General features: G+C 60.2%; 10 protein-coding genes across 16 annotated transcripts; 5 read left to right on the forward strand and 5 right to left on the reverse strand.

The window, feature by feature from the left end:
- The first annotated feature begins 10,952 nt into the window (after positions 1-10,952).
- Positions 10,953-120,670, forward strand: LOC117649518 (metabotropic glutamate receptor 2-like). The gene is made up of 19 exons (XM_034392387.1): positions 10,953-11,077; positions 11,166-11,319; positions 18,167-18,520; positions 68,024-68,163; positions 94,617-94,787; positions 103,292-103,436; positions 108,052-108,303; positions 109,820-109,994; positions 110,180-110,283; positions 115,473-115,622; positions 116,351-116,484; positions 117,689-118,014; positions 118,101-118,263; positions 118,459-118,672; positions 118,757-118,908; positions 118,990-119,206; positions 119,307-119,365; positions 119,413-120,052; positions 120,570-120,670. The coding sequence occupies exons 1-19, from the start codon at positions 10,976-10,978 to the stop codon at positions 120,668-120,670; spliced, it is 3,753 nt and encodes a 1,250-aa protein (XP_034248278.1). The 5' UTR covers positions 10,953-10,975.
- A 2,038-nt stretch (positions 120,671-122,708) lies between these two features.
- On the reverse strand, positions 122,709-128,515 carry LOC117649799 (F-box only protein 28). 5 transcript variants are annotated; one of them, XM_034392867.1, is made up of 8 exons: positions 128,108-128,515; positions 126,064-126,430; positions 125,735-125,983; positions 125,435-125,633; positions 125,183-125,315; positions 124,928-125,084; positions 124,662-124,839; positions 124,254-124,582 (listed from the first exon to the last, which is right to left on the reverse strand). In XM_034392867.1, exons 2-8 carry the CDS (start codon positions 126,406-126,408, stop codon positions 124,254-124,256), a joined length of 1,590 nt encoding a protein of 529 aa, XP_034248758.1. In that variant the 5' UTR covers positions 126,409-126,430; positions 128,108-128,515. The 5 variants fall into 5 exon arrangements, with proteins under 5 accessions (XP_034248762.1, XP_034248758.1, XP_034248760.1 ...); XM_034392869.1 differs by lacking the exon at positions 128,108-128,515 and adding an exon at positions 127,874-128,101; XM_034392870.1 differs by lacking the exon at positions 128,108-128,515 and adding an exon at positions 127,710-127,852.
- Positions 128,516-128,776: 261 nt separating this feature from the next.
- LOC117649803 (myotrophin) lies at positions 128,777-131,279 on the forward strand. The gene is made up of 4 exons (XM_034392875.1): positions 128,777-129,001; positions 129,229-129,339; positions 129,432-129,515; positions 129,584-131,279. Exons 1-4 carry the CDS (start codon positions 128,933-128,935, stop codon positions 129,668-129,670), a joined length of 351 nt encoding a protein of 116 aa, XP_034248766.1. The 5' UTR covers positions 128,777-128,932; the 3' UTR covers positions 129,671-131,279.
- Positions 131,280-131,730: 451 nt separating this feature from the next.
- On the reverse strand, positions 131,731-134,562 carry LOC117649800 (retinoblastoma-binding protein 5 homolog). Its single transcript, XM_034392872.1, has 11 exons — positions 134,391-134,562; positions 134,132-134,157; positions 133,877-134,049; positions 133,685-133,802; positions 133,494-133,604; positions 133,238-133,419; positions 133,026-133,145; positions 132,752-132,905; positions 132,466-132,678; positions 132,080-132,350; positions 131,731-131,994 (listed from the first exon to the last, which is right to left on the reverse strand). Exons 1-11 carry the CDS (start codon positions 134,407-134,409, stop codon positions 131,888-131,890), a joined length of 1,494 nt encoding a protein of 497 aa, XP_034248763.1. The 5' UTR covers positions 134,410-134,562; the 3' UTR covers positions 131,731-131,887.
- A 67-nt stretch (positions 134,563-134,629) lies between these two features.
- LOC117649802 (lymphokine-activated killer T-cell-originated protein kinase) lies at positions 134,630-136,444 on the forward strand. Its single transcript, XM_034392874.1, has 5 exons — positions 134,630-134,884; positions 135,028-135,420; positions 135,501-135,652; positions 135,728-135,854; positions 135,934-136,444. The coding sequence occupies exons 1-5, from the start codon at positions 134,773-134,775 to the stop codon at positions 136,107-136,109; spliced, it is 960 nt and encodes a 319-aa protein (XP_034248765.1). The 5' UTR covers positions 134,630-134,772; the 3' UTR covers positions 136,110-136,444.
- Positions 136,382-138,371, reverse strand: LOC117649801 (sorbitol dehydrogenase-like). Its single transcript, XM_034392873.1, has 8 exons — positions 138,212-138,371; positions 137,992-138,025; positions 137,740-137,904; positions 137,485-137,644; positions 137,226-137,410; positions 136,965-137,143; positions 136,750-136,874; positions 136,382-136,658 (listed from the first exon to the last, which is right to left on the reverse strand). The coding sequence occupies exons 1-8, from the start codon at positions 138,269-138,271 to the stop codon at positions 136,502-136,504; spliced, it is 1,065 nt and encodes a 354-aa protein (XP_034248764.1). The 5' UTR covers positions 138,272-138,371; the 3' UTR covers positions 136,382-136,501.
- Positions 138,372-145,516: 7,145 nt separating this feature from the next.
- On the reverse strand, positions 145,517-176,660 carry LOC117649700 (protein tweety-like). 3 transcript variants are annotated; one of them, XM_034392670.1, is made up of 13 exons: positions 176,436-176,660; positions 158,378-158,409; positions 152,526-152,681; positions 148,710-148,953; positions 148,452-148,615; positions 148,250-148,361; positions 147,924-148,171; positions 147,744-147,839; positions 147,588-147,660; positions 147,148-147,494; positions 146,970-147,071; positions 146,785-146,877; positions 145,517-145,807 (listed from the first exon to the last, which is right to left on the reverse strand). In XM_034392670.1, the coding sequence occupies exons 4-13, from the start codon at positions 148,827-148,829 to the stop codon at positions 145,663-145,665; spliced, it is 1,500 nt and encodes a 499-aa protein (XP_034248561.1). In that variant the 5' UTR covers positions 148,830-148,953; positions 152,526-152,681; positions 158,378-158,409; positions 176,436-176,660; the 3' UTR covers positions 145,517-145,662. The 3 variants fall into 3 exon arrangements, with proteins under 3 accessions (XP_034248561.1, XP_034248559.1, XP_034248560.1); XM_034392668.1 differs by having other exon boundaries at positions 145,520-145,807; positions 146,707-146,877; positions 176,436-176,659; XM_034392669.1 differs by lacking the exon at positions 152,526-152,681 and having other exon boundaries at positions 145,520-145,807; positions 146,707-146,877; positions 176,436-176,659.
- Positions 176,661-177,074: 414 nt separating this feature from the next.
- On the forward strand, positions 177,075-179,142 carry LOC117649617 (vesicle-trafficking protein SEC22b-B). The gene is made up of 5 exons (XM_034392515.1): positions 177,075-177,329; positions 177,556-177,665; positions 177,746-177,906; positions 177,984-178,130; positions 178,215-179,142. The coding sequence occupies exons 1-5, from the start codon at positions 177,255-177,257 to the stop codon at positions 178,361-178,363; spliced, it is 642 nt and encodes a 213-aa protein (XP_034248406.1). The 5' UTR covers positions 177,075-177,254; the 3' UTR covers positions 178,364-179,142.
- A 1,041-nt stretch (positions 179,143-180,183) lies between these two features.
- On the forward strand, positions 180,184-182,169 carry LOC117649415 (putative defense protein 3). Its single transcript, XM_034392197.1, has 4 exons — positions 180,184-180,351; positions 180,490-180,658; positions 181,550-181,763; positions 181,951-182,169. Exons 1-4 carry the CDS (start codon positions 180,316-180,318, stop codon positions 182,012-182,014), a joined length of 483 nt encoding a protein of 160 aa, XP_034248088.1. The 5' UTR covers positions 180,184-180,315; the 3' UTR covers positions 182,015-182,169.
- Positions 182,170-235,052: 52,883 nt separating this feature from the next.
- On the reverse strand, positions 235,053-247,548 carry LOC117649527 (protein anon-37Cs-like). Its single transcript, XM_034392400.1, has 6 exons — positions 247,508-247,548; positions 236,694-237,117; positions 236,359-236,598; positions 235,827-236,279; positions 235,541-235,758; positions 235,053-235,173 (listed from the first exon to the last, which is right to left on the reverse strand). Exons 1-6 carry the CDS (start codon positions 247,546-247,548, stop codon positions 235,053-235,055), a joined length of 1,497 nt encoding a protein of 498 aa, XP_034248291.1.
- Positions 247,549-276,229: the final 28,681 nt, after the last annotated feature.

Below are 276,229 nucleotides of genomic sequence, written 5' to 3' on the forward strand. Positions count from 1 at the left end.
GGGGGGGGGACTGCAACGCACACTCCTTCTGCTCTCTCTCTCTCTCTCTCTCTCTCTCTCTCTCTCTCTCTCTCTCTCTCTCTCTCTCTCTCTCCGTGTCCAGACAGGGGCCCGGTCGTGGGATTCCCCCTTAACGTGACAGTATTGACATATTTTCCGGCGCCCAGGGCGCGCCCGGCCCAACCCGGCCCACGGCCTTTGGCCGCGAGTCTCGTTTTTTTTATGTTTCGGAGCGCGGAATTCATATCATGTCCGCCATTCCCAACAAAAACGGCGGCCTGCGTCGCTGCGTTTGCGCGGTCAAAAGCATAAAAGTGGAGCTGGCGAGTTGACCGGCTGGGCGGGCTGCGCCGCGCTCCGCGCCCGGTGACGCTCGTCCGTGCGTATTGATGGCGCCGTTTGGCCGCGTCGCTCTGTCTCTCTCGCACCCCCACTGCGAGAGGGATGGAGCGACGAGGGCACTGTTGCAGAAAGAGTCCGCAACTGCAGCGCGGCAGCAGGCTGCGCCGGGCTGCGCTGCCCACACGTCGTCGTGCCGCCCCGCTGCTCGCTGGCTGGCCTCTGCAGACTGATTCCGAGAGTCGTTTCCGTCGCTCTGTCTCTCTCGCACCCACACGGGACGCCCCATGAGTGTGAGGGAGGCGCGGCGACGAAAACGACTCTCGGAATCGGTCTGCTGCCGGGGACTGTGGGATGGACTGCTCGCTGGGGTTCAAACACTCGTCACAGTGGCGCGGCATGAAAAACTTTGCGGACGCCCTGCGACGCACTGCGACCGGCCGGACCTTCGGACACACAGAGGCCTGCTCGCCGTAAAGTGGGGCCATGTGTGCCGTGCCGCCTGTGGCGCCAGTTCCAGGAAGTGGAGGGGGAGGGACACTGCAGGGGTGAAGGGCCTGCTCCGGCCTGGTCCGGTCTGGTCCGCAGCCCACCCTGCCCGTCTGGTAGCTGTGTGTCTGCCACGCCTGCTAGCAGACTGACGCTCCGAGAGTCGTTTTCGTCGCTCTGTCTCTCTCGCACCTACGCGGGACGCCCCATGGGTGCGAGAGAGACAGAGCGACGAAAACGACTCTCAGCTTGCAGAACGGTCTGGCCGGTCTGGCATCACTCGGCCCGGCGTTGACGGGCAGGGCTGCCGGCTCGGCCGCCGCGAGGCCCCGCGGAACGAGGTTAGCGGACAACGGACCAGCCGAGCCAGAAAATTAAAAAAACAAAGGACGCAGCCGCCGGGATTAGAACCCGGGGTCTTTCCGCTCGGCGGGCGGCGGCGGCGCGGGGCGCTATGCAAGCTGGGGGCGGACGCGCGCCGCTTCGTACTCCGTGCCCGGCGGGCTTTCGTGCCGACTGATTCCGAGAGTCGCTTTCGTCGCTCTGTCTCTCTCGCACTCATAGGGTGTCCCGTATGAGTGCGAGAGAGACAGAGCGACGAAAACGACTCCGCCAGCCGCGCCGCTGGCACCGCCCTCTGGAGGCGTTTGTTGGGACACTTTAATTGTTGCGGTGACGCGGGTCGTCTGTCCTTGTCAGGGCCTTGCAGACTTGCCGTGGCCGGCCGAGTCGATCGTTTCGTCTCTCTCTCGCACTCATGGGGCGTTTCGTCCGGGTGCGAGAGAGACAGAGCGATAAAACAAATCCTTCGGAATCAGGCGGCTGGGAAGCTGCGGAAGACCCCAGGCGGCGAGCCGGCGGCGCACCGTGCCGCCCGCCTCCGAGATAAACTTTTGTTGCGCGCGATTGTGTCATAGCGCCCCGCCCCGCCCCGCCCCGCCCCGCCCCGCCCCGCCCCGCCCCACCCCGCGCCACCCCCGCCCCCCCCCGCTGGGCAGCATTGTCTGTGATTGACCTAAGCGCGTGGACCCACGCTCCGCGACGCCCACTGCGGCAAAGACCTTTGTCCGACCACCGCCAGCCTTCTTTGTCTGTTATAACGCCACCTAAATATCCCGTCGCCGCTCTGGCTGCTGGCTGGCTGCTGGCTGGCTGGCTGGCTGGGCTGGCTGGCTGCCTGCCTGCCTGCCTGGCTGGGCCGCAGCGCTCCAAGTAATGCGACGTCTGCTCGACCTCGGCTCCGTGAAATTAATAATCCACGCGCGTCGATTCGGTGTCGGGCCTTTGAGTTTGGGGCCCTGAGGCTTGCGCAGGCAGAACAGCGCGCTGTCTCTCTCGCACCCCCTTGCGGCCGCACGAGTGCGACAGGGACAGAGCGCTGCCGGCCCGCTGGCTGACTGCCGTGCAATGATCAACGAAGCGTGGCCTATTTTCCCCAGGGCCGCGGCGGCGACCCACGCCAGCCACTCTCCGACTACCTAGGCTGCTTGGCACCTCGTGTCGCTGGAAGCGCGCTGGAAGGGGGCGCGCCATTTAAATATTGCACATAACTTGATTTCCTTGGCGACGGCGGAGTGCTCCGAGGCGATGCCGTCACGGCCTTGTTGATCTCGGAGCACGGCAAGTCCCTCGTCTTGTTATCCCCCTCCTCCGGCTCGGACGGGGCCACGGTTAAATGATTTCACAAGCGAGTTCACAGGCGGGGCGTCCCTCGCCCCTCCCTCCGGTTCCCTCTGGTTCCGCCCCATGTAGCGCACAAACGCCTTTTCAATAGCGGGAACAAAGGATAGAGACAAGTTTGCCAACAGGTGGTCCACAAGGCAGCCCGCAACGCTCTCAACGCCCACAACGCCCACCACGCCCGCAAGCCCGCCTTCCTGGAGCGCGGGGCGATGGCCTCGCCTTGGCCCATCCGTCTTGGCCCTGGCGTCGGCGAGCACCCCTCGCCGCCGGACAGACCCTCGCCGATGAACACCACCGGCAGTTTAAGCTGCTTTAACGTAGACATAGGTCACGGGTCGCGGTCGCAGCAGTAATCGCAGACGTTACTCGTGCCAAACCGGAGTTTTATTTGAGATCTCAACAGGACGCGAATGAGACAGACGTGAGACCCCACATTGCTCTCCGACCGAGGAATCCGTTGGTGGGGCAACACGTTCGGTTCGAGTGCCGTCGTTTAGCGACTCTGAAGCTCGAAACACGCCTCGGAGTTTCGGCAGTGGGTCTTCTGACCCACTGTGCGGCGCGGTGCGGCGCTGCCAGGACCAAGACGAGAGGCCCTCTGCCCCCGGGTCGGTGAGGCGTGGCCGTGATTTACAACTCTGCCAAACTATGGCACGGCACGCCACGGCACGCCTCCGGCCCTCCGTGCGTTCGTTGTGGTTATTTATTCGCGCCAGGCAGCGCCACGCAAGGCCGAGCTCACTTAAAAACGTTACACAGGAAAAAGTAATTAAATAAAGGAGCGGGCGGATGAGGGGGAGGCTGAGGCGGCGCCTGCAGCGCGGGAAACAAAAACGCCAGAAAAGGGCGAATGAGGCTGCGTTTATTTTGGGGCCTTTGAGGGGGTCTTAGCGCGGTGCTCTGGGGCCGCGACGGGCCGCCACCGCCACGCCGCAATACCTCCCCCTCCCCCTCGCCATTCAGCGGGGATTTTCTGATTGGTCATCGTCGCAAAACCTCTGCAAGATTACCCCTCCCCCGCCGCCCCGCCGCCCCCGCCAGACTCCTCGCGTGACCTCGGGGACCTGTCCAATGCGGACTCCACGGCTCCCTTCCAGCTGATGGGTCCCTGCAATATCCATCCCCTTCCAGGAACCGCCCCGGCCGGCCTGACCACGCTTTATCCCTCGAATACGCTCTCTGTGGTGTTGAACGGGGAAGGCGAAGGGGCGCTGCTGCGGCCGGACCTCAACCCCGGACCCTCGGCTCGGCTGAGACTCCGTGTCAACGTCGTGTCGTATGTGAGGCGCTCAGCGGCCCGGCACCGCCACGCGATACTGCAAAAAGAAAAAGTAAAAAAAAAAAGCACAAATTGGGTGAGATTAATTTCGTTTTCCACGCGTCAGCGCGGCCTCTGCTTTCCCCTTTTCGGCCGCAGTGGAATTTATATTTCCGACCAGTGGCGTGGCTCTCTGGCCCGCGCGGCCTGCCCTGCTGCCCTCCCGCGTGTCAGTCAGCGCCGGCCGCGTGTCCTGGCGCAGCCATGCCCCGCACCTGAAACACCGCCCGGCCGGGCAGCGACAAATGCCAGCGGGTGGTTGCCCGCCCCGCCCCGCCCCGCCCCGCCCCGCCCCGCCCCGCCAGGGCGGGACTCTGACAGCGACAAAGTCAGCCTGCGAGGCGAGGCGTGTCGCCCTCAGCACGGCTGAAGCACCACTCCAGCCGGAAAAAAAAACCTAAAATACAGGAGATTTCCCACACAAAGATTGAGCAAACAAATTTAAAAGATGTGTCACATTTTTCCAAATATTGAATTTTTTTTACTACAACTTGCAAAGTTATAGTGTTTGTTTGCGAAGGTGAACACCATGACGGTTGTTTTCCTGGAGGCTCCATAGCGTGGCCCCAGTGTGGCTGCAGCGCGGCTCCGGCAGATGGCGGCAGACGGATGGGCGGCTGTCGAATGATGGACGAATGGCTGGTCGAATAATGGATGAGAAAGGGACGACAAGCCAAACAAGCGAGACGCGGCGAGGCGGCGCCGTGGCGGCCAGCAAGACGAGGACGAGGACGCGAAAAAGCCTTGTTATTTTCACGTGTAGTCGCATCCACGCGGCGCGCCCCGCCACTGTTTGACTGCCCTGTTGCTGCTGGCCGGCGCGTTTGCTCGCTTCCAATCGAATATTTAATGTGCCGCTTCCGCCTGAAAAACTGCAGCGGCCAGTGTGGGGCCGCCGATAGGCTTGGCGCGGGAAATTCAAATCCGAGAACGTAGTGGATTTGCCAGAAGGCCGGTGGAGGTGGTCATAAATCCCGGACGCGTTTTGAGCTCCATGGAGCTCTGCAGAGTCGCTAAATGGGACTCAAACCAAGCGTGTGACCCCACCATTGGACTGCTCTCCGAACGAGGAATCCATTGGTGGGGTCACACGTTGGTTCGAGTCCTGTTTAGCGACTCTGGAGCTCAAAACGCTTCTCGAGTTTTTGCCGCCTCCACCGGTGTTCTGGCGCACTGTGCGCCGATCGGTTTGGCGCGGGAGATTCAAATCCAGGCGGGGCGCGGATTCGGTGAATATACAGCCCGGCGTTATTGCCGCCACTAAGACGGCGGGGACGCGTCTGGCCAACTTTTCGATAAATTCGCTTTTATAAGGTCTAGCCTCCGCGGCCCTTTTGGGGTCGGTAATTTGGAGGGGCGAGGGCCGTCCGCGGTCCACGACGACCACGACGACGACGGCGACGACGGCCTGGCGACCGGCCAAACATGGAGCCTGGGGCGCTGGGGCCAGACAGACCGCCAGCCTCGGCCTCGCAGCGTCGTCGCAGACCGTCCCAGACCGCCCCAGACAGATCAGAAGGATTTTTTTTACCCTTTATCATTTATTTCATTTTCAACTCCACAGCGTACTCGCAATAACTTATTTGCCTTCCATCCTCTTTCCTTCGCCCTTGTTTGGGGTGCGGCGCCGCGGAAAAGTAAAATCGCCGCCGCCGCCGTCGTCTTGCTGACTCCCCTTTCGGCCGGCCTTTCGGCGTGCAGCGCGAGGCGGTAAGGCCGCGCAAGGGAAGCAAAGTGCGTTTGAAAGAGACGCGCATTTTGAGGAGCATCTGCTCGCCTGAAGGGGCCGTCGTTTGCTCCCAGGGCCCGTTTTCAAGCCTTCCATTCAGTGCCGATATTGGTGCGCGTGGTGATGACCATGGTGTGTGTGTGCGTGTGTGCGCGCGCGTGACGCCCCCGTTGGGACACGCGATAAATTGCCTGCAAACCGGAATGCAATAAATACAGCGCTCGTCAATAATCGCGGGCACTGCGGACACAAGTGGCATTATTGCTCTCCTTACTCATCATCGGCTTTTCGCGTCGAAAACGATCGAAAACGGGGCTCCCTCGGGATGCCTTAATACTTGTTTCCCCCCCCCCCCCCCCCGGTTTTCCCCTCAACAGTTTCCTTTGTTGCTCTGAAAATCTGGTTGGTGTGATGAGAGAACGCGCTGATGTACTGTACAGGCAGTGTCGACCCAGAAAGTACAAACAGTCGGAAAGAAATTAAGATAAAATAAATAATGGAATCCATTTCGTTTTCGAGTGCGGGACCGATGGGACAAAGCAGCGTCTGCTGAAAGGGGATGCAAAAGTAAAGGATGAGCGTCGCAGCAAAGGGCCCGGCGGGAACCCGGCGGCAGCGGGGACCAAAAAGGAGTCTCGGCTATGAAATGCGTTCTGCTTTGAATTCCGGAACGACGTTTCTTTCCCCCCGAGGGATTCAAAGTTGCCGTGTAAACAGGGAACAGGTCCTGGGCCTGAGACGGCGGCGGGGTCGGGGGTGGACATTGCTGCGATTAGGGGAGGAGGCGGGAGGGGGGGAGGTCGCGCGCCGGGTGTGTTCGAGTCCGGATGAATATTTGAACGCTGCTGGAGACGCTCCGGACTGGACGCTCTGGAGCGACTGGGCCACTGGAAACGCTCGGGCAAACAGTCCACGGCCGTGGCGCGCCGTGGCGCCTCGCGCCTCTGGAACTTGATTGCGGCGAGACGAGGACGGCGTGGCGGCGGGCTGGGTCTGGACAGTGCCTGCGTCGTGCTCCGTCTCTCTCGCACCCGGCCGGACAACCCCTGAGTGCGAGAGGGACGGCCTTCTGTCTCTTGTTCCCATCCAAGGAAAAACGGCAGTGAAGAGAGCCCTGATTACCTGTCGGCCGAGCCAGGGCGTTGCGTTTGCCTAACACTCCCAGATCGCAATTCGATAATATTGGATTCCCCGCCCGGCGCGATGAAGAACCGGAGACGGTGCCACGCTGCTGTGCCGAGAGAAAAATACCGCCCACAGAGGCACTATTTTTCTTCCCGGTATTTTCAGGACCCGTTTTTAAAACAAGTTTGCTCTAGCGCTTGGCAATCTAGTCATTTTTTTCTCACCTGTTCTGGGGAGGCCCTGCAGCGTGCCTGGCGTGTCCAGGAGTCTCCTGGAATTCCGTGGTATTCCCTGGAACTTCCCTGGAACTTGCCTGGAACTTGCCTGAGTGGGCAGCGCGATGAATAATGAAGGCCGCCCGGCTCCAGGCGCTCCAGGCGTATCGCCCGCGGCTTATTGCCGCAGTCACTGTCAAACGTCGCCCATTTTTCTCATCAACCTTTCCTGCTTGTTGCTCCGCAGGACAGAGGACCCCTGCTGCGCCTGCTGCCATGGTGTCCTGACGGCGTCTTGAGTGAGTTCGCACAGCACATTATTTATTATTTCTTTGGCGGTTGCCTTCCCCCCTTGCGCTTTTTAAGAACCCGGGGGTTACACGGGAAAGCTTTTCATTTCGATATCCATCGGCACGATTTGGCCCTCTCTCCCTTTTCACGCGGCCGTGCGATGGCGGTCGCCATTATTTCTTTGTCCCCATTGTAAAGCGGTGCTTTTCTCGGAACCTGTCGATCGCACCTCTCTGCGGAACGGAGCGGGCGCACCGCCACAGCCCGCAGCGCCCGCGGCCCACAGGAGTCTATATCATTTCTCCTACCTAAATGTTCGCCTACCTGTCTATTTCGCCTACCTATATTTCGCCTACCTAATAAAAATATTGAATAAAAATATTCAATAAAATATTGCCATTTTTCGCCTACCTATAGTTCGCCTACCTAATAAAAAAATTAAATAAAAATATTCAACAAAAAAACGAAAAAATCGGCGGCAAAAAGTGGCAATACGAAAGTCTCAAGGAGACCCGCCGATCAGCTTCGGTGTTCTTATGGGAACCGGGCCTTCATCCGACGCTCCCTGCCGCGCAATTCGACAGATTAGTGGGTTCGTATTAGGCTGGCCCACCCGAAGTGCGCGCGGTTTCTGTGGTACAGTGAGAGTCCAGATTCAGAGGCCTTACCTCAGAGGGGTCACATTGGGTATTTGAACCCGCGACCCCGAGTGCCGAGTCTAGTCAACTCCTCTACCCTGACCGCTCAGCCACCGAACCAGCTTGTCGGCGGCGATGTCGCAACTCCTCTTGAGCTGCCGTTCGAGAAATCTGGTCCCGAAAAAATGGTACTTTGAGCGGTCTCGAACCCGGGACCTGCCGCTTCCCACATCGTGCTCTTAACCACTGAGCCACCGGGACGCCATGGCACCCGCCCTGCCTGCGCTGGTACTCAATCTTCTCTGGATATTGGTCGCCGAAAAAATTTGTATACTACCGGTCCGAACCCGGGACCTGCCTGCTTCCCACCATGCATCTTAACCACTGAGCCACCGGGAGCATGACACCGCCCTGCCTGCGCTGGTACTCAATCTTCTCTGATATACCCCCGAGCTTGTTCGCCGAAAAAATTGTGTATACTACCGGTCCGACCCGGGACCTGCTCGCTTCCCACATCATGCTCTAACCGCTGAGCACGACCCAGTGGCACCGCGATTGCCAGCGCTGGTACTCATCTCTCGAATAAACCTCTTTACTAGTACCATGACCATATTTTTCGGCAGAGGCAACCGACTTCTTGACGAGGTTTATTCGGAGAGGATTGAGTACCAGCGCTGGCAATGCGGGTGCCAAGGCGTCCCGGTGGCTCAGCGGTTAAGAGAATGATGTGGGAAGCGGCAGGTCCCGGGTTCGGGACCGGTAGTATACACAATTTTTTCGGCGACCAATTGCTCGGGGAGGTATATCCAGAGAAGATTGAGTACCAGCGCAGGCAGGGCGGGTGCCATGGTGCCCCGGTGGCTCAGTGGCTAAGAGCATGATGTGGGAAGCAGCAGGTCCCGGGTTCGGGACCGGTAGTATACAAAATTTTTTCGGCGACCTTGGGGAGGTATATCCAGAGAAGATTGAGTACCAGCGCAGGCAGGGCGTGTGCCATGGCGTCCCGGTGGCTCAGTGGTTAAGAGCATGATGTGGGAAGCGGCAGGTCCCGGGTTCGAGACCGCTCAAAGTACCATTTTTTCGGGACCAGATTTCTCGAACGGCAGCTCAAGAGGAGTTGCGACATCGCCGCCGACAAGCTGGTTCGGTGGCTGAGCGGTCAGGGTAGAGGAGTTGACTAGACTCGGCACTCGGGGTCGCGGGTTCAAATACCCAATGTGACCCCTCTGAGGTAAGGCCTCTGAATCTGGACTCTCACTGTACCACAGAAACCGCGCGCACTTCGGGTGGGCCAGCCCAATACGAACCCACTAATCTGTCGAATTGCGCGGCAGGGAGCGTCGGATGAAGGCCCGGTTCCCATAAGAACACCGAAGCTGATCGGCGGGTCTCCTTGAGACTTTCGTATTGCCACTTTTTGCCGCCGATTTTTTCGTTTTTTGTTGAATATTTTTATTTAATTTTTTTATTAGGTAGGCGAACTATAGGTAGGCGAAAAATGGCAATATTTTATTGAATATTTTTATTCAATATTTTTATTAGGTAGGCGAAATATAGGTAGGCGAAATAGACAGGTAGGCGAACATTTAGGTAGGAGAAATGAACAACTCCCGCCCACAGCTGTGCGCGGAGTGTAAAAATAGACATCGGGAAAAGGTCAACAATCCACCCGGGCAGAGACCACGCAGAAACGGGACAGGAAAATGACAACGATAACAAAACCGGGGATGTTTTCCTTTACATACAAAACCGCGTCCGTCGTTGGTGGATCCCTATCTAGATTGAGTCCTTATCGTGGCTGGCCGGGCCGACTGGCGTCTTCGTCTCCCTTCGGTCTGTCTGCGCCCTGCTGCGGGGCGCGGCGGGGTGCGGCCTGGCGGCTTGCTAGCCTCGCGGCAAGGCAACGCAATTTTACCCCAGATTAGGTCCGAGTGCCTCCTCCCCCGCCCCGCCAAGGTGCACTGCGAAGAGAGTGCCGTCGTTTTCCGGGGGTTAGGTTAGGCTGAGTCACTCGTCACTTCCAGTCTTTTTCACGGCGCGCGGCGCACAGTGGCCTTGAAAACCGGTGGAGGCGGTCAAAATCCCGGACGCGTTTTGAGTTCCAGAGTCGCTGAATGGCACTCGAACCACGTGTGACCCCACCAATGGATTGCTCTCCGAACGAGGAATCCATTGGTGGGGTCACACGTTCGGTTCGAGTCCTATTTAGCGAATCTGGAGCTCAAAATGCGACCGGGGTTTTGACCGCCTCCACCGGTCTTCTGGCACACTGTGGGACACGAGCCCGAAATGAAACTCTTGGTCTTTCCCGACTGCTTGCAGGCGACGAGGCGCCGGGCTCGCGGACCCGGGGCGCCGTGGTGCGGTCATGTGCGGTCGCAGGCGTCGCAGGCGTCGCAGCCCGCGGGGGCTGAAGCGCTACCCGCGGTCGTCGTGGTGGTTCCAGCTACTGGCGGCCGCCATGCTGCTCCAGGTGGCCGCCAGCGTGGACCCGACCGCCTCGGCGGACGCGCCGGACGCGTCGGACGCCACGGAGGCCGACTGGAACGCGACGACGCTGGGCAACGCGACCGGCGGCCCCGACGGCGTGGACTTTTGGAACGCAGCCGAGCAGTCGGGGTGGAACGCGTCGCTGGCGCCGCTGGAGACCCTGGAGGCGCTGCGTGGCGTCTGGAGCGAGGCGCCGCGACGCGAGGCCGCCACGGTGGAGCCGGAGGCCATGATGGCGGACGAGCCGCAGCAGGAGTACGCGCAGGTTGTCTTCAACAAGCGCAAGGCGGCCAAGGACGCCATCCTGCTTCTCAGGCAGAAGCTGCGGCGCGGGAACCACGAGGTAACTCGAGCGGACTCGCAAAGTGAGTTGCCAGTGCGCGGCGCCCTTCGGCATTAACCTTCTCGGTGTTTCCCTTTCCTTGTGCCGCAGGAGGCGGACGACACGGAGCCGCCCCCGCACGGCCTGCAGGCGCTGGACCGCACCGCCGACCTTGGCGCCAGCGCCGCGGCCTCCTCGGTGCAGTCCCTGGAGCAGCCCGCCGAGCCCCTGATCCTGGACGCGCCGCCGCTGGCGAACGCCATGCACGCCGTGCACCTGGACGACGACGAGCACGTCGCCAACGGGTCAGCCAACGGCACGCTGCACGGCTGGCCCATGAAGCTGGCCGCCGTCGTGGAGGGCGACCTCGTCCTCGGCGGCCTCATGATGGTGCACGAGCGCCACGACCGCATCTCGTGCGGCCCCATCATGCCGCAGGTGGGGCGTCTCTCTCTCGCACTCACGGGGCCCGCCGCGAGGGTGCGAGAGACAGAGCCACTAAAGTTGGTTGTCTTGACTGGTCCAGGGCGGCATCCAGGCGCTGGAGGCCATGCTGTACACGCTGGACAGGATCAACGCGGACCAGACCATCCTGCCGGGCATCAAGCTGGGCGCGCACATCCTGGACGACTGCGACAAGGACACCCACGGCCTGGAGATGGCGGTCGACTTCATCAAAGGTAGGCGTGCTTAACCGGCAGTCATTCGTCGCTGTGCCTCATAGGTGCGAGAGAGGGGGATGGAGCGTGGCCGCGATAAGGCGGCCGTGCCGCGCTGCTCGGCTCGAGCGTGACGGCCTGCGTGGGCGTGCGCGGCGTGCGGAGCGGTACCTACGCCGTTCCAGGCGAGGCCTTGGGCCGTTTGCAGGAGGCCCGCGGATCCGTGTCTGCGGCTCTGAGACCGCCTGACGCCTGAACTGAAACGTGATAGGCGGAGCAATGCGATCCGGCCCGGCGTATGCGGGGGCGTACGCGTCAACCAACAATGCAGGGCCGGGCGGGTAGACACGGTGGGCTGGGCGGGACGCGGCGGGCACTGCAGTGGGGAACGCCCGCCAGGTCCAGGGTAGGCCAGCCCGCCACGCCGCGCTGCCTCCTCGCCTTCGGCGTGCCTACGGCCACGGCGCTCTCCCCCTGTTGCCATGGCCCTCCCGCGCTGCTCGCCAGACGTCGCCAGGCGGCAGCACCGTTCGCGAGGCGCACGGGGTGTCTCCGCGCCGCCGGGGGAGTGCCACCGTCACTACCCCGCGCTACAGCATGGCGTGGGAGGGAATACCCCGCGCCGCGCTGCCGCCCCTGGCGATACCCCGCGCCTCTTGACCGCGTGGCGCGCGCTGGCAGGACGCACAGCTCGCGGGGAGTGAGGGGGGCGGCGGCGGCGGCCAGGACTCATGATCGCTACACTTTTACCGGCCAACTTTACAGCGGGGAACGACTCAGCCCCGCCCCGCCCCTCCCAGGACACCAAGTTTAAGTGAGTTATCCGGCGGCCGGCATCCTACCTAGGGCTAAAACTCAAGCGAAAGAGCGCACGACAGTTTGTTTGGTTTGTTTTGTTTGTTACCGCGGCACGCGTTTTTGTTATCGGGGTGACGGCACGCGCGTGTTTGCCTTCGGGGGGGGGGGGGGGGGGGCCTTCGTGGCACTGGCACAGCCTCGCCCCGCCGGTACATGCCACCCTTATTATCTCACTCTTGACTCAGGCCGGCGAGGGGCCGTGGCACACTATACTGTTTGCCGAGCCTGTGTGTGGTACTGTGTGCGTGTGTGTGTGTGTGTGTGTGTGTGGTACTGTGTGCGTGTGTGTGTGTGTGTGTGTGTGTGTGTTTGGGGGGGGGGGTTCCAGGCCGAGTAGAGCAGGAGGGACACTGCGGGGCTGCTGCTGTGGTTCCCCCGGTTCCCTCTTCTGCGCGGCTGTGGCCGTGAGGCCGCGTGTGTGCGCGTGTGTGTGTGTGTGTGTGTGTGTGCGTGCGCGCGTGTGTGCGTGTGTGTGTGAGAGAGAGAGAGAGTCCGAGTCCAACAATCGGGACCCAGACTGCGGGTGGCCCTAAATGTTGTGGGGGGTGTTTTGTGAATGCGGCGCGCGGAGGACAAAGACGTCTGCCGGGCCTTGCGGTTGTCTGTGTCTCTGTCCCCCGGCCCAGTCCCGCCAGTTCCCCCCCCCCTTCCCCCCAGCTTTGCCGTACCTCCACGCCTCAGACTTTTCCGTCGCTGGCATTCGCCGCCTTCATTAGATTCGGTTTGAATGCATCGCCGTGGGATTCGGTCACTTTGTTTGCGAGACGGCGCGGCGAACGGCGGCGCTCTCGGCGGCGCTGCACTGCCAGTGAGGTGGAGAGAGACGGAGAGAGATTGAAAGCTAGTGTGTGAGAGAGAAACAAGGTCCATTGGGGGATGGCGCCGGTGGGTGATTGTTTCCGGCGCCGCAGTTTTCCAGGAACCGCGCTCCTTACCGGTCCAGCTTCCAGCTGCGCTGTTGGCGTAGCGGCGTAGCGGGGCCCCTGCCGTGGGGGCCGTGGGGGACCCCTTTCCATCACTGCCAGCCTCTTCTCTCTAGCTCACTCTCTCTTTCTCTCTCTCTCTCTCTCTCTCTCTCTCTCTCTCTCTCTCTCTCTCTCTCTCTCTCTCTCTCCTTTCCTCTCCTCCCCCCTTCACCAAGTCGCCCCATCCCCGTGCCTCCCCTTATTGAAATTGCACCGGTGTGCGCGCTGCGCGTCACTTGGGCGGATCGGCGGCCGTATTCGGCCCGACATGCGTTTTGCAAACTTTTCCCTTTCATGAATATTGAGGTGCAAAAACGTGATTGAGCGCTGTTTATTCATGACGACGCGGTGCGCGGCCCTCCGCGGCCGTGGCGCCCGTGCGCAGCAGAGTCCTTCGCCTCCTCGGCGTGGAGGAGGAGGAGGAGGAAGAGGGGGATCTTCTTCTTCTTCTTCTTCTTCTTCTTCTTCTTCTTCTTCTTCTTCTTCTTCTTCTTCTTCTTCTTCTTCTTCTTCTTTTCTTCTTCTTCTTCTTCTTCTTCTCCTCCTTCTTCTTGCATCCCATCGGTTCTATAACAGCGCGCTCGTTAGGGCCGCTCGGCCGCCACAATCGGATCACGCGTCACGCCACTGCGCGCCCCCGTGGTGCTGAACCGGAGGCCCATCATGATTTGGGAGTCGTCGCGGTGTCTCTCTCGCACTCACGGGGAGTCTGGATGTGGAGAGAGAGACAGAGCGATGGGGCGCTATGGTCGGAAACGCTCTGCGGAGAGGCCGCGGAGGTATAATTAGGCCCGCCGGAAGGGCGCCCTGTACGCGGCCTCATCCGGCAGGGCGGGCCTCGCTCAGCCGAGCAGAGGGCTGTCCCGGTGCGTCCATTCCGCGCTCAAAGCGCACGCCGCGGCGCGCCGCCCTCCTCGGCGATCGCGTGCAGGGCCCAGGGGGCGGCCGCACGGTGGGCCAGAAGACCGGTGGAGGCGGACAAAATTCTAGACGCGTTTCGAGGTCGAGAGTCGCTAAACAGGACTCGAACCGAACGTGTGACCCCACCAATGGATTGCTCTGCGAACGCGAGGACTCCATTGGTAGGGTTACGCGTTACGGTTCGGTTCGAGTCCCAACTGGGGACTCTAGAGCTCAAAACGCGTTTGGCCGTTGTGGTAGCCTCCACCGGTCTTCTGGCTCACTGTGCATCCCCCCCCCTCCCAAACCCGAGCCTGGATCCACCCTTGGCAGTGGGGCAGCGCGAGCGACACGCAGACTCCGTCGGCGTCCTCGTCCTCATGAAGCACCACGAGAAACTCGTCTTGCAACTTTGTTTTCCTGGGCGTGGCCAAGGCGTGGCCGCGGCCCCGCAGATAAAAGTTGTTGTTGCTCGTCCGGGAATTTGGTCGGAGCCCTGCCGAGCCAGCCCCGGTTATGCCAACCTGTTGTTACGTAATTAAATTTGTGTTGTTGTCTGGGCGGCCGGGCCCGCGAGAGGCACTGCCGGCACTGCGCTGCTATTCTTCCGAAACTCCCCCAGAGACGCGTGGCGGGTGGCTCGCCAGCAGACTGATGCCGAGAGTCGTCTTCGTCGCTCTGTCTCGCTCGCGCCTTTCCGGGTCGCGCCATGAGTGCGAGAGAGGCAGAGCGACGAAAACGACTCTCGGAATCAGTCTGCAGGGCCCACTGCGCTGAGCCCCGCTGAGCCGTCCGGCTTTAGTCTCATACTAACAAGGTTTCAAGTCAAACTACTCCCTCTTGCCGCCCTCTTCCCTCCCGCCGGCCGCGCCAGCCCGCCAGACCGACTGGCCCGACTGGCCCGGGCAACTTGCCGGCGAAGAACTCGAGCCGCCGCGCCAACTTGTTGTGGTCAGCGAGGAGCTTCTGGTGTGGCGTCGTCAGCCTCCACGTCAAAACGAAAGCAACAACAACAAAAATGAGAAGACGAAACGAAAATTTCATGTGGTTCGGAAGGCCAGAGCTCCGCGTTGAGCTGCCACACGAGCTGAAATATTTGGCAGGGCCCTGCTTGGCCCCGCCCTGCTGGGGTCTTCGCTCTCTACTGCTGTCAACTCGAAGCCGAAGCCGCGCGAAGCTGCGGGATTTACCGAGCCGGTCTGTTATTCGATCGGCAATCACGGGCAGTTGTGATTGGTCGGTCTGCTGGTCCGGCCAGACCCCAAGCAGGCCAGCGGGCAGGCAGGCCGGCGGGCTGGCGGGCCGGCAGGCGATGCTTTATGGTTGGCCATGCTCCTCGTAGCCCTGGCCGTACCGTCTGGCCGAGCCAGGGCCGAACCATGTCCTCGCTGACTCAGCCCGCCAGGCGGGCCCCGCCTTGCCGCCTTGCCCACCGAGCAGAGGGCGGCGTCCCAGACGTCCCAGACGTCCCGGGGCTGTGAAAGCGGCAAGCGGACCCGGGCCCCGGCTTTTGGTTTCTTCAGTCAGACGTCGCGCGGCCATTTTCCTTCCAATTTTAAAGGGAATGTCATTAAAATCTGAAAGGACAGAAAATCCGCTTCTCTTGACGCAGCTAAGACGTTGTATTTTTTCTTCGTCACTCGCCATAGTACGGTAAAGAGGGGATTCCAGTGAGGGGGAGGGGGGCATTGTTCAGATAAGGCCGCCGGCCACCGCGCTCCAGGCTTCGCGCAGACCGAGCTGGCGGCCTGGCGGCGCTCGAGGGCTTTCTTTTGGCGTGCCGTGCCGTCATTGAGTTGTGTCTCCCTACCGCCTCGCTGCTCTCCCTTTAATTCGGCTAGGTCGGACAAAAAAAAGGTCGTACAACCTATGAGCACCGCTCCTGGCCCTGCTGCTGGTGCTGGCGGTCCTACCGCCCCGGGGGACGTGGCCTCGCGGCACCTCGCGCGCTCGATTGGCCGCCTACCCGCTTGCCCTGTCTCTCTCGCTCCGCCGGGGACCGCTTTGACCGCCCCATAAGTGCGAAGCGACGGGGCGTTTCGGGAATGAATGAGGGAATGAGCGTGCAGGCGCCGCTCTGCAAATTGGCGCGTCGGCTGCTTTATTATTTCGGATTGATTGTCGGCTCGGCACGCGACTCGCCCCACGGCCACGTGCTCGACGGCGTGGCGTAATCGAGCGGCACGCACGCCCCGCCCCGCCCCGCCCCGCGGCCGGAAGTTGCCGATTTGCACGGCGGCACGGCGGGCTTGCCTGGCGCCATGCTGCCGCCACGCTGGCGCGCTGCGCGGCACGGCGGCACGGCGCGCGGGAATCGTTTATTCGCAGCAGACCGCAGCCCGCAGAGCCCCCGGCCCATTAAAGCATCACTTCAACAGGTGCTCTACGTCTAACCGCACGGCGTGGCGCGGCACGGCACGGCGTGCTGGAATCCCCTGCCCCTCCCTCGCGCTCCTCCTCCCCGCGGCCCCGCTTGCATGTTCTTCCCGGCCCACTGGCCCCGCGGGACCCTCTACCACCGCAGGCCGCCCCACCCCCGCCTCCGCCCCCGCCCCGCCCCCGCGCTCAGTGCCCGACTTGGAACAACAGCAGCAACTTGTTCTCTGGCCGCACTTGAGATGGGATGTTTTTACTGTATGGCCGCAGGCGGCCTCGCCTCTTGTGTCGTGACGTACCGCGCACCGCCGCCACAATCGTGACATCGCGCCAGAATCCCGGCGGCTTCGCTCTGTCTCTCTCGCTCCCCTGCGGCGGGCTCCGTGGGTGCGAGAGAGACAGTGCGGTGGTTGGTGGAATCGCTCGACAGGCGAGCAAGGGCGTCCCCGTCAGCACCGCCAGCACGGCATTCCGGCAAACAGGCGTCGCTCCGCCCTCTTCGGAAATGAGGCCCCACGCTCTCCCCCCCCCCCCCCCCCATGCCCCTTTCGCCCCCAACGCCCCCGCGCCTGAGCACCTAGGTGGCCGGAGCGGCAAGAATGCGGTCCTTCGGGGCCTGGCTTGGCCGGGAGCGCCTCTCTCTCTCTCTCTCTCTCTCTCTCTCTCTCTCTCTCTCTCTCTCTCTCTCTCTCTCTCTCTCTCTCTCTCCACCCCTCTCGACCAGGCTGATGAAGGCCCTGATGAAGCCACGGGAGAGTCCGGCAGAGAAAATCGCCCACTTCCTGCAGGAAAGAAGTAGCAGGATTTACGTGGGCGATTGTTGTAAACTTTTTATTCATACTAAATCGCAGTTGTTCCGCCAACTGGCGTCTTCTTTTACTTTTTTTGTGGGAACTAGGTTGGCGCTGCTACGGCGGATTTATTTTTCTTGGCCCACTTTCTTCCTGCCTCTTGGAATAAATCACTCCCCAAGTAGCTTGTATGAAAAATTTAAAAGCGCAGGGCGGCAAACCGGGGCCGCTTGCTCCTTGTTGCTCTAGTGTGACGGGCCGGGGGCAGCCAGGCCAGCCAGGGGCAGAGGGCCAGCCAGCAGCCGCTGCAACAGCGCAGAGCGTGGCGCGGCGGCGGGTGGGGGTGGGGCGACGTTGGGGGGTGGCGGGCGCAGCGCGCTGCGCGCAGCCGGTGAGGGACTGCGAGGCCTGCGAGGCTCGAGGCGCGAGCGCTGCCAGTAGACCGTCGGCTTGCTCTCTGATCACACCTCCCAGGGACGGCTCGCCGCACTACCCCACTACGCCGCTGCCTCGAAATCGGCTTCGGCTTCGGCCCCGCCGCGCGCAGCGTAGCGCAGCGGGCTGGGCCCCGGTCGGCCCGCCTCGGCCCGGCCCGTCCGGCCTAGTCCGCCCCGCGCGCTGCGTGCTGCCCCGGCACGTCCCGACGGCTGGCGGACACTCGGGGCGTGCCGACGGCGGATGATGACGACGATGACGACGTTGACGATGATGACGGCGCTGTGACGCCATGTTGTGGGCGGGCGCGGCGGTCACCATCTTGGCGGCGCTGTCCGCGGTCGGCGGCCGGCACAGGCACCGCCACCACCGGCACCAGCGGCACCGCGAGGTCGCCGTCGACCATGACTTCCTCGACGGCCTGCTGCCGCGGCGCGCCGGGCCGCCACTGTGGCCCGCCGAGGCGGCCGACGACGACCCCAACACGATCCGCATCCTGCAGCAGCAGGCAACCGCACAAACACCGCCACCACCACGGCGAAGACCAGCAGGACCTCCTGGGCACCAACGACGTGAACGGCGTCCACTCCGAGAACCACACGCACGGCGGCGGCGCGGCGGGCGGCGGCCTGCACTGGCCCGTGAAGAAGGAGGCCGTGGTGGAGGGCGACCTGGTGCTGGGCGGGCTCATGATGGTCCACGAGCGGGAGGACAGCGTGGTGTGCGGGCCCATCATGCCGCAGGGCGGCGTGCAGGCGCTCGAGGCCATGCTCTACACGCTGGACGTCATCAACGGGGACCCCGACCTCCTGCCCGGCATCACCCTGGGCGCGCACATCCTGGACGACTGCGACAAGGACACCTACGGCCTGGAGATGGCGGTCGACTTCATCAAAGGTAGGGGACGAAGACGGCAGCCCGATCAATTCATCAACTCCATCAAAGCAATTCATTAACTCGTTAAAAATGGAAAATGGAAATGGAAACCGTACCGAACACGGCCTCCTCCTTGCTGCCGCGCGTTGCCCGCCCTCCGCGAACAATCCCATCCACAGGGCCGCGGGCGGGAAATAATTGGTCTGCGCAAATCAGCGGAAATATTCTTCATTCGCCTGCGGCGGTGGCTTGCAGTGGCCTGGATCGTTTGTCGCCGTGGTAATAGTATTTGCACTGGCCGTGCCTCGATTAATTGCAGTGATTAGACCCGTGTGTGAGGGGAGGGGGAGGGCTGGAGCCCATTCTGCGGCGCGTCGCTGCCGCCCCAACTTCCACAGCTGCATTAAAGCGGGCGATGGTGATGCGATTGCGACCTTGTTCGGACACTGGATGCCCACGCCCAGCTGGCAGTGGCGGGCAGCCACCCCCCGGAGCAGACCGGGTCACATCTGCCGCCCGCCAAAGTTTTCCGCGGCGCCGCGTCGGGGCCGTCGCTGGCCGTCGCTGTCGTCGGCGAGGGCGGCCGGCGTGTCGCTGCGTGCTCGGCCCCTGGCCGTCGACGCGCGCGTGGCGTGGCGGCAGCGCAGCAAGGCCGGGGGGCCCCGAGCAGGGCGGCGCGCATTGCGCTGTGGCACTCTATCACGCGGCGCCGCGGCGCCAGGCCGTGCGGCCCGCGGCCCATCCATCAGGGCGAGGCCCTCGTCGGCCTGCTCCGCGAGCCTGCTGGCCCTGCTGGCCTCGTTCATCAGCAAGGCGGCCGGGCGTCTGCGGTGCCGACGCGCCGCCAAGTCGGCCAGGCAGCCAGCCACCTGGCCGGCGTGCAGGGTCACTCCGAGCAGCGCCAAGTCGGTCCCACACAAGCACCACGCGGGCCCGCGTGGACTGTCCGCCGCGGACCCGCGTGGCCCAAGGCGTGGCCCCGGAGCGCTCCAGAGCCGCAGACTCCGGTCCTTAGCCACCGCGGGGAAATAGATCCATTTCCTAGCCCCCCTCCTCTCCCCCTCCTGTTGTTGCCCTCCACGCATGCCGGCCCGGCGTTCTGCCCGGTGCCCGGCCCTGCCCGACGTGTGCCTTCCCGGGGGGACCGTATGTAAATTTGTGCTGAAAAGCCGGGCCGAGTTTACGTCGTGGCGGCGCGCGGCGGGGTGCGGGGGGGGGGGCGCGGGGCGCGGGGCTTTTCACGGCGTGACGCCGAGTAAAATGAAATGTGATGACACAGCGGACCCCGGCGAGGAGGAGAAGACACATCAGGAGACGGCAAAGGAGAAAACCGTGTTATTCTCCCTCAATCTCCCCCTCAGTTTTTATTCCGGTCCCACTCGCGGACCGTGTGTGGGCGTGCGGGAGAGAGAGAGAGAGAGAGAGAGAGAGAGAGAGAGAGAGAGAGAGAGAGAGAGAGAGAGAGAGAGAGAGAGAGAGAGAGAGAGAGAGAGCGCGCGTCAAGGGAGAAGGGTTCTCGGGCCGCGCCGCAGATTGTTGCCGTTGCGGGACACGGCTCGGTGACGTGGCGGATCGGGGCGCGGGCAAGGGGCTCACGTGGACGACGACGGTCTCGACGACGTCCTCGGCGCGGCGCGACGCCACCACACCGTGCAGAAAAGAAACGCCCCCGGAATATAACGACCTGTTTACTCTAAGGTAGGCGCTCCACGCCAAGCCACGCCGCGCTCCGCACCGCCGCCCTGCGGCCCCTCGCGGTGTGCACCCCTCTCCCTGCACGCCCTGGTTCCGCCCCCCGTTCCGCCCGGGTGGCCCAGACCGCGCCTCGCCGTGGAGAAGCGGCGCGGACCTTTAAAGCAGTCTGCTTTCCCATTTAAGTAGCAGAGCTTTCTCCCTTCTTTTTCTTCATTTTCCCCCCTCTTCTTTTTTGCGTCGGAGACGACTGCATTATTTGAACCCCACCTGCTGCTTGTCTTGCCGTGGGGGAGCGCGCGGAGCGGGAGACGGATGGCGTCTCACTCATGGGCGGGCGTCCCGTGTGGGCGCGAGAGAGACAGGGCGGGCGCGGGAGCGAGGCCCCGGCAGAGGCAGCGCTGCGGGGCGAGTGGCTTATTACCGACTCCAGCCTGTGGAGGCAGCTCGTCAGCGAGGCACCGCGACCGCGCGCGACCGACCGCGAGGGACCGAAGCGAAGGCGAAGGCACCCGCGCAGGATCCGTTTTCCTTTTCGGTTTCCAAACACGAACAAGTCGGGCCACAATAACCCGTGTGTCTGCGCGCTGCTGCACGCTATTGAAGGCGCACCAGCGTGTGTGTGTGTGTGTGCGTCACTGTGTGGGTGCGTGTGTAGTAACGCTTTGATCTCCACTGGTGCGGTGCAAATGTGTCCTCCTCCCTGTTGCCAGATTTGCGTTCTTCCGCGCGTGGCAAGCGCTACTCGGCTATGCCCTACCCGTCAACCTCGTGTGCGCGAACACACACACACACACACACACGAATGCACGGCCAGGCACAGCAGGCGCACCACACAAACGGGGCACTAAGAGCCCCTAGCTGATTCTGTAGACACACGCCAGGGACCCAGGGAGAATGAGGCCCGGCACAGCCCGGCACAGCCCGGCACAGCCCGGCCCGGGGACGAGATGAGAAGGGATGGCAGCGGAGGGGGAGGGGGAGGGGGAAGGGAAAGGGGCCTCTGCGAAAAAAGGGCGGGCGCTCCCGAGGGACGCCGGAAGCCTCTGCAGCCCCTGCTCTTTGTAGCCTTTGCGGGACCACGGGGAAACACTCGGTGGCCTTTCTCCCCGGGACAAACTGTTTAACCCATTTATAAGTGAGCGACAAGCGACACTCTCGGAGACGCGCCGCGCCGGTCGGCCACTCTATAGCGCCAGGCCGCCGGGTGGCCACTCTATAACGCCACGTTCGTCCTTCCTAATTGCGGCCATGCGATCTGCGTGCCGCGCGCGTGACGCGTGACGAGGCGGCGTGACGAGCTGGTGTGACGGTAATCGTTTGGAAACGAGGCGGACAGCCCTGGACAAACGCAGAGGCGGATCGGGGCTGGCGGCGTGCGAGGGAGAAGCGAGATGGATGGCGGTCGCATGCCGGTCGCGCGCCGCTCGCCGAGTGGGTTGATTTGCGAGCCATTGGCCAATTACCACGCTGTGGCCTGGAGGCCTGCCTGGACGCCTGGGTCACCGCGGTGGCGGCGATTAACATCGACCGATGGGGCCAGATCCCCAGGGCCTGCGCCAGCACGGCCAGCACGGCCAGCCGCGAGGAGGCCGACAACGCAGGTACACGTGGCCAAGGTGGCCGAGTCTGAAACCGTCGCACAGTGGGCCAGAAGAACGGTGGGGGACTCTCTGACTCTGACCGCGTTTTGAGCTCCAGAGTCGCTAAACAAAACTCGAACCGATCGTGTGACCCCACCAATGGATTTGTCTCCGAACGAGGAGTCCATTGGTGGGGTCACACGTTCGGTTCGAGTCCTGTTTGGCGACTCTGGAGCTCAAAACGCGTCTAGAGTTTTGGCCGCCGACCCCGGTCTTCCAGCCTACTGTGCGTCGAGGCGGCCAGCTTAGCGACTTCTGCACCTCGCGCTGTCCCTCTCACACGGCGTCCCGCGTGTCAGGGGGTGCGAGAGAGACAGCGAGCCTGCAGGCAGGCCGCTGCCTCTCTCGGCCGTGTCGCCGCGTCCCGCTCGCACCGCCCTCGACGGCCCTGTCCACAAACGTACAGCCTGCTCAATCACTTAACGACGCGCTGGAACAACAGAGACTCAATTTGGAGGCCCTCGGCCACCGCGGACGTGCGCGTCGCGGCGCGCCCTCTCCTTCGTCTGTTTTCATTTTATTTTTCTCCCCTTCTTTCCCCTGTTTTCTTTGCGGAAACCCTTTACAGCGCTCGGTGCCGATTAACGTGTTCGACAACACGGGGCAAGTGCTCGGTGTCGGCTGGCCGGCCGGCGCGGTGCACGGTACGTGTGTTGCCGCGCTCCAAGGCGCTGCCTTTCTATTTAAGCGTCTTTGTTTGACGGATCGATGAGTTTGCTCGCGAGCCGGGCAGCCGGGCAGGCAGGCAGGCAGACAGGCAAGCAGGCAGGCAGCAGGCAGGTCTGGGCGTGACCACTCGGGGCGTCCTCGCCCCGCCCACCGCTTCCGCCAAGCCTAGCCTAGCCTAGCCACCGCACCGAGGCCCCCTTCATTGGCGTCCCGCGTCACGGTTGCAATTTGTTTTTTGCTGCCCCAAAGTTAGCAGCAAGGCCAGACCTTGGGTTCACAGTTAACAATAAATTTCGAAATTCTAGAAACTGCGCTCCGAAACGCCGTCAGGTTTCTATTTTTACTTATTTTAGATGAACATACCCTTGCCGGGGACTCATTGGAGATTTTGGGCTTTTCCCAAAATAGTGGGCAATTTTGTTTTCAATTTTTTTAACAGTGTTTGAATGGAGATTATGGGCGAGTACCAATAGATTGCCCTTCGAACGAGGAATCCATGTATGCCCCCATGCGTTCGATTGGGTTCGATTCGAGTCTTGGAGACAAATGGCTCGAAACGCAACCGGCGCGCTGCGTGCTGCGTATACGTCGGCCTAAACGGGTGCGCATGCAGGCTCGCTTCCGTGCTTTCCGCCCGGCCGAGCGTTTTACCGCACGAGTCGTGGGAATTAACAAGCCTGCGGCCGGCGGCGCCTTTAACGGCCCGTAATTGCAAAACCAACAAAAACAACAAGAATAATTATGATGTGACGGTGTCCGTTTACCTGGGCCGCCCTCGATGCCCCAATCAATACATTTAATTATTCCGCATTGACGCGATTATGGTCGCCAGCCGTGCCAGCCGTGCCGAGGCGCCCGTTGATTTGAGAGGCCCTCCATCAGCGGCTTGGAACGGTACACAGCATCACGAGTCCCAAACGCCACCACCAAAAACAACAACAAAAATAAAAATAACGATGATGATGTAATGGGTGGAAAAAATTGTAGTCGCGATAAAGCCTTGGTGCCTTGGCTCCTGGCTGCTGCCGCGGCTGGAATGAGACCGGGATGAGGACGCCTGATCCTGTTTGTAGGACCTATAAGACCCCCGGCTATATACGCGCCGGCAACGACCAGCCACCTGTGGCGGGGCGGGGCGGGGCGGGGCGGGGCGGGCGGGGTGTGGCCGGAGCCCATTTTCATCCCTGAAGGTGAGACCGCCGCCGGTGCGCGGGCACGGCAGCGGTCTGATTCCGAGAGTCGTTTTCGTCGCTCTGTCTCTCTCGCACTCTTGGGGCGTCCCGTGTAGGTGCGGGAGCTACGTAAACGACTCTCGGAACCAGTCTGCAGAGGCGGTGAAGGCGAACCCCAACCCGCCGTGGTGGCGGGCTGTGCGGGCGGGCTGTGCGGGCGGGCTGTGCGGGCGGGCTGTGCGGGCGGGCTGCGCGGGCGGGCTGCGCGGGCGGGCTGTGCGGGCGGGTCGTCGTGTTACTTGCCTTAATTATTGGATGGCGATTGGGGCCCGGGGCGACGTCTAGTGAGGGTGGCGGGGCGGGGCGCTCTGGCCGGCCGGGGTTTCCAGGAAGGAACTCGAAGCACTCGCAGCACCGCGCAGCACGTGTTTCCATTAGAGGCCGCTTGGAGCGCCGTGTGTTGCCGCTGCTGCGACCGCGCTGAACCGGTCTGCATTTCTTATGAGAAGCCGTAGTGCGCCCTTGCTTATTACTACCTCATAGGGCTTACCGTGCAGTGGCTGCGCCGAGGGCTGCGCGTATGGTGCGGCCGGGTGGCGCCAGAAACATTCATGACGAGCCCCTCCAGCCAAGCGAAAGCCGAGCGGACGGAATCGGCTTCTTGTGCACGGAGAGGGTGATGTTGGAGGGGCGTCGCCGCCGCTGCCGGGCGGACCGATCCCGTGAGTCGTTCTCGTCGCTCTGTCTCTCTCGCACTCATGGGGCGCCCCGTGTAGGTGTGCGAGAGACAGAGCGACGAAAACGACTCCCGGAATCAGTCTGCCGCCTCGGCCCTGGCCGCCAACAAGCGCCCCGACCTGGATGACGGCCTTCGGCGGGGCCTTCGGGGCCGCGAGGGACGTGGACGGACGCCGCGCCGCCGCTCCGGGATTATTTCCCCCTTTTTTGCGACTTTTCGCGCATCGTTTCGGTTTACACCCCAATAAACGCGCTTCATTCGTGTTGCTCGTGAAAATGTACGCTCAGGAAGGGTGCGCTTCGCTCCCCGCGGTGCCCCGCGGTGCCCCTCTCTCTTTTCCCTCTTTTTCTTGCCGCGCTGGCCACTTTGTTCTCCGAATCAAGTCGGCAGCGTCCGACGCTTGAACCAGGCGCCGCGCACAAGCTACCTCGCTCACAAATCACACGCACACAGACCACATGTGGGGACCTTCTCGCCCACACATAAACTCGACATACACACTTACACACACAGACGCACTCAGAGGGCCACATTGTTGGCCACACCAAGCCCCAAGAGGGAAGGAAGGGCACTACTTCATAAATGGCGGTGTTCGGAGTATATGTGTGCGCGTGTGTGTGTGTGTGTGCGCGTGTGTGTGCAAATAATATGCGCGCGTGGCCGTGTAAAGTGACGGGCGTGCGTGTGTGTGTGTCCGTGTGCGGTGGCGTGCGTATGGTGGCCGTGTGGGTGAGTGTGCGTGGCTGGGAGAGAGTAGACCCGGGCAGCAGGACGTTCCGTAGAGATTTCGTTACGTCGGAAGGGGTTACGACCCTCTGTCTCTCTCGCACATGGGGCTCCTCGTCTCCCTTCCCCACCCTTCCCACACTCACACACACGCGGCACACTGCCGAAACAACTGCGTGTTGGTAGCACTGTGCTGGCAGCCTAGACTGCCCGGCAAGGCCGGCCCGCTCGTCCCTTGCTTTGAGCAGTAAACCGGCACACATACGCTCGAGTCGTTGCGCCTCGGTCTCTGTCGCACTCACGAGGCTGCCCATGAGGGCGCGAGCGAGACGGAGCGACAAGCGCCTGACGAGAGGGCCTGCCGGGGCTTTGTCACGCTCCCCCTTTTTTCCTTGCGCATCGTGAAAAATTTGTGCGACCAGCTTAAGGAGGGAATAGGCAAGCCGAGGCAGGCGAGCTGCTGAGCAGGTGATTAATTGAACAGTGTGCTTTCTTTTTGTCTTGCTTGGGAATAACCCAGAGGCGGAGAGGTAGCTTGGATTTTTGCACTATTTACAGAACGGCTGACCACGGCGGATGGTTTTAAATAAGGAAAATCCAGAATGTAGTCATTACTAAACCATCTCGCTCCGCTGGCCACGCACTGCAGCGCAGGGCACGCTCGTGTCCAGCTCGTGTCTGATACAGCCAGCTGATAAGGAGGGCGAGCTTGTCCAGTGGCGTGCGCAGGGGGAGGCCAGGGGGTCATCAACCCCTCCCCTTTTTTTCGTTCTAGACAGCCATCCGAAAGCCAGGCACATTGAAACACATTCCGCCTGAATGCAGGTGAAAAGCATGGCTGGAGCCCTCTTCAGAAGTTCTGGGCACGCGTGCACAGTGGGTCAGAAGACCGGTGGAAGCGGCCGAATCTCTTGACGCGTTTTGAGCTCCAGAGTCGCTGATTGGGACTCGAACCGAACGTGTGACCCCACCAATGGATTCCTCGTTCGGAGAGCAATCCATTGGTGGGGTCACACGTTCGGTTCGAGTCCTATTCAGCGACTCTGGAGCTCAAAACGCGTCCAGAGTTTTGTCCGCCCCCGCCGGCCTTCTGGCCCACTGTGGTTGCATCGGGCGCGGCCAGATGCACAGCCAGCCGGGCCCAGCCACGCACAACGCCGCTGCCGCGATAATGGAAACAACTCCAACCGACAGTCATTGTGGCGCTTTCGCGTGACAAAGCACCGCCACTGTTAAATAATGATTCGAGGAGGCGGATTGATTCGTGCCGGGCTGGCGGGCCGGCGGGGTGGGGGCGTTGGTGGACTGCAGCAGCAGACTGATTCCGGGAGTCGTTTATTCGTCGCTCTGTCTCTCTCACATCTATACGGCACGCCCCGTGAGTGCGAGAGAGACAGAGCGGCGGAAACGACACTGGGAATCAGTCTGCTCGGCCGCGGAAGCGCGCGCGTCATGGAACTGCCGAATTTACTGCGTGTAATGTCGCTTTAGGCAAAGCCGTTATCAATTTGGTTTGTAAACAGCGAACAATTAAAATTTTTCACATTTTCTTTGTGAATAGATTCTTAAAGATTCTTAAACACTTTCAAAATTTAATTTTAACGTGCACATTTTTGAGAGCAGCTTTCCCACTTGATTAGAAAAAGCTGGTGAAAACGGTCATCTTAGTTGGTGAGTGCGACCCCCAGCTGGTGTAAACGTTCACCAGTGGACGGGAAAAGGAGCGGGAAAAAGCAGCCTGCGCGTCAATTCATGCTGGTGGCGGTGCTGGCCGTACTGGTCGTGCCTCGCCGCCGGGCCTCTTGGACAGTTGGCGGCCACTTATTCGTCCGGGCACGTCACCGCCCCGCCCCGCCCCGCCCCGCCCCGCCCCGCCCCGCCCCGCCCCGCCACCCGGAGCGCGTAAACGCTCTAATTGCGAGGGAGGCGCGGCCGGCGGTGACACTTTGGACTGATTCCGAGAGTCGTCTTCGTCGCCCTGTCTCTCTCGCACTCGTGGGGCGTTCCGTATAGGTGCGAGAGAGACAGAGCGACGAAAGCGACTCTCGGAATCAGTCTGTCGGGACGCCAGGACGCTGCCGGGGCGTCCACCTGCTGACGTAGTTAAACGCCGACGGCCCGGGCCGTTTTGGGCTGTGCGATCGTTGGCATCCGTTAGTTTTATGTCCGTTTGCAGTGTTGTTGGTGTTAGCGTTTCCTTTCGCGGGAAGATAAAACTGTTTGGGGAATGGGCGACGATCGCGTCGGGATGAAAGCAGAGCCCGTGCGAAAGGGACGGCAAGAGTAGGTGTACGGTCGAGCGGTGAAAGAATGAGATGAGCCGAGGCCACTTCCCGAGCCTCTTCCTCGCTGTGTCGCCTGCGCCCCGCCCCGCCCCGCCCCGCCCCGCCCCGCCTTGGCGGCACGACGCTAAAATCTCGAGCGGCGCTCGCGGCTCACGTCGTCCCGAAACTCAGATCGACGTCGATTGGACCAATAATTTGTCGGCAAGCGCTTCGCTTCGCCGCCTCGCCGCAACGGCTTTCCCTTTTCTTTTCCCATTCCGCGCTCCTTGGCGCCCCTTGCGCTCTTCCTTGTCGTTCGCTCGGCCGGGCGCCTTAATTAGATCTAGTCGCGTGTAGATTGTAGATCCGCAAGCAGGCCGCCGTCGAGGCACGCCGTGGAGGCCGCCGTGGAGGCCACCGTCGAGGCCACCGTCGAGGCCACCGTCAAGGCCGCCGTCGAGGACGCCGTCGAGGCCACCGTCGAGGCCGCCGTCGAGGCCGCCGTCGAGGCCGCCGTCGAGGCCGCCGTCGAGGCCGCCGTCGAGGCCGCCGTCGAGGCCGCCGTCGAGGCCGCCGTCGAGGCCGCCGTCGAGGTCGCCGTCGAAGCCGCGGCGGCCGTGGTGCTCTTAGCGCCTGCGGTAGGCTAGCCCGCTCGCCACGGCAGCACGGCAGGCTCAGCGTTGCCTACCCAGCGAGGGGCTCTCCGACCGTGGCTTTAGCAAGCGGCGTCGACGCATCAATATTGAATGGGGCGCCGGCCGGGGACGCTTCGGTCCGCCACCTCGTCCTCCCCCTGGTTCTGGTCCCACATGCGCTTCTCTCTCTCGCACCCCTTCGGGCCGCACTGCGAGTGCGAGAGAGACGGCGACGGCACTGGTGGGGCGACGACTCAGTCCGCCGGTCCCGGTCCCTCCGCTACTAAAACTGAACGCCCCGGCCGTTTCTTCTCCCCTGCCGCCTCTTCGCCGCGCTTGCTGGTCCGCGCGAAGAAGGCCCTGCAGCAGCACGAGTGATCGTGCGGCCCGCCCAGCCCCGCGCCAGCCCGCCCGGTAGATCATCCGTTCTGCTGAGCACGGCGCCGAGCCAAGCCAAGCCCCGCCGAGAGGGAAGCCTCGCGCCAGATGCCTATCTGCGGCTCGGCGTGGAGGCCGCGGGGAGGCCGCGGGGAGGCCGAGGGGAGGCCGCGGGGAGGCCGCGGGGAGGCCGCGGGGAGGCCGCGGGGAGCCGAGGGGAAGGAGAAGAAGGGTCCCGGGACGGAAGCCGAATTAACTTGACCCACATTCCCGATATTACTTTGGCGGCATTCGCCGGCAGTGCCGCGGACCGCGCGGTGCATTGTGGGTTGTAATAAGGCGCCCTCTCGCGGCGGACGTGTCTGCAGACTCATTCCGAGAATCGTTCCCGTCGCTCTGTCTCTCTCGCACTCATGGGGCGGCCCCTCTAGGTGCGAGAGGGACGGACCGACGAAAAGAACTCTCGGAATGAGTGTGCTGCCGCCGCGCCGCGCTGCACCCCAATCCCGCGCCGCTTTTGTCCTCCTCGCCACCAGATTACTATTCGCGCGGCCATCGCTTTTTCTCGCTCCGTTTTTCACCCCTCGGCGACGTGCCTCGCGCCCTTTGGCCTTTCGGTCCTTTTGGCCCTTTGGCTCCGAGTGGTCGCATAGTGTGCCGCCAGGGTCCAGAGTAGACTGATAGTCGTTTCCGTCGCTCTGTCTCTTCCGCTCTCTCATGGTTCCGCATAGGCGCGGGAGGGACAGAGCGACGAGAACGACTCTCGGAACGAGTCTGCTGGATCGGCGTGGTGCAGCGCGGGGCGTGGTGTGCTGCTCGTCCCTCATGGCCACACTGAGCGTGCGCGTGCTGCCTGTGTCACCGGGACCCAACAAGCGATCGGCCCGCCGCCGGCCTCGCCTGGCTTCGCCCCGCCAAGCCAATATTCTGGCTTACCGCCCGGGGACAACTTGCCGTCCAGGCAGGCAAGCAGCCAGTGCGTCGCACGCATCACCGATATCGGCAGAATGCGCGCCACGCCGCAAGCACGCGCGTCGCTCTGTCTCTCTCGCACTCGGGGCGCGCTCCGCACTGCTCCGCACTCCGTGAAGGGGTGCGAGAGAGACAGAGCGACGCCAGCCCGCAGCACGCGCCGCCGGCCGTATCGCCGGAACAGCGCTGGAACAGCAGCACTCGCCGATGACAAAGTCGCCTGGGAATAAGAGTGATCGACTGCCAACTGGACTGCGAATAACCACCCCCCACCACGCCCCCCACGCCCCGACCCGCGGCCAGCGCCCGGCCCCGAGGTCGAGGCCTTGTCCGCGACGCGGTTTTTGTGACCGATAAAACAGTGTTGTTGCAGTCTAACGCTCTCGCCACCGGCTCTAGCCTCGCGCGGGGGCGTTTCGCCGCGTTTTCGCAGTGTGGGCAGTGCGCTGCCCACGCTCGTCATTGTTCCCGCCCTTCGGGCACGCGGCCGCTGGAGGGAGGGGGCAACTTTTGTCGCTCCGCCGGACGGTCTGACGGCCCGGGGCGGGCAAACGGGAAAGTCACCGCCTTCCTTTAATTACCCCATGGCACTGGTGGCCCTCGCTCGGCAAGGCCAGGCAAGGCTCCACCCGTGGACGCGCAGACGCGGCGTGCAAATTCCCGATAGCTCGCTCCCTCCGGGGGTTTTGTGTTTCCGTGTTTTTGTATCGAGCCGCGGAGCCGCGGATGGGCGGGCGCTACCATTGTCGCGGCATTACGGTCCCCAGCAGACTGAGTCGCTCTCTCTCTCTCTCGCACCTCTACGGGACGCCGCACGAGTGCGAGAGAGACAGAGCGACGGCAAGGACTCTCGGAGTCTGCCCAAACACCGTCCCGCCGCACAATGGCGGTGGCAGGTACTCGCTCCGTTTCGGGGCGTTTTATTTGCTCGGGACGAGAAGGGAACCGCGGGCGCCGACAGCGTGAACGCAGTATCGGGATGGGATGGCGCGCCACGCCGCCACGCAGGTCCCCAAGGCGCCGGTAGGCCAAACCCGCGACACTGCCGAGCGGCTGCGCTCGCTGCAACAAGGGCTTCTTGGAGGCGGGCCGCTGGCATCACGCTGGCGCCTCGCCGTCGCACCGCTGTAAAACAACAACGGCAACAAGGGCCAGTGGCAATGAATCAATAAATCAGGGGGCCGGTGGTGCGGGCGCCGCTGAAACAAAGCAGACGTCGCCGAGAGAGACAAATGGCTTGTTTACGATGTAACGGAAATAATTGTCCAAGTTGGCCCGGCCGGCACTTTGCCAGACAAAGCGGCCGTATGGCCGGGCCGGTATGGTTTATTCACGCGGGCCGCGAAGCCGCGAAAGAATCGGGGGGGGGGGGGCAGCGGCAGCGGCGGACCTTTTCCGCCCTGGGCCGCGGTGGATCCGGGGTGTGGCCTGGCACAGGCAGGCCGGAGAGAAAAAGTGCAACCGGCAAAATGGACGCCAAGCCGGTAAAAACAAATAAAATTAGAACTGTGATCTGCATGCTTCCTGGGCCGGGGCAGCGGCGGCAGTGGCCCCAGGGCGGGCGGCCCCGTAGAGGCCCCGCCGAGGCCCCGCCCCCGCAGTGTTTGCTCATCCAATCTGACATGATAGTTAGCCCCCCCCTCTCCCCTCGAGGCCGGTAAGTAAGCATCCCACGGGGCGCCGCGACGCCTCTGCAGCCAGCGGCCGGGCCATTCCGAACCGCGGCGTGCTCGGCCGTCTCTCTCGCACTCGCGGGGCGTGCCGCGGGCCCCGCGGGGGTGCGAGGGAGACGCAACGACAGAGCGCCGCTCGAGTGAGTCTCCAAGCGCGGCGCGCTCCTTGATTCGGGGATTGGCGCGTGTCGCAAGTCTGTCTGTCTCTCCGTCTCTCTCTCTCTCTCTCTCTCTCTCTCTCTCTCTCTCTCTCTCTCTCTCTCTCTCTCTCTCTCCCTCCCGATCTCTCTCTTTCTCTCTCGTCGCGTGGGGCAGGCCGAGACCGCACGCCGCACTGGCAACTGGATTGGGAGTTACCCACCCAGGCACGACGGCCAGGCGCCAGGCGCGGCCTGCCACGGCCTGCCACGGCCTGGCACGCCGAGAGACAGAGCCATCAATATGCAAAGCAGGCGGAGCAGGCGCCTAGCTGCACGCTTCTCGAGTTGGCGCGCGAGCCCCTAAAAAAACGCGCGCGCCAGAACACACACCCGCCCACACTCTCACCACGCAGGCACACACACACTCACCACGCACACGGTATTCTAGGTGCTGAGCGTGATACATGGAGTGTCAGCACCTGGCCCACTAGAGCGCCGTCGGCGTGTATTGCTGCCCCGCCCCGCCCCGCCCACGGTCCAGCACGGCGTGTCTCGGCCCACTCGGCGCACGCAGTGCCTGCGGCTGTTGGGTTTGTCGGGGGTTGTCGGACACGGCCTCGGCCGAGGCGAGGCGAGGCGAGGCACACCGCGACGTGCGGCAGGCGGCGCAGGCGGCGCAGGCGGCGCACACGCACCCCCAGGGACGGCGCGGAGACGGCGGGGACGGCGCTCCCCCTGGAGGCGGTCCGAGGCCCCACGGTGGACGGCGGTGGGCGGCCGACCCTTTGCCCAGGGGTGTGCCCCCGGGTGAGCCCGGGTGTGCCCGGGTGCACCGCGGCGGGCACGTCCAGCGCTCGCCTCCCAGCGGACATCATCGCGGTGGTCGCCCAGGTCGCCTTGGTCTTGTTGGTCGACTGTACTCCCGCCACAGTGACTCCCTCCCTCCCGATGCGACCCGAAGCGTCAGCGTCCCGCCCCTCGGCCACGACGGCCAGCAGACCGATTCCGACAGTCGTTTCCGTCGCTCTGGTTCTCTCATTCCTACGCCGCACGAGTGCGAAAGAGACAGAACGACGAGAACGACTCTCGGAATCAGTCTGCCAGGTGAGTCGCCACTCGAGAATACCCGCACTGCCAGATCAAACTCGGACTGGGGGGAGGGGGAGGGGTCGCGGCGCCGCACGCTCCACCGGGCCGCGCTCCGGACCGACCGGAGTGGCGCCCGACTCCCTGCCGACCTTGGAGAGCTGAAAATTGTTGGCCCGTGCCAGAAGAAGAGAGGTAGATGGGCAGGCATTCGGTGTTGCAGGTGGCGAGTGGCTCGCTCTCGGCCCTCCCTTCGCGCCGCCACTCTCCGCGTGCCCCGCGAGGCGTGGCGTGGCGTGGTGCGGGGGTTGGCGTGGCTGTGCCCGGCGTGGCGTGGTGCGGCGTGGCGTGGTGCGGCGTGGCGTGGTGCGTGCGGCGTGCGGCGTGGGTTGCCCGGCGGTGGCGTGGTGCGGCGTGGCGTGGTGCGGCGTGGCGTGGTGCGGCGTGGCGTGGTTGCCCCGCGTGGCGTGGCAGGCCGCGCCATTCCTGGAATGCGTTGTTTGTGCGTTGCAATAAGGGCAAGCCACGTACGCGGCAAGCCAGGCGGCAACACCAACCGCGCGCGCTTTTTTTATTATTTGTTTCATTCCCCGTGTTTGTAATTAATCGCCCGCCGAATAAAATGAAACGAGATAGGAATCGGTGCGGACGAGCGACTCCTGGCCGAGTTATCCGACCGACTCGGCTCCGTGCCGCGGCACTGTAAAAGGGCGCCACGCCGCGCCGCCGCGCGCGCAAGTGAGTTTGGACCCAAGTTGGAGGGGTCTGCGCGCCGCTTCCGCCCGGCCGCAACGAATCGCCGTTTGGCGACGGGCCCCACGCGCGCGCGCGCGCTCGTGTGTGTGTGTGTGTGTGTGTGTGTGTGTGTGGCAACTGCCGCCCGCTGCGCCTGCTGTTTATTATGGTGATAATGCTCCCCCACGCCTCACATCTGACATCTCCATACGCATCACCATCGCCCCCCACCCCGCCCCCGCTCCCACCCCCGCCCCCATTAGCCTAATGAGTGGCCGATAAGCGGGGAATCATGTGTCCCCCACGGCCGTCCACGGCCGGCAGGCCGGACGGGGCGGGGCGGGGCGGGGCGGGGCGGGGCGGGCGAGTCACATCGCCCCGCCACTACCAGCAAAGGGGCCGCAGATGTCAACGCGCGGTGCAACAGAACGGCGTGTGTGCAGCAAGAGAGATTACAGCAGCAGTCCGATTCCGAGAGTCGTTTTCGGCGCCCTGTCTCTCTCGCACCTACGCGGGGTGCCTCATGTGTGCGAGCGAGACAGAGCGACGGAAACGACTCTTGGAATCAGCGGGCCTACAGTGCCGTGCGATTGCGTCCCGGGGCGGGAAGTGCAGAGCCAGCCTGCCCGGCGCGCCGTCTCGTTTCCGACACCGTAAGCTTCCACCCCGCCCCGCCCCGCCCCGCCCTACCCGCTGCGCTCTCAAAGGAACACCACACCGGCCGTTCGCCATACTTTCCATGCCGCGCGGACTGCGGGTATTTTGAGCGTGCGGACGCTCCTAGCCGAACTCGCTGAGGGGGGTCTTCGTCTTCGCCGGCGGAGGATCGTGTTTTTAATTAGGTGGAGACGGGCCGTAATGAGCTAAGAGGAAAAGTGGGGGGTGGGGGGGGGAGGAGGATCCGGCCAAACTTTGTGACGTCCGATGGAACAGAACAGGGGGTCCCGGTGTGGCTTCGAGGCATTCCGGCGACCGGCGCGTAAAGAATTATATTGGGCTGCGGACTTGCCAACCTCGCGACTCTCTCTCTCTCTCTCTCTCTCTCTCTCTCTCTCTCTCTCTCTCTCTCTCTCTCTCTCCTCTCTCTCTCTCTCTCTCTCTCTCTCTCTCTCTCTCTCTCTCTCTCTCTCTCCGCCCCCCTGCCCCTCTCCATCTCTCTCTTCTTCAACCTCCCCCCACGGCACCGTATATTTCGTTTATTACGAGTGCTATATATTTCCGGGAGTGACCTATTCGCGCTGCGTCAACGGAAGGGGCGCCCAATTTCCGGGGCAACGGGCAACGGCCTGCTTCTATCCGCCCAAATTGTGCGCCTTTCGTGTCCGCCTTTCGCATGGGCATTGTAGTATTTTACTTTTTGCGACGCGGAACGCGGGGCCACGTCGGAACGGCGGGGCAGTCCGTCACACTTTAGAACCCGGAACCGCGTGTGCAGGGGACGCGTGCCTGTGTCGACTCATTCGGAGAGTCGCTTTCGTCGCCCTGTCTCTCTCGCGCCTATGCGGCCAATGCGCGCCGCCCCGTGAGTGCGACAGAGACAGAGCGACGAAAGCGACTCTCGGATTCAGTCCGGGCAAGCCGCGTGTGGACCCACGCCGGCCAACGCGCGGCTAAAAAGGTGGCGTGATCCGACTTAGGTTAGTTCGGCCAACTTAGTTTGGTGCGCGGTTTCCATTAGGGGCGCTGGCATTCCACCGCACTGGCCGCCGCATTCCTCGCTGTAGCAGTGCGCCTCGCCCTATCGCCCCCTTGTGGTCCCTGCCGGTCCCTGCCGGTCCCTGCCGGTCCCTGCCGCGCGCTGCTTCCAGTGGCGTGGCTGCAGCCCTGCAGGGCCATAATGCCGCTGCACACGGCGGCGTCGGCGGCGTCCATGCCGACACGCCCTGCACGGTCGGTGTGTGTGTGTGTGTGTGTGTGTGTGTGGCCCCAGTCGGCGCGACGGCACTTTGAAAGCCGTCCCGGAGCAAACTTGGCGCAGCATCCCTTCTGTGGAGTGGACACGAGGGGAGGCGGTGGCGGCGGCGGAGGGCGGAGCGCAGACGCAGCAGCAGCAGCGCCAACCTTATGACGTGTCGCTGAGTGCCGGCCCGGCCGGCCCGCAATGGCCGAGGAAGTGTGTCTTGTTGTTGTTGATGACGACGCGCTGTTGTTGTTGTTGTTTGTTGGAGGCTCTGCTTGAAAAGGCCGGAGGCAAGTCGGAACTACGACTAACGCGCATGCATGTCGGACGCTGTTAGTCGACTTCCCGCCCCCAGGACTGCCGCCCCCTCCCCCTTCCCCCTCCTCGCCCAGCGCCTCATCGCCCTTCCTTTCCTTTCCCCGTCGAAGTGACAAGCGCCGTTTGCTGCTGATTACAATAAACGTCGTGGGCCCGTCCGTCAGGGCGTGCCGCCCCACCCCGCCCCGCCCCACCCCACCCCGCCCCACCCCGCCCCACCCCGCCCCGCCACCGTCGTGTGACACACGCCCCGAGAAATTGGCGCGCTGCCTTCGCTGCAATGCCTCGGCGGGTTTTTATTTTTATTATTTCTATGTTTTGTGCCGCTCTGTCGGATAAAACAAAATTCGCGCCTCCTCCTGGTTGGCAAACTCGAGCCGCGTGCACGACGGCCGTGTCTGCGTCAAGCCTACATGACGCGCCGCAGACGGGGAGTCGCTTGTGGAGCGTGTCAGGCTGCGCACTCCAAACTAGAACGCTTTTTTATGTTTTTTAATTCGAACGACGAGGAAAATAAAAAGGGAGCTTGCGCAGCCGGTGGTGGGGATCGAACCCACGTCCCGTCACGCGCGGCGGGGAACAGGTAGCTTCGTTACCAACTGCGCCACGGCGGCGGAAGGCAGGTCCGCTCCTGAAGGGGAGGATCGGGGCCAACCTGCCAACCAGTCGGCGACATGACTCTTTTCATTGATTGCAGCAGAAGACTGATTCCGAGAGTCGCTTTCGTCGCTCTGTCTCTCTCGCACCCATGGGGTGTCCCGAATAGGTGCGAGAGAGACAGAGTGACGAAAAGGGCTCTCAGAGCCAGCTTGCAGCTCCGCGCCGCCAAACCTTGCGGTCCTTGCGGGTGGCGACTGGCGCAATTGAAGATTTGGCCCTGAAAGGCGCTCCTCTCTCGCCGGGCTGCTGGGGCCCGAGGCCGGCCCCAAGTCCCCCGCGCCGGCGGCAGCAGGCTGGCTCCGAGAGTCGTTTTCGCCGCCCTGTCTCTCTCGCACCCATGGGGCGTCCCCTGTAGGTGCGAGAGAGGCAGAGCGGCGAAAACGACTCTCGGAATCAGTCCCCCCGCGCCGGCCACCGCGTGGCGCGGATTCTCATCCGGAAGCGTCCGAATTGAATTTGCACGGAAAGGGCTCTATAGCTCCTCCATCGCGCTGGTGTCCCCGTTCGTGCCAGTGCGTCCCAGTTCGTCCACCCCCGCTGCGCCACCGCCACGCCGCCACGCCACTGGCTCCCCGCCTCGCCGGCCTCGCCTAGCGGGGCGGACCGGATGGGCAGTCTGCCCCGCGCAGCCCCGCGCCCCGAAGCCCTTTGTTCGGCAGCGCTGCAGATGGGTTCCTGTCCTAATACATGACAACGCCGCCGCCTCTGCCGCCTCTGCCGCCTCTTCCGTCGAGACGCGGCTCCGCGCGGATCAAAATGCACCGTTGATTAAATATTGTTGTTTAATTAATCTGTATTTACCCTTTGAAGTTTGGCCGGCGGGCCTGCTGACAGCGGGCGCGCTATGCATTCGGACAAAGCCACGGATGATCCTCCCGATCCTCTCCCGTCGCGGCCGCAGCCAGCCAGCCATGCAGGCAGGCAGGCAGACAGCCATGCAGGCAGGCAGGCAGCCAGCCAGGCAGGCAGGCAGGCAGGCAGCCAGGCAGGCAGGCCGAACACGGCCCCCTTCCCCGTCCTTTCGCAGATTTGAGGGACATCTGGCGGCGCCCGGCCGTACTCCTACTTTGTCCGCGTCACCCCTGTACAGTGCCGTGGCCACGGCGGCCCAGCAGGCTCGTTCCGAGAGTCGCGTACGTCACCCTGCCTCTCTCGCACTCTGGGGCGGGAGGCGAGAGGTGCGAGAGAGACAGAGCGACGAACATGACTCTCGGTTTGCAGGGCGGCGTGTTCTGGAACACGGAGTAGAGGAGGGGACGGGGTACCTTGCGGGCCGCGGTGGCAGCACCAGTTGTCTCTAGGCCCGCCCGTTCCCGCCCTGGCCGGTCGAAGAGGGCCTCTGCAGGCGGCGGGCTGATTCCGAGCCGCGCCTCTGTCTCTGTCGCACCCTGCGGGACGCCGTGCGCGACGCCGCGTGAGAGCGAGAGAGACAGAGCGGCTGTTTTCGGAGTGATCGGCCTGCAGCGCGGCGCCCCACTTCCTGCCGCCGCCTTACAGTGGCGGAGACAATATCCGGAATGCCGCCTTGCCTTCTCGGCGCGGCTGGCGTGGCCGCCCACCAGTGTAGCGGCCTGGCTGGCGGTCCTAGAGGCCCTCGCGCCCCTTGCGGTGCAGCCGCAAACACGGCTAATGAACGACGCGAGTAATGAGCGGAGCGTGAGCGAGCGCGAGAGGCATTCCGGCGCCATTCATTATTCACTCTCAAAATGCAGTGGGGTGGGGCGGGACGCGGCGGGGTGAGGCGAGGCGGGGTGAGGCGAGGCGGGGCGGAGGAGAGAGCAAAGTGGATTTGCACCGGTTTCTTTAACTCGACTACTTTCGCTGCTTTCGGCCGCCACCAACCACCAACACCCCCTGACCCTCGCCCCGCCACGCCTCCGGCCGCTCGGTGTGCCGCGGCCCGGCCGGGCCCGGCACACTGCCCGGCACACTCCGAGACGAGTCACTCGAAGGCCAGCAACGAGCTCATTAGAGGTATTAAGGGAGCGGTTAGGTCCGCCGCGCCCCGCCTCGCGCCGCCCCAGCGTGCTGTGGTTTGTTTTGTCCCTGAGCACCCTCGGAGCGTCCTCTTATTGGGCCTGGCCGGGCAAGGTAGTGCGGCCTCGAGAGGCCCGGGCGTGCTCGAGTAGCTGTCCATTTACTGCGCCATACCTCGGCCTCGATCGCCATATACTTCCTTATTTATTTATTTTCAGTATGGTCTGTGATGAATTTTACAGCCGCATCCGAAGCGCCGCTACCCTTTGCCGTTCCCCGGCAAGGTGAAGTGAAGTCCCGGGGGCGGGCGGCCGCCCCGCCGCCCCGCCACCGCGAGCGGTTCCCGCAAAATCCATTCCGGTGCGACTTAAAAGTTTGCTGCTTTTGAAAGCCCTCCTGGCCCGCACGGGCCCGCACGCCCTCGTGTTGTGCCTTCCTTCGCCTTTCGTGTTGTGTCGGGGCTCTACGGGACAAGCCGAGCACACGCCACGGACCGCCACGGCGGGGTGGCCTGGCCCGCCGCGCTGCGGGACGCGCTGTTCTGGCGGGCGCCCCGCAACAGCGCGCACGGTGGGCCAGAAGACCGGTGGGGGGCGGCCAAAACCCCGGACGCGTTTCGAGCTCCAGAGTCTCTAAATGAGACTCACACCGAACGTGTGACCCCACCTTTGGATTGGTGGGGTCACACGTTCGGTTCCGAGTCCTCTTTAGCGGCTCTGTTAAAACTCAAACCGCGTCTTGAATTTTGGCCGCCGCCACCGGTCTTCTGGCCCACTGTGCGGCGCGGCGGGGACGAGGGTTGCTGACGGGCGGGCGCAGCGCACGTCGCCATCGCCGAGGTAATTAGCTGGTCTGTGCATGGCGGCGTGGCGGCGTGGCGGCATGACCGCGGGGCCAATCGCCCGGCAGGTAGGCAACGCACGGCTGCAGCGCGGACCAGTGTAGCGGGCCGGACTACCCGCGGGGCGTTCTACCGCCCACTCACGCTGGCCGGCCTTTTTGCCACGAGCCTGCTTCGGGCTCCCGACTTCCCATCTTCGAGCTTCGGGTTTTCCGCCTTCGCGCTTCGGTATTCACACCTCTGGACTTTCGGGCGGCAACGCCGCTGATTAATGTTCCCTGCCTTTGAGGCGCCTGTCCGGGCGGCCCGGGTGATGCCGAGCTATATGTCGAGAAGTGGGCCTCGGTGTGGGCCTCGGTGTGGGCCTCGGTGTGGGCCTCGGCGTGGGCGGTGTGGGTCTCGGCCGGCCGATCGGTGCATTAGCCTGTGGCCCTGTGGCCCCGGGGGCCGGGCCGAGCGGGCGGCCGGCTGGCCTGATGAGTTGCGGCCCGGGGCTTAGAAAGGAGGGTGTCGTCGGGGCGACGGGTCGACGGGCAGCCGGCGATGGCGCGGCGAAAGGGGTCACCACCTGCCAGAGCCCGGCTCAGCTCGGCAGGGGCCCCGTGCCCTACTATACAGGGTGTCCCAGGGTGCCCTCTGACAGGGGGCGGGCAGGCCTACCTGCAGACTGAGAGACGTTTTCGTCGCTCTGTCCCTGTCGCACTCATGGGGCGTTCTTATGGGTGCAAGAGAGACAGAGCGATGAAGTCGACTCTCGGAATCAGTGTGCTGGTGCGGTGTCTCGGTCCAAACAAAGTGCAACTTGTCGCCCTGCGACAGGCGAGCCCTTGCTCGGGGTTGCCACTGGCCACCTTAGGCCCCACCACGCCCCACCAGGCCCCACCAGGCCCCACCAGGCCCCACCAGGCCCCACCAGGGCCCCACCAGGACGCGCGCAAGTTGTTGTTGTGGGCCGTGCGGAGGCAGGTCACGCACGCCGCGATTGAGTTAGGGCGATTTGTTTTGGATGACGAGGCTTTGGATTCGGATTGCGGTGCTGTGCCGGCACGGCCGGGACGCTCGTCTGCGCGCACGTCGCCAAACTCGCGCCGCCGCCTACAAGATACACTACAAGTTGAGTCGCCGCGTTTTGTTCAACTTGCCTTAAATTCGATCACATGTGTGCGTACAGGGGTGCGTGTGCACGTGTGGCGGCCACCACCCCCTGCGTGCCAGCGTCCCTCCCTCGCCCTTTCTACACTGAAAGATAAAAGGGGAGAGTTCGCCCCTTCCTGGCGGTCAGACAAAATACTGTATCTCGCCGCTGAGAATTAAATGTCTCACCGCAACTTGTGGTCGAATTCAAATTTCGTCTTAGGTTGGACTCGACTTTGTCGTACCCTCACCCGCTTTATCGCCGTCCTCTCCGTCGTCGCCGTGACCGTCCTTGCCGTCCCCACCTACCTCACCGTCTTCACCGTCTTTACCGCCATCGCCGTCCTCGCCGTCACCACAATCTAATTACGCATCTCTGTGCGAGTCCCACTAAAATTATTACCTGTTTATACGGCGTGCTGGCTGCCGTCGCGGCGGGACGCGCCCCGCAAATAAGGTGGCAATAACTCTGTGCAGCCTCGACCGCGAGATGCTCCCCCTCCCCCCCCTCTCTTCTCGTCGCCACCGCCTCCTAATTAAACCACCTTTCGCCAAGTTGCCGGCGACAGCAACCGCAGCAACAGCACGCGTTCGCTTTTCACCCGCCGTGCCCGCCGTGCCGCCCGCTCCTAGAATCCTTGAAGCGCTCCATTCCGAGAAGTGCTTTCATCGCTCTGTGTCTCTCCCACCTTTACGGCGCGCCCCATCAGTGCGAGAGAGACAGAGCGACGAAAACTACTACTTTCGGTTCGGAATCAGTCTGCTGGATGACAGTGAAAGACAAGAGCCGCCATGGTTGCGGAAAGTCGCTCTGTCTCTCTTGCACCCCCACGGGGCTCCACGGGACGCCCCGCGAGTGGGTGCGAGGGAGACGCACTGGGGAAAAGGCAGTGATTTCATGGAAAGCTATGCGCCCGAAAAAAGACTACTGAATAGTAAAACTTACAATGTGTGTTTACCTAGGCCAGAGGGCAGCGGTCCGGGAACAGGAGAAATGTGGCGTTCTGACAAAAACACGCGCGCCCGCCTTTCCTGGATCGTCTGCCGCAGGTCTGGTTGTCGAGTGGGTGCGCTGCAAGGCGGGCGGGGCGGGGCGGGGCGGGGCGGGGCGGGGCGGGCGGGCGGGGCGGGGCGGGGCGGGGTGGAGGTATTCGAGCGAGTATTCCCGGCATCTTCTCGATGAAAACTTTGCGCTGCTGACGACGCCAAAGAGAGCTGATGCCCTGTGCAGGAGGAAGGCGCTTGTCGAGCCGAGGCCCCCGCCCCCCCCCCCCCCTCTCCCTCCGCTGGTGCTGCCGGGGGCGCCTGAAAGGGCCACTCCACGGCCAACATCACCGTCTTCTTAATTTGAGCGGCGCGCGGCCGTTCCGACGCGTTGGCGGTGGAGTGCGGGGGCGGTGGGGAGGCGGGGAGCATCAAGTAGTGGGCCGCTGCGGAGGAATTAGCGTGAGTGCGTGGCGGCCGCGGCGGCCTGCCTCTCCGTATAACAGCCCCGAGATGCCTTCCGCCCCGAGGCCTCCTCATTTTCATCCCCTTTTATCGTCATGTACCGCTTTTGCCAATTGTTTGGTGGCGCAGGGGGAAAAAAGATGAACCGTGGACGCGTAACCGCGAATAACGCTTTTACTTTATTTTTATTATTAGGGCTCTTTTTTATCCAGCCAGGGAGGCTTTGGCCCGCCTCTTGCAATGGCCCCGCCCGAGGGGCCTGGGCAATAACGGCGCGGCGGCGTCCAGGAGGGACTACACTCTAAATATGGGGTGCCCAGCAACTGGGCGCCTTTGTCGCCCGCCCCACTTTTTAGGGTGCCAAATGTCGCCCAGTTTCTGGGCACCTTTGTGACCCAGTCTCGGGGTGGACAAATCATACAGTAACCGGCCCTCTCCCATGGTAGAGCATGCTCAGGTGTCGAGATCCTGGGCGACTAAGGTGCCTAGATTCTGGGCACCTTCGGCACCTCAGTCGCTGCTGAGCCATGGGTGAAGGCAGGTTTCTTAATGGTTTGTCCACCCCGAGACTAGGTGACAAAGGTGCCCAGGAACTGGGCGACATTTGGCACCCTAAAAAGTGGGGCGGGCGACAAAGGCGCCCAGTTTCTGGCCATCCCATATTTAGAGTGTACTTACAGGCCGTGGCGTGGCGCAGTGGGCCTGAAGACCGGCGGAGGCGGCCAGAGCTCCAGAGTCCGCTAAACCGGACGTGTGACCCCACCGATGGATTCCTCGTTCGGAGAGCTGTTCATTGGTGGGGTCGCTTGCTCGGTTTGAGTCCCATTTAGCGACTCTGGAGCTCAAAATGCGTCTAGAGTTTTGGCCGCCGACGCCGGTCTTCTGGCCCACTGTGCGCGGCTGGCGCGGCGCGGCGGCTGCGGAGGCCCTGCAGTCCTCGGCGCGGGTCGCGAGTCCACCCATTGTCCGCGGCCGCGGGGTTGGCCTCCTCTCGGCAACGCGGAGGTTCATTTTCCCTTCGGTGGCGTGCGTATCCTTTCTTGCCCCTTTCACCTTCTCGCCTTGCCTTGCCGCCTTGCCGTGCCGCCTCGTCGTCGCCGTGCCCGGCCGTGCCCGGCCGTGCCCCTGCTGTGCCTTTGGAGCGACATTGAACCGCCGAGGCCCATTCAGACGTTCCGGCTCTGAGGCCGCGGCGCTGCGGCCAGCAGACCGATTCCGACAGTCGTTTTCGTCGCTCTGTCTCCCTCGCAACCCCTTGAGCCGCCCCGCGAGTGCGAGAGAGACGGAGCGACGAAAGCGACTCACAGTCTGCAGCTGGTGCCTGGCCTCTCAATCAATGACAGCCTGGGCGGCCCCGCCCCGCCCCGCGCGCCGCACCAGACCGCACCGCGCGGCGTGGCGCAGCCCTCGCCCGATTCCGTGGCCACTGCATTTTGCCGGCGAGTCGAATCATCTTCGAGTCGCATCGCGCCGCGGAGCCGCTTGTTGTGCTGCCGTCCTGGGGCTTCATATCCCGCCGCTCTGTCTCTCTCGCACCCCTGTGGGGCGCTCCATGAGTGCGACAGAGACGGGTGGCGGGCTGTGCGGGCGCGAGTGCAGCGGCGGCGCGCTGCCGGAGAGGAGATGGGACTTTAAGGCGAGCGAAACGAAAACACCCTCGGAATCGCTGATCGCGCCGCCGGGCTCGCACACCAGACTACCAGGCCGCAGCACCACAGCCATGTGGTGCTGCAGGCTGCTTCCAAGCCCCCCCCCCCCCTCTCTCCTCTCTCTCTCTCTCTCTCTCTCTCTCTCTCTCTCTCCTCTCTCTCTCTCTCTCTCTCCGAATGAATCTGAAGGAGGGAGGTCAGACTAACAGTGTGGTCTCGTTTCTCGGCAATTAGCCCCTAGTGCAGTGGACTCGATAACGAGCACCTCGTGCCGGCCGAGGCACTCTAGGCTCGCAATCTGTATTTTCTTAAACTTTTTTACATCAATATTTAGTTTTATTTTGGGAGGGGCACTAAAAAGAAACGCCATGCCGAAGGGGCTCCTTTCAAAACCCCAAAAGAGGAAGAAAGAGTGTTCCATCGAAATAAGGAAACCCCTTTCCTGTGTGTGTTTCCGTGACCGGGGACCGTGTGTGCCAGCCACAGGCCCGCTTTGTGAAATGCAGAGTCCCCCAAAAAGAAGCGTGCCCTTGCACGCGCCTTAATGATGACACTGTTTAAGTAACCCTCGCGTGCTCGGCCTGCTTCGCGTGCTTCCGCCCGCCCCCTCATTGTCTGCAGCTTCAAAGGGACTCGCGACGGACGTAAAACCTGCAACCCCTTGCGAGATAAATCAGGACGCTCCGTCTCGCTCGCGCCCAGGCGACGCCCCGCCGCGGCGCGACAGAGAGGGCGGGGGCAAAGCGCTGTGCTGAGACCCGGCAGCGCCCGGCAGGCAGCGCCCGGCAGGCAGCGCCCGGCAGGCAGCGCCGGACTCATTCCGAACAGTCGTTCTGCCTCCCTCGCACCCCTGCGGAACGCCCCCGAGTGCGAGAGAGGCAGAGCATGCAATGAGCCTGCAGTGCAGGGCGGAGCAGGGCGTCCTCGGGGGCCACGGCGGAGGTGTGCTTTGCGTGACGCGGGCCGCACGGAGGGAGATTGCCGTCAAAGAAGGCTTTGTCGTGCGGGGCGGGGCGGGGCGGGGTGGGGCGCGGTGCGGCGGGACGCGGCGGGGCGCGGCGCACTGGTTTGCGGCCAACACAAAACACACGGCCCGAGCCGAGAGCACTCCGCCCTTTGTTTGCGCTAGTTCCAGCTTTGCGACGAAAACCCGAAAACCCGAAAACCGTGTGGACCGCCAGCGCCGCACCGCCGCGCCCCACACCGCGACTCGCTCATCGATGCTCCACATTACTAATGAGGAAGGCGATTTCCAGGGAGTTCCTGAACCAGGAACCGTTTTTGCCGTGTCGGAATCAGCCTACAGAGAGAGGGGGGGGAGCTGACGCTGATCACTGCGGAAAATCTGCGGTTTGGCACGGAAAGTTGACGGCAAATGGGTTAACGGAAAAGGCGTGGACTTGCCGAACTGGTTCTCCCTGGTCCTCAGCAGGATGCTGTAGTGTAAAGAAGCGCGGAGAACAATGTGCCGAACATCCGCATCGGGTCGAAAGGAAACATTCAAAGTTTCTAACCGTAAATGTTTGAATTCCGCAGACATGTTCCGCACTTTTTCTGCAGTACTTTTATACCCGCGGCGCCGCTGATTATATCGAGTGGCGTCGAGATGCTTGACGATGTCTCTCGCTGGCGGTGCTGCTCCCCTCATGTCATCTCGCCGCGCAACGCCGCGCCGCGGGCCCGCTCAAATGGGGTAGCGTGCTCAACCTGCTGGGCCTGTCAGGCGCCTCGCGCGGGGACTGCTGCTGCACACAGCGCCCCCTCGCAGATCGTTGTGGGTGTCGTGTTCACGCTGGCGGGTGTGTGTGTGGGAGAGAGAGAGAGAGAGAGAGAGAGAGAGAGAGAGAGGGAGAGAGAGAGAGCATATGTGTTTCTTATGTTGCGCGCTGTGTGTCTGTGTGGCGGAGGGCCCAATGTCGGGGTGGGGCCGTGGGATACTCGCGAGCGCTGAGCAAACTTTTGCAGCGAGATAATATCCATCGGGCGGCGATGAACAAAAACGCCGCGTGATTGTGTGCGTCGAACCCAACCCCAACTAGTTGGTTCGGTTGCTGATAAGTTGAGGTGGGTTCCAGGAGTGGCGGCACTGCTTTCGTATAAACGGCGACGACGTCACTCTGGTTTACGTGTGTCCCATTCGTTTGAATGTGGGTAGACCGAATGTCCTTTTGATTCGCGCTCAAACGGATGTGAAGTCAATTCCAGGATTCACCGCACGACGCGACCTTGCCGATTCCCCCCGCTTTTCGACAGGAGGCTTTTTCATTTTCCGGGAATTACTCCAATCGCTTGCGGCTGGTGGTTTCCGCGGAAAGAGGATTGCGGCAGTACTTATTCTGCGCGTGAATAAAAAGCAAGCGAAAGGGAAGGGGCAAGTCGGCTTACAACTTGGACAGCTTCAGCTTCGGCCGCTAGTGCAGCCCACTGCGTTGCGGCGTTGCGGCGCTGTCGCGGTTCGACACTGACCGACTTTTTGCCGCCAATCCTCGTGGGAGGCGCGCCCGATGTGTCGCTCTGTCTCTCTCGCACCCCGCCGGCACGCCCCGCGAGTGCGACCGAGACGGCGCGACGCGGCCTGCAGGCCCATCATGGGGACGCAATGAAGCTCTTCGGGGAGTTGAACCGAGCGGCATCGACTAGACAAAGCACCGGCCGGCCGACCCGACCGCACCGCAAGCGTTGTGTTTTGCTTCGCGCGAACGCTTTAGCGGCCGGCAGACCGGCGGAACGAAAGTGTGTGCACTGACAAAGTTGCATATGTATCGGGGACTCTGCTACTCACTCATGTGTGGCGCACTGGGAAAGAGAGCGCGCCTCGCGGCAACCGAAAGGGGAGGGGGGGGGGCACCTCGCCGCGGTTCGATAAAACAGAACGCGCTGATGAGCGCGGGGGGAAAAATCAAAGTGTGCTCATCGCTTATCGCCGCCCCCTCCACCGCCACCGTACGTTTCCTTTGATGAGTCTGCTGTCACTGTACGAGTTCAGCAACCTACCCCCTACCCCACCTGCCCACTGCCAACGCGCCCCGCGAGGCCCCGCGAGGCCCCCGGCCGCCCATTTCTCCCCTGTCAGACCTGGGGGCGGGGCGGGGTGGGGTGGGATGGGGCGGAGCGGGGTAGGGCGACCTGCCCAAACTGTCCTGTTTGACGGGCGCAGAGTCAATAAAGACGACGTCCCATATTTGGTCGGCCGCCCTTATACCTTCGGCAAGGAGGAAGGAGGAAACGAGAGTCCGCGCGAAAGGAGGGACAAGGACACGCAGCGCGACGTGTGTTATTGTTCCATTCGCTCCCGTGTATCAGCGGTGCTGTGCGCTGCTTGGTGGTTGCGCACAGTGGGTCAGACGTGGGGCGATCAAAATCCCGGACGCGTTTTGAGCTGCAGAGTCGCTAAACAGGACCGGAACCAAGCGTGTGACCCCACCAATGTATTCCTCGTTCGAGGAGCAATCCAGTGGTGGGGTCACACGTCCGGTTCGAGTCCCATTTAGCGACTCTGGTGCTGAAAACGCGTCCAGGGTTTCGACCGCCCCCCGCCGGTCGTCTGGCCCACTGTGTGGCGCGGTGTACGACTAGTACGACGTATCGCGGCTGTCGCCCCGCGGGTCGCCGCGCGTTTGTCTGCGCAAATGCAGTGAAATTAATTAGGCTAGGCTAGCCGGGTTGGGCCGTTGGCCGTTGGCCGTGCCGTGCCGTGCCGTGCCGTGCCACCGCGCAACGGCCGTGAAAGCAAACACCGGCCGCCCTGCTAGTCCCGCTAGTCCTGCTAGTCATTAGCGTCCGCCTTGGCGTTGGCGCGGCCGAACGGCAATTCCAAGCGTCCCGCACCACCTGCAGTGCCTGCACTCAGTCAAAAGGGGTCATAACCGGGTGCTTTTGTGTGCGGGGAATGTTGAGTACCCACGAATATTACTAACCGAGCGAGGTCGGAGAGACTTTGCTGACTCGGACAGCCTAAGTTAATAGCGTTGATGATGATGATGATGATGATGATGATGATGATGATGATGATGATGATGATGATGATGGGACCACCACCACCAAGAACCAAAGAACAACCAAGGAACAGCTGCGAATACTCCATGCAAATACATACTAATTTGTCTCGAACATATCCCAGCGTGTTCAGAGAGAACACTTTGGAATGAATGCCCCACTCCCTCTGCGGCCCCACTCGAAGCGAGTCGCTACTCCAGCGACCCCAATGCAGGCAAGAGCCTTGCTGGAGCCAGGCTGGAGTCAGGTGGCAAGAGAGGTGCATAACGAACACAACACAGTCCTTGTGTGGCAGTTCTCAATATCGCGGCACGAATCCACGGCCCCTCGCTCCTACCCCTTTCTCTCTCTCTCTCTCTCTCTCTCTCTCTCTCTCTCTCTCTCTCTCTCTCTCTCTCTCTCTCTCTCTCTCTCTCTCTCTCTCTCGGGGGGAATTCGTCTCGGCGCCACGCCACCTCACGGGGATATTGAGTCTGGAGGACCTCGTTACATGGATCGCATACCGAGGGGAAGGCAAGGCGCACACGGACAGAAAAGGAGAGAAAATGAACGTGGCTGGAAGAGAAGAATGAGAAAAAGACGCGCATCTCAATGCCCTGCTCGACGACGTGACGTCAGGCCCGGGATTGCTGCAAGGCCGGGGCGTTTCTCTCCAAATTTCCCGCACCGAAAAAGAGAACAGAAAGAACGTAAAAACTCTTGCGAACATGCAAGCGAAATACAAAACGGGGTCAGCTGCTAAATGCGCTCGTGTTTCCCCCTTTTCTGTCGCCTGTACTCTGGTTTTCTTGTTTTCTTGTTTTTCCCGTATTCGCGCCCGGCGATGGGACCGGGCTGGCTGGGCACCGCTGTGTGCAAATTGTTCTTGAATGAGTAATTACGCCCCCTTGCCCCTCCCCCTACTTTCCAAAGTGGAGTCGTCGTCGTCGTCACTCTGAAATGAACGAATCGGACGGGGCAATGTTTCGCTCGCCACTGGCCTGCCTGCTGTGCGACTCGGGTCATCATCGCGCACGGCGTGTGTGCGCTCGAAGACGCACCCCCCCCCCTCTCTCTCTCGCACACACACACACAGTAGCCCCGTCGTCATCGATTTGGCGTCCTGCGAACCATTTCTGACGCTGCACGGAGGCTTGCTGTGCTGGCGACGACCGTGTCCGTGTCGACCGCCATGCAGCCCTGCAGGCCCTGCAGGCCGTCGTCCCCTGGCTAACGTAACGCCCACTTGCGAGGCGGGGCGGCCACAAATCACTGCCGGACGCGCCGGGCCGTGACGCCGTGACACGGGTACCATGGCAGCCATGGCAGCCAGCGCGGGTCGAACACGCAACACCGTAACCCCTCGGCCTGGCGTCAGCTGTCGGCGGGACCACCGCGGACACGCCGCGCCACAGTGGGCCGGAAGACCGGCGCGGGTGGCCAAAATTCCGGACGTGTTTTGAGCTCCAGAGTCGCTCAACAGGCCTCGAATCGAGCTTGAGATCCCCACCAATGGATTTCTCGTTCAGAGAGCAATCCATTGGTGGGGTCACACGTTCGGTTCGAGTCCTGTTTAGCGACTCTGGAGCTCAAAATGCGTCCGAGATTTGGACCGCCTCCACCGGTCTCCTGGCCCACTGTGGGGCGGCGGCCGAAGAGCGGCCCGCCGTAACTCGCAATGTCGTCTTGTCGTGTGAAGTAGCGTGTCTTACAGGGCTGACTGCCTGGCTGGCTGCCGCCTGGCTGTTCTGTTTGCCGCCAGTGATCCATCACTCCGCGGCGCCGCGCTGCGCCGGTGTCGGCGGACAAGTCGACACCTCCTAGGAACAAGCGGCTATCTTCCAGGAGCTTCCAGACACTCGGCTATCTCTCAGTAGCTTCCAGACACTCGGCTATCTTTCAATAGCGTCCAGACACTCGGCTATCTTCCTGAGCGCTTCGGAGACTCGGCTAACTGACTTCTGCGGAGAGGTTAGGGTTGTCCTTTCGATAGCGTTTTTCTTTGTTACACTTATCAAGACATACTCACGCCATGATTTTAATCTACTCTGACAAACATTTGACACATTTTGGTTAGGTCCCGGTGAGGGCATTTCAACTGGTTTAAAATATATACGCACCCAAACTCGGGAAGTGGGAAAAGCAGTTAGCCGAGTCTCCGAAGCGCTCAGAAAGATAGCCGAGTGTCTGGACGCTATTGGAAGATAGCCGAGTGTCTGAAAGCTACTGCGAGATAGCCGAGTGTCTGGAAGCTCTCGGAAGATAGCCGCTTGTTCCTAGGAGGTGTCGAAGTGTACCCCCCGGCCCAGGGAACCCTCGGGTACAACTCGCCTAGGACCAAGGTACCCGGGGGTACACAACGCCTAGGCTCAATGTACCCCGGGTACCTCAGGTCTGGGGGGTACACTGAGCCTAGGCGAGTTGTACCCCGGGTACAAAAAGCCTAGGCGAGTTGTACCCGGGGTACAAAAAGCCTAGGTGAATTGTATCCTCCCTCATCCGAGGGGAGGATACAACTAGCCTAGGCGAATTGTACCCCGGGGTACAAAAAGCCTAGGCAAATTGTATCCTCCTCCATCCAAGGGGAGCCCGTTAGGTTTGGTTAGGAAAGGTTGTACGATTTCTTTTGAGAATCAGATCTGTCGCGAGTAGAGTAAGATCTGTCACGAGCCCGTTAGGTTTGGTTAGGATTGGTAGGACAATTCAGTTTTAGAAGTCTTCCGTCGGTTCAATTAAAAACCAACCATTGACGCATCACAATCCTGCCGGGGAAGAATATAAATCCCCTCGTCTTGTTGCATCCTCCCTCGGCGAGAGAGGATACAATTCACCTAGGCTTTTTGTACCCCGGGTACAACTCGCCTAGGCTTTTTGTACCCGGGGTACAACTCGCCTAGGCTAGTTGTATCCTCCCCTCGGATGAGGGAGGATACAATTCACCTAGGCTTTTTGTACCCCGGGTACAACTCGCCTAGGCTTTTTGTACCCGGGGTACAACTCACCTAGGCTCAGTGTACCCCCAGGCCTGAGGTACCCGGGGTACATTGAGCCTAGGCGTTGTGTACCCCCGGGTACCTTGGTCCTAGGCGAGTTGTACCCGAGGGTTCCCTGGGCCGGGGGGTACACTTCGCCGCTTACACCGGCCGTGGACTCTCGAACCTCTTAGCGGATGAGGCGGCGCCATCGCGTGCTGCCTGCTCGGGCGGCCCGGCTGCGACCGCCCTGGCAGGCAGGCAGCCCACGCGGCCCACGGCCCACGGCACGGCGCCCTGAGGCCCACGCCCACGCCCCCGGCAGGAAGGAAGCTCTGTATTCATTTAAGCCCGACACCGTAGCGGGGCGGGGCTGACGGGGCCGACGGGCCACGGGCTGGCTGACTGGCTCGCTGTACACGGTGTGCTGGTTGCCCGCCCACGGTGGCGGCATGTTCTGGCCGCGCCGCGGGTGCGAGAGAGACAGACACAGGCGACACGACAGCAATAACTAGCGCGACGAGGAAAGCCGAGGAAAGCAGAACGCACGCGCGAGGCGTGCGAGCAGCGCGCGCCGCCGGCACGACTCGTCAACAGGTGGCTCGCCACCCTCGCACGCCGCCGTCACGAGCACTGTCGCTCTGTCTCTCTCGCACTCGTGCGGCGGCCCGCAAGGGTGCGAGGGAGGCAGTGACTTAAGAAGAGTGCTCGGAATCACCCCGCACCCTTTGCCAGCGACGCCTCGCGCGCCTCGCACCGGAATATGATCCTCTCTCCCTCTCTCTCTCTCTCTCTCTCTCTCTCTCTCTCTCTCTCTCTCTCTCTCTCTCTCTCTCTCTGCGAGGCCGAGGTCGCGCGGTCGCGGTGTTTGTCGGGGAAGCGGCCGTTGTTTCGAGTCCGTCCTCATTTACCCGCCCGGGGCTTGCAGGCGCCTTTTGTGGCGGGCCGCCTCACGCGGCGGGGCGGGGCGGGGCGGGGCGGCACGCGGAGAGGAGATTGAATTTCCCTATCGAGATTGTCCCGTCAATTTCGGCGCCCCTTGCCTCGCCCCCTCCCCCCATTTTTGCCGCTCCTTGCGGCCGCCTCGCCTCGCGTCCCGCACGCCGCCGCGGCTCCCACACCCGCCTCTTTCACTCCGGCCGCGCCGCGCCTCGCCGCCGCTGCTCCCGCGATTCGGCGGATAGCGGCGCTGTGCAGCCAGCCGACTGAATCCGAAGAGCCGCCCTGTCTCTGTCGCCCTCGCGGGGCTTTCGGCATTGGAGCGAGAGAGAGCGCGACGCGGAACTTGGAGTCGCTCGGCTCGGCAGCCCGAGGCGGCCAAGGCGGCCAAGGCGGCCAAGGCGGCCAAGGCGGCCAAGGCGGCCAAGGCGGCCAAGGCGGCCAAGGCGGCCAAGGCGGCCAAGGCGGCCAAGGCGGCCAAAGGCAGCCCTGACCTGCTGGCCGCGCCCCGCCGTGCCGGGGTCCGGGCCGGCCGGCCTTCCACCGCGGCGCATCCACTCACAATGCGGGGCCGCGGGGAGGGGGAGGGGGAGGAAGGGGGAGGCTGTGTGTCCCAAGCGCCGCGTCCCTTTATCTTCCCGAGCCAGATTTCATGCCCCGCCCTTCCCCCGCCCTTCCCCTGCCCTTCCCCTGCCCGCCCCCATCTTGCCCCCCACTTGGCCTCCGCGATGGCCCGCGGGCCCCGTGAGGGCCCGACGCCGGCGACGCCAGCGAAGCCAGCGACGCCGAGAGAAAGGGTGGGGCATAAGGGAAACGGAGTGGTGTGGAAAATGTGGTTGTGACGACGCTGCCTGCCTGCCTGCCCCTCAGGCGGAGGGCCCCTTACCCCGTTCCCCCTCCTGATAAGCGTCGTGGTGGCGTCCCCGCCGGTCCCCGCCGGTCCCCGCGCGACCTGCTGCCAGCCCGAGGAGCAGGCAGAACGTGGCGCGTGGCGTGTTGGGCGAAGTCGCGCTCGTTAGGTCCATTCAGACACGGTGAATAAGGCAATGTCGCATCGAAGGGGACAGGGAAGTTGCGTTGCGTGCACACCTCTAAATTGGCCCAGGGGGCCCCCGCAACGTAATTGTAAAGTTTTGAGCTGCTGGGCTGGGATGAAAGTGAAACATTTAATTTTTGAAAAAGTGTACAAAAAGAATTATTGACTCATGCTAAGGAAAGCACCCGCGAACGCTTTATAAACCTTGGTGAAAAAGGAACACCCATATGGGCAGTTCGATTTTCCTCCTTGAATTGGGAGCAGCGTCTGCTTGAAGTCAGCCAAATCCCTGATTTTTACATGTTTGCTACCGCTTTGACCTGCACATTCGTCAATTTCGCGTGTGTTGGTGTGAAATGGCGTGCCTCGGACGTGGGGCTGCCGTCCCTGCCGGTACCTGCTGCAGCCCGCGGGGTGCGCCGGGTGGCGCGGGTGCCGCGGGTGCTGCGCGCTGTGCTCTCGCCGGAAGTCGTCAGCGTGTAAGCGAGCCCGAAACGGGCCAGGCCGCGCCCCATTCAGTCCGCCCGGAACAATAACACTGCGCCAAATTCAAATTTCGTAGTGCACACATAATACTAGTCGAGTTGGCTGCTTCGCCGCTCGGGTGCGCGCGGCGTTGCGGCCCGGCCTCGCACAGTGGGCCAGAAGCCGGTGGAGGCGGCCGAAACTCTAGACGCGTTTTGAGCTCCAGAGTCGCTAAATGGGACTCGAATCGAGCATGTGACCCCACCAATGGATTCCTCGTTCAGAGAGCAATCCATTGGTGGGGTCACACGTTCGGTTCGAGTCCCATTTAGCGACTCTGGAGCTCAGAACGCGTCTCGAGTTTTGGCCGCCTCCACCGGTCTTCTGGCCCACTGTGTGGCGCCGCGTCGCGTTCTGGGGGAATATCGCTGCGCCGTCTGTTTGACGAGTCAATAATTGGTTCAAGTCGCTCGCTGTTGACTCTCATGTACTCTCGACAGGGCGGGCACACACTGCTGCGCACGCACGCTCACACACTCACGCGTAGTACCTTCTTTCGGCCTGCTGCACGCTTCGAAATCCAAGTGGGGAGTGGCATGCACAAATGTCCCACGATGACAAAGGTGGAACAGTTTGACCCTCGCACATAGTGAGCCAGGAGACCGGCGCCGGCGGCCTAAACTATAGACGCGAAAAAGGACTCGAACCGAGCTTGCGTGACCCCAACGGAATTCCTCGTTCGGAGAGCAATCCATCGGTGGGGGTCACACGTTCGGTCCGAGTCCCATTTAGCGACTCTGGAGCTCAGAACGCGCGTCCATGACTTTGACCAGCTCCACTGGTCATCTGACCCACTGTGCCACGCTTAAAATCGCAGTGCGGTTTGTCCCAACGTTTTAGGTGCATGCTTGTCTCACTTGGATTTGCAGTGGACTCCAATTTTTTCACAGTTCTTTCCCACCGTTGCGCGTGCGGCTGGGGATTTAGCAAAATGGAACGTGATCTGAATATATTAGAACAACGTAAATCGAGTACCGCAGGGCGAGTGATCCACCAACGCGTTGTGTTTGACCTGTGTCGTGGTTGCCCCTGGTTACCACACCCACGTTTTTTTTTTTTTTTTTTTTTTTTTTTTTGCAGTCCTGCCCGGCCTGGCCAGCCTAGGGACATTTAATATCGCATGGGATGGCCCAGGGCGGCGGAGCCACGACGTTCCTGGCGGGCCCCGAAAAAAACTCTCGAAAACACACAATAAGGGAGGAGAACATTTGGGATCGGGAAGCAGATCGAGGGCCGTCGTGGGCGGCACGCCAGGCACGGCCTCGCGGCGCTTAACGCCTCGAAGGCGCCTTAGAAGGGGAGCCTGCCTAGCTCCGCGCTCCGCTACGTCTCGATTCGTTTGCCGTCGGGGTCCCCGCGGACCGGGCGGGGCGGGGCGGGGCGGCACAGTGGCTGAGAATGGATTAATTAAATGGCACGCCTGATTCCCCAGGCCCGGGAGGCGGCGCTGTGAAGTGGTTTTTCTTGTTCAAGCGATTAGGTTTAGTGCCGCTGGGTGCCGAGCCCTGCGTCAATATGGCGAGGCCGCCTGGCTGTTTGGCTGCCTGCCTGCCTGCCTGCCTCGCTCCTCACGTGGTGGCGGGAGGCGGGTGGGCCGTGGACCACAGCAGCCGAGTATACGCGTTTTTACGACGACCCCTGAAACGCTGCACCGGCGTTTGTTATTTTTTACGATCGTTTTGTTTTTATTCCCGGCTTCGGTCCTGACCTCGTGACCGCGGGGAACAGGGGAGAGAGACGCGACCAGGTCCAGGTCCGCGGGAGCGTGTCCAGCTGATTAGTAAACAGAGTCGAGGTTTGCGTCGTTGGTGGCCCGGGGGGCTGGGGCTGCTGCCCGACCCGATTCCGATCCGGGCCTCTTCGCTCCGTCTCTGTCGCACTCACGGGGCTTCGGGAAGGAGTGCGCGATAGACAGAGGAGCGACGCACTGTTCTGGATGAGGGGCCTGGGGCTCGCCTGGGGCTCGACTGGGGCTCGCCTGGGGCTCGACTGGGGCTCGCCTGGGGCTCGCCTGGGGCTCGACTGGGGCTCGACTGGGGCTCGACTGGGGCTCGACTGGGGCTCGCCTGGGGCTCGACTGGGGCTCGACTGGGGCTCGACTGGGGCTCATGGGGCTCGACTGGCTCGACTGGGGCTCGACTGGGGCTCGACTGGGGCTCGACTGGGTCTCGACTGGGGCTCGACTGGGGCTCGCCTGGGCCCCGGCGCATTCTCCTGTTGGGGCACGGTGGTGGCCTTGACGGCCCAGGTTTGTCCGATGGTAGCGTCACGCGCTGTGAACTCGAACGCGGAACTTGGAACAGCGCGGCAGGCAGCTTTTCCCCGATCCGACGGCTTTTCACGGAACAGAATAAAGCGTCCCTCGCACAGAGAACTCTCACCGGTGCGGCAGTGCATGGTGCATGTGGACGGACAGGCCGCGTCACACAGTGGACCAGAGGACCGGTGGAGGCGGCCAATATCCAGGACGCGTTTTGAGCTCCACAGGACTCGGATCGAACTTGTGGCCCCACCAATTGATTGCTCTCTGAACGAAGAATCTATGGGTTGGGTTCGAATCCCGTTTAGCGACTCTGGAGCTAGCTCAAAACGCGTCTGGTATTTTGACCACCTCTACCATTCTTCTGGCCCACTGTGCATCAGGCCACGAGAGCAGAGACGATCATGGCGACTTTGCCCGGCGCGTCACACACTGCCAAATCTCCCTTAGAACAACTATCTCGATGTTAAAAGCATAAAGTGGGAACGGTGCCCGGTGCGATGACGCAATCTGAACATAAAGTCCGCGCGGCACGCGGCAGGCCGCCGCCGTCAACGGTATGGCAGCTGCGCCGGAAAAATCGGCACGAGAATATAGGAGCGAGGCAGCGCGCTCAGTCATGAATAACCATAGGGACGGGATTTCGCAGTGCGCCGCCGTTCGGTGCGGTGCCCGCCTGCCCGACCCATCCCCGCCAGTATTTGCACCAAGTCATATTAGACCGGCCGGCACTGTATGGCGTTCGCCCGGCCGTGTGTGTGTGTGTGTGTGTGTGTGTGTGTGTGTGTGTGTGTGGGAGGGAGGGAGAGAGAGCGTGAGTGTGTGTGTGGTGGGGGGGGGGGGGGTGACAAAGACGGGGTGGGGTGCGAATCCAACCAGCTGCCTTTAAAAACGCCGGATGCGCGCGCAGTGTTCGACGAAGTGCGGTCCCATTTTGCGGTAGTCGAACCTGGAACTCCGATTCTGGAACAGGAATAGCCGCGTATACGCGTGCAATGCGCTGCCACTAGCGCAGCTGAAGCCATTGGGGCTTTAGAAATCTCCGGACCCGCGCACGACTTTTATTCCTCGTTTCCCGGCTGAATGGTTGGCGTGGAGGGTTTGGCGGTGGAGTGCGACGCCGTGCACAACGCCGTGTGCATAATCGATGCATTTTGTTGGTGGGTTTGTCCCGCAGTGCCCCGGGGACCCTACCCCTTCCTTCTCCCTCCCCCGAGCGCTCGGGTTGTGCCCATCCATTAGGGCCTTCGCTCCAACTCATCGCTAATTTAGCAGGCTGGCAGGCTCATCGCCAGCGTCGCCAGCGGCCCAGTCCCGATCAGTGCCGGGAAGGGACCGCACAGTGGGCCAGAAGACCGGCGGAGGCGGTCAAAATCCCAGACGGGTTTTGATCTAAAGAGTCGCTGAATGCGAAGCGAACCGAACGTGCGACCCCACCAATGGATTGCTCTCCGAACACGTCGGTTCGATTCCTGTTTAGTGTTTAGCGACTCGCTCAAAACGCGTCTTGAGTTTTGGCCGCCTTCACGACTGGCCTTCCAGTCCACTGTGGAACGCTTGCCCTCCTCGCCCACGGGCCGCTGGGGATGTGTCATGAGTACGGACGCGAAAAAAACAAAAACAAAACACAACGAAAAACAGTTGTCCGAAAAGACAAGGCCAATTTCGTGGCGCCGTTACAGTGGCGGCAGCAGGCGCGACGTTGATGACCAGCGGACCAGCGAACCGGCGCCCAATAATGTCGAGTCAGGGGAATCCCTTTTGCAGCAGAAATAATAACAATAATAGCTGCCGTCAGGGCCAGCGCCAACAGTGCCACCCTCGGTCGACATCGAGTTTAATAATGCCGCCCGCCCCGCGCCGCCCCGCCCTTGAGAGCTTCATTTCAAATCACGCGTGTTTGCGTGGCAAATTAATTTGGCCCGCTCTTCACTGGAAATGCAAAAGGTCGCATTTCCCGCCGTGCCATAGAGGAGGGAGGGGCGAAAAGTCGCTCCAAAATTTCGGTCAGGAACAGTCTCGGCCGTATTGTCTGTCGGGCTGCCGCTGCTTGTCGCGGTGCGGCACTTCAACGACTTCGTTAGTACCGAGAGGAGCACACAGCAGCAAGTGGCGGCATGAAAGAACTGCCTCGCGCGATAGACAAAAAAAAGAAAAGGAAAGTAGTTGGATACTTTTCCTCCTTCTTCATAAGAAGTGGGGATGCACCGCGAAGGGGAGGGGGCGACCGCGAGAGAAGCGAGGCGGCTCAAAATCGACAGCGGGAGGCAAACTTCGGCGCGCCGCGGATTCCTCGCCTCGGTATCTCGGCCTTCAAGTGATTAATGCTGCGCTATCGCTTCGGCGCTGTTCCACGTCAGTGGCTCGCGCGGCGCGGCGGTCCTAATTGCCGCCCCGACGTGCCGCTGCTGCGACGCGTTCAAAGGCCATCATTAATACCCGATGCAGCCGGTGGCCGTTTCTGCAACAGTGTCCCTGGAAAGGCTTCGCCGGCTTTGCCGCTCTAAACAGCCCCTCCTCTCTTGTTCCAGGTGAGCGACGCGGCTCGGCGGGGCTCGGCGGGGCGCGGGCTGCGCGGCTCGGCACCGCAGCCCCGGCCACTTCGCGGTAAGCCATGCAAACGGAGCAAGTTTGGCTGCCGTGACGAAATTATGATGAATGTCTTATTCAGGCACGAGGGAGGCCTGTCTCGACTTGCCTCTCCGGACTCGTCTGCCGAGTTGCCGCGATGCCTCGGCCGCCTTGCCTTGCTGCAGCGGGTGCTGGCGCCGGAGTCACGCCGTCCTGCCTCTCCCTCTCGCGAGGCCGCTGCGGTGAAGTGGCCAACTCGGGCTGTGAATATTGTTTGTAAAAATAGCCCGGTGGACGGTGGGTGGGCCGCGGCCGCCGGGGCGTGCCTGGATTGGCGCGGACACGAGTGTGTGCTGAGTTTCGGTGCCACCCGGCCTGCGGGGCCGGGGGGCCGCGGGGGCTGCGGGGGCCGCGGGGGCCGCGGGGGCGGCGCGGGCTGCAACAAGAGTACACAAAGCCAGCAGCAGCCTCGAGCCGTGCGCTTCCCCCGGAAAGTACGCGCGGAGCTAGGCGAGCAGCCAGCGACGGTGGCTGGAGCGCGCTCTGGAGCGGCCTGGAGCCAAGCGGTTGCCGGAGTCGATACCAGCCCCGGCTCAACCAGCCGCTCTCAGTGATCCCGGGATGATCGGGCCTTGCTGGAAGACTTGCAGCCTGGAACGGCTTGGCTGGAGAACTCGCCCTGCTGTTTTCTCCTGCTGTGTCATGGCGCAGCCTACCCCGCTGTACCCTGGTAGTGGTGCACCCCACCCAGCTGTACCCGTAGTGGTGCACCCCATCCTGCTGCATCCTAGTAGTGCTGCAAATCGCAAAATCACACTAAAATCGCAAAACCGCCCAAAAATTTCAAAATCTCACAAAAATTGCAAAATCGCACAAAAATTTCAAAATTGCCCGAAAATCGCCAAATCGAAACGCAAAAATTTACATAGCACCCGCGACAAAGCGACGAGTGCTATCTGAAAGTCGTAGTCGAATGGGGGAATAACGAGGCACCCAAGTGTAGTGGTGCACCCCATCCTGCTGCTGTACTTGTCGACCCATTGCTGCTGCGGCGCTCTATCTACCCGCAGCACGCGCACAGTCCCGCACAGAGCGAGTGCGCGTTGAACGCCCCACTGGAAAGGGGGGGGGGGCACCCGAATTGAGCAGCAGTTCGTCTGCCAAGGCAGCGCCCAGGCAGCGCCAAGGCAAGCGGGTCTGTTTGACGGCGCAGCAGCCAGCACCCATTGATGCCAGGCCTGGCCACGCCCGCCGTAAAGGCAAAGGCACGCCTACTGCTCAGACCCCGCCCCGCCCCTCCTTGCACTCTTCTCGAATAAATTGGGCGGCGAGGACCTTGCCCGGCCTGGCCCGGCCTTGCCGTTCCCGAACCTACAGGCCTGCGCCGTGTCGTGTCGAGGGCGGGCCAGGGCGGGCCGGGGCGGGCCCTGGGCTGGGGGGAAGGTCGGTCGGCAGCAAAGAGTGCTGCGCCTGGTCCTGGTCCTCGGTCCCCGGCGGTCCCTGGCGGTCCCTGTTCCCCGCAGGGCTGTCCGCCGGGCCGCGGGCTATCTCCGCTGACTCCGGGATTTACTTTCATGCCTCCAGGACCGCCAGGGCGGCAGGACGGCGGATCTGATAGCCTCGCGGCGGGATAGCCCCGCTCTAGCCTCGCGGCAGGTGCAGCGTCGAGGCGGCTAATTATACGCTTTTAATGTCTCTGGCTTTAGGCGCGGTGCCCGACCATTCCACGCAGCCAGCCTGGCCCTGCCTGGCCCGGCCTGGCAGCGAGACGTGGCCGCAGGGAATTTGCATTTTTAATCTCGTCGCGAGGCTAGGCGGGCTAGGCGGCCGGGCGGCGCGGCCAGGCCCACGACGTGTGTCCGCGTCCGGGCTTGCGACGTGCGTGCAGAATCCCCCACGAATCTCGCCGCCAAGTTGAAAACATTCCCGCGGTTCGCCGAGGGACTCGGGCCGCGTGCGAGGCGGTGCGAAGCGGTGCGCAGGCCGCCCACCGCGCGCCCCTCACGCCCCGCACGCGGCCCAGGCTCGCCAAGTACGCCAGCCAGGCCAGCCAGGCCCAGCACGCAGCGGTCGCCCCGCCCGGCCGCGGCTGGCAGTTGGTAATTTGCTGGACCCACGGCCAAGAGTGCCGCGGGGGCCGCGGGGGCAGCGGGGGCCACGGCCACGGGGGCGCTGAGCACGCCGTTTAATTTTCATAATGAAACGGTTTTAATGGGCCGAGCCTGAGGTAGCCTTGCCCGCTCGTGACATGACATGGGGACGGCGAGGCACGGCGCGCGGCGCGCAGTGGCGCGGACGCGGTTCTGCTGCCGTGGCTGCCGTGCTGCCGCTGCGAGTGGCGTGAATGGTGCACGAGTGCCGAACTGCCGATGCGAGGAAAAGCGTGGCAGACGGTATTCATGCCCGCTCTTTCCTCTTCATATACCTTTTTTTTCTTTAAAAAAAATTATTTTTGCCTGTGCTGATGCTGTTTCTGCGTGATTTGTATGTCCCGATCATTTTCATTTTTTTTTTTGCGATGTGGTGGCGCCGCTGTCCCTCGGTATCTGCGTGCGCGAGAGTACCGCGTCAGCGTGGCGAGAGCACTCGGGGCGGGGCGATAAAACGAATGCAAGATGCTGCAGACTGATTCCGAGAGTCGTTGTCGTAGCTCTGTCTCTCTCACACTCATGGGGCGTATCCCGTATGGGTGCGAGAGAGACAGAAACGACTCCCGGAATCAGTCTGCAGCTGCGTCGCTGGAATGGGTCGAGTGGAAAACGCGACGAGGAGTGCAGTGCTTCGAGTCCGCGAGTCCCTCTCGGCCGCCACCACCGAGGTGGTCTCGTCGAGGACCTCGCGGCGCTCTGCCGACTGATTCCGAGAGTCGTTTTCGTCGCTCTGTCTCTCTCGCACCCATAGGGGACACCCGAAGAGTGCGAGAGAGACAGAGCTATGAAAACGACCCTCGGAATCCGTCTGCTGGCGGTTCGTTCTGAATGTCTGAAAGGCACCACGGGTACTTTTTACTTGTCGCGGCCGCCCGGTCAGAGAGAGAGAGAGAGAGAGAGAGAGAGAGAGAGAGAGAGAGAGAGAGAGAGAGAGAGAGAGAGAGAGAGAGAGAGAGAGAGAGAGAGAGAGACGGATGGCGGCCCTGCATCACTGGGTAATTAGCCTTTATGTTCGCAAGATAAGTCGTGCTTCGGAACGACACGACACTGGTGACCGCGCGGCGGCCGGTGGCGGTGCCGGTTCCATTCCGATAAAGTAGCCCCCCTTTTTTTGGTCCCCCTTTGACTTTGTTTTTGCGTGGCTTGTCGTTCGTTCCCCGATTGGCAGCGGACCGGACGCCGTGTCCAAGGAATCACGACCCGATGCCGGCACCGCCGGCCGAATGGATGGTGGCCCGGGCCGGCCGATGGGGGCGTGGCGGGGCGCGGCGGGGCGGGGGCGGGCAAGTAAAACAAAAGAGTTATACGTGATAAATCGGGCTGGTAGCCCGGCGTGCCGCGTCCCCTCTCGCGGCAGCCATTGTGGGCGCCGCGGCGCCGCCCAGCCAGCGTGCCGCCAGATTCATTCCGAGCGGCCCGTCTCTCTCTCTCTCTCTCTCTCTCTCTCTCTCTCTCTCTCTCTCTCTCTCTCTCTCTCTCTCTCTCTCTCTCTCTCGCACCCGATGGGCGTCCCGGGTGGGTGCGAGGCAGACAGCGCGACGGGCCGAGACGCTCGGAATGAGCCTGGTGGCGTGCTGGTGGCGGCGCCGATAATTTTGACGTGGATATATGGCGGGCCGGTGTGTCTCGGCGTTGTCGGGCCGCCGCAGCCGGCCAGTGATTACTCACACGCTGCCCCGCTGCCTCGCTGCCTCGCTGTCCCCGTCGACGCGATGACCCCCTCATTAATGCCAGCCTTGACTGCCTGCCCTGCCCGCCTGCAGACTGTCACTGTCTCTCTCTCTCGCTCCTGCACGGTGACGCCCCGTGAGTGCGAGAGAGACGGGTGGGACTCTCGGAATCAGTCTGCAGGGGCGCGACGCTCGCGACGAGCTTGGAGTGCTGCCGGATTGGGGCCGACGGGGCCAGGTGGCCGGTCGGCCGGTGCGGCGCTAAGCCGGGCCGTGCTGCCTGGTGACGTGCAGGGGGCGGGGCGGGGCGGGGCGGGGCGGCTGCACGGGGCAGCGCCGAGATAAGAAGGCGGCAAAGAAGACGCGAAAAGTCCTGGCAACCGGAAAGTGGCCAAAGTGGTTCCGTCTGGGCGCTCGCTGCCAGCCAGCACCTCCTTCAGACTCATTCCGGGAGGCGGCGTTCTTTGCTTCCCACCCTCTCTCTCTCTCTCTCTCTCTCTTGCTCTCATGGGGCGTCTCGTGTGGGTGCGACGGAGACCGCCCCACGGCCCGGCGGGGGAAGGTCAGGCGCAAGCGTTGTGGCAGTTTGGTTCAGCTTACTGTCAACAAGTGAGCGCGCGTCTGACTGGCGGTGCGGTTGTAATTCCCCCCACCCCCTTTCCCCCTCTTTCGCTTTTTCTTCTTTTTGCATTCGAATGTGCGATACGTCCATATTGGCTCATCTCGCTCTCATCGCTGCGTGGGGGATAAAACGAGAGAGAGAGAGAGAGAGAGAGAGAGAGAGAGAGAGAGAGAGAGAGAGAGAGAGAGAGAGCCATACACATGAATGGGAACTCAAGCGAAAGGGGGAAACAGCCAGGAGCGCTCTTTTGTTGTTTGCTGGCGTAATCAGACCCGCACATGTTTTATCGTTTTGCTTCACACATTTGGAAATGACCCCAGCCAGCCAACGGGCAGCCCTTTCGCTTCGCCCCGCCCCGCCCCTCTCTGCCCCGCGCCCGGTGCCTCGCGCAGCGGAAAACGATGATGCCTTTTGCTTTTTCGATACTGTCACCGCACCGCCCCGCCCCGCCACTCTCGGCCCGATCTCCATTTTTCTCGTCGACAAGACCCCAGCACGCCATTAGCTGGTGATGGCCGCCCCACACGCCCTTTACTGCTGTGCCGGAGGCCTCGGGCTGCCTCTCTAGCGTCCTCTCTCTCTCTAGCATCCTTTCTAGCGGCCTGTCTGGCTGCTCTAACTGCCTCTCGCTGCCTCTCTAGGTGCCTCTCTAGCCGCCTCTCTGGCTGCCTCTCCATCTGCCTCTCCGGCTGCCTCTCTGTAGCTGCCTCTCTGGCATCACCTTTAGCATCCTCTCTAGCTGCCTCCAGCACCGTGGCGTCAGGGCGGCACCTTCGGGGACGTCCATCTCGCCACACTCCAGGAGGCCCCCGGCGTACTCTGACGACTGCGTGCCGGAGGCGCCACCAAACTAGTTTATTGGCGTGGCTGGCGGCTGTCCACCTGCACCACACTGCAAAAAAATGTTGACATGCCAGCGTTTTGTTGGACCATGACTTTGACGCCGCGGTGGGGGCGAGCGTGGGGGCTATCAACGTCCCCCTCCCCCCCGGGACTTTACAACAAGTTCACCCAATTTTTTTTCAAGCTTTTAACATTGTGTTCTCTTGCACGTTAAACATGAAGCTCAACCATTTTTTCGGTAAATTTACATGTGCTCTCTCTCTCTCTCTCTCTTGTTACATTTATTTGCGCTCAACAATAAGTGCATTCAAAGTTTTTGTTTTCTTTGTTTTTTATTTTTCATAATTTTGCAGCTCTTTTTAAGAGTGAGCGTGGCAGCGTTCCAGGAGTAACGACGTGCTGCTTCGGTCATTACGGGACGTGGAGGCCGTCGAGACCGTCGGGGCGGAGTGCACAGAGTCCTCTGGCTTCTGGGAGAGCGGCGGAGTCGCGTCGGCGAGACGGGGGAAAGAAAGACCGGAACGCCGATCCAGCGATCCGCGGATCCGACGTTTGGTGGATAGCAGAGAGAGAAGAGAGAGAGAGAGAGAGAGAGAGAGAGAGAGAGAGAGAGAGAGAGAGAGAGAGAGAGAGAGAGAGAGAGGCTGTGGAGCGCTTGCTTTGAGGCGCCTCGAAGCGCGCTCGCATTATGGCGCCGAGTCCCGTTGCGCGCCTTGCAGTGCACCCGCAGACTGATTCCGAGAGTCATTTTCGTCGCTGTCTCTCTCGCACCTCTGCGGGACGCCCCGCGAGTGAGACAGAGAGAGAGGCCGGGATTCGCCGCCTCGACGCCCCGCATATCGGCCAGCAGGCTCGTCCCCTGATCAGTCGCTCTGTCTCTCTCTTACTTGTGCGCGCTGTGCGGGTGTGCGAGAGAGACAGAGCGACTGAGGCTCTATGCTCGGGATCAGCCTGCAGGCAGTGGGGCGGCGGGGGAAGGGAGCCAATTATTTAGGACGAGCAAGACGGCGGGGCGGCCGGCGGGGTGCGCGTGCCTCGGCCTGCACTGCGAAATAACAACGCGCTTCCCGCTGACCCTGGCTGCAGCACACTGAGAGTCGTTTTCGTCGATCCGTCTCTCTCGCACTCAAGGGGCGTCGCTTGCATGTGCGAGAGAGACCCTCGGTCTGCAGCGGGCGGTGCGTGCCGAGCGCCATGATCGCGGCGGAGGCGGACGAGCGCGGACGAGCGCGGACGAGGCGACCCGCTTTCTGGTCTCGGGGCCGAGGCCGCCGAAGCAGTGCAGCGCCGAGGAGGCTGGAGAAAGAGAGCAAAGCCTGGAGACGCTGAAGGCGCGATCCGGCACGCAGCGCGCAAACGGAAACGAGACCGATCCACGGCAGCGCGAGGTGGAGGCCCGAGGAGCAGTGGAGGCGGCCAGAACTCTAGACGCGTTTCGAGCTCCAGAGTCGCTGAACAGAACTCGCACCGAACGTGTGACCCCACCAATGGATTCCTCGTTCGGAGAGCTATCCATTGGTGGGGTCACACGTTCGGTTCGAGTCCTGTTTAGCGACTCGGGAGCTCGATCAGAACACGTCCGGGATTTCGACCGCCTCCACCGGCCTTCTGGCCCACTGTGGAGCGTAGTGGAGTGCCCCCAGCCCCAGCCAGCGAGAGATAACACCCCCGAAGCCCGACGCTGATCCTAAGAAGAATGTCACGTGGTTGAGCGAGCCGTCCAGTCCGTCCACCTGCAGGCTCTGGCCGCGGCCGCGCTGGGCTGGTCGTCCGTCACTGTCGCGGCCATCACCACCGCGCCGCGCCCCGCCACGCCCCGCCACGCCGCTGCACCGAACTTGAGGAGGGGCCGGCGGCGCCCTGCAAACTGATTCCGAGCATCCCTTTCGTCGCCCTGTCTCCGTCTCTCTCACGGGCCGCGCCGAGGGCCGCCGTGCCGTGCGCGCGAGAGAGACAGAGCGGCTGACTACTGGCCGCTCATCCCCGCGCCGCCGCACCGCGTCGTGTCCGTGTCCGCCTACCCGTGCCGCCGCCGCCTCCACCTCCGAGGTGACAGATTGGGCCGTCAGGGGCCGGCCTTTGGCCGGGTTTGGCGCGGCGGGTGGGTGCGAGGGCAGTGAGGCGGCGCGGTCGAGACGCTCCAATTTGAGAGGACGAGTAATGCCGCCCGTCCGGCCGCCCCGCCCCGCCCCGCCCCGCCCCGCCCCGCCCCGCCCCGCCCCGCCGCGGTTCGAATCAGCAGGAAAACGGCACCACGCCCGCGCCATTGAGCGGCCGTCGCTTTCGGGGCGACGTGGGGGTCGCCTGGAATCCGCAAGCAGAACGCTCCGTACGCCGCATTTTGTCACAGCCAGAACAAAAAGATGAGAACCTACAATTTTGCTGTCCGAAATTGACATTGCTTTTTCTTCCCCTTGTAGAGGAATTTAGCAAATTTCTGGCGATTTCGTGGTCACTGCTGGAGTGCCGGCCCCGTTTTTGTGTGAAGCCGGCTCTTTGCGGAGGGGAAAAAGTTGTCGCGGAGCCGGGCCAGGGCCACGCCGGGCCATGCCACGCCATGCCAAGCCGGGGCCGGGAGCGGTCGGCGCGCCAAGCTGGATTACGGTCTTGTAAGTTGTGGCCGAGGCCGCGCGGGGGACGCGGTCGGACCGCCACTGCCGGACCGAGGACCCGGCACACTGACACACTGACTCACCCAGAGCGCGTGTGCGTGGGCATATCAGATCCCTTGTCTATTTTTTCCGCTTTCCTTCATCCCACCTGCGCGCCGATTTCTCCCCCCTCCCCTCCCCCTTTTCTCTCGAGGCCCGTCCGTGACGCGGGGTAATTGGGCTGTTCGACGCAGCGAGCGCTGAACACGCATCCAGCACCTCTGCAGGGGAAGGCTCTCTGCCCCGGGGTGGGGCGGGGCGGGGTGGGGCACCGCACCAACAAGCTGGGTACGGAAAGGATTTCCATCCCGCAGGACCCCGGCCGGCCCGCCACGCCGCGCCACGCCCTGCTCAAGAAGTCAGGGGCGGCAGGGTGCGCGCTGCGCGCACCTGTACAGCGGCACGGCCTACTTGTTGCCGTCTTGCATGGCAATCTCTCTACAGCGCCGCGCCAGCCTCGGCCAGCCTGCTGCCGCCGTGCCCCACCCCACTCCTCCGAGACCGGGACCAGCCCCCCGAAGACTTGCTCGACACACCAATCGTGCCTGAGAGAGAGAGGGAGAGAGAGAGGGCGGGCTTGTAGTACATTGCGGTGTCATCGTCCGCGACATCACCACCCCCTATGCGTGCGTGTGTGCACGTCCTGCGTCCTGCGAGCGAGCGAAGGCAAAAACGAGGAAAGTTGTTCCGCGCGAGGCGCACGGCACGCTACGCCTGGGCCGACACGCCACGCCACGCCACGCCACGCCACGCCACGCCACGCCGCGCCACGCCGCGCCACGCCACGCCACGCTCGACACGCGCCTTCGTGCTCAGTACCGCTAGGCTCGCCGCGATGAAGCGAGTTAGGCCCTCCCTTTCATACCGAGAGAGTGCGCGGCGCAACAAAACGGGAGAAAAAAAACGAAAACGAGACAACAAACTTGCGTGGCGCGTCGAGGACTCGGCGCGTGATCTGCGCGCCGCGCACGCACATGAAGGAACACTGGCATAAAGCCCCCCCCCCTCTCTCTCTCACTTTCTGTCTCTCGCCGTAATTCGACGTCGGTCGGTGTCACTCCGCGGCGCCGTCTCCTGTTCCAGAGGCCTCCCGTGACGCCGGCGGGGCGGGGCGGGGTGGGGCGGGGTGGGGTGGGGTGGGGTGGGGTGGGGTGGGGCGGGGCGTCGGGGGAATGCCTAAAACCGGGGGCTGGCTCACTCCTCACTCATCGCGTTGCGGCCTGCGGCTGCCTACGGCCCACGCCGCCTGCCTCTCTCTCTCTCTCTCTCTCTCTCTCTCTCTCTCTCTCTCTCTCTCTCTCTCTCTCTCCTCTCTCTCTTCTCTCTCTCTCCCTTCGCCTCCGTCTCTCCGAGGCCTACGCCCCGCGTCGCACCCCAAGAGGGCGATATCCTTTTACACGCGCTTTGTCCGCGGACGCCATTGGCATCGACAAGGCCGTCGTGTCGAGGCCGTGTCGCGGCCGCGTCGGCCCTGTGCACCCGGAGCAGGCCTCCGTCGCCAAGGGCTTCCGTAATGTTACACCGCAAGGCTGCCACGCCACGGCGCGACGTGCTCGCCTCGAGGCGCCTCGGAGCGCCTGGAGCGCCCGCGGTGGCCGGGGTAGGCAACGCGGCCGGCATGGCAGCCTGGCGGGCTGGCCTACCCTGGACTCTGCGGGCGCTTCGGCGCGCTCCGGCAAGAAGCCGGCACCACACGCACGGCGGTGCCGGGACCAGACGCCCCTCAAGCATATTCCCGCGTGGAACGCAATCGCAGATTGGGGCCTGAACCGTGTCATAATGGCACTGCCCCACGACGACGTCAGTCCGACCTCAGTCTGACGCCTCTCGTACGCCAGTGTGGCGATCGGGGCTAGTCTTTGTGGTCAGAGTCGGCGTCCAACTGGCGTCGTAATGCCGTCGTGCTGCCGCCGTCTTTGGGTCGCAAAAAAGGTTCGTTTTTCGGACGCTGGTCGGACACCAGTACGACGTTGCTTTTTCAGCGCGAAAAATGTCACGCGACCGACGCGGTCCTAAGAGGCTCCACTTGCCACGGCCACAATGACGACCACGTCCGTGTCGGCGCGTTGGGCGTGCTTGGTTGTGCTCGGCGTGCTCCGGCGCCTTCGAATCGCTTGTCGCTTTATCGCTTTGTATCGGTCCTTTGAACGCGCTTCGCCTCCAAGCCGCCAACGAAAGAAAGCGCCCGCCGCCCCACGCCGGCCGAGTGGCGGGCCGAGAGCCGGGCCGGGCCGAAGGGCAGGGCCTTATGCCGCACAAGGACCGCCGCGCCGCGCCGTGCCACGCGGCACGTGACATCCGCGAGGCTATAAATACCAATTTAACTCGGTAACGATTCAGCGCCGTCGAGCCCCGCCCCGCCACGCCCCGCCACGCCCCGCCACGCCCCACCCCCGGCCCGCCACAGCCCCACCGCGCCACGCGTTTCGGATGCCAAATTAACCGCAGTGGTGCGGCGGCGACCTCGAAGGGTATTTACAGTTTGTTGCGGCCGACCCTTCCCCTCGAGGGCCGGGCCACGGGCTGCGCGAGGCTCTCCAAGGCCTGCTGCCGGCCGGCCGGCCTCCCTTCGCCGACCCGTCCCAATTTGTGTGGGCGGGGGGGCGGGGCGGGGCGGGCGATACCGAAGCACTCCTCGTGGCATCGCTTAGGCCTCTCTCGGTTACTTCACGCCTCGCGACACGCGGAGTAGGCGTAGTGGGCCCAGTGCCCAGCAGGGCGGGGCCGACCGTACGTCCGCCTGTCCGCTGTCTGTCTGTCTGTCTGTCCGTCCGCCCGTCGTCTGTCTATCTGTCTGTCGGACTGTCTCTCCTGCCAGCTCAGCGTGCCCGCCTTGACTCTCGCTTCTCTTCCCGCAGGCTCCATCAGCAACATCGACGACGCCGAGTACCAGTGCAACAAGACGGTGCGCAAGGTCATCTCGGGCGTGGTGGGCGCCGCCTCCAGCGTCACCTCCATCCAGGTGGCCAACCTGCTGCGGCTGTTCCGCATCCCCCAGGTCAGTCCCGACGCCATTCAGTGCGTGTGTGTGTGTGTGTGTGTGTGCGTGTGTGTTTGTGAGTGTGTGGCACGCGCGCCACCCACATCCGCAATGTACATCGTGGCGTTGCCGGGCGTTGCGGCGCCACGCCGTCTGTCGGGCGGCACGGCACGGCACGGCACGGCACGGCACGGGCCCTGGGCCCGCCGCCAATACTCTGGCCACGGCCATGAAGCGGCAGATGCAGCCTTTCAGCAGGCAGCACACACACACACACACACACACACACACACACACACACACACTCACACACACACACGCACACACACTGCTGCATCAACCGGGATGGGGCGGAGTTTGGAATTTGGGATTCCGAACGCTACGGCTTATTCGCAGTCATGGCCAGGCTGCCACGCCGCTGCCAGTAGGACTGATGCCGAGAAGAGTCGTCGTTTCCCTCGCTCTCTGTTTCTCTCGCGGCCCACGGGCCGTCCCTTGTGGGTGCGAGCGAGAGACTGGAGCGACGAAACCGACTCTCGGAATCAGAAGTCTGCAGGCTGCCAGGCTTCTGGTCGAAATTGTCGGAGGTGCGGTGGTTCGGCGTGCAGTCTGTGGGGCGGGGCGGGGCGGGGCGGGGCGGGGCGTGCCGGGAAAGGGCGTGGCGGCCACGCACACAGCGCGCAGTCGGCGTGAAGGTGCGGCGCGCGCCTCTCGCGGGGTGTAAGTTTTAATCTCGCGATGGCCTTCGGAGTGGTGGCGCGGCGTGGCGCGGCATGGCAGCGGTAGCCCGCCGACACACAGAGGTCTGGCGGTGGTGATTTCGTGCTGGATGGAGCCCGAAGCGCGCGCGCAGCGTTTGTGTGGAGAAACCGTTGCGGCGGGGCCCGCCGGCCCGGCCCAGGGAGGCGGGACTTCTTTCACTTTTCGTGTGTGTGTGTGTGTGTGTGTGTGTGTGTGTGTGTGTGTGTGTGTGTGTGTGTGTGTGTGTGTGTGTGCGTGTGTGTGTGTTTGCGCGAAGGGAGGGGGGGGGTGATCCACCTACCGGGTGTACTGGTCTGTAACACACCCCGGCCCAGGGAGGTAGGGGGACAATGTTGCCCCGGGCTCGCTTGTGGCGAGTGATTGCACCGCTGAAACGCCACACTCTGTGAGGAAAAAAATATTTTTTAATTTCACTTCTGTTTTTATTCTGAAAAACAATGAAAGTGGCAGAAAAGGAACGAGCGGCCAGAGTGCGCCAGACTGAGAGAAGGTTTTTCTGCTAATTAATAACTATATGTTTGTGCCGGTCAGCCACTCGTTTGTTTTTCGCGGAAATACGCTGCGAAAATTGGAGTAGAATGCATCGCGGCTCCCCGTCCCCCTCCTCGCCTTCCCCGCCTTCCCCGCCAGCACTGACACATGTCTCACTCATTAGTCCTCGGCACAATCACAGCGTTCGGAAAGTTGGTTAGTGCGCGCCAACTCTGGAGCAGTACGCAGTACAGCAGTACACAGTCGCTGCCGGATGCATTCGTTAGGATAAAGAAGTTTGCTCTGTGTGCACTCGGGCTCTGGTTTGGCTGCGCTTGTTTCTCTGCTCAAGGTTTTTTTTGTAACCCCGCGTGCGACATCTGGAAAAGTGGAAACAGGGGGGGGGGGGTCCTAGCAGCAATAACCCACTTTTTTGGTACTTCAGTCAGCGTCCCCCACCCCGTGGGCCTGCCTCGACGAATTCCATTTAAATACTTCATTTAGGAGCGCGTCCCCGTCATATGGTAAACATTTGGAGCGCCCCCTCCTCCCCGTTTTCCCAGCCGGTTTTTCTCGACCCCACTCCCAGAGTCCCCCATTCACCTCATCTCGTTTTTTACCTCCCTCGCTTGGATCTAAATCCCCATTTCATAAACCCACACCACGGCGCGGCGTGGCCCTGGCGTGGCCCTGGCGAAGTGCGCGGAGGTGGAGTTGTGTACAGTGGGGGTCCGCGGCGATTGTCTGCTACTCCTGTCCGGACCCTTGCGATGAGCGTCCACCCTACCCTGTTTGTCCGGGCCGTCCGGGCCAGCCCGACAGCCCGTCGAAGTGAGGCGAGGCACCCTGGTGCACTCCGAACAGTGCCGTCGTCGCTGTCCCTTCTCTCTCTCTCTCTCTCTCTCTCTCTCTCTCTCTCTCTCTCTCTCTCAAGGGGCGTTCCGCAGGGGTGCGAGAGAGACAGAGCGACGAAGCACTGTTTGGAGTTCGCCGGCTGCGCGGTCCTGGTGCGGCAGGGCTGCCCGGTGTTGGGCGACGCGGGGTGCATGTTTTCATGTTTTCTCACGTAATCGAAAGGCCTTACCTTCGAAAACCCCCTGGAACCTCGTTGGCCGCCCTTGTGATTGGTGCCTGGCGTCTCTCACCCACCCTCAGTGGGGCCAAAGACCGGTGGAGGCGGCTGAAACTCTAGATGCGTTTTGAGCTCCAGAGTCGCTAAATGGGACTCGAACTGGACGTGTAACCCCACCAATGGATTGCTCGTTTAGAGAGCAATCCATTGGTGGGGTCACACGTTCGGTTCGAGTCCTTTTTTGCGACTGTGAAGCTCCAAAAACCCGTGTAGCGTTTTGGCCGCCTCCGCTGGTCTTCTCTGGCCCACTGTGCCACGCTGGCCCAGCCAATGGCGGAGCTGCCTTTTGCCAGGAAAAACATGCCGCCTTGTCCTTGGCGCCATCTATCCAGGAGCAAAGCCTGCTTGTTGCTGTGGCTGATAGTGGCGGGCGGTGCTCGAGTGGCTTTCGAGGCAAGTTTGTCAAATGGGGCGGGACTTTGTTGCACGAGGACGGTAACCACGGTAACGGAGCGCTCGGCGCGCTGCGATATGGGACGGCGTGGGCCTGGCGGTGCCTGGCGGCCTGGCCGAGGGCGCGGCGTGGCGAACGGCGTGCCGCACGGCCTTCTTGTGCGTCCGAAAGTGCGACGCGGCGACGCGGCAGTCGACTCAAGTTGGGCATCAACAAGGCCGCCACCAAACTAAGCGCGCCACGCCGACCGACGCCGACCCCGGCCCGGCCAACTTCCCACGCCCCTTTTTGCCGCCTTTACATTATGCGGGTCATTACGCGCTCCGTCTCTGTCGCCCTCGCGGGCCGCCCCGTGCGGGTGCGAGAGAGACGGCGACGCCACACTGTTCGGAGGCAACCTCGGGCCGGCAAGTTGTCCGATGCCGCGATGCGCAGCAGGCCAAGCAGCAGGCCAAGCAGCAGGCCAAGCAGCAGGCCCACCCGCCCTAAAACAGACTCCTTATATAGCGTGGCGGCGAGGCGAACTTGTTTTGTGGCTGTGCTGGGTTTGCCCCGGTTTGCCCGTCCGGCCCCCAAGCGCCGACCCCCCTTGGGGGCTCCCCGGGCTGTCGCGCCTGCCTACGCCTGCCGACGGCCAGGGCTGCCAACGTCAACCAAATTTTTATACTTTGGCGTGTCGTGTCGTCGTGGGTTTATTTTGTCCCGGCGAACGTCGCCAGGCGGGGATACCTGTGCACACACTAGCGGGTTGTTTTTCTTTTGGTCGAGTCGTTTTTTTTTTGCCTGGGACTCTTAAGAATATTGGTCGCCGGAAGTGCGCCGCTCTGGTGCGTCCTGGTCTCGAGTTCCGGCCGCCCCGCTACGTCCCGTGCGGTCCCCGGAGCCTGCGGGGGGCTCGGCCCGGCCCGGCCCGGCCCCGCCGCCCTAGGCCGGAACAGGCGTGGCTATCTGCAATGCCGAACTTGTGTTTCAGGAGGCGAGGGAAAATAAGGAAAAGCCTTTTCCTCTTTTCCTCTCTTTTTGGGGCTTTCCCCAGAGGGCTTTGCACCTGCCGGCGATCGGCCTGGTATAACAACGCCGAGTCTGTGGAGAGAGAGAGAGAGAGAGAGAGAGAGAGAGAGAGAGAGAGAGAGAGAGAGAGAGAGAGAGAGAGAGAGAGAGAGAAGCTGCTGTCGACCTCAATCGAGTCGATGTGACGTGGAATCGATGGCATTTCAAATGCATTTTTCAGAGAGGCTGCTCCCCCAAGACGCCCCCGGGACCGTGCCACCGTGCCACCGTGCCACCGTGCCACCGGGCCGGGGGGAGCAGACCAGGTGTGCTGGGTCTTCTTATCACCACGGCCACCGCAGTGACACCGTAACCACACCGCCCGCGGCGCCCCGGCGTGCGGCCATGCCGCCCATGACTCTTCCGTGGGGCACTGCGAAAAAAAGTTGAATCAAATTGCCCGGTGCGGTTTACAGTGGTTTTCAGTGGTTTCCAGCGGTTTCCTGTGACTTGCAGTGTGTGGCCTCGCCCCGCTGTGGTTCCCAGTGGCCCCCGCCAGACTGCTTGCTGTCATCTGCCACGTGCTCGTCCAAGAGTCCTGCTGCTGCCCCTCATCTGCCAGCCGGCCCTGGCGGCCCTCGGGGAAACGGCTCATTTTCTAGAAAGTGGCTGCCCTTTTCTTCTCGTTCTTCTTTTTTTGTCGACGTCTGTCTTGGCTCTGCAGTGTACGCGGTGTGCTGATAGTCGCCTCGGAGTGCGGGACGGAGCGGGACGGAGCGGGACGCCCCTCGGGGCCCTGGGGAGCCTTCAAGCCGATTTGCCATTCCTAGCCGGACTTCGCCCACCTGCGGCCTGATTCCGAGAAGTCGTTTTGGTCGCTCTGTCTCTCTCGCGCCCAGAGGGGACGCCCCATGAGTGCGAGAGAGACAGCGACGAAAGCGACCTTCGGAGTCAGTCTGCTGTGGCCCGCGGGGGAGTCCGCGGGGGAGTCCCGACCGCCAGCCCTGCCGTGTCGCCGCCAATGATCCACTTTTTCTTGCCAGCCCCGAAGGTGCCCGAAGGTGCCCGAAGGTGCCCGAAGGTGCCCGAAGGTGCCCGAAGGTGCCCGAAGGTGCCCGAAGGTGCCCGAAGGTGCCCGAAGGTGCCCGAAGGTCGTGGCGTGTCGAGGTGGAGTAGCCCTTCCTCGAGGCTGGGGGGCCCTTCGTCCGGGCTGAGCCCTTCGTGGAGGCCCTCGCCCTGTTCCTGGCTGGGTAGCGCCTGCAGCCTGGCGGCCAAGATGGCGGCACGCCTCATGCTGTGAGTCGGCGCACTGATCTGCCCGGGCAAGTTTACAGCCGCCACGCCGCGCCACGCCACGCCGGCGGCGCTCAGCGAGGGCGCATCAACTCGGAGTTACGCCCTGCTTTTGTTATCACTGTGTCTGTGAGACGCAGCACTACCGCGTCACTGCCGCCGCGCCGCCGCGCTGCCGCTTTACGCACCTCGATCCGCCACTATGTACCGCCGCAGTCCGCACCGCTAAACATTTTACGGGCACGCTGTCAGCAGCGCGTCAATGACCCGCCAGGAGTCACCTTGGCGCGCTTGGCGCCGGACCGCGCGGTCAGCAGAGTGCTCTGTCTCTCTCGCTCCCGGCACGCCCTGGGCACGCCCTGCGAGCGCGAGGGAGACGGAGCGACACTGTACGCTTAACCACTCTGCAGCCTTTCCCTCGCTGATCCGCCGTGGTGTGGATCGTGCTGCCCAGAAATTGGATAAACAACGCACCGTTGTTTGCACTCACCTTTTATTTTGGACAAACCTTTGCTAAAGAGCGCTTCTCTCTTATTTTTTTGTAGGTCGACCGGGGCGCCGAGGCCTCGCGAACTGTTTTCATCCCGAGAGGGTCGCCGCGGTGCGGTGCGGCGCGGCGAGGGGTCCGAAGTGTCTAACATGTTTTGACGAGCGTCGCCGCCTCCCCGTGGTGCCCAAGACAGCCTAAGGCGGCCTGGGCGGAGGCAGCGGAGGCAGCGGGGGCAGCGGGGGCGAGGGCGCGCTTCCGCCATAGGCCTTGCGTTGTCCGCCCACATTGACCTCGGGGCGTTCATCGCTCTTGGCGTGCGAGAGAGGCAGCGCGATGACCCACTGCCGGCAGGAACCCAGCTGTCCGGCGACATGGACGCGTCGACGGCCACCTCCCGGTGCGTCCCGGCGCACAGTGGGCCCAGAAGACCGGCGTCCAAAACTCTAGACGCTTAACAGGACTCGAACCGAGCGTCGGTTCGAGTCCCATTTAGCGACTCTAGAGCTAAAAATGCGTTTCGAGTTTTGACCGCCTCCACCGGTCTTCTGGCCCACCGAGCGGCGTCCTGGAGTCCTGGATGGAGTCCTTGGTGGCGTCCTGGGCGCAGTCCTAAGTGGGGAAATTGGCGGCGTGTCGCCTCGAGCCGGCAGGCAAGGGCCGTCGAGGGCTGCCGAGGGCATCCAAGGGCCCGTTGATTGCATTTCATGCACCAGCATACCCGGCCCCCTTCAAAGCAGCGCCCGGATAGTGCATTATTACATTGTGCGCCCCGCTTCCTGCACACTGATGATTCCAAACAATGGGGCCGCTTTCCTTCTCGCACCTGCGCGTCCGCAGATCCGCAGCGGTGCGAGAGACAGAGTGGCGGGGCACTGCCAAATCACTCGGCAGGTGGAGTCGGCGCGCAAAAATAGTCTTGTCCGATTGCTGAGTGGTGCGCGGCGCGGGGCGGACAGGCCTGTCGGCATTGGAGAGCTGTGTCCACTGTCTGGCGGACGTTGTCTGGCGCGGCGTCCGCGCGGCCCGGCACGGCCCGGCACGGCCGCACTCCGCGGCGCGGCCCCCACTTTGTTTTTGCTTTGATCCTCCGGGTTGCCCTCTCGCCCTACACGGCCAGGTCGTTGTTCCCCGCGAACGCCGTGGAGGCGGTCCGCCCGGTCCACCTCGACGTGCCGAGCCACTCTGTTTCAATTTGCAGTGGCTCTGCAGCGGGGCGAGCTGGGCCGTGCGTCAGGCGCCTCTAGCCGCACGCGTGCAGGCCGCGCAGGGCACGCCGCGCGCAGCAGACCATTCCGAGAGTCGTTTTCGTCGCTCTGTCGCACTCATGGGGCGTCCCGTGTAGGTGCGAGCGAGGCAGAGCGACGACGACTCTCGGAATCAGTCTGCAGGACGGGCTGGACAGGGCACGCACAGAACGCGGCACGCACGCTCAAGGGCGGTGGAGCACTCGGGACACAGAAGGGGGACGCCTGCCCTGCCTGCCTGGCTGCCCTGCCTGGCTGCCCTGCCTGGCTGCCCTGCCTGCCGTATGGACACGCCAAAAAGGCGGCTCCTCTGCTGTTTTCTTGGACAACGTTGTTCAACGAAACATTTCAACACGAACATTACTCAAAAAGAGAAAGGGTTGATTGAAACTATTTCCTGGCGTGCTGAGGTGTGCTGGCGGGCAGCTAATGCGTGAGGCCCTCGGGGAGGGCTTGTCAATCAGCTGGGCGGTTCGGCGTCGGCCTTGGCATGGCCTTGGCCTCGACGTGCCACTTTTCCTCAGGCCCTCCCGGTCGCTCTCGGTCCACAAGTTGACGTTTAAGGCGGGGCGAGGCGGGGTGCAGGTCAGTCTGCCCGTTTCTATTTTCTTGGCCCTCCTTCCGGGGAGCGCGCCGCCATGCCGTCCGACCCGACCTCTCCATCATGCAAGCGGCCGGGCCACCGAAAAAGACGCGGGGCGGCGCACAGTGGGTCAGAAGGCCGGTGGACGCGGCCAAAACAAGGGGTACCCAACTCAAGATAATCATTGCACGTCTAGTTGGTAATCAGTGAAATAATCAATGAAATGACAATGATACTTTCGGGGATTCAATCACTTTTGAACATTTTTGCGAGACCACTGCTCCCAAACTATCAGCGGTCAGAGCCTTCCCGAGGCGGGGCATGAAAGAGTAGGGTCTTCAGAATAGTAAGGCGTCGAGGAAGGCCTTTGACCACAACTAAATTGGATGCAGTGACCGCTCAAAGTCAGCAAAAACGGCGATTTTCTGAAATTCATTCACTTTTGACTATATTTGCGAGACCACTGCTCACAAATTATCAGCGGTCAAAGCCTTCCCGAGGCAGGGCATGAAAGAGTAGGGTCTTCAGAATAGTAAGGCGTCGAGGAAGGCCTATGACCGCAACTAAATTTGACGCAGTGGCTGCCCAAAGTCACCAATATTGAATTTCCGACACTTTAACAGCTTTCCGAGGTCGGCGCTCAAATAACCCCCAATATTTTCCAATCATCAACATAATAACCTCCTATAATCAGTGATAAATAATAAAATTACATGTAATCATAGTCTTAATATAATCAGTGTACATGCAAATCTTGAGTTGGTTACCCCTTGGTCAAGGCCTGGGCCAAGGGGCTGTTTTTCGCCTTGTTCAAGGTTTCCGGCAACACGTTGGGGGTGGGGTCGAGGAGCACTCCTCGCAAAATGAACCTAATCCCCATTCTTTTGCCGGCTAATTTCCATTAGGCACACTCTCGCAGGCAGCGGCTCGCAGCGTATTGTCCGGCCTCGTTATTGGTTTTCCCGATTTGGCCGTTGTTTCTCGTGTCGCCTTTTTCTTTTTCTTTGCGGCCATGTTTGTTTTGTTTGGAAAACAGAAGATGATCACGCAGACTCATGAATGCGAAAACATGTGTGTGAATGCATGGCAAGCAGCGGGGCTTGGCTGGCCAACCCCGCAGCCTGTCTCGGCTCGCTGACAGCAAGAAGCTCTCCCACCCCACCCCCTGATCCTCTCGCTGCCCTGCCTCACCCCTCCCCGTCCTCCGAAATAAATTAAACACCTCTGCCCCTTCGTTCTTCTTTTTCCTCCTGGAATCCGGACGAACGGAGTCCGGAGCCAAAGGGAAGAAAAGGGGACGCAAAAGACGCCAGTGGTATTTGAACCCGCGCTCGTCGCGAGACAGGCGTAAATCAGACGTATGTTAATTTTGTCACGTCCCCGCCCCTAGAGTCTCCAGGCCGGAGAGTGCCCCGCGGCCCCGCCGGTCCCACCGGTGGCCCCGTCGGACCTGTTGGGGAGTGAGGCCCTCGACAATGGCTCACCGGCCAAGCCAAGCCAGGGCTGGGTGCGCAAGCAGCGCGAGCAGTCCACATAACTCATGCAAATTGCAAAGTGACTTGCTTTGGTGCCCCCTGGCTGTCGCCCTGTCGTACGCCAGGGTTCTCACCCCGCCCCTGTTTCTCCGCCGTCCTCGGCCTGCGACGACGACTGTTCACAATGTGCCCCGTTGCCCCTTTCGTCGCGTTTGTCCCCGCGTCGCACAGTGGGCCAGAAGACCAGCACCGGCGGCCAAAACTCTACACGCGTTTTGAGCTCCAGAGTCGCTAACCAGGACTCGAATCAAACGTATGACCCCACCAATGAATTCCTCGTTCGGAGAGCAATCCATCGGTGGAGTCACACACTCAGTTCGAGTGCCAGTGACAATGCAGCTCAAAACGCGTTCGGGATTTCGACCGCCTCCACCGGTCTTCCAGCCCACTGTGCGTCGCGTCCCTCCACCGCGTCGCGTCCACACGCGCCGTCTTCCCTCTCACTCTCCCTCCAGCGATCCTGCAGGCTCTCTCGCTCGCACCGCCGCGCTGCCAAGCCGCGGCCGTTACTCCGGGTAACACGTATCGGCAATCAAGGCGTTATACCGGCGATCGCCATTAGCGGCATACGTGCGGAGGCCTGCTAGGCCCTCGAAAGGCTCGAAGGGCGCGCGCTGCTTTTGCTGCTCGCGCTATTTTCGGACCGACACCCCATAACCTACCCTGGAAGGCGAATGCCGCCAACAAGACACTGTCTGCGGTTTTTGCAGTGGGAGCGAATTTGTTGCAGTCGCTTCCTCGGTCAAAGGCCTGCCTCTTCGCTGAGTCCTCCGCTGTAATTCGTACGACAGGACATGAAAAATTTCGCCCTTGTCCCGTCAGAGAAACGTCGTGTGTCTTCCTTTTTGGTCAGCACATTTGTGGCTCCCTTTCAATTTTTGACGCACCCGTCCAGCGGCGAGGCCCGCGACACGTGCAGGCACTGTTTCTTTCCTGGACACGAAAAGACATCCTCTCCGCGGGACGGCGGAAAAGAAACCTCTCAAAAAACGAGCAACTAGCCAATTAGAGCGCCATTGACGATTAAACCGGCCAATTAGGAACCATTGGGTCTTTTTCGGGACGCTGCTTCGCGTGCACTCGCCGCCACTCCGCGTCCGAATCAACGCGTCACAAGCGGCGTCGGCAATTAGATTCAACTTTCAACTTTTGCCGCGCAACATGTTTTTCCAATCTCCCCTTCCTCGCTGCTAATGCCTCTCCAAGGCCTGCGCGTCCTCGCGGCCCTCCATCGCCCGGCAGCTGATTGCCCCGCCCCGGCGCCCCGCCCCCGGCGAGTCATCTCTATTAGCCCGACTGGTACTCGCTGATAGCCTCGCGCAAGGCCCCGCCAAGCCCGCCGCCTAGCCCGCCTAGCCAGGCCCGACCCGCACACACGCGTGTATTGCCTTTCTTTGATGCTCCCCTTCCCCGATACAGGCGGCCCAACTTTGTCATCCCCGCGCTGCAAATTATGGGGAGCTTTAAAGAGAGTCCCGCGCCGCCCCGCCTAGTTGGGAGTCGGGGCCCTTAATTAAAGGCACGTCTAACCCAAGGTGGCAATTACCGCCAGACTCTTTCCTCGCGGCTTAAGGCTCCCCGTCGTGCTCCATCGGCTGAGACTAGCCGTCGAGACGGTCGGGGCGGTCCGGACGCGTGCATCGCCCCGCCATCCGCCTTGCGGTGCGTGTTTTCGGAGGCCATCGGCGGTGGGGTACTCACTGCAGACGTCAGGAACCTTGCGTTGTCGTCGGGGTGCTCCGCGTTGTCGTCGGGGTGCTCCGCGACGTCGTCGGGGTGCTCCACGTTGTCGTCGGGGTGCCCCGCGTTGTCGTCGGGGTGCTCCGCGTTGTCGTCGGGGTGCTCCGCGCTGGCGTCGGGGTACTCACTGCTGACGTCAGGGAACCTTGCGTCGTCGTCGGGGTGCTCCGCGTTGTCGTCGGGCTTCTCCGCGTTGACGGCGTCGAGCTGGTCTCTTCGACACAAGCGCAGTGGGACACTTCGCCGAGGCTGTGGCGAGCGGCGGGCCGCTCCGCCTCGGTGTTTGCTCTGAAAACCTTCCCTGACCCGGCCGCAATTTGTTGGAGCCTGCGCTACCTTTGGCGCCCGCGGACGGCGCAACGCGGCGGTGCGGGGTGGGCCGAGGCGGGGCGGGGGCCTCAAAGCAGATATTGTTTGCTTTCCATTGGCACCTCTGAATGGGCTGGGCGGAAGGCCCCCGTCGGTGCAGCGGAGCCGAGCCGAGCAGGTCGATCCCATTTTTTCATTCAGACAGTTCAAGGTGGCGCCACGGCCGATTGTCGGTGGATCGGAAGGCCTCAATGAACCATCCAGAAAGGAATCTCCGACCGGCACCCGTCGAGACACAACGGACCCATGACCGAATGCTGTTTGTGTCATATTTCAATTTCATTGGTTCTTTTTGCGTCCCTTTTTTTAAGAGGCCGCTGCGCGCCTTTCCCTGACACGCAGGACAAATCTTTATTTTTCTCCGCGTGTTCTCGGCCTCTTTCCCCCGCCGCTCATATGGGCGGTTTGTTGGAGCCAGAAAAATCGGGCAAGAATTTGTCGTGGGGCGTGACGACGGCTTGGGGGGAGCGATATGTCGCGAGAATTCCACACAAAGTGGCTCAAGCACAAGAATTCGGGTGGGCGGATGGGGGGAGGGGACGCAATGGGGGTTGAGAGAGAGGGGGAGAGAGAGAGAGAGAGAGAGAGATGTGCTCGTGTGTGTGCATTTCGCGCAAGGTGGCGGTGGCGCGCAGACTTGCTGGCTATGAGGAAAAAAGGTTGTAGTGTTGGGCGCGGGCCTTCAAGTGGATATACTTTCCCTGAGACATTGAAAGCTCTCCGAACCGCGCGGTAATCACGTGTAGTTTCGAATTTGGGTCGGAGGGCCTAGGTCGGGCCGGGCGGCGGCAGGCCGACTATCCACCACACCAGCAGCCTGGAGCACAATGGAAGCCTGTTGGCGGGGCTGGCGGCGGCAACGCCTCGCGCCGAGCCCTCCCCTCATTGGTGGCGTCTGCGGCGGTCGGGGGGGGGGGGGGGGGGGGGGCAGAGCGATGAAAGGAAAAAGGGGCCGCCCTGTATATGTTTCCAAAGTTCTCTGTGATTCGCCGGCCGCAGTCTTACCAGTCTTACCGTGCCTTAATTGCTTTCCATTGTCTCACCTTATCTCCGCTAAGCCTTCGCCAACACCGCTGCCAGCACCGACGCTGCCTCAGCCGCCCCAAAAACAGTCCCCGACTACTTCGCGAAGCTCTCAACCGCCACGAGGGGGTTACACGACGCCCGATGCGCCATCGACGCCACGCTCGAGCGGGGTCGCGCGGCGGCCTCGGTGATGGCAGCGCCCCCATCGCAGAGCACTCAACAAGATTCAGTTTTCCGTTCGTTATTGACCGCAGTGAGTCCAACGTTTGTGTAACTTTTTGTGTCACTTTCGAAGTTGGCGCATGACTTCCTGGATGTGTCCTGGGCAGTTTTGATGAACGTCCTTGCATGCACCAAGAGTGCCGCCAGCCCACACGTGGACTCGTTCAAATAACGAGTCGCCGAGGAAAAGAAAGTAAGCTTGTCTGCAAGGAATGAGTACTCGAACGCGCGACCTTGAGATGCGTGCGCGACCGGCGTACCCACTCGGCTAAGGGCGTCGCGTGTCAGGTGTCTCGTCTCGGCGGCGGGTATTAATCTTGTCGAAACCGGAGGTCGTTCCTTCGCTCCTCTTTGCGAGCCGCTTTGTCGGCCGTCACCTCAACAAATGACTGTGTCTCCGCGGCGCTCCGCCCCGCCCCTGCTGCGGCGCTGAAAATATTAAAATTCTGTTTGAGCGCGGCGCATTGTTTGGCGCGTCCCCACACTGGGCTCCAGCGGTTCCAGCGCGCCGCTCCAGCCATGCTCAGTGCTCCAGCCGCGCGGCGACCGCGGCCACGCGCCACTGCAGACCGCGGCGTGTACTGCGGCGTGTACTGCGGCGTGCACCTGCGCCCCGCGACACCGTTCTCGGCCGGGGCGGGGCGGGGTGAGGCAGGGCGTGGCGGTTAGCGGCAGTCTCTTTTATGGAACAGTTTCACAGTGTCCGCAAAGCAACCGCGCCGACATGCTTCCGCCGCGTTGCTCTCGCGTCGCCTTTTACCCCGGCAAATGAGTGCAGCCGGCGCCGCACACTCTCACACACACACACACACACACGCGCGCACGCCGCAAACAGTACCCGCACGACGGAAATTCACACAACCCGAAAATGTTAGCGCCTTTTCTTCCCAAGTTGTGAATAATTTTTTTTTTGCCAACCCAAAAATGCCATGCAAAAGTACTATCACAAATCTTTTATTTATTTTTTTACATTTGGAAAATTTTTCAGTAAAAGCGAGAGTAAAAGTACATTTGACGACGGCGATGTCGGTGAAGTTGGCGGTGTGCGTTCCCTCCGCGGTGAGCTGTTGGCTGGCCCGGCCCGGCCCACCACTGGAATAAAGGGGTCTCCTTATCAGTGAGGGGGAAAAGAGGGGGGAGGGAAGCCCAGATGAATTCTGATATCCTGGGCCGTGCCGGGCCGTGCCCGAGGATAATGCGGACTGCCGGCTCCACAATAATATAAACCCACATTCTCTTTTTCAATTATTTGAATTTCTGCGTGTCCCCTCTCCTCCTGCGCGGGAAGCGGAAATGGTCGAGCGCTGTGGTCGGTGTCGCGGAAAACAGGCGGATATGCGAGCGATCTGTTTGCAAATCGGCGAATTGGCGCTGGCCGCGGTCGGTGGCGTCGGTGGCTGCGTCAGGCCGATTGGCCAGCCGAACGCCAGGCCAGGCCGAGCCACGCACACCGACCACGCACAGCCACGCCAAAGGGCAGGGAGCAACAGGGCCTCTGCCGCGGCCTCCCTGGGCCACTGAGCACATGCACGGCGCGATCACACAGTGGGCCAGAAGACCAGACCGGTGGAGGCAGCCAAACCTTTACTCGCGCTTTGAGCTCCAGAATCGACAAACAGGACTCGAACCGAACGTGTGGCCCCACCAATAATGGATTCGTCGTTCGGAGAGCAGTCCATTGGGGGGGTCACGCCTATTTAGTGACTGGAGCTCAAAACGCGCACAGTGCTGGCCCTCTGTGTGCCCGTGCAGCCTGTAGGCCTCGGCGGCCTTGGCCTGCTGTGTACCTATCAGGCGTCATTTTGCCCGGGCTTGCCCAGATGGAATGAGACGGGAGAGATCCCTGCAGTCCGGGGGCCAGGGCAGGGGGAGCCCCGGCCCGGGGGACTGGGAGCCGCAAGGGGGCCGGGCCGGCCGCCACCGGTCGGTATGGGATGTGCTGGGCTTTCGGATACAGTACCCGTCCCCGGCGCCGCTCCCCCGGGACCGGCGGGGTGCGGCCAGCCCAGCTAGGGGCCCTCTAGCGCAGGCCAGCCGCCAAGGGCCGACCCGACCCGACCCGACCCGCTGTTGACGGGGTCCTGGAGCGTGCCTGGCGCATCTGGCACTTCCTTGATGCTGGTGCTAAAAGGCCAAAACGCCCCGAAGCCGACCCGGCCTGGCTTTCCACTGGGGAATGATTTTATCTTCACCTGCCTTTGAAAGGCACTCCTTCCTTGGCTGCCCTTTACACAAAACGGCGTTTTCGCTGGCGAGGCTTGCGGGGGTGCTTGTGGAGGGCCTCGAGCAGTGTGGTGGAGGAGGGCGGTGTGGCGGCGTGGTGGCCTGCAGCGAGCGGCCCGCAACGCAACGCACCGCAACGCACCGCAACGCACCGCAACGCCACCCTCAGCGAGACAGACCAAGGCACAGCGTGTGTTCCTTCATGGGTGAGGACCTCGGTGAGGGCGCGCGGGCCAACCTGGACCGCACCGCACACTGTGCGCACAGGCCACAGGGCTGCGCTGCACCCATCTCATACCCTTCTCACCGTGTGTGTATGTGTGTGTGTGGGGGGGGGGGGGCTGCTTGTGGCGGTGCGTTGCCTGTCCACGTGTGTGTGGCTTTCCGGATGGTTCCCCGCCGAAGAACGCAATCTGCAAGCAACTTCCTTAAGCGAGTATAAGACGGTTACTTCTGGTGCGCGACGGACGTTGTGTGTGTGTGTGTGTGTGTGTGTGTGTGTGTGTGTATAGGTGTAGGTGAGTGAGTGTAGGCCCCCGTTTGTGAGTCGGCAGCAGAGGTTCGCGTGCTTTTGTTCGCGCGCGCGCGTGCGCACGTGTCTGTGTGAGTACTTGTGTGTGTGCGTGTGTGTGAATGCTGCGTGGTGTGTGTGTGGACTTGTTTGTGCATCCCCGAGACCCCCTTAACCCTATGGTGATGGAACACGGCGGGGTCGGGGGTCAGGCAGGCCGCCTTGGCCGCCGCCTTGTCCGCCGTGCTGGCCGTGCTGGCGGCGGTCCAAGAAATGGGCCCCTTTGTCATGTCGGCCGGTCCGCCTCATGCCCGCCTGCTCAAGCTGCCCGCCGGCCCCGCCCCGCCCGCCCGCCGGTCCGCACTTTGCAATTAATATTACATTGATAAATCGGTGCACCAACGAGGGATAATTTATTCCTGGTGTGTTGCCGAACGCGCCCCTTGTGTGTGGGAACCTCGTCAGGCTGTAACAAGTCTGAGGACCGCGGTTCGAATACTGAACAATCCCTTTTCTTCGATGCCTTGGGTGAATGTGGCCTAATGGCGTCACGCGGCGATACATGGACAAAGGCGCTAACCTTGTGAGGAAGCGAGCTGGCGTGCTACAGAGGGGAGATTTGCGCGAAACGACGCGGAGCGCGGAGGAAGAGAAAAAAAGCGGCGAGGCAAAGGGAGAAACGGGGAAGTGGCAGGATTACGGCGGCTGCGTTATTTTATTTCGTGTCCTTGTTTGCTCCGCGCCGCGCCGCCCGGCTCCGCGCCCCGGAGGGAGCGCTGTCGCGGAATGTATGGAGGATTTGCGCGCTCCTCGCGACCGAATTATCCGGCCTTGGGGGAAATGAGTAAGTCGGCTCAACTAGAATGTTACTGTGGACCTGCCCGACAATAAAAGCTATTTCCTATGCCTCCAAGACATGTCTCGGACCAACACTGCAAAGGCTTTCCTGGGCGCAACTCATTTTTTCGTGCCCTGCCCCTCTCCACAGTGGTCCAGAAGACCGAGACACGTTTTGAGCTCCAGAGTCGCAAAACGGGACTCGAAACGAGCGTGTGACCCCATCAATAGGTTCCTCGTTCGGATAGCAATCTATTGGTGGAGTCACACGTTCGGTTCGAGTCCTGTTTAGCGACTCTGGAGCTCAAAACGCGTCCGGGATTTTGACCGCCTCCACCGGTCTTCTGGCCCACTGTGCTCCCCCCGGCCTATTAATCTGGCAGATTCCGTCCTCACCTTCCTCGTGGAGGCCCTCATTCATCCCCGCCATCGATCAGCCGTCAGGCCTTGGCGCCGAAATGCAATAAAAACCGTGGCCTGGCCGCGGCCGCCGTGCAGCAGCGATAGCGGCCGGATTCCGACCGGCACCCGCCGTGCCGGACCGATTAAACCGGCGAAACATCCCGCGGGTTCGAATATCACAAAAACTGATTGATTTTTTTTTCTCTCGATTTTTTTCCTGCTCTGTGACGGGTAGTGGTGGAAGTCGGGGGTCTTGAGCGGTGCGGCGGCATGCCATTCAGCATTTCCATTTTCATCACGGCCGAAATGAAGCCGAGCACCGCTTGAGCCGCGAAGCCCCGCGAAGCCCCGCGAAGCCCCGCGCACCACTGTGAAGCCTCGCCGAGCCCCGCCGAGCCCCGCCGAGCCCCGCCAAGCAACTGGTTTACCCAGGAATTACGCGGCCGCCGAGTAGGAGCAGTACCTCAGGCTGAGCAGCGCTTTTCTCTCTCTTTCTCTCTCTCTCGCACTCGGAGAGCTTCCACAGCGGCGTCAGACAGACAGGGCGACCTAAGACTGTTTGGAATGCACTGCTTTCTGGCGCGAGGCTCGACAGACTTGTCTACAGACGCAACAGTGCCAAAAGTTCCTTTCAAGCCCTGTTTTCGTTTGGTTCGCTCGGCCTTTTTTCGTTGTGGGCCGCCACAACGATATCGTAATTCCACCTCCAATTTTCCGGATGCCTAATTTGAAATATGCCTCCTTTGACATTGAACCGCTGTTTTGTATGGGTAATGAAATGTGAAGGAGGTCATGTTTCCCTCCGGGCGGGGCAGCCGGGCAGCGGGGCAGCAGCAGAAACAAACAGAACATCCAATTCCATTATCTCCTTTCCCCTTTCTGTGCCAATGCCCCTCATTTCTCTCTTTTTCTTCCCTTTCTCGCCTCCGAGCCCACTTGCCTACTGGCCAATAAGGCCTCCTCTCAGCACGGCGTGCCGTGGCAGCGGCAAACTGCGTAATAGGTTTTGTTGCCTAATGCCTTCGGAAAGACGCTCTGCCACCCAGTGGCCTGGCCCGGCCGCCTCGCGAAGGTCGCCCCAACTTCTTTCGGCCGCGGACAATTGAGTCGATTGCAGACCGAAAGAAAGGGGCCCCTCTCCCCTGCCGCTCTTCAACTTTGATTTTTTTTTATCCTTTCCCTTTCACGGCGACGCACCGCGCGCTGCATTGGTTCATTGGTTGCCGATAGTCTGGAATGTCTGGGGCCGCTGGAGGCTGGCTGGAGGCTGGCTGGAGGCTGGCTGGAGGCTGGCTGGAGGCTGGCTGGAGGCTGGCTGGAGGCTGGCTGGAGGCTGGCTGGAGGCTGGCTGGAGGCTGGCTGGAGGCTGGCTGGAGGCTGGCTGGAGGCTGGCTGGAGGCTGGCTGGAGGCTGGCTGTAGACTAGCTGCCTGCAACTTCTTCCTCGCCCGACCCACGCGCGGTCCACATAGCGGCCACCGCTGCAACTAGTCATCCAGCCGCATGCCCCGCTTGACGCTCGAAACCGATACGAGGATCCAGCGGCTACTTTTTCCTGGCCGCTGATTGGTCCCGGCCAGACCTCCCCCTGCGGACAAAGAGAGGGGTGGAGGGCTGATTGCGCGACCCCTCGGCCCCCTCCGTGATGCGGCCACCGTATTCGGGTCCTCGCGAAAGGCTAATAATTCCCGGAAGTACCGCTGGCGCTGGCGCTGTGTGTGTGTGTGTGTGTGTGTGTGTGTGTGTGTGTGTGTGTGTGTTTGCGCGGGCGTGTGTGTTTGTGTGAGCGTGTCGCCGGCAGACGCTCCACTTTGATGCGGCCAGCGGGCAGCACGCCGCGCAGTCCCGATATGAGGCGATGTCGCTGCGAGGCCCTGCCGGTGTAGTGGTGCTAGCGGTGGCGAGGCGTGTGTGGTTGGGGATCCATTTGCTTTCTGTTTCCGTGGCGGTGGGTGTCCTACTGTCGGTCCCCTACTGGCGGTCCCCCACTGGCAGGCGGGCCGAGGGCCCAATGCGCGCAGCGGGCGGCGGCAGCGGGGCGCGGGGAGCCGAAAATCTACTTCCCCATGCCCTTGTTTGTGGCGGGCAGCAGGTGCGCGGCGGGGCCGTGCGGAGGGCCGTGCGGTGCGGCTGCCACATGGTGCTGCGTCCTCGCCCTCGTCGTGGTGGTGCCAGCGGCGCGTCAGCGTCTCCGGCGGCGCGCGGTGGCCTTGGGCGGCCGGATGACACACACGTCGACCCTGGTGCACATCAAGACGAGGATCAGCGTGCTGCTGCTATGATCCGTCAGCCGTCCGCCCGTCACCCGAAACTGAAGCAAGCCGTGTAATGCGGCGTCGTCGCCGCGTCGTCGCCGCGTCGTCGGGACGTCACGCTGACGTGCCCCTGCCGCGCGTGCCGCGGCGCGGCGCCGGGCAGGCCGAGGGCGCCGAGGGCGCCGAGGGCTCGGTGCGACGCATTAAGATTCCTGGCCTGGAATGGCCTCCTCGCCGGGCTGGCTCCGAACAGGGCTTCGTCGTCCCTCTCTCTCGCTCTTGCGGGGCTTGGCCTCGCTCTCGAGCAGCCGCGGGAGAGACAGAGCGACGAGAGCACCGCGCCGTTCGTCAGCGCCTGCAGCCTCTGGGACCCGCCGAGGCCCTCAACGCGTCCCCGCCCCGCCCCGCCCCGCCTCAAGTCCATAAAATGATTATATTCATGAGAACACACGAAGAGCTCCGCGCGGTGCGGCGCCGGTGCGGCGGTGCGCGGTGCGGCGGTTGCGCGGCCAGGCCTCGCTTCGAGGTAATTGGTCGCCCCATTGCCACTGCCGCCGCTGTCGCCGCTGCCGCCTCCCATTTCCTCCGAGGTTCCGGCCGAAAGTGGGGACGGGTCGGCGTGTTATTCACTTCCCCGTCGCCTAGCCTAACGTGGCCTCGCGTGGCCTGGCGCGGCCCGATGGCGGAGGGCGCGAAGCTTCAAACGGACTCCGCCGCCAGCGGCCAGGACACCACTCTGGGCGGTCATTCATTTTCAGCCAATCGGCGCGGAAAGGAAACAGACGTCCAAAGGGCACGGGGCAGACAGGCAGACGGGCGGGCAGAAAGACTGACAAGGCAGAGAGAAATCGAGGCAATTTTTTTTCCGTTCCGGTCAAGCCCTGACGACGGAATGGTGCGGGGTGCTCGGGCTTTAATCCATTCAGATTAAAACACTACCGCGTCCTGTGTGTGTGTGTGTGGAGAGAGAGAGAGAGAGAGAGAGAGAGAGAGAGAGAGAGAGAGAGAGAGAGAGAGAGAGTAAAAGAGAGAAAGACTGAGTGGAGTGAGTGCGTGGTCCGGCTGGCGTTACACACGATGATCCAGCGCGCGCGTGTCCACCCTTCAGGGGTCGTGCCCCCTCGTCCCTCGTGCTCCCCTTGCCCCTCGTCCGTCCCGTCGAGAGGTAACACAGTCCGAACAAAGAGCGTAACTTAATTCGGTGGATCGCAGTGGCGTGGGCACAGGCCAGTAGGCCACTCAGGCCGCCCGAGGGGCGCGGACCGGGAGCCACTTGTGATGTCCGTGTACATTAGGGTCCGCAAACCGGCCCGAAATCCTAGGCCCTCCAGATTGCGAATCCCGCGATTCGCGTTCGCATTGTCGGTGTGTCCACTTGTTACGCCCTTCGCTCAAGCTGCCCCGTCCCTTCCGGTTTAAATTTTCCTTGTTTCCGGTACCGCTTAGACCCACTTCCGGTTTAGCTCTTTTCGCTTGACCCACTTCCTATTTAACTCTTTTCGGTTTCCAGTGGCGCTTGTCCCACTCCCGGCTTATTTTTCCGTTTCCGGTGCGCTACACCGGACCTTGTTTAGCGCGTACGCCAAGGTGCTGCCTTTTCTGACCACACTGCCAACTTTTCCACGACCGCGCTAGTGTGTTAGTGTGTTTGTGCGTTTGTGTGCCTGTGTGTTGGTGAGCGCGACGCCGTTTTTGCACTCGCGCCCCACTTGCCCAGTATCCCCCAGTTCTCCATAAATCAAATCATCCCTGCCACTTTTTTGCCCCGAGGAACGCTGCACGCGCCGGGCCTGCCGCGCCATAGTCACACACTTTTACGTTTTACCCTCTATGCTCTCTTTTTATGCATTACGAAAAGCAAAACGAAAAAAAGATAAAAATATAAAGATAGCGCTCGTGCCAGCGTTTTAGTGCTCGAGACGTGCGCCCAATACTGCCCTGTCGATTTCGTGCTCGCTCTGGCACTGCACGGTGGAGCTGGGGTGGAAAAGGGGGGGGGGGGCTTCCTCTCCCCTTTTCCTCGACCTTCCCCTGGGCAGCTGCAGCAGCAAGTCATTGGGGGAGACCTCCGCTTCCGGTGCCACATCCGGCCTATTGTCAATTTTCAATATGCGCCTGCCTTCTGCTCCCCCTCTCCTCCGGTGCACCCCTCCGCCCATTCCAGCACCTTTCGCCGCAGCAGGAATATGACGGGGCAGACCTTGACTCGCGTGCGCCGCCGAGGGGAAACAGTTATCCTTATTGGACAGATGGATGGGTAGATGGCAGCTGCAGTGCGGGAAACGCGGCGGAGTGTCCCCAGCGAGGCGCGGCGATGGAGGCCATTCCGCTGGCGTTGACCTGCCTTTGCACTGCACAGTGGTCCAGGTCCAGAAGTGGAGGCGGCCAAAATTCTAGACGCGTTTTGAGCTACAGAGTCGCTAAACGGGACTCGAAGCCAACGTGTGACCCCACCAATGGATTCCTTGTTCAGAGAGCGATCCGTTGGTGGGGTCACACGTTCGGTTCGAGTCCTGTTTAGCGACTCTGAAGCTCAAAACGCGTCTGGAGTTTTGGTCGCCTCCACCGGTCTTATACTGTGCGCTGGCCGGGCGTTGCCTGGCGTTGCCATCCGGCGCGTCCATCCCTCAATAAGCCCCCGCAGTGGCTGCCTGCTCCGGCAGGGCTCCGGGCTGCCACCGGGCTGCCTGTCAGAACAAGTCCCGTCGAGGCTTCACTGAGATGAGACACGATTTTTGGCCGCACCGAGCCGAGGCGAGCCGAGGCAAGCCGAGGCGGGTGAGATGAGATCAACCGAACGGATGAGTGGGACTGACTCTCCAGCGAGGCTCGCCCGCTAGCAGTGCTGGCAGGCGAAGGCGAGACGAACGGATTGGCCGCCGGTTCTTGCAAACATCCCCCGCGTCGCCGAGCTCGGCCGAGCTGGTGGGGATCCAGGACGTCCTCGAGCCTCGTCTGCATGTTGGCTGGCTATCCTTGAATCCTTTCATCGGCTCGGGGGCGTGCCTCGGCGGGGCCCGGCAGGCCCAGTGGCGCTGCGGCGTGGCTTCCTGGCTACGCTTGCATTCTTTCGGCAGATAGGGAAACTTTTTGGCGGTCGGTAAGCCTCATATCAACTTTTAAGACAGGGGCCATGGAGGGCGCGCGGCAGGGCGCAGGGCCCGGCAGGGCCCGGCAGGGCCGTGGGGGCTCTACCGTGCCCTGCAGCGGCCTCGGATTAGACCGCCACAGGGCGGCTTCCGAGCGTTGGGCCTCGCTCTCTCTCGCACTCACGGCGCGTCCCGCATGGGAGCGAGAGAGACACGCCGACGGGAGTCCCGCTCAGCCTGCAGGTGGCCCGTGCTCGTCGAGGCCTCGGTCGAGGCCGTGCGGTCCGAGCCGGGTTCACGCCTCAGGTCGGCGTCCACCAGATGGTGCCGATGGCGGCGGTGGCGGCGATGGCCGCCGATACCGCTGACGAGAGGGTCGAGCTGCCGCCGCGTACCGCCGCGCCGGCCGCTGCCTTGGCCTTGGCGCCAAGCCACCCCCCGCGCCAAAGTTTTTCGAGATTCGAGACCGACCGCCAGCGGCGCCCAGCGGCGCCCGGCGCGAGGCTAGGTGTGAGGTCAGGCACGGCGCCGGCCAACTTCTAACGAGATCACTGCTGCGTCTTCCATTAAGCCCCGATGCAGGCCAGGTGCTGAGGCGGCGAGTGGCAACGTGGCAACCCTCTGATACAGTATTAATTTCCTTTCTCCTCTTTTTCCGAATACCGCAGCCCTGTTCGCAAGCCAGCCTGGCCCGCATGCCGCGGACAGCCCCCGATAAGCACTCCTCCCTCCCCCTTACACACACACACTCACACCATGCACACTCACACACAAGAGATGCAGGCAAGGCCAGCAGTCAGCGGCAGAAGGCCGTCCCGGCAGATGGCCCGATGGCGGCCCGTCGACCTTGCCTCAGACCTGCGGATGCAGAGGCCCAGAGCACCGAGAGGCTGGCGAGAGGCTGCACAGTGGGCCAAAAGACCGGCACGCGGCCAAAACTCTGGACGTGGTCTGAACTCGTCAAGAATCACTGAACAGGACTCGAACCGAACGTGTGACCCCACCGGCGGATTCCTCGTTCGCAGAGCAATCCATTGGTGGGGTCACACGTTCGGTTCGATCCTTATTTAGCGACTCGTGGAGCTCAAAACGCGTCCGGCATTTCGACCACCTCCACCGGTCCTCTGGCTCTGGGCTGACGAGAGGCCGGCGAGGGCGATGGCCAGTGACTTCTTGCGGTGGACGGCCTCGCCGGGGCCGCCCTGCTATCGCGAGAGTGCGTGACCTTCCCGCCTGCGCGGTCGGATGGACAGGGAAAACAGGGAAAACAGCCCACGAGGCGAAAAACGAGGATGCCGGCCTTGTTTGAGTTGCGGGCGCCATATTTGTTGTGGGCTGGGGGGCAGCCGGGCCGTCAGGGCCAGCAGCCTGCGGCTTGTCTTGGGGTGGGGGTGGAACGACGTGGAACGACGTGGAACGTGACCCGAGAGGTGAGGCCTGGCGGCGGGGCGGGGCGGGGCGGGACCGTGCTGCGGTGACGAGCGACGCCGGGGACGGCCGCCGGAACCACGGTGATCCCCAGCCTTTAAGCTGAGTGGATTATCGCCGTGTCCTGGTAGGCTGGCTGGCTGGCTGGCTGGCAGGGCGCACACCAACTCAATCTGCTGGGCTTGAGCCACGCCGACGCGTCTCTCGCCCTGCTGCGGACCAGCGCCGCCTCCTCATCGGGGGGGCAGCGGGGGCGGCGGGGGCGGCAAGGTGTGCCGCTGGGGCGGAGCGGGCGGGGAGTTCCATCTTTTGATGCCTCGCCTCCGCCCTTGTCGTGCGTGCCATATCCGTCTACACATCTGAGCCCCCAGCCAGCGCGGCCCAGCCCGCCTCTGCGCGAAACTCGGCAAAGGCCGGCAAACTCCCCGCCCGCCCCGCCCTGCCCCGCCCTGCCCCGCCCTGCCCCGCCCCGCCCCGCTCAGCCCAGCTCCGCACGCGCGCGCTTCGCTACGCTCCGCGGCCCATACGTGCTTTGCATGTTTCGAATTGTGGGGCCGTCAAAGTCTTGGGCCGGCCGCTCCGCCGCCCCGCCGCCCGTTCGCCGGTTATCGACAGGCTGCCGTACGCCTGTGTTACACCGCTACACCGTTGTTCCGCCGTGCTATTGCCTCGGTTCTTTTCGGCAGATGCTCGTCTGTTTTACATTGATGGCGCGGGGTAACGGCGCTTTCGGCCCCGCAGCGCCGAGCCGAGTCGGCAAAGTTTTGATTCGATTGGACGGAAACGGCGGCGCGCGGCCAAATGCTCGGGGCCGCCAATGACGTTGGCGAGATGGCGGCACGCCGAGGCCGCCGACGTCACCGGCACCACGCCGACGACGACACGCGCACTGGGCCGACCACCGACCCGGCAACCGCCACGTGGTGGATCAGGCGAGTCATCTACCACTGCGGCGGCGTGCCATCTGCACCACCTGGGGCACCGCCCCGCCCCCCCCCCCCCCAACCTTGCCGACCGCACACCGTAAACGCCAGGTGCATGCGGCAACCGCAGGTGCGACCTCCTGATTGGTCACGTTGTGTCGCGCGAACAGCCTCTTCGGTAAACAAATATTTCTAGTAAGTGTTTTCAGTTGACGACAGGCACCAGCTAGTTTAAGTTACAGTTACAAAAGTTCTTTTGTTTTTGTTTCTTTTTACATTTAAACACCAATTTTTCTAAACAATACAAGCAGAGAATTTTATAAAGTATTTTTTTGGCCGTGCTGGTGATGAGCGCACACGCGCGCAAGCAGCAGCCAATCGCGGGCCGCGCTGTGTTGTGTTATTCATCGCCAGCCAATCGGGGTGCGCGCCCTTTAATAGTGGATCACGACGCACCTGAAAGAGGAGGGGCTGCGTGCGCCCTGCCTGCGCCCTGCCTGCGCCCTGCCTGTGGCCTGGCTCTGCTGAGGTGAGACACTGTTTATAAATGCAAACAAGGTGGCGATGACTGTGCGTGTCGGGGACGTCGGGCGTGGCGTGGCGTGGCGTGGCGTGGCGTGGCCGGACGTGTTACCCAGCGATACCACGCGTGGCAGAGGCAGGGTTCGTGGTACTCGCGTGTCCTTGGTCCCGGCCGAGGGCGACAGGCTTGCCCAGGCTTGCCCAGGCTTGCCCCGCCCAACACGGCGACCTGCTGGCCGGCAAGGTATACGACGGCGGCCCGCCCCGCCCGGCCGCCCGGCTGGTGCGAGAATAATAGCCGTCGTTATTAACGCTTACCGACTCCCTTCTCCCTTTTTCGACGTTTGTCGTTTTCTTTCGCGGTTGTTTTTCCATCCCGACGCGCACAATTTATTGAGGGGGCGTTATCGCTTTGACGAGCGGATTCATGTGGTGGAGGCGAGGACCAACAGCTGCTGGCGCTATTTCTGCCACCGAAAAAAAAAGATCGGATGGCCGGGGTGGGTGTGTCGTGCACGCTAGCGCGGTCCGGTCGTGCTTTTTCCAAGTTTGGCGCCAAAACGGCAGAGGCTAAAGCGTTGCGAGAGATTGGGCAGCAACAACAACACTGCGGGCGGGGGGAGTCGAACCCGCGCCGCCCCGTTGGGACGCAATGGTGTGCGAGCCTCGAGGCCGCCCACGCCGAGCCCGGGCCGGCCCAGCACACTGACTCCGAGAGCCGTTATCGTCGCCCTGCCTCTCTCGCACTCACAGGCACCCCGTATAGGTGCGAGAGAGACAGAGCGACGGTCTGCTGTCTGCTGTCCTGTGGGAACGGCGCCGTTCGTCACATCCATCCGGATCGCCCTGCAGCAGCCTCCAGCCCTCCAGGCCTCCAGGCCGCCACCTTGGCCCGCCCCTCCCTGGCCGTGCCCTGGCTGCCCGCCCATTGTTGCGGCCTTCCGCTCCAGCAGTGCCCTGGCAGTGCCCTCCAGAACCTCCGGGCCATCCAGCGGGCTGAAACACTGCTTCCTCGCGGTCTCTCTCGCACTCGTGGGGCGGCCCGCAGGGGTGCGAGAGAGACGGAGCGACAGGGCGCTGGTCGGAATCGCTCTGCAGGCACGTTAATATGCGGCAGCGAATGGGGGCCCCAGGGCCCCACGTGGGGCGGCGAGGGCGGAGGTGTTTTATTCCCGACTGCCATTCCACAGGGTCGTTTCGTCGCTGTCTCTCTCGCGCCCCCCGGCTGAGCCCCGTGAGTGTGAGAGAGACAGAGCGACGAAACGGCTGTTCGGATTCGGCCTGCTCTTGGACCGCCACTCTGGCGGGCGGGCCGGCGGGGCGGCGAGGCACGCCGCCGACCCAAAGCCCCTGTCGGAGAAGGGGTAGGCAATCCCGCCGGACGCGGGTGACCGGCGGCCGGCCTATCCCGCCCACTGCAGGCGCTCCGTGCCTCCGAGCGCGAGGCGCGCCGTCACGTAGTCACGCCCAAGGCCTGCTTCACCTCCTCGGCGCGCTTCGCCGCCACACTGATCGGCAGGCGGTGCCCCCCGCGTCCTCCACCTACCCTTGACGACGGCGGTCTCATCCGTACGGTCGCACACATTTGCATTCTGGGATGGCGCGGCGGAGACTGTTGACGCGCCTTGCCAGGAGGCCCCTGTGTGTGTGTACCCATTCGGCGCGATGAAGTCTGCCGCGGCGAACAGACGGCCGCGCAGGCAGACAGACGGACCGACACGGGGTCGCGGGGCCCGGAGCCAAACTTGGAAGTGAATCATCCGCTTAGCGCTGTGGATTTCATACAAGTAGAAGCCGGGGACTTCCGCGTCGGCGGCGATGCGGCGGGTTGAGCGCGGCACGGCGGCACCGCGCGGAACGGAACGGCAAAGTTAGTGCTTTACATATGCCGTAATCACAACTCAGCGGCGCGGCCAGGTGGGCGGGGGGGGGGGGGGGGGGGGGGGGGGGGGGGGGGGCGAGGTGGCCTCGCCCAGCTGTCGATGAGCACGACGCACGCCCCTCACGCCGTTTGTTTACGTCCTGTTGCAGGTGTCCTTCTTCTCCACGTCGCCCGAGCTGTCCAACAAGCAGCGCTTCGAGTTCTTCTCGCGCACCATCCCCAGCGACCACTACCAGGTCAAGGCCATGGTGGAGATGGTGCAGAAGTTCCACTGGAGCTACGTCTCCATAATCTACGAGGAGAGCAACTACGGCATCAAGGTGGGTGCGCTGGGTTGCTTTTCCCTGTTTGCATCGCGGCGGCATCCTGGCTGGCTTGCTCGTGGCCTGGGGGCTGGCCTGGGGGCTGGCCTGGGGGCTGGCCTGGGGGCTGGCCTGGGGGCTGGCCTGGGGGCTGGCCTGGGGGCTGGCCTGGGGGCTGGCCTGGGGGCTGGCCTGGGGGCTGGCCTGGGGGCTGGCCTGGGGGCTGGCCTGGGGGCTGGCCTGGGGGCTGGCCTGGGGGCTGGCCTGGGGGCTGGCCTGGGGGCTGGCCTGGGGGCTGGCCTGGGGGCTGGCCTGGGGGCTGGCCTGGGGGCTGGCCTGGGGGCTGGCCTGGGGGCTGGCCTGGGGGCTGGCCTGGGGGCTGGCCTGGGGGCTGGCCTGGGGGCTGGCCTGGGGGCTGGCCTGGGGGCTGGCCTGGACCTGGGCGGCCTTGCCGGGCCTGTGCGCTCGGCGCGCTCGGCGCGCTCGGCCGGCCGCTGCCAAGTCTCCCGGAAGTAAGGCGCCCATTGTCGGGAATGGCCCGGACGGCCCGAACGGCTGTCCCCGGCGTCCCAGCGCCCTAGGCCTCGGACCCCGCGCCCGCGGCCTAGGACCCCGCGGCCTCGCACCATCAGCTTTGAATTTTCGCTGCGCGTGAATACACTGCACGGGTTGACCGTCCCTCAGAGGCGCCCCGCCGCGCCCCCAGCAGGTTTGTTCCGATCAGTGCTTGCGTCACCCCGTGTGCCTCGCACCTCCAGACGCACCCGCCCCTCGAGTGCGAGAGAGAGATAGGCAGGCCCGATATCTCGGCTCCATCACGCCCGCTGCTCTCGCCCGACCGGGCCGGCACTCGCTGGCTCGGCTTGGCACTCTCCAGTGGTTCGAGATATCGAGATAGTATCGACAATGGCGGCGTCCCGGCCGTCCCGGTCCGGGCCGCCAGCGTGGGCATTAGGTGGGTACACTGGGCACCACACATGTGGCGCCTCTGACTAAGCATCGCGGTTCGCGGTGAGCCATGAATTGGTAATTGGTAAACAAGTCTCTGCGATCCCGGCCCACGGCACACAGCGGGCCGCCAGGGAGACCATCATGCAGGCCACCATGGCAGACACGATGCAGGCCACCAGGAAGGCCACCAGGCATACCATCATGCAGGCCATCAGGCATTTGCCACCATGCAGACCACCGGGCCAGCGGCGTGTCCGGGCCCGTCCCCGGCGGTCGTCGGCGTCCAGGGCGATGCGCGGTGGGCAATGGGCCGGGCCAATGTTTTATGCAGCAGCGCGAGGCCCAGGCCGGCCGAGCACGACGCGACACAGCCCTTCGGTCTTCCCTTTTCCCTCCGGAGGGGCCGGCATGCCGACACGACCAGCAGACTGATCCCGTGAGTCGTTTTCGTCGCTCTGTCTCTCTCACTCTCATGGGCGCCTCGTATCGGTGTGAGAGGAACAGAACGATCAAGACGACAATCTCGGAATCAGTCTGCAGCGACCCCGATGCGACGCGACGGGCTGCCCACCGTGTCCAACGTGTCCAACGCGTCCGCAGCAAATCACACTGGGCGAGCGGTTGCCCGTCGAGTTCCGCCGCTCTGTCTCTCTCGCACCGACGCGGGGCTCCCTGCGGGTGCGAGCGTGATGGCGTCGAAAGTACGTACTGGGTGATGGAATGAGCGTGCTGCCGGCCCTCCATAGACTGCTTCCGAGAGTCGTTTTCATCGCTCTGTCTCTCTCGCACTCGTGGGAGCGTTCCGGAAAGGCGCGAGAGAGACAGAGCGACGAAAACGACTCTCGGAATCAGTCTGCTTGCTGCTGGGGGGGGGGGGTGTGGATTCCAGATTTCATGTAGATTGGCGCGCGCCGCCCACTCCGCGTTTCCTTGTCCACCCCACTGGCAGTGGCAATTATCAAGGCAGTGGGGCGCTGGCGCTGGTTGGCTCGGACAGGGAAACGACGCCCTCGTGGACGCGAACAGCGCGTGTTGCCCGGCGTCTCCGAGGGCGTCCCGCCGCGTCGAGAGCGCCACAAAAAGTGTAAGGGAAACAATTTTTTTTTTCAATTTTTCTTTTTTTGGAGGGCTAAAAAGGCCCACAATTTGGCCAACTTTCCACAAGCCGCGGCTGTTCGGATCAATGGAGCGCCGCCGTGTGACTGTCCACCTGTGGCGGTGTAAATGGATCGCCGCCTACAGGAGTCTTGCGTCCGTCTCTCTCGCACTGATGGGGCGCGCCGAAGGGGTGCGAGAGAGACAGGGCGAGCGCTGTTGGGGGGCCGGCTGGCCGTCGTGCGTTGAGTTCCCCCCGCGAGGGGCACCTTTCCCCCGGCAGCCCCCTGATTACCGCGACGGGACATGCGACAACTTTTCGAAACACGGAGAGCGCGGAGCTCGGCGTCGGGCGGCCAGCAAAGGCCGGTGGAATCACTTTACGTTCCAAAGTGGGGGCTTTCAAAGCCGTGCGCCGCCGCCCGCTCGCCGGACAGGGGACGGGGGTCGCCGGGGAGTTCCGGCCCGGTCCGGCCGGTGCGCTGTCGCAAGCCTGTGCTTCCTGCCCGGCGTCGTCAGCAACACTTTTTCCTCTTTCCCTATCTCGTTGCCAAGTGCAGCGGCAGCTGGGAAGTCGACCCGGCGGTACTGTTGTTGGTGGTTGTGATGGTGGTGGTTACGGCGCAGCGCGTCTGTGTCACAACTCGGGAAACATATGCGTGAAAAAGCCGGAAGTGGCGTGACAGGCGTGACACCGCATCAGGGCGCGTTGCGGGGCGGGGCGGGGCTCGCCAAAACGCGGCGGCGCCAAAGTTTAAATGGGATGAAACGAGGTACGTCTCGTCGTGGCATTCGCGCTCGCCGCCCCGAGCTGTTCTGTTTTTCCAACTCCCGGGCCCGCTGCCCGCGGAGGGGAGGGGGAGGGTCCGGAGACCGCCGGAGACGGATCCCTGGAGGCAACCGGCTCAAAAGGCCTTACGCTAGTTGTAAAGGGGCGGGGCGGTGGCTGCGACCGACCGACCGTCCGACCGACCCTCAGGGCGGAACATTAGCTGCGGTGGGCTAATCCAGTGTCGGAGGCCGACAACGGCGAGCGAGGAAGCGGGCGGGGCGGGCGGGGCGGGGCGGGGAGGGCCAGACGCCAACAGCGAGGCGACAAGGGCCTTGGCGAGCTGGGCCAGGCCGGCCAGGGCGGCCAGGGTGCCGTCTTGGACACGACCAATTAGCCTCGGGCGGCCAGTTGGGAGAGGGAGGGGCCGCATCACATGAGCGAACATCAGCCCCGAGCAGACAAGGCGGCGGACACACGGCGTTATGGCCCCGCTGCAGCGCGCTGCAGATAGTGCGGGGGATCTTTCGGGGGCATCAGGTGGACGGGGGTCCAGGGCGGCCAGGGCCTTGGCCTGGGCGGCGATGCGGCGCATGTGGAACAACGGGAGGGTTGCCGTGGGACGAGCCACACCGTCACCACGCCGGCAAAGTCCTTGCCCTCCATGACGTCGGCGCGAAGTCCCGTAGGCCGTCGCCCAGGCCGTCCCAAAGGCCGCCGCGTAGACCGTCCCGAAGGCCGTCCCCCGGCCAGCCTGTCTGCTGACTTGGCCGCTCGGCCCGATGCCCCGGCCGACAGCGCGGCATCGCCTGGAATGATCCACGGCCAATTTCCATATCCGTTCTCCGTTCGCTCCGCTTTTCGTTCTCGGGCAGACCGGCAGACCGTCCGGCGGGGTTGGCGCCTGCAGCGCGTCAGCGCCAGCGCGCCAGCGGACTCCTCCTTGATTCCGACCGTCCTTTCGTGGCGCAGTCTCTCTCTCTCGCACCCCGACGACCGATGAGCCAGTGCGAGAGAGACAAACTGTTCGACCTGCAAGGTCTGCGGGCTGTCGGGTCGGTGTACATTTACTTGAAGGTTACTTGTTTTTGTTTTTGTTTTGTTTTGTTTTGTTTTGTTTTGTTTTGTTTTGTTTTGTTTTGTTTTGTTTTGTTTTGTTTTGTTTTGTTTTGTTTTGTTTTGTTTTGTTTTTTGTTTTTTGTTTTGTTGAAAGTCGCCACACTGTGGGAGGCGCTCCTTACACCAGTGCACCGCGCCAAACAAAGCAGAGCCTTGAGGCATTGGAGCGGCCCGCCCTTTTGGGCCGGAAAGCAGGGCCGCCTGTTGCTGTCCAGGCTTGGTCCGCGTCGATGGTGGTGATAAAGCCTCGGGTTCCTGGTTCGAATACCCGCATTGTCTTAATAAAAAAAACTCTTTTCCGCCCTCGATTTTACTTCCTTCCATTCCACAGAGCGCGGACGGACACTGAAAGACTGGGCTGGCGCGCTGCCTCTCGAACAAAGGCAGAGGGCCGTTTGAACTGTGGTTGGAATAAACGGGCAAGTGTAAATGCTGGAGGTGCTGGAGGGAGAACCCAGCCGGCACTGCAGACTGCGAAAGGCCTTGCCTCGCCCCGGAGACGGTCCGGGGAGCTGGCGGCGCTGGCGGCGCTCTGCTCGCCGAGCTCTAATCCACCGCCAAGATGCTCCATGCCTTGCCTCGCCCACCCAAATCTCTGGAGCGCCCTGAATCAGATCAGCGCCAGCCCAACTTCCTGGCGGCCTGGCCCGCCTGGCCGCAGCCCTCACCACACCACGGCCCTCGCCAAGGCCCTCGCCAGTAACAAGGGTCAGACTAAGGTCGTGTACCCGCCGCCCCGCCGCCCGCCCACCTCCCCCTCGCTGCGCCGCGGCCGTCTGCCATCATTTTGCCTTCAGACGGGCAGTCGGCCAGACGGGCAGCCCCGAGTGAAGGGCGGCGTGGAAGTTGGTCAGATGGCTGCCTCGTTTCTCACTCAACCGGCCGGCCGGGCGCGCGGCGAAGAAAAAGGAGCGGAGTTTCGAGTCGAGCCGCGCCGCCGCGCAACGCCGAAGCAGCCCCGAGTCCGTCGCCCCGTCTCTCTCCCACCGCCGCGGCACGGCCCGGGAGTGCGAGAGAGACGGGGCGACGAAAGGGCTCCGGGCGACTCACGGACAGGTTCAGCGTGAGCCAGTGCGGCCCAGGGGGACCTGCAGTCTTCCGGGCCGCAGGGCCGCAGGGCCGCAGGGCCGGCACCCCCCGGGCCGGAAAGAGGGACGTCTTACGCAGTCTTACAGTCTTACGCTGTCCCCTGTCGAGCCGCGCCGCCCGGCACCGCCCGGCACGCCCGGCCCGCCCGCACCGCCCGGCACCGCCCGGCACCGCCCGGCACCGCCCGGCACCGCCCGGCACCGCCCGGCACCGCCCGGCACCGCCCGGCACCGCCCGGCACCGCCCGGCACCGCCCGCCCGGCACCGCCCGGCACCGCCCGGCACCGCCCGGCACACGCGCCCGGCACCGCCCGGCACCGCCCGGCACCGCCCGGCACCGCCCGGCACCGCCCGGCACCGCCCGGCACCGCCCGGCACCGCCCGGCACCGCCCGGCACCGCCCGGCACCGCCCGGCACCGCCCGGCACCGCCCGGCACCGCCCGGCAACGCCCGGCACCCACCGCCCGGCACCGCCCGCACCGCGCCGCACCGCCCGGCAACCGCCCGGCACCGCCCGGCACCGCCCGGCACCGCCCGGCACCGCCCGGCACCGCCCGGCACCGCCCGGCACCGCCCGGCACCGCCCGGCACCGCCCGGCACCGCCCGGCACCGCCCGGCACCGCCCGGCACCGCCCGGCACCGCCCGGCACCGCCCGGCACCGCCCGGCACCGCCCGGCACCGCCCGGCACCGCCCGGCACCGCCCGGCACCGCCCGGCACCGCCCGGCACCGCCGGCACCGCCCGGCACCGCCCGGCACCGCCCGGCACCGCCCGGCACCGCCCGGCACCGCCCGGCACCGCCCGGCACCGCCCGGCACCGCCCGGCACCGCCCGCCCGGCACCGCCCGGCACCGCCCGGCACCGCCCGGCACCGCCCGGCACCGCCCGGCACCGCCCGGCACCGCCCGGCACCGCCCGGCACCGCCCGGCACCGCCGCCCGGCACCGCCGGCACCGCCCGGCACCGCCCGGCACCGCCCGGCACCGCCCGGCACCGCCCGGCACCGCCCGGCACCGCCCGGCACCGCCCGGCACCGCCCGCACCGCCCGGCACCGCCCGGCACCGCCCGGCACCGCCCGGCACCCCCGCACGCCCGGCACCGCCCGGCACCGCCCGGCACCGCCCGGCACCGCCCGGCACCGCCGGCACCGCCCGGCACCGCCCGGCACCGCCCGGCACCGCCCGGCACCGCCCGGCACCGCCCGGCACCGCCCGGCACCGCCCGGCACCGCCCGGCACCGCCCGGCACCGCCCGGCACCGCCCGGCACCGCCCGGCACCGCCCGGCACCGCCCGGCACCGCCCGGCACCGCCCGGCACCGCCCGGCACCGCCCGGCACCGCCCGGCACCGCCCGGCACCGCCCGGCACCGCCCGGCACCGCCCGGCACCGCCCGGCACCGCCCGGCACCGCCCGGCACCGCCCGGCACCGCCCGGCACCGCCCGGCACCGCCCGGCACCGCCCGGCACCGCCCGGCACCGCCCGGCACGCCCGGCACCGCCCGGCACCGCCCGGCACCGCCCGGCACCGCCCGGCACCGCCCGGCACCGCCCGGCACCGCCCGGCACCGCCCGGCACCGCCCGGCACCGCCCGGCACCGCCCGGCACCGCCCGGCACCGCCCGGCACCGCCCGGCACCGCCCGGCACCGCCCGGCACCGCCCGGCACCGCCCGGCACCGCCCGGCACCGCCCGGCACCGCCCGGCACCGCCCGGCACCGCCCGGCAACGCCCGGCAACGCCCGGCACCGCCGCACATCCTGCCGAGTCTTATATATAGCGCGTTCTCCGGATGCCGCTCGCGCCCTGGGCCTCGCCGTAGGCTGTGCGATGCAGTCACACACACACACACACACACACACACACGGGCCTAACCTCGCCGCTTCACTTTCTCCGCATGCAAACCGGAGAAAAGGCACGCCCTCTGGGCTTTCACCGCCCTAACCCGCCTGCCTATAGGCCAGCGGTTCCCAACCTTTTTCGGTTCGCGACCCCAAATTTGTAACAAAAAATTTCCGCGACCCCCAGGAAAAATTTCGCGACCCCACGCGACCCCTCCTTTAGCATGCCTTTGATACAAAGTGCGATAATCCACCTTAGTTTGGGAGCAGTATTGCCGCAAAGTTGATCAAAACGGCCACAAATGTATTTTAAAAATCGTGTTTTGGGCCGACTTTAAGCAGCCACTGCGTCGGATCCGAGGCGGTATTTCGTCCTCCCTCAACGGGCATTTGGTCTTTGGACCTTCCTTTAGCATGCCTTTGTTACGGAGTGTGATTATCTGCCATAGTTTGGGAGCAGTATTGCCACAAAGTTGATCAAAACGGTCACAAATGTCTTTGAAAAATCGTGTTTTGGGCTGACTTTAAGCAGCCTTTGCGTCTGATCCGAGGCGGTATTTCGTCCTCCCTCAACGGGCATTTGGTCTTTGGACCTTCCTTTAACATGCCTTTGTTACGGAGTGCGATTATCGGCTTTAGTTTGGGAGCAGTATTGTCTCAAAGTTGATGAAAACAGTAAAAAATGCCTTTGAATGCCATTTTGATCCACTTTGAGACAATACTGCTCCCAAACTAAGGCCGATAATCGCACTCCGTAACAAAGGCATGCTAAAGGAAGGTCCAAAGACCAAATGCCCGCTGAGGGAGGGCGAAATACCGCCTCGGATCAGACGCAGTTGCTGCTTAAAGTCGGCCTAAAACACGAGTTTTCAAAGGCATTTTCGACCGTTTTGAACAATTCTGCCAGCCGGGAAACAGCCGCGACCCCAGGCGACCCCAACCACCTCGCCGCGACCCCTCGAAATTTTTTCGCGACCCCATTTGGGGTCGCGACCCCAAGGTTGGGAACCGCTGCTATAGGCCCACCCTGCCGCCGTCGTCGTCGCTGCCCCTGCATGCCCTCTCACCTGTTTTCCTCGGAGGGTGTGCTGCTGCTTTTTCCATGCTTTTTTTTTGGCACCGCCACCACGTTAGCTGAATCCGATTGAAACTCATACATAAGGCATGGCCGGGCCGTGACGGGGGATGCATGACGCCAGCCAGCGCGCCGCCAGCGCCCTTCGACTCGTCAAAAAGCGGCCCCTTGTTTCCCCTCGGGCATCCTTTAATTAGACCTCCCACGCACACACACACACACCCGCATGCACGCACACACACACACACACACACACACACACACTGTGCTTTCCACTCACAGTGGACGCACTCGTTTTTTTTTCGCTCTCCTTGCCTTATTCTTTTCTCTTTTCGGAACGGGTCGCGGCGTCACATCTAAATTTTGCGCGCGAACGCGAATTTTGCGCGGCACTGGACGGGCGGCCTCAAAAACGCAAGGAGGATCGCGGACGGACACACACACACACACACACACACACACACACATCGGCCGGTCGCAAAAGTTGCCTCCTCCTTTTTTTCTGGATCCGCTTCTGCGCCGGACTGACGCGAGTTTTGGCGGGAAAGTGAGTTTGACGCAGGTTGTTGTTGTTGTTGCAGGCGTTCGAGGAGCTGGAGGACCTGCTGAAGGAGCGCAACGTGTGCATCGCCGTCAAGGAGAAGCTCGTCAAGGACTCGGGCGTGGCGGGCGACAAGGCCTACGACGAGATCGTGCAGAAGCTGCTCACCAAGTCCAGAGCCAGAGGTATTTCCCCTAAGGGTTGACTCACTGTAAAATTTGGTGTGAGAACGGGCTCAGAGTGGGAATGGGCTAGAATCTGGCTTATTTGTCACAAATGTTTGCCTAGACGTTTTTGCTGACTTAATGTGATAAAATGTGTACAAATTTGGCACAAGGGGTTGTTTCCCCCCTCGGGTGTTTCTACTTTCTCGTTTCGATTTTTAGCAGATGATACCTTCACACTTGAAATATACTTAAAACTACTATACATGAAGGTGTCAGCGTGCTTTTACTCTCGAGTCCAGAAACGAAGGGCGTATCCTAAACAATATAATAGGGGCTGGCTGCCGGGGCGGGCTGGTGCGTGTGGCTGGCTGGCTGGCAATGAGGCGCAGCCTGCGCGGAATTCGACAATCCCTCCTTGGTACAGCGCCAGCGGCACCGGGCCTAAACAATGGCACCCCCTCCTCGCTCGCGACGGCCTGCCACGGCCTGCGCGCAACATTGACAATCCCTCCCCGCCTGCCACGGCGCGGAATATCGCGCAACAATGCCTCCCGATTCGGCCCGGCCCGGGGCACTCGGGCCAGCTCGGGCTCGGCGGCGGGCGGTGCAGGCCACCTCGGCACGGCTAGTACCAAAGTACCAACACCGGCCACCTCGCTCGGGTCTATATATTTTGTTTCATACACAATTTTAATTACTATCTTTGGAATGAGCCCGCATACTACCCCGTACAAGGAAACCGAACGAGTATTGACTGAGAAATTTGAAAGGGAAAAGAAAAAAATTTGAACTCTACACCCCCTCCCCAGTCTTAATGGGGAGGCCTCCTGCTTTACTTCGGTGTTCGGGATGGGAACCGGTGCTATCAGGTACCTGGGGTTAATCCCGTCAGCGACCCAAGCGTTCGCCGGGGGACCCAGTAGGACCCCAAAGCTCAGGCAGTAGGGTGAGAGCACCCAGTACGAAGCTCTTTGAGGGGCGGGACGTAGAGTGAGACGACAGAGAGACAGAGAGAGACTCAGACAGAGAAGAGGTTTGGTGGGAGCTTCTTGTTTTCGTAGGGTTGGTTGTGTACCCCATGGTACCCCCACTGTCCGGCGCTCCCGTACCGAACATACAGCGTTTTAGGCCAGCTTCGAAGGACTTATCATCGCCTCCCCGACGAGTCAAGGAGGCACCACCCGCAACCACACACCGGATGGTCTGGATTGATGGATCAAATACTCCATCGCTCCAGTGCCGAGGCCAACCCGCCGAAGCGGATTGCTTTTTAGACACCCACAGCGTAGAGGCCAGGTGAATGTGACTCTGACCACTACGCTATCACGCTTGTACGTCTGGCAGCGTGTTGGACGACGGGTTTGAGTTGCACTGGGAGGAAGGCGGTCGAAAAATGTAATGAAATGATGGGATTCGATCCCCGGACCCCGCCATCGGGATCAGACGACTTTACGCTCTCGGCCACCACGGCCCATGATGAGGGAACGGCGTGAGGTGGGTTCTTGACGCAACAGGACTCGACCGACCCGGTCAAAATTTCGCAAGAAGTTGGGGGAGTCGAACCGCCGACCCTAGCATTGGGAACCGACGCCTCTACTCCCTGGACCACCACGTCCCATGCTCGGAGTGGGCTCACGTTTACGTGTTTCAACCGCACTGGGTGAGGCAGTAAAATTAAATGGAAATATTTGTTAGGAGTCGAACCTCCGGCATGTGGGTCTGTTGCACACGGCTCCGCTCGGATGGCCTCGAACCACCACCCTTAGGATAGTAAGTCGAAAAAACGTATGTGACGCTGGTATTCGAACGCCCGCCTGCGGTAACTCGATCCCACGTCTCTAACCTCTCGGCTATCACAGCAGTTGTGAAACGCGATGGATCATCTGCCTTCATTAACGTTCGTTGAATGAGATTTTTCTTTTTTTTTCTTTTTTTGAAAAAAAAAATTGATTAACCTGAGTGCGGCTTGCGAAACTGAAACAATAAATAAAAGGGGGGCAATAACAATTATCGGGGCCTCGTAAATCCGGCGAAAGGGCGTGCTGCTCCAATAATAATTCAAGGAAGGGCGGTCATCATGGCCTTGTTAAGGGCCGCCAGGCACTCGCCGCCCCTCGCCGCCCCTCGCCGCCCCGCCATCTCAAAGTTTCTTTCCTCGTGGGAAGGAGCGGCGCGCGCAAATTTGCATAAACTTAGTGAAGTTAAGGTTTTGTTCCTCTATTAAAGGCTGCCCTTCGAACATCAGCGATATTCATGAACAAAAGAATAGTGTCCATTCCACTCGCCCGCGACTCCTGGATCCCTTAATGAAGGTGCCGTTTCCTGTTGGGGAGTGTCTGCCGGCTGAAAACAGCCCGAGCTGCGTTTCGTCGTCGCTCCGTCTCTCTCGCACCCCTCCGACGCGCCCCGCGAGTGGGAGAGAGACAGAGCGACATAATCGCGCCGTTCGGAATCACCAGCCTGCCGACCCGCCGCAGAGCCACGCCGCGGTTCGTCGCTGCTAATGAATGATCACTTTTCAGAAAGTTTCCGTCGTCGGCGGGTGGTGGCGGGTCGGGCGGGTGGCGGTGGGCGCGTGAATGTACACTCCGCCGGTAACAAGCTGTGCCCGAGGGCCGCGCGGGCTGACAGGCAGGGCCGTGGCGCCGTGGCCTCGCCAAAGTTGCCGCTTCCAGGCGTTCCAGGCCGCCGTTGTGCCTCGGCCTGGCGCGCCGCTCGTCAAGGAGGCCGTCGTCGTCGTCGTCGTCCTGGTGGGCACGACGCTCGTTCCGCACTTTTTCCCCCCGACGTTTCGGGGGCGCCTCTCATTGGCTGGATGGCGCTGCCGAGCAGATTTCTCTCCGACTCCGCGAGGCGAGGGCGCCGGACAAAGGGCCACTACACTGACGCGTTGCTGTAGCCTTAGCCTCAGCCACAACGCCCGAGGCGGCAAAATAATTTTGCGGCGCCAAACGAGGGGAGGTACTCGCACACGCTCTCTCTCTCTCTCTCTCTCTCTCTCTCTCTCTCTCTCTCTCTCTCTCTCTCTCTCTCTCTCTCTCTCTCTCTCTTTCACACACACACACACACACACACACACACACACACACACACACCGGGGCCAAGGTCGCGGGGCGCCCTCTAATCACCCCCGACACAGAGCGACACGCGAGCCGCGGCCACGTGGCGCGTCGAGGCGCCGCGGAGAAAGAAATCGCGCGGAGAAGGAGGAAGAGAGGGGGGAGCGCAGTGTGGCGGCGGCCGCGAGGAGTAATCATTTTCGCGGTGTGACTCGCGATGTCGCGGAGGGGGGAGGGGGAGGGGGGACAAAGTCAGGCGGAAAAACGAGGGAGCGGAAGTGGCGGCGGGGAACTTCCGGTGAAATTAGTGGAGCGAGAGCGAGTGGAAATAGATGGCGCGGCGGCAGGGCCGGCAGGGCCGGGAGGGGTGATGGGATTTGCACCTGAGTAGGTCGAGCATGCATTCGCCGGCGCGCTGGCGACGGAGGCCTCGCCGAGGGCTTGCCGCTCGAACGCGCTCTCCGCTCAAGCTGGCGACGCGACGCGACGCACCCAGCGCGACCTTTAATGCGCGGCCTCGTCGGGCTGCTTCCGTCGCGCTGTCCCTCTCGCACTCGCGGGCCGTCCCGTTGGGGTGCGAGAGAGACGGCGCGACGCTGCTCGAGCGGAAGACGCCGCGTCATGGCGCGGCCCGCCGACTGGAGGCGCGCTTGTTGGATTCAAGGAAAACGTGGCGCCGGAAAAAATCGAAAAACCAGTCTTTCTTGGTGTGCCGGCAGCAGCCCCCGGCGCGGCTCGCTTCGATTGGAACAGCACACGCTGCAGATAATGAATTCCTCCTCCAGGCCGTTCGCTGGAGCCGAAGGGCCGACGCCGGCGGAGCCGAGGGCGGAGGCTTGACCGGCAGACTGATGGCGAGGGTCGCTTCTGTCTCTCTCGCACCTATGCGCGACGCCCCGCGAGTGCGAGAGAGACAGAGCGAGGAAAGCGATTCCCGGAATCAGCCTGCGGGCCGCCGCCGTCATCCCGACACAGCCCTCGGGCTGAATTAAAAGAGAGAAAGAGGAAAACGGGCGATCGGTAAAGCAGGCAAAGGGACGCGGATCGGACGGGACAGTCCGGGGCAAAAACAAGTCCGTCGTACTGGCCCTGCTGGCCCTGGGCCGCCCTGGGCCGAAGCGGCAATCGGGTTAGGTTCGAGTGGGTCTTTCGTCGCCCTTCTGTCTCTCTCGCACTTTAGGGACTGCCGTAGGTCAGCTCGCTGCGCTGTACAGGGACATGCCATTGTAGGGTGCGCTTGCTGAGGCTCGTTGGCGATTCGGTTTCGCGTGCAGCGCACTGAAAGGGCGAAACCACCCTGCCCGTGTGCGCGTTTGCTCTCCCCCACCCAGTGCACAGTGTGGGCCAAAGCTCTCGACGCGTTTTGAGCTCTAGAGTCGCTAAACAGGACTCAAACCGACCGTGTGACCCCACCAATGGATTCCTCGTTCAGAGAGCAATCCAAAGGTGGGGTCACACGTTCGGTTCGAGTCCTGTTGAGCGACTCTGGAGCTCAACGCGTCCGGGATTTCGACCGCCTCCACCGGTCTTCTGGCCCACTGTGCAGTGGCCTCACCCTCCGTCTCTGCCCGCAGGCTGCATCATCTTCGGCTCGGACCAGGAGGTGGCGGGCGTGATGCGCGCCGTGCGGCGTGCCGGCGCCTCGGACACCTTCTCCTGGATCGGCTCGGACGGCTGGTCGGCGCGCGCCCTCGTCTCGGACGGCAACGAGCGCGAGGTGGAGGGCACACTGTCCGTGCAGCCGCAGGCCCACCCCGTCAAGGGCTTCGAGGAGTACTTCCTCAACCTCTCGCCGGACAACAACAAGCGCAACCCGTGGTTCGTGGGTGAGTCTGTCCGCCGCAATGAGCGTCTGGCTGCCGGCCGTTTCGTGATTGGGGTTTCACCGCCGGCTCGTCTGGGCGCCACACTGTATACATCGCTGGCGGCGGCGCGGCCCCTCCTCCCCCACCCCCGTCTCCTCGATGTGTCGCAACTGAAACGCGGCAGCGAGGCAGCTTCCAGAAGAGGAAATTCGCAGCGCTTTACCCCTCCCCCCCCTCTCCCTCATCGACGTCCCGGCGTCCCGGCGCGGAGGGCGCCGCTGGAGCTCGCCGTCGGGAGCAACGCGCCGGCCCGGCGGCAAAGCGGCCAAAGCGGCCAAAGCGGGCTGGGCGTCTTTGGGCGCGCCGTTGTGCCGTTGTGTCCCAGGGCCGCCGTTGTATGCAGGAGACGCCCGGGACGGCGTCCGCGCCACGCGCCTGGTTGCCATGCAGCGTGGGAGCCCCGCCGTATTTCAAGCAGCGACGCGGGCCGCCGCCGCCACCCCGGCCACGGGCACCGGAGTACCCTTCTGGAGCCTGCTGGGACACGCCACTTTAATAAAGTGTGCGAGGGGGAGGGGTGCCGTGTCGCCGCAGGTACTTTGCGCCGTGACCCGAGAGTGGCGCGCCCCGCCCCGCCCCGCCCCGCGTCGGGTGACAGCTGAGGTGAGGGCGATCACTTTGCCACACTAAAGCGGCAAACGACCGCGGGGCGGTTAAAACTTTAACGACTTTGTTGGTGCACTGCGACTTGGCCGTCGTGCTGCCGGCCGGCGGACCCAAGGCGGGCCCAAGGCGAGCACGTCACCGTCGAGGCCTGCCTCGCTGTGCCTCGCTGTGCCTCGCTGTCTTGTTCACGGCGCCGCGCTCGTCAGTCTCGTCAGCGCGCGCCAAGTTTGAATCGGCTTTGGATCGGCTAAGCCCTTTGTTGGTCTCGCTGTCGATGCCGGCGGCGCGGGCGCGGTGACTGGAAGCTGCACCGCCAGCAGCCAGTCGCTTTCGTCGCTCGGTCTCTGTCGCACCCGTGCGGCGCGCCCCATGAGTGCGAGAGAGACAGAGAGGAACGCGAGTCTCGGAATGAGCCTGCAGGCGAGCACGAGGGCGGCGTCGGCGGCGCGGAAAGGGTGGGTGGCGCCGGTGGCGGTGACGTACGCCGACGGTTACTCCGCTCGCCTCATTTGCCATGCCGCCATCATTGCGAGGGCCTTTTCAAACTCAGTGGCCGCCATCACCGGGGCCGGCGGGGCGGGGCGGGGCCGGCCAGGACGGGGACGCCACATTGATTCAATCGTGCACGGCGGACACGAGCAAGGCCTCGTCGGCGTCCCCGTCCCCGCCCTCTGCTGCGGCAGCGTGGCAGTGTGCCGGCCCCCTCATCGGGTATGCGCCACGGCGAGGCGGCGGAGCCCCTCCTCAATCTATACCTTCTTTTTCCCGGGCAAAATTATGCGGAACCAGTTCTCGGGCCTCGGATTATTGCTCATCAATTTTTTGCACCTTTTTCTCTTTGTTTGAAAATCTCCTTTCTACTTTTTTTCAGAATTCTGGGAGGACCATTTCCACTGCCGATTCCCCAACTCGTCGCTGACGCCGTACAACGGCCACTACAACCGCTCGTGCTCGGCCAAGGAGAAGCTCACGCGGGAGAACACCGTCTTCGAGAACCAGCTGCAGTTCGTCAGCGACGCCGTCATGGCGTTCGCGCACGCGCTCAAGTAGGTCGTCAAGCAGGGGGCAAGCCGCCGGCCGGTCTTGGCGCGGAGCAGCGCGGAGCAGCGCGTAGCGCCTGATATGTGGGCCGCACGGCGACTCCGCTGCGCGCCGGGCCTGCCTACCCGCCGGGCGCTCCGCTGCCTACACTGAACCTAGCCTTATCTGACCATTCCTGTTCTGTTTCCAGCGAGATGCACAAGCAGCTGTGCTCCGGGCGGGGACTGTGCGACGCCATGAAACCCATCGACGGCTCCAGGCTGCTCAGGTCGCTGCGCAGGGTCAACTTCACAGGTGAGGCGGGACGCGGGAGTGGTGGTACCAGGTACCGCAGGCACCGCGCGGCGGGGACCGCGGGGGGCCGGCAAGGACGAACAAGGACCGCCGGCTGAATGGGGCCCTAGTTCGGGGCGGGCGCAGCGCGCAGCGGGATTAAATCCTGCCGGAGACAAACGGTCCGCAACACGCCAAGGCATCAGGCGGCCGGGGGAGGGGAGGGCTTTGATTCGAGCGGGGGGTGGGGCGGGGCAGAGATGATGCAGGCCGCGCGGGGTGGGGTGGGGCGGGGCGCTGCAGCCGATTTGGCACGTGACTCGCGGGTACGTGTAAGGCCTAGGCCGAGGCCTCGGCTCTCCCACGGCCTCGCTCGCCTGCTGCAGGATGCGCGGCAAATGATGAAGATCCCCTCCGCGACCAGGCCGTGCCCCGGCCTGGCGGGCCCTGGCCCGGCGCAGAGCTGCCCGATGCGACGCAGCCCGATGGCGACGGAAATTGGGCCAATAACGAAGGCCGCAACTATCCTCCCCCCCTCCCCCCCGCTACCTCTTCCTGCTGGCACTGCTGGTTGACGAGCGGGCCACGTGGCGGTGGTGCGGCGGGTACGGCGTCGGCCTTTCGCCCAGTGACTGCCATTACAGCTCCCGCTGCATCCGTCGCACAGTGGGCCAGAAGACCGGTGGAGGCGGTCAAAATTCTATCCGCGTTTCGAGCTCCATAGTCGCTAAATGGGACTCAGACCGAACGTTGTGACCACACCAATGAATTGCTCTGCGAACGAGGAATCCATTGGTGGGGTCACACGTTCGGTTCGAGTCCTCTTTAGCGACTCTGGAGCTAAAAACGCGTCTAGAATTTGAGCAGCCTCGGCCAGTCTTCTGGCCCACTGCGCGTCGCCGCAGACCTACCCTCCCAAAATAAATAATATTGATGGTTTTGGAAAAATTTTGTCTGTGAGAAAAGAGACGCGACGGTGGCGGCTTCGGTGCGCGGCGATGGCGTCGTCCGATACGGCCAACACGCCAAGGCGGCACGGCGGCCTGGCGCCTCGCCTGTACCGGTACAGTCACAGGAAATAGAGGAGCGGCCGAGGGGAGGGGGAGGGGGCGCTCTGACCGTTTGATTTCACACGTGATAGACACGGGTGCGGGAAGTGCCGCCGCTCGGAGGAGAGGAGCGCGAAATACGAAATGGTGGAAGCGAGAAACGAGGGAGAGGGCAGAGTGTGTGCTCCAAAATGAAGGTTTTTCTTTGAATTTTTCAGAGACTTTGGGCAGGGGCTCCCCCAAGATTCCAAAACACTGCAATCCACAGACGGCAGTCGCCTCAGAGTTGCGAACATAAACACCCGTGGCTCACTCTCTATGTCAATCAGGATACAGGACAATCCAAAGACATTTCAACACAAAATGTATTCAGAGTAACAGAAGTAAAATCAACACTGTAAAGAAAATTTCAGCGAAAGAGGGCACCCCGGCGAACCGGCCCTCTTCCCCGCTGGCTTGGTGAGCCAGTGGTTCCCCCATCTCATCACAGGAGCAACCTCAGAGTTAAACCGCAGTGGCCCCGTCATTGGTCACGTCATCTGTGATGTGGAGGAGTCCTCTCATAGTAGGCCAGGCTGCCACCTTTCCCAGTAGTCGGGTTTCGTTCCCGGCCCCCTTCCCACTCAGGGGCCATGCTACTGGTACTCAGGAGTCTGCGTCACCCTGCCCAGCAGCGGAACCACTGGGCTATGAGAGGCACACTGGACGCCGGCCGATTTTATATACTTGAACCGCCTTCTTGCGATGCAAGCTTGGTCAAAATGTTCGATACTGTACTGGGTATCGAACCCAGGACCCCGCAGTCGGGAACCGACGCCTCTGCGCTCTCGGCCACCACGGCCCATGGGTGAGACTGTGCGAAGGGGAGCCTTTGAAGCCGCTGGTCCGAACCGTATAGTCAGACAAAAAGAGCGGGAAGCTGGTATTCGATCGCTCGATCCGAGAGTGGGAATTCAGACATCTCTACACGTTCGGCCACCGCGGCTCACTGGGTGAGCTGAGTGGCGCAACGGGTCCAAACCGCATCGGGAAAGCCACTCCTAAAATGTAAAGAATTGCTGGGAGTCGAACCCTAGCCCCTGCGCGTGATCATGATTTCCTCGGGATGCCACAGTGTGGAGCCAGGAGTGGGACCTGCGACAAACTCTCTAGAATCAGCGGCGGCTGAGCGCGCAAAGGCGTCGGGCCGCACCTCCAGAGTCTAGGGTTCGACTCCCAGCATTTTTTTACATTTTAGAGTGGCTTTTCCAATGCGGTTTGGACCCCTTGCGCCTATGAATACATTTTGTGTTAAAATGTCTTTGGATTGTCCTGCATCCAGTCTTGATTGACATAGAGAGTGAGCCGCGGGTGTTTAGATCAATTGAGCGCCGCCGAGTTGCTCGTGCGTGTGTCACGAGGGACAGTCTTAATCATAACGCTATACCCGGCGGCCGGGTTCGCCTCCCGTTCACCTGCCCGGGGGCCGGCCGCGCGGCAGCGCCACTGCCGGGCTAATGACTCTGCTTTTGGGATGTAGGTGGTGTACTTTCCAGTGGAGTTTACGAGCCCCTATCTTGCGCACCGCCCCGCTCCGCCCAGATAGGTCGAGTCTGGCCGTGGTGGAGGGTGGAGGGCTCCGCTGTCGCGAGGGCCAAGGGCCGCGGAGGGCCCCGCCAAGGGCCCCGCCAAGGGCCCCGCCAAGGGCCCCGCCAAGGGCGCTGAAAGGGAAGGGGCCCGGAAGGGATGCGAGCCCGCCGCGCCCCGCCGCGCCCCGCCGCGCCCCGCCAGTGTGTCGAATGAATGCCAAGCAGCCACGCGACGCCCCGACCAACTCCCCCGCGGGCCGCGCCATGGCCGCGCACTGCGGACTACGGACGGCGGACTGATTTACGCCGCACCTGATTAGCGGTCCAGCTCCGCGAGGGCCTTCAAGGGGCCGCGCAGCAGCCAGCAGACTGAGAGTCGTTTTCGTCGCTCTGTCTCTCTCGCACCCATTGGGCCTCACCTGTTGGTACGAGAGAGACAGAGCGAACCGCCGCTTAGCGTGCCCTAAATTTAGAATCGGTTGCGACGGAGGCGGGGCGGGGTGGGGGTGAGGCGCCGCCGTGGTGAGCAGCATCGGTTGGTTCTTTTCAATTTTCCATTCCTTATTCCTGTCAGCGACTCGCCCTGCCCTTTCGTTTCTCGCCTTTTCATCCCCGTGCCGTGCCGTGCCGTGCCGGGCCGTGCCGCGCCGCGCCGCGCCTGACTTGGTTGCGATGGCGCCCGGACAGCACCGCCAGCACCGCCACCGCGCGGCACCCCCGCCCCTTGTTTACCACCGCATTAAACAAACAAATCAAGCTGCGAAAAAAAACTGCCCAAAAAGGAAGGGAGTCGACTGGAAAGGCGTCGGCACACTGTTGCCGAGCAATGACCGTGAGGCCGAGCTGCAGCCCAAGGCGGCCAAAGGCGCCCTTGCTTGCTGGGCTGCCTGCCTGCCTGCCAGCTTGCCAGCCCGCCTAGGCAGAGCAGAGTGACAGTGACGACGCTGAAAGCTTTGTGCTGGAGCAAGGTCTTAGGGGGCGGGGCCGGGCGGGGCGCGACACGCAGCAACCAATCCCAATATATAGCTCCATTCTCTCCCCTGTATCACGAACACAGTGGCTCACTCCAAGCCCCGCCACACGCCGCGACGCCCCGCCGTGCCTAAGCCTCCGATTTCACGTTTCACACTCTTCCATCCGCCCCCGCCCCCCGAGCCCCGCGGTGCCGCCGCCCCGCCGCCGAGACGCGGTCGGCGCGGTGAGCCCCCCGATCGCGGTGCCGGGGCTGGAGGCTCCATGGAGGCGCTGGCGCGCTGGCGCCTCGTTCAGGCAGGAAGGTCGTTTCGCCGCCGTCTCTCTCGCACCGCTGCGGACTGCTCCACGAGTGCGAGGGAGGCAGCGATAGGCGAAAGAGGCGCCCGTCAATAAATTAGCGGCCTGGACGGCCGTGATAAATGGCGGCGATGATTCCCGGCCGCGACGAGGACGACGAGGCCGCCGTCAACGCGCTGCAGCAGGCTATGTGCCTCTCTCGCGCGCACCCGCGGGCCGCGAGATAGCGGCTGATCCCGAGACTCGTTATCGTCGCTCTGTCTCTCTCGCACTCGTGGGGCTCCCCGCATAGGTGCGAGAGAGACAGAGCGACGAGAACGACTCTCGGAATCAGTCTGCCGGTGACAATAGGAACGCCGCCGATCGGCGTTCCGATTTGGGGTCGTGCTGGCCGTGGTGAAGGCCCCCGTGACCTTTGCGGCGGCCTTGGCGGGCTTGAGTGCGCGCACGAGTACGTGCAGCATGAAAGCTTTTCGCGGGCTGGCCGGGCTGACCGCGGTGGTGGCGGTCGCCTTGGCGGTCGCGGTGGTTGGGGCGGTCGGGCCTGCCGGCGGCCTCGCTGGCGGCCTGGCTGGCCTCGTCGGGAGTGCGCCACTGTTTGCAAAGCGTGCCCGCAAAAGAGCCACGGCAAAGACGCCGCGGCCGAGGCCGGGCCTCCATAGTCTGCGGCAGCCTGCCCCCCGTGCTAGGCCTGCCTTGCCCTGCCCGCCCGACATAATAAAGTCGAGGCTCCTTTCGGGCATGGCACCGCACCAACAAGCATGGACTCCCTCCCGGACGCGGAGGTGGCTCAAGTACCGTCCGTTGGGTCCACTCCGGCAAACTGGTGCGGCTTCGACCATGCGTCGGCACTGTCTTCAAAGTGCCGTTTGGAGCAAACAGTTTGGTTAGCTTCATAGTTTGGATGGTGATAGAGATGCCTTTCAAACAGGTGAAAATTTTTGTTGATTACTTTAATGACCCCGTTGAAGTAACCCTAATTTCCAGTACGCTGCCAAAAACTTTCTGCCGGTTTTTTTTTTCTTTTCAATGTCCGCCAATGAAGAAATTATTCTCTGATCCCGGTGAGGTGCGTTGTGTGTTTCTAGGTCAGGGGAGGAGTCAGGTTGTCTGCTCCAAACAGACGGCTGGTGATTCATTTCAGAGAGGCAGTGGACCAATCATTTCGCTCGCTGCTCGTCCACGGCAAAGGGAGCCCCGCTTTCGATGCTTTCACTGGCCAATTATTCGGCAGGGAAGTGGCGGGGCCAGGCGGGGCAGGCCGCCCTGACCTTGGCAGCTGAAGCGCTGACGCCACCCTCTTTCTCCCTCTCTGTTGCAGGCCTGAGCGGTGACCAGTTCAAGTTCGACTCCCAGGGCGACGGCCCCGCGCGCTACAACATCATCCACTTCAAGCAGGTGGCGCCCAAGGTGTACCGCTGGGTGCCCGTCGGGGAGTACAGCGAGGGCAACCTGCGCCTCGACATGTCCGGTAATGCTTCTTCTTCTTTCTCTTCCTCCTCTTCTCCTTCCTCTCCGCCCCTCCCTCTTTGTTTTGTCCCCGTCTGTCCCCGTCCCCCGGCGCCTTCCTCCCACCTGGAGCCCGCCCACGTCCGCTGCTAAAAGTTGAATTATTTAGAGGCTTAGCCGATTCATATTTTGCCCCCCACCGCGGCGGCTTCCCTTCCCGGAACCGGGTCGAGGCGGCGACGTCAGCGGCAGGGCCGGGCAGGGCACTGTTGGCGGGGCCGGCAGGTATTAGCAGTAAATAATGCTGATTCCAAAGAGACGCCGAGGAGGTGGTGGCCGCCCTGCTCTGCATTTCAAAACGGCGCCAAATTCAATTTAATTCAAACGTACACGAGTCGCGGTGGCGGCGCGCTGCAGCGGGAGTCTCTGAAAGGCTCGTGCTGCTGCCTTTCCACGCCTTTTATTTCTGGGCTAGTTGCCTCGGAGATGTTCCGAAACTAGTCGAGTTTTATTAGGATCGGAGTGCTTTCGGATTGAAATCCCACCGCCGTCCGCCCGGCGGGCCGCGGCCGGGAGGGGCAGCGCAACTTTCTGCCGCTCCTCACTTCCAAGACACTTCCTTTCTCTGGCCGCCAACTCCGGCCAATGGGCCGCGAGTATCCCCCCCCCCCCCACTTCCCCTCGACGACCGTGTAAAGGGCCCCAGCCTGCTACTGTTGTGTCCTTGAATGGTCCCCGTTCTGATCGCAGCGGTGCAGTTCAAGATGGAGAGCCCCCCGGTGCCCGAGTCCGTGTGCAGTCTGCCGTGTGACCAGGGCCAGGCCAAGAAGTACGTGGAGGGCGATATCTGCTGCTGGCACTGCTTCAACTGCACGCAGTACCAGGTGAGTCCCCTGCGGCCGGAAAAAAAGTGCTGATGCTGCTTTGGCATGTGATTCCGACAATGCCGACGGTTCTTGCGCCAGAGGCGGGCAATTTGGGGGGGGGGAGGCAACAGGCCTTCCGGCGGCTTTGGCGGGACTGCAGACTGATTCCGAGAGTCGTTTTCGTCGCTCTGTCTCCCTCGCACTCGTGGGACGTCCCGCATGGGTGCGAGAGAGACAGAGCGACTCTCGGAATCAGTCTGCTGCCTATCCTGGGGGCGCTTCGGCACTCGAGTCGAGGCCCCAGCTAGCCGCCGGCTGCGGCCGCGCGGTTCGGCAGAACTTGTCTGTCACAAAGACGTGTTGCATCGCCTTGAGCGGCGACTGGCGCGCGCGGATCGTCTCCGCAGTGTTCGGTTTGGCGGTTTGGTTCTCGCGGTGCGGTACGGGGCGGTGCGGGGGCGGCAGAGAGTCGGAGTGGAGGCATGCATGCCTGGCTTGGGCTGCCCGGCTAGTCCCCTACTGCAAACCGCCGGGGACTGGCCGAGACTGGGAGCCACAAAGGCTGGATTGTCCGCTCAAGTTGATGCCGCCGCCGTTCGCTCGCTTTCGTCCCAACCCGAAGCAGGGGAGCAGGGTGGCTGCGGCGGTGCGGGGAGGGAGACGGCGACTTTGAGCGGAAGGCTGATTACGCGCCGCCGTTCCGCATCGCTGCGGCCCGCGTATGCGAACCGCCACGCCACGCTCTGTCTCTCTCGCACTCACGGGGCGTCCCGTGTGGGTGCGAGCGAGACAGAGCGACGGAAACGACTCTCGGAATCCGCGCCCTGCCTTTGCCTAGGCACGTCCGGCCCGGCGGCCCTCGCCAGCCTGCGCCAGCCTGCGCCAGCCTGCGCCAGCCCTCACCTGACGCGTTGCGGCCAAACGGGGGGAAAAATGATGGAGAAGGATAGTGAGCTCGCCTCCAGCCTGGGGCCCACAGGCAGGGCCCCGCGCTGACAGCTCGGCTTGTCGGTCCATTTCTCTCCGCCTCTCTCCCTCGCGCCGTGTAATTCTGCCCGGCAGGAGCGAAAGCCCCGGCCGGCCTGCCCTGCCCTGCCCGGGCCTGGCCTGCCACGCCACGATGAAATGGCCAGTCCGAGCGCGTAGCGGCCGCACCGCCGCACCGCACTGCAAGTTGAAGTTGAAGTTGGACTGACGTGTTTCTGCATGCTGCCGCCGACAGATCCGCGCGCCGCTGGACGAGACGCTGTGCCAGATGTGCCAGATGGGCACGGTGCCGGACGCCAACAAGACCCACTGCCAGGAGATCCCCGAGGTGTTTCTGCGGCCCGACAGCGGCTGGGCCATCGGCGCCATGTCCTTCTCGTCCTGCGGCATCCTGCTCACGCTCTTCGTGGGCGGCGTCTTCCTGCGCCACCACGAGACGCCCGTGGTGCGCGCCGCGGGCCGCGAGCTGTCCTACGTGCTGCTCACGGGCATCATGCTGTGCTACTGCGTCACCTTCGCCCTCGTGCTGCGGCCCACCAACGTGGTGTGCGGCGTGCAGAGGTGAGTGGCGGGGCGACTGCAGCCGAGTGCCAGGTCGTTTCATTTCGTGTTTCTCCTACTGAGCTTCTGTCCGTGCCCTGCCCCAGGTTCGGCGCCGGCTTCTGCTTCACGGTGGTGTACGCCGCGCTGCTCACCAAGACGAACCGCATCGCGCGCATCTTCAAGGCGGGCACGCGCACCGCCAAGAGGCCCTCCTTCATCAGCCCCAAGTCGCAGCTCCTCATCTGCTTCTTCCTCGTCACCGTGCAGGTACCGTGCACTGTGTCCCGCTCGACCTACGCGGATCACTCCGTACTGATTCCGAGATTCGTTTTCGTCGCTCTGCCTCCCTCGCACTCATGGCGCGTCCCCTATAGGTGCGAGAGAGACAGAGCGACGAAAATGAATCTCGGTATCAGTCTGCTGTGTGCATGCCCTACTTGATGCCTCTCTCTGCTTGCGCAGGTCCTGGTGAACGTGGTGTGGATCATGGTGAAGCCCCCCATGGCCATGCACCACCACCCGACTCGCGAGGACAACCACCTGGTCTGCAAGTCGCACATCGACGCCTCCTACATGATCGCCTTCGGCTACCCCATCCTGCTCATCGTGGTGTGCACCATCTACGCGGTGCTCACCAGGAAGATCCCAGAGGCCTTCAGCGAGTCCAAATACATTGGTCAGTCTGGCTAGGGGTGTGAGTGAGCGGAGTCTTGTTCCAAAGTGACAACGATTAACAGTGGTCCGTTGCTGTGTGGCGCAGGCTTCACCATGTACACGACGTGCGTCATCTGGCTGGCCTTCGTGCCGCTGTACTTCGGGACGGGCAACCACGTCCCGCTGCGTATCACCTCCATGTCCGTCACCATCTCGCTGTCCGCCTCCGTCACCCTGGCCTGCCTGTTTTCCCCGAAGGTGCGAGCCAAGGCCTAGTGGACGGTGAACCACGTGACCACGAAGAACAAGTCTAACCCGATCTCTCTGTCTGCTTGGCAGCTGTACATTATCCTGATCCACCCGGAGCGCAACGTGCGCCAGTCCATGATGCCGGCCATGAGGTACTCAACGGTCAAGAGCTCGGCGGCCACGGTGACGGGCAACCACGCCAGCAACTCGCTGCACCCGGGCGTGCACCCGTCCACCTACCTCAACACCATCACGGCCCTGGACCGACACCACTGCCCGCGGGTGGACTGCGGCACGCAGAGTCAAGGTACTTGTGTTGTTGGCTTGCTTTTTGCCGCCTGTCCCACAGTGGAGTTGCAAGTTACAGCTTTCCGGTTCGGCCTGGCTCACGGCAGGCTTTGTGACAGGGCTGCCGCTGGAGGACCGCTCCACGCAGACCAGCCTGCAGAGCCTCTGCCCGCTGCGGGCTGAGACACTGGGCACCTGGGCACCCTGGGCACCCTGGGGCCGGAGGGCTCCGAGGCCGCCAACACGGCGCCGTGCTCGGCGGACGCGCCGTTCCCTTACCCGTACCAGAACGGCGAGGCCGTGGCCGTGTCGCTGCCGGACGGCGCCACGCCCGCCTCGGCCCCGCCGCTCCGCCGCGGCAGCGGCAGCCCCCGCGACCCCGGCGGAGGCCCCATCCTCGGCCCCGTCAACGGCGACGTGCCGCGGTCGGCGTCGCCCTTCTCGCGGACGCGGAGCTACAACAGCGCGCTGCTCAAGTCGCGGCGGCGGACGAGCGGGCCGGCGCCGTGGCAGCAGCCCTCCAACGGCACGCCGCGGCACCGCTCCGACATCCTGCCCGCCCTGGCCACGCTCACGCCCGCCTGCACGTGCGTGTCGGCGTGCGCGTGCGTGTCCGCGTGCGGCGCCACGCCCCGGTCGCCGTGCGCGTCGTCCTTCCCCTCCTCGGTGGCCTCGTCCCCCACGTCCTCGGCGCTGGCGCTGGACGACGTGGACGCGGACGCGCCCCTCTCGGGGCGGCCCTCGTCGCTGGAGGCGGTGGCCGGCTCGCCCGGCACGCCGGGAGACACGCCGGTGGGCACGCCCGTCGGCACGCCCACGTCGCTCACGTCAGCGCCGTCCACTCGCGGTTCTCGCGGCTCCGGAGGCGGCAGCGGGGGCGGCAGCGGCAGCGGGGGTGGGGGCGGGCCGTTGGGTCTGTCGAACCACAGGGTGGCCGCGCAGGCCGCGCAAGGCACCACGCAGGTGTCCTTATGAGACCAGCCGTCCCCGGACTCCACAGACCGGGCCTTGTGTCACGGCGAGTCCTGGGAGTCCTAGGCCAGCGAGGCGTGTCTCACTCTCACTGGAACAGCCAATTCCAGAGTCCTTCTCCAGGACACCAAGTCACTAAGTCTTAGCTGTCGAAGAGTTGTGTCAAGTGCGGGATACGGACTGAGGCAACCACAATACCCCAGAACTGCTCCAATTTGAGGCGGTGCATCAGAAACTGATGTAAATACGTAGAAACAAAAACACTTGACCAAACATGTTCCTGAATGGAAAATGTGCCAACATATTGGACGGAGGAAGAGTTTTTAAGCTGCACGGTACCTTCATTTCAAATGTGTCTTTATAAGATTATTTCTAGGCACTATGTGATATGGAATAATGTATTGTCTTAGCCAGCTTTTCATCTTGCAAGGAAGAGGCATCATGGCTTTTCTTGATTGGGCTTACCATGGCATTGAAGATGAGCACACAACTAGCATTTGAATATGTGTGACCTGTTTTTATAACTTTGATTATGATTACAATAACTCCATTGTACATGTATCAGCTGCCCATTTAAATTAGAATAGTACCAAAAATATCTTTTGATCAGATGCTATCGTTAATAATTACTTAATGAAGAGTACAAATAAACACAAAAGCATTTGTGTTATCAGGTACATATTTTCATGTACTTCCATGTCTGTGATAGAAATTTTTAGTGTTAAAATATTGTTATTTGACAAATGATATGCCTTAACCTTTATTCATCTTTCTGTAAAGCTCTCCAAGCAGGTTCTGTACGTTTAGAATAATTTGGTTTGTAAAGCTTTGAGATGACCAATACCTCTTTCCCTGACAATATTGGTAGTTGTGAAAAGATGACAACCATGAAGTGGCCTTTTAATCACTGTCAAATTGATTCTATTTGCTACATCAAGGGGATTGGGTGAAGCAAACATATCATTCAAGAGATCAAGTAAGTAGAAACGAATAAGGAGCTAACAAATTGATGACCTCCACGTCTTCCTGTTGTTTTAATTTCAAACGATTGTTGAGGGTACGGGCCGCGGGGTTGCCCTGCGGGTTGCGACGTACTGAGCCCCGCCGCTTCCCGCCATTGTGGTGACATTGACATTTCTTTCCGTTTACCCCAACAATCATTTTAACACACTATTGTATTCTTGGAATATCAATTTGCGAACTAGGAGATAGTCAGGAATGAACTTTGCTTTGATGGATTAAACAAATTACATTTGTTCTCAATAAATACAGCAATGAAACTTACAATTCATTTATTTACACAGCCAATTTCAACTCCTCACCTCATTAAATAAGTAAAAAAAAATAGTTTGTTTCATATAGTGCGTCAATATTTCCTTTCCCATTTATCTGGGAAATCACCATCTTGTTTCGCCGGCCTCGTAACGGTGGGGTACTTTTTATCTAGGGACTTCTCCCCTGCAAAAGTAAAAAGAGACACGGTTAAAATGAACAAGGCCCCAAAAGGTCGAAAATGGACACTCATAGAAAACATAACCTACTTACTGTATGCCAACATGTTCATCCAAAAGAGCGAGCCACCGAGAAGAGTGACGGCTGCAGCTATCCTAACACCAAGACCAGCCTGACCACCAGCCTGCATAAGGAAAACGTTGCTAAACAGCCGGTTGGGGTCGAAAATGGCAGTGTGAACCTTAACAAACGCTTGCACAACACGGAACGGAACGACAGAGCCGCTAGCAGACGACGCGATAGCTGATGAGAAATTGAGCATCCAAAAGAGGGCGTACTGGAGCTGACAAAGTTGCCTACCTGTCCGGCGCCGGCTGCTTGGACTCTAATGCCGTTCTCTCGCGGTGGCAGTGTGGGTCGCCGTTTTGACTAGTCTGTGAGCATTATTGCTCTCAAGTGTGTAGTTGGTTCATTCGCGGTCGGCCCTTTCCGTCCTGTACAGAGAGGGTCCCTAGATTTCGCTCCAGGGAGTGCAGCGGGAGAACTCGCATGTGAAGCGAGCGCCTGACAGCCTTTGTTTCTGCGTTCAGCTGGAGCCCGTCACCGTAAGGACCGTAAGGGGGCGCTGCAGGAGTTGTGCTCCCGGTCGCTCTCAATTCTCACTCTTGTATTTGCTCGCGACGAACTTGAAAAGGGCTCTCTAAGTTCAACAACTTCAGAGGTCCCCGAAAACCACCAGATGGTGCTCAGGTGCTACAAATTGCAGAAGTGAACTGTGCCTCATTCGGCACCTGAAAACAGATTCTGACAGACTAGTCAAAGCGGCGAGAGAGACTGTCCGCGTCCGCGCGAGAGAACGTTCGGGCCGAGCATCTAAACCACAGTGCCACTCTGAGTATGTGATCGCACGGTCCAGCCGCACGGTTTGGATGGCAGTAAGATATCGGGAGACCTAAAATGTCTCTGTGCCGCGTCTAGGGTTGTTCTTGTCTCTTCATCCCACCTTTGGTACAGCGGGAAATACAAGAAATGTCACTTGAGTGATGTGGAAATGGGAAGCACGAGGTGTAATAATGTAAACTTTAAAATGTTTCAAGTTCAATTTAAATACATTTAATAAAATTTAAACATTGAAATGCCCTTTATACAAAATTATAGAAGTGATTATGAACATTTCATACCAAATGGATGACAAAAACTCAGTACTACTAATGAACTGTTACAAAAATGTTTGCTCCTTTGCTTAGTGTTAAAATCAATAAAATCTCGAGTAGATTACATGAACCAAACATTTGAAAAATAATTGGAAGATCTCAAAAGATCAAAATAAAAGTACATAGCACAGATTAACTAACAGCTAGTCTGGTGGATAAAAGACATCGTTCATGAAATCTAATAAATTTTATCTTAAGTTCAGCACAAATATTCATCAGTGGAATGAAACAACAAAATGTAGAATTATATTTTATGTACAATATTTACTACATGTTTAACTTCTTTTTTTGACTGATCCCTAAACAAATGCACTTAGTCATGTTTGATACAAATTACGCGATGAACAGGACAACTCTGCGACTATGGTGTATTTAATAAACACTACCAGATTATGGTAAGAGTGGTTCAAATACAAAACATTTGTAGTTACTGGGTACTACATTAGCTCAGAACTCCAAAATGACCTACAAAATTTAGAAGGTACAATGTCTGATATATGCAATCAAGGAAGAAAAAAAAAAAAGTTCATCTAAAAATTGTCACTCTGTGTCCCCATAAGGTAAGATAGTTCCTTATTGCTTAACTTGCAAGATACGAAATTTTCAAAGCTGATTAAATTCACTAGGATAATGAATAAGCTGAATTGCTGGCATTATGTGAGCTAAGCAAGTCAGAAAAACTATTAACAATACAGGCAGATTCTCAGGAAGACAAATTCATGAATAAAACAAAACAAAAACCAAGTTCAGTTGATGATTGTGGTATCTCACAAAGTCTGAAAGAATAGTACAGAGCAAGATCATTTAGAACTTGCAAAATTTAAAATAAGAGTGGAAGATATGTTCTTCCACTCTAACAAATAGTTTATCTAAGTTCTAACTCTAATATATGAGAAGAGTGTCACATTTCGATCTCTGAAGAGCACAAATTCATAAAACTATTTACATTTGTCAACATTCTAATCTAGTTGACAAGCTCTTAGAGCCAAAACACCTATTTGGCTTTACGCTTGCAATATTTTTTTATTTTTATTTTTTACACTACATCACTGCTGAATTTCTTAAAACCATATAATACAGGGTAACTTGACTTGAATTTGGTCCCAGCTCTGCCTTAACAACATCCTGGGCTCCTCATCAAGGAAAGGGGTAGGGGGAAAATAATGAAAACCTAGGATTTTAATCAAATTGCCTAAACTAAAGTTTAAGTTCAATTTTTTTTTGAAATCACTTCGATGGGAATATATTAACAGTGCCCCACAGGACCATTTCATTCTGTCATAAGCTTTAATAAATACACGACAATAAGAGAAAATAATAATCAAAATAAAAAAAAAAACAAAATTAAGAAAGACACCAACAAAATTTGACACACACGCCCAATCTGCTGAAAATCCAGTCTAAATTTGCTTAAGCTACTCTTAAATATTATACCTTGTTTGCTCGCTTGCTGGCACGTGACTTCAAATGAGCGGCCCGACGAACCTTAGTTGCAATGGCAAACTGACCAGCACTGCTGGATTTTCTTTTTGTAGCAACTCTAGCTGGTTGTGATGTTTCAGGAGAAGTTGAGGTAGCTGAAGATGTTGGTGCTGAAGTAGTTGTGCTTGGAGGGGTGGCTGTGGAACCACTTGATCCTGGCAGTTGCAAGTCTGGGCAGGTCCCCAGGATAGAACCTTGCCCTGTAGGCAAGCTGAGTACAGGACGTCCAAGACAGCATGCTTCTTCAACACCACACAATCCATGGAATGGATCAACTAAAAAAAAGGAATATTTTTATCAGTAATGACCAAAAGATGAAAATATTTACAAGATTTTCTTGTTTTGCTTGCTTACCCCCATCTACAGGAGCAGGGGATGCCAATAAGCCTTCAAGGACACCTTGATTTGCCAGAGCCTTCATGTCATCTCCAGGCACAACAGGAATGGCAGTGCCACAATTCTGGCACAGAGGGGGGTTGGCTGGGGCCTTTGAGCGCCAAAATTGAAGTTCAGTTTTGCACTTGTTCAGTTCCTGCACAGAAAACATATTAAGTTGAAACACACCAACAAAAAAAAAAGCAAGCACAAGGGGAAATATTGCTTCTAGTAGGATGTTTTACCTGAAGCAAAGTGCTGAATTTCCGAGAGGTCTCTTCACTTTTTTTGTCATTTTCGTCCAGACGTGTGGCATAATCCAACAGTAATTTCTGTTGTTCGCCCATCTTACTTTTGCAAGTCCGTATTTCCCTCTTCAGAGCTCCTAGCTGATTGTTGTACCTAGTGAGCAAAGAAAATACAATCATTAGAAAAATTGTCCATTATAAGTTATCCAAGTATAAATAGTTATAAAAAATGCATGGAAAATATATGGGTACCTCTTCATTCCTTGCTTAATTTTACGAATCCTTTTCCTCAAGACCATGTTGGACTGAGGCACGGGTTCTAGAAGGTTATCCATTTCTGGAGAGGGCACCATTGAGTAAGGTACCAACGCATTATCATCTTTACCTGAAAATAAAAGATTGGAAAATGCAATCACTATTCAAAAACTAATACTACAGGTAAAATAAACAACACTAACAGAATTGAGAAGTTTTGGGGCTGATGTATGCTGCTCAAGTACTTACGTGAAAAAGAGCCAGAAGAGAAGTCCAAAAAATCAGTACCAAAACAGGAAATCTCAGGAAGAGTTGGTTCAATATGCTCTTTAAAATATTCCATTGCCATAGTCGACAGATCAAATAGTTCATCTGTGACCTTGTATGGGCGTGACAATTTAGGTGTGTTTTTCAAGTAATGTAAAATGCGAAAGACTTCATCCAAAATCTGAAAAAACAAAAAAACATTCAAAAAATTAGTAACAGCATGATTTGTATAAGATACTGTGATGTTACCACCATAACAAAGCAAAAAGGTAAAGCTCTCACCTCTCCAGCAAAGAAACAACAGTGCTTCCTTTCAATATGCTTCCCAAAGGTCATCTGCAATAGAGTGAGTCTCATGTGCAGTGTTTCCACAATATCCGACTCAAGTGCAAGAGGGTGGTGTCGCCGGGCGGACTCGCGCCGGGGCATTTTCGCTCTGATGGCTTGAAATCGGTTCAGCATCATGTTTTGAAGACGATGGAAAGTTGAATTCAGGATGTTGCAGCACACAGCATCCATCTGCTTGCATACCTAAAATTGACAGTGAAAGTTTGATGTAGCTTAAGGCAACAGTCTTCAAGATAAGCAAGTTAACAGAAGGATATACATACCAGTCTCAGCTGAGCAACAGAATGGTACCCCACGTATGAAAATATTTTCTCGAGGATTTCAGGGGGCATATCCAGCAGGTTCAGAGGTTCGACAATGACCGAACTTGCACTGCTGACACCACTACTGCTTGCAGAGCTGCACAGGCTCTGGACACTCCCTATGCTACTAATACTGCCAGTGCCACTCCCACTAGCTTGGGAGAGGCTACTTAGACTCAAGGCATTTAGCCCATCATAGGCACAAGCAGAGCCTGTTGACCGGCTTCTGGACCATGATAAGTTTGAGGTACTTGCTTCATTGTTTTCTCCTCCACTCCCATTACAAGACTGTCTTGTTGAGACCATTGCATGAACTGGTACAGGTCACCTGCAGACATAAGAGTTGACACAATACTCGATGAGCAATCATAAATATCAAAGAACAAAATAACCTCAGGACTACAACTGATAAGCAGTCTCAAACAATGAAAAAGGGAAGAAGTGCGTGAGAAAGATAGAAAAAAAATCTTTAAAAAAAGACAATATATGTGACTTTGGCTCAAACTAAAATTATACACACGAAAACATTATCATCTTAAGTAGTACGAAAATTGGATTCTAAGTTAATATTGACCTATATCTTACAATAAATAGGGCTCAGCTTAAAATAGAGAAATTACTCAAGAAGTATTGGGAAAAGTGAGGCAGGCCCTTTCTCCAACCTTGCTTGCATATTTCTCAACATGCTTGAAAATGCTATCATTATGGGCCATTTAAGAAACAGCAAATATTTCACTACATTTCTAAGACACAAACAAGAGGAAAAAAATCTTTTTAAAACACAACAAAAAAACAACAGAAAATTCAGAGAAAATTTGCAGTTAGTGTTAAGGTCCCAATGAATAAGTAACTTTGTCAACAAATTTCAATAAAAAGTGGACCAAACTGTTAAGGCTGCAGTTAATGGTGAAGATTCGTGTGAATACGACAGTAAAAATTCTGCCCAATCGAAACTTGAGAGGGGAAAACTGTAACCTACATTTACGAAATTTGGCCCGAACGGACGAGGCCTCGTCGGGAACGCATGCAACGCATGGCGTCCACGAATGAGTCCTTCAAGCCACGTTCTACTTCCTACACGACGACAAATTTCAGAAGCTTGGGACGTGGTTGTATGAGCGACACGGCAAAATGCGACCAAAGTGAGGATCTCAGTTCGTTTTGCCAAAGAGAAAATTGGGCCAGAGTGATGGCTTTCCTTACCCTGCACGTCAGTAAACTGCACCCGACATTAACGCCACATCATAGAATTTAAAAGAAGACGAAAAACGGGGAGAGGCACACAACAGATCCAATTGTGCACCACTAAATACAATAAGGGAACTCAGTGGAGGAATTCCCAAGATGTAGAGGAACAACTAGACCAAAAATCTGGATACTGGTTCTCGTTCTCAACATCGCATCCTACACTGGCGCCACCATCCGCGTAGCGGCCAAGAATCGAACTACTCGACTTGTCAACGTTGGTCGTTTATGATGTGCCTTTCATTAGAGAAAACGAATTACGACAAAATACTCTCAAAATTAAACTAGCACGTTGTGGGCAAGGTTGGGAAACAAAGACAATCCGCCTCCAGAGGCACGCGTATATTCCAACACACACTAACCTCAAAGGGACAGGTCGCTTCCTTATCTGGATGTCCTTGTCCCTAGCAGACCTATTTGATAGGCGTCCTTTCACAAACACCCGCAGTCCTTAGATAACCAGGGCTTCACCACTTTGCATAGAAAGTCGCGTTCTACTCACGGTAATTTTATCAACACAACTTACCAATGTTTTAAAAATTATAAGCGCTGCGAACCAGTGACGCTGCAGTTCGGACGGTTCCAAAGTTCCCCAGTTTTTTAAATCGTTTACTAAATAAAACCGTGCAAACTACTCAAATAAATGAAAATTTTGATAGAAAACCTGCTGATTTCTTAACGAAACGAACTTCACTTTGAGCGCTGACAATCTAAATTGTTGAGAAAAATATTTTGAGAACTAACACTCTACGATACTCACTGCGTTTGTTGAGCAGGGTCCCTGTGAAGTGAAAGTCACTAAAAATAAATGTATATGGGAGAATGTTGCCAGAATTGTCATGAAAATCCACCCGATAGTGGTTAAAACTTGTAAAGCAATTTACTTAGACGAAACAGACTCAGGTGCGAACGAATATTACGAAATTATGCAATAACCGTCCTAAAATTCACGACTTCACGCGCATGATGCAGAGCAGGAACGAGGGATGCTCGTCAACAAGCCTAATCTGATCATTCAATACATTCTTTTCGGAACACGTTCAGTTTGAACAAAATCTAATATTTGGGTTAAAAATCTAGGATTGGATTTGGTACAATAAAACTAAGAAAACAAATACGGCAGGCGCTCTCCATCCGACGTCGATCCGCTCGGTCGGACGTCGGTCGCAGAGAGAAGGAGAGAGATGGCGCTATGCACGAAGTCGCACTCGAACGGCTCGCAACTGTGCTTCAGGTCCACAACGCTCCTCAAATGTTGAGTTATTTCGCGGATCATGCTGTTAAATGAACAGAGGAGACAGTACTTATTCAAAATGGGAGCATATCTGGGGGTTGTTGGTGTCTGAACTGCAACAAAGCTTCTGTCACACCAATTTCATTATTTGAATTTTCGCGCTAGTAGCCGCCATTGTCGTGGAGTTTGTAGAAGGCGGGGTGCTTCCGACGGAACATAACCTAAAACCACAGCCGTCAAATGGAAGTCATTAAGCAAGTGTCTAACTGACGCTGTTAAAACACCGGCTTTTTCTAGAAATTTGCCCAACTTTCCACATTTGTCATTATTGTGAGAGCAGTGAGAGTAACAATGAGTGAACTCGTGTGGGGAATTAAGAACGGCGACATGGACCAGGTGAAGGAGATTGTTGAGAAGAAGGTAGGTGCAGACAAAAGCATAAACAGACGTCTTCTGATGCTACGGATCAGCAATCATTCGAAGTAGACCGTGGTATTTTATTTGCTTGGGGGCGTTAGATTCTGCTTTGCTCACATATTTTTAAACCATGCTTTCCACTTGTTCTGAAAACGCTTTAATTACCTAAGACTTTGTCTCTTTGCTTATAGTTTGTACCTGTAAAGGATCACATTACATTTTTATTGCAGGAGATTGATGTGAACAAGGATATTGACGGCAGAGCTCCAATTCATTATGCTGCTGATTATGGGCAAGAAGATGTGATAAGGTATCTTGTTTCGAAGGGAGCTGATGTTAACGTAAGTTAGTTCAGTAGTAAGTTATTTAGGACGTCAAAGACTCTGATTTGTAGTTTGTTAATGATCTTGTTTTGTTTTGATCTCTGCCTCAGGCCAAAGATAAACATGGGATTACTGTCTTGTTGGCTGCAGTCTGGGAGGGGCACACCAGTTGTGTCAAACTGCTGCTGGCAGAAGTAAGTGATTTTTACGACTTCATCATCTTCTACTTTTATGTATTTCAATTTTTTTCTCATCTCATCAGGGAGCATCTAAAGAAGGAACAACACCTGATGGAACCCCATACTATAATGCTGCAGAAAAGGAAGAGATTAAACAACTCTTAAAATGACAAGAAGGAGGGGACTAAAATATAATCATCTACTTTTCAAACAGGAATGAAAAGAAAAAAAAAACAATGGAGAAAAAAAATCTAATTTATGATGTAACCCTAGCTTTGTGTGTCTGATAGTGTGCCAAGCCAGAAGCATTGTGATATTCTTTCAAAACTTTAAATGGATCTTAACTTTGAGTATCTTACTAATGGTATGGATATGTCAGCAGCTCTGCCGTAATGCAGAATTCATGCAAATTGTATAACATAAAATAAAACACTTAGACCATAGATCTTACAGTTCGTACTTTAAAATTATATTATTTCATAGTTTTGCCTGATTCATAAGTGAAAATTTTTTTTGCTCGGTGCAAATCTGCAAGTATTTGAAAAGGCTTGTTTTGCACATCTCTAAAAGGTTCTTTCCTTAATTTTTTAAATGTCATTTTAAAACTGATGTTTGACAGTTTTATTACTGGTGGGAGTTGTGTATGCCCATGCCCAGTCTGGTTCTGGTTGGCGATGAGTTTTTCTTGTGTTCAAGAGCATTTAAATTATTATGCTCGTCAGTCATTTTACTTCCTTCAATTTTTTGATGAAAGCATTTGGCTCATCATTTCTCTCCTTGGTCTAAAAATAAAAATAAATGCTCAAATTGTTAAAGTTTAAGCCAGGAACTTACACCAACTATTTTCTGCTTCTTGATTAGGCATCTTAGTCATTTCTGTAATTGTCAGTTTTATTTGTAATGGCTTCTCCACTTTTTTTTCTTTTACTTACATGTAGTTCATGTATTTATTTTAATTTTATTATTCTAGTAGTTATGTTTCGTAGCATGTGGCACGTTTTGATATTTAGACATAATCATTAAAGTTACTAGTTGTTGGCACTCAATTATTATCACTCATTGGTGTCATGAACTGCAGTTTTCTTTTATTCACATTTTCTACAGTAAACTCAGTATCCTTAGGCTGGCACTAGTAGTGGTAAGGAGGACTGATGTATGATTATGCTTTGTTCTTTCTATTTATCCTATGAACTAATTTTGAAATGGTAAAGGGTAGATGTTTGTAATGAAGATTTACAGTATTAAGTTCTTGTGCAGATAGGATCAAGATCGGCATGTGCAAATTACCTAGGTAAGGTAGCTTTGCAATTTGTGAGGTGAAGAGGGAGAAGAAGTATTTTAAAGCACATGAGAATAGTTTGTGACACTATTTTTTTACCCACTTAGTAAAATTTGTAATAGCAATATTGACTCAGTCTCAAACTTATCAGTAACGTTTTAGCAAGACACAGTTGTTGCATAAGATTCATAAAGCTCTTTGATACTGACATAAGTTTGTATGTCGAGTGAGACGTGATAAAAGTGAATCACTGAGTAATGTGTCTGATCATGCTTTAGGCCAAAGTTTATAATTTAAAAAAGTAACAATAAATGGTTCATACTTTAAGCAATATAAATTGTAGCAATGGTATAGATGGAATTCCATTTACTGAATTGCTATTGCAACAGTTTGCACCAGCAATATCCTTCACTAGATTTGCAAATTAAGGTTTAATTGTGATAACAGTTTGACTATTATGTGAACTAAAAGATGTATTCCATTAAAAAAATGAAATTGTCTGGATGGTTTTCTTCCTCACCTTTACCTCGGTTATAAGAAAATTTCAAGAAGAATTTGTTTGTGTTTTGGCTTTGGAAAGAAGCTGGTATTCATTGACCTACTGACACAACTGCTCCCCTCCGCTTTCCCCTTTAACACAAAGTGGGAACACATCAGAATGCGTCTAGACAGCATGCACTGCAATGTCTAGCCCATTCTGCTCTGATGTAAAAATTTGTTTTCCAAGGCCAGTAAAAAGTAATGCTGAATTCTCACTTTGTCTTGTGAAGTAAATGGATCCCCAATTAACATTCTGGCTCACCACTGGCAACCCAGTTGAGCTAAAAAGTTGAAATTCGTTATATAACTCTGTAGGGAGTAGTATTAGTGCTGACAGACATTCAGAAAAAAATTCTTCCCTTGCATCTTGTGGGTTTTAGGTTTACAATTGAGTGGAAAGAGTCAAACAAGACTAAAATAGCCATAATTTATTCTCTTCTTTAAGCAAACATGAAAGGAAAAGTCATCGGATCTGAATTCACTTTCTTTGTTTTTAAATCCGGTTGAATCACAAATAAGTTCATTTTCTTCAGTGCATGAGAGCACAACACTCTTGGGCATCAACATATTATTTACCCATACGCTTACGGTCTTCATTGCGAGGTCTTCCACTTCCCTTTTTTCCCCCTGCCGGAGGTTTGTCCTTTGTTCTATTACTGATAAGGGGATGTATTTCTAGGGAAGAAAATTACAAATAAAGAAATAATAAGAATGGTTAAGAAGCCAACATCGCATTCTCATAATTAGTAAAAAGTCTTACCATCTTTGGAAGCACCATCCAATTTTATTTCATAAGTTTTGTATTTTCTTTTTTTTGCAGAGATTGGTGAATCATTCTCTTTGCTGCGTTGCTTATCACTGTCTTGAGCACCTCCAGCACCACCACCAGGAGCTACAGCACCAGTTGCGGCTCCATCCTCTGGATCTTCTACTTCAGGGGAAATTGGGAGGAACTGAAGTGAAACCATGTCTTCTGTCTCCTCATCTGAGCTACACAGGGCAGCAACTCTGTCTACAGTGGTGACATCAACCTTTTGGGAAAAAATATGAGAATAGAGTAAACTATGAACTCTTCCATGACAAAATAAGATACATTATAAATAATAATAATAACAATAAATAAGTGAAAAATTATTTTTAAACTACCTCTAAATCCTCCTCTTGCTTTTCGGGTCCCATTTCCACTGATTTGTCTTCATCACTTAAATCAAACTCTGATTCTCTTTCTTCATACTCCACATTCTCATCTAATTCCTTAAAGTCAGGTGCAAATGCTGACCAATTTTCAACTTGATTCTGAGCCCAAATAGACACCACTCCACTAGAAATCGAAGCTATAATCGGTCGGACAGGATGCCACTGGAATAAAAATTAACCCATTATTAGATTGCTCAATTGTATGGCTGACTGATAAGCTGCCTCATTAGCTTACCACAACATCAAGCAACATTTCCCCTTTGGTACCATGAAGAATTTTGACAAGGTTTCCGACACTCTTTTCCCAAATATACAAAGCATGTTGACGAGCAGATCCTCCACATATGTACTCTCCATCACCAGAAAAACAGCATTTTTTCCACATCATTCTAGAGGAAGGAGCAAACAACATTTTTCACATGTTCATAGTTCTCTTTGATTTGATTTTAATGACAAATAATTTATTGAGCCTAAGTGTGACAGAGATAGTTCTAGAAGAAGACCCTTACTTGTTCACAAGATCCTGAAGTTTCTGAAGAGGTTCTGGCTCTCCATCCTTACCACATGAAAGTACTTGCTTTGTTTCATAAACTCTGATGACACGATCAGCAGTGTTAACTAAAAATACACTGAAAAGATGAATTAAGTATTGCATTCAATTTTTCACAGCTTTGTATTGAAATTTAAATAAAAATAACTGGTACTGAAAGTTTTTACTCACTCTCCTCGACGTGCAAATTCAATACTTTTGATTGCGGTAGCACTAGTTGTTGCTTGGGTAACTTTAAATGATGCTTTCAGTGTAAGCTCTGGGAGTTGAAAGACTTGCATTCTACCTTTTGAGTTGCCAACATAAAGATACTGACCCCTCCGATCCAATGCAGCAGCAATATTTAGATCCGACTGAAAAATTCCATTCAAGAGCTCTTCAAATGAGAAATAACAATACATAGTGAGCAAAGGCCAAGGATACAAACCTCATCGTCTAAGGGAACAACTTTATGTTCTCCATCAACTTCCACCAATACAGCAGCATGACGCATAGGACACACAAGAAACTGACGGTCGTTTCGAGGATGGAACTGAACCTGAAACAAAAGCATGGGATCAAAAATATCAGTAGTCTGGATAAAAACTGGAGATTAGAAAATATCAACGTTACATCTACCTTCAATATTGGTAAGGGGAATCTATACTTTTGTTCACATTCTCCTGTTAAGACATCCCAAATACAGACATTGTTGTCAGTAGAAGCACTTAGCAGTTTGTGCCCACTTCTAGACCAACTGTAAAATAGTTAAGTGATTAGTGAAGGAAGATTCCTAATGAAAGGAAAGGCCTCAAGAATATGGGGAAGTACCTCAAAGAACAAACAGGATGTACATGGGCACATATTATTTTGGCAATCCCACGTGTCAGGAAGTCCCACACAACTATCCTGCCATCATTACAACCGACAGCAAGGAGGGTGCCTCTCTTGTTAAATTGACATGTTACAGCCAGCGAAATGCAGTCCAAGGTACCATCAAATTCCTGTTTTCCAACAAAAGACAGTATGACATTATGCTCTCCTCACAAAAAGGAAGTGGAAATCAAAGCAAGAGGGAAAGCTCACCTCAGGATAGTTTTGACCAAACGACTCTGGAAAAGGAACAAGTCACAAAAGTTATTAAAGGCATTTGGTAACTTATAATGATTTTACTCATGCTTGGGGCATGAAACAAAAATTCTGACTCAAGGTTCATTCACAATCCATTCATTCAAACTTTACACAAATGACAACAATCGCAAATTGTATATAAACAAAAATGAAAACAAATCTATCTCCATAACCTAGCGAAACTAGACCGGTAAATCGCTGTCACTTCACTCACCTAACAGTTCGAGATTCATTTTGGAAACCAAGCACTATCATTACAATACAAAGAATAAGTGAAAAAGTCAAGGAAGAAGGGACTTAAATGGTCGGGCTCTCAAAATACTAAAAGGTAAACACCGAGTTGGAGCCCTCCGATTTCTCGTCTGCGTTCTGCAGCTGACGCATCGCACGAGGCTAGTTTTTAGTTTCACAAACAACGAGGCCTTGTGCGAGGCTACAACCCCAAAACAAATGACAACGAACTTCGATAGCTCGATTCCGTTGTTTGTTTTTGTTTGGTTTGAATTTGAAACCGCAATTCTAAACGGAGGAACAAACAAAGCAGCGTGCGTGCGTGAGCGTATCTTAACTTGTTCTTAGCACTGTTTATCCTCACGATGTCCGATTTTTCCACACCCAAGCCTAACAGAAGCAGAGTTTCAAAGGTGCCCCAAACTCCTATCAATATTCCACCCTCCCCTTACATGAAAAAGCTAGGATTTGGAACCGGTAAGTGTGAATTTTCTACATTATTGTTTTCAAAATTTGAAAGAAGTTATGTAGATAATTTTTTTTAATTTCTTCATGTTATCTCTGTTGCTCTTGCTCTGTGTTTATTTTTTCTCTTTTCAAATTAGTTTTGGTTTGTTTAGGTGTCAGTGTGTTCCGATGGGATCGTTCTCCTCGTCCAGATGCAGTCCGATCCCCATGGGCCCTGAAGAAGCTCAACAAGAGAGACATGCCTCAGGTGTTTGAACAACGCCTGCAGAAGGAAGCTGAGCTGTTGAAGGGGTTGAAACATCCCAACATTGTTGGCTTTCGTGCTTGCGTCCCTGGCAAAGATGGACGCATGGCTTTGGCAATGGAAAGCTGTGAGTCATCACTCGCAGATCGCATTGAAGATCGAAGAAATGATGAGGCTGGACCCTTTGAATCTGATACGATTCTGAAGGTAGCTCTTGGTGTGGCAAGAGGCCTTGATTACCTGCATCGCCAGAAGAAGTTGTTGCATGGAGACATGAAATCTTATAATATCCTTATCAAAAGTAAATGCTTACTTAATATTAGTTTTGCTTCTTTGGAGTAGCTTTCCTTCTTCATGAACCAATTTGCATTTTTCATTTAGGAGACTTTGAAGAAATAAAAATCTGCGACTTTGGAGTGAGTATGCCGTTGAATGCTGATGGGACTGTTATCGACCCTGACAACTTTGTTGGGACTTCAGTATGGAGTGCACCTGAAACAGCGGGGCTGTGTGATGAACCTGTCTCTTCTAAGGTAGTAGCATTTGACCCTCCTTTGCACTTTGTTATGAGTAGACTGTTCTGTTATTAAAATTTGGTCTCCTCTCAGGTTGATATCTTCGCATTTGGGCTTGTGCTCTGGGAAATGATAGCCCTTGAGATACCCCACACAGATGATCTTGAAGAAAGCAACATGGATATAAGCATCACTGAGGCTGATCTGGAGAACAGAATTGGTTGGTTTGCTAGCAATCCTTCATTTTCTTTTGTTGTGTGAAAAAAAATTTCTATTAGAAGATGTTTATGATGTTTCAGGTACACGCCCAGCTCTTCCTCCTGTGGACCTTGACGATGGATATAACGGAATCATGGAAATTTTTTACTGTTGTACTGAAGAAGACCCCAATTCTCGCCCAAGTGCTGAGATGTTAGTGGAATGGCTAGAAGATCTGACAGGTGAGAATCCGATCAGTATGGATAAAAGCCAGTAATCCTTCAAAAATTTTTCATCAAATCAGTATGGATTCTTTTATATCTTACATGTTAAAGACTTATTGGATGCAGGATCAAATAATTTTATTAATTGGTCCTACTTTATATTGCCAATCCTCTAATCTAATTTCTATTTTATAATTTTAAATCATGTTTAACTATTAAATAACCGTGGATATTATATTTTATTTATTGTTGATAGTGAAACATTTTTTTAGCATATTGCATGTGTGTAGGTTATTGACTAGGGTATATTTTTAAAACAGCCATGTAAAAATCAAGGTTTATTTCCTATTTTGAATGTTGATGTACAAAAATACAAGCTCAAATCTGACCTCTTCTGGATTATTGTTTCTGATAAATGGAATGTGTAGTATAAAGAACCTGCCCTTTACTTTGAGCAGTGGATCATGACTTTAACTGGGTTGCCCTTGCCATGGCGAGCAGTGTCGAAAGCTTCAAGTGACTGATCCAAGTTAAAGTTGTGTGTGATGAACTGCTTTACATTAGCTTTTCCACTGGAGACCATTGCGATTGCTGTAGGGTAGCTGTTTGGTAGAAAGAAAATGCTCTATAAGCTGGTTTCCTCACAAGAAAGAATTTGGCATGTTAATTGTAAATACATAGTGGTTTACATACCAGTTGCGGTACCTAAACACCCCTTTGATGGTGATTTCCCGACTGAGAGCAGCAGTCAGGGGCAGTTTCATGTCAGTGCTGCAGCCCATGCCGACCAGAACAATGATTCCTCCTGGTTTGGTGCTCTTCAAAGAAATAAAGGTGATTAACATGAATAGTTGATAAGGCAGCTGCACAATGAAATTTCTTATATCATTTAGAGAGTGTGCACTTACATTAATTGCCAAACGCATGCTAGCCTCAAAACCAGTGCAGTCCAATGTTGCTCTGGGAAGTTCTCCACCAAAGATACTCTTAATTTGTGCAGTATGATCATCGATTGTTCCCTTTGAAACATCCACTACTGCATCTGCACCAGCTTTCAGAGCAATTTGCATACGGTGTTCCACAATATCTGCATTATTGGAGAAGTAAAATTTAATTACCTAGTTTGTTTCTTTGAAAACCTGATAAATTTCCTACTTTACTGTACTAACCAGTCATGATTACTTTGGTGGCACCCATAGCTTTGGCTGCAAGCAGGCTTACAAGACCGATTGGACCACAGCCTGTAATTAAGACGTTGTCACCAAATTTGATGTTGGCCTGGTTGCAGGCATGGACGCCAACGGATAAGGGTTCCATCATGGCACCCTCTTCAAGAGACATGTTGTCCGGTAATCTAAAGTAAATGTGAGCTTGAATCAAAAGGTTCTTTTGGTATTGATGTCAGCTTTGTGGCTACCCAGAACTTACTTGTGGCAGAAACTGGCATCATGTGTGTAGTATTGGCAGAGATTACCATTATCAGGAGGTGTCGCACAGAAGAATATGTTTGGACACAGGTTGTATTCACCCTTAACACAGAATTCACATCTTCTGCAAGGGACCCCAGGTTCAATAGCAACTCTGTCTCCTGTAAAAAACAACAAGTTTTCAGTATTTTCAATTTTAATATAATATTTGAAGTACCTGATAGTGAAACTTCTTGGAAGACCCAGTTGAACATACCAGGCTTGACATTTTTCACATTTTTGCCAACCTTGGCAACAGTTCCACTGCCCTCATGGCCAATAACCATAGGCTGCTTGACAACGAATCCTGCACAACTGCCGTGTACAAGATAGTGGATGTCAGATCCGCAAATGCCGACACATCCCATTTTCAGAAGTACCTCTGGAAGAGAAATATTACTGTTGGCTTAATAATGTCTCCTAGAATTGGATTTGATGAAATATTCGTAAAAAACAGAAAGAGACTCACCATCGTCTTTGGGCTCCGGAATGGGACGTTGTTCCTAGAAAGAAAAGAATTAATTGTGAATAAAAGTGTTCAGCAGTTTTGCAATTTGAACTGCGGCAGCAAACACTCCGCCACCAGAGCTCTTTCCAAGGGCTTGATGTAACCAGTAGAACGTTGTTGGCTCCAGTAACCCTCTGGTCCACCCCCTCCTCAAGGGTGAAAGAAGGGACATTGTCCTCACCATTCGGAGGTCATCCTTCTTCATCAGCACCGCGGTCAGGTTCTCCGTGTTGGGTGCCATGTCGACGCGTCGTTCCTCGTGGGCTGCCGGTAGTCAACTCGATCGCTCGCCGCTCAAGAGTGAGGAGTGTGGCTCGCCAGCTGGCTGGTTGGTCCCTGTGTTTTGCAGCTCTGGCTGGGCGTGCGGGGCGTGGCGCGGCGTGGCGCGGTCGGTCGGCCCTGCCTGGCCCTGCTGACCCGGCGGCCGTCCTGTGGAGGGGGCGGTGCTGCGCTTGCAGTCTACTTCACAGGCTGATAGTGATTGGAGGCGTGGGGCGCCCCCCATGGCGCCAGATGTGCAAAGGTACTGTAGTTTGCGAGGGCAGCGGGAAGGGGGGAAGTACCAGCATCTACTGTACCACCAGGAAGGTACCGCGGTGCTCTCGCTCCTCTGGGCCCCACGCTGAGGAGCTCCCGGGAAAAACAGTTTTATGCTATATTTTTAACGTTTTTCCCGGCATGTAGAACCCTAGCCGTCGGCAAGTTGGGGTGGCAACGCCACAGCAAGACGGCGAGCTGCTCGGCGCGGTGCTAATTAAGGTGCGTCCCTTTGCGAGGGCACAGCAACAACGGGCTGATTTCGAACCGTGCCTCGTCGCTCTGTCTCTCTCGCACGCTTGCGGAACGCCCCATGCGCGCGACAGAGACAGAGCAACGAAAGCACTCTGTTCGGAGGCAGCCAAGTCTCCGTCGTGCGCATCCCGCGGCATTCGAGCTTGTCAGGCTGTTTGCTGATGAAGGCACTCCAACTCCACTCCACTTCCTGGGCTGTCATTCGTCTAGAGGACATTACATGCCTTATGCGGGTTGTTGCACACCCCTCGGAACGGAATGGGGCTCTTGAAAGTTCCTCAATCAGAAGTTGGTTGCGAATGCGTTGCTTTGCGAGCCACCGCTCTTCTCGAAATCAGACGAGTTCCGCCCGCCCAGTGACGCTTAAATTTATCTGCCTGGTTGAGGCGGCAGCGGCGTTGCGCAAGCAAGACCCGAAAAAGAGAGAACAGTGTAAATACAATCTGCACGAAAAATAACGTGAGCATTGGACAGAGTGGCCGCGCCAGTGCAGCGAACCGATCGCAACGTGCGGTCTGGTCATTCCCTGGCATAGCTACGGTTCTATTTGCAAATTTGAAAATATTTCATGTTTTGTTGTTAACACTGTCTTAACTTGTGGTTTTACGAGTTATGACGCCGGCCTTGAAAATGAGTTGACAAAAGAACTTAGAGTCCTGGTACAAGTGGCCTGACGTGGCCATACGGGCGCTCTGCGGGAGGGAGGGAGATAGAGACTGACTGCCACTGCCGCGGATGATCAACAAGCTTGATACGGTACCTCGCGACCTTGAAACTTGTTTACCTATCAAGTCTGCGGACTCGCACCCGCGCGGCGTTGAAAAACGACAGAGGTCTTTCCATTCCTTGGAATGGCATTCGGGCTTTAGCGCCGTGACGCGTCTGTCAGTTCACTATAGAGTTCTTAAAATATACATGAAATATGTGCGATGTTGGCCTTTCGGTGTGTTTGGTGTTTTCTGCAGGAGCCCGCGTCTTTGCTTCTCTTTCAAGGCCGACGCCACCACAAGCTCTGTCTGTCACAGTCGCCTTGTTGATGTGAGATGGTGGCGTGCCGCCGCCGGGGACGTAGGCATCCCTTTCGACTCGCGTGGTAGGCAACCAGTCTGCCAAGACGCGTCTTTGTGTTGTTTTGATCCTATGGCTCGCCCAAATAGAGATAGAGAGGGCCGATAAGCCGCCAAACGCCGTAGTGTGTGCACACCGTCGGAAACTGTGAATCAGCGCGAATCACCGAATATCCCCAACTCAGCCGGGCAGCCCGGCCCGGCACCGCGCTCTTTCGATGACAAAGGTTTGCCCTGCCGAGATAGAGATTTGTAGTATCTTCGTTCGCGGGGGCAGAAAAGGGGGCAAAACAGTGGCAGTGACAGCCTCGCGCCGATACGGGTTGGATAAGGATGCTCTGCTCTCAAGCTGGTGGCGTTGGAGGCAAGTGGCGCTGACTCGCTGACACATGACCCGCCTAGTGCACTCGACTTGATTGTAGTGCAGGGACCGTCCACAAACTTGTAGGGCGGGGGAAAATAAATCAGAGGAATTGAGGAAACTTTTCAACAAGGATTTATTTTCAACGATCATTTTGAGAACACAAATAAGGTTTGCGTATTGTGCTTCCTAATTAGTGTCAGAAGTATGTTCATGAATTGTAACTGATAGTCAATTTATTTCTAGGCATATTGGCATATATTATTGAAGTCACCTGTCAGACTAGTCTGAGCTACTCTATGTCCTATTTACAGTAGAATATTTTCCTCTCTTTTCCATCAGAACTGTGTTGAGTGGTGATAATTTTGAAGAGTTATAATCATGCTGAATCTCCATAAATTAATTGCTTTAGAGAGTACGTAATAATTTCTTATAATTTTAGTAATTCTCCTCTGTAACATCAATTCCTTAGGACTTTTCTTAAAGGAAGATTGGCAAAATACATGTCACAAATATAATCTCACATTTGCATCTGCACAGTAAAACCTTCATAAACTTACTCAATGCATCTGCAGGGTCCACAAAGATAAAAGAAAGCACAAAATTATGGAGAACCACTGGAATAATTGTAGATGAGAGAAGCAAAAAAGTGCACTGATCATAAACGGTAACTGTATGTTTTGCAAATGCTTGATTATGTAACACACAAATGAACAATCAGTTTTTTAAAAAAATGCTTCATTAAACAAAATTTTTGGAAAAAAAAATAACAACAAAAACACATACATTATTCAAAGCACAATCTTATAATACAGTAGTACACAATGTTTGGCAATTGTTTGGACCATTAATTTTAAGAAGAATGAGCAGTGTGAAGAAACTCAAATGTACGCTGTATTCCTTGGTTGGAGCAGTGCAATAGGTCTGTGCTTCATCAAAGTTTCCTTTCAAAATAAAACAAATTTAGTAGACAACCTTAAACATCAGGATGTGTTCCTAAATTGAATATTTACACATCACAACCTTTCCTCAACAGTATACAGTACAAAACAATCCCATACTCAATAAATCTCATTTTGATTGTACTTCAAGACAATTACCTCTATGTGCACACACCTGTTGACAGTTAGATAAGGGAATGAAGGCCGTTTGAAGTGAACGAAGTTATCACATTAGGTTGTACAACCTCAGATATTTCACAATTAAACACATCTCTTTATTCTAACAAAATAATAATAAAACATAACATCAAGGGTTGATGATTACATGGTAGTGTATTGAATCGGTGACAAAAAGAAAGGAAGAAAACAGCTTTGGGACCAAACGAAGACACAATAGGCCAAACTTACACCCGCAAAATCTTTTCAATCAACAGTAAAGGTTTGAGCTGAGCTTTCTCGACCTAACATATTCCTACACTCCCACAAGATACAAAAAGAGAGCATATAATTTATATGGAAAGAGGCAAGAAAAAGAATCAAACATTTATCACATTATGTTTGTAGAGTATTCACTTAATAGGTATTAATTAGTGTGTGATTCCTTAGGTGATGGACAAAAGATGTCTTGCTTCCCTGAATACGGGTGATGGATGCATCATTCCGCTGGTAAATATCTATCTCACTCTTGAACCACATTCCTTCCAGGTCAGTGTCTTAAGCTTTAACTTTGGCACATCATCCATCAAATTCAATGAGCTCTGAAATAAGTACCAACAATTTTCCTAAACATTTAACATTGATACATTTATCACTGCTTCCTGACATCCTTACTTTAATAAATGTTAGGCCAAAACAAGAAGAAAATTGAAGTGCAGGTTGAGGATAGGTACTCGGTCAATATCAACTGTGTCTCCATAATAAAATTTAAACTTACTGCCAAAGCAGCCAACTTGGATTTTAAGACATCTTCTATTCTCTTACAGATCTTAATCCTCAAATAAAGATAGAGGCATGCATCCTATGTTACCCAAGTTACCTGCTTTGATAGTAAATAAAAACATCATTGCAACTCCACTTTACTGTACCCATTCAACCTTTGGGTTGCTTTCCCCGACTTTTGTTTCCATGCGAGTAAATACCAAAGGAAAAGAAGTTCTTGTTCAAAGCTTTTTCAAGAATATTGAAGTCATCTATTGTACTTTTGATGGTCATAAGCAGGACAAACCAAACACACACATTCCAATGACCTCGGACAAACACAAACATACTCACATTATCTCTAATACTAACACAGTCACTCATTTATTACAATTTACCTTCAAAGGCTGTTGCAAGAGGAAACCTCAAATAAATATTCTTTTTAAAATAGTTTTAAAAAGACTTAATTGTTTTTTGAAATAAAGACAATCTTTACATTAATGTACATTGAATCAATTCAGGCTGAAACCCTACTAAGACTTTGCCTTCATAGTACCATATGTAACATATTGTTGCATTTATAAAATGTCCAGTATACGGACAAGGAAACCAAATGTAGGTACCAAGAACATACCTACTCAAAAATTTCACTTTTCTAAATAAAAAATAGCAAGATGTTTGCTCTTCCAGGTTGTCATTTGCAGATGTTTCCTTTGCTTTAAAGTGATAAAAATGTACATTAGAAGTCTATTCCTGTACATTAATAGTAAATAATTCTAATCTGCGTAGTATGGTAAGGTAAAGATAATTTTGATTTCTGTGATGCACTACAGTACATTGAGAGAGGACCTCACTTCTTTATAAACTTTCAAAAGGAAGAAACAGAATGGGCACAGTATTAAACTTTCACAGAGGTCCCCAAAAATCATCAAAAACAATCCATGGCCCATTTTTAACAAACACAAAAACTAACACTATGCCTCTTTTTTCTCTTGACTATCTATCTTTGTTTGAACTAGTTTAAAAGGAAAATGATGATTCAAAGTACAGGTGGAATGTGATTAATGATTTGATAAATTTTAAAAGGATAAAAATGACAGTAAAATGGACCTGAAATTGTCAGTCACATGCGGCAGTGACTAATTAACTTTTTATAAATCCCATATATGAGCATCTAGAAACACTGCAATATATGTAATTGAACAATTGATAAGGATACCAACCTCAATTAGTCTTTGCAGTTTAAGAAGTCTTAGAACTAAATCAAGGGGGAAATTTGCTCTTGATGATACAGTAGCCCCAGGCAGTGCTTGAAAGAAAGCTCACATCGTCGCTATTTCTTGGATTAATATTCTCGTTAGTAACCAAATTTCAGAGGAATGAAATAAGGATGCCTGAGGAATTGCAAGAACACCCACATTCTCGGTTGACTGAATTTCACGTATGCGCAGCCTAATAATTATTCTAGGAGCTACCCAAAAGGACTTCAAGATACAAAAACTATATTTTGTATGCAGCTGGTTCAACTTAGACAGTCTTAATACTAGAAAAGATTTTTCTTAGATGAGATTACCTAAAGAGGTGTATATGGCTGCAACTTGTTAATATTATGACTAGCAGGATAATGAAAATGTTGAAGTATCATACAATTGATTGTGCCCTAGTAAGAACAACAAAATGCTTGGAAGTTTTGACGGTCACATGATTACAGTTAAAGTCTATCACACAAAGTTATGGCACTAATTATGTGCCACATAAATGATGCATGAAAAAAATTACAGTGAAATTATGATTCAATTTAAACAGACGTACTTCTATAACCTCTAATGCTGATAAATAAATTAAATGTCGGACAACCAGTTTTGATTGAATATAACCCCAGAACCTTTGAGTGAGGGACAAGGTACATAATTTCCTCATGCACAGCAGCTGACATTTGTTCTCCACAAATGATGCCTTGTAAAGGAGTAAAGTAAGGAGGTCAAGCCGTCCAATACAAATGGGTAAACATACTAGCTAAAATAGCCAAAACCCCTTGAGAACCATTGAGTAACTGTGGTAAAATCCACCTATCTTGACAAAGATGAGTTGGATACAAGAAGGTCCACAGAAATTAGGGCTTAAAATATTTACAATTTTACAGAGAGGCAAGTAAAATCACAGGTTTTATTAAAACTTTCCACATACACCTATGCAGCCTTTGGTATAACAAAAATGCTGACAGAAAGGGGGAAAAAAAAAACAAAAAAAAACACTATAGCTAAAATACATTATCATCAAATAACTTAACAATGTCACTTTCCACAGACACACAAGCATATTTCCAAAAAAATAAAAATAACAACCAAATTTTAAAAGCTGAGAATGTCTAGTGAATGACACAGCTTTAAGTTCAAACAAGCAGACTGCTTGTGCCAGTCTGCACCAGGCAGACTACTTTCATTCGTAGGTACGTATAGTACTTGGCAGTGCAGTGTCCTCCTCAATCAAGAGAAGGCACAGAACCATTTCACTAAAACTACTGACTCAAAGACAACATCAAAGCCCACCTGTCTCCAACTGCCCGAAAACACAACTTGCAAAAGGTACACATCTCTTCTTCTCTCTCTTTTCCTCGACAAGTGAATACTTTGACTTACAGAAAATTACATAGAAAGAGAGATCAAAAAGACAGCTTCAGATAAACCTTATCAAAAATTGAAACCCTTTACAACTCCGTGATCGCGTAGCGACTGCGGTGCGTTCCGTAGTAAGCGGTGTCTCCCGAACGATGTACAACCCCATGTTGTTGCAGCGGCTGCTGCTGCTGTTGCTGAAGGTCCCCTGCAGACCGGTGCGTCCCGTACTGCGACTGCGACTGCGTGCCGTAGTGGCCGGCGTGCGCCGCGTGCGCCGGCATGGTGCCGTACGCGTTGCCGGCCGCCTGCCCGTGGCCGTGCGCCGCGCCGTGGCCCGCACCCGCACCGTGGCCAGCGCCGTAGGGCGCGCCGTGGGCAGAGCGGTGCGTGCCGTAGTGGTCGGCCGAGCGGTGCGTGCCGTAGTGCATGCCGTCGGCGTGGCCGTGCGCGGCCCGGTGCGTGCCGTAGTGCATGTCGGCGGACCGGTGCGTGCCGTAGTGGTCCACGTGGCGCTGGCCCTGGCCGTGCTGGGCCTGGCCGTCGTAATGGCCAGTGGAGCGCAGCGTGCCGTATTGGTCCATGGAGCGGTGCGTGCCGTAGTGCGCGTGCGCGGCCGCGTGCTCCTGCTTGGACGCCGAGGACGCCAAGGAGGGCATGTCGCGGCCGTCGCGGCCCGCGTACGCCAAGGCCGGCCCCACGGGGTCGTCGGCGGCGCTGGGCAGTGGGCCCGAGCCGGCGGACGGCGCCTGGTGGGCCTGGTGGGCCTGGCCCTGGCCGGGCGTCGTGGCGCCCAGGGGGGCCGCGTTGCCCCGCGAGGCGCGCTCGCGCTGCTCCGACGCGGTGGACACGAAGCTCACCGACGGCGGACGGGGAATAGGGACTGCAGGGAGGGGTCGTCGCTCGAGGGTCTGGGCCCCGGAGCGGTGGGCGTTGCCTCAGTAGAAGTCTGATGACTCTAGCGTTTTGCACTGCTTGCTCAGAGTCGCGTACTGCCCATGGTTGGGTCCTGGTAGGGCATCGCTTCCGCCCGGATGAATGCCACCGTGCTGGGACTTTTCGTCGCGAAACCCTCTCCCATCTCTGCAAAACGACAAACGTCACTGTTAATTACATAGTTACACAGCGCATAACTTCACAGACAAATAACATGGTCGGAGACTAAAGAAACAACATATTTCAGTTGCGGCACAAAAGAAATACCAAGTTAATGAACAAAATTAAACTAAAATTTTGAAAAAAGTTAAGCTACTACTACAAACACACACATCACTACCACACTTAAGTCGGTAAATAGGAAAAAAACATAATATTTAAGCAAAAGCAATCAAACTTTAAGGATTCAGAGCTTAGATAAAATGTGAACATTACAGAATCAACAGATGGGTTTTAATAAACCTACAAGATAGCATCTGACTAAGGTTCACTGTTTGTTAGCTTTACCATAGGGCAAGAAATAAATTATATCAATGAACTAAATGTTTCAGAGCTAATAGCTTAAAAAAATCAATAAATTAAAAATGAAATTAATCAAGCATACCAAAATAAGGCTACAGTAAGTTAAACAACCAAATTAATGTAAAAGATAAATAAATATTATACTGAATGGTAGAAACAAACTAATGTCTACCACTCAAGTCTCAATTGTACTTGCTAGCGCTAGCAGCTTTACTTTTACATTACCACCATTTTTTAGACACAGCATAGAACTTGAAAGTGTCGGAATTCCTCATAAAATTCTGCTGTAACAACTGCCTTGCTAAGATTTTGATTGAAACGAACCAGATAGAATATTTTTGAACATGGAAGCAACACCCAAAATTCACACAGTTTGCACAGGAATTTTCCTTTGGAAAGAATTGCTTCAGATCCTAGCTATTGATAACAGCATTATTATCCAAGTCCAGGAATTTTGGTATTTCATTTGAGGATTTAAATTGAATGTGAATGGTAGTAATACTACACATGCATTCGACACATACAGCAGGTGCTGTGAGGCTGCGTGCAGCGCCCCATCATGCAGCATTTTATGGCGAAACAAGCCTGAGCTGCCGTACGACCCTTGGCTTCGCAGAGTGCGTGCTGCAATGGCCTGAGATGCTGCTGTTGGTGGCAGGTATGGATCTTGCCCATCAACTTGTTGATAATTTTTCCTGTAATAAAATAAACAAAATAATCATTAAAAAAATACTATTTGTAATGAGTTCTTAATTTACAAATTTAAAATACTCAAAATTTAACGTACCTGTTGCCAAGATAAATCCAAGTGTGAGAGTCCACCCAGAACAGAATTGTAAAGCAGATTCCACACAATGCACTTGCAAGCAACATGAAACAAAGGCCATACCTGCAAAGGAAAGTCATTAGCCAATGTTACATGAAAGAAAGCACAGACCACAGCAAGGCGGGAAGGAAAAACTTACAATCCTCTATGGCAGATTCGTGTGCTTGATATGTAGTGAGGGTAAATTACTTTGCACTCCAGCTGCCGCTGCAGTTCAGGGACCATCAAGGCCAGCTTGTTCATTTGATCACCAAGATGATTCATTTTGTCTTTTTGATCAGGGTAAAGTTGATCTGAGATTTGAGTAGAACGTTTGAAGCTCTTGACTGCAGTGTTGACGCCATCACGAGTTTGGTTCAGAACTCCTCCCCATGGATTAGGAGCTCGAGGGCACCTCATATAATACTCAAGAACCTTTGCATCTTCAACATTATGTACTCGACTTTCAAGGTAAGTATCAGGTTGCATGCAGTAGTCTCCTATAGCCTAAAACATTACAAAAAGACAAAACTTTGAACTAAAGAAAACAGTTGAATTGAAAATTAATTTCTTTTAGGGTAATATGGGTTAATTACATACCACTGCACCAATTAGATAAAGAGATGCCTGGAGCCAGCACACAATGACGGCAAGCAATCCACACACAGAAAACCTGCAGGAATTTGGAAAATTAGAAAGAGTTGTCAATCATTTACAGAGCAAATCGAAGAAGCCCAAGTTCCATTTTCTACTTACGTGATTAAGGTACACCTGGAATGTCTGCACATGCCAATGAGCAAAATAAGGCAGAAGATGACCAGCAAACCCCACAGACCCATTGTACCAATCCACCTGTGGAAAGAGGTAAATACCTGTTAGTTACAATTCTAAAATAATTATTTTTGAAATTTAGTGATTTATCACAAACAATTTTACCTGATTAGTTCGACTTTACCCAGAGGATTGTAAAGCCATCGTAGTTTGAACATATGCATAGACCGGTTGATGCTTGTGAATTTTTTGTAAATGTCATCACTGTCAACGAAATTAGCAAGTGTTTCCATTTCCTTCCCAAGTTCCACATGACGAGTGTCAGAAGTTTGAGATGGTGGGGTTCTAAATCTGGTCTGTAGGGGATCCAAGAGATGTCGGGCTTCTGTCCGGATTTCCTTCAACCTCTCCGTCTGCAAATTTGATAATAGAAAAGTCACACTTTTATGACATTGACAGAACTTTAAAAAAAGCTCAATAAAACACATTACCTTGATCTCCAAGTCTTTTACAGTGTTATCCATTCCTTTTAGACCATCCAAAACCTCCACCATCTTTTCATGAATTTCATGATTGCCGTAGAGACATGCAGCAACAGCAGCCCTAAAATGAAAAAGAAAAATCAAGAATTTTAACGTCAGCATTAGCTCAAGAAATTCATCAAAAGTATTAATATTAAAGTCAGGTACATACCACGCAAGTAACACGACAAACACAATAGTGACCCATTTGCAAGCGGTGATGGTCCGCTTGCGCCTCGGTTTCCGATCACAACATCTTGAGAGGAAGTACATTAATAAAATCAAGAGTGTTAAAATTAGGCATGCTGCGGGGATGAACGCCAAGATGCCCAAAGACTGCAACAACACAAAAACAAAAAATGAATTCCAGTCCAACACTAGAGATGAGCTGAGCCGGGAGAGTAAAACACACAAAAAGAAAAACACTCACCTCGAGGTACAGCTCGTTCTCGGGGGCGAACGTCGAGTTGATGAGGTGCAGGCGAATGTTGAGATGCGGCAGGTTGTGCAGCAGCACCGCCACCAAGGGGGGCTGGTAGTCGCCCGCCATCTTGCCCTCTGCGGTGCCGGCTGGGGCTGGGTGTGTGGACGAGCCTCGGCCTCAGTCTCCAGTCACTCGCAGAGACAGCGCGGGGGTGGGGTGGGTCCCAAACCTGGAGCACGGCCTAGGCATTCTGCAACACAAGACAGCCTGCGTTAGCGCCCTCGTCCTCGGCGAAACAAAACGACAGCTCGGTCTTGCATGACACTCTAATCCTATTGCATGGATTAAGACGACAACGATAGAAAAATTGGACTGAGGAGATTCCGGCGGCCACTCTCGTCTCCAGTCAATCAGATGCTGGGGCATGGGAAATAATAAATGGGCAAAATAAATGAATAAATTGTAGCAGCCTCTGCAGCGTATGCTGCGGTGCTGCAGTCCGGCAGGGCAAGCCGGTGAGGCCGAAGCCGAAGCTCCGGCCGGCCAAGCCGAGGGCCAAGCAGGCCAAGCAGGTCCTCGCCGTGGTCAGGCCGTGCCGGCCGTGCCAGTGCCACTCCACGCCATCGATCGCCGCGACCACGCCTACCGCCGCGCCGCCATGCGCCTTACGCCGCCCCGGCCCAGCCGCCACCCCGCGTCCCGCGTCCCGCGCCGCCGCCACCCTCCGCGCCGCGCGCCGCCACGCCGTGCGAGGGCTTGGCGGGCTTGGCGGCGGCGCGACGCAGAGCGAAGGGTCGCCGTCGGACGCGGGGCGGCGACCTGCGACGCGGAGCGCCACCACGCCGACGACGCGCTAGTCACGACGAACAAGTGCACCGGGCAGGACTGGAGCCCGACAGTGGTGAGGACGACACACGCCACCGCGAGGCCCAGAAGGGTGAGGTCTTGCTCTCCCACTCGCGGGGCGTCCCGCAAGGGCGCGAGAAGGACAAGGGAGGCACTCCGCCTCCTCGCCTCTCCAGGCGGAGAGCACGAAACCAAGGGATGAAGAGGGACGCGAGCGAGGGCGCCGAGTGGGCCCAGGCAGGCAGGGCGAGCGACCCGAGCCGCGCCGAGTGTTGTCGCTTTTCTTTTCGAGGAGGCGAGGCAAGAGAGAGGCTCCCCCGCGCCTCTTCCGTGGCGCCGCCGCCGCAGCGCACTCCACTACAAATCGACGGATCGAGAGTCTAACGTGTTGCGGGGCACAGGGGACGGCCCGCCAGCGCCAAGCACCTTAGCAGCAAACGAGCCTCTTGCCAGTCTTCAGAGTAGGCAGCCTGCCGCCCGTCCCGGGGACAGCCACAGCAGACTGGTCCCGAGAAACGTTTTCGTCGCTCTGTCTCTCTCGCACCGATAGGGGACGCCCCAGGAGCGCGACAGAGACAGGGCGACGAAAGCGACTCTCGGAACCAGTCTGCACTGCAGCCATGCGACGTTCGACTGGACGGGGAGCGGCAGGCAATGGGGCGGTGACGAGTATTTCCGTCCAAAACGCGCCGCGACGCCGCGTCGCAGCGAGACGGGGACCCGAGCCGGGCTGGGGACTCTGCCCCTGCAGGCTGACTCCGAACATAGCTCGCCGGCTCCCTCGCACTCACGGGATGGATGGGGCGCTCCGAGGGGGGCGAGAGAGACAGAGCGACGGAGGGCTTTGCCCCCTCCGATGCGGGTGTGCGCTTGCTTGCTTGCAGTGTATGCTTCTTTCTTACCGACGCCACGGCAGCGGGGGAAATTAAAAAGAAGAGGGGAAAAGACGAAGAGGGAAGTACACAAAGCGCGCAGTGAGACAAAGACAAAAGGAACAACGGCGCGCACACTCCTCGTCCCTAACTGGGTAGACCTGCGCCCCTGCATGGCCTGCATGGCCTGCACACACCGCGCACAACACGGACTGCAAAGCACGGTCGCAAGGCAGAGAGTTCGTCCCAGAAATAATTAACACTCCGTAACGCGACGTAAAGCATCCCTACCGACCGCAACAGCGTCGCAACAGCGGCACCGGAGACATGCCCGGCCCGCGGCCCGACTCGGAGCTGCAGGCTGATTCCGAGCGTCGCTCTGTCTCTCTCACACTCGCGGGGCGTCCCGTACAGGTGCGAGAGAGACAGAGCGACGACTCTCGGAGCTTAGTCTCATTTAACGTCATCGTGATTTAATTAACCCGACACGTCCTCGGCGCGTCCGCTGCCCCGCTGCCCTCATGAGGGCGGGGCTGACAACCCGGCAAGCAGCAGCGGGCACCAGCCACTGAAACTGGAGACAACGGCGCGCGGAGCTGCGCGGAGCTGCGCGGAGCCCTGTGTAAACCGTTTGATTCAAGTGACCGTTTCCTGTTCAGACTGCACCGCACCACGCATGGCGGCGGCGGGCGGCGCGCGGCACGCACAAAGCACAGCCATGCCCCCTCCCTTCCCCCTCTTGGACCGCGCTTTTCAAATGGGATTACCGCCCCCCCCCTGCCCCGCCCCCGCGCGCTTCACTTACGCCCCCTCGCCTTGCCCCCGCCGCGCCGCGCCACGCCAATTCATAGCCGCACCATAAATAATCCATTCCGGCCGCGGCGCCGAGCCTTTCCTTCCCTCTCGACCAAAATTTGCCCCGGGAACCTTGAAACGCAGGGGCGCCGCGCCGCCCGGCGTTTATGCCACTTTCCCTGCGCGCAGGCCGGCACAGGCACGCAGTCGTTTCCGGGGCCGTTCAGTTTTAGACTTTTACAGTGCCCGTGGCTTTCCCATTTCCTCCAGACGCAAGGCGGCGCGCCGGCCGGTTGTCGCTGTCTCTCTTGCAGCCTTGCGGAGAGTCCCATGAGTGCGACAGAGACAGAGCGACGAAACGACTCTGCCGAATCGTCGGGTAGGGAATCGGCAGGTAGGGAGAGGGGCGACCGCCTGACCGACCCACTGTCCACCACGACGAGGAAGACCGACCCGAGATATCGATTTCTGCCGCCAGCCTGTGTGTTTGTCACTCATCCCCGACCAAAGACCAAACAGTCCGGGCACGATGGGTGCGTGTCTGCGTATAAGTACACCGCCACAAAGCCACCACACCGTTTAATCTTCGCGCGAGGAAATTCCATTAGCGTTAGAGACGTCAACACTCAAGACGCGTTTTTGAGCTCCAGAGTCGATAAACAGGACTCGAACCGAGCGTGTGACCCCACCAATGAATTCCGCGTTCTGAGAGCAATCCATTGGTGGGGTCACGCGCTCAGTTCGAATCCCATTTAGCGACTCTGGAGCTCAAAACGCGTCTAGAGTTTTGACCGCCTGCGCCGATCTTCTGGCCCACTGTGAACCGCCGAGACAGGTGAGTTCATTGACTGGGAAGAAAGACGGGGACGGGGACGCACGGCCAGGGTAAAGGCGAGCCAAAGGGACACAGGGCGGGGCCCTGAAGGCCCTGGAGGCCCCTCGGGGGGCCCTTCACGGCAGTCCACCGGCCGCCACGCCCGCCACGCTTGCCACGCCCCCCGCACGTCACACGCCCGCATTCCGGGGGTTCAAAAGGACCGGGGCCAGAGGGGCGGGGCGGGGGGCAAGGGCCACATCAAAGGGCCGAGTCATCCGGCAAAGGCCAGCAGTAGACCCATTCCGAGGGCCCGTTGTCGTCGCTCGGTCTCTCTCGCACCTATACGTCACGCCCCACGAGTACGAGAGAGACAGAGCGACGAAAACGACTCTCGGAATCGGTCTGCCGCCGGCCTGCTCGCCGGCCAGTCCCGGCCAGTGCACGCAGTCCCACGAAACGACAACACTGCGAGTCACTACACTATATACGTACCATCTGCGCAGTCGGCGGGTCCGCGGCCGCCACCCCTCGGGGCCCGTCGACGCCAGCCCGGTGACCATCATCGCCATGGTGACGGACGTCGGGGGACACACCGGCCATGCCGCCGCGCCACGCCACCACGCCCCGCCACGCCGCTACCAGGTGGACCTGCAATGACACAAGCGACGCGGGTGAGCAGGGCGGAGCAGGGCGACGCGGTGCATCAAATGTTGACAAGCAAGTGCACTGCAAGTGCAGCGATGCAGCGACGGGGCGCACTCCACTTTTCCCTCGCCTCGCTCCCAGTTTCGTTTCCTTTCCCCCTTGCCTTGCAGTGCAGGCACACTCCGGTGCTGGCCGCCCCCATCTCCATCCACTCCGAGATCCACTCCCGCTCCATGACGCGAGAATGCGAGAATAGAGCGCCGCCGTGCATTGTGCCGCCGCACTGCAGCGGCAGCCTCATTCCGAGAGCCGTTTTCGTCGCTCCGTCTCTCTCGCACTCATGGGGTGTCACGCACAGGTGCGAGAGAGACGGAGCGACGACAAAGCGACTCCCTCGGAGTCAGTCTGCAGAGTCAAAGAGACGGGCCGGCGGCCCCGTCGAGTCGTACCTGACGACAAAAGGGGGTCCTTCCTCTCGCAGGCTGCAGGCTGCTGCAGGCTAGGGATGCAAAATTACCGGTAATTTTCAAAATTACGTAAAATACGGTAAATTACCGTAAATTACCGGTAATTTTGGTAAAAAACGGTAAAATTCTTTTCTTTTAAATGGTGTGCTATATTTTAGTGATTTTGTTGAAACTAAGTAGTAAGCAGGGTTTTTTTTTTGGGTCAGAAATGATTAAATCTATTGAGAAGTTCAAAAGAAACACTCCCAAGGAAAAACACAAACGTCCCTAACTAAAGGGATATTTCGCGGCCCTTGGTATAGGGACGGTCCCCATGAAATGGCCAGTCCTATGGATAGGGACAGTTCCTTGTCAAAGGGCCGCGAAATATCCTTTGAGTAAGGGACATGCCGCGGAGTGTTCAAGTGTTCAAAACATTATCTCTTGAAGATCAATGTACAATATAAGAAACGCTTTGTTGAGTGAACTTTTGACGCTGATTAAATGGTAGTGTCGCCGACACTACGTATCTACAGCCATTTGCAAGATACCTTTAATAGGTGTGTAGCAGGTTTGCTTACCTAAATGCGTCACCTAAGTGCGTCACCCTTTTCAGAAAATGGCTTGAGCGTTTCTAATAAGGTTTTCCTTAGGGGAGAATTGAAACTGTATATTGCAAAATACCGAAAAATTCGAATTTTACCGTTAATTACCGATTTTTCGGCTCTTCGGTAAATTACGGTTATTTACCGTAATTTACCGTAAGTTTACCGGGTAATTTACCGCCTTCGCATCCCTACTGCAGGCTCGCGAAGTTGTCATGGCAACACAGCGCGAGTGCGCGGGGGTCCGCCCGCCTGCCAGCCTCGCCGCTAGCGCCCCTCTTCCCCGTCTCGCGCCCCCGCCTGTCACCCTGGCTTTTCTAAAACACCCACGGCGCGTCGCGTAGTCGCGTCGCCTAGGAGGACCCGGCCGCCCCGGCGCCCCGCCACAGCGACACTCCAGGGACCGGCCCAACCCATCCCCCACAAACTCTAACACACACACACACACACATACACCGACACCCCCCCCCCCACACACACACACAGCCACACGAGAGGAGAAGCTTCCGTCTCCGGTCGAGGCTCTCCCGGGCTGCTCTGCAGTCGGCTCTGCAGGCACTGCCAGGCCAGGCAGGTGCGCGCCCGGAGCGAATGCCCGAGTGGGAGAGATCGTTCCGACGCGGCACTCCTAGACGCCGGCCGAGGCACTGCCCGAGGCCCCCCAGGGCGGGGCCAACTTCGTAAATAAATTCGACGGGTCGGTGCGTCCCAGAGCCAGGAGCCAGGGCGACCCGAGGCCCACCATCCCCCCCCCCCTCTCCCGGAGACGGCGACGCGGTCCCGGCGTCATGCCCGGGCCAAATCTCGCCAGAGCAAACAAAGCAGGAAGAAAAAGGAAAGGGACGAACCGCGCCCTGAAAAACGGCGGCGGCAAAAAGGAGCCTCGCTTTTGCTCCGCCCCGCCCCGCCCCGCCCTGTAGGGCATCTTCGTCCCCGTAAAGCCCCAGCCAGCCAGCCAGCCAGCCACTGCCGCGGCTCTGGAAGGCCCCGGCGAAACAGATCACAAACTCGCACGTCAGGTCAGGCCAGAACGCGAAGCCTTCGCCCCGCCGGCTGCCGGTGGAGGCGGGCAAACTCCGAAGCCGGTGCTGCGGTCGAGCGCGGGGTGCGGGGGGAGGGGGGAGGGGAGGGCAGTGCCCGTCCCTTGCCGCCGCCGAGTTCGGCCCGCGCCGCCACAGTTTGAGCGACGTGCATCCCGTACCATCACGTGGCCAGACGGCCAAGCCAAGCCGGGCCAACCGGCACGCTTTCGCCAAAACTCTACATCAACACTGTTGCGTGCTGGCGGCGCTGGCGGCGGTCGGCACTGACGCCGCGCTGACGCCCTGCCCGCTAAAGAGGCGCCCTGCCCCGGCCTGCCGTTGTTCTGCCCCGCCAATTGACGGCCAACAGGTCGTCGGGTCGCATGCACGGACACTCCACTCGATCCGATTCCCGATTCCACTCCACTCCACTCGCGCGGCGCGGCACAACGCGCAGCCAGCCCATGCCGCAGCCAGACTGAGTCCGAGAGTCGCGCTGTCTCTCTCGCACTCGCAATCGCCCCGCATGGGTGCGAGAGAGACAGAGCAGCCAGCCCCGCGGCCGAGCACACCCCGCGGGCACATCCTCGTCGATACCATCTCCGGCACGGCAAAAGGGGATGCCAGCAGCGCGGGGGCAAACGCAAAGGACGCCAAATGATGAGGAGAAAAAAAAAATAGGAGAGGAAAGAAAAATAAAGAGGAACGAAAAACAGAGCGAGACGAGAGACAAGAGAGGCGAGCATCACAGAGAGGTATAGAAAAGAGGCGATCCTTTCACTCGGAGCCGCGGCACGCAGCGGCGGCCCCAGGGGGGCAGGCAGCCCGTCAGGCAGGGAAACGTACTTACTACGCCACACTTGCAACTACGCGGGCGTCGGTCGGCATCGTGGAGTATCGATTGGGGAAGCACCCACCCCCACTCCTCCCCTCCGGGAACATGAGCTTCAAGGTGTGGAACGTGACATGGCGCGGCCAGTGCGCCGCCGGCACCGCCCCCGCAGTGGGGTAGGCCGTAGGCCAAGCCGTGGGCTGTGGGGCCAAGGGCCAGGGATTAGCGCCGGCAGGCACAAGAAACAACAGCACCGCCGTCAGGCACGCCGTCAGGCACGCCGTCAGCCCGGACCCGCAGCCACGACGCGACGCACGACCAGTTGCGCTGCTTCGCCCCTTCGCTGCTTTGTCATCGAACATCGCGTCCCGTCAAGAGGGAAGCTGCCGCCGCCGCCAACAACAAGTACCCGCATGTGTACGGCCGGTCCATCACCGGCATAGCAGCAGCACGACGACTCCCACCCCCTCGGCGGACGCGGGACGGTCGGTACGCCGCCGCGCCGCCGCCGTCTAGACTGCAGGCGAGGCGTCGGTGCTTTGGGGGCGTCGGGCCCCGCGAGGGCGAGGGGACACGGCGTGCCGCACCTTCCCGCCAACCCCCGCCAGCCGCCCGGCCAATCCGCGGGCGGGCGGCGCCGACTCCGAGCGGGCCGCGGCGGCGAGCACAGCGAGGAAAACCAACACAGAGCGCCGTGCCATAATTCCATTGACTTTACAAATCACTTGATAAGAGGATAATGGTGAGGATGAGGAAGTCGAGAGAGTCCGTCTCCGCGGGGACCGCCATCGCCACTGCGCCGCCACGGCGGCGGTCCCCGACACCAGTAAATGAACAAAGAGTAGTTGTAACATCAGCACTCGCTCTATTGACTGGCGCGGAGCCTCGCCAAACTTCATCAATCGTAAAGAGCGAGAGGGAAGTACACACAAAGGCAGGCCGCTGGGGGATTGGCCCATTGGCCTACGCGTCCGTCGACGGGCGTACGGCCGACTCGCCGCCCACGGCAGCAGACTCATTCCGAGAGTCGTTCGCGTCGATCTGTCTCTCTCGCACCTACAGGGGATGTCCCATGAGTGCGAGAGAGACAGAGCGGCGAAAACGACTCTCGGAATCAGTCTGCGGGCACGGCAGCGCGGCCGCAGCCAAGTTCAATAAACCAGCCGACCACGCCGTGCCCATTGACGCCGAGCCATGCAGTCCAGGCCGCGCCGTCCCCCGTCGCGTGCAGCTCGCAGTGCTCGCGCCAGCCGACAACAACGGCCCGCTGATCATAAGTTCGTCGCTTTCTCCTTCTCACTCGCACTCACGGGGCGGCGGCGCGGCGCCCGACTGAGACAGAGCGACGAAAGCAAACGGTCCGGAAACAGCCTGGACACCTGCACTCTAAATGTCTTACGAAGGAATTTCCCATAATACGAAGGAAATGGCGCAAGCATAATACGAAGGCGGTTTTTCTTCGTATTACGAAGGTTTTTCTTTGTATCTTACAATGAAAAAGCTAAAAAGATTCGTATTACGAAGGAATATTGCTTCGTATTATGCTTGCGCCGAATTTACTGTAACATACGAATAACATAGGTGAAATTTCATTGTAAGACATTTAGAGTGTGTGCACCGCGCCGGGCTTATCCGCGGCCACAGCGACATGGCGCGGCGTGGCGTGGCGCGGTGGAGGGAGGGAGTCGCACATCTACCACACATTTAGAGCTGGGAAAAAAGTTTGGGTGGTCAGCGCTCAGGGCCTGCTCTGCTTGCTACTAATGGCCGTGGGCCGGCATGCGGGCTGCGTGTCCGGCCCGTCCGCCTGTCTGTCTGTCTGCTTGACCGCGTCCGTCCGTCCGTCTGTCCGCCGCGGCGCCACACTCACACTCCGCGGCGCGGCATTAATGCGATGACCATCGGACTGCTGGCAGTGTGGCTCCAACGCCCCGCCACGCAATTAGGCTAAATATATTACGGCCAAGCGAAGACCGACCCAGCGCCCAGTCGGCCAGCGGCGCCAGCCAGACCACTGCTTTGTGTGGAGCGACGCGCAGCGCGCAGGCACACCGCAAAACCAGCGGAGCGGACCAGCGCAGGCAGACCAGTGGGTATCTGAGGAACGGCCCACCCCGCCCCGCCCCGCCCCGCCCCGCCCCGCCCCGCCCCGCGCGTTCCGGAGATGGCTTCCTACCGCAGGCGGAAGGACGGGCCGCTGGGGCGCTGGGGCGCTCCAACGGCATGGGGCGCAGAGAGGCTGGGCAGCCGATCCGCCCCGCCGGACCAGCCAGCCAGCCCGCCGGGCCGCGCGGGACGGGAGTAGTCCAGCAAAAAAGCAACAAAAAAGCAGCCAAGGGGAGGAGAAGCGGAACGGGACAAACAAGTCAGCGAAGGGACGACGGAGGCCTTTTGCCCTTGCGATGCATTACGGCCGACGGCGGCAGCCAATCACGACGCTGTCCGCACTGCGCCACTCGCGGGCCGACGGCCAGGCCAGGCTCGGCCAGGCTGCAGGGAGGCCCGGCAGGCCGACTCCGTCTCCATCTCCGGAGACGGAAAAGCATCGTACAACACACACGCTCGCTAAATCCGTTCCTCTGCAATTTCCTCTCGGGATTGTGCTTGCCGCTCCAGGGCGGGGCCCACTGGCGCACCCAGAAACAGAGCACCTGCCCCGGGGGTGGAAAAAGAGAGAGAGAGAAAGAGAGAGCGAGTAGGCGGAAGAGGGCGGACGACGACGGGCGCGGAAGCGGAATTTGAGAGAGATACTGTAGGTACTCACGGCTGAGCCGCAAAGAAATGGTAGACTCACATGTGTCGGTGTCGTCTCCCCGTCGGCGAATCCTGCGGACAAGCGAAACAAAACCAAGTCAGCCACGACGCGAGAGCAAAGAGTGACGCAGAACAAAACGACGGCAAGCGCGCGAGCGCAAGCGCCGCCAGATGGAGACACGGTAAGGCGGGCTCCCTTTTGCGACCCCGCGTCGCCCCGCGACAACCGAGTGCAATATGTCGGCGATTTATTTCCCGTCCAGACAAACCCAGCACAGCGACCCACCCTCCACGCCGCGGGCCGCCGCGCCGCCGCAGTGCGAGGCGCACCGCGGGACGCCGCGCAGGGGGAGAGGCCCGTGACGAGCGCCGTGACTCAGCGGGGCACCGCGTCAGCCGCGCGTCACGGATGTATAACGGGGCCAAAGGGGCAGCCCGGCGGGCCCAAGGGGCACCGCGGAGGGGCCCTTCCGGCGAGGGCGAGACACACACACGCGCGCGCGCACACACACACCATTTTCACGAGGGGCCCACGCCCACCCCGCCCGCCGGCCCGGCCCCGCGAGCTGTCGAACTGCTGTATGACGCGACCCAGGAGGCGCGACCCCGGCCGACGCCCGTCATGCACAAGGCCCGCACACAGCCGCCGGATATGTACGCACGGTGGCAATCAAACAAACAGGGTACTCGCCGAGGGAGGCCCCGCCACTATAAATACTACGGGCCGGGCGGGTCGGGGCCGGCGAGGCCCTTGTCTTGGCGGGGTCAGTGAGGATCCGCCGCCACGCCGCCACAGCAGCGGCAGCAGCAGCAACAGCAGGGCAGCCACCGCGGACCTGCATAAGTCAACACGGCAACACATCGCCCGGTCGGCCTGCATCTCATTGCCCGCCTCCATGCTGGCCGCGCAGGCCCTGCTGGCGCCCGAAGTGGGCCGCCCCACCCGAGGCCTCACCCCGCCCGAGGACGCCAGCAAGGACCGGGGCCACGCACAGTGGGCCAGAAGACCGGTGAGGCGGCCAAAATTCCAGACGTGTTTTGAGCTCCAGAGTCGCTAAACAGGACTCGAACCGAGCGTGTGACCCCACCAATGGACTCCTCGTTCGGAGAGCAATCCATTGGTGGGGTCAAACGTTCGGTTCGAGTGCCACTTAGCGACTCTGGAGCCCAAACCGCGTCTGGAGTTTTGGTCGCCCCACTGGTCTTCTGGCCCACCGTGCGGCTGCCCTCTCTAGCACCGCAACTTGGACGCCGACTTTCCTCTTGCGGTGCAGCACGTCGCCGAGGTGTTTGTCCAGCTCGCACAGTCAAGACACACACGCAGCCTCGACCTTGACGAGCCGAGTCTGGAGGACGCGCAGCGACGCAGCACGGCGCAGCCGAGGCCGTGGGCAACGCGCAGGGTGCAGCGCCGAGCCGAGGCCGAGCCCATGGCCGGCCGAAGTGCGGCGCGCCCGGCAAACACAAACAGACAAGGAAAACACCACGGCCTCCCAGTGTCACGGCGAGCACGTCCGCGTCGAGCCGCAAAACGAACAATTACGTTTCCTCCAGTTTTCCACGGCCGACCCGGCAGCCACCAAAACGGCCTCGCGCGGCGCGGGGCGCGGGGCGCGCGCACGTCACTCCAACTTTAGCCAGCCCCCGCGGGGCCCCGCCTCGAGCCCTCAGCCCGCCGAGGGCCCCGCCGGGGGGCAGGCCGAGGGGCGCGGACGCGGCGCGAACAAAGCCATGCGTAAATACGCCACGACCCGATCCCGCCCCCGCCACGGCGCCCCCGCCGCGCCACTGCCGTACCGCGCGTCCCCGCGGAGCCGCATCACTGAATACCAAAGCAGCAGCCGCGTAGCGGCGCACACCGACCAACCCTCTCAACGCCGACCCGGGGGTAACCCAGGGGCTGCACAGACAGAAGCCCTCGCAAAAAGAAGAAGAAGAAGAAGAGGGAGATGAAGATGGAGGAATAAAAGCCCTGTCCACGCCGCGCTGCGTGTGGGATTACGCGTGCTGCACACACACGTACAGTGCACACACACGGCAAAGAGCGCACGCCCTCACCCCGCCCAAAAAAAAATACCAAAATCAAAAACGCTTTGCGGCAAAAGAGCGCGCATGTGCGCGCGGCCTCGCTGTTACAGTGCGGTTACCGACAGGGCGCGGACACGGCGACAATGGCCTGCCTGATTGAAGCCGAGTGACACGCATGCACGCACACACCCAAGCCAGGGCCGCGGCGTGGTCGCCGTCGCCGTGCACCAGGTACCACTTATTGGCGGGTGGGCGTCGAGGTGGTGCAGGCCGCGGCGTGCAGCAGACTGATTCCGAGAGTCGTGTCCGTCGCTCTGTCTCTCTCGCACCTGCACGGGACGCCCCATGGGTGCGAGAGAGACGGAGCGACTCTCGGAATCAGTCGGCGGGGCGTGCAGCGCATACAAGGCGGCGATAAGCCGCGGCGGCCCGGCCAAGACCGCCCTACTCCCCTCCCCTCCCCGCGCCACACGACAGTGTACACGCAACGCGGCAACGCCAGCCGACGTGCAGCAGTGCAGCACCACCCCCTCCCGCCGACAGCGACACGTACGACGTGCGCCTTGCGCGCCGTACGCCGTGTGACTCATCGAACACACAACGGCTCACAGTGTGGCGGCGGGCCAGGCCGCCCGCCCGCCAGGCCCAGGTGAAGCACTGCCAGCCAGGCACTGCCTGATAACGAGCCTGGGCGCGCCGCGCCTCCACGGCACGACCGCGGCCTGCACGACCAGCCCGGAGGGGAGGAAACGAGGAAACGATGCGCCGACGCCAAGCCGCACGGCTGGGGGCTGTTTGCCACTTTCCAGGTTCCAGTTCGGAAAATCATATTCTCTACCACCGCCTACCACGCTCCGGGCTTAAAAATGCTCTTGGCAGAGAAATGCTCGCCCCCCTCGCCTGTCGGCACAGCGACGCGACGACGCACGGTATAGGCCTGTGTGTCGGCATGCCGTCCATCACTCAATCCGAAAGGCAAATGACGAAGGCAAAGGCGGCCTCGGAGGTCACGCCGCGAGTCCGCGGGCCGACAACCGCGCACCGGCACCGGCGGGGCGGGGCGGGGTGGCCACCATCCAAACGGGAGCAGCGCGCGACGGCCAGAGAAAAGAGAAAGAAGCAAGGTCGCGACAGACGGGTTGGCAGGTCTGCATTGCAAAGACACGGACACGAACGGCGCATCAGGCCAACGCGACAGCAAGCCACACCAGCAAGACCAAGCAAGACCCGCCCCCGCCGCCGGCAGACGACGCGAGCAGACGACGCAAAAGCCCGGAACGGCCATTTTTCACAATCCGGACATGACGCGCCGGTGGCGGCGGCCACGGCCGGGCATCCATAAACCTCGACGGAACGGACGGGCGGCGACGGGGGCGGTAGACGAAAAGAGGGGAAACGGGGGGGGGGGGAGGAGGAGGAGTTTCCAGGAAACACCCGAAGGGGCCGGAGGGGCCCGAGGGCGCTGGGCCCGGGGCTTTCGGGGAAGGATGTCACGTCCTCTGTTATGGCATGGAGATGTCCGCCGCGCCGCCGCGCGGACACTATCGTAAGCCCGTCCGTCATGGGCGCGTCGAGGAGCCGGGGGGGAGGGGGGGAGGGGGGAGGAGGAGGTCACTGGAGCCGGCCTTACGCAACGACACGCAGGGCGACGACGACGCCGGGCGCCACCGCTTCACACCTGGCCGCGTGCACCGAGTGCACCGAGTGCACCGCGACAGGCGCGGCGCGTGTAACTGCGTTTATCCGGGAAAATAATTCCCCCACCACCGACACAGTCGGCACTCCGCGCTCCTCTATCTGCGGGCGAGATCGCGGCAGACATCACCGCCACCGCCACCGCGCCACGAGCCGCAGGGACTCGAATAATTACGCTGCAACTTATTCCAGGCAGGCGAGGCGTGGCGTGGCGTGCCGCGTGCGCCGCCACTGCGCGCTGGCTGGCTGTTGGTTGGTTGCGCCCCCAGGCGACACTGGAGCGCTAGAGCGCTGCTAACCGGCTCGCCGCCCATCGCCGCCTAGCCCGTGTCCCTGTCTCACTGATGCAGCGTCCGGCAGCGGAGCGAGAGAGAGAGAGAGAGCGACGACATAGCACTGTTGGAAATCGGGCAGCTGGCCCAGCAGGCCCCAAGCAAACCACCCACGCCACGCAGGAGGTTGAGCGCGCAGAGAAATGAAATAAAGGAGGCAAAAAAGCCGCGGCGCTCCGCGAAGCGTGTCGCCCCACCTCGCCAATCCGGCAGACCGATTCCGAGAGTCGTCGTGTCTCTCTCGCACCTGCACGGCACGCACCGCGAGTGCGAGAGAGACAGAGCGACGCCAACGCCTCTCGGAATGAGCCTGCTGGGCGGTCGGCGGAAACGCGGGAGGGCGCGGCGAGGCGCCAGATGGCCGCGGCGGCGCGTCCAGGACGTCGAGGAGGGGACTAGGACCGAACCGCCGAACCGCGCGGCGCGCCGAACCATCCCAGCGGCCGGGGCTTAGCGGCTGCGCCGCACGTACGGGGGCTCCGGGCAGCTTTGGACAGGTGTTCGGCCAGCCCACCCTGCCCCGCCCCGCCCCGCCCGGATTCCATCCAGGGATATGGAAGCCTTCATTTGGGAGCGCAGCGCGTGGCGCGACGTGGTGGCTTAGACCGGCCGCGCCAGTCCACACCGACGTTTACCGCGGCCCACCCGTTGGCCGGGCCCGGCGTTTTGCGCCGTAGGCCGCATAGGGGCCATCACCTACGCCTCCATCGCCACTACCAACACACGCGCGAGTTTGACGGGACAACGCGGGGCCGCCCCAGCTCGGTCTCTGTGTACGTTGGGGCGCGTGCCGCGCCAAGGATTACACACTGGACTAGCCATCCCGAGCTCCGTGTCTTCTAGTTGAGCGGGACGCGCGGTGCACCGCATGCGGCCCCGACCCGACGCCCACGCGTCCGCCTCATTCACGCATTCACGGCGGCAATCTCGGCTCACTTTCACCGGCGAGGCGCGGCTGGCCGGACTAGGCCGACGACGGCAGCGGACTGCATGGCGAGGCGCAAGAAAGGCCTGGCCTGCAGGACAAAGCGACGAGCAGAGCCAGGCCTTTGGCCGCGCCCAGGCCCTGCCAGGGCACTGCCAGGGCCCTGCCTTGGCAGCTCAACGGAGACAAGACGGAAGGGAAACGTTGTGCCTGACGGCCTTGACGGCGAGGCACCGGGGGCCGAGGGGGCGCCTGTCCCGCCCAACCAAATCAGCTTACTATCACGGCTCGGCTCCACCAGTCTCTTCCTCTCCTTCTCCAGGCGGCGTCCCGGCGGCGCCCGGTTCCAGTCCATCGACAAGCACGCCCTGCATATTCATCGCCACGGTGGCGGTGGCGGGGCGCGGGGCTCGGCGGGGAGGCCCCGGCGGGACGGAGCCTCGGCGAGGCCAAGCCGGGCCGAGCGCGAAGCCCATTACGACGGCCACCCGGGAGGATCAGGGCAAAAGCAAGCAAAAGCGCGCCAAAGGCACGGCAAAAAGCGGATAAGAAGCAAAACAGCCCCCGTTCGGCCGTTCAGCCATTCACTGCGATTTTAAGCAGGCCGCCGGGACCGCCGCCACTCCACTGCCCTCGCTATCAAGTTCACCGCCCCCGACCGCCCCGCTGCGCGTGGCGCGAAGCTGCTCGCGGGCGTGGGCACTGTGGGCACCTTGACAGCAAGCTTGACAGCCGGTGCAGCGCTCGGCGCCTCACGCGTGGCGTGTCTGAATATTGCAGCGACCTGCCCTCGCCGCACCCGGCACGGCGGCACACCCACGGCCCTGGGGCCCCCGATAGGGGCGGGGGGCGAAACCGCGCCCCATCAAGCGGGTCAACTACTACCGGGCCCTCCAGTGGCGTAGCCCCGCCCCGCCCCGCCTGGAACGGATTCTGGATCCCAGCCTGTGGGGCGCAGCGCGGCGCAGCGCGGCGCAGCGCACAGGGGCGGCACCAGGTCGGTTCGTAATTACGACGGGGTGCGAGTACGGCGAGGGTGGCGAGGGACCGACCCCTCCCTCTATCGACCGCGCGGCGCGGCGTGGCACGGCACGGCACGGCACGGCACGGCGTGGCGCGTGGGAGGAACGAGGAACCAGCCACCCACCCCTAGGGCCGCCCGACCGCCCGCAACCCCACGCCGCGCCGCGCCGCTCGCTGCCGGCGCCGAACCCAAGCCCTGCCTATGGACCGACCCGGAACGCCAGCCGGGAAGGGAACGCCCGCCCGGGACGGAGCTCCACCACCCCGCCCCGCCCCGCGCAGCCGCCGCGACGTGCTGCCCGATAGCGAGTGGTGCCGCACTGGTGCGGCCATCGGGGACTCCGGGTCTCCGCGTCCAGGCGGCCGGGCCGGCGCCACCAACATCGCCGTCGTCTTCGCCGTCGTCGCGGTCCTCCACCTTCCAAGGAAGACGCGCGCCCTGCTCGGCCAGCAGCGCCTTGCCCCGCCCCGCCGCCGCAAACTTCCTCTTCGGTCGCCATGGCAACGCGGCAAGCGGCAACGCCGGGGGGCGCAAAAGTGTTACTCAACCGACACCCTCCTGCGCGCTCCTGCGCCTGCCGCTCCGCTTTCCTCCCCGCGCCGGCCCGGCCGAACAGCGCTCATTCGTCGCTCTGTCTCCCTCGCACCCATGGGGCGTTCCGTAGCGGCGCGAGAGAGACAGAGCGAGCAGTGTGTTCCGAATGCGCCCGCTGGACGTCGGCGTCGCAATCGACACGCGCTACACCGCGCCGCTTTTGTCCGCCGACCGGACTGGCCGCGCCAAGCCGCACAATGGGTCAACGTGCGGTCCGCGACTCTGCGCGGCGAGCGAGGCGGCGAGATGGATGGGTGGATGGACGGGCGAAGCCCTCAATGGCTTCCCCTCGCCGGCAACGCAACGCCAGTGTCAACGCCACGCCCGCGGCGCCGCAGTCAGCCACACAGAGAGCACGCGCGTCCCGCCGTCCGACACTTGCCCGTTGTTCGCCTTCTGGCTGATGGGGTGGACGACGAGCGGGGCCAACGCGGTGACGGCCGGGGCCCCCTCGCCGCCACGTCCAGGGGAAGGGGTGAGGGGGGGGGGGGGGGGGGGGGGGGCGTAAACTGGCACGTCGCACGTTCAGCACGCCGAGCGCTTTTGTGCTTCCCCTCGCCCAGAGCTGGACCCAGGGCTCCAGGCTGGAGCTGGAACGGCCGAACCCCGAAAATGGACAGGGGGAGAGAGGGGGCCGCCGCCGCCCCGCCCTGCATCGGTCTCGCTTTCATTCTGCGGGTGCGCTCGCCCACCCCACCTGCGCCCCGGGGGCCAGCAGGGCCAGCAGGGCCGCCCCGCGGACGCTCCGCGAGAGCAGGAGATGGCGCGCGCAGTCGCGTAAGCACAACGGAGCACACTACACGGCAGCTCACAAAGGCAAGGCAAACACACGTGTACAATGAGGGGAGGGTGCGATCCTCAGCCCCGCGTCCGGGACACAGCAGCACCACCAATCCGAAAACTGCTTCTATCGCTCTGTCTCTGTCACACTCATGGGGGCGAGAGAGAGACAGACACGGAGTCCGCCACGGTGTGGGACTGCGAGACCCGCCGCTCGGTGGCTGGCCCCGCACAAGGTCGCGGCAACGCCCTACAAGGGTCCAAACAGAGGGCCGAAGCCGGAGCGCCGCGGGGCGGGGCGCAAAGGGCTCAGGCCGCGCGGGCAGGGAGGGAAGGGGGTGGGGCTGAATCACAGCCAGCACGGCCTGCAGGGCCTGCACGCGGCCGGGGCCCGAACCGCAGACATCACGACACCGAGTCCGCCGAAGCCCCTCCCCTTCGCCTACACCGCAAACGACAAAGCCTGCTCCATATCCGTGCCCCTGAAGACGGATTCCGAGAGTCCTTTTCGTCGCCCTGTCTCTCTCGCACTCACGGGGCCTCCCGTATGGGTGAGAGAGAGAGACGGAGCGACGAAAACGACTGCTGCCGCCAGGAATGCCCCGGAACGGCCGCTAAAGCGAAGTGCGCGCCTAAGAGCCGCCTAACTGTGGGACCTAAACCCGAACCCGAAAACGGGGAACGCGGAACGCGGCCATTTATTTCAGGACCAGATTGTTGTTGTGGTCGCAGGCGCGCTGCCCGGCTCGACCTGGCTGCCGCCACACCGGTCGCCCCTGCCCCCAGTGTAGTGGTCGGCCGCACGGAAAGGTAGACTAAACGGCTGCCTTTAGTTACGGCTATACGTATTTTCTATTTTTACCGCCGCGACGCGATGCGATGCGACGCCGTGCCACGCCGAGGGCCTCTGCGGCGCCCACGTGCGTGGGGCACCGTGTCGCGCCCGCCTCCCGTGCGACCGCGGCACGGCACGGCACGGCACGGCGTCGCGGCGACCGCAGCGTGTTCATATCAGTGTACGACGGCATGCACAACCGCTCATCACGAGCCTCATTGGCGGCACGCATGATTGGCCACACTGATGGCCTAGCGTGGCGTGGCGTGGTGCGGCGTGGCGGGCCTACACTGCAGCCAACCGCACTCACACTCACACCCCGCGGTCCAGGAAGTCTCCGTTTCCTCGCCTTTCCCGCGTCGCGCGGCCACGGCCTTCCCCTCTCGCTCTTGGGGCGTCAGCAGCCAGAACGCCGCGGCCGAGACGACGCCGGAAGCAGCGAGCAGCGCGACGCGGCGTCACCGGGTCAACCACCGAGCCCTGCAGCAGCCCTGCGCCCTCGCGGGCACGTCAGGCAACGCAACCACCGTATAACGCAGCGGTTCCCAACCTTTTGCGGTTCGCGACCCCAAATTTGTAGCCAAAACTTTCCGCGACCCCCAGGAAAAATTTCGCGACCCCACGCGACCCCTCCTTTAGCATGCCTTTGTTATGGAGTGCGATTATCTGCCTTAGTTTGGGAGCAGTATTGCCGCAAAGTTGATCAAAACGGTCACAAATGTCTTAAAAAATCGTGTTTTGGGCCGACTTTAAGCATCTACTGCGTCTGATCCGAGGCGGTAAATCGTCCTCCCTCAACGGGCAATTGGTCTTTGGACCTTCCTTTTGCATGCCTTTGTTACGGAGTGCGATTATCTGCCTTAGTTTGGGAGCAGTTTTGCCACAAAGTTGATCAAAACACGATTTTTCAGACATTTGTGACCGTTTTGATCAACTTTGCGGCAAAACTGTTCCCAAACTAAGGCACATAATCGCACTCCGTAACAAAGGCATGCTAAGGTAAGGTCTAAAGACCAATTGCCCGTTGACGTAGGACGATTTACCGCCTCGGATCAGACGCAGTGGATGCTTAAAGTCGGCCCAAAACACGATTTTTTACAGACATTTGTGACCGTTTAGACCAACTTTGCGGCAGTACTGCTTCCAAACTAAGGCAGATAATCACACTCCGTAACAAAGGCATGCAAAAGGAAGGTCCAAAGACCAATTGCCCGTTGAGGGAGGACGATTTACCGCCTCGCATCAGACGCAGTGGATGCTTAAAGTCGGCCCAAAACACGATATTTTACAGACATTTGTGACCGTTTTGATCAACTTTGCGGCATTTAAGCAGCCAGTGCTCGGCGTGTGGGCCAGCCGGGAAAACACCGCGACCCCAGGCGACCCCAGCCACCTCGCCGCGACCCCTCGAAATTTTTTCGCGACCCCATTTGGGGTCGCGACCCCAAGGTTGGGAACCGCTGGTATAACGGGCAACTTGGCGCTGCACTACAGGTCTATCTGTATCTCACACAGTCTACTGTTGGGGTACCCCGTCAACCCGCCAGCGACGGCTCGCCGTTCGCACCGCGTTAACGTTGACCGGATTGCCGAGTTCATCTTTCGCTGCTGGATGTAGGCCAGGCAGGCCGGGCAGACGGCTAGGGTGGCGCCCCGCCTCGACTCGACAATGGCCATCGTTATGCGCCAACTCGAGCCTCGAGCATCGCGCCCAGCGGCCCGGCCCACCACCGAGGCCCTCATGCCTCATGGCGGCCGGGCCGGGCGGCCGGGCCATTGTTTTCGCGACACAGTTGCCGCCACCGCCAGCGACACAAAGCGTCATGAGACGAACTTTAACCCCCGCGTCGCCGCCGCGACGCCCCGAAAGTTGGTCTCCCTGCCCACTCCACTACACTGCACTGCGTGGGGCCGCGCCACCGCGAGGCGGACCACCCTCGCCGGCAATCCGCGCTCCACTTTTCAAATCATCGCCCCGAAGCTCTCCGAGGCCGGCAGAGTCGCTCCTGGGTTCAGTTCGAAGCTGCCCGGCTGGAAACCCCGCGACAGGCTCCACAGGCTCCACCAGGCTCCACCAGGCTCCACCAGGCTCCACCAGGCTCCAGGCTCCAGCGAGAGGTCCTTGCCCGGCCCGCCTGTCCCGCCTGTCAGGGGATACCAAGCGCGAGACATGTGATTATGGCGCAGCCAGCCACACATGGGGAGATGATAGCCTGGGAGAATCTGTCGGCCGGGGAGCGTGAGCGTGTGTGCGTGCGCGAGCGAGAGGGAGAGAGACAGAGACGCACGCACACACGTTTATCAACCTCGCGCCCCGTTCACGCCCGAGACGGTCGCGCCTCACAGGGTACACTGCCACACACTCAATCAACTCACACTTTGCTCTGATTGCAACGCACACCGCGACGACGACGCGGTGAGCGTGTGAACGCGTACAGTGTAAGTCAAGAACGTGAGTGTGAGTGAGTACAGCACGTGAGCGTGTGTAGAGCGCCGGGCCCACCGAGGCGACACTTCGGCACATGTGTGCGCGACTGCGCGCTGCCAGTCTCATTTCCGGCACACATGTGTCAAGGCCCGGGACGGCGGGGACGGCGGGGACGGCGCGGACGTGCGCAGCGCAGCGTCAATTATCGCGCCGCTCAAATCGGTTTGGCCAAATCGCCGGCCGGCAGTCTCACTCGCACTCATGGCGGCGAAAGCACTGCTCGGAATCAGCGTGCAGGACTGTCGACCCCTTCCCTGCCCCTCCCCGCCCAAATAATGCATGCCTACGCCATTCACCGGACGCCGCCGCCCCGCCCCGCCCCGCCCCACCCCGCCCCGCCCCGCCCCGCCCCGCCCCACCCCGCCCCGCCCCGCCGGCGCGCATTGACATTCTCATGGCACGGCCTAACGGGACCGCGCAATGCAATCAAACAAAACAGCGCGGTGCACGCCACGCCACGCGACGCCACGCCGTCACAGAGAGCCGTTCCAAACAGCAGTCCCGCAGCGCGCAGCGACAGAATCACTGCCATCAGGGCGAGCAGGGCAGGCGAGAGCAGGGAGAGGAGAGTACAGGGACCTCGTAGACGTACTCGTCGCCTCCACCGGCCCACAGTGCACCACAGGGCTCCGTGTCGGGACGCTGCAGGCGCGTGCACGGGCACCGAGTGCACTATCTTGCACAAACCAGCAAAGCCGTCCCATCCCCCATCCGAGCGCAGGCCGCGCAAGCTCAACGCCGAGCCGAACTGGGAGCAACCACAAACACACACAATCCCCAGGCCGCCCCAGGCCGCCCCAGGCGCACACACTCCGTCGTGATAAGATAGGCCGAAGTAGACCCAAGTCAGGGCTACAGGCTGAGCGGCCGGCCGGGCGGCCCGCGCACTCACTGGGTAACTAGACCACATTCGCGCGCAGCTTCTTGGCCCCGCCTGGCCCCGCCACTTTAGAAGCCCGCGGTGACGTCACTGCCCGAGTGGGCGTGGGGCCGTCCTTCGAGTCCAGGCCGTCCAGGCCGACAGACTGGCGCGGTGCCCCCGCTGCCCCCGGCCAGTCGTTCGTTCATTGGCCGGGCCAGCGGGGCCAGCGACGTGCGCCCGGTGGCCGCACCGTCCGTCCAGGTGATGTGTGGTCCCCAGGGCCCCGCCCGCCCTCTGGGCCCTCCGGGGCCGCCGCCCCGCCCCGCCCGCCGGGCCCTTCCGCATCGCCACCCCATCCATCACTAGGGCGGCCAGGGCCAGGGGACGGCTGCTGTCGGGATTACAGGACTACTTTCCATGTCCCCGAGCCCCGCCCAGGACCTTATCCTCATTTTGTTTATCCGGATCCAGGCGTGTTCGTGGAGCGTCGAGTCCGAGCCCGGCCCGGCGTGTCGCGGCGTGGCGGTCAAAGGTCAACGCCCACCGACCCCCTTTCCGAACGACCGTCTCAAAAACACGACAGCCTCGCCAAGCCTCGCGGGCAACCACAGAACCGACCCACGTTGCAGTGTTGCAGCGCAGCCAGCCAGACCCAAGGTGAAGCCAAACGAAACGGAGCCGCCGTAAGGGATCTGTCCCGCGCGCGGCATCGCGGGACTCGGAGAGAGAGAGAGGGGGGGGAGGGGGGAGGCAAAGGTGCAGCTGAATGGGGTCCCCGAGCAGCTGCAGACTGGCTGCACGGCTCCGGCTGGCTGGCCGAGCGACGACGGGCCGCGCCGCGGGACCGCGGGACTAGATGCACGTCGCGGCACCGCTACGTTGCCGTCCGCCCCGCCCCGCCCCGCCTCAGCATCCACGACGCGGCCAGGACCGTCGGTGGACCCAGGACCGCGCCAAACGCGTCAAATCACACGCTGCGCGCTGCGTCCGCGCGGCGTCCGCGGAGAGGGGCGTGGAGGAAGGGGGCCTCGCGTGTCCAGTGGCAGGCAGCGCAGCGCGGTCCCCCGGGAATGGAATGGAAGGGCGTCCAGAGGAAACGCGAGCCGAACTCGCAGCGAGGCAGCCAAAGGTGAGGCCGAACGGGGACGCGTCGGCCCTCTCTCTCGCACTCTTTCTCTCTTTCTCTCCCCCTCTCTCTCTTCGCGCTGCGCCTCGATCCTGCAGTGATCCACGGGCCGCGGCCGAGCGGAACCGAGACGGCGGACGTCTCAATCGAAGTCATTGCTCATCGCGGGCCAATCAGGACGGCCCCTCCGCCGCCCTGCAGGCTGTCTCTCTCGCTCCCTTGCGGCGCGCCCCACGAGTGCGAGAGAGACAGAGCCTGCAGCCCGACGCGCTTGTCTTGCCTGAGAAGTGTTGGCCGTGCTGGCCGTGCCGGCGGCCCCGGTGGGTGGCGGGGCACGCGGCCACGCCGAGGCCCTCCAGCGCGTCGAGCCTGCTCGAGCCATCCCGGCCGGGGCGAAGCGGGGCAAAGCAAGCACCCCGCCCCGCCCCGCCCCCGCGAGGACCCTGCTGCTCCCCGGGAAATGGCAATTCTCATGCTCGGCCGGGCGGACCCAGGCGACATCGCCTTCACTCGCCATCACTGGAGGCTCCAGCGGCTCCTGCAGTAGGCTCATTCGCCGCTCTGTCTCTCTCGCACTCCCGCAGACTGCGGCTTGCCCGGCACGAGTGCGAGAGAGACAGAGAGACGGCCAGCGGGGCGCGGCGAATGAAGACGTCGGCGGGGGAAGGCGAGACTGCCAATTCGGAACCCTCTCTCGCTATCGGCAACGCGGGCAGACTCCAGCAGACTGATGCCGAGAGACTCGTCTTCGTCGCTGTCTCACTCGCACCCATGGGGCGCGCCTGTAGGTGCGAGAGAGGCAGGGCCACGAAGACGAGTCCCGGAACCAGTCTCCAGTGCCTCCGGAGAGCGCTCTCGAAAAGCTACGTGACCCGAACCCGCGGCCAGGAGGGTATCGGGTAGCGTGGCGTGGCGTCACGTCAGATCTATCGCGAGACCGCCATCAGACGGGGCCAGCAGGCCGATTCCGACCAGCACGCCACAGTGGGCCAGAAGACCGGAGGAGCGGCCAAAATTCTAGACGCGTTTTGAGCTCAAGAGTCGCTAAATGGGACTCGAGTCCAGCTTAGAGACTCTGGAGCGAAGGACGAAGGCACCAGAATCGGCCTGCAGGGCTGCAGGGCCTCGAGCAAGTGGAGCAAGGCCTCGGCCCAAGGCGCAGGGCGTCGCGGGGCGGCGCCAAGGGCCGCAGCACACTCATTCCGAGAGTCGTCGCTCTGTCTCTCTCGCACTCAAAGGGCGTGCCGTCAAGGTGCGAGAGAGACAGAGCGACGGAAGCGACTCCCGGAATCCGTCCCCAGCCCAAGGCGCAGGGCGTGGGCGTCGCCTGGGCGTCGCGGGGAGTCCATTCGGCCTCGCGGCGTGCACTCTGTCAGCCATGGACTTGGCAAGGGCCCTGGGCGCTGGCTGGCGCTGGCATGGCCGTCCCTGGCGCTGGCCCGCGTCCCGAGCAGCGAGCGGCATGGAGCACAACGAGGCCTTCGCCGAGTACTCATGTCCGGGCCGCCCGGCCTCCGCCCGGCCGCCCCGCTGGAAGAGGGATGGCGCCCCACCCCGTTTCCACACACCCAAAAAAAATCAATGACTCTCCCAGGGATTTCCCAGCGCAGCACGGCTTTCGCAGGGCTTTCGCAGCAGGGCTTTCGCAGGGCGTTCGCCCCCCTGGCCGGCCGGGGGCGGGGCACTGCGAGGGGCACTGGCTTTCCATGTATCTTGAGGGCGTGGCGCGCTGGCGCGCGGCGGGCAGCCCGTCCTGCGCGTCGCGGAGGTGAGTGTGATACATGCTGGGCAGCGTTATCGGCCCGAGTCGTGGAAGGGCCGACGGGCCCCAGGGCCTCGCGCAGGGAGAAGGCAGGGGGAGGAAGGATGGCACAGCGAAGCGACCGCAAGGACACCAAGTCGCACAAAAAGACGGCCAGTGCCTGGCAGCCGAGAGGCAGGCGAGAGGCAGCCAGGGCCGTGGGGCGGACAGCCACAAATGGCGCTACGACAAGCCAGGCTAAGCCGTGCCCGCCGAGCGAGCGAAGCGAGCGAAACGGCACAGCCAAGTCAAACATGTAAAACCAGGGGGCGGGGCACGGCGGATCTGCAAATTAGCCCGGAGTGCTGGAGTGTGCCCTTCTGGAAGGGGTTTGTGTCCCGGAAGGGGTCTCCCCCCGCTGACGTCAGGCCTCGCCGGGCTGCCTTGGGGCCTCCACGGCCTCCGGGCGCGGCATTGTAGCCACGTCCGGGCACTTGACCGCCGAGCCGCGCCGCCCCGCCGGGCAGGCAGGCAGCGCGGCAACGCCCCGCCAGCTGTTCCTTTGTCGCCCCGAGTGGATAAAGAAAGCCAATCACGCCGCTGGCTGGCTCGCCTGGCTCTGCTGGCGCGCCAAATTCGAAAACCGAGCTCACGGTCCGGGCCGCAGGCACGAAACGAAGAAGAAGGAGGAGAAACGGGGAAAAAGCTGCTGGTTTACGATGGCCGACGCCGTGCTCGCCTGCTCCATTAAGCAGCCCCCACCCCCTCCACGATAAATACGCAAGCGCCCCCCTCGGGCCCGGGGCAGCCCGGGGCAGCCGGGCCTCAGATGGCCGCGGGATGGAGGACCACCTCGCCGGGGGGGTGGACTGGCTGCCTGGCCGCGAACCCACCCGTCCAGCACGCCCCTGGCCGCTAGCCGCGCCGTGCTTTCCACCACTGAACCCCGATAATCGAATTAAAAACATTAATCCGCCCTCCGCGCTGCACGGCCACTCGAGACGGCTTGGGATTCCAGCCGCATCTCAAGCCCTGGCTGCGCTGCAGACGCACTGTCTCTCTCGCACCCCCACGGGCCGCGCCATGAGTGCGAGAGAGACGGCGACAGCGCCGCTCGGCATGAGCAATGAGTCCGCAGCGCGCCCGAGACGCGCGATCGACGCGCGATTGACTGACCTCCAGAGCCGGCTTGCCGTGGCGTGGCGTGCCGTAGCGTGGCGGGCCGCCCCGGCCGGGGGCTTCGGAGAGAATAGAACGTGGAGTCTATTTCGAGGCGGGGAGCTCGGGGCGGGCAGGGCGACGACGTCGCAAGGGCGAGATCACCACCGTATTAGCTACGCCGACGACGGCCGCCGCCCCGCCATCTCTCGCCCAAATTTTACGCTCGCATCATCCCCAATTTTGTTTCTTTCTCTCTCTCTCTTCTTCCCCCGCGGCGGTCCTTGGCCACGATAACGCCAGCGGCAGGGAAGGAGGAGGGCCACGCAGCACCGCCCCCAGATAAATTCCTCTGCAGTTTTCCGCGTCACCAAAGTTGCGACGCTGGCGCCCTCCCGGTGGCGGCGACGTTGGCGACGTGCACCCCGCCGCGCCCCGCCCCGCCCCCACACCTACTGGAGCCACCCCACCGCACCGCACCCCACCCCACCGCCCGGCCCTCTCTCTAGCACTCGGGGGCGTTCCGTAAGGGTGCGAGAGAGAAAGAGCGCGTCCCACTGGGCTCGTAAAACGACTGGCTTCCCCAGCCCGATTAGGCGGCGCGGTGCCTTGCCTGCCCTGCTCCACACAAACACCGTCAGGATGCACCATGTGGGGCCACAGTGTGGGGCCGCGGGCCGCCGGACTGTAAACTGGATTTCCGAGGATCCGAGGGCATTTACTGTCTTTACCGCGCCGCCGGGCCGCCGCCCCGCGGACGCACACCGCCGACGCCCGGACTGTGGGAGAGCAGGAGGAGAGGAAGGGACGGCGGCAGGATTTGGAAAGAAAATCCGTGTGTTCCATTCGGCGGCGGGGACTGCGGGGACTGGCCGAAAAGCGCCTTGACAACCCTGAGCCCCTCCGGCCTAATCTCCGACTTGCCTCCGGAAGCCCTTCACCTGGACAGTGGACGCCCCGGACGCCGTCCTGTCCCGCACGCGACCCCGCCCCGCACCCCCCTGCCGGTCGCCGCGCCGCCCACCGCGCCAAAACCGCGTTTCCGCAGTGCCGTCCTGTTGGCCGAGTCCGATGACAGCGTGACGGGGTCGCGACCACAGCCGATTCGAAGGGCATCGCTCGCCGGCATCGGTGCGGCCTCCGCGGCCACCGCGCCGACACCGCAAGGCGGGCAAAACAGCGCAAAAAAAAAAAAACCAACCGCGACGACGTGGTACGTACCCACAGTTCATTTGAACCCGGCGCGATATTCTTTGACCTGGAGCAGCGTGTGCTCCAATCATGCGCCGGCCTTGCCTGTTGTTTTCGGAGGGGACTGTACCCCAGGCCGCCAACCCCGCCACCCCGCCAGGCCCGCCCCCGCCGCACACACATGGAGCCGAACTGCTACCGCCCCGCCCCGCCCCCATCCTTCTGGCAAGAGATGCCGCCACAGGGAGCCACAGGGAGCCCCTGCCCTCCCCTCGCAGCCTCCTTTCTGGGCCAGCGCGGCGCGGCGCGGCGTGGCGTGGCGTGGCGGCCGGGGGCGGTGCGCTTTCAATTTCTGCGCTGGAAAAGCGGCTTTTCTGCCCTGGCTCCTGCGTTGAGGTACAGACGGCTTTTACACGCGAGGCCAGAGAGGGGAGGGGAGGGGGCAACAGCGGCGACGTGCACTTCACTTGGATGGAAATATGCAAGGCAAAATTTGCGACAAGATTTAGATTAGTAGTGTGGGATTGGGACTGACTTAATTTATCCAATTAAGGTATATATCAGCAATGCCAATAGTGATAAATTACAAAATTTTGCTCTTATACGTTAGATCAGCTAGATCAATTAAGATGTATGATATGATTCAGTGATACGATTCTAAAGCAATTATTGTAAGATTTGTACCAGAACAGCAGCATGACATTTACACCTTCAACGTATCATAAAATCAATGTACAATTAGCAATGAGCCTAGCCTTGCAAAGTACTAACTAGAAACCCTTCCATCAAAGACAAAAGGGCTTACAACCAGCACAAGGGTCTTCCAATTATTTGTTCATTCACTATTGAATGGAGTGCAAATTTTCCAAGGTGCCACAAATGTGAGCGTCTGGCGGCGGGCTTGCCAGTGGCTTTAGCTTTCCTGCAGCAGCCCTGGCGGGTCCTCTGAGGCCGGAGGGAGAAGTAGTAGGAAGGGCCTGGAAGAAGGGCCTGCAGGACGCAGGACGAAAGCAATGGAGGATGGTGGCGGTGGGGGTCGCTGGCGCTGCGGAGCGCGGAGCCGAGCCGCTAGTCGCTTCCACAACAAGGCCGTTGTGATGACAGAAAGACGCGTCCCGGGGGCTTTTTCCGGACCGAAGAGGCCGTCTGCTGGAAGCAGACGACACTCCGGCACGGTGTGCATCTCGTTTTCGGCGAGTTTCAAGCGCGGATGAGGACGAGGCTGGAGCGCAGGGTCGATCCGGGTCCTGCGGCACTCTCCGGTCCGGTCTGCCAGCAGCACTACGCGGCCGACAGGCCGAACGCACACAGCCACTCACCTTGGGGCTCCGACCGCCCTGCCGACACACTGGCTGCTGGTATTCCACAGCGCGGGGGTGTAATCACAGGCAAAAACGCCGCAACGCACACACAGGACACAAACACAACACTTTCGGGTCGAAAATAAACCGCGCACGGCTACAAAGTGCTCTCGCGACAACAACACAAAACACACTGACACCGGAACGGCTCGGCTCACCACGGCTCGGCTCGGCTCTGGAAGGCTTCACCTGTTTTCGGGCGAGCTCCGGGCAGAGGGCGCTGCCGAGCGCGGCCGAAGGTTGCCGAAGACAGCCGAAGGCGAATCCGAACGGAGCCGAACGCAGCCGAAGCCAGCCGCAAGTTGGCAGAGATGAAAAACGGATGCCGGTAGAAAGGGGGCGTTTTGCGCCCTCTGCTGGTGGTTCCCTGAAGCATAGCGCTGAAACTGAAACCGACTTGAACTGTCACAAAAAGCTTAGGAAATCACCTCAAGTTGAAGCCGACGAGACGACGTTGTAAAATACTCTTGTGTTCTATGTAAGCCCTTGTTTCTCAAACCTGAGAGCACGAAATAGAACCAAGTTCATCAGCTGTAAAATTAAAATTTGAAACTTTTTGGCGCCATGCTGAAATGAAGAGTTCCGGTTGGATCTCCACCATGTAGACCTGTCTTAGCATGACGTGTACGTGAGTTCATAGCAGTCGTTACTTTGCGGCTTTTAAAAACTGTTTTTGGACCTCTCGAACAGTTTGACGCTGTGTTCCCCTGTAACTACTGTTTTGAAAGTTTCATTTCGTCGTCTGTTGGATTCTACGCGTTTAGCGTGTGCTCGAAAATGGTGTTAATGACGATGATAGCTCGTGTAGCAGACGGTCTTCCTTTAGCAGCAACAATGCAAGAAGATGAACAGGTTAGATGCCTTGACAGCTAATCTGTCATACTGCAGTTTTGTTGATTTATAACTTAGCAATTTACTCTCTTATCTTTTGTTGTCCACTTCAAAATTTCTTTATGTGCCTGCAACTTTACTTGAATGTTTCATCAGATGCTTTAACCTTGTTTATTGCCCAACATTGCAAGTAAATGACTAATCAGAACAATTCGGTGTAATATTATTTCTTATCTTTCTCTTACAGTCTGGACGAAGCATCTTAGACTACCAAAATCAGGCTAAAATGTTATTTCGTAAATTGGGACCTAACAGTCCTGTGCGCTGCTCATTTGAAACTGGTCCATACTTCTTCCAGTAAGTATCATTAGTCCTGCTTCACTTCTTTGTGAAATAAAAATAATGCTTTAATTTTATTGGCCTTTTTTCCATTTCAGTTATTTAATTGAGTTGGGAGTGTGCTATCTTGTTTTATGTGAACAGAACTATTCCAAACGACTAGCATTTTCCTATTTGGAAGATCTAGCCCAAGAATTTCACTCTCAGTATGGAAAGAGAGTCAACTCTGTCAGCAGACCGTATTCTTTCATTGAATTTGGTAAGCATAACACATTCATCTTCCTACAGCAGAAAAATAAAAAAGTAGCACACTTCATTTTAATTTTTCCTTTTTAGATACTTACATCCAAAAATCTAAGAAGACCTTCACAGATTCCCGGGCCAGAAGGAACCTTACATCCCTTAATTCAGAACTACATGATGTTCAAAAAATTATGGTGAAGAACATTGATGATGTGCTGCAAAGAGGCACAGTTCTGTCAGGTATGGATGCTGTAAAGCAGAGGTTTCCTTGGATACACTACGTTTCAAGCATTTGCATTAATTTTATTTTCCTCTTCATTTCAGAACTTGACACAAAAGCTCAGAACCTTTCCATTCTTTCCCAGAAATATAAAAAAGATGCTACATATCTCAATACCAAGTCAATGTATGTGAAAGCAGCTGCTGGTTGCATTGTTGTTGTTGTCTTTTTGCTGTATTTCTGGGTTCTCTGAAGAGATTTGTTGAGCGTACTTCAAAGCAAGCTCTGTATCTAAAATCAAGTATCAAGATATGGAAGATCATTGAAGATAAAATGCAGGGCAACTCCATTATTGAGAATGAAAGTTCAGATATGTTGAATTGAACATCGTAAACAAAGTTTTTCTTATAAGCCACCTACTTCAAGGCTTTCAAAGGTTTTGAGGGTGTTTGTTGTGTATTGTAATAGTTCTAATATGTTTATCTCATGTTAGATGGCATTTTGTATATTTTGTTTAGTAAGGGAAATCAATTGTGTATTGTTGTATATTGTACAAACTTTTATGTATGGGTAAAATGTGTGATGCACTTTGAAGTACTTTGCTACTCTTGTAGTATTAAATCAAGAAAAGTATGAGGCTTCCAAAAACAAAAGAAAAGATCTTATGACACCAGCAAGGGACACCATGTACAGTAACTTAAATTCAAGAATGAACTCTATTGTAAGATATAGGGAGCATATTGTGGGTTACTATTTTGTGGCACTGTCTTAGTGGAAGAGCAGGCAAGTGAGTGTAGTTTTTATTTTACAGAATATTTTATATTTTACTTTGTAAAACCACACTAGCACATGACAATTTGACACTTCTTTTTCTGCTCTCCATCTTGACAACCCGCATTTAATCCAGAGCGCATTCATTTTGTGCTAGAAATGAAGAGATGGAAGACTGATGCAGTTTTTATTTTGAATACTTTTTTATTTGTCTTCTGAAAAATTGTATGGAATTGTTAAATAATTGTATCTTGTCCTGTATCTTGCAGTCTCTATCCATAACCTTTATAAGACCACAAGTTTGACTGCCAGACATGAAGCAAATTTTGATTGAACTTTCATAATTTCTTTGGCTTGGTACGTGTTCCAGTTTTTAAGAAATATTGCTATGTAGAGCGATCTGGAATGAAGCAGGTCTTAAAACACTTTGTTACTCCAAGAACAAGGTGTTCACTAGCTCCCTTATCAAGTGTATTTTACTTAAATTGTGATACTTTGTACACAGGTGATGTGTAATTTCTCGCCAAAAGTGTACCACCATCAAATATTCTTGTAAACCCATTACAGGTATGTTGCCTAAACAACATATGTCAAGGTCCCACTTTTTAAAAATTTAGTTGCTTTTAGCATGAGATTTCTGTGAGTGATTGTGTTCTGAGTGCTAGATGAAGTGAGATTATTGGATTTACATCCTTTAATTATAATATTTTTATGCTCTTTTGAGTCCTCTAAAACTAAGACACAAATATTATGTCCATAGAAAAAATATATATACACAGCTGAGCTGTGATGTCCGTTATTTTTTCTTTCTTAATTGTTCTTTCAACTTCTCTGGTATGGTATCAGACATGAGCATAATTGTTTGTGCAGCTTTATGCATTTTTTTCCAATACTATGTCTGTTTATTACTGGCGGCTGGTGGGTTGTTTGTACCGTATTTCTTACAGGAAATTGTCATGGGTTCTCAAGGTTGTAATTAATCAAGAATATTTGAAATGTATAAAATAAATTATTTGAGAATTGTTTTAAGACATGGTTGCCGTGTTGATTTTTGCATTGATCCCCACCTCTCTTTCATTTATTTTCCGATGGCAAAAGACGCCCACCCTCCTTCAGCGCTTCTTGCCCACTAGTGCACTGGTGGGCGTGAGAGGTGCTCGACTCGAGGCGGCTCGGCTGAGAGGCATTAGAGGCGTGAGGGGGGAAAGGGGAGTGGGGAGGAGGCGCAGGGACACTGTCTGGGTACCGGTGGAAGGGATCCCGACCCACCTTGAGTCTGGCGGCCGGCCTGGGCTGCCTTAGGCTGCCTGGACCTGGCAGGGAGGGGGATTCCTCTGCACCGGGGCGCTGGAGCCATGCTGGAACTGCAGCTGGAGAGTCAGTAGAGGCTTGGAGTTGGGACCGCGCGGACACCAGCAGAAGAAAACCATCACCATGGTGTCTTCCACTCACATCGTCCTCGTCCTCGCGGTAAGCAAGTCCCGTGGACTTCCCTCTCCCTCCGGCGGCGACGCTCTGCCTCTGGCGCATGGCGGCGTCCCGTAGAGCCGTGGGGTCGCAAAAGAGACTCTGTGCTCGCCTTCAAGTCCACCCTTCTTCTCCCTGCAGGCGGTGGCCGTGGCCGCGGTGAGCGCGCTGCCCGACGGCGCGCCGCTGGACGCCTGCGTCAAGGGCAACAAGCCCAACCACAGCAAGATCCCCGCGCAGTCCGCGGACACCAACCCCTACCGCATCGTGGCGTCCACCAGCCAGTACCAGGCCGGCTCCACCATCACGGGTAAGACGCGCAGCCCTCGCCGCAACCCTTGGCGCAGCCCGACGGCCGCACTTTCGGCCACCAAGCTCGGCTTAAGGTGGCTGAGAGAGCGCCTGGCTGGGTAGGCAGGCCCGCAAAGCCGCCATGCCGCCGTCTCCGTGGGTTGCCTACCTCGCCCCTGCGGCAGCCCCCCAGTCCCGAAAGAAACTTGCGTTCAAGCTCAGCCCGTGTCCAATGTCCACGGGTGTCATTCATCGCGTAGCACTCGGGCCGTGCCATACCCTGCTGCAGAGCACTGCAGAGCTCGTTGCCTCAGCGCGGTTGGGAAACGCGGCCTGTCTGGGCCAACCAAGCCGTCCCGCCGTCCCGCCAGGCCTACATCTAGATGAGGAGCACCGCCTCGGCCAGATCAATCATCTCGGAGCGGTCTCTCTCTGTCTCCCTCTCTCTTCCGGTGGTAGCTGCTCTAGATCTCCTCACCCCGTCGCTTCGAATCATCCCTTCCGATACACCCCGCTAGCGCGGGGTATCCGCGGCATGCTGCGCCGGCCTTGACAGCGGGGGGTATTGACTGGGCGAGGTGGACCGCTGTGTGTCGCTGCGCTCCGGGCGCCGCGCCGCGCCACGCCCTGTCCCTGACCCACCACACGCACCGCACCGCGCCGCCTGCTCGGCCTGCCCAGGCCGCCCAGGCCTGCCCGCCGCCGTACCGTACTGCTCGACTTGAACTGGTTGCGCAAGACCCGAAGGCATCCCGCCGCGGCCGCCACGGCCGGCACGGCCTGGCCGCCAGGATCCCGTCGGACCGCCTTCCCCGCCCCGACCTGCCGACCACCGCGGCCACTTGTGATCGAAAAGCACTCGACCTTCACCCGGCGTTGAACCCGCGCCTCTGCTTCGCTCTGTTCGCAGTGACCATCTCCGGCGCCAACCTGAAGGGCTTCTTCATCCAGGCGCGCGACGTGGCTAGCGGCGGCTGGCTGGGCTCCTTCAAGGAGACCACCGGCGCCGTCAACGTGCTGCCCGAGTGCTCCGCCGCCACGCACGCCGACAACCGCGACAAGGTGTCCGTCACGCTGCACTGGACCGCGCCCCGCGACGCCGCCCCCGGCCAGGTCTTCTTCACGTGAGTAGCCCCAGACTCATTCCGAGAGTCGTTTTCGTCGCTCTGTCTCTCTCGCACCTGCACGGGACGTCCCACGAGTGCGAGAGAGACAGAGCGACGAAAACGTCTCGCGCAATGAGTGCAGCCAAACAACACGCCATGTCCGAGAATTGAACCGAGTCGCTACCACCATCTGCTCCCTCCACAGTGGCTCCATCGTGAAGGACTACGCCACCTTCTGGGCGGACGTCCTCGCCGAAGTCGCCCAGTAAGCGGGATCCACAGCACTGCCAATCCACAGCACTGCCAAAGTCCGTCATCACCATCAACACCCCCATCATCGTCCCAAAGACCGCCGACCTCGCCCACCATCAAACCCGTGTGTCACTGCCATTCGCGCCATTAAAGCAACTAAGTTAAGAAGTAATGCCGGACTTGATTCCCTTTCCTCCTCCACCGCACAGTGTGCGCACACGACTCGCCGCGGGCTGACTTAGGTCAGTGCTGTCTCCCTCGCTCTGGCGGGGCGCGAGAGGGACGGAGCGACGCGCCGATCCCCGCGCCGATCCCCGCGCCGATCCCCGCGCCAAGCGCGAAGAACACTACTGTAGCGAGTTTAATGATCCAGCGGGAAGCCCTTCTCGCCCTTCTCGGGCGTTCGGCGCCTTCCGATTGGATCTCTGCGGCTTACAGTGGCGCGGCCGCACGGCCATGCTGCACGAGGCGGAGAGGGCGGAGGCTGCAGCGGGACTCCTTGACGTAACCGCTTGCCTCACCCGCCCAACCTCACCGCAGGCGCAGCAGACTCATTCCGAGAGTCGTTCCCGTCGCTCTGTCTCTCTCGCACTCAAGGGGCGTCCCGTGTGGTGCGAGAGAGACAGAGCGACGAAAACGACTCTCGGAATCGGTCTGCAGCGCACCCACGACGACGCCCAGGCCCAGGTGGAGTCCGCCGTCCGCGCAGTCCCGTCCGCGGCTCCTTGCCAGGACCGCGCTCTCTGCTCCACTCCGCGCGGCGCACCGCTTCGCACCGCTTCCTCCGCCTCTCTCCCTCTCGCCGTGTTCCGAGCGTTCCGAGCGTTCCGAGCGCTCTGGCCGGCGATAGCGAGAGGGGCAGGCCAGGCGGCAGGGGTGGGGCCTTGTGCGGCCCCAAGGCTTATCCGAAACGACATCTCTGGCCAGGACAAGCAGCACAGCGCGCAGGTAGAGGCACTCCGCGCCGAGTAAGCCCCACCAGGCCGAGCCAGCCGAGCCAGGGACAGGGAGCCGGCTTGGCCTCGAGCCGCCAACACGTTCTCGCGCGGCGCTTTTGCTAGATTGGATGGGTCATGTAGGGGCGCGCCGTGTGACACGTGACAGTGTGGCCCGGGTTTCACTTTCAGCGACGCACCGCGACGCTCGCCATGTTGGGCTGGGCCGGTAATGGTGCGGCATTGTCGGTCAAGTCACCGTCCCGCCCCGCCCCGCCCCGCCCCGCCCCGCAGGCGAGGTGAGGCCTCTTTTTGTAGGTCGCCTCGGCGCGGCTCTAATAACGAACGCAGCAGCCGAACCGCGTTTTCCTATTCATTCATTATTTCTTCACGAGTGTCGCAATGCGTCCTTCATGTTTTTCGCGCGGGACGAGGAACGACGAGGAAGGGGCGTGGCGCTGTCTCTCTCACTCTCACGCCGATGCCCAGCACACAATGGCGGCCTGGCCCAGTTCTACCTCACCGGACGCCAAATGATGTAAAAACAAATCCAACACTAATTTGATCCGAGCGCGTCCCCCTCCCCCTCCGTTCCCCGCCGCCCGCCCTAGCTGTCCGTTGCTGTCCGCGCGGCCGCACTCTGTCCATTTGTCATCGCCGTCCACGTCAGCCCGTCCCGGCACCGTCCCGGCCAGGTCCCGGCGCCATTCTGGGAGTGACAATGAGTGGCGCGGAGTGACGCGGCCCCGACAGACGCGTCGCGCGGAGTGACACAGCGCGGTGGGGGGAGAGGCGCGTGGTGCGCAGCCTGGGGATGGCCAACGACCATGCTTTTATGTCACCGCGCGAATCCCCACAGACCGCCATGCAGAGGGCCGCGGCCGTCAAGCCGTCGTGAAGCCGTCATGGAGAAGGCCGAGGCCGTGAAGCCGTCATGAAGAAGGCCGAGGCCGTGAAACCGTCATGAAGAAGGCCGAGGCCGTGAAGCCGTCATGAAGAAGGCCGCGGCCGTGAAGCCGTCATGAAGAAGGCCGCGGCCGCGAAGCCGTCAAGAAGAAGGCCGAGGCCCTGAGTGCGTACGTGCACTCGAGCCCTGCTGCAGGGTGCACAGGTCTTATCGCGTCCAACTTGTTTCGATTTCACGCTGATGGATTAGGTTTCGCGTCTCGACGCAGGAAGAAAAATGAGCCCCGGTCCGCGCGCCTCTGGAACAGGCTGGAACGGGCAGGAGAGTGGAGCGCCTGGGTGGCAGGCAACCCAACCGGCGTGGCCGAGACAGCAGAGGCCCGCCTGCCGGGCGCTGGCTGCGCTCGCTGGCTGCGCTGGCTGCGTTGGCCTGGGGAGACACTGCACAGACAGAGAAACTGCGTGGACTCCTGGGGGCTGGGGGAGCCGGTAGACCACAGCGGAGGCCAGTCCCTCGACGACTGGCTCTCCCCGAGGAGGCCACGGCCGCCACGGCCTCGGCGTCGCAAGACCCACGCCGATCTGCCGAAAGAAGAGAAGAAAAATGGAATTACGACTCCGCCTCCCCCGCCCTGCGCCCTTCCGGTCCCAGGTGACATTTTGGTGACGGGGGAACGCCCACGGCCACGGCGTGGCGTGGCGTGGCGTGGCATGGCGTCCGCCGGGACATGACGTCCCTCGTTCTTGGTGCGCAGTCCTTCATGCAACTTGCATCCGGCCTCTCCGTCTCCGTCACTTGAGCAAAAGCGCCACCGCGACGCCAAAAAGGGAAAAATGCTCCTCAGACTACCAGTATTTGAACCTCCGCATTCCCTCCCGTGCCGTTTCTCTAATTCCACTGACTCGTGTGTGTGTGTGTGTGTAAGTGTGTAAGTGTGTAAGTGTGTGTGTGTGAGAGAGAGAGAGAGAGAGAGAGAGAGAGAGAGAGAGAGAGAGAGAGAGAGAGAGGAGAGAGAGAGAGATGAGGGGGGTGGAAGTGAGACCGAAGTCAGAAAGGAAGAGAAACAGAGAGGCAAGACTGGGGGCAGGGTCGTCGGAAAGATTAGTACGGTTCTCGCTCCGTACACGAGCCCAAGCCACCCTTCGCCAACTCGCTCTCCTCGGAGGAGGGGCGGAGGCGGTGGGATGGTGCGGCAGAGCGTCGCACGCCGCCTCGCCTCGGATAGAGTTCTGGATGTGGAGGACTCTACTTGGTCCGCCTGTGCGTCCGTCCGTCTGTCTGTCCGCGCAACACATAGCACGGGCAGTAAACACAACTCACACCCTCGCGTCGTTGTTTGGCGACGCGGCCCGTCACTCTACAGTGGAGGGCGCAGCGCACAGCCCGCCAGGTTATAGGGTGGCCCCGCGGCGCCGACACCCCGACTCGCCGAGCGCTTTTCAATCTAACCCGTGCATCTGCTCAATGTTCTGCTTCGCGCTTCGCACCGATCGCCGAGTTTACAACTCACTTTTCTTTCGGGGGTGCGTTCGGAAGAGAGGGCCATTCCGAGCCGGGGGCGCGATAAAGTGCGAGGGGGGCCGGCAGGCCCGGCCGCAGGCGAAGCGCGAAGCGAGGGGAAGCGACGACGGGGTGCCGCCGCGGACGACGCGGACGACGCGGACGCAGCCACAGGGAATGCCTTGGCGTGACTGCCCCGTGCCCTGCCTGGGGCCTGGGGCTGCCGGAGTCTGGGGAGTGGTGGGGGCCGAGGCGCGGCAGGCGCGGCGCGGCGAGGTGCCGGCTGGCTGGCAGGCTGGGGCACTGCCGGGGCACTGCCGGGGCGGTGGGGGCACGCCGACGCCGCCAGTGTTGTCGCGGCTTCTGCACGGGGTGGGTCGGCCAGTCGGGCCGCCACGCTTCCCGTCCCGTCCGTCCCGCTGCCCCGCGCGTGTGATAAGTGATACCCCCCGACCCCCGTGACGTCCTCGTCATCTCCAGTGAACCCCGGTACGTGACTCGAGACAACGTGACACTGCCAATGTGCCGCCGGTTTGTGTTTGTTGTTGTCGTTTTGCGAACGCCGCAGAGTAAGGGCTGTCGGCGAAGCTGAGCCGCCGCGCCGGGCGTCCGTCCGTCTGTCGTCCCTTGTGCGAGTCGAAACCTGTCGAGCCAGACGCGTGTCGCAGCCGGCCTACAGCACGGAACTCATTCACCAAATTTACTTGTGGCATTTCATTTTGGACCACGCTAAAGGTCTGCTGACGCCCGAACAGCACTGTTGGCGATGATGGGAGACACTCAAAGAGAGCTACAACCACGTCGAAACAGAATGACAATGAACTGAACCCGTTCAGAGAAAACGGATGCGTGGCCTGCCGAGCGGCCTGCTGGCGGTTAGGTTAGGTTAGGAAGGTCAGGGCTAGGCTTAGTAGGCTGGCACCGTGGCCTCGGTCGTCTCCGGAAATACGGAGCGCTGGTGTGTAGTAGTCTTATCCAGTATTCTCTGTGAAGCATGTTTGCAGTGATTCGCGGGGTAAAAGCTCTGCCCCCGGTCCCGGCTCCCGGCCCGGCAGTTCCTCGAATCCGAGCCGTTGTTGGCGGTCGGGGCGGATGGCGGGGGGCGCATCGCAGCAGTCAGTCAAATGGGGCGGCGGCGGGAGAGGGGGAAGCTGGGAATCCATGAATCTGAGATGTATCACGTTACATTATGGCTTTGGGTTAACGGAGTATTGGCAGCCGAGATGGATAGCGATGCACGTTTACCGCACCATACCGTGCCCGTGGCCGTGCCCGTGGCGATGCGATGCACGACGATGCACCGCGTTCGGGGGACCGTCCGTAATCGGGAAAGGCCTCGGGGCTCCCCCAGGCCTTTGGGGACAGCGCCGCGTCGGCCGCCCGTCGGCCGTCGGAGGAAATTAGAGGTCCACCGGCAAAAAATATCGCCACTGTAAGGGATGTCCTGCGGGGCCAGAAGAAGTTGGCATGGCGGAGATGGGGCGAGGCGCGGCCGGGCAGTCGGTCTGGTGGACGTCGGCTGCCCGTTCTCGCTTGTTGCTTCACATCGACAAACTTTTTTTTGCCGCTCAGCGCGACTTTCGTCATGAAATTTGGCGGACGCTTCGGACGTGACGGGGCATCACCTTCTGCGCCACGCCTCCTCTACCTCGACGACCTTCGCCGGGCGGAAATCGCGTTTCCGCTTCAGGTGCCGAGGGGGCAGGTTCGCGCCGCGGCGCCGCCGGCCAAATTTGCGGCAGTGTTTACAAAACTCGGGGCGAAACTCTTCGGAGGGCGTAAATCCCTATCTGCGATTCAGCGACCTCCCCTCCCCTCCCCCGGCCCCTGCACACCCCTGCGACGCCTCGGTTCGACCCTCTCCGCCGCGCCAGGCCGCCAGGCCAGGCCGCCAGGCGACCCGATGCGTTAGCCGGGCAACTCACTATAATTCAAATCAAAACTTGGCGGGAACTGGGACACAGCGTATGGCCATGGTGTGGCGGCCATGGTGGCGGCCATGGTGTGGCGGCCGGCTACGGAGTGCAGGGAGCAACTTTCGCCGGGACAAACTCCGCGTGAGGACGCCAGGGGTAGGGGCAGGCGGGGCAGGCGGGGCCGCCAGGCGGGCTTCGGGACGGAACCAGAGGTTATGGGACTTGGAAAAAGGGGGAGGGGGAGGGGGAGTCGGCAAAGCGTGAAGCACATCGCGGTGCGAACAGGAAGCCGAACTATCTGGTGGCGCATCCCGGCCGCCCCGGTGCAGGCCGCCAAAGCAGGTGCGTCGTTTAATTAATTAATTAAAGCGAAAGCGAGAGTGTCGCGGGTTCGAGTCCCGCCCGGGGTGCACTTTTGTGGGTCCGCCTCAGCAGGCCCCGGGCCGGCCGTGCCCAGTCAGCCAGACTGATGGACTCGGAGTGTCTCCTGTCGGGGACTAGACGGCCTTTGAGATTGACTGCGGGGGAGGGGAAGGGTCCCCGCCCAGTGCCCGCGTTCCCGGCCGGAATTCCCCGCTTTCATTTCGATCCTCTTTACCGGTTTGGCCGTCGAGGCCGTCGAGGGTCTTGGGGCGGTCGCTCCTTCTTTCTTTCCCGGGGTTCGCGTCAAAGGGGTGGGGGAGCCAATAAGCTCTCTACCTGCGAATTCAGCGTTTGAACGCGTCCCTCTTCTGCAGGTGCATGCGGTGAGGCTAGCCAGGCCGGGGCTGCCGAGGGCTGCCGAGGGCTGCCGCTGTCCGCGGAGGCCGTGGACGCCCTGGGGACCCCGCTGGCGCCGCTGGGGCCGCTCGGGGTGCCGTTGGGGGCGCCGTCGTTCGGGGCGCTGGGCGCGACGCTGGCCCTGGTGCAGAGCGGCACCCTGGGCGTGGCCGCGCTGGAGGGGCTGGAGGGGCTGGAGCGCCTGGAGCCGCTGGAGGCGTGCCTGCCGCCCTGCCTGGCCGCCGTGCCGCCCCTGCCGCCCCTGCCGCCCCTGCAGGGCCTGCCGCACCCCTGGTTCGGCGACCACCTGCCCGCCGTCCTGCCGCCGCCGCCACCGCCGCCGCCACCGCCGGACTTTTCGGGTGAGTAACACGACCGAAACAAGTCCACGCCGTAGAGAAGCACAAGATGGCCCCTTGCCTGAAGACACGGACAGTGTATCAAAGTGATCGTCATCGCACGGCCCGCCCCGCTGTTGGGGGTGTGCTTTGCTTATCCACACAGCAGCGCAGTGGACCTGTTCTTCCCTGTAAATGCGTTTGCATTCCGTCCGTCTGTCCGTCCGTGCGTCATCACACTGTAACTGTCAGCCTGCCGGGACGTCGCCGTGGTCCGCAAGCGGGACGCCGAGCGTCGAGTTCCTCGCCGCAAGTGGCCTCGGCCTCGGTGCAGTCGGGGAAGTCGGGGATTGCGAGCGACTCTGCCACAGAGTACCTCTAGTCCCTCCAGTCCCTCTAGTCCCTCTCGCCCCTCCAGTCCCCGAGTTCCGACGCCCTAAGTAGACTCGACGGCTGCTCATGATTTCGAGACAATGTTGACGCGAACGCTTAGGCCCGTAAATGGGCCATGAGGCTGGCTGACTGCCTGCCTGCCTGGCTGCCTGCCTCAGCGGCCGTGTCCTGAATGCAGCGACATTGTGCCTCCTTCCCAGAACAACCCCCACGCCCCGCCGCGCCACGCCCCACCACGCCCCACCACGCCCCACCACGCCCCACCACGCCCCACCACGCCCCGCCGCGCGCCTCGCGGTCCCGGTCGGTGACGCGCGTTTTGATTAATACGCCCCTTGAGTTGCGTGGCGTGGAGTGCCGTGAGCACCAGAACCTCGGCCACGCCACCACCACCACCACACTGTAAAAATTGGTTGTCACTTTATGACCAAACCGCCGACCAACCACTAAGATGATGACAATTTTATCCCAAATTTGTAACATTTTCATCACAGCTCCCACATTTATTGCATGGGCTTGACAACGGCATCATGCGGCTCGATAAGATTCTTGTAAAAGGAAATTTTGGCAATTAAAATTTTGAAAGCGCACCATCACCACCACCACTACCACCACCCGCACTTCCATTCCACCCTCCACCACCACTACCAGCCGCACTACACTTCCACCACGGCACCACCCCCTGGCCGGCCAGAGTCATTGCCGCCCCTCCCAACTGTCATTACCAAACTGTCTGGCGCTGGAGTCCGGGGCCGGCAGCGCCCCGGCGGCCAACGGCGGCCCTGACGCGGGGTGCTCCGCCTGCTACGCTTGCCGCGGCAGCCCCTAAGCCCCTGCTTGCGATATCTATTTTTGGCGGGAAAGCGGACGTCCAGTCGGATGACGGCCGAGCCCGGCCAGCTCGCCGCCCGCCTTGCAGTGCAGGGCGCGGGTTAATATCCGAGAGCCCCCCGGGGGTGGGGGTGGAGGTGGGGCCGCGCGAGGTGCAGCCGGCTGTACGTTTCAAACGAAAATATTGCCGAGCGCGCGCAGATTACGTTGGACGGGGTGGAATAGACAGGGGGAACCCCCGCTGCTTAATTGTGTCAAGAGAATGGCGGATTCGGCCGACCAGGCTGCCGGGCGCGGGCTCGACGGGGGAGGGTCGAGGGTTGCTGCCGTGGATGGGCCGGCCCCCTCATTGTGGAGGAAATGGGTCGGTAGGTGCTCGCGCCAGCCGAGGCCGTGGTGGGCCTGGCCGTGGGCCTGGCCGTGGGCCTGGCCGTGGGCCTGGCCGTGGGCCTGGCCGTGGGCCTGGCCGTGGGCCTGGCCGTGGCCGGGGCCGTGTGAGTGACAAATAGGGTACGGCGCGGAGTGGCAGCACGCGCCGCCCCTATCTCGCCGCCGCAGCCCCGCAGCCCCGGGGTCGCGGCCCGGCGTGAGGCCCCCGTCGTGGTGGAGGAGGCCCCCGTCGGGGCACGCCGCCACGCCGCCGGGCCCGTCCGGGGCAGGCCTGTTACAGAGTGGCTATAAGCGAGAGTAATGAGTGTCCCGGGCCTTACCTGATGAACCTCGGCGACGACGACGGGGAGCACGACGGCGAGGAGCGGCGCGGAGGGGCCCGGTGAGGGATGGCTGGCGGTCAGCGCGGCCGTCGGCTTATCGCCGCGCGTCCTCTGCCGCGTCCCCGCGCAGGACGCCGACGACCGCCCCGTGCTTTTCCCCCGCCGCCTTTTGTTTACTGCCCCCCCCCTCCCCACCCCGCGCGCCCTTCTCCTCCTGAGGGCATATTTAAGGGCAGGCAGGCCGTCCGGAAGGAGCGCCGCCGGAAGCTCGCTGCCGGTGAAGTAGATGGGGTGGCTTAGCGCCCGCCAGCCCCGCCAGCCCCGCCAGCCCCGCCGGTACCGACGCGTCTAGCGGTCTAGCGGTGTAGCGGTCGAGGTGGTGGTGCTGCCTTCAGCCCGGCTCGGCTCGGCTCGGCTCGGCTTGCGGCTTCAATGGATGACCCCGGCAATGACGTTGAGCACGCAACAGCCTTGGCGCGGGGCGTGGCGGCGGCGCGGCGGCGCGGCGGATGGACGCGTTCAGGTCAACTTCAAAGTAACTACAGTTTGTGGATTTTCCCTGGAGTCTGGTCGGTCATGTCGAGTTTTCCCATTTTCGTGTCCCTGCGTTCTCCTCTCGTCCGCGGCGCGCGGGGCGGGTCGGCCACCCAGGCGCGGCCTCGGCGGGGTCCTCCTTGCTGCCGACTCGTCTTGCTCGGCGGCCCGGCCTCGCCGTGGTGGCGGAGGCCGGACTAACTTACTCGCGCGAAAGAGTAAGTAAGTTGTCGAGACCCGTGTTGTTGTTGGCCCTTTGAAGAGTTAGCGCCCACCGCCTCGGAGGAACACGCGAACGAGCTGGGGAGCCGGTTTATCCACACCTCACGGGGAGGGGGAGGGGGAGTGGCACTGCAAACCGCGCCCATGGGGTCGCCGCGTCGCCGCGTCGCCGCGGACGCGGGGACGGCAAATGGTCCTCTGGGGTGGCGGGGCGCTGCCTGGCCGCGGCCTCTTCGACGCGGTGCCACATCGCGGTGCTTCGTGCGCTTCGTGATCTCCCGGCGGGAAGCAGCAAATAAATCTGGCGGTAATCGATCGGCGTTGATCCGAAAGCAATTTAAAGGGTCCCTTCCTTGGCGGCGGCCAAGGCGGCGGCGCGGAAGCGTCCTTCCCCTTCCCCACCTCCCCCCTCGGCCCCTTGGTCGTGGAGGGAGGGAGGGAGTCGTCGTGGAGGCCGGGCGGAGAAACAAGTGTGGAAGAAATAATTTGGCCTCACGCGAGCCCCGCCTCACCCCGCCCCGCCAGATCCACCGGGATAAGCCGGAAGGAAAAGTTTAAGGCCGTTTGAACTGTGTAGCGCGGCGAGGCGGGGCGAGGCGTGCGGTGCGCGCCGCGCTGCGTGTTCCTCGTCGTCGTCCTCGCCGTCGTCCCCCAGCCCAGCGCGGCTAGCGCGGCGGGAGACATGAACACGACGGTCATGTTCAAGTCCTTCCGCCCGAGTGCCGGAGACGGCTGGAGACGGCCGGAGAGGAGGGAAGGAGGAAAGGAGAGGGAGAATAAAGTGGAGATAAAAGTTGAGGTTGGCGGAGAAAAGGACAGGCGATGCCTGCGGGGCTCTACTACTTGCGCCTGTTGGCCTTTGTACCGCCACTGCTCTCGTTACGTCTTTGCGACGAGGCGGGGCGGGGCGGGGCGGGCTCCTATTTAGGTCATCGCGTCGCGCGCGTCGCGGGACGGGTACCGCTGTAATCGGCGTAATCGGTTTGGGGGTGAAAATGGCTGAGACTCGCGTCGCCCCGTTGCGCCACTAGCGGTGCAGTGGCGGTGCAACTTAGGCAAAGTAGCCTATCGGGGGGGATGTCTGTGACCGCGAGACGTGACTCGCTCGGCGTACTTGGCCTATTTGGCGTACTGTGAGTACTTGGCGTACTTTGGCGTACTTTGGCGTACTTGACGTACTTGACGTACTTGGCGTACTTGGCTTGCTTGGCGTACTTGGCTTACTCGTCGTGCTTGGCGTACTCGGCGTACTTGGCGTTGGCGCTCGGCGTCGTCCTGGCCGCGGCAGTGCACTAGTGGCTGCGGGGCCGCGTCACGGCGACGCGGTGCTGCGCTCGGGGCGCTCTCCAGGCGCTCTCCAGCCTTCCCCAGGGCAATCTGATTTGCCGTGCCGTGCCGCGCCACGCGGCTTGGTTTGGGTGTGCGTCTCGTGTTGCCGCGCGGGCCCGGCGCTCCCTTTTGCCCCATGCCAGCAAAAACAAAAGCAACGAAAAAAAAAGATATGAAAAAGGGGACCGCGCGGCTGCACAAGGCACCCACACACTCACACACATGAGCACATACACAAAGGCCGGCGGCGGGCTGGGGGACGCGCCCTCTCTCTCTCTCTCGCACCCACACACGCGCACGCGGCCACGTCGTGAGAGAGATGTGTGTGCAGCAGGCCGCGAGCAGATAAAAAGAAATTCTTTGCGATAGGCAGTACACAAGCAGGGTTTAGCACCGGCTTGAGTGTGTGGGAGCGCGACTGCAACAATGTGTGTGTGTGTGTGTGTGTGTGCGTGTGCTGAATGGCGGGTGCAGGGGATGCTAAGTGCACTCTTGGTCGTCCGCGACTGGACTGCAAACTCGCGGCGGCTCGCCTTCCATCCACTCTGCGGATTGGACTGCCCGGCGTGTCTATTGGAACTGCCCGGCAAGACAAAAGAGAGAAACAGAGTCGAGGGGGGAAGGGGGGGGGGGGATATGAGAGAATCCATGCGAGCGGCCAAACCGCACGAGCGCTCTGTTTTTATACGGGTTCGGCCGGCGTCTTATTTTATCCGGCGGCCCTCCGCTCCGCCCCGCTCCGCCCCGTTCCGCACCCCTATTGCCTTATTCGCCTTCCCCTTTGACCGGCCGGTGGCGAGGCTAGGCGAGGCGAGGCTAGGCGTGAGTCTGACCGGACAGCCTCGGCTGGGGCGGGGCGGGGCGGGGCTAGCCCGGGGTGAGGCCCTGCCCCGCCTCGCCTCGCTCGGGCTGCAGGCTCTCAGGGCAGCGCGCAGCGCCCTGTCCGGGTTTTGTCCGCATTTTGTCCTGGCCATGATCAAAGAGGCCTGGACTGCGAGGACGCAGCGCCAGAGGCCGTCTGTCTGCCTGCCTGTCTGCCTGCCTGTCTGTCTGCCCGCTCGTCCGTGCCAAGGTGGGTAGCAGGCCTAGGTCTAGGCGGCATGCCCTGCAGTGGCAGGCAGTGGCAGGAGGCAGGTGCGAATTGGTCGGATATTGCCCCATTTCCTGCTCTAAGATGAGCACCATCCCTCCCTGGCCCCGCCTGGCTCCGTGTGTGTGTCGAGGCCACGCACGGCACGCGCGTCAGGCCGAGGCCAGGGCAGAGGCCAGGGTAGAGGCCAAAAGGCAGAGGCCTTAAGGTGGAGGCCCAAAGCTAGAGGCCGTGCGCGCGAGTTGGTTTCGGAGGGGTAGCTGGAGGCGGGGCGCCGGGCCAGCGCAGCCGCGAAGACGCGACACCATATCAGGACCGTGGGCTCTATCTGGAAACGATAATGGGAGTTGTGTCAAGCTTGTTACCCCCCACCCCCTCATCCCCCACCCCTCCCGGCCACGCCCTTGCTCCTCGCTCACCCCGGGGCCGACCGACCGCGCGACTCGGCGTAACGATGTCGTAACGGAAATGAGAGATACAAAACGCGAAAGCGAGAAAGCGTGCGAAGCGTTCTGGCCTCCACTTTGGCGGCAGTCGTGCAGTGCGTTGCGACGCCAAGCCCGCTGCTCCGCCCGCCGCCAGCCGTGTCCGTTCGACGGGCTGGACTTGTTTTCTCTCGCGCGTCTCGGCCGGCGCTGCCGGGGCTCTAGACTGATTCCGAGAGTCGTTTTCGTCGCTCCGTCTCTCTCGCACCTGTATGGGTCGCCCTACGAGTGCGAGAGGGACGACTTTGGGAGTCAGTCCGCTGCCCGAGGTGGAAAGGCGCGTGCTTTAGCGAGCACCGAGGCGGCGGGGCCCCGGCGGGGGAGCACCAGGGCGCGGGGCGCTGCAGGCAGACCCCCGACCGTCTCTCTCGCACCCCCACGGAACGCCCCACGAGTGCGAGAGAGACGGTGCGACGAAAGAGCCAGCAGGGCGGTACCGGTGCAGCCAAGCGAGGGCGCTGATAACCCTCAACGAGCCGACGGCCCGACGGCCTGGGCCACGGCCTGGACCGCCACCTGCCTGCCCGCCCGCCTCGCTGCCTGTCTGTCTGTCTGTCCGTCCGTCCGCCCGCCGTAATGGAGTCCTCTGCCGAAGGCGTGATTCGGCTCCTGGAGGACTCGAAGGACCGCGAGGCAAAAGTGCGATTAGTCCCGGGGCTGCGAGTGGCGGTCGTAAAAAGAGACGCTGACACTGTACACTGCGGTGCAGCCTGTCGCGCTGTCTCTCTCGCGCCGCCGCGGATCGGCCTCCGAGTGCGAGAGAGACGGCGAGTGCGCCTCGGAAGGGAAGGGGCGCGGTGACGTCCCCGACTAATAACGCGGCGCTGTTTTAAAGCTCCGCCCGGGAACAATTTCCTTCCGGCCGTAGTGGTTAATTAATTCAATTTATCAAGTCTCTAAGAGCACCCCTTTGGACAGCGCCGCGCTTCGCAGGTGGAGGTGGAAGGGGGGGGAGGGGGGGGGGCTCGGAGACGCCGCCCGCCTCGGCCTCACTACCCTCTGCGCCATAAAACGTAACACGGTAGCGCTCCATTAATAACTGGAACAATGGCGATGATGAAAAGTGTTCGGCCGGTCGGGGGCTCGCGCCCGGCCCGGCCCGGCCCGGCCCGCGCCGGGAAAGGGGCATGTGTTTACAAGGCGGGGCGTTTTTGCTGCTGAGCTGGCGAAACGTGAAACTCGTCCATCAATATTTGAACTGGCGCGGGCTGGCGCGGGCCAAGGGGAAGAAGGAAGGAGTAGGACTTTGCATGCTAGCACTCGTGCGGGGCGGGTCCGTGCAGCGACAGCGTTTTCGTTTCACCGGGGGTTCCTCGGGGTTCCCCCGTTCCCCCGGGGCTGCTCGAGCAACTTGCTCTGGCCGCGCAAGGCGGCGCGAGGCGGCAGGTGAGCGGGCAGCGGGTCTTCCTCGCGGTGGCGTGGCAGAAGACCGGCGGAGGCGGCCAAAACTCTACACGCGCTTCGAGCTTCAGAGTCGCGAAACAGGACTAGAACCAAACATGTGACCCCACCAATGGATTCCTCGTTCGGAGAGCAATCCATTGATGGGATCACACGTTCGACTGAGTCCTGTTTAGCGGCTCTGGAGCTAGTTTTGGGCGCCTCTGTACCGGTCCTTTGGCCGACTGTGCGGCGCCCGCTGCAGGTGCCTTCTCGAAGCACGCGGTGAGGCCTCGCGGCTCCGCGAGCGCAGTCTCTGGAATGGATCCGGATCGCTTGCCGCTGATAGATTGATTGATTGCGATTGATTGCACGGTCCACGGAGCCCCCCGAGCCCCCATGCCCCACGGCCCCTCGCGTGGGCCACACGGACCAAGTTAAAAGTTTTCGCTCTCCGCTCCGAGGCCCTCCCCGTCGCGCTGGCTGCTGGCTGCCTGGCTGGCTGCCTGGCTGGCTGGCTGGGGCGTCGGCGTCTTTCCTGACTCCTGTCTTGTATCCTTCAAACTTGTTGTACCACGTTTTGTGCGAGCGAGAGCGAGAGCGACGGCGCGTGAAATTGAGGGTAGGTGCCGCGCGCGCAGCCGAAAAAAAAAACGCGGAAAAAGCGAACAAAGTTTTTGAGACGAAATAAAAACGCCAGCGAGGAATGGGTCTGTTGTTTTGTGTTGTGGTTCATGGTTTCCCGAAGGAGGACCGTTTAGTCTTGCCGTTATTTATCCGTGCCATGTGCACCGCGGCGGCAGAGCGGCGCTACGCGTCGCCCCGATCGCGCCCAGGATTTACCGTGGCGCCGCTCCGAGTCTCTGTCTTTCTCTCTCGCTCGCAGGCTTGCGGGACGCCGTGCGAGTGCGAGAGAGACGGAGCGACGAAACGCCGCTGGGAATCGGCCCGGGCCGGATGGCGCTGGCGTGTTTATCTCCAACGGGGTGACCAAAGGGCGCCGTGTTTAGCCGTGTTTACACCCGTGCGAACCGGCGAATGGACACTGCATGGACACTGCATGGACACTGCGTCTACAACACACCGTGGACACCACACCGTGGACACCACACCGTGGACACCACACCGTGGACACCACACCGTGGACACCACACCGTGGAGCGCCCGGCGGGCAGGCAGTGCGAGCGCACGTGCGCGCGGCGGGCCGGCCTACGTGTCCCGGCGGCCTGCCCGCCTGCGAGGTAGGCAGCGCGAGCGCACGCGTGCTCGCCGGGCGGCCCACGTGCCGGGCTGCTCACGCGGCGTCCACGTCGACGCGGTGCTGCCACCGGCCTCCTCTTTTTGGCCGTCTGGCGGGCAGGGGCGGCCCAGGGGCGGCCCAGGGGCGGCCCAGGGGCGGGCCAGCACGGCCGTGTGATGGCTTGGCAACAAAAACACCACGGCGGCGCTCCGGCCCAGGCATCTGATGGCGAACAAACGAACCGTCAGCCGGAGGCCCCCTTCCCCGTCGGCCCTGCCGTATCCACCGTGCCGTGCCGCGCCCTGCCGCGCCGTGCCGTGCCACATGGGGCAAACACAAGCAGCAATGTTTACTGTACAATTAGAGCGGCTGGCGGGCGAGCGGTGGAGCGGCGCAGCGGCGGACGTGTTGACTCGACGGCCTGCTACAGCGCGCCACAGCGCCAGCCGCCGGGGACGCTGACGCGAGCTGACGCGCGCTGACTCGCGCTGACGCGGCCAACGAGCCGCGTGTGTGTCCGCGAGGACTTCATTTCCTGCGCAGTCTCTGCCGGCCCGCCGAGGCAGCGCCAAAATGCGGGGCGGGGTTCGACTCCCGGCCCCGCTTTTTCGTCGTCGGTGCTGCTGACCCCGCGCGGCGGGCAGCCCAGCCAGCCCAGCCCAGCCCTTCCCCGAATCCAATCAACCGGACGGCGAACGCGGTGGTTAACGTTTTTCGGCGCGAATCCCGGCCAGATGAAGCTGATGGATTCCGTAATGAAAAGCTGGGCGCGGGGACCGGGACCGCCGGGGGCCGCCGGGGCCCGGTCAGTCAGGTATGCAAATTGAAATAACGTGTTTAGCCGCGGAACGTGAACGGTCAGCCATGCGGGCGCAACCCCCATTTTTATCCCCTTCTCTCTCTCTCTCTCTCTCTCTCTCTCTCTCTCTCTCTCTCTCTCTCTCTCTCTCTCTCTCTCTCTCTCTCTCTCTCTCTCTCTCTCCCCTTCTCTCTCTCTCTATGTATGTGTGTGTGTGGTGATTTTTCCTTTTCCACATTTTCCGCCGGCGGACCGTTCGCCAATTTATTTGGGACGCAGGAGAGCGCTCGCTCCGCGCCACGGAGCGCACCTCGTGCCTCGCCTCGGCGCCCTGCTCCGCCGAGTCCGTGGCCGAGGAAGAAGAAGACGTCACCCCGACGCCATTGACTCCAGCAGCCCGCTCCAGACCGCTCCAGACCGCTCCAGCTGGTCGCGGCGAGGCGGCGACGCCAACGAGGAGACTTTTGGCGCGCAGGAATATTGAGGCGAGCGCAAACATTAATTTATGTTTGGTCGGTGTCCCGGGGTGTGGAGGGGCTGCGGGGGCTGCGGCCCAGAGATGGGAATCGAGGAGAATGAGACTGGAGAAAGGGGGAGAGAGAGAGAGAGAGAGAGAGAGAGAGAGAGAGAGAGAGAGGGGAGAACAGGGGAGGCTAAGGGCAGCGCGCGGCGGGTGTGTTGAATCAGAATTTATTAACGGTTGCACAGCCTGCTGGTCTTTTATTTTTATTATTTTTCGCTCGCTATAAATAATGTCGGCCGTATAATAATCGACGCAGTAATAAACAATTATGCGAGCAGGACAGGAGCGGGGTGGAGTTCGGAGCGGGGGGCGGGCCGGGGAGCGGCGCGTGTGGGTTTTGCCTGGTTTTGCCTGGCTTCGCTTGGCTTCGCCCCGCCGTCCTGCATACTGCCCGGTGCATCCGGACCTGGTGGAGCGCAAGGCAGGCATGGCCATCGCCGGCGCCGCGCGTGTGTGTGTGAGAGAGAGAGAGAGGGCGTACATGTGTCAATACACGTGTGTGCGTCAGAAGGAAAGCGAGAGGAGATTTCTTGGCTTTGCAGGCGGTTCCCTCGTTATTAGGGCCTGGCCTAGTGGGCCGGGGTCGGACATTGGCAGTGTGCGGGTTTCCTCATCCCACCTGTCGTAGCAGTGCCTCTGCGCGTGTGTGTGTGTGTGTGTGTGTGTGTGTGTTGTATTGGTTGTGTGTATTGTGTGTGTTGTGCGTTCGCGCGGTGCGTGTGCGTGCCCTTCCCGCTCCCACGGGGCAGCGCGCCCTGCACTGTGCGGCTGGTGCGGCTGCACTTTTCATCTCGATAAAAAGGAGGAAGGAGAAATAAGTCAAGTGAAAGGCTTTATTTAATGATTCCTCGGCGCGGGCGCGCGCGGTCGTGGATCATTGGCTGTCGCTTCCTTGTAATTCGACGGCGCGTCGCGGCGGCGAGGGGGAGGGGGGAACGAAAGGCCGGATGATGCATGCCTGTGGTATTACCGTCCCTTCTATTTTCGCCCCCTCCACACCCGCGCGCTCCGGTCCAATAATGTTTATTTTTTTAAAAGCCGGGATCGGGTTCCTCAATCAGTTATGATAATCCCGACGACATGAATAGCTCCCCTTTTTCTCGATTTGGCCACCGCGAGCCGCGAGCCTCCCCCCCCCCCCCGTGCCAGATCACACAGCGCTTTCATCCCGCCTGATTGCAGCCCGTTCTCCGCCTTTTTGTCTCAGCGGCGTTAAAAGTTGCCCCTCTTTCTCCTCTTGATGCAGTGTGAAAGTTGGCCGGCGCAACTTTTATTTCGTCCAGCGCGGTTTTGTCAAAATTTATCAGATCCTCCAGTCGCCCTCCGCGCGGACGTGGCTGGGGATGGGGCCGGGGCCAGTCTCAGCATCCTATGGGCCATGGGCCAGGCCGGGCCCCACGCCAGCCGACTATCTTGGCCCATTCGGATTAAAATAATTCCCCGAAATGGACTTGGAACTATCGGGGCGTCTTGATGGGGATAATTGTCTTTCCAATCGGCCAGACATGTCGCGTGCCTGCCTGCCTGCCCGCCCCGTGCAAGGCGCCGCCCTGCAGGGGGTTTATGGCGGACGGCTGGCAATGGGGCTCCAGCGGCACGGAACCCTGATTACGTCCAGTCGTGTGTGTGTGAGTGAGACTGCACGCGTGTGCGAGCGAGCGCTGTGCCTGCACTGGACACGGCCCCCTGGTGTCGTTGGTACGGGGGATGGTGTGCGGTGACAAGCGCATCGATTGTGGATGGTACCGCACCGCGTATGGCGCCGCGGACGCGTATCCACCCGGCACTTGTTCGCCACGCTCAGCGCCACCTCACAGTGACTCGACAGTGGGCCAGAAGACCGGTGCAGGCGTTCAAAATCCCTCAAAACGCGTTCCAGAGTTTTGGCAGCCTCCGCCGGTCTTCTGACCCACTGTGTACCTGCTCGAACCGCGGCGGCTTCCGCTCCTCCTCATCATCGCCATCATCCCCGAGACCGGGACTCCTCCTTTTCGCGCAGACGGCAATATTTACCCGTCCGGGGTGCGGGAAGCGCGCGGGGGGGCCACTGAAAAGGCGGCTCGGTGCGCGATTTCGGGATTTCAGGATTGCGGCGTCTCGCTTCGCCTCGCTGGGCCGTGGATGCACGAGGCCGCGCCGTCGTCGCTGCATATATTGGAGCAGTGTTGCAGCTGCAGATGCAGCGGCAGCTGGCGGCGGGTACCTTATATCAGAGCGCTCTCTCACACACTCACGACACTCCCACACACACTCACACACACACGACGGGCTGCGAGGAGGGAATATATTGGTGAGGCAAGTTTCGGAGTCCTTCCTTCGTCCCCTCCCCCTCTCCAGTTGTTCAAGCGAAACAGCAGCGCGGCCCACCCTATTTTTTTCCCCGCGAGCCGTTATTGCGCGATGCGTGAAAATATTTCTCTTCCCCCACCTGGGCTGTCAGGCCGTGCCGTGCCGCGCCGAGCACGTACGGGACGCGCCCCGAAATCATGCCTGCGACGTGTCCATTCGATAAACGTGGCCCAGTTAGACAAAAATAAAATAAATAAAACAGGAAGGAAATGTTTTGCGCCGGAGGCAGGCGGGCAGGCAGGCGGGCTGGCAGGCAGGCAGGCAGGCAGGGGCCGTATGGAGAGGGTCTGACGGCCCTACTTCAGCCTAATTGGCTTTGCACGTCGAAACTTGGCCCCGGCTCTGCGTAGCGCCGTGCCGCCGTGCCGCGGGGAGGCTGCGCAGATGTCGGCCAGCAATCATAATGCTGGCGTGCGTGTCTTTATTTCATGAACGCCCCGCCAGGGCGGCCCGGCACAGCCAGGCAAGGCAGCCGGGCCCGGACGGACACCCGGCGAATGACACTCACGGCGATTACCATAAATTTCCATGGCAGAGAACGGCAAGAAGGCGAAGACGGCCGAGGCGTGGCCGCGCACCCTGTGTGCGTCAAGCAGTCGTTCCGAGAGTCGTCCTCGTCGCTCTCTCGCACCTGTACGGGACGCCCCGCGAGTGCGAGAGCGACAGAGCGAAGAAAACGACTCTCGGAATCAGCCTGCAGGCGGCCCGGTAGGGCACCCTGATGGCTGCGCACCCCGCGGCCCTACGAGGCTTGGATGAATAAAAACATGCTCCTCCGCTGGCCGGGGTACCCGCTGGCTCCACTGTCTCCACCCGGACGGCGCGGGTTCGAGTCCCACCACAATCGCCACTTTGTCACTCCGTTTTTTTGTGTTTTTTGGCTCCTTGTCACTAATATTGATATTGCGCGGCCGACAAGGCGGTAGGCGGCGATCCTCTGAAGGGTGGGGCGAAGGAGAGAGAGAGAGAGGGAGAGGGGGGGGGGGGGCCTGAGTGTCAGTGTGCTGACTTGCTGCTGCGCTTGCTGCGTGAGACATCCGCCGCAGCAGTGCGAAATATGCGGACCGTAAATTACGGCATGGGGCCGTAGGCTTCTCGGTCTGCAGACTGATTCCGAGAGTCGGTTTCGGCGCTCTGTCTCTCTCGCACTCATGGAGCGTGCCGTATAGGTGCGAGAGAGAGCGACGAAAACGGCTCTCGGAATCAGTCTGCTGGGACTGCCGCGGCCCGTGGCTTGTCCGCGCACTAACGGTGCTGGTCTTCCGAGCCTCGTGGATGTGTATATCTATTCACGGCCCGTGGAGCGGGGTTCGGGGTTCGGGATTCGAATTTGCGCGCCAACAAGCCGGCCGATTTGTTCCAGTCACCTGGAAACTCGTTCTCAGCGCCGCTCCCGAGCGTCGCGTCGCCCCGCCCCACCCCGCCCCGCCCCGTCGTGCTCGACAAAAAGATCCGGTCTAGAAAGGCTGGCGAGGTGGGGGGTGGGTTGGGGGGTGTTGGGCTATTAAGTGGATTGCGATACACTGGCCATTGAATATTGCACGGGCCTCGGCCGGCCTCGGCGTGGTGGTCTTGGGGGAGGCCCGGGGGTGCTTTTGGCGGGCGGGGCCGCGCCATGGGCTGGCGGCAGGCTTGTTGCCGTGTGGCACTCAGTGTAACTGCAGCACGGCGCGCGGCTGCCTGCCTGCCTGGCTGCGAGGCTTCGCGCTCCGCCCCTCGTTATCGGCTCTTTCTCTCGTTTCCGATAGAAGGCCGGGCAAGTATGTAGCACGGCTCTCGAAGCCACGGCGCGGCGGGGCGCGGCACGGCGCTGGTGGTGGGGGTCCTTGAGGAGGATTAGTGCAAGCTGCCTGCCTGCCTGCCTCTCTCTCCTCGGGGATCGATGGCTGTGAGTCGTGGCTGCCCAGGGCCGCTTAAGAATGGCAAAGGGCCCGGCCTGGCGGCCCGGCGGCCCGGCCTGGCTCCTTGACCCCCTCCCCCTTCATTGAATCCGCCCCCTCCTCCGGTTTGAGGCGTGACTGATGTACGGAGTCGCAGCGGGAGATTGAATCCGGCGCCATTATGCGCTGGCCTAGCCTCATTTGCATATCATGGAAGTACACAGCGAGGGAGAGAGTGAGAGTGAAAGAAGAAAAAAAGTTGCGAGCTCGCGCGCTCATTTGGCGGCAGCGATTGTGAATTGTTTGAGGATGTTCTGCGGGGCGGTGCCGGGCGAGGCGAGGCAAGGGGGTGCGGGGCCGCGCGCCGGAATCTGCGAAACGAGATGAAACCGTCGGCAAGTCGGCGCGGAGAGAAGTTAGTTGAAGGTCGGCGAGAAGGCCGAGCCGGACGAGGCGGCCGAGACGCCGAGGCGGTGGAGGTAGTGACGCCGCGGTGCGTTCCTGTTCCTCGTCCACGAGGCCAGGTTTTTTTAATGAAATTGTGAGCCGGCGCTTAGCGCGGCGGCCAGGCCTGCTCGTCCTGCACGCGGGGCGGGCGGGGCGGGGCGGGGCGGGGCGGGGCGGGGCCGGCTGGGGGTTGCCGGCAGATTGGCCGGGGACTTTGCGGAGTCCCCCGATGACTCATCGGGCTGGCCCGGCTGGCCCGGCTGGCCGGACGCACGCTGGGGCCTCGTCGGGGACCTCATCGGCAACCTCATGACCTCATCGGGCCAATCGGGCCTCCGGGACGGGGCGGCCCAACCCCGCCCCGCCCCGCCGGCCGCGGACCTGTTGCTTTGTTAATTTCCCCAGTCGAATTATCTGCTGGGTGTACTTGTTGTTTTTCCGGGCGCGCTCGCCACTTGCGGCAGAGGACGGCGACGACAGCGCGGGCGTCTAACCTAATAAGCCTCATCGCCACGACCGAAACTTCGCCCCGGGGGCCGGCGGGGCGGGCGGGGCCGCGCGGCGCGGGTGTTGGCGAACATCCGCATGTGTGTTTGTGTGCACGTGCGTGCGTGCGTCGCGTATTCAGCCCCGCCTTGCCAACTTGCGCCCCAAATTCGGTGCCAGGGATATCGCGGCGGCGTGCTCACGTGCGTGGCGGGGAGGGGGGGGGGGTCGTCGCGGCGCCTGGCAATGCCCGCGCGCCGCTCGCGCAGTCCCCCAGCGCCACTTAGCGACGCCGTGTCGCGCGTCCGAGGCGAGAAGGAAGGGTGGAGGGCCTGGAAGGGCCTGGAAGGGCCTGGAAGGGCCTGGAAGGAAGGGCGCGTCGATCCCCGTGCCCTGGGGCCGCGCAGCCACCGTGAAGGCGAGGACGTTCTTACAGCGCTAACGGTGCACCCTGGATGCTGCAGACTGATTTCGAGAGTCGTTTTCGTCGCTCTGTCTCTCCCGCACTTATACGGCACGCTCCACGAGTGCGACAGAGACAGAGCGACTGAAGCGACTCTCGGAATCAGTCTACCGGGGCAAAGTCGGACAGAGACGGGCTGCGGCAGGGCATGCTTGGGCTTGGCCAGCGGGGCGCCGCGCCGTCCGCCGTGCCGTCCGCCACCCCGACGGCGTCCCCGTCCAGACAATTAGAACCCCCACCACCGCGATGAGCAGCCGACCCCTCCTTGGAACGACCGCGAATAAAAATGAAGACACATCGATTTGAGGCTGCGCGGGGCCGCGCGCTGTGCGCGTGGAATGCAGCCAAATAGCGGCTATTCAGCCGGAGCAGAATGGAAGTCGCCTTGAGGTCGGTGCTGCAGCGTGCTGCCTCGCTGCCTCGCCCCGCCAGACGGCGCGCTGCTCGGCGCGCTGGCCGCCAATAAGCCCGAGACGGCCGTCGGGAAGCTGGCAACAACCGCAGCGCTCCGGGACCCTGTGATCGGGACCAGCCGAACGGGTAGCCGACGGACAGTGGGCCAGAAGACCGGCGGAGGCGGCGGAACTCTAGACGCGTTTGGAGCTTCGGAGTAGCTAAACAGGACTCGAACAGAACGTGTGACCGCCACCAATGGATTGCTCTCCGAACGAGGAATCCACTGGTGGGGTCACACGTTCGGTTCGAATCCTGCTTCGCGACGCTGGAGCTCAAAACGCGTTTAAAGTTTTGGCCGCGCACCGGTCTTCTGGCCTACTGTGCGACGTAAACAATCTGCATGTGGACACGAAGACGGCCCGCCGTGCCTGTGTCCCTATGTCGAGCAGTGCAGCTCTCTCGCCGATTGCAGCGCACTCGCTTTATTCATCGTTTTATTGCTTCTTATTGCCTTGTTACGCTGGAAAAAAAGGAAAGCTGGGGTGGGTCGTGTGGCCATTACCTTGGCCCGCCCCGCCCCGCCCCGCCCCGCCCCGCCGAAAGCCACACAAAGGCCGTAGAGGTAGTAAAAGGCACGGGCTAGCTGGCAGGCTCCGCTGCGAAACGCCCCAATTAATTCTTTCTCCCCTCCGCTCTCTGTCTCTCTCGCTCGCGCTCTTCATCCGCTCCTCTCTCTCGCTCTCCTTGTGCGGCAATCGAGTCGTTAAAAGTAACGCGGCCGCCGCTGCACGCCGCTGCAGGCGTCGCCGAAACCAGCAGATACACACACGGAATCGCGCGGCGAAGAAACAAAGACATTTTTTTTATTTTCTTTATTTTTATTCGTTTTCCTCTGTTTGGCGGCGCTTCCCTGGCGCGGCGCGGTCTCGAGGGGGGCGTCGGGGATCAGGGTTACGTCCCATACAGTTTCAATGCGCCGCCGTCGGCATCGTCGTCGTCCTCGTCGTCCTCGTCGTCCCGGTGCCTCCTTGTTCTTGACCCGCGCGGCTCACTGGCACGCGTCCCCGAGGACCTCTTTGATTCGGAATGTGTGCGGGGGGTGGAGGGGGAAGGGGGGGGGGGGGGGCGAACGCGTCGTTCTGAGGAAGGGCCAAGGGACAGTGTCCAGTCCGTGCCTTCGCTCCGTCGGCCACTCCTCGCAGCGCCCACACTGGCAAAATCCGGAACGCACTCCTGTACTTTCCGGGAGGGACTTCCCCGCTCGACCAGCTGCGCTGCGCGGTGTTTCATTTTGTGGTGCGAGTGAATTTCTGTGTTTGTGTGTTTTTTTTTTAGCCCCGTCGGCCAGGCGGCCGCCGTCGGTGGTTGAACCCGCGGTCGGCCGGCGAGAGTGGCGGCGTTAGCGGTGAAGCGAAACGGGCGCGAAGACGCGCGGGGAACGTGGAGCGAGTTAAGCACGCGTCCCGCGTTACGGCCGACGCCAGGACGCCGTCAGGACGCCGTCAGGACGCCGTCAGGACGCCGCCGCTTCCGCGCTTCAAACGGCCCCGAACCGCGGCCAACGGCCCCTCCCCTTTTTTGAGATTAACTTTTTACAGCCTCCAGCAGGGCTGCCTGGTGCGGGGCCGCGGGGCCGCGGGGCAGCCCCGTGGCGTGGCGTCAAGCTGCGCGTCGCGACGCCGCGCGCCGCCACGCCACGCCACGCCCACGCCACGCCACGCCACGCCACGCCACGCCACGCCACGCCAGGGCTAAACCAGTGCGGCCCAGACGAAACCTTTAAAGGGCAAACAACTCGACGCCAACCCCTTCCCCCTCCCCTGCCATTTTCGATGACGTCGTTAACGCGTAACGGCCTGGCCCGCGGCCTTGTCGGGCTGGAGCGGGTTTGGAGGCTCCAGCGGGGATGTAGGACGTCAGGGCCTGGATCGGCGTGGCGTGGCGTGGCGGGGCACAGAGCGGGGCAGAAGACCGGTGGAGGCGGTCAAAATCCCGGACGCGTTTTGAGCTCCAGAGTCGCTTAATGGGGCTCGAACCGAACGTGTGACCCCACCAATGGATTGCTCTTCGAACGAGGAATTCATTGGTGGGGTCACACGCTCGGTTCGAGAACAGTTTGTAGTGACTCTGGAGCTCAAAATACGCCTAGAGAGTTGGCCGCATCCACCATAGTCTTCTGGCCCACTGCGCGGCGTTCCCGCTCACGCATCACGTCACCCAGCGCCTCGCCTCACAGCCTGGGGCGGAGCGGGGCGGGGCCTTCAGGATAGCCGCTTCCGAAAGTGCCTATCTGTCCTCCCCACTCCGTCGGGGGTGCCGAGCGGGTGCGAGAGAGACAGACTGCTTGGAATGAGACTGCCGTTTGGATTTCGGGGCGACGCGCTGGGAAGAGGGAGAGGCTGCATGCAGTCTGCAGAGGGCGCAAAGTCTGCGCGTCAAAGTTGGCGCGCCTCGAACAAATTGGCTCCATAATGAGCAGTGTGTGTGTGCGTGACTCGCTGATTCGCTGATTCGGCGCGCATTGTTGTTGTTGTTGTTGTTTGGCTTGCTCGTTGTTGACGCTCTTGTTGTTGTTGCAGGCTCGTTCCTGTCGTACCTCGCGGCGCACGGGCGCGACGCCATGGTGTCGTCGTCGCCGTCCCCCGCGCCCCTGGGCGCCGCCAACGGCGTGGGCGGCGTGGGCGGCGTCGGCAGCGTCAGCCTGGCGGCGAGGAAGCTTGCGGCCGCCGCCCTGGAGGTGAGGAGCTGCCCGGCCACCTGGCCGCGCGTCCCGGAATGTCACCGCGAGGGAGACGAAGGAGAGCCGAAAGAACACACCTACACACACGCACGCACACACACAGTCGTCGTGGGTCGGGGGCATTCCTTGCAGGGTTGCCGTTTTCTCGAACCACCGAGGTGGGCGGCGCGGTGCCGTCTCCAAGGGGCCGCGAAATATTGTCCAGTGCTCCGGACCACTAGGAGGGAGGGGGGGGGGGCGCCGTGTGCGGCTGATAGTAACGAGTGCAACCTGGCTCCGCTCTCCCCACCGCAAGAAGCCGCGAGCTCGAAGCCTGGAGTGTGTCTGATTGCAAGCAGATGCGGTGCACGAGCTGTCCCCCCCCCCTTCCTCCTTCCCCACCGCTCGCGTGTGGTGTGCCATCCACTGACGGCAAGTAAGTGAAGGGCCGCAAGAGTGGGTTATACGACCACACGGGGCAACTTCTCCCGCCACATGCACACACCCGCATCACACGTCCGCGGGCACACACGCACACAGACACACACACACACACGCACGCACGCACGCTTATGCATGCAGGCAACACGCAACCACACTGACACGTACGGCGCAGGTTCTATCCGACGCTCCGCGCCCCCCGCCCCTCCCCCCGCCCCTCTTTGGCTGGACGAGGATGAATTTGCATGGACTGGCCTTTCAGCAGCGCCGAAAGAGGCAGGCCTGGGAGGGAGCAGCAGGCTGTCGGTAAGATTGGCAGCTGACGCGAGACCGCAGCCGTCCGGCCCAAAGTTTGCTAGTTGTCCTACTTTCCTATGCACTCGGCGGGCACGCGAAACTAGAAGCCAGAAGCCCGAGCAGCAAGCCCCATTGCCTTCCGATTCCAGCCGGCGGAGGAGGATGTGGCGGTCGAGGCCGCGCCCGCGCCTGTCTGTGTGTGAGTGAGACAGAGAGAGAGAGAGACTGTCTTGAAGTGGGCGAGAGCATATCGCGCAGACTCTTCCCTCCCGACCGTTTTGCAAACTTTTGCATCGGCTTGTCGAGGTGTCCAAGGCCGTTTTTGTGGAGAGGGTGGTTTCGGTCGGGGTGGAGGGGTTCTGGGTGGCAACCCTGTGGCTGGGGGCAACCCTATCCCGGCCCGGCCCGGCCCAGCCCGGCCCAGCCCAGCCCGGCCCAGCGGCCCGGTCGACCTCGCCTTATTCTGCCCGTATAAAGGACCCGGCCTATCTGCCTGCGCTATCTGCAGACAATGGTGGTTAGCCGCGGATTTGTTTTGCGGTCCGCTCCCCCTCCCCCTCCCCCTCCCGCCCTCGAGAGGTGAGAATAAGCCCCGAGAAAAGTGACGGCGAGGGTGGCTCTGGCTTGTTGTGGTGGGTGGCTGAGCCTAGAGGCTGAGCCGCCGTGATCGGGGTCCCGGCGATAGAGGTGCATTGGAGGACGTGCCTCGCGCGACAACACACCTCCTTCCCCGCCCCCGGGTACACTCCGAGCGGGAAGCCGCGCCTCGCCCCGCCGCGGTACAGTCCGAGCAGCGGCCCCACCGCGCTCCCAGAAGCGAGTTGCACCTCCAGCCTGGCGGTGTTTTCCCCCCGCCGCGTTCGCTTTTCGTTTTAAAGAGAAATTCTTTACGATGGTCCTTTTGTGCAACCCTTTCGCTGCGCGCGTTTTGCGTTGTTTTATTTTGCACGTTGGAAACTAACGCGAAGGGCAACCGTTCTGTCCGTTCCGTTTTCGTTTTATTGCTTCGCATTTTGCGCGCGCGTGTGTCGGCCAGGGCATGTGTGCGTGCCGCCGCTTCCTCCCGGTTCTTTTTTTTAACAGATGATACCTTCACACTTGAAACACACTTAAAACTACTATACCAGTGAAGGTTGGTCAGCGAGCTGATTCTCTCGGGGTGCAGGGAAAAACATTTCGCGTACCTAAAATATTTTAAAAAGGGCTCTTTTTTTTCCGGGGAGTGAGCCCGGGTATGTTTTTGCCGGGGTTGGCGGTGGTGGCAGCCTGCGCGGAAGGCAATAATCTAAAACTACAGTTCCAACCAACCTAACCTAACCAATGGTCATTGACAATCCCTACCCGTGACAGGGTCGGAATTCGCGCAACAAAAGGCCAACAAACCAATAAACCCCGGCACGGCGATCCTCACCGGCAGCCCCTTTCTCTCGACCGTGTATTTCAAGTCTTGTTTCAACCAATTTCTAAACTAACCCAACTGGACGTGACTTGTTTGCCGTATTACGATCTTTTGGTGTCCTCAATAAAGGGGTCGTGCAGATTTACCCTACTCTCGACAGATCTTATTCTCAACTAAATGGTGCAACCAATCCTAACCTAACCTAACGGGCTCGTGACAGATCTTTCTCTACTCGTGACAGATCTTTCCCTACTCTCGACCGATCTTATTCTCAAACTAAATGTTCCAACCAATCCTAACCTAACGGGCACGTGACAGATCTTACTCTACTCGTGACAGATCTTACCCTACTCTCGACCGATCTTATTCTCAAACTAAATGGTCCAACCAATCCTAACCTAACCTAACGGGCTCGTGACAGATCTTTCTCTACTCGTGACAGATCTTTCCCTACTCTCGACCGATCTTATTCTCAAACTAAATGGTCCAACCAATCCTAACCTAACCTAACGGGCTCGTGACAGATCTTACTCTACTCGCGAAAGAACATACCCTACTCGCGACAGATTTTACTCTCAAACTAAATGGCAGCTTGGCGTACGACTATGGAGCTTGGACTATTGAGCTTGGACTATAGAATATGGACTATGGAGCTTGGACTATGGAGCTTGGACTATGGAGCTTGGACTATGGAGCTTGGACTATAGAGCTTGGACTATAGAGCTTGGACTATAGAGCTTGGACTATGGAGCTTCGACTATGTATACGCATATGAATATAGTAAAATAAACAGAGGAAGATACCTCTAGTAAACTAAAGGTATCGGGGGGGGGGGGGTCGGACAAATGAGCTATTCAAAATCCCAAACAGGGTGCTTCGCTTCGCTCAGCAACTATACACATGAAGGTGTCAGCGTGCTTTTACTCTCGAGTGCAGAAACCAAGCGCGTATCCTAACAATATAATAGGGGCTGGCTGCCGGGGCGGGCTGGTGTGTCTGGCCGGCTGGCGGTGAGCGCAGCCTGCGCGGAATTGACATCCCTCCGCGGTACAGCGCCAGCGGCACCGGGCGTCAACAATGGTACATTGACAACCCCCAAACCCCTCACATGCATGGCTGCGGACGGCGACAATCCGGCTGCTAGCTCGGCCTGGCGATTCAATCCTCGCTAGCTTGCTCAGGCACGGTAATCAATTGGTACTTGTTTCCCGATACACGGCAATTTGGAAATGCTCATCTTTGATTGCCGCACGGCTTTTGTTTGCCGTATACGGCTTTTGGTGTGCCTCATACGGTTTTTGATTTGCGCATACGGTTTTTTTGTTTGCCGTATACGGCTTTTGGTCTGCCTCATACGGTTTTTGATTTGCCGCATACGGCTTTTGGTTTGCCTCATACGGTTTTTGATTTGCCGCATACGGTTTTTTGTTTGCCGTATACGGCTTTTGGTCTGCCTCATACGGTTTTTGATTTGCCGCATACGGTTTTTTGTTTGCCGTATACGGCTTTTGGTCTGCCTCATACGGTTTTGATTTGCCGCATACGGTTTTTTGTTTGCCGTATACGGCTTTTGGTCTGCCTCATACGGTTTTTGTTTGCCGTATCGGCTTTTGGGCCTGATTTGCCGCATACGGTTTTTTGTTTGCCGTATACGGCTTTTGGTCTGCCTCATACGGTTTTTGATTTGCCGCATACGGTTTTTTGTTTGCCGTATACGGCTTTTGGTCTGCCTCATACGGTTTTTTGTTTGCCGTATACGGCTTTTGGTCTGCCTCATACGGTTTTGATTTGCCGCATACGGTTTTTTGTTTGCCGTATACGGCTTTTGGTCTGCCTCATACGGTTTTTGATTTGCCGCATACGGTTTTTTGTTTGCGTATACGGCTTTTGGTCTGCCTCATACGGTTTTTGATTTGCCGCATACGGTTTTTTGTTTGCCGTATACGGCTTTTGGTCTGCCTCATACGGTTTTTGATTTGCCGCATACGGTTTTTTGTTTGCCGTATACGGCTTTTGGTCTGCCTCATACGGTTTTTGATTTGCCGCATACGGTTTTTTGTTTGCCGTATACGGCTTTTGGTCTGCCTTATACGGTTTTTGATTTGCCGCATACGGTTTTTTGTTTGCCGTATACGGCTTTTGGTCTGCCTCATACGGTTTTTGATTTGCCGCATACGGTTTTTGTTCGCCGTATACGGCTTTTGGTCTGCCTCATACGGTTTTTGATTTGCCGCATACGGTTTTTTGTTTGCCGTATACGGCTTTTGGTCTGCCTCATACGGGTTTTGATTTGCCGCATACGGTTTTTTGTTTGCCGTATACGGCTTTTGGTCTGCCTCATACGGTTTTTGATTTGCCGCATACGGTTTTTTGTTTGCCGTATACGGCTTTTGGTCTGCCTCATACGGTTTTTGATTTGCCGCATACGGTTTTTTGTTTGCGTATACGGCTTTTGGTCTGCCTCATACGGTTTTTGATTTGCCGCATACGGTTTTTGATTTGCCGTATACGGCTTTTGGTCTGCCTCATACGGTTTTTGATTTGCCGCATACGGTTTTTTGTTTGCCGTATACGGCTTTTGGTCTGCCTCATACGGTTTTTGATTTGCCGCATACGGTGTTTTGTTTGCCGTATACGGCTTTTGGTCTGCCTCATACGGTTTTTGATTTGCCGCATACGGTTTTTTGTTTGCCGTACGGCTTTTGGTCTGCCTCATACGGGTTTTGATTTGCCGCATACGGTTTTTTGTTTGCCGTATACGGCTTTTGGTCTGCCTCATACGGTTTTTGATTTGCCGCATACGGTTTTTTGTTTGCCGTATACGGCTTTTGGTCTGCCTCATACGGTTTTTGATTTGCCGCATACGGTTTTTTGTTTGCCGTATACGGCTTTTGGTCTGCCTCATACGGTTTTTTGTTTGCCGTATACGGCTTTTGGTCTGCCTCATACGGTTTTTGATTTGCCGCATACGGTTTTTTGTTTGCCGTATACGGCTTTTGGTCTGCCTCATACGGTTTTTGATTTGCCGCATACGGTTTTTGTTTGCGTATACGGCTTTTGGTCTGCCTCATACGGTTTTTGATTTGCCGCATACGGTTTTTTGTTTGCCGTATACGGCTTTTGGTCTGCCTCATACGGTTTTTGATTTGCCGCATACGGTTTTTTGTTTGCCGTATACGGCTTTTGGTCTGCCTCATACGGTTTTTGATTTGCCGCATACGGTTTTTGTTCGCCGTATACGGCTTTTGGTCTGCCTCATACGGTTTTTGATTTGCCGCATACGGTTTTTTGTTTGCCGTATACGGCTTTTGGTCTGCCTCATACGGGTTTTGATTTGCCGCATACGGTTTTTTGTTTGCCGTATACGGCTTTTGGTCTGCCTCATACGGTTTTTGATTTGCCGCATACGGTTTTTTGTTTGCCGTATACGGCTTTTGGTCTGCCTCATACGGTTTTTGATTTGCCGCATACGGTTTTTTGTTTGCGTATACGGCTTTTGGTCTGCCTCATACGGTTTTTGATTTGCCGCATACGGTTTTTTGTTTGCCGTATACGGCTTTTGGTCTGCCTCATACGGTTTTTGATTTGCCGCATACGGTTTTTTGTTTGCCGTATACGGCTTTTGGTCTGCCTCATACGGTTTTGATTTGCCGCATACGGTTTTTTGTTTGCCGTATACGGCTTTTGGTCTGCCTCATACGGTTTTTGATTTGCCGCATACGGTTTTTTGTTTGCCGTACGGCTTTTGGTCTGCCTCATACGGGTTTTGATTTGCCGCATACGGTTTTTTGTTTGCCGTATACGGCTTTTGGTCTGCCTCATACGGTTTTTGATTTGCCGCATACGGTTTTTTGTTTGCCGTATACGGCTTTTGGTCTGCCTCATACGGTTTTTGATTTGCCGCATACGGTTTTTTGTTTGCCGTATACGGCTTTTGGTCTGCCTCATACGGTTTTTGATTTGCCGCATACGGTTTTTTGTTTGCCGTATACGGCTTTTGGTCTGCCTCATACGGTTTTTGATTTGCCGCATACGGTTTTTTGTTTGCCGTATACGGCTTTTGGTCTGCCTCATACGGGTTTTGATTTGCCGCATACGGTTTTTAGCAGATGATACCTTCACCACACTTGAAACATACTTAAAAATACTGTACACATGAAGGTGTCAGCGTGCTTTTACTCTCGAGTCCAGAAACCAAGCGCGTATCCTAACAATATAATAGGGGCTGGCCGCCAGGGCGGGCTGGTGTGTCTGGCTGGCTGGCTGGCTGGCGGTGAGGCGCAGCCTGCGCGGACGTCTCAAAGGGTGGGTGACTCGGGCAGACCTCGGCTCTGCTCAGCTCGTGCCGGCTTCGGCGCCAGCTCGGCCTCGTTCGTTGAATGAGATTTTAAGAACTATCTTTGGAATGAGCCCATACTAATGAGCCCAGAAGAAAACCAAACGAGTATCATCTGCTTTCATTAACGTTCGTTGAATGAGATTTTTTTTTTGTTTCTCTGGGCGAAACAAGTGAACCGCGGCCCGGCGCGAGGCTAAAATCGGTCAGAATCGAGGGCGACGCGGCGGCAAAAAGCGCGCCGCGACGGACCGAGTCGGACTCCATCGGACAGTTGAGTCACGCGCGCGACTGCGGCACGCGCGCGGAAAAACGGAGCGGAACGCGAGATAATGCCGATTGTAACGCGTTTCGAATGAGGGACGCTGACAGGCATGTTGTCCAGTGTAGTGCCGAGGGAGGCCGCCGCCGATAGTGAGCGGAGCGCGCTCCCCCCGCGCAGCCGTCTCTCTCGCACCCTGCGGGGCTGGGTGGGGCTGGGTGGGGCGCCCCGCGAGTGCGAGCGAGACGGAGCGATGTTGGCGCTCGCGGAATCACGCTGCAGCCACTAATGCCCCAATGCCCCGCAGTGGCGCTGCAGACTCACTCCGAGAGTCGTTTCCGTCGCTCTGTCTCTCTCGCGCCCCTACGGGACGCCCCATGAGTGCGAGGGAGAGAGAGCGGCAAAAACGACTCTCGGAATCAGTCTGCCGTGGCGCTGGCCGCGTCTGCAGCCGTCAGTCAGCCTAAGCGCGGAACCATCAGGCCAGCCAGCCCAGCCGGCCCAGCCAGCCACTCGACTGTGCCGACCGAAAAAAAAAAGCGGAGAGAAACGCTGCCATGATGATTTGAGAAGTGTGCGCACTATATCACGCGATGAGGCGGCACTCCCCCTCCCCCTCCCCCTCGCGCTTCGCTTGCGAATTAAATAAGGAGAAGTGATAAAGGACGGAAACATGCATGCGGCAGCGGTCGGCGGCCTTGCGATATCTGGGGCGGCCTCGTCGGCGAGGTCGTGGTGGAGGCCGTGGCGGCGGTGGCGGCGGTGGCGGCGGTGGCGGCGGCCGTGGCCTAAGAAACGGGGTGATAGTGTATCGCGGGGGAGGCACCGCGTGGTTAATGGGTGCGGGTTGCGGGGGCGGGGCGGGGCGGGCCCGGACGATTCGTCACCGGCCGAGGCTGACGGCGGCGGCCGGCCCCAGGGCCTGCAGGGCCTCGACGTCACGGCCGAGGCGGGGTGGACGACGCGGCCGTGTCAACAACAGTGGCCGGCCGGCAGTCCGATTCCAAGCAGTCTCTCTCTCTCTCGCCCGGGTGTCGTCCCGCGGCGCGGTGGCGGTGCGAGAGAGAGAGAGAGACAGCGCGACGAGAGGAATTAGGGACGGCCGGCCCTACAAGGCGATAAGGCGGGCTGGTAATTTACACGGGCAGGTGTCGGCCGGGCAGCGCGGGCAGCGCGGCCACGCAACAAAATCGATGCCGGAGGAAGAGAGAGAGAGAGATGGCCCGCCTGCGCGGTGCGTGCGAGAGGGAGAATGACGCGTGTTCGTCTCGATGTTGCAGAACGCCGTGGACGCCGCCGTGTTCGCCACGCTCCGGCAGCAGGCACAGGAGGACGCCACTTCGACTGATCAGGTGAGTGCAGTTTAAAATGCAGCGCCGGGGGGCGGTGGCAGGGCGGTGGCAGGGCGGTGGTCGCGCCGTGGCCCCTCGGGGGGCTGCAGCAGTGCAGCGGCGGGGCCGCCATTTGGATGCGTCAGCGCGGATGGCGCCACAGGAGCAATCTAAAAGCAAAACGCTGCTGCCGCGCTGCCGCTGCGCCAGGTCTGCCGGGGGCCCCGGGCCGCCTGCGAGGTAGGCCGCGCAGCCGGCGGGCGCGCACACGTGCCGTGCGGGCTGCATACCCTGCCCACTGCAGGCGCTCGCCGCGGCCGGGAGCGCGCCCCGACGTGGAGCGTTGTCTCTCTCTCTCTCTCTCTCTCTCTCTCTCTCTCTCTCTCTCTCTCTCTCTCTCTCTCTCCCCCCCGATCTTAATCGTTTCGATGAGTCCATTCCCATGCCCCATCTGTACCCCGGCCCCGTCCGCTGAGCCCGCCATCAATATCTTGGCCTTTCCGACCGCGTACCGCGTGCAGCGCTGCAGCGTGGCCATCTCGAGCGCTTACTTTGTTGCGGCCAATGCTGCCTCACTCGCACTGAAGAGAGAGAGAGAGAGAGAGAGAGAGAGAGAGAGAGAGAGAGAGAGAGAGAGAGAGAGAGAGAGACGGCTCCGCGTCGGGGCCCTAAAAGGGAATCCCTCTCGCAGGCTCTGCCCGGGCCGTGCTGTCCTCAGGTGAGGGCCGCTGTCTCGGCGCGTCAGCGCGTCGGCGTGTCAGTCCGGCCAGGCAGGGCGGGCAGGGCGGGCAGCGCGGCCAGGGCACGCCTCTGCCGTCAGCATGTCGCCCTGCAAAGAAATCTGACGCCGCGCTTCTCTGGGAAGCCGGAAACCCCCGGAAACGCTGCCCCGCGCTGCCCGCTGGCCGTGCCACTGGCCTGCTTTCACCTGGAGCCCTTTCATTACCATTCCGCTCGCTGCCGCGCTCTTGGCGGGCTGAGTGCCGCGGCGCCAAGAAGGGGAGAGAAAAAAGAAAGAGAGGGAAAGAGAGAGAGAGAGAGAGAGAGAGAGAGAGAGAGAGAGAGAGAGAAAGGCGAAAAAGGCGTAATTGGGAAGCAGAGGGGCGTCCTGGGGGCCCGCGGGTACGAGGCGCGCGCCACCTCCGCCACGCAGTCCTCCTCGTCGTCGTGGACGCCCTCCTCGGCCTCCTCGGCCTCGTCTTGGCCGTGATCGCCGCGCGGAGGAAGGAAGATTATTTTTGATGGCGCCGAAAACGATCCCGGAATGACGAGGGAAATGACAAAAGGCGCGCTTCGCGCGGCGCGGCGTGGTGCGCGCGCTTCGAGCTTGATAGAGGCGCCATCACCTGATGAAACGGCAACGAGTTTCTTTTCCGTTATTTTTGTTTTTGTTGTTTTTTTGCGAGATTCTCGCTCTCTTCTCTCGCGGCCCGTCGGCGCGGCGCGCGGCGCACGGTGGGGCCCACGCGCGGTGATGGATGGAGTCGGTCTGATTGCAGTCTGATCTGACATTGACACTGATTTTGGTGATTGGTGTGGGCCCGTGTCGGCCCCTGTCGGCCCAAAGGCCGCTCTGTCTCTCTCGCACTCGCCGGGCGTCCCCTGGGGGTGCGAGAGAGACGGAGCGGCCGAACAACGGCGGCCTGGCCCGGCCTGGCCCGGCCTGGCCCCACGGGGTCGCTGGGCACTGCAACCCGATTCCGGCTTGATTATTGGTTCAGTGGGTGGCGCGGGCGCGGCGACGCCCGGCGATGAGAGTTCAATCCTCGCCACTGGGACGGCGGAGTTGCGCGCCGTCCGACGGGGACGCAACCGGGACCATGCCGCCACCTGGGCCCGGCCGGGCTCGGCGCCGACGCCGCCCTGGGGGCTTCGGCGCAGCGGGCTGAGAGTCGCCTCTTTGTCTCTCTCGCATTCATGGGGCGTCCCGTATTGGTGGGAGAGAGACAGCGACGAAGACGACTCGCGGGATGAGTCTGCTGCTGCTGCTCGACGAGGCCCTCCAGCAGTGCGCCGCCTGCGTTCGGGCGTCCCTTCCAGGTCCCTTCCAGGTCCTCCAGGTCCCTTCCGCCCCCGTCATCGAGTGTGCGCTTCGCGGCGTCGTGGCGCGTCGTGAATCCCACCTTTTTATCCCCGCCATCCGCCTTATCGTCGTCATAATAACTCGCCGCAAATTCCGCGCCTCGATGGCGCCGTAAAGCGCGCGAAATAACGAACTCCCCGCCGAGCCGAAGCGGCGGGGCCGAAGCGGGGCCGAGGCGCAGCCGAACGCAAGCGGAAGGCAGTGCGGTGGCGGACTTTTATGTCTTATTCCCACGTCCCCATCATCATTTGATGTATACCGCCACGTCTTCGTCTCCCTCCTCATCCTCCTCACTGGCGTGCTTGAATAAAACAGGCGGTCCCGCCCCGCCCCGCCCCACCCCGCCTTCCGGTCGGCCGAGGTGAGAGGAGTGGAGCTCGGTGTCGGGCTGACAGCGCGGCCTGCCTGCCTGCCAGGCCTGCCAGGCGCGGCATGGTGAGCTTGATGTGCTGGTGGCACGGCGGGCACGGTCAGCACGGCGTGCCGGGGAAGGGTCAAGGGAGAGGACGCCGCCGGCCTCTAAGTGCTCGGCGCGATTGCACACCGGCTTCCTGATGTTCATTTGCGTGGGGATGAGGCCTGGCCTGCCAGCCTGCCTGCCTGGCCGCCTCGCCCTCGGCCTGGGGTTGGCAGTGCTGTGGCGGCGGCACGCGGCCCGGAATACACGGCAAAGTGAAAATCGGTGTCGCCTCGCCGCCGGGCCGGCGGCAGGGCGGCAGGGCGGCAGCGCACTGCAGGCCGGCGTCGTCGCCGCCCTGCTTTACCTATTAACGCCGTGGCTTATTCATGGCGCGGCCCGCGATGGCGACGCCGAGGACGACGACGACGGTCGTGTCGTTGGGCAGGGCGGCGGCGCGGCGCGTCGTGGTGGTGATGGAGGGCGTCACAGTGGCGTTGTTCTTGGCGCCGTCATGTACGAACAGCGCGGCGGCGCGGCGGCAGGCTCAGCAGGCCGAGTCCGAACCGCGCTCCGTCGCTCTGTCTCCCTCGCACACCGACGGGCCGCCCCACGAGCGACGAAAGCCTTGTTCGGATCCGGCCCGCTGGAGCGCCGCCAAATGACTTGAAGTAGTGACGCTTAGTCGCGACACGATGCGCAGCGCGGTGGGGTGGGGGCGAACCGAACGCATTTCCCGCGTAAGCGTTTCCCGTTCAGGCCCTCGTAAAGGGGAACGGATTTCCAAAAACAACAACAACAGCAGCGTGGTGGTGCACGGAGTGGCTAGCGACGACGACGACGACGTAGCGCGTCTGCTGCTGCTGGAAATCGGGCGAGAAGGAAGGGTGGCGGTCTTGGTGGCGGTCGCTGATGGCCGCACATCTGATCCATAACCTCGGCGTCGTGGCCTCGGCGTCGTGGCCTCGGCGTCGTGGCCGCGCCCGCCGCGCCTTCACCGCCGCGACAACGAGTGCGCGATCGCGGCCGCTGATAGGGCTTGAGCTGCACGTCCCCGTTGGTTTTGCGCGGCCAGTGCCAGTGCTAGTGGCCACTGCACCGTACACCCTACGCCCATAAAAGCAAATTGCCCTCTTCAGGCCGTGTGCACATTCGCCGCCAGGCCACGCCTGTTTGGGTGGCAGGGCTGGCCGGCCGTAGTGCATGCATACTCGCACACTAACACACACACACCAACACACAGAGAGGCAGTTCATGCCTGTAACGCGCGCTCCCCCAACATCGCTATGGTTCGGGTTACACCCTTCTGTGCGCTGTCCGACGTCCGCGCGGCGGCGTGGGTGGTGGCGTGGGTGGCGTCGGGCGGGTAAAAAAGCGCTGGCGGGCGCGCGGTTTCCCGTTTCGTGTCACTTTTTTGCGATTGTCGTTTGTTTCCTTTTTGTTTGGAATTGCAGCCCTTGATGGCGCGCGCTGCTTTTATGCTCCTTCCTGGCGGAATGACCGTGGATTACCTGTTGACACCTGGCTGCGCCGCGTGCCTGGCATGGCGGGGCCGGGCGGGGCCGCCTGCCGGTGCGAATCTGAAAGTCAACCAGGTGACGGGGGCGGCGGTTGCACTCGCCCGGTCTGTCTCTCTGCCTCTCTCTCTCTCTCTCTCTCTCTCTCCCTCGCCATCATGCAACATGCCCGTAGACCCGCCTAATGAGTGCCGACCAGAGGGGTGTGGTGGCGGTTCAGGGGGGGGGGGGGAACTGGAGGGGGAAGAGCCGGCAGAAGCGAGCAAGACATGCCCGCTTTGGACGCTCGCCTTTCATTATGCAAATGTTATCGCGTTGCAGCGTCCACTGCACGGAGGCTCTGTCGTGCCGGCGGCGCTGGCGGCACTGGCGGCGGCGCGCTCACGATGTGCGTTAGATTGCATCTTGAAGGCGCGCCGGGGAGGCCCCTCCGCTGCGGCGGCGCACCGCGGTGCTTCTTGAAAAAGGACGGCGGTTCTAATTGGCCCGCTGCGCCGCTGCGTGCGTTATTGCTACGAGTGTTATTGGCCGAGTCGGTCTAGTCTCGGCCCGGGGCTTGGCTGCCGGGCGCTGCCTGGCTGTCGGGGCCGCTTGGCTTGGCTGCCTGTCGGGGCGCCCTCGTTGGACAAGCCGGGGAGGGGCCGCGCATTATCATAACAAAGGCTTGTGATTCGACGACCTGGAGGCTCGCCGAAGGCCCTGCCGAAGGCCCTGCCGAAGGCCCTGCCGACGGCGGCAGCGCACAGTGGGCCAGAAGACCGGCGGAGGCGGTCGAAATCCCGGACGCGTTTTGAGCTCCAGAGTCGCTAAATGGGAGTCGAACCGAACGTATGACCCCACCAATGGTTTGCTCTCCGAACGAGGAATCCATTGGTGGGGTCACACGTTCGGTTCTGGAGCTCAAAACGCGACGAGGCGCCGGTCTTCTGGCCCACTGTGCAGCGGCCCTGGGGTCTTGGCCAGGCTTGGCGGCCAATCGGCGGCGGGTGAGCTTCCCAAGTCGGTCGGGGCGGGGCCGCTGCCGCCGCCACCGCACTGCAGGGCGCAGGGCTTACACAGCAACATATGCCGTCACAAAGCTGTCTCCGCGGCACTGCGAGCACGGCGAGGCACTGCCGGGCCAGGCACTGCATGTCGGCGAGGAGGAACGCGAGTTTTCCTTTCTTTGGAAGCGCTGCCGCCGAGGCTGCCGCCGCCCCGCCGCTCCGGAGCGTCTCAGGAACGTGCGGCGGCGGTCCCGACTGGCTTTGTTAGGCCCGGTCCGCCCCGCGGCCCGCGCCGCTCCACCCGGAACTCCGCACTGCTCGGCACTGCTCCACACTGCTCCGCACTGCGTCGTGGGGCCCAGGGGTGCTCGCTATTAGTGTAGGTGCGGCCGGGACGGAGACCGAGACACCGAGACCGCGTGCGCGCCGGCCCGTTTTTACAGGTCCCGCCTGAGACGGCCCGGCCGGCGGCTGCTGCGGAGGGCGGCGCTGTTTTGGAGAGGCCGTTGTCATTTTTCTTCCGTTGTGTGCGAACAGGGCGGGGCGGGGTGGGGTGGGGGTGGGAACCCCCCCGGGAACATTGAAGACCCCCGAGGCGAAGTGGCCTTATGTTTGTTGGAATGGCGCGGCGGGTACAAGCAAGACGAGAAGAGCAGGCGTGCCGCGGCCCCGCCCCGCCCGGCCAGGCCCGCCCGGTGAAAACTTGGCACCGGGCACGCCGGCATGCCCCGCCTCGCGCTGCTTGCGCGTAGTATAATGAACTTGGATAATTGGGGAAACTTTTGCGGGTTTCTATTTCAGGCTTTGCCGGGGCCGCGCGCTACGCGGTGCTACGCGGCGCTACGCGCGTCCCGCCGCCCGGAGCAGCGTGGCGGCATCCACCGCGGCATCCACCGCGGCGCCCGGCGTGGCCGAGCAGGCCGAGCAGTGATTCGCCTCGGCAGGGCGGCCGTTTTCGCGTCGCTCTGTCTCTCTCGCACTCACGGCGAGGGAGAGAGAGGCGGAGCGACGAAAGGCTGAGGAATCGCTGCGCTGCTCCGGCCGCGCCTCGCGTTCGCCAAAATTGGATCCCCTCTTAATGGGGTCGCTGGTGTTGCTGCGCCGCGCTGTGTTGCAAATGGAGGCGGATGGAGCGTGTCGCGAAGCGAGGCTGCGTCGTCTTCATATTGGTCGCGGCGACCTGGAAGCCATCTATCATGCTTTAGCGGGACCGTCAGCCGTCAGTCAGGGCGGGGCGGGGCGGGGGGCGGGGCGGGGCGGGGCGGCGTGCTGCTGGTGGACGTCCATCGATATACGATGCAGGTATTGGCGGCGCCAGGCGGCGCGGCTCGGCGGCCCGGCGCGCGGGCATCCATCAAGATGTTTAACGGTGTGACGGTGTGACTTTATCCCTGCTCGGCCAAGCGAGGCCGCCAGATAAGCGCGCTGGCGGTCAGCAGCTTGATGACGCCGGACTCCATGACGCCGGGCTCCATGACGGGCCGCCGACACACAGTGGGCCAGAAGACTCTAGACGTGTTTTGAGCTCCAGAGTCGCTAAACAGGACTCGAACCGAACGTGTGACCCCACCAATGGACTGCTCTGCGAACGAGGAATCCGTTGGTGGGGGTCACACGTTCGGTTCGAGTCTTGTTTAGTGACTCTGGAGCTCAAAACGCGTCCGGGATTTTGACCGCCTCCACCGGTCTTCTAGCCCACTGTGCGACAGTCCATCCCCGTCGTCACCGGGGTTACGTATTCCAGCGACGTGCTCGGCCGCTGCCTTTGGTCGTCGTCTTCCTCCTGCTGGCGCCCTGGCGGTGCGGTGCGGCGCTGGCAGTGTGTCACCGGTCGCCTCGCTCCCCTCGCGACCTTCGGCCTTCGGCAGCGCGCTGTTTTTCTTTGGGACAAACTTGGGGAATGCTCGTCGCCGGCCGCCGGCCCGTGGGTCGTTGATGAGCACGGACACCTCCTCCTCCTCCCGGCTCGGCTCGGCGCGGACCCAGGCCGAGGACCGCTCCAACTTCCAGCCGGCGTTTTTGCCTCCCGTTCGCTGCGCGCCGCTCAGCCCCTCGCCGATTCTTGCCATCCTGGTTATTTGTCTGGCCCGCCGCTGCGGCCGGCCTGGGCCTCGGGCCAGGCCGGTCTACACGCTGCACCGGCCAGAAGGCTACACGGGCAACACGGGAGAGGCGGGTGGTTCTGGCAGATCGAGTGCCGTGGCCGTGCCGTGGCCGTGCTGTAGCCGTGCCGTGGACGCGGGGAAGGGCGGGTGATGAAGGAAAAACAGCATATGGCCGCACTTTTATGTTCCATTCCTCAGCGCTTGTTCGGGGCAAGCCGAGCGTAACTAACGCCGCACCCTCCCCTGCCCGCCCCGCCCCGCCCCGCCCCACCGCCGCGATCCCGGAGGGGAGCCCCACTCAGAAAGAGCTCTTTTCATGGCATGTTATGACCGCCCCCGCAAACCGACCGCGCGCGGTTACGTCCCGACATTAGTCTCTGTGGGTGTGTCCGGCGGCCGTCCTGGCCGCCCGGCCGCCCCGGCTCGCCTGCTTGTGCGCCCCGGAAACTGGCAGCATTTGGTGCTTTCTTTTTATTTTACCGCCTGTAGTGCGTGCGTGTACGCTACGGCGTGGCCGCGTGGGTAGGCGTGTCGCTTCCGCGAACCCAGGGTCTTGGGTTCGAATCCCAGCTGAGTGTATGCCTTTTTTTTCGACGAGGCCCCGGCCGTTTTCAGTTGGGCGTTCCGGACCCGGGTACTCGAGGGCCTGCTCGGCCTGCTTGAGGCTCGGCCGCCGAATGCCTTGATAAACTTCGGGGTGCGCCTTGCATTTTGACAGCGGGCCTTTTTGTTTGGCCCTCGCGCCACCTTCTCCTTGTACTCCGTGCCGAGCGGTGAGCGCCCCTCTTGCCCCCTGCCGGTCCCCCTCTCTCCCGCGCTCCCCCGCACCGCCACAAATTTGCATGTAAATTGACTTGTGCGATGTGGAGGACGAGGCCGCCGGGCCTAGCGACGTCTGCTGTGGCCAGTCCCCCCTCCCCCTCCCCCTCCTGAAGAAGGCGGCTCCCCTTTGGTCTGCCCTCATCTCGTTGTCCGGCCTGCGCCCCCTCCCCCTTCCCCCTCGCTCCACTCCGTGCTCGCGCCCCGAGTCAAATCTCGTCACGCAATCTGATACTGTCTGCATTTGCAAGGGCCCGGGCACCACCAGCGCCCCCTCACCCCGCCTCGCCCCGCCTCGCCTCGCTTCACCCCGCCCAGCCTAATAGCGGAAGCGATGTAGTCGCCACACTGCTGGTCTTTGCGACGAGTCTCGCGTTTAATCTCTGTATATCACACTGTACTACTGTACAGCAGAAGGGGGGTGTCAGGGCGAGGGCAGGCCGCCACCGCCGTGCAGCCGCGGCGCAGAATGTGCGAAACTTGCACCTGTGGGGACGACGCGCGTCGGGGCGCGGCGGTGCTGGCTTCCTTCCAGGCCCACTTGTCGCCGTGTGCAGGCCGCCCGCTCCGCCCGGCTCTCCCGACGTCCCCACGGCCCTGCAGGGCCACCAGGACGGGGCGTGCAGGCAGGGCGGGCGGAGCGGGCGGAGCGGGCGGAGCTCCAACTCCATGCATGTTTTATTCTTTGCAAGCGTCCCGGGCCTGGGACTCCACACGACTCCCCAGGACAGCTGGATCGCGGGGGTCTCTGGGGCGAGGCGGCTCCAGGGCGGCTCCAGGGCGGCACCCCCTGCGCCTGGCCAGCTGTGACGGCAGTACCCGCTGCTGGGTGCCCGCGAGAAACCGCCAGCGAACCAGTTAGACAACCCCCTCGATTTGATTGCGTCGAGGATCGACATTCGCAGCTGACGGTCGCATTCCTCGTCTCTTCCTTGCCGGGGGCGCGGTGTTGCACGTGTCTTCCTCTACTCACGACGTGGTGGTGGTTGTTCCCGTCTCTGCCGGCGGTGGCCGTGCGTCGTGCCGCCACACTGGTGGCGCCCTCTCGCGGGGGGTGGCGCCGACGTCGCGGTGCCGGCCGCCGGTAGAGGGCGCCGTCCGCGTTCCCGGCGCCTGGCGCCCCCCGAGGCGTGGGGTAGCGCCGCAACGCCACGCCGGCCGGAGAGAGAGAGAGAGAGAGAGAAGAGAGAGAGAGAGAGAGAGAGAGAGAGAGAGAGAGAGAGAGAGGCGGAAGGGCGCTTGTTTTGTGAGCGGATCCCGAGACTCGTCGGGCAGAGTGTCACCGCCTCCTGCTGCGATCATGCCAGGCTTGTTGGAGAAATGGAACTGACGCCGTTGTGGCGGCCGGCACCTGGCTGCGCGCGCGGGGCTGTCATGCTGCGTCCTCTCCAAAACTCTAGACGCGTTTCGAGCTCCAGAGCTGATAAATGAGAATCGAACCGAGCGTGTGACCCCACCAATGGATTGCTCTCCGAACGAGAAACCCATTAGTGAGGTCACTCTTTCGTTTCGAGTCCTGTTTAGCGACTCTGGAGCTCAATACGCGTCCGGTATTTTGACCGCCTCCACCGATCATCTGGCCCACTGTGGATTGACTGTAGTTGCCTGTAACTGCCTGGATCACCCGTTGCCGCGACCGCAGGCTTCGCTCACTGCACCGGAAATTGCCGGCGCGCGATGGCGCGCGGTGGCGCGCGATGGCGCGCGATGGCTCACTTGGCGCCACCTTCCGGCGTGCTGTGCGACTGTCGCGCTGCTGTCGCGCTGTCGCGGGGAGATGGACTGCCGCGCCCCAAATTTCCTGCAATTCACTTCGCGGAGACGACTGCCACTGACGACGGCCTCTGGGAGCGGATGGCGTGGTTGGCGGCGCGGCACAGCGGGTTGGGCCGAACCAGGTTGCCTTGTTGTCGGAGGCAGTGTTTCGTTCAAAACTGAGGGAAGCGGAATTGTGACTGATATTGTTTCGTTTTGGGTATCATCCCTGCCGTGCAGGGCGTCCGTGCAGGGCGTCCGTGCAGGGCGTCCGTGCAGGGCGTCCGTGCAGGGCGTCCGTGCAGGGCGTCCGTGCAGGGCGTCCGTGCAGGGCGTCCGTGCAGGGCGTCCGTGCAGGGCGTCCGTGCAGGGCGTCCGGCAGGGCGTCCGGCAGGGCGTCCGTCGCAGGGGGGCGGTCCGCGCAGGGCGTCCGTGCAGGGCGTCCGTGCAGGGCGTCCGTGCAGGGCGTCCGTGCAGGGCGTCCGTGCAGGGCGTCCGCGCAGGGCGTCCGTCCAGGGCGGCGGGTCGTGTCCTCCCGGGACTGGAGAGGGCTCGAGTAGCAATCTAAAGACCGGGAAGCAATATAGGGTCGCTGCTTTGGGGACGGCGCGGCCCAGCGCGGCTCGGCTCGGCCCGGCACAGCCCTGGAAATGGCAAATGCTGCTTCTGTTCTCTGTCCGCTGTGCCGCTGTGGCAGGCGGGGCGTGGAGCCGGGCAGAGCGAGCCCCGCGGGGGGCTTGGAGAGGTCTCAGCGCGTGCTTGCGTGCGTGCGTGTGCGTGCGTGTGAGTGGGGGCGGAGACAGGCGAGCCTCTTTACCGTGTGGTGCTCACATCACTGGTCCCCTGCCGTACGTCAATACAACTCGTGATGCGAGGCCGTGGCGTGGCACGGCATGAAGGGGCGTCGGGCACAAAGCACCATCGGAGGGGCGGGGCCGGCGGGGCGGGGCGGGTAAGCGGATTGAGGAATTAAGTAGATGAGGGCCGTGCCGCGCTGCGCTGCGTCGCGCTGGCTGGCTCTGGCGGCCCTCGTGTGTGTGTGTGTGTGTGTGTGTGTGTGTGTGTGTGTGTGTGTGAGAGAGAGAGAGAGAGAGAGAGAGAGAGAGTGTTTAGTGCCGCCACTTCGATAAGGCACTAAGTACTCGCCGTTTCGGCCGTCATCTTGGTCATCAGTGACCTGAGGTGCTGTGGATACTCGTTAGTAAAAAGTCGGTTTTAAAAATTGTTTTATTGGTTTTTTTACAATTTAAAGATTTTTAAGTGAATATTTTCGAATGTTGTTTGGTAAGATCGGTGGTGACGGTGGCGCTTCCAGCCGCTCCCATCGCGCAGGGCCGTCGGCATCCTGTGGTCTGATTCCGAGAGTCGTTTTCGTCGCTCCGTCTCTCTCGCACTCACGGGCGCCGCGTGGTGGGTGCGAGAGAGACAGAGCGACGAAAACGACCCTCGGCATGAGTCTGGTGGCGCTAATTGGCGCCTTGGCCGCTCGCGCGGTTGGCCCGGTTGGCGCGGCTTCGCTTCCTGTCATCACGCCGACTTTGTGTGACCCTTTGATGTGAGTGCGGTTTTGTCTCGGAGAAATGAAGGCCGTTTGCGCGCTGGCGACACTGCCTTCCTGTTTGCGCGCTGCGGGGCTGCCAGCTCGCCTGCCTGCCTGCCTGCCTGCCTGCCGGGCTGCCCGCCTGCCAGGCGGCCCTCCCTCAGGCGATGGCAGTGGTCGTGCCCCTCATAATCGTGACTCGAAATGAGACTCGCCTCCAGCCGCGCCGTGCCGCGCCGTGCCGGCCACGCCCTGGGCCGCGGAGCCCAATAAAACGGTTTGCTGGTACACGGCAGGACAGTAATGATATCGCTGTTTATTCCGAGCAGCGGGAGAAGCGGCGCCAGGCGACGCGGGGTCACCTACGCGAAGCGCCGGCCCGGGGATTTATTATTGCGAGCCGATCCGGCAGCGTCTAATCATATTCCTTTGTCGTCGCGTACATGTCCCCCCCCCCGCGCATTCTTCAACTCGAGCGGAACAATAAGCGACATCCAGCATGGAAATAAAACGCCGAGGCGGGCAGCCGCCTCGTTCCGAGGGGTCGCCTCGTCGCTCTGTCTCCCTCGCCACCACGGCAGCGCCCCGTGAGTGCGAGAGAGACAGAGCGACGAGGCGACCCCTCGGACGGCGGGCTTGCTTGTGCTGCTTGTGCGTGGAGCTGGCCGCCTCTCAATTGGAGCCACTTTGCCACGGATATTGTTGCGTCCTCCTCCATGGCCGGCCGACGTGCGCGCGCGTGAGTGAGCGAGTGTGTGCGAGCGCGGCCGATATGAAATTACGCCAAATTGGATACGAGTCCCGTGCGCCCTGCTTGTCTCTGCTTGGCTGTGCTTGGCTGTGCTTGGCTCTGCTTCGTCCTGCTTCAATATCCGCGCGTCACGTGCTCATTTGGCAAAGCCTCGTCGTCGCCGCTAGTCGAGCGGCCCTGTGTGTTTGTCCGCGGCGGTGAAATTCTTCCCTTGTCGCTGCCTCTCTGTGCGCCGTGCTGCCGCCGCTTCCCTGCAGTCAGTCGGAGTGTCACCAAGTGATCGACGAGCTGGTGACGGCCGAGGCCGAGGCCGCGCAGCACTCGGTGGCGGTGACGGAAGCAGTATTGCAGCAAAAATGATCAAAACGGTCACAAAATGTCTTTGAAAAATCGTGTTTTGGGCCGACTTTAAGCAGCCACTGCGTCTAATCCGAGGCGGTATTTCGTCCTCCCTGAACGGGCAATTGGTCTTTGGGCCTTCCTTTAGCATGCGTTTGTTACGAAGTGCGATTATCTGCCTTACTTTGGGAGCAGTATTGCCACAAAGTTGATCAATACACGATTTTTCAGACATTTGTGACCGTTTTGATCAACTTTGCGGCAATACTGCTACCAAACCAAGGCAGATAATCGCACTCCGTAACAAAGGCATGCTAAAGGAAGGTCTAAAGATTAATTGCCCGTTGAGGGAGGACGAAATACCGCCTCGGATCAGACGCAGTGGATGCCTAAAGTCGGCCCAAAACACGATTTTTCAAAGACATTTGTGACCGTTTTGATCAACTTAAAAGTGCTCGGCGTGTGGGCCAGCTGGGAAACCGCCGCCACCCCAAGCGACCCCAGTTACCTCGCCGCGACCCCTCGAAACTTTTTCGCGACCCTAAGGTTGAGAACCGCTGGGGTAGAGGACCGGCGCAGGCGGTCGCAAAACTCGAGACGCGTTTTGAGCTCCAGAGTCGCTTAACAGGTCTCGAACCGAACGTGTGACCCCACCAATGGATTCCTCGTTCGGAGAGCAATACATTGATGGGGTCACACGTTCGGTTTGAGTCCCATTTAGCGACGCCGCAGCTCAAAACGCGTCCGGAATTTTGACCGCCTCCACGGGTCTTCTGGCCCACTGCGAGGCCGCGCTGCGCTAGACGCTGCGCGTGGTGCGGCGTGGTGACGGTGGACGGCGGTGCCCGTTTTTGCGGCCGTGAATGCGGCCAAATTAGGCTGGCCTTTGATTGGGTCGCGGCGAGGCCGCAGCGAGAGCGACTCGCGAGGGGGCCTTCCAGTTCCAGGCCCGACCTTCAAGGACCTTCAAGGAGACTTTCCAGGGCTGTCAAGGACCTTCCGTGGTGCCAGGAACTTCACAGAATATTTCTCGGGACTTTACAGTAACCTCTAGCCGAACGCCGCCTAAGTGGTTCAACGACAAGTAGTTAGTTCTTTGGACCTTCCATTTGAGGGCTTCGGGTAGGGTGTGTGATTAACCACCTCAGTTCGGGAGGAATGTTGTCGCAAAGTCATCCAAAAACTGTGACAAATGACAAGTAGTCGTGGTCTGGGAACTCATCGAACTCTTTATGGTGGAGTACCCGATTGTATCCCTGTAATTCTATTGGCCAGCAGACCGTCTCGCTGTTGTTGCTCATCGTGCTCCTGATGCCAATATCCTCAAATGGGCCTTGTAAGTCTTTCAAGTTTGAGATGCACGCCAGTCCGGCGTGGATCAAGCCTCCGTTAGCGCGCCCCGCCCCCTCCGCACTACGCCCCTGTGTGTCGAACATGACCCGGCATACTAAACGGCGTACACGCGGCCTTTTTTCCAGTGCGGGGTGAAGGGGTGCGAGGTGTGCACTCTCTTGGCCTCGAACCCGCGCCTCGCCGCGCCCCGCCCCGCCCCGCCCGCGCCTTGGGCTTTGTGTATTTAGGGATTCGTCGTCCTCCTCGCTCCGCGTCGCGCCGCGTCGCTCGCAGCAGCAGGCCCTCCTTTATTGACAGGGAACGACGCCACAAAAGGATCACGACGCTGATATTTTTTTGTGTGTTACTTTATTTCACGTGGCTCTGCTTTGGCGGGCGTGCCGTCGGCGTGCGGGGCCGGCCGAGCGGGGCGGGGCGGTAGTCTCCTTTTGAAACGTCCGCACACCTGTTATTTTCCACGCTAGCGGACCGTTACGCTCGCGGTGCCAATTTTCAGCCTTTTGCTCCCCCTCCCCCTCCCTCCCCCCTCCCTCTCCCCTCCCCTCCCCTCCCCGTGAGGTTATTTGCGTCGGAATCGTGTCGTCGCTTAAGACGTTGCGATAACGCGCTCGCTTCCTTCCTCCGCGGCGCCTTGCTGTCCCTCCCCCCCCCCCCTTTTTCTCTCTCCCTCTCTCTCTCTGTCCCACTCGCGGTGCGCTGCCGCAGGAGTGCGAGAGAGACGGGCCGTCGCCGTATTGAGCCATATCGGCGTTGTTGGCGGTGTACGAGTCGAGCGTGTCCTTCCTTGCGTCCTTGCGCCGGGGGCGCTACCTCCTCACCGCCGCCCCGCCCCGCCCCGCCCCGCCCCGCCCCGCCCCCCCCGCCCCGCCCCGCCCCGCCCCGCCCCGCCCCGCGCGGCCAAGCGGCTCTCTTCTAACAAGCAGCCCGTTAATGAAGTGCCGCCACAAGGGCCGCGACATACACTGCCAAGAGGGCCGCGTGTTTCGTCCGGCACACCTTTCGATATCCACTTTACGGCCGCGAGATCATTCGCTGATAAAGATGTCGCTGGAATGGGCCATACGCCGGCGCGGCTGCAGCTGCGGCAAACAAGGCCATGTATCGCCGCTGTCATTCCCCCTCTCTCTCGCACTCGTCCCGCGTGGGGCTGCGGGTGCGAGAGAGACGGCGAGCACTGCGCGGAATCGTGCAGGACACCGTAAAGCGCCGCCATTGGCGCCAGCCGCTCGGCGCGCTCGGCGCCATCAAGTGCCCCGCGGGCTTGTTAGACACCTGCAGGCTGACTCCGAGAGTCGCTCGCTCTGTCTCTCTCGCACTCATGGGGCGTCCCGTGTGGGTGCGAGAGAGACAGAGCGACGAGAACGACCCTCGGAATCAGCCTGGGGCAGCCTGGGGCAGCGAGCCGGATGCTGGATCGGCGTCCTGGAGCCGAGAGGAACTCGACGCGCGCAAAGAAATTGGAAACATGGCCGCGAGGTTTGTGCCGGCGCGGGGACGCGAGCGAAAAGGGGCGGTGAGCCGTGTCTGTCAGTGATCTCGCGCGCCGGACCGCCGGAGCGTCGACACGTATGACGATTCCATTTCGTAAAAAGAGAGAACGGGAAAAAGAGGAACGCGAAAAAAAGCGCGAGGCAGCCCTGTGGCGGCAGCGCCATCAGGGCAACACCGCGCAGTGTGAAAGAAGACCGGTGGAGGCGGCTAAAACTCTAGACGCGTTTTGAGCTCTAGAGCCGCTAAATGGGACTCGAACGGAACGTGTGACCCCACCAATGGATTGCTCTCCGAACGAGGAATCCATTGGTGGGGTCACACGCTCGGTTCGAGACCTGTGAAGTAACTCTGGAGCTCAAAATGCCGTCTGGAGTTTTGGCGGCCCACTGTGCACCGCCAGGGCACCACCACCACGGCGCCACCAACAGGGAACCACCTCAAGGCTCCGAGGCTCGAAGCACAACGCCTCGCCTTATTAGGGTATACATATCGCCGACATCAAAGCGCTGCGAGTGCAGTGGGCGATGTAATTGCCGCCTGGCGCGGCATCGCGCGGCATGCCCAGGCACGCCGTGCACAAGGGAAGCCTCCCCCGGCTTACCCCGGCTCGGCTCCGTGCGCGGCGTGCGCCGCCCGGCCTCGCTCCACGCGGCTCGGCTCGGCTCGGCTCGGCTCGGCTCGACTCGACGCCGCGCGGCGGTCTAAGAATTAGGTGCGCGACGCGAGGGCGATGTTTGGCTGGCTGCTCGGCGCGCAGGGCGCGCAGGGCGGGCGGGCTGCTTGCCGCAGCGCCGACGCTAACTAGATTGTGCTCCGTCTTCATTGATGTAATGTACTAAGCGGGGCCCCAAGCGCTCCGAGAGGCTGTGCGGCTGTGAGGCCCGGCGCGCTGCTTTTCCGCGTTCGCATGCCGTCACTCGGTGGATTTGCCAGGAGACCGGTGGAGGCGGTCCAAATCCCGGACGCGTTTTGAGCTCCAGAGTCGCTGGGACTAGAACCGAGCGTGTGACCCCACCAATGGATTGCTCTCCGCACAAGGAATCCATTAGTGGGGTCACACGCTCGGTTCGAGTCCTGTGAAGTGACGCTCTGGAGCTCAAAACGCGTGTAGAGTTTCGGCCACCTGCACCGGTCTTCTGGTCCACTGTGCGCCGCCCCGCTGCTTGTTTGCCCGGCTGGCTTCTTCTTTTTGGCGCGCTTGGCGTCTCTCGGTCCGGTCTGCCGGTCCGGTCTGCCGGTCCGCCGCGTCCGATGATGGCCATGATGACGTGCAGTCGGTGCAGGCGGACGGCCCGCCGGACCGCAGCCACCTTGTTAGCCCTCACAAAGGCCCCGCCGGCCCCGCCGGCCCCGCCAGCCCCTCATGACCCTCGTGACCGAGCACACGCTGCCCAGAGGGTGGCGGCCAAGGCCGTGGAGGCCGTGGAGGCCCTGCATGTCCGCATCCTCGTTATCCTCACTGAATGTTCCGCCAATTAGACGCTGCAGTCTCTGTTTTGGCGGCCGGGGCTTGGCGTTATGAAACAACCAAGTTACGAAATCGCTTTACACACTTTGCCTGAGACTGCCAACGACGCGTAGCGTTGTCGAGTCTACTGTAACGTGGAAAGAGTGACGCGTTTTTGAAGTAACGTTGGCAGGCAGCCCCATGGGCGGCCCGGCCTCGCCTATTACGGCCTCGAATCCACAACGGCTTACGGCATAAGGGCTTCTTGACCAGGGACCTGGACGTCTTGGACCAGGACATCTCAACCGGCGTCTCGGTCTCGATCTGGACGTCTCAACCAGGAAATTTCGACCAGTGCGTCTCGACCACGGGTTCGACCGGGGCCTGGCCCGCCTGGCCCGCCTCGACCAGGGCATCTCGAACAGGCCCACCCTCGCCATGATTACAAATCGGGGATCGCAGAGATGGAATGGACCGGCGGGGCGGTCCTCTCGCCGGGCCTTGAGGGGACGAGAAATGGACGGAATGCCCGGACGACTGTCCGCAGGCCCCGCCAGGCCCCGCCAGGACCGACCGGGTCCAACGAGGGCCAACCCCGACGCCAGGTAGAGGCCGGAGGGGCTCTGTGGGGCGACGCGTTGGCGCTATAGCTTGGCGGCATAGCTTGGCGCTAGCCTAGTCGGGGTTATGCCTATTGGCACAGGAAACGCAGCCGTCGTCTGGATAAACAGAGGGGACGATGACTGGCGGAGCTGGCGAACCAATTCCCGATTCCGTCTCCGCCTCGGCCGGCCGCACCCCGCCCCGCCCCGCCCCGCCCCGCCCCGCCCCGTCCGGAATTAGCTTACGGCGCCGTGCACAGCGGTGACTACGGGGCAGTGGCGTGGCGGGGCGGGGCGGGGCGGGGCCGGGCGGGGCGGGGTGGCGGTTTTCCAGTCTGGAATGCGGCCGCGCGGGTAAATTAAACCCTCATAACTATGTCGCGTTTGACGGCGCAGGAACTGCGTCGCCGTCCTCGGCGTCCTCGGCGTCCTCGGCGTCCTCGGCGTCCTCGCAGGCATTCCTCGGTGATTAGCTGGGCCGCGCAAGAATTCCGGTGTACCGCGCCGTGCCCTGCGCCGTGCCGTGCGCCCTGCTCGAGGCCCTGCTCGTTCTTGTCGAGGGCTGCGCCTCGTGCGTACTTCGCACAGATATTGCATTCGTTTCGCCAGGAAATGGCTAGTATTATTTCCGACAGAATTTAATATATTGGGTGGGGTGACGTCTTTTTAAGGGTGGTGTGAAACATAAGCTAGCTTAGACTTGGAAGTCGCACTTTAGGAACTTCTTTTGGGAGAATAAATGCTCTTGGTAGAAAAACGCTCTGTCTGGGCGGAAAAATGCTGTTGGCAAAATGCGCTCTTGCCTCTTTAATTGGTACCCTTCAGTTCCAGCAAACCAAAATTTACCAAACCCAAGCGTACCTGTCCCGACAAAAGCAAGATTTAATTTTCGTTCATAACATCTGCTTACACGTTTTTTTTTGTTCGATTTTTCGTCTATCTACTTATGTACTTTTTTGTGGCTTTTTTTTTTGGACAAAGCATGCCAGATTTTTCATCCCGCGTCGAGCAGCAGTTGATTCGGGTGACGGTGGCCCCGCCTTTCTCCCCAGCCTCCCCTCCCCTCCCCCTCCCCTCCCCCGCCTCTCGGCCCTTCCACTCAAGCGAGGGAGGCAGCAGCACAGGGCCGGGCCCGCCTGAAAATTCCGCACATTCTGAGCACAATTAGGCGAGGGATACGCACAGCGACCAAAGATCGGGTGGCGCGGGGCCGAGCCGAGCCGAGCCGAGCCGAGCCGGGGCGGTGCTGTTATTAGTGGTATTGTAGGCCCTGCCAGCCAGGCCCAGCCTTTGTGCCTGCCCTTCCTCCAAGGGCACAGCGGCAGCACAGCGGCAGCTTTTTCTAATCTCTACGAAAACGGGCGCGTTTCTCAAATGCAGTTTCCGTCCCTTCAATCCCCTGTTTTGGCAGTGCAGTCGAATTGAGGGCGTAGGTGCAGGGCGCTCCCGCCCGCTTCCGCCCAGAGGGCGCGCGCGACGCACACTCACGGAAGGGCGACGTTAGACAAGGAGGAAGGCGAACGAGAGAGGAGCAACTTTTTTACGACATGTTTACTCAGGAGTGATCACAAAGTATGATAGCTATGTGTGCCGCTGCCGAAAGTTACCAAAGGGGGGAGAGGGCGGCCTGCCAGAGCCGCCTGGAGCCCGGAGCCGCCCGAGAGGGAGGTGTGTTGTCCACTTTGATTGGGGGGGATCCTCTACGACCAAGTTGACATTGAAGGGGAACTGCTGATAAAAGGACTCGCCGTCGTCATGGTCCTGGTGGCGGCGGCGGCGTCCTCGCCGCACGCGGCGTATCGTGTAACTCGGAGCACACAGCGCGCGCTACACTGTAGGACTAGTTTGGGAAAACGCGGCGTGCGTGCTCGCCTGGCTCGCCGCCTCGCCGCGGAGCCGACTCGCCGACTTGAGGAAGTGAATGCGATCCGCATTGTGGCGTGTAAGCGTGGCGTGTAATTAGTGAAGAGCGACAAACTAATTTCGGCGCATTAGCGGACCGAGGTGCCCGCCCCGCCCCGCAATTGACGCACACTCCGCTGGCCCTGCAATCTGCCGCGTCGCTGGCGGGGGAGCTCCGACTTGGCCACTTCCAGCGTGGTTCGACCGAAATACGCAAAAAAAAGAAAACAAAAATGGAAAAGAAATAAATATGGAGCTGTTTGCGCTCTCCGAACGTCTCCGACCGCGGCCTCGTCAATACCCCGCGAACAAAAGATGCGAGTCCCGCATTGGAAGTCACTCGGGCGCGGGGTATATCGGGTCGCTTGTTTGCCCATGTGTAGTGCATACAAGCTGGTGTGCGCGCGGTGCGTGCGGCCCACGAAGAGGGAAAGCAGTGGGGCGCGGACCTCGGCGCGGACTCGCGGAACGGTTAAGCAGCAGCGGGATTCGAACCCGAGGCTTGCGGCCAAAATTCTTGGCGCGTTTTGAGCTCAAAGTGTGACCCCACCAATGGATTGCTCTCCGAGCGAAGAGTCCATAGGCGGGGTCACACGTTCGATTCGAGTCCTGTTAAGCGACTCGGGAGCTGAAAACGCGTCTAGAGTTTTGGCCGCCTCCACTGTGGGCAGGACGACATGCTCATCGGCGCCGGCAGCCTCGACGGCCTGGACGGCCTCGGCAAATGGCACTCCGAGCCGCCGATGGAAGTGGCGGTGGCTTTCGCCGGGGCGTTCGGCGTCCGTCCGGCTAAAAGCAGCGACCGCCGCCCTGCCCCGGCCGGCCCTCTGATGGACCCGGTGTTTTAGCGCGGCCAAGTTATCAGACGACGGAGCACTGCCCCGTGGGCTTGCCCTGGGCTCACCGCGGGGCCCGAGCACTTAGTCATAAAGCAAAGCGGAATGAGATTTGGGCGACACTGGCACTGTCCACGGCCGGGGACGCCGGGGCGAGAAAAGGGGAGGGGGGCGCCGCGATGATGGAAAAGCAGCACGTAATTAGAGGGCCGGCAGAAAGAAAGGGATGAGGGAGAAAGGGAAGTGGAGATACATAATAGATGCGGAAAGTAATCTGTAAGGGCAGACGTCCGCCCTTAGCCGGTTCATCTCGAGCAGGGCTTGCTCGGCGTGGCGCGGCGGGGCGCGGAGACGGATTGACGGGGGCCGATGGTACACCGCTACACTGCTACACCGCGGTGGCGCGGCGCTGCGGTGCCGTTCCTCTCCCCGTCAACACGGGCTCCGCTGGCGGCAGAAGGCGCTCTCCTGGCGCGACGCTTCGACCCGCTCAAGGACGCGGTCCGCCTCGCGCACCCCCGACAGTGCGGCGCCCTGCACCGTGGAGAGGTACCTGGCGAGGGCCGCGCCGGGCCGTGGCCGCGCCGGGCCGTGGCGCCAAGGTTAGGGCCGGCCTACGCCAGCGAGGTCGGTACGAGAAAAAACGCCATCCGGAAGGGTTCTGCCGCTCAGCGGATTTGCCAGGAGACCGGTGGAGGTGGCCAAAATTCTAGACGCGTTTTGAGCTCCAGAGTCGCTAAATGGGACTCAAACGTGTGACCCCACCAATAGATTCCTCGTCCAGAGAGGAATTCATTGGTGGGGCCACACGTTTGATTCGAGTCCCATTTAGCGACTCTGGAGCTCAAAATGCGTCGAGAATTGGGCCGCCCATACCGGTCTTCTGGCCCACTGTGCGCTGCTGACTGACGCGGTCCTACCTGTGGCTGGTGGCCTCGCCGGCGAAGAAGAGGACGTGGTGCACGGGTGCGGCCAGTGTCTGCGACAACAGCTTGCCGTCCTCGTGCTTCGGGTACTCGGTGTAGGCGCCGCAGCTCAGCGCGTCCGTGCTCCACGCCGTCCGCACCATGGCCGTGGGGTAGGGGAAGTCGCTGCACCCCGAGCACTGGCGGAGGTACTGGGTCAGGGTCTCGATCACCTGGGCGGGATGGCAACGATGAGGCACCAATGCAAAGGTTGCTTGTTAGCGGGGAGAGTGCGGCTTACCTCGGCGTCACTGCTGAACTCGAGGGTCCTGGCGGCCTCCCCCATGACGTCCACCTTGATGACGTGGCTGGAGCCGCGGACGGGCAGCAGGCGCGAGACACCCGCCAGCCAGTGGTCCTGGCCGGCGTCGAACACGAAGCCGGCGGCCGCGTTCTGGTCCAGGCGGAGCTCCTCCAGCCACGTCCAGAAGGGCCGTTCGTAGTCCAGGAACACGCGGTTGTGGGGCTGCACCTTGAGCCGGTCGATGGCGTCCACTTTGTCGGCGGGCAGCCCGGGCAGGAACAGGGAGCCATGGGCTTGCTTGAGTACGCCCAGCGGCAGCGCCACGATGACGTGGTCGGCGGGGAGCTCCTCGCCGTCCTCGCACTGCACCACGGCGCGCTGGTCCCGCACCATCCCCCAGCGCACCGCGGCCACGGCCTTGTCGTAGCGCACCCGCGACGGCCCCAGCGTCTGCGGCGGCGCGCCTGGTACAGCGCTCGTCGTTGTGTCCGGCCCGGCCGAGTACTGCACTCTACTCGTCGACGGCTACCTTGAGCAGGGGCTCGAGCGCCGCCACGTGCCCGAGCGGCACCCGGAAGCCGGCGCCGGGCAGCCCCAGGTAGCTGCACACGTGGTCGCGGCTCTGGAAGGCGGCGTCCCGCGGCGAGCGCAGGCGCCGGGCGCACAGCAGCCCCGTCAGCACGCGCGCCGTGGCGTCGCGGTGCTCGGCCGGCACGGCCTGCAGCGCCACCCGCGCGCGGTGCCCCACCAGCTCATCGCCGGACCCCGCCTGGAGCGGCCAAGTGGCAGGGCAGCGAGTAAGAAGACGAACATACGGACCAAGAGGCAGGAAAGGCCGTCGTCTACCTCATGCGGTTCGTCCACGCTCCCAGACAGATCGTTCTCGATGTCGCGGGCGAGCTGGTACGCGCACTGCGCCACCGCGGTGGCCACGGGCATGCCCTTGTCGCCCACCAGCAGGGTGCGGGCCGCGTCCGCGCGCATGGGGCTGCACGGGTAGCCGTCGCCGAAGCCGCCGGGCAGGAAGCCGTCGACGATGGCGCGCCGCACCACGGCGTTGTCGGCCACGTGGTGGAACGTCCGCCACGGCGCGCCCAGCTCGACGACGGCGTCCCCCAGGAAGGACGACTGCACGCGGCCGCCGGGCCGGCAGCGCGCCTCCAGCACCGTCACCTTGCCCACGCCGTTGGCCACCAAGTGCGCCGCGGCCGTGAGCCCCGCCACCCCAGCGCCCAGCACCACCACCTCGGGGTCGCGTTCCGGCAGGCTGGTCCGCGCCACGCAAAAACTGCGGCAATCAACATTTTTAATTAATCATTTTCCTTTGGTGCGGCTTGGACTGCGCGTGTGGTCGGCGGCCGTACCGCGGCTTGGCCTCCGGCTGCGGCTTGAGCGGGCAGGACGGCGCGGGAAGGCTGCTGAGGGTCTCGGGCACGGCCACGGCCAGGGTGCCGGCGAGGCGGCGCGGCGTGAGGGACGCCGCCAACGCCAGCGGACGCAGGGAGGGCATGACGGCGAGGGCGACGCCGCGGCCGCGCGTTGTTGGAGGGCGGTGCGCGGTGCGGCGCCCGGTGGTATTGTCAGGGAGCCAGCCAGACCGAGCCGCCAAGCCAAGCCTGGGGGCCGTTTGGACCGTTTTGACAGATTGTCCAGGCTAGATAAAGGCTGGGCGTGGCGCCTGGTGGCGCCGTGGCCTGTCGCCGTCAAGGTGCTCCAAGTCCAAGCAGCCGGCAGCCCTTTCAGAGGCGCGAGTCGCGGATAAAATGACCCGGGGCGGGGAAGCACGGCGGAGCACGGCAAGGCGCAGCAAGGCGACTCGAGAGGTTTTCTTCATTTCCCCTGCAGGGCCTGCCTGGCCTGCCCGGCCTGCCCCCTCCGAAACTTGGCAAGCCCCCGGTCCCTGGTCCGCCCCTGGCACTGTCGCGGCCCCGCGCTGCCCCGGGCCAGGCCGCCCCCAGCCAAGCTCAGACACCCCGGCCGCCCCCGCTCCGCGCCCTGTTCTTTATCGGAAACCCTCAGACCAAAGTTGAAATCCTTTTCTCCTTCCCGTCCCAGTTTCAATCTCTGCCTGCCCTTCAGAAGTAGATGTCTTCCCGCGGACGGCCGCTGGCCTCGTCGCGGCGCCACCGCGGCGATGATGAAAAAAAGAGGAAAAGAAAATTGAGAAAATCCGACGTCTTATCATTAATTGCGTATTTTTGTGTGCGCGATGTAATTAACGGCCGCTGCAGCGGAATGGAGGCGAAGCAAGTCGGAGCGGAGGCCGTTTTGTTTGTGCCAATCTGAGGAACGCCAGCGTCCCGGCCCGCCAGCGCCATCTCGCGGCCCAATCATCGAAATCATCGGCAGCGCTGCCGTGCCGTGCCGTGCCGTGCCGTGCCGTGCCGTGCCGTGCCCGGCCAGGCGTGGCGGCCGGGCCCACCCCCGCCACCCCGCGCCACCCCGCGCCACCCCGCCTGCAGTCAGGTGGAATATGGACCTGCGCGGCGGCCTCGGCGGCAGCCAGGCAGACAGCCAGCCAGGCAGCCGAGGTGAAAACTTTTAATTTTTGCCGCGCCCCGCCCGTAAATGAGGGGGGTCGTCCCCAAAGGACCTGGCGGGCTCATTGGCCGGGCGCAGGGCGGGTGGGCGGGTGAGGCGGGGCGGCCTGGGGTGGGTCGAGTCGGCGCAGCCCCCGCCTTGAACTTGGCCAAGCAAAATGATGCGATCGGATCGAGCGAGGCTGCCCAATCATTGTCGCCGGGAACAAAGTAGAGGAATTAAAGGTACGCGGGGGGGGGGGGGGGGGGCGGTGGCGACCCGTTCGGACGCGAAAGAGGAGCCGGCGGCGGGCGCGGCGATGTGAAACTTTTGTGATGTCTAGCGGATGAATCGTGACTTTATAATTGCCTCTGCCGAGGTGGCGCCGGCCTCCGGACTGCCCCCCCCCCCCCCCCCCCTCTCGGCCCGGGCGACTCGATCGCGCGTCCGAGTGGAAGCGGATACCGTCAAAACAAGCGGAGAAACGGGACGCCTGCTGGAAGGCCGGCGAGGCCAAAGCGGGGCCAGCGGAGACAATTCGACGGGGTCCCCGTTTCTTCATTAAGTTTTTCTCCGGTCGCATTTTTTTCCTTAACGAAAGCAGTGAGAGGCGCCGAGCGCGCGTCATTTTCTTTTCATGTTTTCTCTGGCCGCCCTCTCGTCGCCGCCACCGTCGTCGTCGTCGTCCGCTTGCCGTGTTATTTTCGCCCCGAATGGCATAAAGGTGCCGGGCATTTATTGGGGCCGGTCTTATCACCGTCATCGCCCGACTGTCCCACACACACATACACACACACTAACACACACACAAGCACGCACACACACAGACACACAGACATGCACACTTCGCTGAGGTCATCTCCTGAAAGCGAGTTACGTCAACTATTTTTACTGCCCTCCTGATTGGGGTGGGGCGGGGCGCGCATGGCGGGGCGGGGCGGGCTGGACGACAACTTGGTCGGAGCAAACAAAGCCATTAGCCAGGCAGGCTGGCCGGCGCGGCCCTGGCCCTGCGCCCTGGCCCTGCCCTGCATGTGCGGCGCCGCCGGAGTTGCCCGCATCGGCGAAGTGGCGGGGCTGCTACTGCTTGGGCTGCTACTCGTTATTGTTTTCTTCTCGTCCGGCGGATGACGTCATGATGACGGTAAAAGTGAATTCGGGCGATGATGGGGGCGAAGGCCGCTCGGCTCGGCGGGCCTTGCGCGGGCCTTGCGCGGGCCTTGCGCGGGTGACGTGGTTTATCCGGTTTTGACAGCTTTCAATTTGGGGCTGCGGCCGGCGAGGCGAGGCCGGGCTGACGGGGTGCACGGCTCCGTCCCGCCGCCAGGCTCGGCCCGCAGCCCGCACGCCCGGAGGACCGACCGGCTCAGCAAAACAAATTCTCCGAGAATGCAACGGTTTTTTGTTTTTTTTCTCTGGCCTGTGTCGGTGTCTCCGCTGGTGTCTCGTTGGCGCCTGGGGGCCCTTGGCGGCGCGCGGCGCGTCCAGCTGGGGCGGCGCGGCGACGGTCCCTTCGCTCTGTCCCTCTCGCACCCCTGCGCGCCGGTGGCGCCGACCCGTGCGTGCGAGAGAGACAGCTGGTGGGGGAGGAAGCCGGAGGGACAATCGGAGCTCGTTGCGCGGCGGGGCTAATTCCTTTTGGACCCTGTCGCCCCGTCGCCCCGTCGCCCCGCCGGCGGCCCGGAATCGCTGGAGGGCCGAGGGCAGGCGGAGGCAGGCTGGCACCTGGCCACCCCTGTCCGTCTCTGTCACTCCAGAGAGACGCGTCGCGGCGCCGAGGTCCGGCCGAGCGGGACGGAGAGAGACAGAGTGAGACGTGAGGGCGGAGGCCTTATTGGAGATGCCAGCGGTGAAGTAGCGGCGTCGCGCTGAAAGACACTGCGTCGCCGGCCTGGCGCGGGGCGTGGCGGGGCGTGGCGGGGCGGGGTATCGAGGTCACGTGCCCGTCGTCCGGGGCGTCGGATATCAACACCTTGGCGGCCCTCTCGTGGACGTCGTGGACGTCGTGGACAGCCTGGGTCGTGTGACGAGATATTTCCATTATAAGGTGGCCGGCCGGCCTCCCATGGCGCGGTGGCGTGGCGGGGTGGAACAGGACCGAAAAGGAAGCCAGCCCGGCGACGCTGTGAGTCCTTTGTTCGGCTTGGCTATGGCTCCTTGTGGGGGTCGGCGCCGAGGTCTGCGCGCTGGCTGGACCGTCGACGTGGAGGTGCAGTACAGGGGCTGCAGTTTCGGCCAGCCTGTTCTGCGGGCCAGCCGGTCGGCCGGCGGCGTGGCGGTCAGTTGTCGGTGTACTGCCTTGCCTCCCAGCCGCCTCGCCCGGAGGGTGCCCGGAGGGTGCGGGGCGTGCGGCGCACAGTGCGGCGTGCGGCTGCGTGTTCGGAATGCTGGGCGGCACTGAGTAGAGTCTTGGAGGGCTTTTGTCTGTGCGACGCGTCACACGGAGAGGCGGTGAGGCGTGGCGGGCTGTGGCGGGGCGGGGCGGGGCGGGGCGGGGCGGGGCGGGGCGGGGCGGGGCGGCCAGGTCGAGTGGCGCCCGACCACCCCGAGGCGTACCGTAAGACGCACCCGCACACACTCTCTCTCCCTCTCACACACATACCTATACATACACTCACACACACTCGCCAAAGTCTCCACGAAGATTCAATAAAAAAAGTGGAGTTTCAAAATAATTTTGAAGTTTGGGTACCCTTGTATTTTCTCAATAAGAAATTTAAAAAATACAACAACATGGTATTGATGGTCGTTTTTTTAGGTTCTTGCTGTTTTTACGGTGGATGTGGCTGGAGGTGAAGCGAAAAGGACTGGATCCCGGCACACTAGAGAGTTGAAGGGTTGTTGGGCGCGGTTGGGCGGCCCCGGCTTGGCGTGTGCATCGAAACCGCCGTTGGTTTTCCCAGCACGCTATTCCGCCTCCTCCTCCACAGTTCCAATTTAAATTCCCGGAACTTCTTGAACCGAGACTTCAACGACACTCGTCGCGCTGCGGTCTGATTCCGAACGGCGCGTTCGTCGCCCTGTCTCTCTCGCACTCGTGGGGCGTCCCCTCGGCGTGCGAGAGAGACGGCATGAGGAAAACACGGCAGCCTCTTAGTTTACTAGCTGCTAGACTGCGTCGCGGGGCCGCGCTTTGACGGCGAGATTGGTGAGGTCGGTGTGGTGGTGCGGTCGGTGTGTGTGGCACAGCCTTCGCGGCCTCCGCGGCCACCACTGTACGGCATCCGTGGCCTCGTGGCCTCCATCCACCACGGCTTTCAGCACGGCCTCTGTGACCTCCACCACGACCTCTGGGGCTTCTGTGGCCTCCACGACGGCCTCCGCGGCCTCCTTCACGGCCTATGCGTCCTCCACCTCGGCCTTAGCGCCTCCATGGCGTCCGCGGCCTCCTTCACGGCTGCGGCCTCCACCACGACCGCCGCGGTGAATCTGTACCCTGCTTTGCTTTTGGACAAACATCCCGCGCTGCGCGTGCTTCGCGCTGCAATCGGTTCCGGCAAGTTTGGCCGCGCCGCCGCGCCACTCCAGTTTGTTGTTGTGCCGCTCATTGGCTCGGACCGGAATTGGACTGCCACTCAGCGCGGAGGAGGGGAAGGATAGAGAGGGGGTGATCGCGGAGTGCAGCTTGTCAATGTGGGGGGCGGGCCACAGTGTGCCAGAAGACCGGCGCAGGCGGCCAAAACTCCAGACGCGTTTTGAGCTCCAGAGTCGCTAAATAGGACTCGAACCATACGTGTGACCCCACCAATGGATTCCTCGTTCGGAGAGCAATCCATTGGTGGGGTCACATGTTCGGTTCGAGTCCCATTTAGCGACTCTGGAGCTCAAAACGCGTCCAGACTTTTGGCCGCCTGCACCGGTCTTCTGGCCCACTGTGCGGGCTGGGCGGGCCGCACCAGTCTGGTCTGCCTCCCTCCCTCCGCCGCGGGCCGCCCCGTGAGTGCGAGGGAGATGGAGCGCGGCCTGCTGCAGCGGGTCAAGGAGTGCGGCGCAGGTGCGCCACGAGAAATCGGGCGTTCCGGAGAATGGACCCTTGTCCTCGTGCAGCCACGCCGGGCAGCGCCGGGCAGCGCCGGGCAGCGCCGCTAAAAAAAGCAAACCTGCAAAACAGAATGGGACTTTGATTTCTTTGATTTGGAATGCGATCGCCAGCGGGTAACGCAAAGTTGTGAAAAGTTTGACGAGAGCGGCGCGCGCAAAAGCAAAAGCCTATTGGAATCGGCCGAGCTCGGCCGGGCTCGGCTCCGCTCGTTTGCGATTGTTGCTGTGTCGGGCGGGCTGGCTTCGCTGGCTTCGCTGGCTTCACCGGGCTCATGGCAACGATTTCGCTTTGAAGTCCGCTGCTCTGCTGGGTGTGTTGCGTCATTGCACATTGTTTCTGATTCGCATTAAGGCGGCAACTCTCATCCACGCGAGGCGAGACGAGCGAGACGAACAGAACGAGCTTTTGCCGCTCCATTCCACGACTAATCAGATTGCCCATTGTCGCGTCGTTTCGATTCGCGTTTAATTTCGCTTGTTATCGCTGGCCGCGATGCAGCGCGTGCTCTTTAATGGTGGCGTGTTTTCCATTGTTGTTGTTGTTGTTGTTGTTGTTGTTGTTGTTGTCTCGAGAAATTGCGCGCGAAAATGGCGCGACTCGTGCCGCTGGAAATGCAACAGGGTGGGATTGGGGGTGAGTAATTACCTGTCATGTTAGCGGTAATGAGGCTGTCAGGCCGCCCCGCCCCGCCGCGCCGCGTCTCGGTGACCAGCGGCACCTCCCAAGTGACAGCCCGACAGGAGTGAAAGCTTGACAGTTGCATTGCCGTGGGCCCAGCCCTCCAGCCGACGGATTCCGGGAGTCGTTTTCGTCGCCCTGTCCCTCTCGCACCTGTAGGGGACGCCCCATGAGAGTGAGAGAGACGAAGAGCGACTCTCGGAATCCGTCCACAGCCCTCGGCGCCGTCGCCGTCGGCCCAGCGGCGCGTGATTTCGCAGCGCCCGGATTACGCGTGTCGTCCGGCCTTCGACTGTTATGACGTCATTTTTGAACTCGTCCCTTTCTTTTTATTATTTGTTGTTTTTTTTTGAGTGTGTGATAACCTTTTTCCGACAGCCTACGTCAGTATCAGCCCGGCAATTTTGCCTTTGAGAAGCGAATCCTTTGGAAGCTACTACTTTATGACGAACTAGACGCCGTGGAGCGAATTATCGATTTCATGTTGTTGTTTCGCTTTGTTGCAGGTACGTGAGGGGCTCTATCGGGAAAAACTGGGAGTGGCATGCTGTGAAGGTGAGACGCAAAGGAAGGGCTGCTCCATTTAATTGCTCGTGGATCCGGTGAGAGGGCAGCAAAGGACGCGGCAAAAGCGCGTCTCCTTTGAATCCTGGCAATATCGGTTCATTGCCAGGAAAATATCTTTTGAGATTTCCAGAAGATTTTTCTTGTGTTTCATTCCTTATCTGGTGGTGATGGCTCTGCGTTTTCGCTGGCGTGAGTCGTACCGACGAATGAACAAACTGCTTCGGAACCTCCAGTATGCGAAGTGAACAGCCACAGCAACCAGCACAATCGCCGCGTCGGATAAATGTTTTTTTTTTTCAAAACAGAAAAAAAGCTGTGTTTTTTTTTGTCCGGACATGTGAGGGGAATGCGCGTCCGAACGCGTGTTACTGGCAGATGGTTCGAGTGCAGGCAGGCCGAGGCAAGCCATGGCAAGCCCCCCCTCCCCCTGCCCGTTTCCTCTGAGCTCTCCGGTCCTGCCTGCTGGTACCGTCTGCTTTTCCTAATCCCGCCCTCGTATCGGCAGATAGGCCCTACGGTGGGCCCTTGACGCTGGCCCGGCCGCCCTACTGGGCCTGTTTGCTTTCAGTTAGGCCCCGGCCTCCCCCCGCCTCATCCCCCTTGTCCGGAAAGGGATTTGGATGAATTCGGCCCGCGTGTTTCTGTTTTTATCCGATGTCGGCGTTGTTCCCTCGGAAACTTTGTTCGCCGGCCGGATGAGCCGGCCGGGGCAGCCAGCGGCCGGAGGGCGGCGGAGCGTGGCGATGCAGGGCGCTGCAGGCCGGCCGGGGCGGCAAGCGTCACGGGGACCACCGCGTCCTGCAAGTTTCAAAGGCGCTGTCTGCCTGCCCGGCCCTGCCGGCCCTGCCGGCCCTGCTGGCCCACCTGGCCTGCCTGCAACTTACTCGAGGCGCTCTGTGATGCTGCCCGGGCTGCCCAGGATGCCTGCCAACCCCTCGGGGCGCGCGCCCGGCGCCTGCTGACAGCGCCCGTTTAAACTTGAGGCTCCTGCCAGTGGCCTGCCCGCCAGCCCGGAGTGCGTAGCGCGGCGTAGCCTAGCCGCCTGCAGACTGATTCCGAGAGTCGTTTCCGTCGCTCTGTCTCTCTCGGACTCACGGGGCGCGCCGTGCCGGTGCGAGAGAGACGGAGCGCCGAAAACGACGAGCCCGCAGCGCTGCCCCGCGCGGCGGGTTGCCTATCGCCGAGTCCGCGGGCGGCGGCGAGGTGGCAAGGCCGGCCGAGGCCCGCCAAGTGCAGTGGAGTCGGCTTATAAAAGACCGAGCAGTGGCGCTGCTGGCGCTGCTGGCGCCGCCGTGGCGCTGCGGTGGATCCCGCCGGCACCGTCGTTCCTTGTCGCTCATAAAAGTTTCACCTCGCCACGACGGCCAAAATAAAGAACCCGTGGCAACGGGCGAGGGGGAGGGGGGAAGCCGGCGGCGCGGATTTGCCATCCTCGTGTGCTCCCCCCGGAGCGTCCCGGACCCATCATTGTATCAACAGCGAGACTGGTGTAATTAAAGTGATCCAGAGAGGGAGCGAGAGAGGCGGACGCGCGGACGGAGAGAGAGGGATGGAGGGAGTGAGGCCGGGCGGTCCGGCCGTCGGCCGGTCTTTGACGTGGTCGCACATGCGAAGTCGCTCCAAATCGGATGGGAAGTTGGGGCGGCCGGCGAGGGGCGGGGCGGTAGTCCGGGCCGGTGGTGGCCAAGCCGCACTGACCGCGCGCTGCGGTGGCTTCGATGAACGTAGTCTCGCATGTTACTTTAGAAAAAAATATATGAACCGTTTAAAAAAATGTCGTGGAATGAAATTGAAATAAAAAAAATTACACGGTGATTCATGGGAAACGTTTTTATATTTAACAACTTCGTAATTAATTGACGTCAATTTTTCATCGTCCGCAGCGCGCCTACCCTGCGTGTGCCTGTTTGTATACCCTGTGTGTGTGCGCGCGTGTGTGTGTGTGAGAGAGAGGGGACTGGATTACATGACGCTGCCCCGAGGCGCGACACGCCGCGCGGTGGCCTTGTCATTTACACAGGCCGCTCTAGCTGCTCGTCGGACTGCAGGCTGGGAAATCAGCCCTGCTCCCGTGGCGCGGCGGGGCGCGGCGGGGTGTGGTGGGGTGCGGCGGGGTGTGGTGGGGCGCGGCGGGGTGTGGTGGGGTGCGGCGGGGTGTGGTGGGGCGCGGCGGGGTGTGGTGGGGTGCGGCGGGGCGAGGTGGGGCGCGCGGCCGCGCCGATTCACCGCGCTAACCTCAACCACCCCAAAGCCGCCCTCAACACCTGTCCCGGGCGACCACTTGGCTGGCTGCTCGGGCTGGCCGCCGCGCCGCGTTTCATTCGCAACCGAAATGAGCACTCCGGCAGCACTATGATGTGCCTCGCCTCCCCCTCCGCCCTTCTCGATGGGGTAATGGACGGGAAATGAATAGGAATTGAATCAAAAATCCATTTCAACGACCAATCGATGCCGCCCACCCTGCAGGTGCGCGGCAGCGCGGCCGCGTTACACGAGCAATGGCAAGACGCCAGTGGATAGCTGCGCAAAACTAGCGTTCTTGCCTGAGCTAGTTTGCGCACTGATATGTCCGCCCGAACAGTGTGGTTATTCCCTTGTCCCCAGTGCTCTAGTAGACCGACGCTTGGTGGGAACCGCGCGTGGTCCGGCGCCGCGCCGCCCGCCCACGCGGCTCATGTATCCCCACTGTAATGATGTGGTGCAACAAGGAGGGGGGAATATCGGGAGGATAATGCATTAGCCTCGACGAGCAAGTTGGTGGCGGCGTATCGAGCACGCCGCCGTCGTCGGGCCACGGTGGGGCACTTGATGATGCGCTCGGGCGGGCCGAGGGCGGGCCGAGGCCGCACCGAGGCCGTGCCGGGCCCTGAGCCGCGCGCGCACTGCCATGCGTTAGCGGGTTTGGTTTCGTCCCATCATCAAGTTTGTAACACCAACTTTTCAACTTTTCAACAACGAAGCCAATTTACGGGACAAACTTTGGCGCGCAAGCGGCGCCCGCGCTCCACGCTCGGTAACCTCGTTCTCCTTTGACCTCCACTCGCCTCGCGCGGCGCGCACGGCCAACCCGCACGGCCAACCCGCTGCACCGCGCGCCGTGGCCGCCGTGTCACTGCGTGTGTTTGCCGGGATTACAAGCCCTTGCGGCAGGCGGGCGCCGCCAGCTATAAAAGGCGAAATATGAAAAAAGTGTCCGGAAAATGTGAAAAATGGAAACGGATTGAGGGCGGTCCATCCGACCGCACCGCGCGCCAATTACTCCGACGCGATGCGCCTTTGAAAGCCGGACTGAATGGGCGCGGCCAGCGTATGTACGCCGAGTGTGTGACGCGGGCCGCGCGGTGGTGGCCAGCCTGCCGTGAGACACGCCGTCTCTCCCGCACCCCCGCCCGTGCGAGGGGGACAGAGAGCTCTGTATGGAATGAGCCGGTAGGACGGCCCTCCCGCAAGGATGTGCTGAATGCCGAAGCGCTCTGCCGTCTGATTCCCTAAATGGGCGATCGGCGATAAAGTCAATCAAAAAGCGCGGCGCGACGCACGGACTGGCCGCATCAATGAAAGGCTGCCTGAATGGGCGGCCGCGCGGACGGTGTGCCGCGCTGATGGCAGATTGGAGTGGCGTGCAGTGAATGCGGACGGACGTCGGACGGACGTCGGGGACGTCAGCGACAATGACGCAGGTGTGACGTCGCTCGCGTCGCCGCGCCGAGACGGGCTGGCCGCGCCGCCTGGACGTCACACAGTGGGCCAGAAGACCGGTGGAGGCGGCCAAAATCCCGGACGCGTTTGGAGCTCCAGAGTCGCTTAGTGAGACTCGAACCGAACGTGACCCCACTCGTACGTGGCCCCACGGATTGCTCTCCGAACCAACTCAGTGAAATAATCAACATAATCCGACACAATGACAATCATGCTTTCGGAGATTCAATCACGTTTTGTCCATTTTTGCGAGGCTGCTGCTCCCAAACTAGCAGCGGTCAAAGCCTTCCCCAGTCAGGGCATGAAAGAGTAGGGCCTTAAGAATACTAGGGCGTTGAGGGAGGCCTTTGACCGCAGCTAGATTGGACGCACTGGCCGCCTAAAGTCAGCAAAAACGGCTACTTTCGGAGATTCAATCACGTTTTGTCCATTTTTGCGAGGCTGCTGCTCCCAAACTAGCAGCGGTCAAAGCCTTCCCCAGTCGGGGCATGAAAGAGTAGGGTCTTAAGAATACTAGGGCGTTGAGGGAGGCCTTTGACCGCAGCTAGATTGGACGCACTGGCCGCCTAAAGTCAGCAAAAACGGCTACTTTCGGAGATTCAATCACGTTTTGTCCATTTTTGCGAGGCTGCTGCTCCCAAACTAGCAGCGGTCAAAGCCTTCCCCAGTCAGGGCATGAAAGAGTAGGGCCTTAAGAATACTAGGGCAGCGGTTCCCAACCTTGGGGTCGCGACCCCGAATGGGGTCGCGAAAAAATTTCGAAGGGTCGCGGCGAGGTGGTTGGGGTCGCCTGGGGTCGCGACTGTTTCCCGGCTGGCAGAATTGTTCAAAACGGTCGAAAATGCCTTTGAAAACTCGTGTTTTGGGCCGACTTTAAGCAGCAACTGCGTCTGATCCGAGGCGGGCATTTTGCTCCCTCAACGGGCAGTTGGTCTTTGGACCTTCCTTTAGCATGCCTTTGTTACGGAGTGCAATTATCAGTCTTAGTTTGGGAGCAGTATTGTCTCAAAGTTGGCCGAAACGCTCAGAAATGTCTATGAAAAATCGTGTTTTGGGCCGATTTTAAGCAGCCACTGCGTCTGATCCGAGGCGGGCATTTTGCTCCCTCAACAGGCATTTGGTCTTTGGACCTTCCTTTAGAATGCCTTTGTTACGGAGTGCGATTATCGGCCTTAGTTTGGGAGCAGTATTGTCTCAAAGTGGATCAAAATGGCATTCAAAGGCATTTTATACTGTTTTCATCAACTTTGAGACAATACTGCTCCCAAACTAAGGCCGATAATCGCACTCCGTAACAAAGGCATGCTAAAGGAAGGTCCAAAGACCAAATGCCCGTTGAGGGAGGACGAGATACCGCCTCGGATCAGACGCAGTGGCTGCTTAAAGTCGGCCCAAAACACGACTTTTCAAAGACATTTGTGGCCGTTTTGATCTACTTTGCGGCAATACTGCTCCCAAACTAAGGTGGATTATCGCACTTTGTATCAAAGGCATGCTAAAGGAGGGGTCGCGTGGGGTCGCGAAATTTTTCCTGGGGGTCGCGGAAATTTTTTGTATCAAATTTGGGGTCGCGAACCGAAAAAGGTTGGGAACCGCTGTACTAGGGCGTTGAGGGAGGCCTTTGACCGCAGCTAGATTGGACGCACTGGCCGCCTAAAGTCAGCAAAAACGGCTACTTTCGGAGATTCAATCACGTTTTGTCCATTTTTGCGAGGCTGCTGCTCCCAAACTAGCAGCGGTCAAAGCCTTCCCCAGTCAGGGCATGAAAGAGTAGGGCCTTAAGAATATTAGGGCGTTGAGGGAGGCCTTTGACCGCAGCTAGATTGGACGCACTGGCCGCCTAAAGTCAGCAAAAACGGCTACTTTCGGAGATTCAATCACGTTTTGTCCATTTTTGCGAGGCTGCTGCTCCCAAACTAGCAGCGGTCAAAGCCTTCCCCAGTCGGGGCATGAAAGAGTAGGGTCTTAAGAATACTAGGGCGTTGAGGGAGGCCTTTGACCGCAGCTAGATTGGACGCACTGGCCGCCTAAAGTCAGCAAAAACGGCTACTTTCGGAGATTCAATCACGTTTTGTCCATTTTTGCGAGGCTGCTGCTCCCAAACTAGCAGCGGTCAAAGCCTTCCCCAGTCAGGGCATGAAAGTGTAGGGCCTTAAGAATACTAGGGCGTTGAGGGAGGCCTTTGACCGCAGCTAGATTGGACGCACTGGCCGCCTAAAGTCAGCAAAAACGGCTACTTTCGGAGATTCAATCACGTTTTGTCCATTTTTGCGAGGCTGCTCCTCCCAAACTAGCAGCGGTCAAAGCCTTCCCCAGTCAGGGCATGAAAGAGTAGGGCCTTAAGAATACTAGGGCGTTGAGATGGTCTTAGACCGCAGCCAATTTGGCCGCAGCGGCCGTCCAAAGACAGCTTTCCGTTTCTGGCGGCCAATAATCTCCAAATGTTCCTAATAATCAACATAATCAATCCCATATAAGCAGTGATATTCAGAATAATCAAAAGTATTCCACATAACATATTCTCTATAATTTTAATTTTAAAGTGTTCCAGTCGAATTCCGTAGCCGTTTGGTCGCCTTAACGGTTCCCTAAACGGACAGTCATCTCACCTGCACCTCACCCGTTTTTGACGCGCGCGCTTGATTTCGCCGTACTTCCCCGCGGTTCCCAGCCCTCGCGTCCCGGACGTAAGGAGGCCCCGGAGACAGGCTGACGCACGCCACTGGAAGCGCTGGAAGAAACATGAGGCGGGGAGTAATCTGGCCCATTTGGAGGCAGCGTAGGTGTCTCATTAGTCCGGGCCAGTGGCTGCGTTTGGTTCGTGTGTGTGTGTGTGTGTGTGTGTGTGTGTGTGTGTGTGTGTGTGTGTGTGTGTGCGTCATTTTCTCTGCCTGCCAGCCCGTTATGCCGTGTCTGGTTATCACGCTGGGCGGCCCAGAATATATATACGGTAGGCAGGCGTCTCCAGCCCCTGTTTCAGGCAGTTCCAGGGCAGTTCCAGGGCAGTTCCAGGGCAGTTCCACGAACTGCATCATGCCACTGCTTTGCTTTGATTTGCCCCGCCAAAGGAGCGTGTGTTCCGTCTTCTGTTCCTGCGAATTGATTTCTCCCCGGCGCTTCTATAGTACTTTCCTTTTACTCGTCCTTGAAGGCCGCCGTTGTTGTCCTTCGATGGGTTAGTGGCGCAAAAAATAGGAAAGTGTGTGCTGTTGCTCTTTCTGGGCGGTGCCTACGCTGCCCGGCGCTGCCCGGCGGTGCCGCGTCCATCTGCTTGTTGACAGACGACCCCCCTCGGACGCGGCCGACGCGGCGCTGGGGACGCCGGACAGCCGGGCGAGTCCTTCTCTGCCTCTCCTCGCCCCCGCAGCCCCGCAGCCCCGCACGGGACGCTCCACGAGTGCGACAGAGTCGGGCTGACCAAAAGTACTGTTCGGAGTCAGTTCGCTGGGCGACGATTGAAATAAAATCAGTGCAATCAAAGAGCTGTCCTTTCCAGCGTCCCTCTCGTTGGTTTGCTGCTCTTCTTATCACCAGCAAGACGACGGCTGTCACGCTCACGCTCTCGCTCTTGTTTTCTGCCGTACAGCGCGGCGCTTAACGTGGCGTGGACACAAAGAGAGAGATAAAGTGCGAAATGTGCGGCAAATTGTCGCAAAGTGTATCACGCTTCGACGGGCACCTCGTCGACGAAATTGAGCCCCGTCCGTCCCTCCTTTTTTGCCGTCGTGATGAAAAGGACGCCTCGCCCCGCATGCCGGCGACGAAGTGCCTGGAATGCTGGCCAGCCAAGCCGGGCCGAGCCGGACCGAGCCAGACCAGGTCGAGATGGTTTGCGATATTGGCCGCCTCGCTTTGAGTACGTCTGTGCACGCCCTGTTGGATGCCGGTCAATGTTTGGCCGCCCTTTCGGCGACGCCACTGCCCTCCATGACACAGACACAATGCTCAGTGCGCCGGAAGACCGGTGCAGGTGGCCAAAATTCTAGACGCGTTAGTTCTAGGGTCGCTAAGGGACTCGAAACGAACGTGTGACCCCATCAATGGATTGCTCTCCGAACGAGGAATCCATTGGTGGAGTCACACGTTCGTTTTAAGTCCTGTTTAGCGACTCTGCAGCTGAAAACGCGTTTAGAGTTTGTGGCCGCCTCCACCGGTCTTTAGGGCCGCCGCGCCTCACTTAGGGTGACGCGGCGCACCTTTCAAACAAGAAGGATTGCCGTCCGGGGACGACCCAGTCCTTCTTCATCACGGGGTCCAAAACTTTGTTTTGTATCATTCCGGCCGATTCCGGCGCAACGCGCACAACGCGTGTGCTCTGTCTTCCACGCCATTGCCTCCGCAAACTTCCTGCTCATATTCAGCAACGAAAGAAACTCTTTTGGCCTCCCCTCGAAGCCGTCCGTCGGTGTGACTGCGCGGCCGACGAAAAAAAAAAAAAAAATGGGGCTGACAAAAAAAGCGCGTGTGTCTTGTTGGCTGGGCGGCGTGCCTCGGCGATGCTCTGCAGAGCGATTTCGAACAGTGCTCTCGACGCTCTGTCTCTCTCGCGGCCCTGAGGGACGTCTCGAGAGTGCGAGAGAGACGCGGCGACGAAAGCAGTGTTCGGAATCAGCCTGCCGGGCTGAGCTCCTCGCGTCACAATCGGCGACGCGTCATCCTGGGCGACGCCATCCTGGGCGACGCCATCCTGGCCGCCACGGCGCGGCCGCGCAGCCCGCGCAGCCATCCCGGCTGCCGCGGTGACAGCGGGCCTTACGTTTGAAAGATTGCTGTCGGATTGGGGCGTGGCGGCGAGGGGCGGCGAGAGCGTCACCGCGTTGCCCCGCGTTGCCTGGCAACCCAGCCGCCGCCCTACCTTCTCGTGCCCGAGGCCCGAGGCAGTGTGTGACGCGGGGCGCCGAGGCGGGGCGGCAGAAACCCTATTCGAAAGCAACTAGCTGGCGGCGCGGCGCGCGGCGGTCTCCGGCACGGCAGCCACACCGCCCTCGCTAGAAGCTGCCCAAGTTACGACGCGCTGTGCTTCCCGCAGATCGAAAGTTGAGGCCGGGAGGGGCGCGGAATAGACTCCAAGGTAACAGTTGGCCTTGTCTATTATCTGGCCCCACCACTGGCAGACGGTCCCGCCCCGCCCGGGGTCCCGCCCCCGCCACCCTGGAAAACGATCCAGGAACCACGCGTTAAAAACGCCGTGGTTGGCACTGCTGCGCAGAACCAGTCACTCCGCTTGATGTGGCGACAGTAAACTCTACGCTCGGCAGGAGGCGCCGCGGGTGATTGTCTGCCCAAGTTGGCGTCGTCAGTGCCTGTCGGTCCCTGTCGGCCCCCGTCGGTTGGCAGCATAATCACTCTGGTGACTGCGCAGGCCGCGGCGCCGCGGCGCGCTTAAACGCAGCTGCCGCAATAATATTGTTGTTACGAGGAGGTCTTGTTCCGGCGGGCCGCCCGTTGTCCCTGCAGCAATGTACACTGCATCTCGCGGATCGTAGCGCGCAGCGGCGTAGCGGCGTAGCGGCGTAGCGCCCCCCGGCCTGCGATAAAATCAAAGAGTGCAGTAAAACGCACAGTCTCTGCCAGTCGGGGGCCTGGGAATGGCCTGGGCCGGCACTGGCCGCCTCGGCCTCGGCCGGCCGCCGGGGATGGCCCCTAAATTACGTGTGCGCCATTGAAATCGGCAGCAGCGCAGCAGAGTAGTGCGCGAGGAGAGTTTTGTGGGTCACGCGGTGCGGAGTGCGCGTCGAGTTGCCGGCGTGTGGGTTTTTTTGGGGGGGACTGGCGGCGGTCGTCGGGGTCCACACTCTCTCCGGTCATACCGACTCGGCGAGGTGTCACGCAGTCCGCTCAGGTGCGCACGCCACAGGCACGCCCACCCAGTCTGTGTGTGTGTGTGAGTGTGCGTGTGCCTTTACTCCCCGCGTTACTCCCTTTCAGCGCCCCACCGCCGCCCTCTGGCGCCTCTGGCTTTATAGCGGGAGCGTGGCGGGAATTTGGAAAAGGTCTCCGGGCGGCGCGCGCGGCTCCCGGTCCGATCACCTCCTCAAATTTGGCGCCAAAGTGAAAAACGGCGGCGCTGTTTGCGGGAGTGCTGCTTTAATGCGGTGCCAAGTCAAGGCGGCCAGGGCGGCCAGGCGGGCGGCATCCAAATGCTGCATCTCGATTCAACAGATGAGCCTGCCTGGGCTGGGCCTGGCTGGGCCTGGCTGGGCCCCGCGCCGCCCCGGGCCGCGCCGCGCTTGGCTGACGGAGCACGTACGGGGCCTCCTCTCCTTTCGCATGCTAAGTCTGACCCTGGGCCGCCGCGTCCCGCCGCGTCCCCGACTCGGCTCGGTGGACAGCAGGGCGTCCAGGTCGGCCACGTCAACCACGCCGGCCAGAGGCTCGGCCAGAGGCTCGGCCAGCACGGCCAGAGGGCAGTGATGAGTTTCCGATACACGCCGCAGGGCGCGTCGTCGGCGGCGTCCTCCTCCTCCCCGTCGTCGCGGTGCACGGGGCGCCCGCGGCGTAATCTGGCAGCAACGCGTCGACGCATGATTAGGTCCATTACGGCAAGGTAAGCCCGCCCGAGGGCGTGGCGGGCTGCGGTGTGGCGGGGCGGGGCGGGGCGGGGCGCTCCTCGCCGCTTTTTGCCGCCGCGGCGTGATTCTCGGCGATGCGGGCCTTCGCCGTGGCGGGGAGGAAAAAGGACGAGACCCGCTCCCTCTTTTCCGCGCGAGCTCACGCACCGCGCCCGGCGCGCCCGTCCTGCCTGCAAGCTGATTCCAAACGTCGCCCCGTCTCTCTCGCACCCCATCGGAACGCCCCGTGAGTGCGAGAGAGACAGAGAGAGAGGTGAAAGCACCGCCCGGATGCAACCTGCTGGCCCAGCACTTCCCGCGGCGTCAATTAGGCCACGTGTTGTTCACCGATCCGAGTTTGATTTTGGGAGTGTGGAGCAAAGCAGGGGGAGGGGGAAGCGCGCAGCCCCGCGCAGCCCCGCGCACATCCAGGCCGCCAGGTGCTTCCAAATTACAATACGACCGGCACATAAATTTGCCAAATGAAGCCAGTTAGCGCCCCGCTGCTGCGCTCGCTGGCGCGGTGGCGGTGCGCGCCGCGTGACACATTTGCAGGAAAATGCGTGAGAGGCGCGAGGCAGACCCGCGGCCCGCCATATCGAGTACCGGAACGCGGTAGCGGCGCGCACCCCGTTTGCCTCCACTGAACTGCACAGACTGCCCCGCGCGCCGCTAAGCGCAGTCAAGTAGTCCTGGCAACAGGTTGCGCTGCTGTTCTATTCAGCAGCTCGCTGCAGTAATGACGAGGTACACAGAAGGCGGCGCTGCTTCAAGTGCACATCCCGGGCCGCTATCATCGCCGGGGGGCATGAATAGTGTAGTGGCGGGCCGCGGGCAGCGCGAGCGGCTCACGGCGGCCAGGGCTCGGCGAGTGGCTCGCGCGGAGGGCGCCGTCGACGCGGAGTGGTACTCGGTGTATTTAGAGAGACACGCGATGTCGGCCTCTGCGTAGGGAGACCGGCCTGAACCATGGAGAGGCTCGACGGCCACGTGGAGAGACCCAGAGGCCAGCCTCTCGGGTGTCCGCGTGGAGTGGCGGGGGCTCGGCGTCAACGCGGTGGAGCGTGTCCCTGCCGTTCGGCGGGGCCCTGGCGGGGCCTCGGCCTCGCTGGGGGCGCGGCGGAGCGGCGCGGCGGAGCGGCGCGCGTCCTGCCGTGAACGAGTCCAGCGACCGGGACACGGCGAGCGCGGCGCGGGCGGCCGGGCGCACTTCCTCGGCCCCGTTTCCGCCCTCCCCGAGTAAACATCCGCGGGACGCGACGCCACCCCCCCCCCCCCCCCCCCCCTCCCCTCTGCTCCCTACCTGTGATGTATGTCGCCGGTGCAGGCGCCGGCCGTGGCCTCGCAGCGCGCAGCGTCCAAGTTTTTGCATGCAGTCAGCGCCGCCAGCGCGCGGGAGGTTACCGTGGAAAAAAGTTGGCGCAACAAAGTTTGCTTTTCATCGGCAGGGCGTTTCCCGGAACAGGCAATTTTGCGAGGACTCCGTCATCCAGGGAGTCATTCTGGAACGCAGCGCGGGGTGCGCCTGCCTGTTACCTTCATTTAGGCGTTATTTAATTTTTGGCCAGTGCCTTTCCTCTCCGGTTGTATCGGCTGGGACGGGGCCTTGCCTCCACCTTCGCGGGGCACCGGACACCACGCCGCCTCCCTGCCGGGGTCCGGGGGCCCCAAGGGGGGCCCGGCCGGGGGCCCGGCGGTCCCCCGGGGGCGATGAGGCATCACGTTGCGTGGAGTGGAGTCCCCAGGGCGGTGCAGGGCGCCAGAGCGCCAGCCGGGGGCTCTAATTCTGTTAAGTTAATGTGAACGGAACGACCCGGCGGCTCGCCTAGCTCGCCTAGCTCGGCCTTCGCAGCAGCCTCGTAACGGGATGTGCCCCGGGTCCTGTGCCCCGGGTCCGGTGCCCTCGAGCTAATCCCTGGCCGTGGGGACCGCGGCTGGAGGGCCGAGGGGGCCGCTGCACGGCAACGCCGTGGTCCCCGCGAGCCTCCCCGGGGACGGGCGGCCACGCGGGCAGCGGTCAAGGATGACGGGCCGCTTGGCCGTGACCGCGACGAAGCTGTTTTTGATGTGTCGGTGACGCCGGCCGGCCGCGGGCGCGCACTGCCCGGCTGCCTTGGCCATTTGTTACTGCCTGGATAAGGGGGCCCCACAATGCGTTGCGGCTCGGCGCCGCCAGAGCGCGCTGCTGCTGCTGCACCGCGAGTTGGCCGCGCTCTGCCATTATCACGAATGAATTCCCGCGCGGAGTGGAAAGTTATCGTCGCGCTGTTGTGATATGCGAAACTCGGCGTCAGCGGCGGCGATAGTTTTTGCGTGTGTCGATGGCTTGGCTGGGTTCGCCGCTGCGGCGCTGCGCGCGAGGACTGGCGCTCCAGGCCGCCGCTGTCGCCGTCGCTTTGATCTCTCTAAAAGCGAGGACGCGTTTGCCCACTGACTGGCGAAGCAGGCGAAGTACATCACAACGAGTTTCTTCGTTCGACGCGGCGGCGGAAGCGACGGAAGCGGCGCCGGGGAAACGGGGAGCGGAATAATTTGCCCGAGTCCTCTGCATCACAGAGGTGTACGTCATCCCATGCGCCAGTAAGCACGCAATAAATCAGCGGTGTGTGTGTGTGTGTGTGTGTGTGTGTGTGTGTGTGTGTGTGAGCGAGGCCTGGACGGAAGGGCGGCGCGTGGCGGGGGCGCTGCTGGATGTGTATAAATCGTCATGCCATCGACAGCGTTAAGCCTCAAGATGTAGATGGAGCGGCCCGCTGTGCGTTTGTTTGCGGCCATCATATTTCGACGTTTGGGAATCGGCCGCGGCGCGACACGCAGACACGCCGCTATGTCGCTGGAGATACGAGTGTGTTGTGACGCGCGTTGGCAGGTGCATGTGAGAGGCGGCAGGCAGCGCCACAGCGCACGCCGGAACGCCGCGCGGCGCCGCGCACCGATTTATGGTCCGGACACAAAACGTTATTGTGGCTGGCTGCATGCCTGGCCGCCAGACCGGTCGGCCGGCTGCATGCCTGCCGGCCGCTCTACAGTGGGCCGGAGGACCGGCGCAGGCGGCCAAAACCCTAGACGCGTTTTGAGCTGCGCTAAATGGGACTCGAACCGAACGTGTGATCCCTCCAGTGGATTCCGCGTTCAGAGAGCAATCCGTTGGTGGGGTCATACGTTCGGTTCGACTCTGGAGCTCAAAACCCGTCCGGCATTTCTGGCCTCCGGCCTCCACCGGTTTTCTGGTCGGCTGCGAGCTGGGCTGCATGCCTGGCCGCCGCGGCGCGCGCCGCCCCGGGGGCAGCAGTCAGCCTCGCTGGGTGGGCAGCGGCCGCGAAGGCGTGTCCAGCGGGCTTGCCTACCCTCTCGACCGCAGGCGTCACGCGCGGCGTGCGGCGCTGCTTGCTCACGCTGTTTTATTTTCTCACCTCGCGAGCGGAATCCGTTGTGTTCGCATGAAGGAATTTTCGTGCTGTTCCTGTGAGTGTGTGTGTGTGTGTGTGTGTGAGAGAGAGAGAGAGAGAGAGAGAGAGAGAGAGAGAGAGAGAGAGAGAGAGAGAGAGAGAGAGAGAGGGAGGGATGAGGGGTGTGGGTAGCGATTTTGATTGGGCGTGCATCCCATACTACGGTGGCGCCGTTTTAATTACAAAGCAGAGAGGGCTCGCGTTCGGCCCTCGTCCACTTTCCGTCCAAGTTATTAGGTTGGCCGGTTTATTGAAGTCCATCATCACAGCACCCTCTCGCATCCACGCACGCTCACACACTCACACACACCCACGACGTGCGGTGTTTATGCGTCTGGCACACACACCATGTTGACGTGAGGGCAAAAGATAAGAAATTAATATCGCACGCGGTGTCGGGCAGGTAGTGCTTCAGGAAGCACACGCCGGATCGACCGATTGCTACACCAACAATTTCCGGTGAGAGGCGCCGCGCTAGCTGACGTACACCCCACCACACATCTATACGCGCGGGCTCACACACACACACGCTCGCACACACACACACACACACACACACACGGCTGCACTTTGCAGGCTTAGCGGCAGTGGTTCTCGCGGGGCCTCGTCCGAGATTTACTGCGAGGCGGCCCCGGGCCCAGGCCCGGCCTAGCGCCAGGTACAGGCAATGCAAAGGTGGCTACAGCGGGGGAGAAAAGTGGGCGGGCAGGCTTCCTCTTGGACGCCCCTTTCCCCCGGCTCCCTTTTTGCCTCTCATAAAGATGCACTGCGCTGCAGCCGGCTGGGCCAGGGCCGCGCCACGCCGTCATGATTTCGACGTAAATTTTGCATCAAATTTTAGGAGGCCGTATCTCGGGCGCGCTTCCTTGGGCGGCCTCGGCGCGGCCCTCCTCGCCGGCGAAGGAGGAGGAGCCGAGGTCGTGCTAGAACTAGAGGAGGCGCTGTGCGAGGCGCCGGAGGGCTCCGTTAATGCCATGCACTCTAGATTTTTAGGGCTCGGTCGTTTGGGCGGCCGCGACGACTGTTTTGGCTCCGTGACTTGCAAGCAGCCTGAAGAGACGGACCCCTGCACCCCTCCGAAGTGATGCGAGCTCCGTCAGGACCCTCGCCGCATTCATCTTGGTGAGTAATTTCTCCCCAACAACAACGCGCAGTCAAGTGTGGAGCCGCTCCTGATTAGGAATCCCACGTAAAGTGTAATTTATGCCTCTCAGACAGGCAGGGCTGCAGGGGGCGTCCTGGAGCCGCGAGGATAGACTCTGCGGACGGCCCCCGGCCCCTGCCCTGGCTCCGGCCCTCGGTGTGATGGGTCGATGTTAATGAGCACACGTGCTGTCCCGCCGTCATCATCTGCCGCGCCCTGCCGTGCCTGCCCGGCCACTGGAGCAGCCTGCCGACCAGAGTCGATCTTTGTTCCCGCTGTTTTACGACGCTGCTGCTCTTAATGTATGAAAGTGGGGGCTTTTTTTACCCGCACGCCTGGGGAAAGGCCGCTTCCTTGCGTCTGACGGAATTAACTGCGAAAGTAGGTGCTCTCCTGGCCGCAAGGGAGGCGGCGCGGAGGTCGTGCTTTTCTGTGCGTGTGTGAGAGAGTGAGTGAGTGTGCGTGTGTGTGCGTTTCTGAGGCGGCGGAAGAGACAGATAAGCAGACGGCCCGACCGGGCCAAAGAGAGCGCGCGGTGTATAAGGGGAAAATATCTAGCGGAGGAGAGATGTTATCTTTTTTATTGCAGGGAAAGCGAACGGCGGAACGGTGTCCGTAAATGAATCACTTCCCGGTCGCATCAAGACGGAGTCTGTGTCTCCCCCTCCTCCTTTTTTCGCCCTCTCTCTCTCTTTCTCTTTTCCACTTCAACTTCGCCACGTTTCCGCTCCGCTGAAGGCTTCAAAATGCCATTAAAATCCTCTCCAGGCCGGGCCGAGGGCTGTGCCGGGGGTTTTAGCGCGGCGTGCAGTGTTCCCAACACGAGGGTCATCGCGTCGCCTCCTCATTTCGCGCGAGAACGTTTTTTCCTGTTCCCCCAGCCCCCCATCCCGGTCGTCTCGCTGGTAAAAGATGGCGGTGGCTAAGCAGTATGGATCGCAGTGCCCTGATGCATGCCATGATAATGGGCAGCTGCAAGGCTTTAGGGTTTGCAGTTTGAGCAGCTGCAGCGGCGATGTGGGATTACCGCGGCACGGCCTGCCCGCCGCCAGCCCCGCCAGCCCCGCCAGACCGCAGCCTGGAGTGTGAACTCTCTCGCCGCTCCGGCCGCTCTCATAAAATTGTTATGGAAGTGGGATTTAGGCCCCTCGTTCCTCCTTCCTGGCTCGGCCTAGCTGCCTGCCTGGCCGCCGGAGAGGGAGAACCATCCTAACTTATTAACAAAATTCCACATTTTGCGCCAGCAGCTCGTGTTCGCGAGGACAAAGTAGCCGAGCACAGGCCCTTGATCGTGAGCCTCGTCGGTTGGGCTGGTCCCGGCTGGCCCAGGGCGTGCCTGTGCGGCGCTGTGCGGCCTTCCCTGACCTTTGACACTCGCCACATAATGACACGCCGAGGCCCCGTGCCCTGCCGACGCCCCGCCGTCGCCCTGCCGGCGCGGTAATCTGGCCGTAAGCTGAACGTGCCAAGGCGTTGATGATGAGCCGTCCTACCGTAAGCGCACGAGCTTACGGCGGCAGTGACTCGGCCCGTGACCCCTGGACTACCGCGTGGAAAGCGTGACACGCAGGACGTAAGAAGTCTGCTCGTGCACTGACGTCCGCAGAGGCTTCCTTTCTCGTCCCCCTTAATTCGCTCCCCGTTTCCACTAATGATGTCCGTTCTAATTAATCCGTTATAAAGGGCAAGGACCCGAAGCGAGCGTGCTCGTCCTCGCATGCCCGTGGACTCGCTGTTCCGTGCCCCGCTGCCCGCAGTCACGAATGAGCCGCTAATGTGCCCTTGTACCCAGAGCCTACCTCGGCGCAGCTCTCGTCCCGACGCCCTGGACCTGCCTGTCCGGCCGGCCTGCCGGCGGCGCAGTGACGGAAGGAGCCAGCTGTGCGGCCTGGCCACTGGCTCCCCTCGTCGCCGGCTACCGTGCCGCCTGGCATCCCCGCCTGCTACCTGCCACCCGGATCCGGCCCTCTGTCCGCGCCGCTTAAGCTGGACCCCGGCTGGCTAGCCTGGCCAGCCTGGCATCCCCGGCCTGGCTAGCCTGGCCAGCCTGGCATCCCCACACGCGCGCGCCCTGCCTGCGCCCCGCGCCCTCCCCGTGTATCCTTCTGGCCTCTTTTTCTCGGGCTGCAGACTGTCTGGTGGCGTGAGGATAGAAATAGAGCGCCCTGTGTGTGTGCGTTTGTGTGCGTGGCAAACCAAAGAGCCACGCCCGGTTATTTATTTTCGGTTATTTGCGTTATCTTTTTCCTTCTGGGCGTGTCTTGCACGCACTACGCCTTCTTTGTCGGGATGTTGTGGGCCGAGGGTTCGCGTCAAAGGGAGGGAGTGACAACCTGGGGCGGAGGTGTCCAAAGAGGGAGCAGACGGTGTCGCCTTGGACGGCGCGTGCTCATGTCTGGCAATGACAGCTGAATGTGCCCAACCCCGGCCTCCGCCTCCCTCCCCCTACACTTCCCTCTCTTTCGACTTTGCAATAACTTGCCGGCGAGAGGTGCGGATCTGTGTGAAAGGTTGTTGCCGAGGCCGGGTCTGCCAGCAGCCCCGCCAGCAGCCACGCCAGCAGCCCTGGGCCTAGGGGGGCAATTAACGTCATGTAAAGGATTAAATTCCCGGCCAGCACACCGGATACCGGCGGAGTGCTCGGCCCGGCCAGGCCCGCCCTGGCGCTGCCGGCGCGCGTGTCGTGGGGAGCATCCGACGCGCTTGCTGCTGTACCTGCCAAGGCAGTGGCGTCCGCCATGCGCACAGTGGTCCAGAAGACCCAGGTGGAAGCCACTCTTGGTCCTATGTGGGCTGCGCCGAAATCTTGAATCAAACTCATGCAATACCTTGCTTGAAGTGCAGCATGGAGTGGTTGGTGGTTATGACGTGATGCCGAACGTTTAATACCTACCTGAGCTGGGTCTTGCTGGACCTTTGCTCCACAACTGAACCAAAAGTTAAACCCACCCTCAAATGCACGCTTTCGACTGCGTGATCGGTGAAGTTCACTTTTTGCCTTATTGATTCCCCGCTCGAAAGTTTTGTTTGCACTGTGTGCTTTGAGTACTTGTGTACTTTAGTATGTGCCCATCAATGTGTGCCGAGCACGCGGTTGAGTTTGTAGTGTGTGTGGCGGCGCGGTGCGCGCCCCGCTGGCTGGCTCCTGGCCTGTTTCCGCGTCCAAACAAACATGCCATTCGCCGTGACCCACCTTAGGCTTATCTCTAGCCGACTGGCGGCGCCGGGGAGTGGGGCGCTCCCAATGAGCTTCAGACTGGCGTGCGCCTCGCGGCCCGAGATGTTTTCGATGTGTTTCGCATGGAGTCGGCGGCCCGGCCCGCCAATCCCGGGTCCGGGGCCGGAGACAACGGCCCAGTTTGGGTCCCTGCTAGCAGTATTGTACGTCAAACAGCCTAGCGCTCGGGCCCCGGCCAAGGCCCCGGCCCAGCGGGCCGCAGCAGCAAGCCCGTAAGCTTGTCCAACAATAATAATCCTTTTCTTGTCTGCCCGGGACGGACGGACGGCCCGGACCGAGCAGGGCCCCGCTGGAGTGGTCGGCTCGGCCGTTAGAGGGGCTGCGGCCGAGCCTGGCTCGCCGGGGACTGGTTTTGGGCGATACGCGCGTTTTCCCCGTGCGGCCCCCTGCGGCCCCGTGCGGTCGAGGGAGAATGGAGTCGTAATGCCGGCAATTGGAGTGGGAGGGAAACTGAGGGGAAATTGTTGGTAAGACGGCTGAAGGATTTCCAGGCATTGTCGTCCGACTGCGGTCTGGCCCCGTGCGTGTGTGTGAGAGAGGCGGCCTTATGCGGGTGTTAATCGGTTTTGCGGCGCTGAGGTGTTTGCCGGCCGTGTTGGCCCGTGTCCGCGGCGGTCCCTTTTAAAAATACATTTCTACATCGCCGGGGATTTGTGCTGGATTTGGGTAGAGAGGTGCGCTGAGCGCGCTGAGCGGCACGGGGTCATTGGGAGCGTCGTCGTCCACGGCGGGCAGGGCGGCAGGGCGGTGGATGAACGCCGCCAGCGCCGCCGCCGCCACGGCCCTTTGCCGCATATTAGAAATTTAAATTGAAAAGACAAGTGGTGGGCGGCGCCCCGTATTCCTACATAAAGCTCTTAATTTGGAAGTCATGATTATTAAGCGGAGCATTATTAATTGCGGGGCGCGCCAAGATTACCGCCGCCATAAATGCAGGATGAGGTGCGCGTCGCCTACCCGCCTCGCGGACGCGCAGCGCGCAGCACGTGGAGCAGGTGGAGCACGCCCCGCTCCTCTACGCTATTCCCTTTGCGGGTACCTGCCTTGAAAGGGTCCCACAGCTTTGTGCGCAAGCCCCGTATCGCTGCTCCAATCTGTTAAGGATCAAGTACACTGTGCTCAAGGCCATCCGTCGGACACTCACTCCCCTTCGTGAGGCTGCCGCCACTTACCACCAACTTCCGAATTCTCGCCTTTAACACCTCGGGATCCACGGGCCGGTGTGTGTGTGCGCGTCGGTGTTCAGGTCTTCATAAGGCAGAGTGCACTTAGCCCTTAAAAGCCCCACGCGTGTTCTAGGCGTCGCCAAGCAGTACAATAAGTTGGAGCGAATCTATTGGGAGCGTCGCGCCGCGCAGGGCCGCTCCGTAAACTTGCAAGGTTGCACAATAATACCGCCATCAATAATAGATGAGCTTATTTTCGAGAGTGGCGAGCTAGCGAAGAAGGGGAAGGCTTTGCTTACAAACTGCTTCCTCGGGCCTGTCCTCGCAGACAGCGGTCGGTCCGTCCGTCTGTCAGTCCATTCAGTCGTCGATTAATATAAAGGGCGCGTCGCCGCGGCGCCCGATCAAAGGCGGTATGAATGGATGGAGTGGCCTCCGGGAGAAAAGTTTTAATTTACGTTGCTCAGTCTTCCTTGGTGTTTTGGCGGTGTAGTTCCGCCTCCTCCTGTACCCGCAGCTCGCGTGTGTCGGCGACGCAGCACTTTTCCGCCACCACGCCCGATTGAGCAGGCAGCTGCATGCCTACGCTGGCATGCGAGAAAGACCCGTGGCGTTTACATTAAGGAAGTGCTGAAATTGATAGCTCCCTTTACATCAAAACACAAAAAAAGAATGACAACGTTTTGCTAGTCACGGAGTGGCTCTTCCTCCTTTAACGATGAGGTTTCATGGGCTCACGGATCAATTGAGAAGCAAACATTCTTAAACTCATAGTTTTGTTTTGTTTTGAAAACATGAATTTTTGAGGAACTTTAAACGAGCCAGCGCAGCATGAGAGAAAGCCAAGCAATGGTATTCGTCCTGTGGCACACGACTCTGCACGACTGAAAGCCCTTTAGCTGATGGTGTGGGGATTTCATTTTTTTGCGGATTTGATGATATTGACGTTTTCGTGGCTGAATGAGAAGCAATTACCAGTTCATGGCGCAGGGCCAGGCCCGGCCAGACCCGTCCAGAGGGACCGTGGGGGCGGCTAGACCCTCTCATTAGGCGGCACTTGAGGCAGTGTGCGGGCGGGGCGGGGGCGGGCCGGGGGCTGGGCCAGCCCGGCCGGGGCACGCCTGTTTGACCGAAAACAAGTGGCGTCCGGAATAAGGGGTCTCAGAAATAAGTCGGCAGGGGGGCGGGCCCGCCGGGGACAGGGGGCAGCATCATAATCCCTTCAAGTAGCCCCGCAGCGGGCAGCGGTACAGGCAGCACGGCCCGCGCCACTCCGGCGGGGCGCACTTTGTCAAAGAGGGGCGTCGCAGTTGTTCTCGCAATGGCAAAGTGAACGCGAGCTTTTGAAATGGAATCAAAAGAGAGAGCGAGAGAGACAGAGCGAGTGAGAGAGAGCGCTCGGCCGCCGGGCAGGGGACGTCGCCCACACCTTGGGGTACTGGAGCCAGCGGGCGGCGCGACGCTCCATATCGCAAAATTGAAATGTTTACTGCCTTAAGAAGACGCCATATATTGTTCCCGTTTTGGCATTTATTGTTTTGTGTCATAAAATGGACGCCCTTTCTCTGAGACTCCGTCGGCGACGCCGCCTCCGGGTCCGCGGCGCCCCGGGCGGTGGGGCCAGCTTGCGAACTTGCGCAATATTTTATTGAAGATCGGCTTATGTGGGCTGCTGCGCCCCGCCACGCACATAACTTGACTATGTCGCTCGGGCTGCCTTGCATTTTCCCCAACAAAACTTTTTTTTTCTCTCTGGACGGGCGGGACTGCTACTTGCGGGGAGCGAATGAGCTGAAGGAGCGCCGCCTCGCTCTGGACAAACAGTTGGCGTTGCTAGCCCCGTCCCGGCGTGGCAGGGCGCGGTGGCGTAGATTTATCGCGCGAGTTAGTTGGCCAAGCCCATCGATACCGAATGGATTGAGCTGTCGACGCACGACACCTGTGCAGCTAATGGGCTGGCTCCGGGTCCATAAGGGATGGGTTCGGAGTGCACCGATAAATAAAAGTGTATTTCTAGCTTTTTTTGTTGCGTTATTATTTTTTTTTTTTTACTGAGGTGTTGAGTTGATGGCTCGTGTGGAACCATGGTAATTAGTTGCTTCAACTGGGTAGTTCAATCCCTTCTCTCTTGAGCGCACGCACCAGCCCGGCCAGATTTGTTTGTTTGTGGAAAGGTGTTTTTGTTGTTTTTTGTTGATTGCCCATTCTCTGGCCGCATTTCCCGCGCGATGGGCGAGTCTGCACCGAGTTCGTCGCGCGAGGAAAAGCACAATAATAATTCGGAGCTCATTTTACTGTCCGGGGGTGCCCCGACAATCCAATCCCTTATAAAAGTGTCACTTGCAATCGGAGGGGAGGGGGCGGGGGCCGTGGAGTGAATAGACGGTAAGACTTGTCTCGGAGTGCGGTACACAGCCAGTCTTTTGTCCGCCCCTCCGAGGAGGGGGTCGGGGTCGGGCGGGGGCTTTAGTGTATATTGCATGAGTTCGGGAAGAGCTCAAGGCGGAGGGATTGGTGGCCAAGTCGCAATCGGCTGCCCCACGCCGACGCCTCGCCGACGCCTCGCCGCACCCAATGCAACTGGGTCCGCCAATCCTCCCCAAAATTGTTGCCGCTGGCCGAGAAAACCTGAGAGGCAAGAGAAATTAGCGCAGGCAAGTCGAAGGCCGCCGCCGGTTTGAAACTGCTCGTGCGGGCAGCAGAGGCGCACCTACGCCCACCCACGCTGGCGCGCATGTCGTCGAGTGAAGGGGCCACGAAAGCTGAAGCATCTCTCGTGTGCGCAGCGCGTAGTCGGCGCATGAGGGGCGCAGGGCACAATACGCTGGCAAGATTACCTCTGTTGCAGGGGCACCCTTAACTAGTGCCGTGTACCGCATTCGCCGCGTTGGCGGCGTTCGCAGCGCTGAGCCTACAGTTGTCTTTGGGCCGTAATACTCTTGTTGCCGGCTCAAGTGCTGCTCCTCCCCCGGATTAGACTCCCCCCCGAATTTGCGACCCGTTTTTCCGGTCGTGAGTGAAAGGCCTAATGGAAGCGGGTGCAGGGCGGCAGCACCTTTGTGCAGGCCTGAGCGCTCACAAAGGCGTGCTAAAGTGTATATGGCGCTGTCACATCGCTGGCTTTCCATTCCGACGTGTTTGCCGGCAGTGCGTGTGTGTGTGTGTGCGGGCGGACACAAAACGCCCAGCTGGAAAGTTTCAGGGTTCCCAGTGGTTGACGTACCCCTGGTGGAGCGCCCGCTAGGCGCGCTCGGCGCTAGGCGGGCAGGCAGCCGTCACCGGCAAGGAGGGCGCGCCCGGGCCGCGCGGCCCACGCCCCATTCCATCGGAATGAGAGTCGCTCCGCCGGAAGATTGACGCCAGTTACGCGCGAATAATTTGAATAATGTGTACGCGCAGCGAACGCGCCGCCGTCGTGCTACCGCCACACCGTGCCTGCGGCCCGGAGTACACTGTCAAGCAAGCTGCGATCTCGGGTGCGATTCCACGATCGTCTCTCGTTAAAGTTTTAAACCGAAATTGCTTTTATTTCCAGGTTCTTCTTGTTTTTCGCTCGGCGCTGCGCGCGCAGAGCGGTGCAGAGTCGGCAAGGGTGCGGCAAGGACGTGTAGTGCACAAAGCCCCACCCCATCCCGGGCCGGGGCGCAAACCGTTTGTAGCGGACGAATTTTAATTAAACTTGGGTGACGCGTCAGTCGGTCTTATAAACACCTGCAATGAGTGTCAGTCGGAGAGAGGGCGGGCCGAGATAGGCGCGCACTGCCGAGACGTGTGGCCCGTCTTTAATTATTTCGTAATCGGTGAGCCGACGTCGTGGGGCAAGTTTTTAACGCGTGATTGGCAGCACTGCACTGGAGCGTTGTGGAGGAAGGACTTCAGGACATGGCTGAGATGGCGATTGTAGAAGTTTAAACGACATGAAGGCGCTGTCTCCGGGGGGTCGGGTCCTGGAATGCGTTACGTATAACGCACGTTTTATGAATTCATTCATGTGTGCGACAGAACAAGGATCCTTTGTCCTCGGCGAACACCGCTGCACCCTTCCCCTTCTCGCCGTCCTCGTCTTCCTTGCTTCGCCCCGCTTCGCTTCGCCCCCTCCCATACGCCCCTGGTCTTCCGCTCCCGTTCCCCATCACACTGTGTTTATGTGGACTTATCGAATACTGACACCCCATCATCATCCAGCAAACACAATTCGGATTCATCTCCTCCCCCACACACGCGCACTCGTTTGCTCGCTTGCCCGAGAGAATCAAACACATATATGGGCGCCTTTTGTTGTCATGGAGGCCGAATGCAGCGAGCTTTTGCTGACGGAACTGCTCTGTTTGTTTGTCCCGAATCGGAACTGTTTCTCTGCCTTGGATCGGGGCGCGATCATGCCTCGTCTGTCAGAGTACGGGGAGTTGTAAATGAAAAAAGGAGAAAAAAACAGGAGAAAGAGACGGGAAAGGGAAAGGGTGGGATGGAAAGTTGCTGGAGTTGTGTTGTGGGTGTCTCGACCCGGCTCCGAGCCGTCGTGGTGTCGAACGGACTTGGCCAGGATTAGGCACACCTTTGCGGTGTGGTGGGGTGGTGTTAAAATCCGGCCGACAACTTTACACCTTTTCCCCTGTGGTGAGGCGGCGCGCGAGGCCGCCAACCGCCGACCCCCAGTGCCCCGCCTGCCCCGCCTCGCCGCAGTGCACAGCCTGTCTTATGCGGCCTAAACTTTGGTGATGACCTAAGCCTTCCCCGCTCTGCCGAACTTGTACCTACACTTTGCCGGCGTGCCGCGGTGCCTCTCACCTCATGTAGGGCCTGCTCTGCCCGGCACGGCCCGTCGTGCCCACCACAAAGCCCTTTCGCACTCCACCCGGAACCCTATTTGGCGACCTCTCTGGTCCCCTTCAACGAGGACCGGTCAGCCCGGCCTTTTTTTTGCCGGACCAGACGGCGCGCGATCCACTGGTAAATCGAATGCTGCTTCGACTGCATGGCGCATTGCATCATGAGCGTGCATCGCTCGACGGAGCAGTGGCCGCTGGAGTGGAAGTCCCTGGAGCCCGGCCAGAAGGGCAAGGAATGCGGCTCCGAATTCCCGCCATGATGTTCACGATTATGATCAGCTCGCCGGCGCGCGCCCTCGACGCGCCCCCTTTCAGCCCCTCCACCGGACCGTTGTTGATTTCCGCGCTAATTACACCCGGATCACGTCGGTAACGAGCAGGTGGGTGAACGGCATCCTCCGGCGGGTCGTCCTCGTCGGTCTGTCCTCCACCGCGTCAAACGCGAACGGTGCGCGCGGCCGGCCGGCAGGTAGGCCCTACAAAGTTCCGGGCCGAGCAAGGGTCCCGCAAGGGCCCCGCAAAGAGGATACGAGTGGGGCGGCGAGGGGCCCTCGCGAGAGCGCGGTGTGCCTGTTGATACTCAAAGTGTTGCCACCCCTCTTGCCACCAGTTGCACCCCTTTCGGTGCACTTTTCAGATGCAACGTAATGATGATTGTCAGCCCCCGAGTGCACTCGTCTCGGCCGGAGGTACACGTAGTGGGCCCGTAATGAGCGAGGAGGCCATTAGGGCTCAAGGAGATCGCTTTGATGGGGATCACTGCTGTGTGTGTGTGTGTGTGTGTGTGTGTGTGTGTGTGTGTGTGTTTTGGCCCTTTTCCTGCGAAATTACCGACAGCCAATGCTTTTTTGCACGCCGTTCAGTGAGGTCCAAGGCAACGATGGTACGACCGCGCGTGTGTGTACCTCCTTTGCCGCGTGCGCGTGCGGGGGCTTTACAGGCGACACACTCGGCCATCCGTTCAGGTCGTGCGTGTTTTCCCCCTTTTTTCCCTCCCTACCGCTTTCATTCCATGACAAGCTTTCGACTCGCCCATTGAAAGCCTGCCTTTGATTCCCGCTGCAGCCCCCCGCACTGCCCTCCCCTCTCCCCAGCCCGACTCGCAACAGGCACGAGTTGTGTCGAGTTTGGTTCGGCCGCCGAGCCTTTTGATGGGCAAGGGGGATTGGAAACTTGTGCTTGGGAATTTCGTTCGGCCGGAGCTGTTTTCTCCGGTCTGAAAGCGAGTGGTGCGCTGCGCAGCATTGAACCGCGTGACGAGCCTCGCCAAGTAATCATGAGGTATGCTAATTTCTGCCGTCGATATTGATCTGCCTGCTCGTTGTTTTTTAAAGCATTTTTTGGTGTATCACATTCAGCCTGATTTAAAGTAATAAGGGCGAGGATGATCGCGCTGCGACGTGAGTTGGGGGAGTGAGTGTGATGGCTGGCAGCGCACGCTCGCAGTTCGCGCCGCGAGATTAATTACAAGTATAGAAAATGAGAATAAACAAGCTGTCGGGGTTGCTGGCAACGTATTGATATACGCGGGACGGACGGAGGGCGCACGACGCGTGACGTGGGCAGAGAGGAAGTGAGTGGATGTCTGGGCCTCGGGGCCGCGGTGCGGTCTAGGCTAGGCTACCCCGGGTGTGTCCAAAGCCGCTCCGCCGGCCTTGGCCTGTGGCTGCGTTTAATGTGGGGATAATTTTATGTAGGTACTTGTAGGGCTTAGTGCTGGCACGACCAAGGCACGGTGGGGCCCTCGTTTGTCGCGTCCGGGATTTCTTTGATTACTGGAAGGGCTTAGCCCTCGCCCCGGCCTGGCCCGGCCACGTCTGCTAATTTTCTGCGGCGGAGGAACCCAAGAGGCGGGGCTTGCCTCAGCGCATCGTCGCAAAAATGCCACAATATTAGGCATGCAATTTTCTCGCCGACATCAAAAGCTTCAATATTGAGACGGGGCCGCGCGGCGGCTGTGCAGCAGGCTCTGTCCGCCTTGATGAAGTAAATTATTTTGACATTTCGCTTTCTTCTTTCTGCCCGGGTCGACTGATGAAGGCACAGTGCTGCAGATGCACGCCCAAGTGGAGATTGGCCAAGTTTTGGCGCCAAGCTGAAAGGGCCCCAGCAATCGAAGACTTTCTGTTTTCGCCGCGGCCCCATTTGTCTCCCTGCCAGAGGGGCCGTCCCTAAGCCCGACGAGTTGGGATGACGCAGGCTTTTCCCGTGGGACTGGGGTGCCGTGTAGCTCTGGGTCAACAGGTACGCCCAGATTGATTCTGGAGACTGAATGCTCTGCATGGCCGGGTGGGGCCGGGTGGGGCCGGGTGGGGCCCGGCCTCTGGGGTAGTGCGGGCGGAGTGCGGAGGGTGTATTGCAGTCCTTGGCCGGAGGGCTGGAACGTGACGGCGTGACCACGAATGGCCTCGCCAAAGACGAGCGGGTGGGCGGGCTGCGGAGACGGGAGGACAGACGGACGCAAACAACGACAGTAAGAACTTGGAAGTAGTCCTGCTGGCGGTAGCTCGGTTTTTTGTTGAGTTTTTTCGCTGCGCGTCGTCCTGACTGTTGTGTATGCGTTACGAGCTTTTAGACGGGCTAAATGCAAGGATACGACAGAGGAGTGCATAGATATTTTTAATGACAATCCGAGCAAGTGGGAAGAACGTTCTATTCCGTAGACCATCCACTGCTTTTGTTATTTTCAAGTTTTGAGAAGATTCCTTTCGCAGTTTTTTTTTGGGCTAGCTTGTCGTTTTGTGCCGAGTGGGGTTTAAGGGAAGTCCCTTCGTGTCCGCTCGGCTCACCCCACCGCTCTGGACCGCCACCCGGCCCAGCCTGCCTCACTGGATAAAACGCCGGGAACAGACTTCGTTTCCTTTGAAAGGGTCAAAATCCGCCCCTCGCCGCCCATCGCAGACGCCCTTCGGCTCTCCGGCCCTGCGAATGTGTGTCCATGGAGTCGGTCCGACTTTGGCACATTAGGCGAGGCCTGGCTGCCTTCGCACTTGACGGCTTCTATTTCCGCTTTATTCCATTCCACGTATTCACACTTTATCCGAAGCCCAAATTTTTCTTTACCAATTTTATAACACTTCCGCATTTTGTAGAAAAAAGAAAAACAGGAACAGCGTTAGAACTCATCCCCTGTGTGAAAGGCGATGTGGCGATGAGAGAGAGGCCCCGAAAGGGATGGGGGACCATAGCCACACAATAACGGATGAGCGCATCCCAAAGTTTGATTGAATGGGGAAGATTGGAAGGGGTGTGCCTTGTGGCTGAGTCTGTGGCGGCGCAGAGCGCGGCAGTGCCCCGGGCACAGTTGCTGTGCCCCAGACACTGTGCCACAGTGTCGGTGGAAGTCTTGTAATTTACTCTTTAACTCGTCGCATACGTGGGCTGCATTCACGGACCGGACAACCTCCGCTCCCGGGGTGCAGGCATGTAAACGGACTCGGGTCTCGGGGAAGGGGGTCGTCCTTGCAAAGGCTCAGTGGAGCAAGCGAGGACTACACAGCTGGATTTGGGAGCGAAGCTGTCTTTGATCCGACCGGAGAGCGCCCCATGCTGCCAGGACGGCGACAAGGAGAGAGAGAAGGGGAAGGGGGCTCACGGACCCCGTTGGGACGAGCTCTTTGCTGAGGCCCCGCCGCCTTTCCGTTTGCAATTTATGATATTACGCCATGCGCGCACACGCCCTCGCATCGTCTGCGAGCGTGTGTGTGTCTGGAAAGTATTCAGGGGCGCGACCGTGATTCATCCGTATTTCCTTCAGCAGCGCACGTCATCATCACATCGCCATTTTGGAAATGTACATAAGGAAAAGAGGAAAAGGGAAGGGACGTGTGGCACCGTAATAGGAAGCCGTCGGCATGAATTTTTCAAAACGGTTTTTGGGCAGTGGAAGGAGTGCCGGGAGCGTCAGACGCAGCCGTTGGTCCAAAATGCCCGGCCAATCACAGCCCGGCAGAGCTGGGCGCCTCGCCACGGCCCGGCTTGCCGTAACTTCCTTTCATGCAACTCCAGCGAGGCAACCGACACCCAAAAGCACTCCGGACGCATAATACCTTGGAGTGTGCAGTGCGTGCTGGCTCTGTTGTGCGCCACGTATTGTCTCGACCCAGTTGCCGCGGTATGGCGCGCGGTGGCGCGCAGGGCGGAGAGGACCGCCAAGTTGTGATCCCAATTTTTGATGCCGGTGCGTCGCGTGCCACGGACGCTGAGAACGCGCGGGCGGTCCGTGACACCGCGTCGCTCCTCGGGATCTCGCTGGTGAATAATGCATGGTGCGGTAATTTCATCTCTGCAGACGGCCGAGGTGCCTGCTTCCGGCGCCCACCACAAACACCTTGCCGATGACCGATCCCCGCGGCCGCGCTTTGTTTGGAGCGACAGTGTCCGGGGCCCCTTTGTGGTGCCGCGGACCAGGCGGGATGCTCTGAAGAGAGCGCCACAAGGGGTTTTATAACGGGAGGTACCGGCTCGGCACGCGCTGGCAAGGCCTTACCCGGAACCAGCCGTGCTGCTTCTCAGCTCCCCTCCGGCGGGCGGTGCCGGCGCCGCTGGCCCCAAGACCTCAACATCCATCCCCAGCCCGACCCCTCCGACCCTCCGCCACAACCACAGTACGGCCCCTGCATTTTTAAAGCACTTAAGAACGAGTTGTCCGTCGTGGTCTTCAGTCCTTCCTCGCGCGCCTGGCAGCCTGGCAACGCCCCACTGCGGCGTCCCTCGCGTCGCCTTGAAAAGAGCTTTCCCGTCGTTGTCTCCCTTTAAACCGACCGTGCGACCGGCCAGCCGTCCTTACCTCGTCGCCACTCGTTGAAGTAATTCGGATTAATTGATATCCCCGGCGATTGCTCGGATGGTAGCTTCCACGTGCCGATTCGCGGGTTCAGCAGGATGCGTGATTTCCCCCGGTAAACCACGACGACGGCGGTGCCGGGAAGCCACAAAAGATCGCCGGGGGGGCCGCACCCTGTTTCCTCTGGGATGGCTGGCTGGCGGCGGCCCGGGGCACGCCGATAACTCGTGTCGACCTCCGCCAGACGCACGCGTGTCTGCGTGGCCAGGTACACGCCGCGGGGCAAGAGGGCGCGCTGCCAACCGAACTAGCGCTGAGCTAGCGCTTCAAGGCGGCGCGCGCTTATTTTCCGTCGACGCCTTTTTCATCTCATTAAGACGCTGCTGCGTCAAAGAACAAGGGCGGTGAGACTCAGCCGAGATTTAATGAATAAATGACGTCTAATGAATGCGCCTCTCTATCCGGGCTAAGTAGGCCCGAGCAGCCCGGCGGCCCCGCGGCCCCCGCGCCGGAACGTTACGTTTCAATAATGGAATGGCACCGTTCTTCTGCACGTGAGACGCGTTTAATTGCTGTCCGCGACGAGCCGGTGAGTGTGTCACGTCTTTGCAGTGTAGCTTGTCACGCGTTTTGCTCGCCCTTTTTCTGCCCCGCCGTTGTTTTCATTTTGGCCGCTCGGGGTGCGTGGCTCGGCGTGGCTCCGCGCGGGTAATTGCAGACAAGGACAACGTTAGTAGTGTCGGGGTGAAAAATGAACTGGGCCGTTTACCTGCGCTTCCCAACCCTTGTCCGGCAAGATTAACTGCTCAGCGAGCGCGTTAACACGACCCCGTACCCCACCCCCGCCCCACCCTCCCCCGGCACCTTTCAGCCCTTTGATGATGTGCCGATGCGAGGCTCGTATATTGTCGGCCTTTCGTTTCCTCTTTTCATCTCTTCTTTTTTGTCCCGCTGGAATGTAATGAAGGACAGGTGGGCTTGTGTTTTGCGCAGCGACCGGCATATTACACTCGAGTCATTTTCCCTCCCTGTCAATTACTCGCAAATATTTCATTTGGGATTTCGGGCGACTGCTTTTTGAGGCGCGCTGCAGCATATTGCCTGTTGGCGCCGATTATTGGCAACATTGTTAAGCCCCACTTCCATTACGGGCCCATTTTTCGTACGGCGCCGCGGGCGCTTCGCCCGGGAAAGTGGAAAACAGGAAATGATTTGGCAAAAGCGAAGGAAACCCTCCGGGACAGGTTTGCTGTGGATTTCGTTCTGAGGTGCGCACACCCGGGCTGTCCGTCCTTTCGGGCGGTAGTGCACGCCCAGGAGGCGGCGTTTCTCCCAAAGAAGCGACACACTCGCGTTTAAACACACACATGCACACAGCCTCGCGCGGCGGCCCCGTTGCGTCCGTCACAACACACTTTGGGGAATTAGTTCCGTTCATGCATCCCAAGTGGAGCAGGGAAAGAATGAGTACGGGCAACCGTTGGGAACCCAAAGCTCCGATGTGGTGGGTAAAACGTTCTGTGTGTGTGTGACTGTAAGCGTTGAAAGGGTTCGGTTGAGCCCGTGCGCTCTGCTGCCGCGCGACCACCAGAGCGCGTTGCGCGCAGAAATGTTTAAATGCGTGCGCGCAGCAACAACAAGGACAGCAACAAAAGGCATTACCAAATCCCCGCGATGCACCGGAGCAGTTGTCAAAACCTCTCGGAGCGCACGTACCGCGGATAAAGTTGGGCGTGGAGGGGGTGGAAGCGCTCCCCGCCTCCCCGCCGGATGCTCCCCTCCTCCCCTAATCAATAACCCATCCATCCACGGCGAGGCCTACTGGCGGAGGGTGAGGTGAAGCAGGGTGCTGCTCTCGGTGGGTCCTCGGCAGCCCTGCGCCGTCCTGCCCGGCCCTGGCGGCCCTGGCGACCACGTAGGCGACACGGCGGACACACGCCCAGAAGCCATCATTCTCGTATCGACAAGCGGCTTCCGGTACGACGCGTCCGCCGATGGCTCGTGCGCACTACTCTGTCGCCGACGGTTGTTCGCGCGAGCAAACAGCGAAAGACTCCGTCTATATTTATGATTCGAGGTGCGTCCCTCCTTCATCGTGCCCCCACTGCGTGCACAATGTCTAATGCTCCGACGCGCGCAAATATTGGATCGGCAGCAACCGGTGGCGCAGTCGAAACACATACGCTTCTTTGGTTGTCAAACACGTTTCAAGTTTCGAGGCCGCCGCGCCACCAGGCCGCTCGCCTCGGGATCGACGCGTCGCCGCGTGTTTGGCTTCCTTTCTCCGCCTCTGACGTTTCGGGGATGGCGTGTCGACGGCGCTGCGTGCGAACGCGTTTAGCGTGAAAAATAAATGGGCAGCGCGGCGCGCCACGGCGGTCGACTGCACCGGGCCTGCGCGCGCCCCCGATTCATTATTTACATCACAGTGTACGTTGTCGTGTTGCCATAACTCTCTGCGGCTTCCTGGAGTGCGGCGCCGCTGTCTAGGCTCCGATCCCGGCCTCCTTGTTTGCTTCTAATTCTCAATTTCCCCTGTCCTCCAAGCCTCCCTGCCCCACCACTGCCTCGCGTTTTGCCCTCCTTTCCACTGGGAATGACTGCCGGCTTACGGCGCCGCGCCGAATGAAGGTGACAGCAACGCAGTCTGAATCGGATGGCTGTCGGGGGCCATTGCGGTCGCACCGTGAGCCCCGGATGGGATTCCGACCTCCATTCCGCGCCTCGAATGACTTGGTCATATGCACGACTCTTCGCGAATCTCGCAAGAATGCATTCAAGACGACAGCGTCGTTCGCGGCAAAGTAGAACAGTGCGGAGAGCCGGCCCCTGCACGGCGCCTGGTAGCCGGGACTGCCTACCCTCCGGGCGCCCGACTGAGACAAACCCTGCCCGCAGTCAAATCTTCGCTCTTTTTCTGCGGCCACCTAGGAAGCTGCTATCTGTGTCGCCTTTGTGTAAACGCTACGCACGTGTTGAACGTATGTGACGTGTAACTCAGGCGCATTCATCGCGGCAAGGCTAGGCGTGTTGATGCGACAAAAAGCGGCGTGGCTTGGCAGGCTGCCAGTGAACAGCGCTTTGTTGAGCGCTCGCCAGGAACCAACTGTTGGAACGCCTGGCAAGCAGTGCCTGCACTGCAGGGCACGCGGGGGCACGCTGCCACAGGACACTAGTTGCACCCTACCCGGCTACGTTTTTTTTTTCGTGCGCGAAAAGCATAGCGTCGATAAGTCTCTGCTTACGAAACACCTCAGAATTCAAACACGAAAAGTGCGTTTGCATCGCATTTTTTGTTTTGTTTCGGACTATTTTACTTTTCCATCTGGAAGAGTGCAACTGCCAAACAGCGACCACAAATTCAACCTGATTCTAGTCAAGACAGTGACACTGCGGGGGAAATCGAGGAAAGTGTGACAGGTATAAAGACAGAGAGCGCGCACAGCAAAAAGTTGTGTCCCTTGCGCCCGGACCTCCCCTGCCCCCGGAGCGGCCACGGACGCCACGCTGGACCCAGAAGAGCTCTCCAGATCGTCATTCTTCTCCCCCGGCTCGTCCGAGCTGAGGGCAGCCGAGGGCCGCGGCGGCGAAGGGGCCTCCCTTTGACATTTCGTCGCATCTGCACTGAAAATGGACGCGGTGGGATTAGAGTAGGGCCGTGAATGGCCCCTGCCTCTGCCGGCCTCTGCCCTCGTTAATGATTTAAGCCTCTTTTCATCAGCCGCGTCTCG

This window comes from Thrips palmi, unplaced genomic scaffold (assembly GCF_012932325.1).
Source record: "Thrips palmi isolate BJ-2018 unplaced genomic scaffold, TpBJ-2018v1 HiC_scaffold_4, whole genome shotgun sequence".
Taxonomy (NCBI): Eukaryota; Metazoa; Arthropoda; class Insecta; order Thysanoptera; family Thripidae; genus Thrips; species Thrips palmi.

Coding starts and splice junctions, on each gene's coding strand:
- LOC117649700 (XM_034392669.1), bottom strand. CDS start 148,829: ATGGCGGGCGACTACCAGCCCCCCTTGGTGGCGGTGCTGCTGCACAAC. Junction 147,072..147,147: donor CGAATCTGCCATAGAGGATT/GTAAGTTTTTCC, acceptor TTTCCTTTGCAG/GTATGGCCTTTGTTTCATGT. Junction 145,808..146,706: donor GCAGCCTCACAGCACCTGCT/GTATGTGTCGAA, acceptor GTCGTTTTGCAG/AGATGGGAGAGGGTTTCGCG.
- LOC117649801 (XM_034392873.1), bottom strand. CDS start 138,271: ATGGCACCCAACACGGAGAACCTGACCGCGGTGCTGATGAAGAAGGAT. Junction 136,875..136,964: donor GCATGCGTTTGGCAATTAAT/GTAAGTGCACAC, acceptor ATTTCTTTGAAG/AGCACCAAACCAGGAGGAAT. Junction 136,659..136,749: donor GTGTTTAGGTACCGCAACTG/GTATGTAAACCA, acceptor TCTACCAAACAG/CTACCCTACAGCAATCGCAA.
- LOC117649518 (XM_034392387.1), top strand. CDS start 10,976: ATGAAGCTGGCCGCCGTCGTGGAGGGCGACCTCGTCCTCGGCGGCCTC. Junction 103,437..108,051: donor CACCAAGTCCAGAGCCAGAG/GTATTTCCCCTA, acceptor CTCTGCCCGCAG/GCTGCATCATCTTCGGCTCG. Junction 119,207..119,306: donor CTGCGGCACGCAGAGTCAAG/GTACTTGTGTTG, acceptor GCTTTGTGACAG/GGCTGCCGCTGGAGGACCGC.
- LOC117649800 (XM_034392872.1), bottom strand. Junction 134,050..134,131: donor TTGGTCAAAACTATCCTGAG/GTGAGCTTTCCC, acceptor GTTGGAAAACAG/GAATTTGATGGTACCTTGGA. Junction 131,995..132,079: donor GGATGGTGCTTCCAAAGATG/GTAAGACTTTTT, acceptor TTTCTTCCCTAG/AAATACATCCCCTTATCAGT.
- LOC117649802 (XM_034392874.1), top strand. CDS start 134,773: ATGTCCGATTTTTCCACACCCAAGCCTAACAGAAGCAGAGTTTCAAAG. Junction 134,885..135,027: donor AAAGCTAGGATTTGGAACCG/GTAAGTGTGAAT, acceptor TGGTTTGTTTAG/GTGTCAGTGTGTTCCGATGG. Junction 135,855..135,933: donor TGATCTGGAGAACAGAATTG/GTTGGTTTGCTA, acceptor ATGATGTTTCAG/GTACACGCCCAGCTCTTCCT.
- LOC117649799 (XM_034392871.1), bottom strand. CDS start 126,408: ATGGTCTCAACAAGACAGTCTTGTAATGGGAGTGGAGGAGAAAACAAT. Junction 125,984..126,063: donor CTGTTGCTCAGCTGAGACTG/GTATGTATATCC, acceptor TGTCAATTTTAG/GTATGCAAGCAGATGGATGC. Junction 125,634..125,734: donor GTTGTTTCTTTGCTGGAGAG/GTGAGAGCTTTA, acceptor TTGTTTTTTCAG/ATTTTGGATGAAGTCTTTCG.
- LOC117649527 (XM_034392400.1), bottom strand. CDS start 247,548: ATGATTGTCATTGTGTCGGATTATGTTGATTATTTCACTGA. Junction 236,280..236,358: donor CGCTCGAGCCCCTGCTCAAG/GTAGCCGTCGAC, acceptor GCGCCGCCGCAG/ACGCTGGGGCCGTCGCGGGT. Junction 235,759..235,826: donor AGTTCAGCAGTGACGCCGAG/GTAAGCCGCACT, acceptor CATCCCGCCCAG/GTGATCGAGACCCTGACCCA.
- LOC117649803 (XM_034392875.1), top strand. CDS start 128,933: ATGAGTGAACTCGTGTGGGGAATTAAGAACGGCGACATGGACCAGGTG. Junction 129,340..129,431: donor CGAAGGGAGCTGATGTTAAC/GTAAGTTAGTTC, acceptor TCTCTGCCTCAG/GCCAAAGATAAACATGGGAT. Junction 129,516..129,583: donor TCAAACTGCTGCTGGCAGAA/GTAAGTGATTTT, acceptor TCATCTCATCAG/GGAGCATCTAAAGAAGGAAC.
- LOC117649415 (XM_034392197.1), top strand. CDS start 180,316: ATGGTGTCTTCCACTCACATCGTCCTCGTCCTCGCG. Junction 180,659..181,549: donor GGCCGGCTCCACCATCACGG/GTAAGACGCGCA, acceptor CTCTGTTCGCAG/TGACCATCTCCGGCGCCAAC. Junction 181,764..181,950: donor CCCGGCCAGGTCTTCTTCAC/GTGAGTAGCCCC, acceptor CTCCCTCCACAG/TGGCTCCATCGTGAAGGACT.
- LOC117649617 (XM_034392515.1), top strand. CDS start 177,255: ATGGTGTTAATGACGATGATAGCTCGTGTAGCAGACGGTCTTCCTTTA. Junction 177,330..177,555: donor CAATGCAAGAAGATGAACAG/GTTAGATGCCTT, acceptor TTTCTCTTACAG/TCTGGACGAAGCATCTTAGA. Junction 178,131..178,214: donor AAGAGGCACAGTTCTGTCAG/GTATGGATGCTG, acceptor TCTTCATTTCAG/AACTTGACACAAAAGCTCAG.